This window comes from Carassius auratus, chromosome 22, assembly GCF_003368295.1.
Source record: "Carassius auratus strain Wakin chromosome 22, ASM336829v1, whole genome shotgun sequence".
In the NCBI taxonomy this organism is placed as follows: Eukaryota; Metazoa; Chordata; class Actinopteri; order Cypriniformes; family Cyprinidae; genus Carassius; species Carassius auratus.
Window position 1 is genome coordinate 24,931,057 of NC_039264.1, and position 252,112 is coordinate 25,183,168.

The 252,112-nt window shown below is 36.9% G+C and overlaps 11 protein-coding genes, 2 long non-coding RNA genes and 1 other non-coding gene across 23 annotated transcripts; 7 read left to right on the top strand and 7 right to left on the bottom strand.

Moving 5' to 3' along the window:
- Positions 1–829: 829 nt before the first annotated feature.
- Positions 830–902, bottom strand: trnaa-agc (transfer RNA alanine (anticodon AGC)). Its single transcript has one exon. It is a non-coding gene; the product is annotated as a tRNA-Ala (tRNA).
- Positions 903–2,980: 2,078 nt separating this feature from the next.
- LOC113040130 (sterile alpha motif domain-containing protein 3) lies at positions 2,981–8,648 on the top strand. 2 transcript variants are annotated; one of them, XM_026198405.1, is made up of 11 exons: positions 2,981–3,259; positions 3,352–3,505; positions 4,463–4,643; positions 4,863–4,880; positions 5,205–5,336; positions 5,457–5,544; positions 5,631–5,786; positions 6,970–7,176; positions 7,288–7,456; positions 7,561–7,640; positions 7,816–8,648. In XM_026198405.1, the coding sequence occupies exons 2-11, from the start codon at positions 3,412–3,414 to the stop codon at positions 8,110–8,112; spliced, it is 1,422 nt and encodes a 473-aa protein (XP_026054190.1). In that variant the 5' UTR covers positions 2,981–3,259; positions 3,352–3,411; the 3' UTR covers positions 8,113–8,648. The 2 variants fall into 2 exon arrangements, with proteins under 2 accessions (XP_026054190.1, XP_026054189.1); XM_026198404.1 differs by lacking the exon at positions 4,863–4,880 and having other exon boundaries at positions 2,985–3,259; positions 5,205–5,363.
- Positions 8,649–13,971: 5,323 nt separating this feature from the next.
- LOC113040131 (zinc transporter 7-like) lies at positions 13,972–29,648 on the top strand. The gene is made up of 11 exons (XM_026198406.1): positions 13,972–14,203; positions 14,685–14,786; positions 16,209–16,322; positions 16,488–16,575; positions 16,670–16,799; positions 19,175–19,351; positions 19,528–19,578; positions 23,100–23,235; positions 27,996–28,086; positions 28,722–28,871; positions 28,968–29,648. The coding sequence occupies exons 1-11, from the start codon at positions 14,124–14,126 to the stop codon at positions 29,013–29,015; spliced, it is 1,167 nt and encodes a 388-aa protein (XP_026054191.1). The 5' UTR covers positions 13,972–14,123; the 3' UTR covers positions 29,016–29,648.
- A 1,726-nt stretch (positions 29,649–31,374) lies between these two features.
- Positions 31,375–41,260, bottom strand: dph5 (diphthamide biosynthesis 5). Of its 2 annotated transcripts, none has more exons than XM_026198408.1 (8): positions 41,185–41,260; positions 40,902–41,057; positions 39,758–39,882; positions 38,575–38,683; positions 35,675–35,795; positions 33,900–33,939; positions 32,355–32,458; positions 31,375–32,179 (listed from the first exon to the last, which is right to left on the bottom strand). In XM_026198408.1, the coding sequence occupies exons 2-8, from the start codon at positions 41,034–41,036 to the stop codon at positions 31,947–31,949; spliced, it is 867 nt and encodes a 288-aa protein (XP_026054193.1). In that variant the 5' UTR covers positions 41,037–41,057; positions 41,185–41,260; the 3' UTR covers positions 31,375–31,946. The 2 variants fall into 2 exon arrangements, with proteins under 2 accessions (XP_026054193.1, XP_026054192.1); XM_026198407.1 differs by having other exon boundaries at positions 41,209–41,253.
- A 25,034-nt stretch (positions 41,261–66,294) lies between these two features.
- Positions 66,295–74,165, top strand: LOC113040133 (uncharacterized). The gene is made up of 4 exons (XR_003275157.1): positions 66,295–66,451; positions 67,081–67,158; positions 67,723–67,809; positions 73,848–74,165. It is a non-coding gene; the product is annotated as an uncharacterized LOC113040133 (long non-coding RNA).
- A 7,545-nt stretch (positions 74,166–81,710) lies between these two features.
- Positions 81,711–84,891, top strand: s1pr1 (sphingosine-1-phosphate receptor 1). Its single transcript, XM_026198409.1, has 2 exons — positions 81,711–81,886; positions 82,643–84,891. The coding sequence occupies exon 2, from the start codon at positions 82,842–82,844 to the stop codon at positions 83,928–83,930; it is 1,089 nt and encodes a 362-aa protein (XP_026054194.1). The 5' UTR covers positions 81,711–81,886; positions 82,643–82,841; the 3' UTR covers positions 83,931–84,891.
- A 1,580-nt stretch (positions 84,892–86,471) lies between these two features.
- LOC113040138 (zinc finger and BTB domain-containing protein 37-like) lies at positions 86,472–96,790 on the top strand. 2 transcript variants are annotated; one of them, XM_026198415.1, is made up of 4 exons: positions 86,472–87,156; positions 89,491–90,467; positions 90,917–91,016; positions 91,197–96,790. In XM_026198415.1, exons 2-4 carry the CDS (start codon positions 89,524–89,526, stop codon positions 91,716–91,718), a joined length of 1,566 nt encoding a protein of 521 aa, XP_026054200.1. In that variant the 5' UTR covers positions 86,472–87,156; positions 89,491–89,523; the 3' UTR covers positions 91,719–96,790. The 2 variants fall into 2 exon arrangements, with proteins under 2 accessions (XP_026054200.1, XP_026054199.1); XM_026198414.1 differs by having other exon boundaries at positions 86,475–87,156; positions 89,494–90,467.
- On the bottom strand, positions 96,084–102,142 carry serpinc1 (serpin peptidase inhibitor, clade C (antithrombin), member 1). Of its 2 annotated transcripts, none has more exons than XM_026198417.1 (8): positions 101,987–102,140; positions 101,170–101,534; positions 100,876–101,091; positions 100,659–100,796; positions 97,960–98,178; positions 97,701–97,875; positions 97,336–97,400; positions 96,084–97,222 (listed from the first exon to the last, which is right to left on the bottom strand). In XM_026198417.1, exons 2-8 carry the CDS (start codon positions 101,527–101,529, stop codon positions 97,043–97,045), a joined length of 1,353 nt encoding a protein of 450 aa, XP_026054202.1. In that variant the 5' UTR covers positions 101,530–101,534; positions 101,987–102,140; the 3' UTR covers positions 96,084–97,042. The 2 variants fall into 2 exon arrangements, with proteins under 2 accessions (XP_026054202.1, XP_026054201.1); XM_026198416.1 differs by having other exon boundaries at positions 96,654–97,222; positions 101,170–101,530; positions 101,987–102,142.
- A 229-nt stretch (positions 102,143–102,371) lies between these two features.
- Positions 102,372–133,895, bottom strand: LOC113040137 (roquin-1-like). Of its 2 annotated transcripts, none has more exons than XM_026198411.1 (20): positions 133,694–133,895; positions 129,047–129,480; positions 123,029–123,149; positions 122,235–122,474; positions 121,973–122,148; positions 120,925–121,125; positions 120,453–120,585; positions 120,238–120,356; positions 118,704–118,816; positions 118,344–118,625; positions 117,717–117,919; positions 117,296–117,618; positions 117,048–117,209; positions 115,685–115,831; positions 114,944–115,157; positions 114,771–114,855; positions 114,566–114,668; positions 107,903–108,022; positions 107,557–107,648; positions 102,372–107,422 (listed from the first exon to the last, which is right to left on the bottom strand). In XM_026198411.1, the coding sequence occupies exons 2-20, from the start codon at positions 129,275–129,277 to the stop codon at positions 107,242–107,244; spliced, it is 3,246 nt and encodes a 1,081-aa protein (XP_026054196.1). In that variant the 5' UTR covers positions 129,278–129,480; positions 133,694–133,895; the 3' UTR covers positions 102,372–107,241. The 2 variants fall into 2 exon arrangements, with proteins under 2 accessions (XP_026054196.1, XP_026054197.1); XM_026198412.1 differs by having other exon boundaries at positions 102,372–107,389; positions 133,694–133,889.
- A 335-nt stretch (positions 133,896–134,230) lies between these two features.
- LOC113040136 (SCL-interrupting locus protein homolog) lies at positions 134,231–143,494 on the bottom strand. The gene is made up of 17 exons (XM_026198410.1): positions 143,275–143,494; positions 143,004–143,081; positions 142,787–142,894; positions 142,172–142,287; positions 141,888–142,069; positions 140,501–140,742; positions 140,341–140,424; positions 140,098–140,184; positions 138,538–138,685; positions 138,102–138,202; positions 137,839–137,965; positions 136,736–137,740; positions 136,528–136,663; positions 136,243–136,444; positions 135,945–136,089; positions 135,552–135,841; positions 134,231–135,472 (listed from the first exon to the last, which is right to left on the bottom strand). The coding sequence occupies exons 2-17, from the start codon at positions 143,078–143,080 to the stop codon at positions 134,749–134,751; spliced, it is 3,774 nt and encodes a 1,257-aa protein (XP_026054195.1). The 5' UTR covers position 143,081; positions 143,275–143,494; the 3' UTR covers positions 134,231–134,748.
- LOC113040140 (uncharacterized) lies at positions 143,487–144,349 on the top strand. The gene is made up of 2 exons (XR_003275158.1): positions 143,487–143,577; positions 143,678–144,349. It is a non-coding gene; the product is annotated as an uncharacterized LOC113040140 (long non-coding RNA).
- Positions 144,350–145,694: 1,345 nt separating this feature from the next.
- LOC113040142 (epidermal growth factor receptor substrate 15-like 1) lies at positions 145,695–186,535 on the top strand. 5 transcript variants are annotated; one of them, XM_026198421.1, is made up of 26 exons: positions 145,695–145,742; positions 153,824–153,865; positions 153,992–154,081; positions 154,164–154,211; positions 154,282–154,377; positions 154,458–154,523; positions 154,650–154,775; positions 154,878–154,937; positions 156,351–156,593; positions 156,680–156,837; positions 156,926–157,082; positions 158,436–158,498; positions 158,945–159,030; positions 160,837–160,909; positions 164,048–164,209; positions 164,285–164,482; positions 164,688–164,852; positions 166,528–166,633; positions 166,848–166,898; positions 169,355–169,491; positions 169,575–169,635; positions 170,835–170,917; positions 171,106–171,196; positions 175,696–175,901; positions 180,777–180,793; positions 183,295–186,535. In XM_026198421.1, the coding sequence occupies exons 1-26, from the start codon at positions 145,716–145,718 to the stop codon at positions 183,362–183,364; spliced, it is 2,682 nt and encodes an 893-aa protein (XP_026054206.1). In that variant the 5' UTR covers positions 145,695–145,715; the 3' UTR covers positions 183,365–186,535. The 5 variants fall into 5 exon arrangements, with proteins under 5 accessions (XP_026054206.1, XP_026054205.1, XP_026054204.1 ...); XM_026198420.1 differs by having other exon boundaries at positions 175,696–175,854; XM_026198419.1 differs by lacking the exon at positions 180,777–180,793.
- LOC113040141 (uncharacterized protein K02A2.6-like) lies at positions 147,926–152,597 on the bottom strand. Its single transcript, XM_026198418.1, has 2 exons — positions 152,212–152,597; positions 147,926–151,599 (listed from the first exon to the last, which is right to left on the bottom strand). Exon 2 carries the CDS (start codon positions 151,332–151,334, stop codon positions 148,296–148,298), a length of 3,039 nt encoding a protein of 1,012 aa, XP_026054203.1. The 5' UTR covers positions 151,335–151,599; positions 152,212–152,597; the 3' UTR covers positions 147,926–148,295.
- A 3,625-nt stretch (positions 186,536–190,160) lies between the features above and the next one.
- LOC113040144 (Krueppel-like factor 2) lies at positions 190,161–192,335 on the bottom strand. The gene is made up of 3 exons (XM_026198424.1): positions 191,971–192,335; positions 190,649–191,561; positions 190,161–190,524 (listed from the first exon to the last, which is right to left on the bottom strand). Exons 1-3 carry the CDS (start codon positions 192,040–192,042, stop codon positions 190,349–190,351), a joined length of 1,161 nt encoding a protein of 386 aa, XP_026054209.1. The 5' UTR covers positions 192,043–192,335; the 3' UTR covers positions 190,161–190,348.
- Positions 192,336–252,112: the final 59,777 nt, after the last annotated feature.

Sequence of the window (252,112 nt, forward strand, 5' to 3'; positions counted from 1 at the left end):
TCAAATATAAGAAAGATATTTCGGTCATAAATTTAAAGAACTAAAAATATATGAATGGGTGCATGAATGAATTATTAACTAATAGATAAAATAAAAATGTATGAATAATTTTTACGCAGTTTGCATTAGTAATGTAGTAAAACGCATATATTAAAATGCGAAATTCAGTAAACACCTCATTGATTATGTATATTTTGTACAGGCAAGCTTTAAATGTTTTTACAACGTTTTGTCGCAGTTTAATGATTGAAATATTGCCGAGGTGCTTAATATGGATCGTAAATGGTCAAAACTTGCATTTTGTTTACATACCTTTGTTCTATAGGCTAGATGTTTTGCCCTCCTGTTCTTCGAGTTGGTCACGTGATTGACAGCTATGAATTGCAATAATGTGTAAGATTGCTGAAAAAAATAAATAAAAGAAAATCATGTTGTTGTTTTTTATCCTGCATTCCAATTAATATCAATCAAACTGCATGTGGGTTGTTTTGATTAAACAATAATAACTAAATAAATATAGCCAACTTACAAAATAAACACAATAAAAACATGAAAACACAACATAAAAACATGATTTTTTAAATTGAGTTTTATATGATATTTTTATTATGAGTTTTTCTGTTTTTGCATATAAACTCTACACATTCAACGTTAGTGCATTAGCTATGGATACTTAGTCTAGCATACTAAATGGCTTCCTGCAGAAATTAATTCGCGAAGTCTAGTCATTTTAGTCTCAGTATCTTATAAATAATCACCAGCAGTCACTGCGTGCTAAATTAAAATGTAGTTATAACTTTTAGAGCAGGAAAGAAAGGAAAAAAAGCTTTGGAGAATGCGGGCATCGATCCCGCTACCTCTCGCATGCTAAGCGAGCGCTCTACCATCTGAGCTAATTCCCCTACGTAGTGCACTACAGCTAGTATGCTGTAATCTAACATTAGTACGAAACTCTAGCTACTCGCACTCTTTTCAAGAATTAAACCTGCTTGCCAGTTCATGAACGGGAAAGAGTCTGGTTAAAATTAAGTTAAGCGTATTCGAGTTTAAATATTCACGACAAAGTGAAAAAAACATGGCTATGCGTTCTGTTCTAGACTAACTGAGACTTGTCATGGCACTTGTTTACTGTTGTTGTTCTCTTGTTAATCTGATTGCATCTGTTGTTCTCATTTAAGTCGCTTTGGATAAAAGCTTCTGCTAAATGATTAAATGTAAATGCAAATAAACTACGGAGTAACGCTTCAAACACAATCTACAACATAGGCAACCATAAACAAAGTTTGTTTGTTTAAGGTTATACAAAATAAGTTTATAGTTATAATCAACAACTCAAAAGTATCGATACAGTCCGATTAAGGAGCAAGCCTCTTTGTTGCCACAGTAATGTTATATCAGCAGTCTTAGTGTAAACGAGAGTATATACTCACAAAGAACCCTGAAAAATATAAAATATATGTTTATAATAAATTCAGCCGTTTTTAAATCCTACCTCACCACTGAGCCAAAGTAAGCCCACATGAGCCTATCGCGTTTCCCCAGTGGCTTACTTTTGACCAATCGCGTTTCTCCTGTGGCTTACTTTTGACCAATCGCGTTTCTCCTGTGGCTTACTTTTGACCAATCGCGTTTCTCCTGTGGCTTACTTTTGAGCAATCGCGTTTCTCCTGTGGCTTACTTTTGACCAATCGCGTTTCTCCTGTGGCTTACTTTTGACCAATCGTGTTTCTCCTGTGGCTTACTTTTGACCAATCGCGTTTCTCCTGTGGCTTACTTTTGACCAATCGTGTTTCTCCTGTGGCTTACTTTTGACCAATCGCGTTTCTCCTGTGGCTTACTTTTGACCAATCGCGTTTCTCCTGTGGCTTACTTTTGACCAATCGTGTTTCTCCTGTGGCTTACTTTTGAGCAATCGCGTTTCTCCTGTGGCTTACTTTTGACAAATCCCGGTTTTTATTGTCATCTTTGTAAGGCTAAGGCTATTTAATTCATTACTGAATATCGGTCATTATTATTTCATGTGTATTTTTGGAAAATTAATCGTGGCAGTATAGCTAGGTAGCATGTACAGCACACGTTTTCCTCAGTACCTGTGAACCTGTAACTTTTCACATGATAAATGATCAGATAAAATCATCAACCGTCCACTAAGCTATATTACTGTCAACAATGATGTGTGTATCGTCTCCGAAGTCATGGTTTCTGGGACCTATGACTGGAAATAATGATTAAACAATTAAAACGTATATTTGATAATAACACATAATAACACACACTTTTATTATTATTATTATTTACCAATCATTAACAAATCGTTGTGGAGATAGGGACAGAAAATTTGCACGAGTTTTAAAATGATGTAATAATAATTACTTTTGTTTAAAAATAAAAAAATAAAGTATTAACTTTTTAAAATCCCACATTTATCCATATGGGCCAAAGTATGTGGGATTAGTGCTCTTTTTAATTTGGGTACACTGTCAGAAAAAAAGGTACTGTGGAGGTACAATTTTGTTCCTAGGGGAACAAAAAATATAATGGTACCTTTAAAGGTACACAGTAGGTCCTTATGGGTACAATTATGGTCCCTAAATGAGTTATAAAGGTACAACTTTTGAGATACAGATGTGAAAGGTACATTTTTGTACCTTGGAATTACTTTATATTTATTTATATATTTATTTTAAGTTTAGCCCCAATTAGAGTAGGCCTATGTGTTTTTCTTTTTTGTTTATTACTTTAATGTGCCTCATCTCATGATAACATCAATACACTATATTACATTTATTTAAATGTAAAAAATACATTTTCAAATAGTGTACTTGTCCCCTACCTGTAAAATGAGACAGATATAATAAAAAAAACATAAAGCTAATGAAATTATTAAATTAAATCTTTTGAATAACTGTTAAGGTTTTTTGTTGTTGTTGTAATATTATAGTAGTCAGAAAAGCTTTTTTTATTAAATGTATTTTTATTAATTTAAAACTTTTAAATTTTGACCTTTGAATTATTAAATTTTTAAGACTCTGAATGACATTTTGAATAAGGACAATGCGGAATGGCAAGATTTAATTATACTCAAGTAATTATATTCGAAACGTGCTCATGCAGACGTTACCGTTGATGTCGCTTTAAGAAAATTTCCCTCGCTTGGCTTGAGTTGTTCAGTTTGCGATTGCGATTGATGCGGGCGTGCTCTGACGGAACCTCGCACGGTTTTCAACGCGGAGTCTGTTTTGGAGTTAATATTTCTCAGGTAAATGCAGAATAATGTTATATAATCTTATTTATACACGTGGGACGCCATGTTCGGTTAATTTTGTTGAACTTGATGTTCCCCTGCTCTAGCCCGCTAAAAATGCTTGCGTCAGACTGGCTGGTGTAAGTTAACGTTCGTTGGCCTGCAGGATGGAGCTGACTAGAATGTCTACAGCTAACTTAATAAAGGAGTTAATACAATTTGGTATCGAAGTCACTGAAGAGGAGAGGAAAAAGTTTGAAGGTGAGTAGCGTTATGCTGTTACATTTTTTAAAAGTTTGAAGTGTTTAAGTTAACGTTACTTGAGGATTTTCCTGGTGATATCCGTAATCTTTTTTTTTATCCGCCTCTCATACCTTGTTGCTTAAATAATAATAACTATGGCCACTACGGAATATATTTGCAATATTACCATTTGTACGGTAACGTTAGCTACTTAGTGATTGACGTTTTACATTTTGAGGCAAATTTTACCGCCTTTGCGAGTATGACGACATTTTGTAATGGGCAGCAGGAGAGTTGCCCAACGCACTCCTTATCACACAGACATTTTGTGTAACGTTAGATACTGCAAAGCAAGTGATTAATTAAGTAAAAGGACAGCATTCGAGCGAATATTTATTCGTTACAAACATGAGAGTAACGTTAATTTCAGATGTTTGTAAGCGGGGGAGGTGTCTCTCTCACTTTTAAAATGTAAATTCGTCTCCTGTAGTTTTTTTTTTCGGTAACGTGTGTTCACGGAGAGATTTTATTTTTCTGCAGTCTTTTTATTCATATCCCAAATGAGGGAACGTGAACATCATGGATTAAGCGCTGAACACTCTAATGCAGGGATCTCCAACCCTGCTCCTGGAGAGCTACCGTCCTGCAGACTTCAGTTCCAGCCCTGCTCCAACACACCTGTCTGTAATTATCAAGTAGCCCTGAACACCTTGATTAGCTGCTTCAGGTGTGTTTGATTGGGGTTGGAGCTGAAATCTGCAGGACAGTAGCTCTCCAGGAGCAGGGTTGGAGACTAATGCATTGTGTTTTTACTCATACTTAATATAAAGAATATACATTTTTTTTTTATCCAGCAGTGTATTTGATTTCTTGTCCAATTAACATTAATAGGAAAAGCTTAAAAAACACTGGTTTAGTACATGCTTCAGTTTGATGGGTAATTAAATGATACTTTTCTTCTTTTTTATGTTATAGACAATGATGTGGATGGAGAGACTGTTGACATCGGACTGACTGAGTCAATGATTTCATTCCTCTTTGAGGGATCATTTAAAAAACAAGCAAAATTTCATCGATTTGTTCAGCAGATGAAAGAGACAGTGACATTAACTCTTGAACCTGTGCCTGTAGAAAGCCAGTCAAGAGCTGGAGCAAGGTAATTGTGCTGTTTAATAATATTTCATTTGTTTCAGAGAGCTATTCTTAAAGCAAATCTTAAAAGTAGCTAGGTTATTTCCCATGCATGCTTCTCTACATTTTGCTTTGCTGTACTTTTACTAGTGCTTAGTTTATTAATTTCTTGCATTTGCAACAATGTAGAGCATTAGAGGTGCTCTAAAATTTCTGCCATTTTCTTTGTCAAAAATATCAACAGAAAATACAACTTGAGCAGGTAAGATAACAGAAGCTTTGACATGGAGAGTGTACAGTCTCAGCCCAGTGTGCCCAGCATTTTTGGTGCATCACTATTTATGTTTACTATATAATTATTTATTAGGTTACCACAGTGTATGAATTGACAACTAAGATGATCAAGTAATGGGTATGGCACATATTTTAAATAAAACTTGGTAAAATTCTGAAGTTAGTGTTTTTGTTTGTTAATTTAATTATTTGTCTTTTCAGTACTGAAACCGTTACTTTACCGTATTTGTGCTATTTTATGTATACCTGCAACTCTGCAATGTCTAAATATTGCTTTCTCTTTTGCCAATAGTAATATCAGCCCATCAACAGCTTTCCCTGCATTTTTTGAAGTTCCGAAGTTTCCATTTGATGTTCAGGCCAAATTGGACCGAAAAGAATGCAGACTAACGTCATCAGACCGAAACAAAATTATTAGAACGTTGTATGAAAGCATGGCTCAGTACAAAATGTATTTCTCATTACCTATACCTTTTTTAATTGCTTACATTCCATTTTATACAACATTTAATGCTACACTCGTGTGTTTAAAATATTTTTGTAGGTATCCAACTACAGAAGAGTATGTTCAAGTGGCTAAGGCCCTGACTCTGAGGTATCCCTTTTTAAAAGACAAAGAGGGCAATGGATATGTAAGTAGCTGGTTTACCTTTAATGTTCTACTTTTGGTTCTTGGTTAATGGAGTTTATTTTGTGAAACTACTTTTCTTTTTTATAGCACACTTGGCACATGTCTCTGAAACGCAAGTTTAAATTTGAGCGGACACCTTTGGCTGAAGTTGAAGAAGTGAAAAGACTTAAACAGAAGTTTGGTCATTCAAAAAAGTCTCTGCAACCTGAAGAAAGCAGTTGCAAAGAAATTACAAGGCCTTTGGTGAGAGCATATTTTTATAATATTAATATTTTTACACTTGTTACCAGTGTATTGTTCTCAAATTAAAGGGTTAATGAAAAATGAAAATTATGTCATTAATGACTCACCCTCATGTCGTTCCAAACCCGTAACACCTCTGTTCATCTTCGGAACACAGTTTAAGATATTTTAGATTTAGTCGGAGAGCTCTCAGTCCCTCCATTGAAGCTGTGTGTACGGTCTACTGTCCATGTTCAGAAAGGTAAGAAAAATCATCATCAAAGTAGTCCATGTGACATCAGAGGGTCAGTTAGAATATTCTGAAGCATCGAAAATACATTTTGGTCAAAAATAGCAAAAACGACGACTTTTATTCAGGATTCTCTTCTCTTCCGGGTCTGTTGTGAGTGTGACTGACTGCTGTGACAGTTGACGTATGACGCTGCTGACATGTTTTCTTTGTTATTGGGTGCACCAGAAAACACGTCAACAGCGGCGTGAACGCGCTCACAACGGACCCTGAAGAGAAGACAATGCTGAATAAAGTCGTTATTTTTGGACCAAAATGTATTTTCGATGCTTCAAAAAATTTTTACCGACCCTCTGATGTCACATGGACTACTTTGATGATGCTTTTCTTACCTTTCTGGACATGGACAGTATACCGTACACACAGCTTCAATGGAGGGACTGAGAGCTCTCGGACTAAATCTAAAATATATTAAACTGTGTTCAGAAGATGAATGGAGGTCTTACGGGTTTGGAACGACATGAGGGTGAGTCATTAATGACAATTTTCATTTTTGGGTGAACTAACCCTTTAAGTGACAAGATGCAAAAATTTTCATTATTCTCCTGCCTAAAATGAGAAATAACTAGGAATGCACCAAAATAAAAGTTCTTGGCCAAAACAGAAAAATTCTAGATGCACAGAAATTTCCTGTCAGTGTGTTATTTCGTTGGAGCGATTCACAAGTGGATCACATTTTTATGGAGCAAAATATTGAGCGGAGCATCACACCATTCGGTGACAGCAGCTAGACAGAGAGTGAAACCTGTGTACATGTTCAGCTCATATTTTTGGCCATTTTTCTCTTTTGGCCAAAAAATGAAAATGCCATTTTTGGCCAATAATTTTCAGCACAGAATTTTCGGTGCATCTCTAGAAATAAAATTCTCTGTTTTGTTTTTGTCTATGCACAAGGAGATTAATGCTGTTGGAGAGGATGCTACATCAATAGAGGGACATGTGAAAGTCCTGCAGGACCAATATAGAAGGACACAGCCAGAGACTCACATTGTTGAAGATCGAATGAGGAGGACCTTTGCCTGGAGGCGGCAGGAGATTACTAGTGGTATGACTGTTGAAGATGTCGTCAACAAATATCCATTCTTGAAGAGTCCATCAGGGGTTAGTGTGCAAATTATAATTATGAAATTACAAAATCTAAATAACATGTAACACACTAAAACTGTATAAAATTCTCTGATTTACTTATGCTTGTCTTTCAATTAACTACAGCTTTATCAAGAAATTGGTTTCCTGTATAAATGTGTTCAACTGAGCCGCCATTTTCGAGAACATTTTGGACACATTACATCCAGCGTGCTACGGCTCGCTCAAGGGAAATCCCCTCTAGCAAAGCTGCACAAAGAAGCTAGAGAAGAATCTCTCTGTGAAGACCATCTTGGTAATTGACTCCTAAACTTTATTTAGCACTTTATTAAGCCTATTAAATTCTTGCCTTTGATAGATTTTTACATATTTGTTTGTGTATCACATTTTATGTTCCAGGAATTGATTTTAAAGCAGCACTTCTCATGTTGCCAGCCTTGTTCAGAGAGAAACTTGAACATTTCATTGTGCTTGGAGAGGTGCGTATATAGTTTTAAATTTCTGTGCAATCCTTAAACTGTATTTTGGCAAAATGCAAATGAGTGAATATTAATTATCTTAGTCTTTATGCATGTCAATTTTCTCTCCATCAGTTAAGTCAACTGCTGAGAAAATTTTACTGATACAGAATCTGTTTTGTGCTTTGTCATTTAGAGTGAACCATCCTCACCATATCCTACTGTTCAAGTACAGGAGACCACTGACTGGAAAACTGTGTTTACAAGAAGAGTCACTGCAGTCATCAAAGTTGATGGGATCGAAATCTGCCAGGCAAACGGTGTGGATGAAGGGGCTCTTGCAGCATTTTGTGCTTATTTCGTCTTCAATTTGACATATCCATCCCACCTGAAGAACACCCTGGTGTTTCTTCAGCGGTATGTTTTGAAACTTACTGTGGATGGTGACAAGCCTCTACCTACCCCAGTTACCAGAATAATTAATCTCTTATAGTAACATCAGCAAAAATGCCCCGCCTCTTCAATTGCCCTAAATGTTCTCGAAGAACATTTACAATCATCAAATTAATCCAGCACATTGGTCTCATTCATGCACATGAGGCAAATTTTTCAATAACTTGTGGTCTTAATGACTGTCAGAGATCATTCACGAAGTATGCGTCCTTTAGATGTCATGTTTACCGAAAGCATAAAAATACGGTGTTACAACAGACTACTACTACGACTACTGACCCTCTGCCTCTGCTTGAGGAGGTTGAGAAAGAATGTACTACTGATGTTGCTTTTTCAGCGCCCCCAAACATGAATGAGCTGTTGCAGCAATTTAGAGAGAACCTTTTTGCCTTCACATTGAAATGCAGAGAAAAAAATCACTTGCCTCAGTCAGTACAGCAAGAAATTTTGGATGATGTTAATTTCCTGTTTAGTTTTTTCAAAGAGAACTATGATGAATTTCTTGCATATCATCTAGAAAAAAATGGCTTTGATCTTGCAGCATGTCCAGAACTTCAAGAAGTGCTACAGTCCCCAGACTTTTTTTCGGAGGCCTCAAGACTTGTTAGGTCTCCACATATGTTAAAAGAGTTTTGTAAAGAAAAGTTTGAGATGACTGAACCCATACAGTACACGCTAAGAGACCCAAGTGGTAACAAGACTGGAAGTTACTCTTATGTTCCTATTTGTGAGGTATTAAGGAAATACTGTTCTCATGAGGACATTTGGGACCAAATACAAGCTGAGCTGAATATAGAAAAAGATGAACTTGTTCTGAATGATTATCGAGATGGACTTCATTTCAAAAACCACAAAATATTTGCAGGTAACCCACAAGCACTAAGGTTACATTTTTATGAAGACGAATTCGAAGTATGTAATCCCCTGGGGTCTAAACGCAACAAGCACAAACTGTTCGCAATTTACTATACCGTTGGAAATGTGGGTACCAAGTATTGCTCTCAGTTAAAACATATGCATTTAGCTTTACTTGTTCGCTACTGCCATGTGAAACAATTTGGACTAGATGAAATTTTGAAGCCATTGATAGATGATCTTAAAAAGCTTTCATCAGAAGGAATTAATGTTCTTGTTGATGGTTCAGAAAAAAATGTTTGTGCAGCTGTTGCAGTTATATCTGCTGATAACCTTTCCTCTCACTTAATAGGTGGATTCAGTATGTCTTTTAATGTTGGTAGAATTTGTAGGTACTGCATGGCCACACATGGTGACATTAAGAGATGTTTTAATGAATCTGACTTTGTTTTAAGAACTGCGGATGTCCACAGATACCACTTAAGAGTGTGTGAAGGAAAATCCAGACACTAAAGCCATTTATGGTGTCACGGGAGGCTGTCCTTTTGACAAACTCGACTACTTTAATGTTACAACGTCACTACCTCCGGATGTGATGCATGACTTTCTAGAAGGTGTAGTTCCTTTAGTGTTGCGCCTTGTTTTAAGTAAAGCTCACAGAGAGAAAGTCATAACCATACAAGAGTTCAATGAAGAGCTGAGAAAACTTACTATTGGACAGAATGATAAGAAAAATAAGCCAGCTCCTCTTTCTGAAAAACTTCTACGCAGCTGCAGTATAGTAGGATCTGCCTCACAGAAATGGTGTTTATTTCGCCTGCTGCCCTTCTTGGTAGCACACAGAATTCCTGAGGGCTGTAGCTACTGGCATGTCTACCTACTTTGTCGTGAAATTTCTGACATTGTAATGGCACCAGCTGTAAAAAAAGAATGGCTTCCCACTCTTGATCTTTTAGTTTCTGAGTTTTTGTCATGTACAGTTAAAGAATTTGGTGATGTTCTTACTCCAAAATGTCATTATTTAATCCATTACTCTCGTTTGATGTTATGTTATGGGCCTTTGCGTTCTTTATGGTGTTTAAGATTTGAAGGAAAACATCAATATTTTAAACAGGTTGCCAGCACGTGTAGAAATTTTGTTAACATTTCATCCACTTTAAGTAATCGACATCAACACAGACAATGTTGGGAATTGTCTTCTGTTAATATGTTGGGGGAATATGAGAGAGTTGCTGGATGTTGTGTGAGCACACCATTTCGATCTTTGCCTGTGGCTCTACAGCATTCAGTGAAAGCAAATAAGAAGTACAGCCATGCCAATTTTGAAGGCAAACAACTTCAACGAGTAACAGAAGTAGTGCTTAATGATGTCAAATACTGTGTTAAAGATGTGTTTACTGTGGGTCATCTGCATGCAGAAGCTGTTCCATTGTTTTTTCAGATTAAGTACATTCTTAACATAGACACAGACTGGTTATTGTGTGGCAAGCTTTTAATTCCGGTTTCTTTTTGTCGTCATTTTTATTCATACTGTGTGAAATGTGAGAATGAATGGACTGTCCTCTTGCCAGGTGAAGAGGTTGATTACCAGGCATTAGACACATACCACGTTGATGACAAGTTATTTATTAGCACTAGATACACTTGCTGAAGACAAACTGCTGAAAACCTCAAAATGTGCAGTACTTGATGTAGCCTGTGTAATAAGTCTGTTTTACTTGTTTGATGAGTTTTTCTGAGTTTTTCATTGAATAGCTAGTTTTTTTCTTGACATGCTTGCTGTTGTGAGATGTAATGAAATCTTTTTAAAAGAACATTTCTAAATAAAATTGTCTATTTGTTAGCCAAGGTATTTATTTATTTATGCATGCACACAGACACCAAAATAATCAAAATGGTTAGACAGTATCCTGAGGATGCTTAAGGTGTACTTTTTTGCCTTTGCAAAATTGTTCCTTGGGGTACAAAATTGCCCCTTAAATGGTACAAAGATAGAAGGTACAATTTTGTACCTCTGACTAGAGGTACAAAATTGTACCCTTCAGGGTACCACCCCAGCGACGGCCACTTGTACCTTAAAAGGTACAGTTTTGTACCTTTCTTTCTGAGAGTGTAGACTAAAAGGTGAAGAACACTTGAAAAATGCCTGAGACTTTGAGAGGTTAAAGCACCTGGGGTGACCCTGGGGTAAGAGGAAATTTGAAGTATGTGTGTTGTCAGAAGACTGGTCTGCATTTTTGTCGCACGTTGTGAGTGTAGTCATGGTTAAAAAGCACAGTGTTTGAAACAGGACATGCTCTTTCATGAGTCTGTGAAAAGTAGGCCTACTTTGTGTTTATTGTGCGTACACCGTGTGCATAGTCATGGTTTAAGAGGACAGCATAGGAAACAGAAGGAAATTTCAAACTTCATATTTGACTTTAGGTATATCAGGGATTCCTGTCATCTGTAGTCGCCGACCAAGAAGCTGTTTAACGGTTTCAGGCTGAGGATGGAGCTCGATCTTTGCGACCGCACGCAAGCCAAAAAGACGCAGAAAACGGGAATACGCCGACTAATTTCCCCTACAAATTAATCTCCCGGCTATATTGCTGTGCATTTTGAGGAGTTTTAGCTACATGTGAAACAAGTCACCCTCCACGGGATGGACTCGAACCCGTGGTCTCTCGGCTGAGCCGTGCTGTCACGTGACTACATGTCTGTGCAAAAAAACTATGATATATCATAATATTTTATCAAAAGCGACTTACAAATGAGGACAATGGAAGCAATCAAAAAAACAACAACAACGACAACAAAAAGCAATGATACACAAAGTGCTATAACAAGTCTCAATTACCTTAAACGCAGTACACGTAGCAAGGGCTTTTAAGTAATATAATAAATAAAAAGAAAACAGATAGAATAGAAAAAGAAGAGCAAGTTAGTGTTAGAGGTACTATATATATATATATATATATATATATATATATATATATATATATATATATATATAAAATTGTATAATGAATGAAAAGAAAATAGAAGACAAAAAGATTAGAAAGGTAGTTAGATTTTTTTTTAAAGAATAGAATTAGAATAGAGAGTACTAAAGTTAGAGGGTCAAATAAAGATGGAAGAGATGTGTTTTAAGCCAATTCTTGAAGATGGCTAAGGACTCAGCTGTACGGATTGAGTTGGGGAGGTCATTCCGCCAGAAGGGAACATTTAAAGCTGCAGTAGGTAACTTTTGTAAAAATATATTTTTTACATATTTGTTAAACCTGCCCTGACAGTAGAATATGAGACAGATAATCTGTGAAAAAATCAAGCTCCTCTGGCTCATCCCAGTGGTCCTATTGCCACTTGCAGAAAGTCATCCGCTCCCGGTAAAAAATAACCAATCAGAGCTGCGTAACTTTGTTTGTGTTCAAAATGTAGAAAAATGTATATAATAAGCGAGTACACCATGAATCCATTTTCCAAACCGTGTTTTTAGCTTGTCCTGAATCACTAGGGTGCACCTATAATAAGTGTTTATATTCAGACTATTTTAGATTGCTTCGGGGGTACCGCGGCGGAGTAACCCAGTACCTTTGTGATTCTTCATAGACATAAACAGAGAGAAGTAGTTCCGGCTGCGATGTTCTTCCGCAAGACGCAAGCAGTTCTGTTTATTAACCGCTAGAGCGTCAAATGTTACCTACCGCAGCTTTAAAAGTCCGTAAAAGTGACTTTGAGCTTCTTTGGGATGGCACAATCAAGCAACATTCACTTGCAGATCGCAAGCTTCTAGAGGCCACATGAGTCTGAAGTAATGAATTTAGGTAAAGGGGTGCAGAGCCAGTGATGGTTTCGTTGGCAAACATCAATGCCTTGAATTTTATGCAAGTAGCTATTGGTAGCCAGTGCAAATTGATAAACAGAGGTGTGACATGCATTCTTGTCGGCTCATTAAAAATGAATCTTGCTGCCACGTTCTGGATTAATTGTAAAGGTTTGGTTGAACTGGCTGGAAGACCTGCCAAGAGGGCATTGCAATAGTGCAGTCTGGACAGAACAAGAGCTTGAACAAGGAGTTGTGAAGCATATTCCAAAATAAAGAGCCTGATCTTCTTGATGTTGAATAAAGCAAATCTGCAGGACCGGACAGTTTTAGCAATGTGTTCTGAGAAATTCAGCTAATACTCAATCATAACTCCAAGGTTTTTGGGTGTTTATGAAGGAGTTATGGTTAATGTGCCTAACTTGATGGTGAAATTGTGATGAAACAATGGGTTTGCTGGAATCACAAGCAGTTCTGTCTTGGCAAGGTTGAGTTGAAGGTGATGGTCCTTCATCCAGAAAGAAATGTCTCTTAGATAAACTGAGATGCGAGCAGCTACCGTCGGATCACCAGGATGGAATGAGAGGTAGAGTTGAGTGTCATGAGCATAGCAGTGATATGAAAAGCCATGTTTCTTAAAGACAGAACCTAATGATTCCATGTAGACAGAGAAGAGAAGTGGTCCAAGAACTGAGCCCTGAGGCACCCCAGTAGTTAGATGATGCAACTTGGACACCTCACCTCTCCAAGACACTTTGAAGGACCTATCTGATAGGTAAGACTCAAACCACCGGAGTGCGGTTTCTGAGATCCCCTTGCCACTGCCAGTAGGGTTGATAGGAGGATCTGGTGGTTAAGCGCATCAAAATAAGCGGACAGATCAAGCAAGATAAGTAATGGAGATTTGGTTTCCGCTCTTGCCAGTCTTAGGGCTTCAACAACTAAGAGGAAGAGAGCAATAATTAATTAACATTAATAATCATCATTGTTTAATAATGTTTTATTAAAACGAAGACACACACACACACACACACACACACAATGAAGGACAATATGAAAATGGGCCCATGTATTTTATACAAAAGGGGCTTTATAAATTAAAAAATGCCATAAAACGGTACAAAATCAGTTTTAACTTACTGGAAAAAATTAATGTCTATATCACTGCTGTGGACTGATCCTAACACACACAGTATATCACACTTTAGGAGTCAGCTGTCTACGCTAAGCCCTGCAGATATCAGCGCAGTGACACTCGGATGAATGAATGAATGACTGAATGAAGGAGGTTTCTGTTGGTTTTGTTTAATCCCACGCCCGGTGAGTGGTGACTCTTCTCGCGTCCAGACGCTCGTGAAGCCGCAGCGCTACTGGAGACGCTCGGCGGAAAAATGCTCCCGCTGTCCATCAAAGACGATGAGTACAAACCCGCCAAATTCAGCCTGTTCGTCAAGATATCGGGCTGGTTCAGGTAAAGACCGCCGAGTGCTCAGTATTTCAGTGAGGTTCACTCACAGCTGTCAGCTGTGTGGCTAAGGCAGTTAGCATGCTAACGTTAGTTAGCTCGCGATACATCATTAGAAATCAAAATTGAGTCTATTAAATATAATTTAAACTTTTATTTATTGTTTTGAAAAACACAAACGTGAATTTAACAGTTAAGTTAGAAACAAAGAAGCAGACAGCTTCAGCTAATTGTTTTTCAGCCGGACAGATGTTGTTTGTTAGCGGGACGAAGTGAACATGTGACACATCCTTTTTTATCTGTCATCTTAATGTTACTTCTCAAAATCTGTTAAAACGTATTACGCGACAAAATGCTGCTATCAAGAGATTACATTTTTTGTAAACCACTTTATTTCACTAAACTACATGAGTGTGTTTGCTAGTACAGCCGGGTCAGTGTCTGGTCTGAAACCACTTTCTGCTTTTGTGTTTGTGTCCTTCCCCAGATCAATTCTTGCTGATAAAACTTCTCGCAATCTGTTTTTCTTCCTGTGTTTGAACCTGTCCTTCGCCTTCGTGGAGCTGCTGTTTGGCATATGGACTAACAGGTAACAGTAGGAGTATATGCCACGTAGCTCTAAATGTGGGATGAGCCAGTAGTGTGCTTCTGTTTGGGGCTCTAGTTTCTGTTTGTAATGTCTTGAGTTGGGTTTCTTTCACAAGCTGTTATCCTAGCAGTGAGACTGACGGCTGATCAAAGTTCAGCAAATACAGGATGTGTCTCCAAACCTATGATGTCTGAAAATGCATCTGAAAGAGCAGATCTCACTTGGTTCTGAGAAACAGCTGAAGTATTTAATATCCCTTGTGGTGGAGGAAATCCCCTGGATAAAAGGAAGTGGCGTAAACCATTTGTATGCCACTGTATTTTAATAACTATGTCTTTTCATTTGTGCGTCATGCATACACTTTAACTGAGGGTGTAACATTGTTGGTTTAGGCTTAATTAAAAGATTTAGATCTATGCATCAGATTTAAATAAAACAAATTTTATTATCAGGTTCTCACACTTACAGTAGTTTGCAGTGACGGAATGAGGTTGTGTGTTTTTGGCTGATGTGATTTTAGGTGACATTGTAGTTAGAGGTACAGCATAACTGAGCATTTCAGCATCATTCAAATTACACAATCCCACTATTTTTTATTTATTTGGCTGTTGATGTTTATTATAATAATTTATTTAATGTGCTGTGCAGTGCAGATAGTGGAAGTTTTATTATTATTATTATTATTATTATTATTAAATCAATAATAGCCAGTAGTAATAATATAATGGTAATGTATAATAGTATACATTTAAATTTTTATTTATTTATTTATTTATGTTGCTGTTATTGTTTATAATACTGTATTTAAATCAATGATAATGTTATGCTGTTAATAATACTATGCAAATTGCACAATCCCTCAATTTCTCATGTTATTGTTTATTATAATAAATAAATTTGCTATCTTTTATTTAAGAATATTATGCTAAAAAAAAGACACAGTCCCATGAATAGGAGTGCAGACAGTGAGGCTTTTATTATTATTATTATTATTATTATTATCATCATCAATAATAGTAACAGTAATCATATACAAGTGTGTGTGTGTGTGTGTGTGTATATATATATATATATATATATATATATATTGCATTCTTTGTTGCTTAATTATTAAAACAATGGCAATATTATGCAGTTGACTATTAATTGAATATTATGCAAATTGTACAATCCAACGATAAAGAAAAATGATTCATTTACTAATTAAAATACTTTATTTACAAGTAATCTGTTTAAATCTTACATATAAATGTGTAAGAGTAAAATTGACGTATTACATTCTTGTTTTTTATTATTACATATTATTTTTGTCTAATAAAAGACACTACACAATGGGACTCTGACCTCAGTATGGGGCAGGATGTATTTCTCTGGTTTCGTTATAATTTAACACTTCCCTTTTTGTGCTGGTTTGATTCCTAGTTTAGGTTTGATATCCGATTCCTTTCACATGTTCTTCGACTGCACGGCTCTCCTGGCAGGCCTCGCAGCGTCCGTCATCTCACGCTGGAGGTCCAATGACTCCTTCTCATACGGGTGAGAGAGCAGTACTTTAAAAAGAGCTTTTGTGGGTAGAGTAACGATGACACAAGTTTCCTAAAAAAGATGCATTCACTTCTGCCTGAGTGGTGTTGACAGGAAACTGCGTGTCTTTGGTTTTATCACTGGGTTGTTATGGAAGTCCATTCGATTATTTTGTAGGTATGTCAGGGCAGAAGTACTCGCAGGATTCGTGAATGGCCTCTTCCTCATCTTTACCGCCTTCTTTATCTTCTCAGAAGGAGTGGAGGTGTGTACAAGAATGAGATTACAGTTGATTTACTTGCTAAATGACTTAATGAACTAATGTTTTTGTTGAACATGGCATCTGGTCTTGTCACCAGAGGGCGCTTGAACCCCCTGATGTGAACCATGAGCGTTTGCTCCCGGTGTCTATAGCTGGGCTGCTGGTGAATCTTGTAGGAATATTCGTTTTTCAACATGGAGGACATGGGCATTCACATGGTGATGAAGGTAATTATCTCACGCACCACAACCATACATCACGTTTTTAATAAAAAACACTCCAGTTTCAGTAATATTCTGGTTTATGGTTTTTTTCGTGCTGTTTAAATACCCAGCAGGTAAAAAAAAATAAAAAATGTTTCAGAAAAAACCTAGTGAACTTTTGATCAGTAGTGTATATATAATGTATATAGAAATATAGATATATACATAAAAAAATCAATGTAAAGATATATAAATCATAAAATATAAATGTGTATATAATATAGAACAAGTTTGTACATCAATAAGCTATTGTGTTTTATATAAATGTTTATATGAGTAATTTTTTGTTTCTAACAAAACATTTTATGTTAGGAATCTTATAAATATATTTTTATTAGCATATAAAATAGGGCTGCAAATCGATTAACCGCATCCAAAATAAAAGTTTGTATTTACGTAGTACATGTATGTATACCGTATCTATATAAATACATGCATACACATACATGTGTATATTTAAGATATATTTTTTTAAATATTTTGGATGTGATTAATCAATATGGCAGGCATAATCTAAAACATAAGCATATATACGTAGTTTTTGATATTGCTCAACTGAATGTATATGTGTGTGTGTTAGTGTTGGGTGATATGGTCATTTTTCAAATCGTCGTATCGTAAGATCGACGATATACGATATTATCGTGCATGGGTGGAGCAAGAGAGAGACTCTTTGTTCTCGTCATAGCAGAACTATTTGGTGTTTTAAAGAGAGCCTATGAAATCACCAATAATCGATAAAATAAGGATAAGTTCGCTCTGCCACCTTGTTATTATTTTGAGTTCATTTCTCATGAATGAGAAGAGCGCGTTGCTGTGTACCAGCCATTAAATGTGTGGGACACCAACTCCTCGTTTTCTATCTCTTTTATTTCATGGCTTTAACGAGGTTTCCGAGTCAAAGTGTTACAACTTCTTCAGCGACAGGCTCTAATCCTCTTTTGCGTGTCCGTGAGCTGTGTGTGTGAGAAACTGTGTCTGAATTGAAATAGCTGGGCAGTTTGATATAGGCTGCCTAATAAAAATAATAATAGTTAATATTATTATCATTTAATACATTAATAGGAGAATGAGCCTAATATCGACTTGACTATCGACAGAGAAATCTGCTATCATCGATAAACTATTCTGTTGTCTAACGGCACAACCCTAGTGTGTATGTGTGTGTGTGTATACACAGTATATGTACATAGTGCATGTGACCCAATTGATCATCATTTTCGCGACACAAGGATACATTTTCTACGTGTATTTACACTTTGGCTTGAATGAAAATAGAGCATCTGTGCATTGCGGTTTTTATCCAAAATATCTTAAATTGTGTTCCTGAGACGAACAAAGCTTTTATGGGTTTGAGACGACACGGGGTTAAGTGATTAATGACAACGTTTTCATTTCGGGGTGGAGTATCTCTTTAAACTTGCCACAAAGCACCAGCAAAAGTAATTAGCGTGAAAGTCAGGGGGAAATAGGAAGGAGATATTTAAAATATTTGCTAATAAACTAGTGTTTTCTGAGTCCGTGCCAAAAGGATGAGCTCTCCATCTCCTCGTTAGATGCGCCTTTAGAGATAAGTTTGCATTTGACGGATTATGATTGATTATAATGAAAGAGTTTTTTGTTTTTTATTTGTTTTATCTCATTAAGTAGTAACTTAGGTAGCTTTCTATAGGTATATTTATCATGTCTTTTATTGTCGAATTCCCTCCATTTCTACACAATCTGTCCGACTGTGGACTGTTGAAGTCCAGACTCTTCTGACATGGTTTTGAAACCTTTTCTAGTCTAATGAACAACATCGACTCTTTTTCACAGGTCCACGGAGATCTAATTTGTTTTCGTGAAACGATTCACTTCCTCAAACACGATCAGACTTTCAAAGATCCCTGTTCTTTAAATAAAACAGGGGACACACGGACACATGATAGTCATCTCACTGATTAACAGATGGACTCTAATTTCACTTTCAAATGAACAGCTAATGCTAGAGATTCACATAAATTTGCACCGCACTGAAATGCAACACTGGGTCATTTTTTTCAATAAATAAATGAGAATGAAAATGTTTTTGTCCCATTAGTTTGATTGGGTTCTCTTTGTCTACTTTCAAGACTTGTTTGAAAATCGGATGATGAACTGGGGTCATATTTATGCAGAAATGTAGAAAATTGTAAGGGGTTCACAAACTTTTGAGCAGCACTGTATATATATATTGTATATAATATATACAAATTTTTTGTGAAAATTTCATTAACATTTATATAAAATTGTGTGTGTAATTATTATTATTTTACTGAAATAAGGTGCATAGTATCTTTATGTGTCCTCTTATTGTTAAGGTCATGGCCACAGTCACTCTCTATTTAATGGCAGTGTGGGACATGGACACAGTCATGGAGGCCACGGCCACAGTCACGGGTCCAAACATGGACACGACGATCACGGACATTCACATGAAGGACACGGACATTCACACGGAGGACACGGACATTCACACGATGATCCTCACTGCCATGGTAAGACCCCAAGCTCTCTTAGTGATTTGACTGCAGATTCTGTCATGACTCAGTAACGTTATAATGCATTAGATGTGTTATCTGTTCCTCATGCTTTGTGAAAATTGCAGAAGCTGTTTTGATCGTAATGGTGTCTGGTCTAGTGTGATTCATTTCTAATCTGTCCGTGTCCTCAGATGACCATTCGCTCACACCAGGAACAGGCTCCAGCAAGCAGATATTACAAGGTATGTCTGTTTTCCACGTTTGTTCTCCTCCAGATGGCGCTAGAAGTCTCTTTGTCGCAGTATTTGCCTTTGCTTTTGTACAGGCACCAGATATGAAAATATTTACAATCACGTCTAGACAGCTTTTTCATCTTTTGTCGGTGGACGGTATTATGGATTCTTAATCGATGTGGTCCTATATTCATAACTCCTAAAAAAAATATCAGAAGTATCTTCTTCATTTAACCTCTTGAAACGACTGCTCAGACATGACTGGATGATGGACTTTTATGACACCTCTGACCATCCCGACCTCTGACCTTCGACTCGGGGCACACCGGGTTAACACTGACACTGGAGCAAACACGGTACACTGTCGCTTTAAATCCCTTTGTCCGAGCTTGTGTGGGAAAGAGCAGAGCAGAGAAAGTAGTTTGTCCCCTTCACCCTGGCACACACAGAGAGAGAATGGATCCTTTGGGAGGCCTGCTGAAGGGAGAAAGAACGGGGCACGGAGGGAGGACCATGTAGAGAGGGGAAGGGGAGGAGGTGACAGTGCAAGAGGTTACGCTGCCTCCATCCAAGCCGAGGGACCTCTTCTCCACTCCCCGTGATGAATTGCAAGTGGATTTTACCAGCCTCCTGTCTAGTTTGGCTATGTTTATTAAGCTTACTTTTTACAAAGAAGACTTGGTAGATGTACTCTCTGTTTGACAAAACTGCACTATGCAATATAATGCACTGCACAGAATGCAATGCACTTGACTTTCCTTTTGTGGTGTGATAAATTATCCATAATTTATATAACAATGGTTAAGACATTAAAAACAATTTTATTTAATTACTACATCCATTTATGAAAATAGTGATTTTACAAGAAATATACTGGAATAATATTATAATAAATTAATTTATCATTGATGTTATTTTTGCTCATTACTATTTTAAATATTTATATTATTAATAGTAATATTTTGGAAGAAAAGGCTATTATTTAATTAATATTATTGGAATATTATTAAAATTAGTGATTTAATATTATTTTATAAAAACATTATTTTACAAACAATATAGTGTTTTTTTGTTATTATTAAATGAGAATAATAATAATATTTACACATTGTTATTATGTAAACGAAAAATATTTTAATTAATCATAATTGTTAATGTTAAGTATTTAAAAAAATATTATTTGTGGAAAAGTGGTACAAAAATAAATTCATAATTTAATTATTATTAGTAGTAATATTAATTAAAGGTAGATCTTTGTAATAAAATGTATTTTTAGAATTATAAGTTTAATATTTTATATTATTTTTATTTATTTATTAATCATTATTTTACAAAACAGATACAAAATAGATTATTAGTATAATTATTAGCGGTATTTATGAAAGAAATTAATTTTATGAATTTTTATATCTATCATTTAGGATCATTAATTATTATTACTAATGTTGTTGTTTTACAAAAACAGATTATTAGTAGATTCTTTTTTTGGAAAATAATACAAAAATAGATTAATAATAGACTTGTTGGTAGTAGTATTAATTAAAGGAAGATATTTTTAATAAAATAAAAATGTTTTCATATTTATCATTATAATATTTCAAAATTATGTATTATTATTATTTTACAAAAACAGATTATTAGTAGATTATTGACAAGTGATACAAAAATAGATTAATAATATTATTACTAGCAGTAGTATTAAAGGCAGATATTTTTAATAAAATAAATTATTTTCAAATGTATCATTTTAATATTTCATAATTATGCGATATTTACAAAAACAGTTTATTAGTAATTATTTGTGAAAAGGTGATACAAAATTTGATTAATAAAATAATTATTATTAGTAGTAGTATTAATGAAATGAAGATACATTTAATAAAATATAATTTTTTACATTTTAATATTTTATATTGTAATGTATTATTATTAGTAGTAGTAGTTGTGGTAGTAGTATTATAATTAGAATTAATATTATACAAAAATGTATATTTGAATTACATTCTCTTGCTGATACACTTTAGATAGTTGTTTTGCTTTGATTGTAGGCAGTCTGTACAGCTAGCAGTTCTGTTAGAATAAAGTTCGTATCACTAGAATTTAGAACTGTATTCTAAACACAGCCTCTGTTTCTAAGGACACACAGAGCTCCAGCATTCTTCTTATTTTTCTAGAATTTGTTTTGACCACATTTGGACCGGGTCTTCACTTATTAGGGAGTTTGCTCCATTACTGCGGTTGTGCTTTCTGTAAAGCTGAAAGTCACCGCAAGTATATCATCTCATTCTGAGGGAAGAAAAAGGACTTAGTGGAGCGTCTCATTGCGTGCCGCCACACAACAGTCCACAGCTATTCTCCAGGACAGTTCAGCAAATGTTAACCGACTCACTCATGTTGGTTTCAACACAGTAGCGTATGATGTGCTATGATATATTATATATATGATGTGCTAGGACAGTCCTGCAGGTTGACCATTCATTCGAGGGCGCACTCATATGAACTGTTTGTGGAATGACCTCATCAGTTTGAGGGTTACCACTAGAGATGGTATCCAAGACAGCGGGTACGTTCCGTCCGCAGTAGTCATGTTCAAACATGAGTGCTAGCAAATGTTGCATCCTCATCCCAGACACAATATTAACACTTATTAAGTGAACCCAGGACCGTGAAGCCCTAGTGCCTGATTAACTATCTACATAGACTGTTGAGAAACTGTCAGCTTCAAAAGTGACCAATTTGGAGAAACTCTAGTCATTAACTTACGCAAATTGTTTTTTGTTTTTTTACACTCTACATTAGATTTGATGTTAAGTTGCTTAACTAAAAGCCCACACAAACATTTGGTCAAATTCTTTTGAAATATAAAAAATGTATGTCTTTTTAAGAATTGTTATATTAATATAGAGTGTTTTTTGTGTCTATTAATATCGAGATATATATTCGTTTCATAAAGTTAATATTAAAGCAATATATATTTATAGTTATTTTAAAGTTCATAAATAATGTTTTAATATTAAGTATATAAATAGTGAGATATAGGAAGACATTTTCAATATTATTGAATATATAATTATATTTATATGCACTATTGCAAAATATTTTTGTTTCAGTAGATTTGTTTTTTAAAAAGAAATTCCTATTTTTATCTAGCAAAAATGCATTAAATTGATCAGAGTTTGACAGGTTTTGTATAAAACATAATCAATTGTAACAATGCAAATAAATATTATAGTAAACATTATAAATGTCTGAACAATTCGAAAGAAATGTTGTTATTTAGAACTTACTGTTCCCCAGAGTCCTAAAAAATGCATCAGCGTTTAAAAATAATAATAATTCATATTAAATACAGCTTTGCATCAAGGGAATGAATTACAGTTTTCAAATATATTAAAATTGAAATATATCACTGTATTTAAAATATACTTAAAAGAAAAGAAAAAAATCCAACCCCAAACATTTCTTACAGTGGTGTGTATTTTCATAGTTTTTTAGAACAATGATCTAAACCCTAATTTTCTTCATTTCAGGAGTTTTTCTCCACATTGTTGCGGACACGTTGGGCAGTGTCGGCGTCATTATATCAGCCATCCTAATGCAAAAATACGACCTGATGATCGCCGACCCCATCTGCTCCATGCTCATCGCGCTTCTCATAGGAGTGAGGTGAGTACGCTATTATAAGCGCTGACCTTTCTCGACTCGACTCAAGACAATCCTCCACCCTCAAACCCCACCCAGAAACCCTCAACAGCACCTAACACAGATCATACAAAAGCCACTTCACAGTGCCCCTCACCAAGAGCCCTGCGAAGCCGTTGGCGCTCCAGCCGGGTGAATTACAGGATACACGCTCCGAGGGTGGAGGCCAGAGCACTTTCTCAACATGTGGCGAAGCCAGAAAACCCAGGATTTGACTCTCTCATGTGGCATTTTTCAAACAACTAGTCAAGGGAAAAATGCATAGCATTTCATCACTTTTTAAACCTACCGAAACCATCCATAGTCTTGAAAATGGCATCAGATGCTTTTATGATGATTAATATGCTTCGTTTTGTGTGTTATGTAGGTAAACGTATGCAAAGGCTTTGTAAATGTGAACAGGGCTGCACCATGTTTAAATTGCAGATGGCTTGTGGTTACTGTGCTCCAGTGAAGAGGCACCATTCGTGGCCTCTTTTTGCAAAATGCACGAGTTTGAGTGAAGCCTTTCCCGCATATTCATCTCGTCCCCTCTAACCCCCGACCCCCCCCCCCCCCATCTCCCTCTTGTCCGCATTTGAGGCCTTTTTTTTCCTCCCTCTCTGGAATGTGGTGGCGATCTGTGAATGTTACTTCAACAAAGGCATCTTTTAAGATGGATTTTTCCCTTCTCTTTGTTTCTCAAAAGGGGGGGGGGGGGTTATGTCATCGAGACCTCGCCTTGGACATTTTTCTCCCTCTTCTTCAGTTTTCCATGCAGTGGCTGAATGGCAAATCCTGAAAATCGAGAGTAGGGCTTGTTTTGCTCTGAAAACGGGCAGTGCGTAGCCTAAAAATGTGTTCAGTTTAAATGGAGATCTTAAAAAAGCATTGCAGTTAGTCGGTTTATTTGTTTTTTTTTTAAGTATTTTATTTAGTGTTCAATTCAGTACCATTCAGTACATTGTGGGATAAAATTGTGGGATTTACTATGTCAGAGGTACTTTTAGGGTTCGAAATTTGCATGCTTAGTACAGCATATCGACTATATACTGCATAAATAATAGTATGCTAGTATGCCATTCCAAACACTGCCCAAGAAAAGTGATGTGTTCTCCAGAACTAGGCTTAAATGTGTTTGGGGAAACATGGCTGTTATGAATATAGATTTATTAAACACATGATACGCTAGTGTGAAAGATGGTACTTTGGACCAAAGCATGAGTTCATCTGCAACTCTAGTCTCTCTTACGCATTTGAACTTCATGCCTGTGTACGTCTGGCGCTGCAGAATCATTTATCGTTCGAGTCTTGAGAGAGATAGAGCATAATTGGCCGCGTGGAATGTCTGTGGTTCTTCGTTTGATCGTTAAGATGGACTCTGCTTTGTTTGGACAGCATTTTTTCCCATGTACCCCTCATTGAGAGATGGATATTCTCAGAGGAGCGCCTTGTTTTGATCCAGCCATCTTGCTCTCATTTGGATGTATGACCTTTAGCTAGGATGATGAACTTCTCCTTCATCAGCCTCACCTGAGGCGTGAGACATTTTCACAGGACTCTCGGCAAAAGACCCCCCGCTGCATACCAACAGTTTAGCTAAGGCCGCTCTTGGTGCGGTAGGCTTGCTTTGGGGGATATCTGGGTCCTGCTGCTGGGACCTACAGCAGTCCTCCACCACCAAAGTCTTCCAAAGACCGCTAATCGCTTTGGGTCCCAGCTTAAAGCCTGAGAAATGGGCACGTGAAAAACATTAACCGTAATTAACATTTGTTCTGGCCGTACTAAGCTGGGCCTTTTTGGATGGTTTCATTTGTGCAAATGTGTTTAAATGGTTCTCCAAAGATGTATATACAAGTAATCGATGAAAACTGAGAGATGTATGATTTTGTCTGGAGAGTTTCCGATTTCCATTGGGTTTCGCTCCCTTTTCACTAATTGAAAGGTTATTGTTTGAGCGACTTGAATCGATTTCATTTAAATTTCCTATTAACTGGTTTTGGTTTGGTTCTAGCTCATGTATTTCCAAGCTTTTTGAATTTTTAAGCTCGTCTCCTTTTTAAGTCTTTGTGGCGAAGTCCTCAAAAGTGATTGCACCCCAAAATCAGAAGAGGGGAAAAAAATAAAATAGAAAAAAATATATATATACTTTTTAAGTAATTAAAATCATATTTTTATTGCGCATGTATGCAAATTATTTTGGAGAATGAGCTTTTTTTTTTTTTTAAAACACATTCTTTAGATTTTTGAGGTGAAATGTGACCCAGACAATGTTCCATGATACTTTATTCCAATTTACACAAATTGTCTTCTACATTCTGGACCTTTTGTGACCATCAGCTATGTAGGAAGAAAGTTTTCGTATTATTTATCGTTTGTAGAGCTGTTCAGAAGCCGTTTGAACATTTTCAGACTCTCAAACTATAAAAATGAGCTCTTGAATCCAAGCAAAAGTTTCATGCACTAGGCCTAATAGCTATACAATCCTGTGGTTATGGCCATAGCTTGAGTGCAGTCGGTTTCTAGCAGGAAAGCATCTAAAGTTTTTTTTTTTTTTTTTTTTTTTTTTTTGGTGGAATCCCAGTAACTGCTTTCCCTAGAAATGGAAAAGTTTGTTAGGTCCTATTGCATATAAATCTTAAATTAAATGTACCTGTTCTAATTCCTGTTCAGACGCAGACCTCACTACAGTCCCCTCATTCTTGTGGTGGTTTTGGTGTCATAAATATTTCTGTGCTCCAGGTAGGTACTCCAGGTCGTCTGGGTGTGATGATAAATCATTTCCATGTGGTTTAGAAGTGTGCTTTTACGAGTGACTGCTTTGTGCCTCGTGACTCCCAAGATGTTTTCCTGGTTTACAAAAAAAGTCCATAAGTGATTACTAGCGTCCCTGCAGAAATATTTGATCCTGATTGTCACCATGATCTGGGTGGGGACATCTTGTCTATGTCACTGGCCAGCGTAACCTTGATGCTCGCACGTAATGGTATTTCAGCCAGCTGAGTCACTTGTGTAACTGCATTACAGAGTTTTCGGGGCAGGTTAACATCAAGCGCCAGCGAATGGTAAGTAAGAGTGCCTCCGCTTCACTGAACAGGAAGGTGTGGAACAATAGTATGAAGTCAGAGGTCTGAGGTACCCTCGTCCAGTACTTTCCTGTTTTCATTTTATTGTCCAAAAGAGGGACAAACACACCGGTTACTGAGAGGAATGCACAGTTTTATGATGCCTTGTCACATTATATTGCATGTGTATTTTTTTTAATGACTATATATTGAAATATAATTATTTTTCAGTTGTCACATTGCTGGACCATTTACTAAAACCGTTTACATAAACCAATGAGAGCAAAAAGGTAAAAAATATCGACAACCCCAAATTTCAGACATCCAATTGCATTCAGATAACAACATTTGCAGAATTACCACTTGCTTTTTAAACATTCGTAGCTTTTTCTGCAACTTCAGAATGGATCTATTTAGTTAGTCTGCCAGTAGACTTGATACATTTCACTTTCCAGGTGTACTAAAGCTAATAGATCCAAAAAGGGATGATCCAATCAGGCTTTGGTTTCATGTTCCTATATGGCTTTAGTATAGATTACAAGCTTGTTCAAGCTTGCAAACATTGCTTGGAAAACCACAGTCATCTTGGGGGAGGTATTGAACGGAAATGCTTGCATGCGTTGCACTTTAAACACATCACCTAATGTTTACCACAAAGAGCACAGAGTAGCCAGTTTCACTATAGATTGGTCTGAGGCATAGTGCTTATATTGATATTACTCGCATATGCTCTCAATATAGTGAACTGAAAGTTTGCCAAAACCTCACAGGTCAAGACACATTTATTGTGAAATCGAAGCCTTGTGAGTAACATGACTGCAGTTTTTTTTATTTAATCAAAACAAAAGTTGGGACAAAATATTTTGAACGCACAAATAGTTGCAGTTTTTCAGCAATGTGTGCCAAGGTGTGTTTAGCAAGGCCAAATGTTGCGAAACGTGGCATTTTTACCACAGTTTCATGAACGGCCAAATGAGACAACGATCAGCTTCTCCACTTTGGCGTGTCCCAAACTGAGGCTGGGGTTTCAGGGAGGAGTTCAGGAGAACATGGGGGTGATAGAGTAGATTAGGGACCGGGAAAAAAGTCCAAACCATGGAACCCTCTAATGTTTCCCAGATGGAGCAGTGGTCAGGCCTTGAATGTTTCAAGGAGGACTGATGAATTTGTAAGATGCTGGCTTAGCCAAGACTTAGCTTTGATAGGGCAGAAACGGCTGACTGGTTAGGAGAGAAATAGTCCTTGTCCTTTCTTAACCGGTCAACCGTTTCTACCAAGTGATTCTTCAACAGAATGAATGGGTTTGGATGTCGATCATGGTGTGCTCAGGGTTGCTTGCTGGCTCACATGCACTACAGCTGTTGGGATGACATCAGCACAGCTCTCTGTTACTCCACCCCAACCATAAGATGGGCAAGTTTCTGTTAGACCACCTTGAGCATGCCCTGAAATAATCCCAATGAAAAGAGTTCTTGTTTGTCATGATAATGACAGAATTTCCTCTCCTCAGCTTGTAACATTATTTGTCAAGCTGTTAGGTCCCTAACCGATTCATGTCCAATGACGTCTTCATGTGTGGCGTACCTTTCCTTTTGCCAGAGTTTGTGTAGGACTTGGCACTCCATTGAACTCATGTCTCACAGAACGGCAACTTATTTCTCGCCTCCCTCTTTCCCACAGTGTGGTTCCTCTGCTCAGGGAATCCATTGGGATCTTGATGCAACGGACGCCTTCTTCTCTGGACCATACTCTTCCTGAATGCTACCAGAGGGTGAGTCATTTCCATCTTCTGGATCCAATTTTTGAAAGTTGGCTACTTGGTCAGACAGAGTTAACCTAGGATATCAACTGGAATTGTAGCCAAGGCACTGTGTTTACACCTGGTATTTACTATGCATTTTCATGCTATGCTGTTCTATATAGTACAGATAGTTTGCGTTTATTTCTTTTGTTCAGACAGACAGCCATGTTAATCTATATTCTGTGTGACTCTTAGACATGCCTCTGTCTACGTTTTGTCCATTTTGACCACTTCCAGAGGTAGTCGAAAAACACATTTGACCAGACAGCCACTAAAGAAATCCGCCTCCCCTTAAAAGAAACTCGGACAGAAGTGGTGGAAATTGGACAGAAAGGATTAAAATGCCTCCTCGTCCACTTGTGATGCAATCGACCATAAGGCTTTTTAATACCAGGTGTAAACAGGGCCCAAATTGTCCTAAAATGTAGCTAGGTAACCATTTGGGAACCAGAACCTCAATCTTCATCCCTTTGCAGTGTTGCGGTTCCTGAAACAGTTCTAGATAGCCAGTGAGGGTCCAAGCACCCTATTGAGCATCATTAGAACCTTCTCAACTTCTGCTCAAAACTTGGGCAGCGTTTGCTAACTTCTAATGTTCCCTGCAGGTCCAGCAGCTTCAGGGTGTCTATAACCTCCAAGAACCTCACTTCTGGACCCTTTGCACAGACGTCCACATTGGCACACTCAAACTCCTTGTGGCGCCCGATGCAGATTCTAGATGGATTCTCAGCCAAACGCACAACATTTTCACACAGGTGGGGACCGTCTGAAAACACAGCTGTTAGAACTTCATCTCACTTGAGAGATGTTTCAAAGTTTCCATTACGTCATCTTTTCTGCCCTTTGCCCAGGTTGGCGTCAGACAACTGTATGTCCAGATTGATGTGGCAGCCATGTAGAAGTCCGCCACACTTCTCCTGATCTTTGGGAGTCCCGGGACCAAAGGCCTTCTGTGCTGCTGTGGGGAAGTTCTCCACCTCGAGCCATCTCTTTTTGGGTTTCTGTCACTCCACTTCCATCTTGGATCAAGATGGAGTTGGTGCAGTCCAGCAGTCTGACTCCACTCTTGCAGGAAAACAACTGACCAGCTACAACAATGTGATGTTTTTGAGAGGAAAAAAAAGAACTTTTTTTGTTTTTGAAGTTCCCCATTGCTTTAGATTTTTTTTTTTTATGATCCCAACAAACTGTTTCGTTTCCTCATAATCGCTGCACTTTCCCATCATCAGAATGGGATTTTAATCATCGGTCGTATGAAGGTGGAGTTCAGTGGACATTTGTAACAATAGCAGTATGTGATTCATTGACTTTTTGTACATCACCTGCTTTGTATTTTTGGTTGTAAAGAGGTGCAAAATTTGTTCGCCAATGCCATTATGTAAACATAAATATTTGTCTGCATTTCTTAAGTGCCTTTTTAAATGGACAATCGCTTGGACCATCATGTCTGGTGGGCAAAATGAATGCATTGAAAACTGAATCTTTATGTGCTTGAGTTCTGTTCACTATTAAAACATTTCTTTGCATTTGGCTTTGCTGTTTAAGCATGGTGTGAAATTTGTATTAACAAGTTTCTGAAATCTGTTATATAGACAGAATGACACAGACACAGCTGTTTTCATCCATAAGTCTGATGAATGACTTGAATGGAAATCATAAAACGGCTCCATGATTTCTCCATGAAAGCACAAGAAGGTACAAGCATTAGTAGGGAAGTCCAACATATTTTCAGTAGATTCTCAGAGCCTATTACTGTTTATTTTCTTTCAAGTAATAGGTGGAAACAGTTAATCAAGGCTGATCCTGTCTAGACACAGACCTTTACCCGTTTAAAATTGATCAAGATTTACTCCAGTGGTTTTCTGAATATAAATACGTCTTTTACTTTGTGTTTTAATGCTGGGTAGAAAGAGCGAAAATATTAATGAACCACAATATTGTTTACAGATGGGTAGGATAGAGACACTTTTAACACTGAAATTTCACTTCTCCTTTGTAAGAATAAACCAAAGGATGAATAGTTTTAAGGGTATGATTTGCAGAGGAGAGTATTATCATCATATACAGCACGTGAATACCTGATGCTAAACTTGGTTTGCCAAGCTGTTAGAATTGCACGTTAGATTTTATTTTATTTTCATATTTATAGAAATTTGTTTATAGATGGGTAGGGTAAAGACACTCTTAACACTGGAATTTCACTTCTCCTTTGTAAGAATAAACCACGTTTCTTTGAGAAACATGCAGGATATTTGTGAGAGTTTTATCACAGAACCAGTTTCAACTTGTTACTTCTTCGAATAATGTTAGGTGGAAAATATAAGTGTGTTCTGCAAAAAATGACAGTAGGCCTTTATAATTATTTTAATATGGTCCTTGAGGATGTTAATATGTACAAGTAAAAAAAAAAGACATCATTTTCAACCCTCATTCTGACCATCTAAAACAACCTGTTTTTAAGGGGCGGACCCTTTAAGGCTTGTCAGAAATTGGCGACTGTTATGATTGGCTAACATCATTGCATATGAAACCTTATCAACGCCACCATGCTATTGCATGTGAATGTACTGAAAACATGATCAAAATTAAAATGGTAATTTCCAGACATAGCGATATGAAATAATTTACTTGCGGTTTTTGACTGCAGCTGCAGTCAGCTCTACTACCGCTTTATTTTTCAACAAATGTTTCTCTGTGAACTCTCCATGACACTGTGCCAAGTTTACAAAACAAAATGGAGCCATTTTCTGAGGGTTATTACATAAATGCTTTTTTATTGATGATGAGGACATTTTAAGTTACGAAACTTACAGGATGTATTAAAGGAACACTCCAATATTTTTGAAAATAGCTAATTTTCCAACTCCTCTAGAGTTAAACAGTTGAGTTTTACCATTTCCGAATCCATTCAGCTGATCTCTGGGTCTGGCGGTAGCACTTTTAGCTTAGCTTAGCATAGATCACTGAATGTGATTAGACCGTTAGCATCTCGCTCAAAAATGACCAAAGAGTTTCGATATTTTTCCTATTTAAAAAGTGACTCTTCTGTAGTTACATTGTGTAGTAAGACCGACGGAAAATGTAAAATTGCGATTTTCTAGACTGATATGGCTAGGAGCTATACTCCCATTCTGGCATAATAATCAACGAACTTTGCTGCCGTACCATGAGTGATATTACGCAGATCTGTAAACCCAATCATGTTTAAATGCAACACGTGAACTTAAATTTTTATAAATAAATCAGACAGAGGCAAACTACTTCCTGACAATAGCTTTGTTCACTTCTTTTTGCAATTCATGCTCACAGAAATTAAATGAGAGACTACAGACAAAACCACAGATGTAGATGAAAACAGACAAACCACATGTAGGGTGTTGATGTGGTCAGTGGCGACGAAATGAGTGTCTTTATTGTACGTAAAAATCAATCTTCATCCATTATTACATGCTCAAAGGAATCTTATTTATATTATTAATGAGAAAGTTCCATTAAGAAAGGCTCTTGGTACGGAAACATTATGCCAATTTCGAAGAAAGCTCAATTTCAGAGGCACTAATGTAACCCAGATGAAGTTAGTCCACAATAAGTTTTTCCATTCCCTATATTTTTAAGGTAGAATAAAGTTTAAATTATTAATTTCATCATTTACTTTTCGACAGCAAGAACATGACTGCCACACATCAAAATTATCATCCCACTTGCATGCTCTCCTGACCCTCTGGAAGCTCCAAGTTCTCACGTAGACCGACTTTTCCTTAAAAAAAAAAAAAATCCCAGGAGAACTGGAAAGGGAGCTTTTTTCTTGAGGAGCACAAGCTTCTTGGATATCAAGATACGTATGTGGAACTATCGGTCATCTTCAAGGTCTTCAATCCCTCAGGACCACTGAAGAGTTTCAACATGTCCACCTCCAGAGGGTGAAGGTGTCCACTGATGATCATTGAGTGAAGTGGTCCTCCTAGGTCACTGGATGCCAACTCTTGCAGTGTCCCAGAACGGATGGTCTGGTCCTCGGCTCCAATCCGAGCCAGACCGACGCACACTGTGCCTTCGGTCATTGCTGCATTGAAGGAAAGAACACAGGATAAACCATGAAACCAAAGCTCACAAAGCTTTCAATCAAATCTAATCCAATTTCCCATCAGTGCTTGCCAGAGTTAGCCAGACGTCAAGATGGTTTAACCACAAAGTTTACAAAGGTTTTCATGTAATTTAAAAAGGTTTGCAAGAGTTACCCAGTTCCTCGCCCCGATCCCGTCGGTTCTGTAGTATCTCCAGGAGTTGCTCAGCTGCCTGAGCGACAGTCATGTACCTGGGAGGCTCATAAATCTTTCGACCCCTAGAAAGAGAGGGGATTGGTAAACTTTAAAGTGAGCAGAAGTATCTAGTGTCTCCTACTAATTTTTCTGGATCCTTGACAGTGTCAAAATTAGTTAATGCACTAATGTTTGAGGAAAACATTCCAGGATTTTTTTTCTTTATATAGTGGACTTCAATGGGGACCAACAGGTTGAAGGTCCAAACTGTAGTTTCAATACAGCTTTAAATGGTACTTCAGCCTACGTCACGTGTGACTTTTCCAATGTGACTACATAATGCATGAAGTCGTGGATGCAGAGCTAGTGCAAGACGAGCATCTGTGGTTAAAATGTGTCACTTTTTTGTATTTTATTGAAGAAAATGACAGACCGTTTCGCTACACAAGGACGTTATTCTTCAGATGGGATTGTGTAGAGCCCTATGAAGATGCACTAAAACTGAAATTTGGACCTTAGACCCTGTTGAAGTCCACTATATGGAGAAAAATCCAGCCTAATTAATTTTTTGACTGAAAAATCTTGGATGATATAGGGTTGAGTAAATTGTCAGGAAACTTTAATTCAGGTGTGAACTAATCCTTTAAGTTTCCGGGTTGTCCCAAAACATTGAGCAAGTAGGTGGTTATTAATGCAATTTACATCTGAGCTTTAAAATTATATACTCTAAATGCTTTACTTAAGGTGCATTAAACATTAATGGACCAATGGTCCATCATTGATGAAATCAGTCAACTTAAGGAAGTTGCAGACATGCTTTGAATTTCTTGCTGGGGCCATTTTCCCCTCCATGCAGTGAAGGGCACCAACCTCACTGGACAAGCATCTGACTGTGACCAAAATCATGCAGCATATGGTTATTCCATTTCCGAGTAATGGTACAACAGTGCCAATAAATCTGGGAGACATTAGCACACTTTCCAGCCTTGAACAGGGAGCATGCACCAGGCCTAATGCTCGTCTCCTTATAGCGTACATAGTGGAACAGTAAACCCATTTGGGGTTTATGTGGATTGGATATAAAATTACACAAAGTGCATGACCATGGGGGAGATAATTACAGGACACCACGAAGAGAGCAAGGAGTTAACAACCTTCTTCTACGATGATAAATAATTCAACATCAGTGAAGGTTTTTCAGAAAGAATTTGAGTTCAAGTTTGAAAGCAGACAACGAATAAAACATATTTCTGAAGGTTTCAGATGGGAAAATTATACTGTGGCAGTTCTGGAGGCGGACCAGGGAAGGTCCATGATAACATATCACGCGTCCAAGTCAAACAAGCTGCCGTGGTTTTTACTTTTGTTGTTTTTTTTCCAACTCAACCAGTCTGCCCCCCAACAACTTGCATGAATGTTAACTCAATGTCTGCTGAAAACCACAAAACGACCCTCCTGGAAAGCACCACAGACTAGATATAAATCAGCACAACCCCACAGAAAATCAGAAAGTGCGAGTCTTACCTCATTAAATTCTCCATGGACTGCTCTTTTACTTTGATATCTGTGAAACAAGGGAGTTGTAAGTGTTGTACAATACAATAAGCTTGGGTTTTATAAACTAGGCCTCTCTGGATGTTACGGTCACATCATAAATAGTAGGCGCCCCTCCATCTGGGGCTTTTAACCCCACGCAGTCTGGAGCGTGAGTACATTTTCAGACTGCACCTGAGAGGGCCCCATATTGAGAACAAAGACAAATGTACAAATAACGAGCAGTCATGTTCTCGCACCATGTCTGCACTGAAAGTGTCTACTTTAACCTCAAAATGTTCATAAATAATGGACCAATCAGATGAAAGTTCAAGGCTAAATTCAGCTGCAGTAAAATGGGACTATTTCTTTGTTTCCTACTTTCTTTATAAATGGAGATTTGGTATCAAAACTGATTTGCATGCATTTTAGAATAGCAAAAAAAGTATATAAATCTAACTTTTCTACATAAAAGCGTCACAAATTATTTAAATTAGTAGGCTAGAAACCAGAAAACTGACATAAAATGAATTGTTAAAAAATTTGCACAAACATGCACATTTAAACAAAAAACTGAAATTGGGAAACTGACATAAAATTAACAATTTATTATATTTGACAAAAACAGAAAATTGTCATAAAATTCATAATTAATGATATTTGTAAGGAAAACAAAAGTTTTTGCAAATTTGGAAAATAAAAAATAGAAAAAAAATAATAATAAAAGAAAAAGAAAACTGACAAATCCACAAAAAAAGAAAAGAAGAAAAGAAAATGAATATTTGAATGAATAATTTTATTAATGATATTACTGATGTTTGTAAAACAATATCACTTTAATTTTTAGTTGGACAGGAAAAAGCGGTTGGAGTAGCAGTGTAGTGAATCAAAAACTGAAATGGAACAAGTTCATGTACGGGGCAGACACAGTATTGGACTAGACTTTTTTGGAATAATAAACAAATCTAATTTTATTTTTTCATTTAATTTAGAAACACCAGCAAATAAATTGACCAATATTTGCCAGCTTGATTAATAGCCAATGTCTTGTTAGCAACGTTATGATGAATGGATGCAGTGTATAGTCCTTGTGTTTTGTCTATGTGTGCTTTTGTTGTGTCTGCAGGTTATTGTATTAGAAAAGCGCACTAGTGGCCAAGGGTGGACGGGGAGGTGGCCAGTCCCCGCCTTCCTCTGTTTGCTTTTGAATAATGAGGTTAATAACCCTGATCCCTCTCTTGCTCATTTTTGTCCTCGCTTTTGCTCTCCGACTCCTCAGCTGGGAAGCACCTGGGGACTCCCGCCCCTCCCCCTCTGTCCCACCAGCCAATGAGACATGACCTCAACCAACAGACCACGATTTTTACCAACATTCATTACCAAAAACGCCTTCCAATGGGAAATCCCACTGGTAATTTGGAAAACTGGGGTTTATTAAGAATTGGCTGGAAATCTCCACGGCGCAGAGATATATAAACGTAAATTATTTGTGACCATCTGCCTTGGGGGTACCAGAGCGTTTGCAACGGGCCCAAGTTTAATGTGCGCCCCGAAGGGACATGCCTATTTGACGGGACGTCAAAATACGGGGGTCGTCTCATCTGGCTTTGACACATTCATTGCTACAGTGATTGTTAAAGATGCAACACACATACATGCTTGAGGACGTGAGCCAAGGGACAAACCAGGGAATCTGCCATTGTGCCACATCATATAACTTTCTAATCAGAACATCTCGTTCACAAAGACTCAAAGGAAGTGCTTACCCAGCAGGCACAGCGTGTGCAGGCCCATATCCCTGTTCTTTTTGATCTTATCGTAGAAGCTTTCAGGTCTCCATGTGTTCGTCCAAAACACAATTGACACCGTCTCCCCGAAGTTGTACAGCTAAGGAGGAAAATGCAACCACATTCATACTTTATTTACTCAAACTAGTTCTTATTTTGCATTGATCACTGTGCACATGAGTAGCCAGCTATGTTTAGCCACCGACAAGGTGCTTCCTGTTATTCAGTAAGCATGACATCATTCTGAACACTAGAGAGCCACAGAGCTGACACAACAAAGTGACTTTACAGCAGACAGACTTGTTACCGGTTACTTTAGGTCCTACAGACCCTCTGGAGCACATATTATATATTTGAACATATACACATAGAAGTCATCCCACATCTTCCAAGTCTAGGGGTGTCCAGTTATGCTTCTGAAAGGCCAACGATCTCCAACACACTTGCCTGGAGTTTTTTTAGGCCATGTCCACACTAATACATTTACGTTTGAAAACGCATCGTTTTTCCTTTCATCCACACTGAGACAGTGATTTTAGTCAAGGAAAACTGAGCTTTTTTAAAACGCTCTCCAAAGTGGATACATTTGAAAACGCAGTTTTTCGCGTTGTAGTGTGGACTGTGAAAACGGAGGCTTTTGAAAACGATTTGTCACGTTTAGTCAAGTGACGCATATTATACCAAAAGATATCCGTGTTTATACTGGTATTGTGCATGTTATGTGCTATGCACTTTCACACTATCGCTACAGATGTGTTACTTTGTTCACTCTTCATATCACAGTCCTGCAAAGGTAAAAGCAAATTTACTTGCTATCGCTATTTGCGGCAAAACCTGAGGGTAGTTACGTTTTACATCAGACACACAATCGTAAGTATGTGATACCTGGGTGCGTCAGTGCATGAAGAGTTCTTTTCGTAAATAAAATATATAAAATTTACTGTCAGAAAAATGCATGAAAATGTCTTATGTCCGTTCCATGTGTATCACCTGCAGTGAGCTTTTTGAGGCTTTGCGCATGCGCAGAAACCCAATTTAATGTTTTTTGATGTTTCTGTGTGGATGAGACACTTTTGGGAAATGCTTGAAAAGGCTAGTGTGGATGGAGAGCATTTTAAAACGAAAACGCCGTTTTCAAATGTATCCGGATTGATGCCTCAGTGAGTCTAGAGGAGAGTGGCCCTTGAGGAGCAGGTTTGAACACCCCTGACCTACTTGGTTACTGAGGTCAACTAGAGACCTAGATGAATTCCTTTTTGTTTATCTAATAAATCTATAACAAATTCAGCAGTGGAGACTTAAAGGGATAGTTCACCCAAAAATGAAAATTCTGTCATCACTGTGCCACTCTCTTGAATGCATGTTGACACGGAAGAGAAGAAACTAGAATAAAGTAATTATTTTTGTTTTCTGAGTGCAGAAAAAGTATTCTTGTAGCTATATAAGAACCACTGAAATGACTATTTTGACGATCTTTTCTGGGCCTTGAACGTTTCAGTTCTCTTTGTGAACTGAAACAAGGGAACAAGCATGGATTCAGTTTACCTAAACAAGGGTACCGATTAATAAGTTCAGCAAATGATATCAAATTAAAACATGGCAACAAATCAATCTGTCGTGGAAACAAATACATAGTTTTGTGGACATGCTTTCTATTTTTTCTCGCATGTGATGTGTGAGGCTCTGCAGGTTTTAGCGTGCTGATAGTCAAAGAAAAGAAGATGCTTTGAAAAATAGGTGAAGTACAATTTTGGGTGAAGTACACATTTAAATTCACATCTAAATTAAATTTCTAAATACACAAGCTGATCATATGTTACCAATTGATCCATGCAATTTTTGCATTAAGATATGCCACAATCAAATCAACAACTAATGAATAGAAAGTTTCCATTATATATATATATATATATATATATATATATATATATATATATATATATATATATACACACACACACACACACAATTCTTTTTTTTTTTGTTCATTTTTGATCACCGGTTTCATTATTATGTATGTCACAATGTGGAAGAAAAGATATGTGACTACGTTTCCTTCATTTCAAACTGTAAGATCATCATTCAGAATCCAATACCTAGGGAAGCAGAGCAAAATTAATCCTTCCAATACAATCTTTGGAAACACAACCAGATGACACTTTGGGTGCAGAAAGTCTCAAGTCATGCTTTTTTGTGGAATCAATTGTTGTTGATTGCTTCCAAATAGCGCATATTGATCTACACTCGAACAGTAACTGCAAAGCTTGCGTTAACCTACCAGATCCCTCTGTGGCTGAGAGCAGCAGCTGTGGCAGATGATTTAGGACCTGCTTTTTCTGCCTAAATAATATCTTTTAGAAATGGCACCACTGATCTCAGATCATCTGAAGACTCCTATCGTCATCTGGGGCCTCTTGGTACACAAAGCTGCCCTGACAGGTCAATACAGGGGGCTGTTATTGATGGCCAGTAGGCTTAGTTGATAGACTCCGCTGGGAAGCCTATGGCACAAAGGCCGTAATGCCGTTTGATAATTTTCACGAGAGACTGGGCCTGAATGACGCACGATAGCGAAGTACATTCTCTGGAAAGGACATGTTGAGAATGACACCACAGGGAAGCGTTGCGATGAGTTGCGGTCGCATTACCGATTTTTCAGCAAAATTCAGTGGGCAAATAAGGACTGTTGGTAATTGTTTAGTGTTGTATAAAGCAGATTTCACTTTCAAAGCAAACTACTTTCAGTTTGAACCAGTTGCAAAATCTGCATGGGGATATATTCCGCCCTCACATGAAATTCCAAATTGCGTTGATTCCAATTGAAATAACTGAATTTCGCTTGCAAAAATTCACCAAACAATGTTAAACTTGGGCCTTACCTGCAATCCACAGCAGCCCACTGCGTTCATGATGGAGGCATTGTGAATAACGCGATACTGAATCCCAGCATTCAACGCTCGCAGAACCAGGTCGCTGTGGGTCGTAGCTCTGAAGAGAAGAAATGTAGTAGTTTTTATTTATTTATTTATTTTTTTTTTTACGTACACCTCTCTAAATCATGTGCCAATGGCATAAAAATGGCTACTTATCAACATATTTCTTTCTACTGTGTTGTGCGGTTTACAATGTGGAAGAAATCAGAAATGCGCCAAAAATGCTTATCCTTTCGATCTCGGATATATCATTAAATTATATTAAACCCACACATTCCTAAGTGCAGGAAAATGAGGAGTCAGACCCCCGTCCCCCTCCCGCTATGTGGGTTTCGGTGGTTTGGCTGGAAAAACGCTGGAGCCAAACACTACACAAAGCTCAACCGTGACTAGAAACGGCCGAGACGGGAAAGTGGGGCGTAATTAGCTCATCTCTTCTGGAGAATTTCCAAAGTACCCACACTTCAGACGTCCACATCCCACTTCTCGTAAAAGCGATAACGTTGCACCCCAGGGCTTTGGTGCTCAACCACTCTTGTGGTTCTTCAGGCACAAATGTCCAGAATAATAGGAAGCATTTCCATTATTTATCTTCTGTTAGGCTGTAGAATGTGTTTTCCGATAGTTTTTTCTTTTTTTGTTGTTTCAATACACTTACGGAAGAAAGGGATATTTATTTTGAGGAGTGCACTTAATTGTACTTGAGGGGCATTATCAGAATCAGAATGGAGTTTATTGGCCAAATAAGTTTGAACGTTTCCAGCAATTTCTCATATAATTGCGTCTCTAAAAACTGAATATAACTCTAATAGGCCAGTGATAAAGCTTTCGGGTGAACGTCTGTGCAATGTCTGGATTAAGGTTTCCATTTGAGTCATTGCATTTGTGGGATTGTGGCATATGTGATGGCAAGTTATGGGTTAGTCAAAACAATAGCAACATGAGGTGCATCTTATGACAAATATGCACAGAAACCAGAAAGTTGGCAAATGGTATTGTTGAGTGTTAATCCTCATTGGTGGATCTTTTAGTTTAGGACAACTTTGAACTTGTTGTCATATATGGATTAAATATAACAGTAAAGATAGACAACTGTACTGTAGATTGTGAAGTGGTTAGTTAGTCTTACCCAAAAGGATCACCAACCACTAGAAACGCCACATCACTGACATCTGCGCCCTTCAGGATCTCATCAGCCTGTTGTTCCACCATATCTCTGTCGGCCAGCAGCAACTCGCGCCCATAATACTCCTCCTGAGACAGAACACAACGGCGCCGTAAATCTGAGTGCCAAATATCATTATTTCTGATCAACATGTATTTGAATTTCATATCAGACTGTACCAAGTGTTGCATCAAGTTATAATGCTTGATAATATTATTATTAATGTTATTGCTTGATACTATTTTTGAATAGAATTATATTTGTAAATATTAATACATTTTATTTTATTAATTTAGCTGATGCTTTAAACCCAAGTGGTTTACTGATGATGAATACAACAAGCAATATTATGAATAAAATAAATTTCATTAAAAAAAAAAGAAAAAATTAACTATATTTCTTTGTGGAAAAGCTAAAACAAAGCTTGAAAGAAAATAATTTTGACTGGTTGTGGAAGATTTCTTTTAATTTATATGGTTAAAAAATGAAAAATAAAAAAGGATAATAATAATAATAATATTTTTCAAATCATAGTTACTGTCAAGGTGGTGGAAAAAATCTTATTAATAAGCTAAAAAAAAGTTATGAATATACACAAACACAAATTATGATTACTTGTTACAAAATTATTATTTAAAAAAACTTTTGTCCACCAAATAATCAGTGTGGTGCAGTAAGTTGACCAATTTCTTGACATGTGACAGGAAAACTATTAAACAGGAAATGATATCAACTGTAGAGCTTCATGATTACATGTCAAGGAAAGCAAAGTTCTTAAGAATATATTTGGACCTTTTTATGACAAAACACTGCTAGTTCAGGTCAAATTGAGTAAACTAAAGCATATTTGATGTAAAATATGGAATACATTTAACCTTTTGAAAAATGTCTGACACATTTCTTGGCACTTGTTTTTTAAACTAATAGATAGACAGAGAGAGAGAGAGAGAGAGAGAGAGAGAGAGAGAGAGAGAGAGAGAGAGAGAGAGAGAGAGAGAATATTGCAGAATACGTGAGTTTTTCCCTCCATCTAGTTTTGCCTGTGATGTTAATCGAGCGGTCACCTGTCAGGATTCAGTCATTATAATATGTTTAATCATCAACATACCAAAGCGTCCTTCCCGACGGTCAGTATGGACGTGTATGCCTCCAAATAAACACGACTACACTGCCGGACGATCTCTAAACCTTTAACAGTGATGTCTTTACAGTCGCCCAGACCAAGACCGATGAGATACAACATCTCTACACCACAGACGACAAGCTAAATCACACACAAAAAACATACATGTATATGAACGTTAACTTGCAAAAGAGCTGCCTGACGAGATACTATTATGCGATCGTTTATCAGACACTGAGAAGCTTGCAGAATACATTCAGTTCTTCACCGTTTTCTGTTATTCTGCACTCACATGGTGCCACATGCAGCAACTGACAACCGGCTGCCGTAAAGCGAGGAGAAGTCCACGACAGTGTCGCGTACTGTATCCATAGAAACAGAATAAGCGCTGATGATTGCTGGCTGGACTGAAACCACAAGACTAATCGACAAGACGTTCATTTAAAACCACATTCACTGTGTCTAGGATGTTGATGTAATATATATATATATATATATATATATATATATATATATATATATATATATATATATATATATATATATATATAGTTATTTTGTCACCTATGCACCTTTGCGTGACCTAAAATTACCACACAGCTCACAACCCATTGGTTTAGAATAAAGTCTGGCCATTTAATGAGTGAACTCTCATTACCCTCAAAACCACACATTCAGACATATTGTGCAATTCAGTGTAAAAGTCTGAATAACTGGCAAGTTCAGGACTATTTACTGTGCTGTTTTCTGTTTATTTACTCTGTAAAGCCATCAGTTTCACCCTCAAATTGCAGAAAAAAAACATTATGTTGATAAATGTGCACACAATCTTTTCCCAAATACCACAGAATGCAGCATTTTATGACTTTCTGGGTTGTTGATTCATGATTTGTGCAGTACTTTTAGCATGTTTGGATGTTACGGATTCCAAGGTGTTTTCAAGACCATTTATGGATTTATGACTGTCTGGATTACTTTAAAAAATGTAAATCTTAATGACAAATAATGTCCAAAATAATTTCCTTGTGTTATCTATTGACTGAAGCTGTTGTAAATTCATGGTCTTTATTATGATTCCTAATGCGAGTCGGGATTAATCCATGGTACTTAATAACCACGGTTTAGCGGACCTTGAGCTTGACCTGTTTTATTTGTAGGTTAATAGGCTGTGAATTAGGGTGAGGACCTTTTGTTACACACAGCTGATACCTGTAATGAATGAACACAAAGTGCAGTCAAAGGTCTTTAATCTAAATATAAGGCTTACAAGCCCTAAAGGCTCATGGACCATCTGGTCTCCACCCCCAATGAACTTGTAATGTGAAGTCAAACAAAGACATTTCAGGTTTTTCAGCCTGTAATGTACTGCCTTGATTGACATAATTATTTAAATCTATTTGCTTTATTTAGGAGAGTAAAGTAGAGCGGGCAAGTTGCTCGGAAGTCACTTGGCAGTCATCTTAGTCTATTTCCAAGCACAGCTCCTACAAGAAAAAATTAATTCTCAGAAACTGTTTGTGAAACGCAAAGTATGGGTAATGCAAAGGTTTAGAGATGGAGTGCAAAGGTTTTGCAGGTGAATATAAGATTTTGTGAATAAATGCAACATTTTTCAGGGGAACGTGAACATTTTTCAGTTGAATACAAAGTTTCTTGGGGAATGCAAGCATTTTGCGATTAAACCCAAAGTTTCTTGAAGGAACACCAACATTTTTAAGCAAATGGATGGACATGAATGTATTTTCAAAGTTTTCCAGGTAAACTCAAAGTTTCTCGGTGGAACGTAAAAGAATCTTGGGAAACGAACACTTTGTTGAGTGAATGCAAAGTTTTTGGGGTAGTGTAAATCATCTTTTTTAGATGATTCAAATTTCTCAGTGGAACGCAAACATTTTTCAAGCAAACTCGAATTTTATAGTGGAGTGCGAAGATTTTGCAAGCAAACACAAAGTTTCAAAGTGAAACGCGAAGATATTGCAAGCAAATGTAAAGTTTCTGAGTGGAGTGCCAAATTTTTGCAAGCAAAAGCAAATGTTCTCGGTCGAACGAAAGAACAAATGTGTTTGCAAGAGTTTTGCAGGGGAATGCAAAACGTTTTTGCAAACATTTCCGTAGGGTACGCAAAATCTTTCTGAGAGAAGGCAACATTTTGTAATATATATATTTTTTTTGTTACCATTTTATGAGTAGTGCAAAAACTACAGTAAATCAAAACAGATTTAAATATAAGAGTGGCAAATTACACAAGATATAGTTTAAAATGCAGTAAATATAGTCCAATTTATAGTTTGTAAAATAAAGGCATAGTATATTTTTTAAACATATAGTAGAAGAAAATAAAGTAAAAAAAAATAGAGTACAGCAAATAAAAGCACTCGAGTAAACAGTTTTATTGTCATCGTATGTAGAATTACACTGTCATTCTTATGCATAATGAGCTCTGGTTCTGTTTACTAAAGTTGCAGACAGCGCATCGAAGCGTCGTTGTTTACCTCAAATCAAACTGATGTTTTAAGCACATCCCAGGCCCGAGAGGTGTGTGTGTGTGTGTGTGTGTGGAAACGTATGACTCGTCTCGAGGCCTCTCCAGTGGAGCTTCCTCACCATTTGTAAAGTGCAGAATGGACTCTGTCAGTCCGCATTGTGCCAGGCAGAATGGGCTTAGTGGAGCCTGGCAAAGAGAGGGGTTTTTTGCGCTATGGGCTTTGGATCCGGTGCTGTCCATTCCACTGCCAGCGCTGCTCGCTGCCTCCCAGCTCGTTGCTACGGCAACCGGACCAGGCCAGCATCTGAAAACAATTTGGTTCTTAATGAGAATTTACTTTGCGCAAATGGTGGGAAAATTGGGGGTGGGAGAGGGCGAGGAGAAGAGGGGAAAGAAAGGAAGGGAGGAATGAGGCGCCTGGATCTTGGATGCTTGTCTTGAACTTCTGAGGCATACTGGAGAAATATACAGAGTTTCTTCTTGTTGCTTATTGATTTAAAAATCTTTCTGAATGCATTTGTTATATAAGCCCATATAAAGCCCATTTTTTTTTTACAAAAATTCCCAATCCCGAGAGGTAAACATAAATCTTGTCCACTCATTTCTGAGTGCAACATTATGTAATGCGTCGTCTTGATGTCCTGTGTGTGTATGAGAGGCATTCAGCTCTCCGATAGATGGGGAACGATGCCAGCTTCTGCCGGGATCCCCCCTTTGTACCCGTCTCCCTTTTCCCTTGTTTTGTTTGGGCCCAGTCAGCCAGTCGCAAATTGTCCCAGAAGAAAGGGCCAATCCGGTTGCACTGTGGCGAGAGAGAGGGTCCCTACAGAAAAAAATTAACTGTTTGTCTCTGCCAGCGTTTGGTCGGACCTGGCACCACTAGAGGACCAGAGGAGAGGTTGAGATAGCATGAAGGGGTGGAAATCTGGGGCTTCTTCGAACCAATAAGTTTGACTCCTGAATTAGTCTTGGTGGGAACTAATTGGGTAAAAGGTCACATTTTACCCCCAAATCGAAATAGTTTAGAAATTATGTTGTTATATATTATATATTTGGGTTTTTTTGTCAATTGTTGACATGCAGTAACAGTACAGAGCTTAACAATTAATATAAATCATGTCCAGGTCACATTTTACCCCAAAATGAAAAGAAATAGGAAATTACATGATATGTTTTATATTTTGAAAACAGCCGGTGCTTGACTGTTGCATTTTCTCTGGCAAATAATATATAATATATTAAATAATATATAATTTCCTCATTTTGCATATATTAAAAATTAGTAAAATTATATATTATAAAAAATTTTGAGAGAATTGTCAACATATCGTAAGTGTTTAAAATGAATGAATAATTTCTTCTTGGAAGAATTCGATTTTGAATGTTTAAGTATATACTGAGACCCCTGACTTTTGAGTGTAGACTTTAGAGTCTAACGAAGCACAGTTCAAAACATTGTTGAGATCTATTTTTAAACTAAAGAAGACCGATGTTAACATTTTCAGTTTAATCAGTCGTGTCTGGGAGAAACAACTGAGATCATCGCTTCTTTTAGCTTCTGCTCGAGGTAATTCAGTTCATGATTTCGAATCCATGTTTTGTTTTTATTCTTAGTCACTGTTTTTATTCCAAGAATTGAAACACCAACACTGTCTTATCTTGGGACTTAAAATACCAAGTGAAGTTTGTTTTCTCAGCGATATAAATTATTAGCATACATGGCGCCATAGTTTATGCTCTGTCACTTTGCTTATAACAGAAATGTCCAGTTTATGACTTTCAAACCAATACAAAACCCCCAGGCCTTTCGACATCCATACAAACAAACTCACAAACAATAAATATCTGATAATGCCTAGATCTGGTAAAATAAACCAATAACAGGAAAAACACCCCCTGTTTCCTATTCCTGTGCTCGGGGCATGAATAGCTGTTCCCCAAGTGACCACTGCCTTCTCCCACGATTCTCGGTGTGAAGTCTCTGGCTCCTTGCGTACGTCGTCGCTGTGAGGCAGACTGGTCAGGGGAATACTGAAGAGTGTCTTTTTTGGTGTCTGTTGTGATTTTCTGAATAGCAACTAATAACCAGTGGGACCAAAACGCCAAAACGTCTGCTGATCTTGAATACAAACAGTCTACTGCTGCTGTGGATGTAAGTCATGTGACCAAGTAACACAATCAATGCTACAGTACATTCAAATATTCCTGAGATGTTTCAGTTTATGAGTTTGGAAGTCATAATGTGCATTACATTTTTGTGGTTGGGAAAACATGGCCACATTGCGTAATTCGGCTAACTTTTAATGCTAAATTACGCATTTAAAAAATTTTATTAGATGTATAATGAATGTTTTATCAAATTTTTTTTTTTGCATTCTTGGACTGCAATGGACAATGCTATGAAATGGTGTCACTTCATAAACAGAACTAAATGAGGCAAGTTTCATCACTAAGTCCTTATTAACAAAAAGGCAAAAAAAAAGGCAAACTAAAGATTTATGTTTAAAAAGATGTACAAACTATCAAAGTCATTCACGGTTAAAACAAAGTTTGAGCAAAATGTATTTGATTGTACCATGATTCTTTAAATTTACAGACCTCCAACTTGTAAAGCTTCAAAAGCAGGGCTAAATGATGAAAGCTTTATTCATTAACTATTTTTCATCCACATTTGTACATGAAAAAGACGTACAAACTAAACTGTCCTAACCTTTGATGTAAACTGATTTAACTCTTAAACTTTAAAAGGCTAAATGACGCAAACATTATTAAAAATTTTCATCAACATCAGTACATGAAACTAAATTGCATCGTAATTCAAGATTTAAACAAATTTTGAGTAGAACTAAATCGATTCGACCATGATTCTTTAAATTACAGGCCTAAACCACCTGCCCACCGGCGGCGCCAGGGGGGGTCTTGGGGGGTCTCAAGACCCTGCCAAAAAATGCCTTGACCCCCCATTTGACCCCCCAGCCTCTTCCTGATTAAAAAATATATATATTCGGGATAAAGATCCAAAAATGTTTCTCTTCAAACTACGCAGAACAATAATAAATAATAATTATTTCGACATTTATTCATACACTGAACCGAGAACCGTTTCTGTCGGACGCGTCCGATTCGAGAACCGATGAGCTGATGATAACTGCGCAAGCATGCGTGATTCAGCGCAAAGCAGACTGACACAGAGCGCATATGAACCGAACTGATTCTTTTGGTGATTGATTCTGAACTGATTCTTTGCTAATGTTATAAGCGCGGGTAAACCAAAGGCTTGAATGAAGGGCAATCATCGCCAATGACGGCATTACATCGAGCGCAAAAGAACCGGTGAACCATTTTTTTTTTCAGCTGGTTTATTTGATCGAATTGTCCGAAAGAACCGGTTCACTTGAGCACCTGCTCCTTTGCCCCTTAAGTGCCCTTTTGTCAAAGCAAAATTTCCTCAATTTTTTTTTGTAATAACATAAACTTTTGTGAATGCCTGCCCACGCCCAATCATAATATTAGTACAATTTATTAATAATAATTTAGCCGTAAATAAAATGACCAACATGATGACCGTTCACCTGACTACGACCTCATCCAACCGGGAAAATTCCTCACGCCGCACGTGGATTTTTCAATTGCTCAAAGATATTTTCAACATCGTGGCAGCTGGTAAGTGGTGTTTCATTCTCAGTGAAGTGATTTTGATGTTTATTTACTTATTATTATATTACAAGAACGATGTGATGTGAGAACATGCAGATATGTTGTTTATATTGCTGTGTGTAGCCTGTAGTGTAGAAGTAACACTAGCGTGCTGTTTGAGGGAGAACAGTTTCACAGGCATCGAGGGGTCTGGTCTTTTTTATGTTATTTGAATAAACTTTTATTATATTACAGTACTTATTTATTTTTAACGCGTAAAAATAATTATCACAACACTGGTAAGGCTTATTCAGATTTTCTCATTCTCTGAATTATCATTATAAAAATAAAAACAATTCAGAAATGAATTAAAATATAATTATATTTTAAATGTGATGCAAATATTTTTTCTACAAAAGCAACAGTGTTTACAACAGCAAGACCACTTTAGCCTGTAAACTCAATAATATATATCTGGAAATAAATGTAAAAATATCAATGTCAATAAAAATGCATAATATACCTGACATGAAAGTGCAGTGTGAAGGATATGAATAACAAATGTAGCCTGTCATTTGTTTACATTGCAAAGGTGTTTTTGTTGTTTAGTAGCAGAAATATGCAGTTATTAGCCATGTCCACTGTATTTTTTGTTGGTTTTCATGAGACCCCCCTTGAAAAGACCAGGACCCCCCCATTGCCCCCCCAATCAAAATTGTCTGGAGCCGCCACTTTTTTGTGTGTGTGTGTGTGTGTGTGTGTGTGTTGGCCTGGAAAAGTCTGAAGTGACCTGGAAGAGCCTGTGGAATGTTGTCTACTTCCAGTCAAGGGATGCACTATCCAGAATGAGTCATTTCCTTAGAAGCTGACCTTTGTCCCGTTGAGCATGCCCTACAAATGCCATAGACACCGACACATCCTTCCACCGAAAACCCCACAGTAAGAGTGAGATTTGAAAGTTTCGAACATATGTACTCAAACAACAAAGAGACACTGTCAATGCCATGCCAAGTGCATACTCAGATTATCAGGTCCAGGATGCTGCCTCAGCAACTGTTGGAAAGTCCCATTAAAGTGTTTGAACACTACTTGAAATATTGAGGCATATTTGGGAAACTCCTGAGGAAATAGTGCTCACCTCATTTTGGCGACAATCAATAATTGCTATCTCAAAAAACGGGACTTCTTGGCACCACAAGGCAAAGCAACAGCGGGAATGTGTGTGTGTGTTGTCCTGCATGGAGAGCTCCTCTTAGCATTCCGTGTAGTCTTCATTTCCCATGCAAAGCCCTAGTGTTCAGTCCATGCCTCCTGAATGAGCTCCTTTTGTGCTGTAATTGGAGATGGTTCTGTGCGGCTAACAAAGAATTGCTGGGCCTCTCTCGTCTCTCTCCTCTGCCCCACTCTCTATTTTCCTGCCATCTTTCTTTTATCCTGTCCTCCTCATTACGCCCCGGTCTCTTATCTCTTGTGTAACGTATTGCGTTAAGATAGTTCAAAGCGTCTGTTTTCTATCTTTGTAGGAGGCCATGTGGTAGCGAGTGGCTTTCGTCACAATCTTACCATTTATTGGATTAGCGTTCCGTTTTTGTGGTGCGCCATTGCCCCGTTTGCCTCAGTCAACAGGCTTCTGCAATTTCAGTTGGATGAAGCACAATTCCACAATCCCAGCTGACCAAACATGGGGAAAAGCAGAAGAATCCGGTTTGAGTTATGTTTAAATCCGTATCCGAACTCAACCTAGTGTTTGTTTTGCAGACCTTGCATGGATGAGAATCAGAGGCCCAGACGTTGAGGTTTTCTCTGTTGAAAATGCATCATCTTTTTGGTACTGATTGGAACGCTGAGCATGGAAAATCCACAAAGTACACTCTGAAGAACCTTAAGAATAAATAAATACACTCTTGACAGTCATTATAACCATAATAAACAGAGTTGACGTGATCTGTAGTTGTTGACCCTCAAGACTCATGACTTATGAAGATCAAGCTACTGTTGTTATTTTTCATTTTTAAATACAGATTTTCTAGAAGTCGCTGCTACTGTCAGATGTTATCATCAAACAAGTGACGTGTAGTTTGCATTTACTCCATACTATAGATGTATACATATGCCTCATTAGTTGTCCCTGTATATTAAAGGTCCACATTTTAAACGGTCAAAACCAGTCCTGGAATAATCAATAGCATGCTATACATTTTTGAATTTCCATATCTGCAATAGACTTCAGCAGATGATTTTGCTAATCTAACACAATACAACATGACAAACCTGTTAGCTGAGACAACATTTAAAATTAACATACTTTAAAAACCTGTAATATTGAGTTAATTAATATAAAATAACAAACCAACACATTTTCACCATTAAAAGATTATCCCATTTCTTTGGGAGTTTAAATCTCAGCTCTATTTACAACCAGAAGCTACACTATGTTCTGGTATCTTGGAAATGTCATAGTTTTTTTCTGTGAGTGACGACATGTTGACCACACCAAGATGGCAGATGGTATCGACGCATCTGGAGTGGTCAAGTGTGGCATCTACAGGTACATATTTATGATGTACCCTAGCAAACATGTAAAAACCTTAGTATACTTTGGGCCTTAAAGGGATAGTTCTACAAAAAAATTAACATTCTGTCATTAATTACTCACACTCATATTGTTCCAAACCTGTAAGACCTTCGTTCAGCAGTAGTTCAGCTGTAATGTTATGAAACTATGAGAACACTTTTTGAGTGCAAAGAAAACAAAAATAACTTTATTCAACAATTTCTTTATTGTTCTAACAGCCATGATACTCCAACATTGCTATGACTTGGGTTTGGGAGTTTAAGTATGTACTGTATGTGGCTATTGTCTCACTAGCTAGTTTCGATATGATCTCCTCCATTATGATCTTAAAACATTAACCCATACCGGACAATAGTCTCTCAATCCCTCTTCACAGTGACTCATCACAGTGGGTCATTCCAGAATCGCACAGAGAAAAGAGTCACAGATGATGAGTGTTACACAGTACTGGTCATTATACAAACCCAATCCCAAAAAAGTTGGGACACTGTACAAATTGTGAGTAAAAACGCAATGGAATAATTAACAAAACTTATATTTTATTCACAATAGAATAAAGATAACATATCAAATGTAAAAAGTGAGACATTTTGAAATGTCATGCCAAATATTGGCTCATTTTGGATTTCATGAGAGCTACACATTCCAAAAAAGTTGGGGCAGGTAGCAATAAGTGGCCGGAAAAGTTAAATGTACATTTAAGGAACAGCTGGAGGACCAATTTGCAAACTTATTGAGTCAACTGTCAACATGATTGGGTATAAAAAGAGCCTCTCAGAGTGGCAGTGTCTCTCAGAAGTCAAGATGGGCAGAGGATCACCATTTCCCCCAATGCTGCAGCGAAAAATAGTGCAGCAATTTCAGTTTCTCAGGGAAAAACTGTAAAGAGTTTGAAGTTATCATCATCTACTGTGCATAATATCATCCAAAGATTCAGAGAATCTGAAACAACCTCTGTACGTAAGGGCGAAGGCCGGAAAACCATACTGGATGCTCGTGATCTTCGGGCCCTTAGATGGTGCTGCATAACATACAGGAATGCTACTGTAATGGAAATCACAACATGGGCTCAGGAATACTTCCAGAAAGCATTGTTGGTGAAAACAATCCACCGTGCCATTTGCTTTTCCTGGCTATATCTCTATAGGTGAAAAAAGAAGCCATATCTAAAGATGATCCAGAAGTGCAGGCGTTTTTTTCTGGGGCCGAGGCTCATTTAAAATGGACTGTGGCAAAGTGGAAAACTGTTCTGTGGTCAGACTAATCAAAAGTTATTTTGGTCAGTTCAGAAGCCACATACTGCATCAATTACAACATCATGGCTGAATAGAAGAAGGATCCGGGTACTGAAATGGCCAGCCTACAGTCCAGATCTATTACCTATTGAAAACATTTGGTGTTTTAAAGAGGAAGATGTGACAAAGAAGACCTAAGACAGTTACAACTAAAAGCCTGTATTAGACAAGAATGGGACAACATTCCTAATTCTGAACTTGAGCAACTTGTCTCCTCAGTCCCAGATGTTTGCAGACTGTTATAAAAAGAAGAGGGGATGCCACACAGTGGTAAACATGGCCTTGTCCCAACTATTTTGAGATGTGTTGATGCCATGAAATTAAAAATCAACTTCTTTTTCCCTTAAAATGATATATTTTCTCAGTTTAAACATTTGATATGTCATCTATGTTGTATTCTGAATAAAATATATTGAACTTTGAAACTTCCACATCATTGCATTCTGTTTTTATTCACAATTTGTACAGTGTCCCAACTGTTTTGGAATCGGGTTTGTACACAGCATGTACCTTTCCTTCAAATGGACCACCTGTGGTCCCGCTTGAGTTCACTCATGTTTTTGATCATCCTCCATAAACTGTACCCATGTGGATGTAGATAGTATCACAGCGTCAATCTGTAACGTCTCAGCTGGTTGTAGCACTAAGATAAGAGCAGCGGCTACTGTCAGACGTTATCTATACCATCCCAGGAATGCCACTTCCACTTTCACAACGCATCGTTTAAATGCAGCCGTTCACCAGACGGTGACAATCGTAGGCCGTTGTGTTTAAAAGATTTTTGTTAAATTTCACAGTGTTTTATTCTTGTTTATGCTCAATCTCTGATTTGCGTGTGTTGGTTTGTTTGTGTTGTGCGGTCAGAGAATGAGAAGTCCTAAATGACTGAGTTTCCTGAATTCAAGACTGAATCTGTTCAAGGGAAATTAAACTACATTGTAAATAAACATTGCAGTGTGTCTAACTGACATTGTTAGCTGGCTAAAGCAAAGCAAGGTTTCCTGTAACGTTGAGCTTCACGGTGTGCCTGGAGACATCAACTAGACAACTATATTTGTATCTTTCTTTCCAAGGATGTGAGAAGAGTTGCTAGGTGGTTGCTGAGAATTTCTAGGGGTTGCAATGTAGTTGCTAATGTTTGCTACATCATTATGTTCACGAAGGTGTTCTGGATGGCTGCTTACCTGCATTAAAAGCCCACCTCAAAATCTCTGTAATGTTGTAGTTTCTTCAGTTTGACTTGAGTCCTGCATTCAAATATAAGGGATTTTTTCCCCGCCTGGTTTGTATATGTTTCATAACAGTGATGCATGCCTTATCATGGACAACTAATTAAAGAAAGAAAGGAAGTCTGAAATGTGTTGCTATGCTATCGGTCTAACACAATTTGAACAACATCCTCTTCTTTGAGGTCTGAACAGGAAAGCCAAAAGCCAACGGAACGTTCTCACTCTCATGACCAAAATCTCATATTTAAGGTCCCATGACATGGATTATTTCCTTTTCTTTAAATGCTTTTTAATGTTTCCTTAGGTGTATTTATATTGTTAGTATGATTTTATACATTTAAAATATAGAAATAAAAAGCATTTTTATATCCTGACATTAGGCCTCTGGCTTGAATGCTCTGTTTGAAGGGGCGTGTCTGCTGTGAGAGTAAACCACAGCTGTTGTGATTGGCTGACATCTTTGCATACGAAATGCATATTACATGTGAAACTCCTCTCAAATATATATATATATATTTTTTACTATTACAGCTGTCGAGATTAACGAATCGTGGAAGTGTTGATTATATAATTATTTTTTCGATCTTTTCCCATCACATGAAAGGCTGCAGTGATGAGCACTGAGTAGACAGAGTCTGTTTATCACGTGAATGCAGTGATCTCGTCATTATTGCAACACGTTATCTCTCACAAAATGCTTTCACCACAGCTAACAGCAAACACATGAATACAGTAAGAGTTTTGTTGTCCAGCATAACAGCGTCATTCATTGTAACGGCAGTTTGGGCACCGATTCAATTCAATTTACACCGATTCAAATTTCTAGAAACTTGGGGACCATATACAGGCTAGGGGAACTCATATTAATGTTAAAAAACCTCAGAAAGTGAAATTTTCATGTCATAGGACCTTTAAGATGGGAGTTGTTTTATTCCACGATAATAACAATACATTTTACGATATAATCATTTTTGCTTTTAATAAGGTGATACCTTACCATAGAAATTTCATAAGTATTGTCACCAGTGTCAATGCCACAAAATAAAAATAAAAAATAGTAGCCTAACACTGCATTTTCTTCACTGCATAAATTAAATATATTTCTTCATATTAAAGTTATAAAAGTGATTTAGTCAAGAGCAGTGAGAGATTTTCTCTTTTTTTCTCTTGTGTTGTTTGATTACCCTAAATGAATGACAGCAGGAATATTAGACTGCTGTCACTTTAAGAGCTACCCCGATATATAATATGCTTCTTTCATAGCTAAAAATGCATGCAAATTTTATGTTTTTGTGCCCACTTAGCACAGCAACGTCATGTGAGCCTGTAACCGTGATAGAGATGATTGTCCAAAATCTCTACCTACTGACAAAATTCTATCGGTCTTGTCTACCAGTATATCACCCACCCCTGGTGGTGTTTCTGCGAAATGCATTAATTTATGCACACTTCTATGTGTGAAAGCACAGTGTGACCTTTGACCTCTGTGTCTGGAAAGGCTGCAGCGTTTCTGTAACAGCAGCACACTGTGGTCTGGGATCCTGACCACTAACCCTGCCTTTCCCAAACATAAACACACACACATCACTGATGTGCTGATGTCTGCAGCCCACACCACAGCGGATAAGAGGCAATGGGAATGACGCACACAAACAATTACATACAGGACCTTCTATATCATTTCAGTTTTTATATGATATCCTCAGATTATGATCGAAGTTCAAAGTCATGCTGTAGCGTATTTAAAGTACTTAAAGTTCCCCCAGAAATCATTATTTATTCACTCTCATGTCGTTCCAAACCATAGACACGTACGTCTCTGGATTAAACTCCTCGGTGTTTGTTATGACCACTTTCGGACACATCTCGACTTAACATCTCAAACTGATGACTGATAAAACAGAAAGAGTTTACTATTCCATAAAATCCCATTTCAGTTCTAAAATGTTCTATTGGTTTATGACCGTTGCCTTTTTTAAAGAGGCTACTGGCTGAGAAACCATGAAATTGAGTTGTAATGAACAACTGTTTATTGGATTGTGTGTTTATTGTTTGTATTGTTTTAATCTCTCACCGAATGACTTAAATAGCAATGGATGCACATAGATTTAACCACAACAATGGATTATTCAGTTTGTTGAATCAACAAGGCCTGGACACCAGTTTATGGACAGCTAATCAAATTCAAGTGAGCCCTAGGATTAAGCTTACTTATACTCAAAATAAGTTTGACTTTACAGATGTTGTGTTTTAACTTAAAGGAAACCAGCAGTTGGTTAAATGGCAGTGCAAAATTGCTAGGAGAAGTGATTGAATCACATCTGCTACAGGAAGCATGCACTGAGCTATGCCTTGATCTTTGTTATCTGATGCAAAAAAGCATCTGCCCTCATAGTACCAAAACTACTCTTTAATTATTTGATTTGATATGATTTTGATCAATTTTGGAAACCAAAAGATATTTACATTTTCAGATGGTCCTAGTTTTTTCATCAATTCATTACATTTTTTTTTTTAAATCAATATTATTCATATTGTTGGGATACTATTAGTAATTATCGGTTTTTATTTTTATATTTTCATTTTCATTATAGCTATTTTTAGGGTTTTTTTATTACTATTTTTTTCAAGTAGTGGATTTTTTTTTTTTTTTTGTGGTTTTGATTTTGGTTTCAGTTTTAGTTAACTATAATAAGCCTGCACTGCCATATGTGACTCATAAGAAACAGCATCTTTTGTTTTCCCACCCTCAGCATCTAGTCATTAGCGCTTTCCGTTGTTGTATGAACGAATTGAATTTTAATGACCAATGAGACGCTTTAATTATGGCATGTTTACATATCTGCTTCACTGACCACGCCCCTCTCTTTCTTTACTTTGTTTGTTTGTCTGAGAGATTTCCACCGTTGATATGGTTGATTATACAGGCACATTCACTCGAAATCCAGACACACACGCAAAGTATATTTCTATTCACTTTCTATCTGAACTCACTTGTGTCACTTCCAAGCTTCCACAGCCCTGGTTTGTATATTGAAATGATTTTCTTCTCACTTCAGAATCAGAGGAGACATTAACAGGGGAAATCCGTCTTGGATACAGACGTTCTGATCCTGGGTTTTCCATTACATTCTTCTGAAGAATTCCCTTGTACCTGATGCACTGTTTTCACCTCTTTCTTTGATTAACAGTTTGGATTTCAGCTGAGTGGTTGTTTTCCATTCCGGTTGTTTTGCACAGACCCTTTTTAAAGTGGTATGCAGGAAAAAGAGACAAATAAATGATAAAAATCTCTTCCGCAAACATTAATGACCAGACTTACATCCCTCGATTGTTTCCCTTTTCACTATTTCAGAGTTTGGGGCGGAAACACCTTTTTATTGGCTCTTTCTGATTATAAGCCTGGTCTGTAGAACTATATTTATAAAAAATCGCTGTTGTCTTCATATTTTATACACACACACACACACTGATATTATTCACAATATTATTCACAATATTTGCATAACTGCCCTGTGTCCAGGACAGGTTTCAAAAACATTAAGAGAGAAGTCTGATTTATTGCTTGCTTGCTTGATTTAAAGTTATTACTTTATTTTAATTTTTTTACATATACATTTTATATAAAGATTTATGAGTAGTTAAATAACAAAATAGTTTATTTATTTATTTATTTAACAAGTTATATGACAAAACAATAGTTATTTATTCATTTAATAAAGGTAAAATAATATTTCTATTAGAGATGTTCCGATACACTTTTTCTCTTCCCGATACCGATTCAGATACCTGGGCTCAGGGTATCGGCCGATACCGGGTACTGATCCGATACCTTGGTATGTATCTGTATATACAGCTGTAGATACTACTAGCCCTGTGTAAATTGAGAGAATTATTTTATGGTGTGTTTCAGACTGATCCCTTAATAAAACATGAACAAATACATGGTGAACTACTGTACTCATTACAGTATTTTTATTATCTGACATGAATTTGACATGTCAGTAACTACCGGTACTACAGAGACATACTGCTAACCACTGATCTATAATATAGAATTATTTATTTTCTTAAGCAAAAAAGAACTTCAAATGTAACTGTATAAAAAACTGCAACAAATAAGTCTAGGAACATAAAAAAAATGATATATCAATCAGATAATATCTTTACAACAAAACAAGTAAAAAACAAGCAACCATCTAGCCATAATTATTATTATTAATAGAGACGTATTATTATTACTACATAGATACATAGCTAAATCTACTGTAGGCTACAACAGTAGCTTAATATATTGTCCATTTACTCATGTTAAGCCAAACATTTATTTTAATGGGCTGCCATGAAGATCTTTGAGTGTCTGTGTTTATGATATGACAGTTTTCTCAAATGAAACAGTAAATTCTTATGAAGTGACGGTTTATGCATTTGTGTCCTCATATAGTGACACACGGCAGAGACAAAATAGCGAGCTCCCGCACATCTGCGCCCATCACCCACAGAGATGTGGAATTTGCAGTTCATATATAGTCATATATAGATCAGTGCTGCTAACGCGTTTACATTTCTTCTTCGCTGCTCTAAACGGGTTGCTTGTGGCAACACAGCACAACTTCCTGTGTTTGCAATGCATTCTGAGCAGCGAATAAGAACTGTGCAGCGGTTAGAAAAAGCTAGCAGTCATAACTAGGTCTTGTTTAAGAAAATGGTATCGGATCGGTATATGGGTTCATGTACTCGCCAATGCCGATGCCAGAATTTGTTGTGGTATCGGAGATATTTCCGATACTAGTATCGGAATCGGAACAACTCTAATTTCTATACAGTATAATGGTTTGTTTGTTTGTTTATTTAATATATAAATGTTTAGCAAGTTATATGCTAATACAATAGTTAATAATTTATTTATTTTTATTAAATTATAATTTATTTATTTTTATATTTATTTATTTATTTATGAAAGTATAATTATAGTTATATGCCAATACAATAGTTATTTATATTAAATGTATTATATCTTTTTTTATATTCATATAAAGGTTTAATAATAGCTGTGCATCAATGCAATTGTTTTATTTATTAAATTATATTTATTTGTCTATAATTTGTATGTAAAGTTATATTATATTATATATATATATTATATATGTAGCTATTGGCTACTATGAGTCAGAATGCACATGTGAATCATCTGTTCTTTTGTAGGTTTGCTTCTGTGAGGACAAAAAAGCACCTCTGATGAAGAGGAAGATTCACTTCACCCTAATGCAGCTTTCACCATCATTACTCACAGCCCCTCTCTTTCTTTTTCCACTCTCTCCTTTATGCCCTCTTCAGAAAAAAAGGAAAAGGGCTGAAAACAGAAAGAAAAGTTGCCTCTATTCTGTTTTTCAACAAATGGCTCTCGGGGAGGCCTCCAGGATATGACCATTTAGAGGCATAAGCCATTTTTCGTCTGTCAAGAGCCGTGCAGCTGATGGGAACTATCTAAAGATGACTTCTGAGCCACGGTACACGTCGCATCTCCTCGTGGCTACAAGGCACGTATTGTCCAACGCATCCCACAAACCATGACTTCGATTCTCAGGAAAGACATCAACTTTCTGGCATCGTGATTACTTGAAATGCAATGAACTGCGGGTTCTCGCTCGAACTGCGCGGGCAGCTCATTAGTAAATTACAGGCTCCGGATCTGAGCGAGCGGGGTGGGAGTCTCCTCCCTGTGGGTGTGCTTTTGCTCGCTCCAATTCAGCGAAATCCCATTTCCATTCCCTTAGCACGCTTGGTTGGATCTCTTAATACGCCGCCCACCCTCAGTTTTCCCCTAAAGGTTCCCCATCACTAACAGCCCTCTGGTAACCAAACACACACACACACACACACACACAGGGATACAATATTAGGGATCCTAAACTTAATCCATGCCTTACCGCATCTTCCCTTTTTTTGTGTTTCCTTCATTGTGTTTCCTTCCCCCTCAAGAGTTTCAGCTTTATTAACGGCCCTTAACTCTCCTAGAAGTCACTTTCAGACTGAGTAGATTTCTGTTTAACTTGAAACTGTTGAGAAATCTGCATGGGAAAATGCTATTGAAATTACAGAATTTTTTTGCTTGGGAAAATTCACTGAACAACGTTAAATGTCACCAGAGCTTTAGTTTGCGCAATACAAGTTTGATGCATCTTAAAGGGTCAGTTCTGCCAAAAATGAAAATTAAGCCATAAATTACTCACCCTGATGTCATTCTAGGTGTATATGACTTTCTTCTTTCAGATGATTAAACTAATCCTTTAATCTAAGTCTAAAATGTGAATGTCAGTCTTAAGTCTGAAAGCTTTATTGCAAATTATTCCACCAGTTACAGGCTAGTGATTTTTCCAAATATATATTTAAAGCTTAAAAAGACAACTCTAAAGTTTAGTGTAATTCTCAACCCAATCTCATGAGAAAATGTAAGTAGCTAGTTTGCAAGTTCGCGATTTTTTTATGAATTTGTATATTCTGATTTATAAGAAAACATGCAACTGAAAAAAAAAAACACTAAGCTTGAAGGTCCAAACAGGGCTGTTCACACAGAACGTTTTTGCATACATCTTTGCTGCTTTTCCATTGAAGTTGTATGCTTTATTACGTTGAAAATAAAATAAGGTGGAAAGAACGACTTTAATAACAGTCTCAAAGTAATTTTCAAACCAAATATAGTACAAGACAACATGCATTTTCGGATGCAGGTTAATTCTTTAAAAAACTGGTGCAATTATTTTATGGCAGACGGATGCGATTCAATAATGATGTTGGGACCGATGCAGATGCCGTATATCTGGGCTGGCTGTGTGCCTGCATCCAGTTGGAGTGTGGCTGATTAGATTTTGACATCCTTGATTATGCAGTGATTTAATTTAAATTCATAATCAACTGAAATAACATTGTGACGGGCTGGTCCCCTGAGACTACTGCTAATTAAACAAGAGGGATGGAAAGAAACAAATCGCCCTGCTGAAAAAAACAAAACAATACACAGCACCACAAAATATGTGAAAGTGAAGTGTGGCAACCCGTACTCTGAATTTGTGCTCTGCATTTAACCCATCCTGGTGCGCACACACACAATAGTAAACACACACCCAGAGCAGTTGGGAGTTTGGTGCCTTGCTCAACGGTCTCACCTCAGTCATGGTATTGAAGGAGGAAGAGAGCGCTGGTTAGACATTCCCCCCACGAACAATTCCTGCCGGACCTGAGACTCAAACCCACGACCTTCGCTGGTGGTGGTACTGGTTACAATGAGTCTTGTACTGGTTTTAAAGGGTTAGTTCACCCAGAAATTAAAATTAAGCCATAAATTACTCACCTTGAAGTCATCCTAGGTGTATGTGACTTGTTTCTTTCAGACAATCCAGTCAGAGTAATTGAAAAAATTGTCTTTGATTGTTCCAGCTGTTTGATGCATCTCAGCAGGTGTTGCACTGCATCGGTCCATGAGAAGTTTAATAAAAAGTGCATGCATGAAAGAAAGTGTCTCACAAGGCTACAGGGGGTGAAACAAAGGCCTTCTGTAGAGAATCGATGCGTTTTTGCTAGAAAAATATCCTTAATCAAATTGTAATAATCCCTTTAATCTAGCTTGCGCTCACAGTTGTAAACAAAGCAGTTCAGGGTGTATGACAGTAGGTCAACATTGCGCATGTGCCGATGAGTCTGGTGAAAACCAACGTTTGTTAACAGGAGCGGAGGAAGCAAAGTTTGCTTACTTTAGCAAAGGAAAATCAGTCTCCTCTTGGCTTGAAGCAAAATGATCTGACATTATTCTTTACTTATCCTCATTTTGTACTAATTAGTGACCGTTGTTTTGTTTTGATCGTTCCACTGCATTTCCATGTGCGTCACTTCTGAGCGGCGCATGTGCAAATCTGTCTTCCCCAGAACGGCTTTGTTTACAACTGTGAATATGTATATTTTTCTAACAAAAATGCATCGATTCGCAACAGGAGGCCTTTAATCATCTCCATAGCTGTGTCAGACAGTTTTTGGTTTATGAATAAATTATTAATAATTTTCGCCTTTTATTGGTGGCTTGTTAAAACCATTAAATCCTAATTGAATATGTCCCATAACATATTCAGAATTGTCTTCGTTTTTTTTTTTTTAGCAGGTGGTTTGTGTCTTGCTCTAGAAACAAAACAAATGCAAAAAAAATTTCAGTAAGTTTTTCGTCCACATGCAACATCAGCTTAGTATGAAAATCACAACTATACTAAAGTTTACTGGGGAATGAGTCAGTTGCGTTTCTTTGTTCACAAACATCCTATAATTCTCCACAGGATCCTCCCATGTGCCTCGTACCAAACGACGACTTGTTCTCTTTGTATGTCCGACCTCCCCTGTGCGATGTAAATGCAACATTGATGGCTGTATAGATGATTAATCTTCCTTTCATACACAGCATATGTGTTTTGTGAAGGCTGGCATTTTTGCTTCAAGTTGAAGCGTTGATGATTGGATACACAAGCGCTTTGTGACAAACACGTTCTTTCATATTATAATCAGCTTTCCACTCAAACAAATGTCAAAAATATGTAAATGATCTCTGTATTATCTGTTTAAAGTGGTGTATCATGGCCATTGGTGTCTAATTGATGAAACACATATTTATCAAAACAAACCCCAGTGAATTATTAATGAACTTGATGTTTTGATTAGTTTTTCTACCAACGTCTTCTAACGGCTAAAAATGTCAGTTAAAAGAGCTTTACTCCTGTATAAATGGATTGAAAAGTTGTTAGGCTGTATTTTATTAATTCTTCAACTAAGTATTAGCCGTCAGGCTTTGGTTTCATAAGTATATCATTAATGCGGATATCAGGATAAAAATGGACACTGGGATAAAAAATTGTGTTGCTTATATTAAAACTGTTTGATGGGACACCAGGTGGCAGATGCATATCCCACAATTGAACCATTTCAGTGAAATATATGCACTTGATGAAACACGTTTTATTGGTCACATGGTACATTTCCAAAACAAAACGGAAAACATTTTCAGTGAAGCATAAATTTCAATTTCTGAGTTTGCCAAGGTCATGGGTTCAATTCCCATACTTGACATCTACATACTTCATGTAGTTGAAGCTATAATTACCATCATAAACATATAGTGAAAATGTTCATGGTCAGTTTATGGGAAGGTTGCATATGGCATTTATAGAAGCATGCAGTTACTCCAGTGTAAAGTTTACTTTTGGATATTCCCGGGATGTGAACCCTCGTCCTCCTGGTATTTGGCACTAGCCACATGATTATATGATGGGAAAGGGCCAGGCTTTTGTATTGGGGTTGTGGTGCTGGATTATACCAAAGGAACTGAGTCTAGGAAACTGGATTGGAAAATAAAAGCCGGTCCTTCAAGAAGACGGTTATTACAGCTGTGAGTAATGGTTAAGTCATCTACTTGCATCCTGGAACATGTATCCTATAATGTGCAACACTCAAGAATTCAGTCTCATAGGGTTATAATGGAAGCACTGTTGTGTTTTAGCATTCAGATGGACTTGAAGATGCAGGCTTGTTTTGACCTATGCTTCAGTGTAATATTGGATTAGGGTAAGAGGAGAGTGCTAGCTGTAAAAAGCACATCTGTGACTAAAGGAAAGCTTTAGCGTCTCAGCAGGGAGGCTTAGGTCATTATCTGAGCAGACAATCTGCAAGAGGAAATTAGACAATTGGTTGAGAACTGGGTGTTTTTAAGAGTTAAAATAATACGATTTTGGCTAATTTTGGCTTTCAGTGGTGAAGAGGCTGTTATAGAATTGTTTTTAGAATTTGTGTATGTGTATATATATATATATATATATATATATATATATATATATATATATATATATATATATATATATATATATATATATATATATATATATATACATACATATAGTACAGACCAAAAGTTTGGACACACCTTCTCATTCAAAGAGTTTTCTTTATTTTCATGACTATGAAAATTGTCGAGTCACACTGAAGGCATCAAGGGCTATTTGAGCATGAAGGAGAGTGATGGGGTGCTGCACCAGATGACCTGGCCTCCACAGTCACCGGACCTGAACCCAATCGAGATGGTTTAGGGGTGAGCTGGACCGCAGACAGAAGGCAAAAGGGCCAATAAGTGCTAAGCATCTCTCGGGGAACTCCTTCAAGACTGTTGAAGACCATTTCAGGTGACTACCTCTTGAAGCTCATCAAGAGAAAGCCAAGAGTGTGCAAAGCAGTAATCAAAGCAAAAGCTGGCTACTTTGAAGAACCTACAATATGACATATTTCCAGTTGTTTCACACTTTTTTGTTATGTATATAATTCCACATATAATTCCACATGTTAATTCATAGCCTTGATGTCTTCAGTGTGAATCTACAATTTTCATAGTCATGACAATAAAGAAATCTCTTTGAATGAGAAGGTGTGTCCAAACTTTTGGTCTGTACTATATATATATGTATAAAACCCTGGTTCAAATGGTGGCATTGACGTCTGTCAGCATCCCGTCCAGTTACGTTTCCTCAACTTCCTTCCAGCAGCAAGCGCTGATAAACTCTCAGTGAGTCAGCCTGCAGATGTTGTGTTTATCCTCCTCCAGAAGTTTGGCAGAATATCGATTGGAGCCTTGCATGAGATAGTTGTGACAAATATGTGTAAGAAATGAGTCATTGGAAAGGGAAAGAGTGAGAAGAGATGGTGACAATAACACGGGACCTCTTGAGACTGACTGTGAACCTGTGTATATATTGTGAGTGAGTGTGTGTGTGTGTGTGTGTGTGTGTGTGTGTGTGTGTGTCTGTGTGTGTTGTGGCAGGCTTTGCCATTGTCACCAGGATGACATTTCTGAAAGTTGGAATAGTGTTTCAAGAAAACAGATGGACTAAACAGTGTTTTAATTTGAGGTGTTTGGTAAGCCAAGCATCACTATTACCATTGCCAATAAAATTACTATTAAATGTCAGTACCTCGAATACCACAAAATGGAGAGCCAAGCCATGCTTCTACTTTCCTAAGCCATTGGACATACAATTTTTGCATGTTGTGGCAATTTTCCATTTCAATGCAGGTATAAGACAAACGTCTTTTGAAGATTTATTTTCTTGCGAGAAAAGATCTAGAGTCATAACAGTCATTCAAGTTGGCTGAAGAGTGCAACAAAAGGAAAACACATTGACTCAGCATTTATACTAAGTCAAATCAGGATGCTTCTATTTCATCCAGTTATAATGCATATACAACAAACGTGTCCATTTAGGGCAGGTGTGTCAAACTCCATTCCTGGGGGGCTGGAGCTCTGCAGAGTTTTGTTCCAACCCTGCTCCAACACACATACCACGTATCTTTCAAATAACCCTGAAAAACGTATTAGTTGAACCAGGTGTGTTTAATTAGGGTTGAATATAAACTATGCATGGCTCTGGCCCTCCACACTGTAAAAAATATTGTGTCCGTTTTCCTCAACAAAACTGAGGCAACTATTTGAATCAGCTTTTTAAGTATTTTTAACTCTTTTTTTATTATTCTTGTTTGTTCTATTAGACTTTACACCTTTACAACTTGAACTCTTAAATAATAGCAACTACATTTTTTTTCAATTGACAAACTATAGTTTTAAGTTTATCAAACGTAAACCTCATTGTTTTTAAAGAAATATATACAAATGTATCCTTATTAGCCACATTTTGTATTTTAAAAATGTATTCAATCCGTTTTTAAATATTTCTAAAATGTTCTAGTGTAATGCAACCGTAAACAGGCGTCTCAAAACAAAACATTTATCCACTTTATAATGTAGCAACAATGCAAATTACAGAGTATCATTAACACAAATTCTCTCTGTTAGCTAGTTGCTTATTAGCATGCATATTGCTAGCAAAATGACTCTTTGTTAGTACAAATAGGCCTATATATAGCCTAAATAAGTAAGAATTGTGAAAATATAAATACCGAAAAGCATTTTAGTGTAATAATTCTTAAAACATATTAATATATAAAAAGTATGAAATAATATATAGAGAGAGAATACTAAAAAAACATCTGGACGCTTGTCAACAAAGTTTCTCTCACCTTTTACAAAATTTGAATTCTTCGTCCACACATCTGGCCGTGCAGTGAATGGATGTCTGTAGGTGTTTAGCTTTAGCCCAGCTAACAGGGAACGTTCCCACAACATTCACTAACGTTCTTTAAAAGTTGTGTAAATGTTAGTACAAAACGTTATTAAAATAATGTTTTTGGAACGTTCTTATAACGTTGTTAATGTTCTTGTAAGGTTAATAGAAAACGTTCTTAGAACAACGTTCTCGGAACGTCTTTAGGACGTTATTTGTACTTGATGAATGTTCTTCTAAGGTCGCTAGAAAACGTTCTTAGAACAACGTTCTTGGAACGTCTTTAGGACGTTATCTGTCCGTGATGAATGTTCTTCTAAGGTCGACAGAAAACGTTCTTAGAACAACGTTCTCGGAACGTCTTTAGGACGTTATCTGTCCTTGATGAATGTTCTTCTAAGGTCGACAGAAAACGTTCTTAGAACAACGTTCTCGGAACGTCTTTAGGACGTTATCTGTCCTTGATGAATGTTCTTCTAAGGTTGACAGAAAACGTTCTTAGAACAACGTTCTCGGAACGTCTTTAGGACGTTGTTTGTACTTGATGGATGTTCTTCTAAGGTCGCTAGAAAACGTTCTTAGAACAACGTTCTTGGAACGTCTTTAGGACGTTATCTGTCCTTGATGAATGTTCTTCTAAGGTTGACAGAAAACGTTCTTAGAACAGCGTTCTCGGAACGTCTTTAGGACATTATTTGTACTTGATGAATGTTCTTATGAGGTCGCTAGAAAACGTTCTTAGAACAACGTTCTTGGAACGTCTTCAGGACGTTATCTGTCCTTGATGAATGTTCTTCTAAGGTTGACAGAAAACGTTCTTAGAACAGCGTTCTCGGAACGTCTTTAGGACGTTATCTGTACTTGATGAATGTTCTTCTAAGGTTGACAGAAAACGTTCTTAGAACAACGTTCTCGGAACGTCTTTAGCACGTTATTTGTACTTGATGGATGTTCTTCTAAGGTTGACAGAAAACGTTCTTAGACCAATGTTCCCGGAACGTCTTTAGGACGTTATCTGTCCTTGATGAATGTTCTTCTAAGGTTGACAGAAAACGTTCTTAGAACAACGTTCTTGGAACGTCTTTTGGATGTTATCTGTACTTGATGGATGTTCTTCTAAGGTTGACAGAAAACGTTCTTAGACCAATGTTCCCGGAACGTCTTTAGGATGTTATCTGTCCTTGATGAATGTTCTTATAGGGTCACTAGAAAACGTTCTTAGAACAACGTTCTCTGAATGTCTTTAGGACGTTATCTGTACTTGATGAATGTTCTTATAACGTTGTTAATGTTCTTGTAAGGTTGATAGATAATTTTCTTAGCACAATGATATCTGAACATCTTTAAGACGTTATTTGTACTCAATTTTCCCAATGTTGAGAGAAAACAATTTTAGAACAATATTCTTAGAGCTTTCAATTTTATTAATGTAATTTCTAAATTAATTAATTGCTAAATGTTGTTATGGTGTTATCCTAAAATATTATGATAACAGCATGTCCTTATATTTTCAGGTTATTATGAACGTTATCATAATGTTGAGAGAAACTTCTTTCTTATAGGCTATATAAAACATGAATAGAATACAATGGAATACATTAGGATAGAAAAATAAATGTATTTAAATATGAAACTACAACGTTGAGTATGTGGTGGCTAATCGCCTGAATGTAATTTATAATTATTAATTATATATCTTTTTGAATTTATTGAAGTCACTTCGGGGTATTACGTGAATGGCATACACTGTAAAAGTGAAATTTGCCAATTGAAGTTAATTAATTTAACTCAAAAATGTAAAAGATTATTTCATCTTAATTTGTGATTTTAACTCAAAAGCTATTTAGGTTAAGCAGAACTCAAGCTAAAAAAAATACATATTAATTTATTGAATCTACCATACAATCTATTCTTTTTAAGTATAAATGGCTGACCACAAAATATTTAAAAGAATAATGAACATAATTCGTGTTTTCAAACAGAGTAAAAAAATAATTATTTTACTCGACAAAATAATATCCGTGTGTTTTTCAAAAACCGCGCGCATTTTTCAGTCAGTCACGTCACGTGCACTCCGCTCATCCACACTGGACCGCACTCACTCACTCGCTGATGGGATCACAGCAGGATTAACGTTATTCGCGAGACACGACGCGGTCATGGTAAAAAATACAGGTACGTTAACGTTAAGCATTTCGAGCTTCTTTAATCCCATTTAAAGCACTCTAAAGTCAACTTTATCTGAAAATTAACAAGCTTAATTATCAAAATGTGTGTAACTCTAGCTAAGGTTAGCACAGGAGCAAGGTGATAACGCACCATTAAGTTATATAAAAGTTATCAACGGTGTTAAGTGTTAAATATGCAGTGTTATACACAACAGTTCGTCATTGGTAAATTAAGAAGTATTTTTGTGATTTATCACATTAACACAGCGTAAGACGAGTCCCGCAAAGTGTAACGTTATTTTCAAACTAATGTTACCGTTAGAGAGACGCTGATCTCTAACCGTCACTCCTCGTCACTCAATCTGAAGTGAGGTAAAGCGAACACACATTCACTGCATTAAAACACTTTAACCTTTGTGTTCAGTATTACTGAATATCTGTAGGTTTCATCTAGAATGTCCCATCTGATGCTGATCAAGTTACTAAATCCGCCGAATGTTTAACAAAGGGGCTGAAGACCGTTTGTAATGGCTGTTTAACGTTAGTTAACATTTTACAGTTATTTGCTCCTCACGTTGTCTTATTTAAAATTCATACTAACAAATTGCTGTCATACTTTGAAATCAATGTTTTCAGTGCAAAGGCAGAGAGTGAAGGTGTGGTGGTATTGGCAGCAAGAAGGCTGCAATAATATGGGCCTGAAATGAAGTACCGGTAAGTACTATTCACATTAAACAAATTGATGGGCTTTAGTGTTGTACCAGATGTAATTTGTCACGTTAAAAACAGTTATTTAAATACATCGTACTTTTGTTTTTATTTTTTGATGATTTGCTATTAATGCAGATGTAATGGTGACCAGAAATGACCAGCAGCACAAATGTTAAGTCTTCTGAAGCAATTCTATACTTTTGTTTTATAAATTCTATATTTCTAATCTAATTGAATATTAGATTAATCAAATCATTAATACACAGATGAAAAATAACAAACCAACTAAAGTCCAACAAGAATGACATCATGACATCTAAGAACCAGTCATGTTTGATTCAGATTAGGGCTCGGCGATATATGAAAAAATCTTGATATTGGCAAATTTTTTATGATATTCAATATATATCTTTATATATTTTATATAATATATATAGATAATATAAATTTAATTCCTATAAGTAATTACACATTGCCATGTTTTAACACATGATTATAAAAATAAGCTGTCCATAAATGTTACTTAATTGTGAGTTAAATTTCTCTAATTTTGTGTTTTGTCTTCAGGAACATTATCAGTCATTCAAGCTATGATATCCTGGCAGATCTACTTCCTGAAAAGAAGACTCAGCAGATCTTTTCAAGACACACTAGGTAGGACACAGTTCAGGACAACTTTATATTTACTTGGCAACATTTTTCTGAAATCAGCAGAAATTACTGAATAGTTGATCTAGGGATGTTCATTTTAACCGGTTAACCGTTAACCAACCTTTAGGGATTTTGACACAATTAAATTACAAAGTAATTTTTTAAAAAATATTTTAAAAGGTTTGCTGCATATTTAAAATATGCTACTCGTATAATTTTTATTTTATTTTTAGTTTTTTGAGAGAAAAAAAAACACAAGTCACTTATTATTTCATTCAGAAATAGGCCTAAAGGCTATTTTAGTTCCCCTCACTCCCCAACAAATCATTTCAATTAAATGTATTTATTCAACACAAATGAAAATGTTTCCATATTCACGATGTATTTGAATAAATAATATTTATTATGTACTTAGTTTGCATTCTATTTAGGGATGTACATTTCAAGCAAAAGTAATAATCGATAATCGCTTTGTATTATTCGATTAGTGGTCAATAATCGCCCCCCTCCTGCGCATGCACCCACACACGCATAAACACACACACATAAAAAGAGAAAGAGGGAGAGAGACTATTCAGGCTTTCAGTCTGTATGATAACAAACTGTTGAATATATTAGAGAAAGGTCTATCCTAACCCAAGCCAATTAATGGTTGTATGATTGCTAAAGCATATTAATATAAATCCGAATGATGGCAATTAATAACATAACAGTCCGTCTATTATCAACTGCTCACAAGGTTGTAGGAGCCTATGACATTTCTGTTTTTTTTAAATGAGCATGAACATTCATAGCATTTTTAAATGAAGTTTACAGATTAAGATTAGAACAGATTAATTCAGACATGATTATTAGGCTTAAAACACATTGTGTTAAACAGAATATCATAAAACACGGTATGCGTTAAAACATGTTGTGAACAGCCTGAATGAAGGCACTAATTTGAATGTTAAATGTAATATATGTATTTATAACAATAACCTATTTCATATTTTTATAAAAAGAAAATTAGCATGTCCACAGTTCTAGTTATTGCCAGCACTACCCTCTGATTATGTCTGATTTTGTCTGCCTTTCCCCGCTGGCCTGTAGACTGCGCTTCACGCTCCGGGCCATTGCTCTGTCCATCTCTGTTACCCTGTCAGATTCTGTCCCCTGCCATGAAAAAAGTAGGTAGTACTTATATGGGCAAAACCGAGGGGGAGCTTTTAATTGAAACAAGAGAACTAATATAGAGCCTTACATGGCTGGTCGTTTCGATTCTTTATTAATTTAATTCAGAAATATGATTGGAACATTTTATGTGTGTTAAATTCAAGTTTGTTTGTTTTTTAAATAGCCTACAAAGCGACCAGCTCAAGACCTTGAGTTGAGCAGTTTTGATCAGTTTATCCTTCTCAAAAAAAAAAGAAAAAAGATTAGCGTCATAATATTTTAGTAATTAAGTCAAAACTACGACAATGAAATCATGTTACATTGCATGAAGTAAAATTGAATATTACACCTGTAATTTAAAAAAAGGATGTGGCACCTGTCATGCTTCACGTTAAAAACGAAAAACAGCAATAGGCTTACTGACGATTTTTTAAACTCAAATTGATTTATTTCAAGAGACACTGGTTTGTATTAAATTGTTCTATTTTTTTTTTTCAACATGCACTCAAATATTTATCCGTTAGTATTTTCGTGCTGCAAATATTTGATTCACATGCATGCCGCATGAAAGGAGGCGAATATCTCACTACAGATTAAAGAGCGTAAAAAACATTTATTGTTTGTATTTTATCTTAAAATTGACAGAAGCCTGAGGCTTTGTGTTATAATAAAAAGTAACAAAGCCCAAAGCTTATTGCGATTAAAATAGGGCTGAAACGATTCCTCGAGTAACTCGATTAAAAAAATTATCGAAGCAAATTCCTCTGCCTCGAAGCCTCTTTTAATTTATTTAAAAATCTCACGTCAGGTTGTTTCTCAATTATTTTTTTTTTATGTGACACAACGCATTTACGTCACCCACAAAGCGAAAGGAGACACAAGGAGTCAGCAGTGTTTTGATTTGAGGGCGCGGGCAAACGTAAAGAGAACGTCGTGGCGCGTGTCCATTGCAAGATAGAGCTGGCATACCACAACTAGAGCCCTATGATTTCCGCAACGCAGAAAACGTGGAGGGAATCACGGAATCGAGTCATAAAAACAGATTTTACAGTTTAACTCGGAATGGCACGGAATTTGCCAAATTTTGAATGAAATAATCGAAAATAGGTCATTGCACTTACATCAAATCATAATATGGACTAATATCTGTAAATATTAAGCCGGAACTAAGGCTGAACGATTAATTGCATTTGCAATAATATCGCGATATGAGAAAATGCGATTTTCTAATCGCAACGTGCGCGATTTGAGGTGGGCACGTGACGCGAGCGAAAGAGCGGAGAACTCGGCTGCAACAACTTTTCATCCTGTCAGTTCATCTTTAACCTGTAGCGCAATGGCCTCTGCCTCGACGGAACAGTCAGTAACTGACACAGCTGCGACTTTAATCTCAAAGAGGAACAGCACGTCGGTGGTGTGGAACTATTTTGGCTTCAAAAAAGAAGATGCTGTACACAGTGTTTACAAAGTGCGCATACCTTTGTTTAAATTATTGAAATGCACAGTGGCAAAGCCATAGATGTTTCTGTAACGAGCAGTTCAATAAAAATGTCATTTATTTCAAGTCATACATGTTTTAATTTAATTATAACAAATAGGCCCAGCCTATGGGAAAGAACATTTCACACTAAATGCATCTAATATTGTGTTGGTCATATTTAAATAATTCATTACGTTTTGTTGGGGAAAAAAGAGGATAAAAAAAATCTTTACCAAACAAATCGCATATTAAATCGCAATCGCAATATTGGGGAAAAAAATCGCAATTAGATTATTTTCCCAAATCGTTCAGCCTTAGCCGGAACAGTCTAATTAAATATGAATCCTGCATGTTCTGCATGTCTCTGTTAAGGAATGGAGCAGAAGCGCGTCTTCATTCATTAAACACATGGAAGCACGCATGACGCTAGCGGTGATTTCAGCGTCTGCTGTCTCACTAAATAAGGACGTGAACACATGAAGAACATCTCAAGAACTGCACTGAAAATCACTTCATGAGCATTTGACCATTTGATTTGATTAAAACTAGCGTCACATCACATACACAGAACTGTAAAGGTATGTCAACCCGTCAAAATAAAAGTCCGGTTTATTTAAGTTATTGCGGGTTAGTACTGAAAAGTTAAGTTTGCTTAATTTTCAATAATTAAAAGATTAATTAAATTAATGTTTTATGTGTTTAATGTGCATCTATTTAAAACCCCAATTGAATGGCACTTAAATGCACTTAATTTAACTTTATATATAACTTTATTGTCATTGTTCACAGTACAAGTACAGACAGAGAAACAATGGGTAGTGATTAAATGTTTATTTTTGATGTATGCATTGCATTCTATGCATTTAAAAAATAAAAATATTTTTTTTATATAAAAGGAAACTTAGTTGTTCATTTTAAGAGACCCAGGAGTCTTATTTTCTCTTGCATAATTAATATTGCACTTTAATTAAGCAAAAACGCATTTTAACTGATTACTCGATTAATCGATGGAATTTTTGGTAGAATACTTGATTACTTAAATATTCGATAGCTACAGGCCTAGATTAAAACATATTAGGTTACATATTATTTCCAAGCTTACCATAATTAAAAGCTTGCGAATAGTCACATAACGTGTTATGTGAACATAAAAACATAACATGTTCATTTGTTAAAATCAACATAACGAGTCAAATTTTTAAATGGTTTAAAAACATTTTATGGTTATCAAACCAGTGGAATATTACATTTTAGTCCTTCAACAAATAACAAATCATTTTAATGCAGCTAGCTCGTAATCACGAATTACGTGGGAGACAGGAAGTTTCTCATGGTACCAAAGTGGTACCAGTGTTGTCATGGTACCAAAATTTCAGTATTCGGTACCGATACCAGTGAAAATCCACGGTTATCCATACCAAAGCAAAACACAAAAATATTCTAATTAAAAAAAAATAACTTTTTAGCACTAAAAATAAAACCAATGCCATTCTTTTTACTTATTTACACTTTGGTTAAAAGTTTTTCTACAATTTATATAATTATGAAAAACAGTAAACAATTTCACCCAAATTTAATTTGTCTTTTAATTTATGAAATGTAAACACATTTTATTTCTGGTAAATAAAGGGGATTTTCTAGTAAAATTAAAACGTGGAAGAAATATTGTGATTTATTTCTTTAAAAAATAAAGTTTTATAAATTATTTCAACAGTAGTAGTAGTATCACATACATTTTACTAAATAATAGTAATATTTCTAGCACAATGTCTTTATGTAAAAATTAACTATTAGGCCTAATGAATGCATATTTGTCATTTTAACTGAACTTAAGACTGGTGGTGATGCTTAAGATATTTTTGGTCATTGATGGTTTCTGTAAAAAAAATAGTAATAGATCATAGTAATTATTATTAAAAGATAATACTACTACTAATTCTACTATCATACTAATGTATATACAATGCACTATGAATTGATGAGCTGCTGGGTTCATGAATATTAATCACGTTGTCTGCGTTCGGTCAAACTGATTTGCTGAAATCAAAACAGGGGAGGGTACTAGATCAGCGCCAGCCAATAAAATTGCCATTTGCGCATTAGCTCCGCCCACTACCGGAGAAACCGGTATGTCTTCTGCTTGTTCAAAAATGAATATGAATAATTCTAAATTTACTCCATTACAGGAAAAGACAATAAAGAATAGTTTACATATAGCGTCTCGATTCAGCGTGGTAAGACTCTCACTCTTGCTCTCTTTTGCATGTGTGAGAGACTGAAAAGATCTCTTGATGGAGAGAGAACTCTGAAGCTCAGATGCTGAAATTATGCGCTTCAGTCTATGTAGTAAACAAACCCGCACGTCTCTGCCATTCATTAATACACACAGAGACGCGCAGAACACTGATTCATATTTCAAGCAACATTTGCGTTTTAACATTTACAGATACTGGTCCATATGGAGATTTGATTTGATTCATTTATGCTAACTTTGACAAATTCCATGACTGTCCATATTAAAATGTAAGTTTCATTTTCATGACTGGATTTTGAGATTCCATCTTCGTTTTCTGCTTCGCAGAAATCATAGCGCTGAACCTGGTTTGAACGGGACCTCAAGACTACTGGTACTTAAAGAAACCTGGTACCGTCACTTTTAAATTTTTTAGTACCGACTTGGTACCGAAGTACCGGGTCTTTTGAGAACACTAGTGGACTGCATCATTCTGTTAACTTTGTGGTTCATTATTTTGAGTCGTTTGGGATGCGGTGAGACAGGAGACCCTCTCACAACATATTGCTTTATAATTCTATGGCGTTTGCCCCTCCAAAATTTTCAATTAATCATGCTGCACGTGTCAGTAGTTCCCTGGCGCGGTTGCTCACACTGCAGGTGTACAGCACACTAATTAAACTGAATCATGTTCTGGCCCACTTCTTCCAACCAACCGCGTCCGAGCGCAGCACAGAGCAATCACAGTCACCCGAACTGGGCTTTGGGGGTAAGAGATGCTCGGGCACGGTTCACATCCTTCGAAAATAATCGCACAGCCTAATCGATAATCGGTCATTAAATCAACTAATCGAATATTCAAAAATCGTGACCCATCCCTAAATCTTATATCAAATAAGTTTAGCATAACATTACGCTGGTACGGTAATAACACTTAACAGTACTGATTTTACTGCATATTTAAACTGAGCAGTGTGGCTGCATTGTCCAAGTAGAAAGTTTAACTGTGTCACCCTCATGTTGTTCACACCCATTTAGACAATTATTTGTATTTTTTTATAATCTTTCATCATTTTTGTCTTTCCATTGAAAGTCTAGGCAGTAGACTTATTATTTCATAGGAATTTTGTAATAACACAGTTTGTAACATCAGCTAATCTGTTTACTTTACAGATGGAGCGCGGAGAGACCGGACAGTTTCCACAGAATAATTTCCTATAGCATGCCAATACCAGCGCACAAGCACAAAGCTAAAGACAAATTATAGCAAAAAAATTTGATTTAATATTTGACTACAGGGGACTTACATTTTTTTTTTACAGTCTGTTCAATGTGTTGAAAGGGAAAGTGATTATCTTTAATAATTCAGATACCTGTTGAAATGCACATGTAATTGAATGCTTGCTTGGATCTGGAATGTTGTGTTAATAAATGTTATGCTGAAAGAGAATGTTGCAACAGTGCTAACCTGAAAATAAAATTTTATTAAGCTACACTTTGTAATGTTCAAATTAAAGTTTATACAAGTGGAAAGAACATTGTAGGCACATTATGCTGACCATAAAATAAAGTTCCAACATTTTAACGTTCTTGGAATTTTCCAAATAAATGTTAATAGAATATTTTGTTTAAATGAAAATTAGGTTGCAGGAACGTTATGCTGACCATACTGTAAAATAACGTTCTAATAACGTTAAGCAAACTGGACATTTAAATGTTCATAGAACGTTATATTTTTTATGAAATGTAAGTTTCAAGAACGTTGTAGGGACGTTATGCTGACCATAAAATAACATTCTGGGAACGTTAAGCAAACTGGACATTTCAACGTTTTTGGAACATTCTAATTAAACGTTCATAGAACGTTATATTCTTTTATGAAATGTAACTTTCAAGAACGTTGTAGGAACGTTATGGTGACCATGAAATAACGTTCTGGGAACGTTAAGCAAACTGGACATTTCAAAGTTTTTGGAACATTCTAAATAAACGTTCAAAGAACGTTATATTTTTTATGAAAGTTAAGTTTCAAGAACGTTGTAAGAACGTTATACTAACCATAAAAAACGTTCTGGGAACATTAAGCAAACTGGACATTTCAACGTTTTTGGAACATTCTAAATAAACGTTCATAGAACGTTATATTTTTTATGAAATATAAGTTTCAAGAACGTTGTAGGAACGTTATACTAACCATAAAAAACCGTTCTGGGAACATTAAGCAAACTGGACATTTCAACGTTTTTGGAAAATTCTAAATAAACGTTCATAGAACGTTATATTTTTTATGAAATGTAAGTTTCAAGAACGTTGTAGGAACGTTATACTAACCATAAAAAACGTTCTGGGAACATTAAGCAAACTGGACATTTCAACGTTTTTGGAACATTCTAAATAAACGTTCATAGAACGTTATATTTTTTATGAAATGTAAGTTTCAAGAACGTTGTAGGAACGTTATACTAACCATAAAAAAACGTTCTGGGAACATTAAGCAAACTGGACATTTCAACGTTTTTGGAACATTCTAAATAAACGTTCATAGAACGTTATATTTTTTATGAAATGTAAGTTTCAAGAACGTTGTAGGAACGTTATACTAACCATTAAAAAACGTTCTGGGAACATTAAGCAAACTGGACATTTCAACGTTTTTGGAACATTCTAAATAAACGTTCATAGAACGTTATATTTTTTATGAAATGTAAGTTTCAAGAACGTTGTAGGAACGTTATACTAACCATAAAAAAACGTTCTGGGAACATTAAACAAACTGGACATTTCAACGTTATTTGCAACGTTCAAAATAACGTTTCCACAACCAAAAGGGAACGTTAGGATAACGTTCTCACAACATAAATTTGTTAGCTGGGAGTCTTGCTCAGTGAACCTCAACAGAAACAGACGAGGAGCGTCGTTATTTGGGAAACATTCCTCGGCTGCTCCAGCTGGGCATGTGGAACTAATCACTGTCGAGGAATTTACACAGCAAGTGAAACCGAGCACGTGTGTCACGAAGCTCGCGCGAGCCGCTGGAGCGGTCTTTCTTGAAGATGTTACGAGCGTCTTCCTGTCCGTCTCAGGTTAAACGGACGAAACTCGAGATTAATTTGGTGCCAGTGAAGCCAGCTATCACGCCTAGGTGTCTTCGAGATATTAACCTGTGTTTATTAATTACTAATGACTTGACGCAAGTAGTTTTAGCTAGTCTGAGCGCTGTTAGCGTTACGTTTTTACGATAGCTTAGCCTGCCAGGAAAGAGAGGATGCAGGGTTTTGGGAGAGATCTGGATTGTGAATGAGAGAGTAAACGCTGTTGCTGATCTGTCGTTTGCGAAGCCGTTTAATTTCCCTATCTGGCATTTCAAAACAAATGTATGTGGACTAACTGAAAGAGGAGCTGTTTGTGGCGTGTTGCAGACGGACAGCGTGACCTCGGAAACCGAATATTGCTGCCCTGTCCTCTTTCCTTCTTACTAAGAACAATATTTATTTACCCGTCACTTTTCCCACATTTGTCAGCTAGATCGTGTCACAGCCTGTGTGAACCCCTGGACGGCCTTGTTAAAACAGCAGCACCTCACGTGTGTGTGTGTGTTGGCTAGCTGTAGCCCCTCAATTCATTTGCTGTTTCCTGAGATCATGTTCCCCAGGAATGCTTTATGAGGTCAATTTCATTGAGTGACTACAAGTTACAGCCGTTTTTATTACCCATGCTTGAAGGGGGCACCAGATCTTTACACTTTTTTTTTGTTTTTTGAAGACTTTAGACTGTTCTGGATACAAAGAAATGATCTGGGTTTAATATTCAAGATAAGCTCTGTAGACAGCATCTGTACTAAAGTAGTAAACTAATCATAAGTAATAACTACTATTAATAAAATGATACACTTTTGAATAATAAATTGTTTTCCTTACATATTTATATACACTATAAATTTAAAGACATTAATATAAACATTTTATATAATTATTTCATATTATATATGTATTTATTAATAATAATCTAAAATGGTAAATAATAAATGTATACATTATAATATTATTTAGATGTTTAGTTGTATTAGTATACCACTGATAGTAATAAAAATCATTGTTAAATATTTAAATAATAATTGTATTATTTAAATGTTTTATTATTTATACAATTGATATAATTGTAAACATTTATTCTATAACTTATAATTGTATGTATTTATTTATAATCATTGAAATATTAAAATGCAGAATGCATTCATTAGATTATTAATAAAATCTTTAGATGTTGTTCTTATTATCGTGAACTGATTTTGACATTTATTATATAATTTTATTTTTTTTCTTGTAATTAAGATATTAAAACAAATATATTTATTAACTTATTTACATTTTTAATTGTCGCTGTTTTTATTTAAACAATGTAATTAATAAATTAATAAATTGATTTAATAAATTATCACTGTTATTATTAGTAGTAGTAAGAGTAGTAGAAGTAATAATAATAATGGATTAATAATAATAAATTGATTCATTTAATCTGATACATTTATAAATAAATACTTATTTTATAAACTAAGGTTGAAGAACATTTCTTTCCAAGAATATCATTATGTAATTCTATAAACGTTCAAACAGCACAATTTTGTACTGATAATATAATTTTTATAAGCTATATATAATATAAGCTATTTTAACCTTCCTGAATCTTGTCCCATAGATATCCATTGTTAAGTATGTTAATGTAAACACATTGTTGGTTTGTTTGTTTATTTTTGCATAGGTAGGGTTGAATGGATATTGTTTGTTGACTTGTTTTCATCCCAGAACTCATTTTAAGGAAAGTGTTGCCTCAGAGATTCATGTGAGCCATGTGATGGAAACAGGATTTGTGATATTTTCTGCGTGGGTCAAACATCCTTTGGCTCCACCAATCATCAGTTTGGCACTAATTGTAAAGCTTTGTGATCATGAAATGTGAACTGCAGCTGTAGAGGAAATTCTTGTATACTAAGTGCCGAAGAATTCACAGATTTCGTGTTGACTGACTTATGTGCGAACCGTGCATGATGCTCCAGACACTTTCCATGGAATGTTTCTTTAATTGTCCGTTGTAATGGCTAAAAGTCATCTGCCCATAGTTGGTATGGGAACAAATGGGGTGCGTAGTTGACAGGAAACACATGGCATGTTAGGTGAAAGGCTGGGAAAAGGAAAGAAACAAATGTAATGATATCTCTGTGAAATGTTGTGTAACCGCAATACACACATCACGTGTCGCGTCGGTGCTCAGAAATGTTTTGAAGAGCTTTCTTAGAAGACACAGCTAATTCTTCTACCCCCAATGGGACTATTGGCTTTCCTGGAGCGGTGAAACCGTACCATAGGTGAAGTCAGAGAAACACCATTAAAAATAGTGCTCCATCTTCAACTTTGTCCCCCCCCCCTCCCCTCCCCTCCCACCCCACCGAGTCGCTCCGAAAAATATACAGCTGGCAGGGTTTCTCACAGCAGCGCCTGGTGTGTGACCTTTGACCTCTTGCAACCTTGACCTCTCGATCTGATCTTTAAAGAAGCCGCTGTAACTAGAACAGTCACTCTTGAGGATGTGTCTTAAAGATTATGTGGCTAAACAAAGAACACAAACAGAGCTGGGTAGTAACTGATTACATAATCAGATTAAAAAAATTAAGTACTTTTTTTACATTTTCAAATGCTTGTAATTAGACTACAGTAGACTACATTTACTTTTATGGATTACATGATTACATATTATTCACGCTATAGCAATCCTTTATTCATAATTTATTGATTCTCCTAATTTTCTAAAATAGCCTACCTTCATGTTGTTGATAACAACAAATGGAATATATTTTCTTACACTTTGTATTTTTTTATTGAGATGTAATGGCTTACGTTACTCACTACATTTTTTGTCATAGAATTTGGAATCAGTAACAGATTACAATTTGTAAGATATTTACCCAGCTCTGCACATAGAGATACAATGACAACGACCTAGAACTCCCTAGAAACCACTGAGCTACCACTCATAACACCCTGGCAACCACTAACAATGAACAATCTCTTCAGAGGATATGTTTTTAGAATTCTGTGACTGAATACCGTGGCAACCACCCAAAACACTCCAGCAACTGTATATTGATACTCTATCAACACACTAGTAGCCACCTAACAACACACATCAATTAGATAGAAATGCCCTATAAACTGCCTAGCAATGCCATAAATCACCCAGTAAACTCTAACCACAGAGTAGAAATGGCTTAGCAATCACCCAAAATACCCTAGCAACCACTCAGAACTCTTGCAGATGAATCTCTAAAATCCTGTGACTGAACACCCAAGCAACAACCTGACAACACATGGAAACACCCTAGCGACCACATAACAACACACGGAAAATCCCTAGCAACCACCAACAAATGAACTATCACTTATGAGGATGAATCTTTAAAATCCTGTGACTGGACACCCTAGCAACGACCTGACAACACATGGAAACACCCTAGTGGCCACGTAACAACACATAGAAACACCCTAGCAACCACCAACAAATTAATAATCACTTTTGAGGATGAATCTTTAAAATCCTGTGACTGAACACCCTAGCAACAACACATGGAAACACCCTAGCGACCACGTAACAACACACAGAAACACCCTAGCAACCACCAACAAATGAATAATCATTTTTGAGGATGAATCTTTAAAATCCTGTGACTGAACACCCTAGCAACAAAACATGGAAATACCCTAGCGACCACAAAACAACACACAGAAACACCCTAACAACCACCAACAAATGAACATTCACTCTTTAGGATGAATCTTTAAAATCCTGTTACTGAGCACCCTAGCAACAACCTGACAACACATGGAAACACCCTAGAGACCATGTAACTACACATAGAAACACCCTAGCAACCACCAACAAATGAATAATCACTTTTTAGGATGAATCTTTAAAATCCTGTGACTGAACACCCTAGCAACAACACATGGAAACACCCTAGCGCCAATGTAACAACACACAGAAACACCCTAGCAACCACCAACAAATGAACAATCACTTTTTAGGATGAATCTTTAAAATCCTGTGACTAAACAGCCTAGCAACAAAACATGGAAATACCCTAGCGACCACAAAACAACACACAGAAACACCCTAACAACCACCAACAAATGAACAATCACTCTTGTGGATGAATCTTTAAAATCCTGTGACTAAACAGCCTAGCAACAACCTGACAGCATATGGAAACACCCTAGCGACCACATAACAACACACAGAAACACCCTAACAACCACCAACAAATGAACAATCACTCTTGTGGATGAATCTTTAAAATCCTGTGACTAAACAGCCTAGCAACAACCTGACAGCACATGGAAACACCCTAGCGACCACATAACAACACACAGAAACACCCTAACAACCACCAACAAATGAACAATCACTCTTGTGGATGAATCTTTAAAATCCTGTGACTAAACAGCCTAGCAACAACCTGACAGCACATGGAAACACCCTAGCGACCACTTAACAACACATAGAAACACACTAACAACCATCAACAAATAAACAATCACGATTGAGGACATGTCTTTAAGATAATGACTGAAGACCCTAGCAACAACCTAAGAACACAGGAACACCCTAGCAACCATTCAAAATACCCTGTCAACCACCAAAAATTAACAATCAGTCGCTCATGAAGACATGTCTTTAAACAACCACTCAGAAAATGCTAGAAGAGTCTGCTTTTCCCAAATGATGGTAATCAGGCAGAGTGATCACAATTTCTTATGTTTTACTTTTTAACCTCAGTTTGGCCTGCCACACATCCGAGCGACTGCTTTCAAAGAAGGGATGGACGGAGGGTTTTATGGATGGATGGATGAACAATGACTCAAGTGTGGCTTAATACTTTTTGGGGTCACTTTTCTCAAAACATTCATAAATATATCTCAAGACGAAGATCACTCCTAACTGAACTAATCTACTAATCCAGCTATGAAGATGTTCCTCAGAGGTGCAAATCCCTGACACATCAAAGCACTTCCCTCTCAATAGTCCCTTGCTCTGGGAGGCGCGGGCCGCTGGACTCGCACTAGGGGTTTAGGGGCCACTGAGAGCAGCAGACCTGAACAGATCAGGCAGCACATGTGATTAATGCTGAGCTGAAATTAGGGCAAATGGGGGGTAGATGAGCGGTCATGCTTGGCCAGCCCACCCGGTTCAGCTCATGGTGTTTGGGTTGAGTCTGTTCACAGCTGGGACATTCCCATAGGAAGAGACAAAAGAACATGGGATATGAGGTTAATCTGAATTTATTTGACATAATACAAATCAGATCTACTTCTATAATGAACTATAAATAATGATATGGTTTATATTCAACCTTTATATTAATCATTATTCATCAGTAATAATAATTACACACACACACATATATAAATGTGTGTATGTATATATATATATATATATATATATATATATATATATATATATATATATATATACATATACACACACACACACACACACACACACACAAACAAACATATATATTTATTTATATTTGACCTCTTATAATTATTACAATATTGTTAAATTATTTGTAGTTATATGTATATTAATTGTAGTTATTTATAGTTACAAATATTAATTAATTAAATAATGATGAGATTACTGTTTTTTTATTACTTCGTTATTATATTAGTAATTATTTATTTATGTTTAACATCTATGTTTAAAAATGAATAAGATTATTAAAATATAAATTAAACTAATCTTATATAAAATCATGAAACAATATCCAACTACTTTTTATTTTTTTATTATGTGTAGAGTTTTATGTTTAAAAGTTATTGCTTTGAGCTATTCATTATTATCACAATGTTTGAACTGATGCCAGTCTGTTTCCAGAATCCAGCATATTGCTTTGGAATGTCTTGGAGAGAGCTTTGGATGCTGTGGAATAATAAGAGGCTAATGAGACTGAGGGAAGGGGAGGGCATTAAATCTGGTGGGCTGAACCGCGGAGAGAGGAGCATTGGCTGGCCCGTCTTTCTCCAGTCAGAGAGAAATTACCCTACAGTCCTCCACACGAGACTCCTGCGATGCGATAAATACTGCACCTTTGATATCTCGCCATATAGCATCAATATTGCAGGATTAAACTGTCAAGACGTTTGGTCTGGAATTTAAAGGTAAGAGAAACTCTTCTTGTCCACCTTTAACTTTTTGAATGTCAAGCGACAGCGATCTTAACCATCTGTAAGTCTTACGTTTTACAATAAAAGTTCGTAATATCGCGGATGGCTTTTAAATATTAGAGTAACAGACCAGTTTAATCGTGAAAGCTTTTTCGTTGCGATTGTGGCATCTCTTATGTCATACAAATTTGACAGTGTTGAAATTAGTATTCGCAAAAGGATATCGAGCATTGAAATAACAAATAGCCTATTAAAAAAATTGACAAATATTAATTAGCGTGATTCTTTTTCGCTCTTATTTCCATGTGCAGCTATTTTTACCGGTTAACAAAAAGTATTTTTTTTAGACACTAAAAGTACATAAGTAACAGAATCTGTTACAGTTACCATAATTCGTTTAAGTCAGACGTTTTATTTGTTGATTTTTAATTTTTTTTTTATCTCGGTTGTGGCATCTCTTGGCATGTCTGAGTTTGACATCGAATAAGAAATAGACTTATTTATCGAATGTTTTCTCTTCACACGCGATATATGAAACTTCTTAACCAAACGTTTTCATCTATGTGCTTCTCTTTGGATTAGTAAACTACTCATTCATTTCGAGATTTTAGTTTAGTCAAATTTTGTCACTTTGAAGTTTTCAATGAAGCTGTGTTTGTATGTTTAACATAATGATATAAAATTAATAATATGGTGTTATACCAATATGCCGTTCTAGTGGTCTAATCTACCGTTATTTATTTCTTATAGTGTTTTCATGATGCAGTTGTTGGATTTGTGGACCACATTCATCCTCTCTAAGGATTTTTACCTGACTTGAGAGAACCTTACTTACATGACATCATACTAAGAGGAAACTGGATACCCGGCTTCCCAAGTCCACCAGCACCCCTCTGTGGCCTGTGGTGGCTTGCACGTTGGATTTAAATCTATCAAGCCACTGCGAACCATGGATGACCTAATCGCCAGACACTACAACTTCACTGGGAAATTTCGCAAGGTCGACAAGGACCCGGGACTCAGAGCGGACTCTGTCGTCTTCATCATCGTGTGCTGCTTCATCATCCTGGAAAACGTTCTGGTTCTCCTCACCATTTGGAAGACCAAGAAGTTCCACAAGCCCATGTACTACTTCATCGGGAACTTGGCCCTGTCAGACTTGCTGGCCGGGGTGGTGTACACTGCGAACATCTTGCTGTCGGGAGCCAACACGTATAAGTTGACCCCAATGCAGTGGTTCTTCAGAGAGGGGAGTATGTTTGTGGCTCTGGCCGCTTCGGTGTTCAGTCTCTTGGCCATTGCTATCGAGCGACACCTGACCATGTTGAAGATGAAGCTCCACAACAATGGCAAGACGTGCCGGGTCTTCATGCTCATCAGCACCGTGTGGTTCATCGCTGCCATCTTGGGCGGTTTACCAATTATGGGTTGGAACTGCATTGAGAGCATGAACAACTGCTCTACAGTTTTGCCCCTCTACCACAAGACCTACATCCTCTTCTGCACCACCGTATTCAGCGTCATCCTCATGGCCATCGTCATCTTGTACGCCCGCATCTACGCCCTGGTCCGCACACGGAGCCGCAAGCTGGTCTTCCGCAAGGTCGCCAACGGCCGCTGCAGCAACAAGAGTTCGGAGAAGTCCATGGCCCTCCTGAAGACCGTCATCATCGTGTTGAGCTGCTTCATCGCGTGTTGGGCGCCGCTCTTCATCCTGCTTCTACTCGATGTGGCCTGCCAGATCCGCACTTGCCCGATCCTCTACAAGGCCGAGTGGTTCCTCGCGCTGGCCGTGCTCAACTCCGCCATGAACCCTCTGATCTACACCCTGACCAGCAACGAGATGCGCCGGGCCTTCATCAGGATGCTCAACTGTGGCGTCTGCGACCAAGCGGCGGGCAAGTTCTCCAGGCCCATCATGGGCGCCGAATTCAGCAGGAGCAAGTCGGACAACTCCTCCCACCCCAATAAGGACGAGCCCGAATACTCGCCCAGAGAAACCATAGTGTCTTCTGGGAATATCACCTCTTCTTCTTAAAGGGACTTTTTGTGTACATTTATGTCTCGAGTGTGTGTGTGTGTGCAAGTGAGTGTGTTTGTTTGGCGTCTTCGTTGTTTGTTATCCTTAATGGTAGAGGAAGGCTGGGAGAAACCAGGATTTGTTGGAAGTCTTGGCTTGCACCTACATTAAAAACTTCTGCAATTCCTGACAGATCGCCTGAACTTTTCTACAACTTAGGGAAGCACTTAACCGACCATTATTCAGTTATCATTATTATTTGTATCCCTGTCAAATGGAAGCACTTTTCTGGATATTGCTCCTTGAGAACCAACATAGACATTAACTGTCTAAAATGGATTGATGTGAAACATACTAGCTTGTTTATGATTGCTTCTACTACATTTTTGGAATAAAATTGAAGAAATGCGGTCGAAAGGTACTTGTGTTTCTTTGAGTTAACACTATTTGGTTTTAGGATGTTATTTCGCCCCTGATCCAGAATGTATTTTGTAAATGTATTTTTTTTTCACCTTTCAACAAATAAACTGTTGTTGTAGAAGAGTGTGCCTGTACAGTAGCTGCCAATATTAATTTATATTGAAAAAGTTCCAGTAAATCTGAAACTTGGAGGGATGGAACTAAGTGTTGTGTTCATTAATTGTAAATATATTTTATTATTTTACTTTGATAGTACGCCATGTATCATAGCTCGTGCACATTGATCCATCCTGCAGGGTTAGTTTTGTCTTCGCTGGGTTGCACGGCTCAACTCTAATGAAGTTCATTTGATGGGATGAAAAGATCTGGAGAATTAAAGATTAATGTGAATTGTTTGAAACCGAATCAATGTACCGACTTGTATTTATCCATCTGTTCCTCGTATATACATTCGATTCGTGAGCCTGTTTTATCCCTGTTCATTGTTGCACATTGTAACATCTAGTCCATGTGTTTTCGTTCTGTTAGTTGTTAATAAATATTGTTGAAGAAAAAGCAATCAGAGTTGTGATTTGTTTCCATTTAAAATTTCACTTAAATGTTTTGCTTAGTATTTAGAATTGGTTCCAAAAGCTTTTATACCATTCAGTATGATCTCCAGCTTTTCGAACAAATTCTATAATCTGCAATGTACAATACATTTTTAAAATTAAACCTGAAAATAAATGTTCTTTGAAGCTCAAGATGTAAAACCAATCATTAGTCTTTAGACTAAAGAGAGACCTACAGAAATTCATCTTAAATTTTCATGTTTATTATTTCAGTTACTAATTATTAAACTCAAATTGTTATGGTGCAGATATGATTTGCTATTAAAAATTATTTATACATGATTCATTTGTACATTTAGAAATAAGCTAAATAAGCATTTTCACAAGTGTTCTCAAACCTTGAACTCCAATGTAGCTATAAAATAGAACTGTATAAATAATATGACTATATATGCAACTAAATTATAAATCCTTGAAAAGCACCTAGGACAATAAAATCCAAAAATGCAATGTAAATATAATTCTGATTTCTTTACAGTAGCAAACAATTCTCCTATGTATAAGTAAAGAGCGCCACCTAATGGATAACTATTAATATGGCATCTTCTTCAGCTTTTAATTTTCAAAATGATACTAAACCAATAGCAAAACTAAAAAATAATAATAATAATAATAATATATGTATATATATATATAGTATATGTACATTTTAAAATTAAAAATACAGGTATAAATTTAAATGTATGGAATAATATTACGGTTTTCTGAAACAGTTTCACAGTATTACTTCATTACTACAATTAAAATACTGCTACTGTAAGCAATCTGCTGTTTGTGTTTGTGTGCAATTATCCAGTCCACACTTTCCTTTTTACATCCATATTTATTTAAATCTAAAATATTGATACTGATTTATGAATATGTTATGAATCCTCTACCACTTTGCTTAAAAACACAGAAATAAGGATTGCAGTGCCGCATAACATCCTTTTCCTAAATGATAATTATTATCCTTTGTTAATTATCAAGTATTATTATTATAATAGACTGTAAAAAAAAGTGAGTGCAGCCTATCACTTATGATTTGATTACTGATGAAGTAATTATATTTGAAACTGATAATTACTCAAATTAGTGTAACAAGTTAAATTGGTGGGAACAAAGATGTATTTTTTTAACTCAGTGATGAAAACGTGTTGACAGTGTAGTTATATGACAATATAACTATAACATGCAATAATAATAATAATAATAAAATAATAATACAATGTTTTGAATATACTTAAGGCTTCACTGTGTGGATACAGTGCAAATCACGGATGGTAAGGTCTGAATAATGTATAATTATATCACTTTGTTAGTTAAGACACATTACTATTTTTTTCACGGGTTCATTGGGTTCAGTTTTATTGATGTCATGGAATGGGCCTGCGCTACCCTGCAACAAGACTTTCTTTTACATTTATGTAATAATTTATTAATAAAATGCAACATATTAATGTTTATAACGGCTTACAGTATTTCAGCAAGCAAATATTTGTTTGTTTATATCTTTATATATTCCCTCACACATACAATAGAGGAAGCAACTGTCACCAAAAAATGCAACCAAACTCTTTACCCACTTTCACAGCGATGGTAAAGCAAAGCATTATGGGAGCGTGAGTCCCTCTCGCGGAATTTCTCCATTTTTGGTTGCTATGGCTGAGGTGTGCCAGAACTACATTTCCCAGAGTGCCATTTTCTGTACATTGGCTCATGTTATACATGGGGGAATATGAGAGCGGCGGAGGAACCGAAAGCGACAGCAGAATCCCTGGCGATAAGTATAACGAGAAATAGTGGTCGTAAAATGGGGAAATCCAATGCCAAATAACTCAGAACAGGCTGTCGTAAAAGGAAAATAGTATTTTGGTGTTCTGTTTTTTTATATCTATAAATTTGGCGTGGACTGGGGTAAGGCACCTCCCTGCCCGCTTTGCGCCGGGGTGTGTGCGTGTTTTTCGGTTAGGCTTCATCGCATCACCGCGCTGCAGTGTGTTACTGGAGCCGAACTGAGGTGCCACGCCGCCGGTTACAGCTGCTCTGCGCCGTCCGCCGATACTATGTCAAAAACAGAGAGAGACAAAGTAACACTGCGAATCAATCCTCCTGAGCTATGCAATGAAAAAAATGTCAACTTTGCTCTCTAACAGCTGTGATTTGTAGCCATAAAGAAGTGCAAGTGTGCCGAACAATATAGGGGAGCGATTTTTGTGCCTGTTATTAAAAAGGTGAGGTAAACCATTTGCATCTCACTACAAATGTAACTTTCTTAAAGAAAATTGGGTCATACTTTACATTACATTGTCATTGTTGCAATGCTACTATGTAATTACGCAACTTCATGTTTTTTTAATGTTAATGATAAAAAATATTTAAATTGCTTGTAAGTAGGCTACATACGCTTGTAATTAAACAGGTTGTTGTAATTTCTCTGGTTAACCTATTAATTTAGCTTAGTTCTGTAGCTTTTCAACATGGCACATTGTAATGTAAAGTGTTACTGAAAAAAAAAAACTGTCATTTCTTATAGATAATGTGTGTGATTTTTGCAAATGAATGGGTATGTTCAAATTGCTCAGTCACATCGTGCAAAGTGGACCACTACAGGTGCTGTATGTACGTTTTTGACTTTACTAAAGCATAAAAATATCATATGTTTGCAGATATTTAAGAAACAATGCTACAATCAGTTATTCTCCTTTGAAAATGTGCATTCTGGGCCTGAATGATGGTCTCCCTTTTGGTTTGTGAAACCCACACACTGCCAGTTTACCCAATTGTATTTCAGTACCCCTGATGGCCAGTTGGCGGAAAACAGCTTAATTCATTAAATTTTTAGTCAAGTGCGCTCTTTCTTGTTCATGTCGTCAATCTGGCAACCTGTGCGAGCGTGAAGTCTGAAGAAGAGGCGCCTGGTGAAAAATAACCCTCTTCAGTATTTTGAATTTGGACTGCAATACCTAGTTCAACCACTCGTTGTCAATCCTACATACAGCACCTTTAAGTAATTAAAGCTGCAGTCATAAATTTTGCCTCTTCGTCGCCTGAAAACCTGCAATTGCAGCTGTGTGCTGAATTATCTTCCTTGCGTGGGTTGTGCTCCGGCACGGCTCCAGTGCAGATTAATCTATTGTTTTGAGGGGTATGTGTGGCTGGCTGTCAGTCACCGCACCGGTGTGGGTATTTACTGTACTTTGCAATCACAGATTCTAGCCTACGTCTTGTAATATAGGACCCAAATACGAATTTTCACCATGTATTGTCATCTAAACCCGTAAGTAACAAGTCTGCCACATTTGTTCTGACCAACTGAGGAAAAGGTTATAAACGATTCGCCACGTGCAGGATCTTCACATGCGATACAGCCTAGTAGCCAGGACAACAACTTTATGTTCACAGACGTGACGTAATGACTCAGCAACATGCTCAAATTTACAGCGATATCCTACCCGTACCACTCAAATTAGAAAACATTATATAAGCTAACTGGTGTGAAACAAAGTAAGGTGATAGTTTTGAACACTGGCTGTTTATGTACTTGCTCAAATATTGATTAACCAAAAAAAGTTACAGACTGCAGCTTTAAGTGTTTGCACTGCAGACTGCTAAGGGAACAAGTGTACATCGTCACATGACTTCACAGGAAGTTAAATGGGGGAATTTATCCACAAGCCATTTTGTACCACCTTGAATATGTGCACTTACCTACTATATAGCATGTCTAATGAAAATTGTGGCCAAATATGAAGTTATAATGAAACGGTAGCCAAAAAATGTTGACGGATTGCATCTGCTGACATTGTGAGGTGTACAGACTGGAAACTTTTCTGTCCCATAAGACATATTAAGCTGAAGAGATGTCAGATTCAGAGATGCTGACAAATAAAAATAAAAATTATGAGCCGGGTGGCTCTTCCCACATGTAAGCGCTATAGGTACCAAGAATATTGGTCCCACTAGTCAATTATTTATATAAAAAAATACATACTCTGATAGGATTGGATTTTGGACAGAAAAAGTTTGGCTAAAAGAAAAAGTGATTTTCATCCTGTTTTTGAGCATGTAAAGTGAGATGTGATTAGCGAGATGTCACAGTTGAATTTTAAACATAATTTATTGCTAAAGTATCTATTTGAAGACATAAAAATGTATTTAGTTGTTATATTCAGTGTTCCTGTAGCTCAATTGGTAGAGCATTCCGCTATGAAGCGCAAGCCTGAATGCACTATAAGTCGCTTTGGATAAAAGCGTCTGCTAAATGCATAAATTTAAATTTAATTTAATATAAATTTATATTTGAAAGTATGCCCCCCCCCAAAAACACCTACCTGACTAGTGTTGTTATCTGTGACTGTCAAATTAACAAATTTTCAAATATTGTTGTCTCTGTGTTTAAAGTTGAGAAAGGAGGAAGTATTTGGGTTTTTAAAAATATATTTAACATTGTTTGCTTATAATGCTGAATGTTCTGTTGTTGTTGTTGTTGTTATGGGGTTTTTATTGCTGACATGCTCAGAAAGTCCCACTGTAACAGTCCTAATATTCTCTTGTTTTTTTGTCAGCAGCCTTGAAGAGCAGCGCAATAGGCAGCCCGCATGGAACGAGCAGGAAGCATCCAACTTGATATTCCGGACTTCAGCAACTCCGTCCTGTCGCATCTGAACCAGTTGCGAATACAGGGCCGTCTATGTGACATCGTGGTCAATGTTCAGGGCCACAGTTTTCGTGCCCACAAGGTGGTCCTTGCCGCCAGCTCCCCCTACTTTAGGGACCACATGTCACTGAGCGAGATGAGCACCGTCTCCATATCAGTGATCCGCAACCCAACTGTGTTCGAGCAGCTCCTTTCATTTTGCTACACGGGACGCTTGTGCTTGCAGCTCGCCGATATCATCAGTTACCTGACGGCTGCCAGCTTCCTTCAGATGCAGCACATTATTGACCGTTGCACCCAGATTTTAGAGGGAATACACTTTAAAATCAGTGTGTCAGATGTGGAAGAGGAGCTTGGGAATGGGGCCCACAGGACCGCCAACCCAACCATTGAGTCAGGAAGAGGTGGGACCGTGTTAGGTGGGTCCCGCTCCCTAAGTCCCAGACATACCAGTTCCCGATTGATTGGCAACACTGGAGTGATCAGCATCCGTGATGTGAGGGAAGTCAGAGAGATCAGTCCCCCTGGGGAGTCCATGAGCCCCCAGATAGTGGAGCACAGTGGCATTGGCTCGGAGGAGGTGGGAACTGGGAAAGAGCCCATTCTCCGTATTAACCGAGCCGGGCAGTGGTATGTCGAGACTGGGACTGAGGTGGAGAGAGGTGGAGAGGAGAACGTGCAGATGGTGGATGGGTTTCGGATTAAGACGGAAAGGATGGATGAGTGGATGGGGGCGGAGACCCAGGCATCAGCGGAGGAGGGCAGTGGGGCCGAGGAGGGGCCGACAGTGATGATTGACACCTCAGGACGTAGCACACTGGTGCAGGAAGGAAGAAGAGGTGGGAAAAGCTCCCAGCCGTCCAGTAGCTTCAGTGAAACAGAGAGGTGTGTTAAATCTTTCCGAAGTTCACATTCACTGGTAAAATGAAGGCAAAATCTTACTCTTATTGAACAGAATTCTTCAGTTCATTGTGATAAGTGTTTCGTGGTCTTTACTTGAAATGTAATGCCTTTCTCCATTTCAGAAACAAGTTACTATTTCAACTAATGTCACCAAGTCTTCTAACTTTTCAACCCTTTCTCTTTAACCATTTACATTATCCAGTCAGTACAGGATGATACCATATACACCACGTTCACACAGCAGCATAATATGGTTGTCAGTCCTGTATTTTACCATTCTACTCTGAATTGGATGTAGTTGCAAATGTCATTTCATGTTGATTATAAGGTTTGGGAAATCCAGGTGTGATAATTTGCCATTTTCCAGTATCCCATTTTCTTCTGCTGACAAGTTTCCTGTAAAAGATGCAACCCATACTGTTTTCTTTCAGGTTTAGTCCAACAGGAAGTGTGGTTGTGATGGGTGATCGCAAGAGAGCCAAGAGTGAGTCTCCAGGAAGAGTTGACGATCAGCGACACCCCACCTCACAGGTAGGGCAACATTAAAACTTAATCAGTTCTCGTTCCTATACACATAACAAACCTTGGTTTAACATTTTATGACCTCTGAACACAGTTGAAGTAGTTTAAATTAGTGCTGTGTTCAATAAATCGATACGACCATGCATCGTCACATAATTAAACCATAACCTCTCACCTTTCCATTATTAGGGAGAGGAACAAGCCGTGTTTGACATGGGGGGATACGAGGAGTACCTTCGAGAACAAGTTGGTGACCGGTGGTTCCGCTACAACCCCCGTCTCACCTGCATTTACTGCTGCAAGTCCTTCAACCAGAAGGGCAGCCTAGATCGCCACATGCGCCTGCACATGGGCATTACCCCCTTCGTTTGCCGAATCTGTGGGAAGAAGTACACCCGCAAGGACCAACTCGAGTACCACATCCGTAAACATACAGGTAACAAGCCCTTCCATTGCCACGTCTGTGGGAAGAGCTTCCCGTTCCAGGCAATCCTCAACCAGCACTTCCGCAAGAACCATCCAGGCTGCGCCCCACAGGAGGTGTCCCACAGTGTCTCACCCGAGACCACCACGGTCACCTCCCGTGGAGGCCAAAATGAAGATGAGTCACCCTCCCAGGAGGATGCCGAGGGCAATGGTGGAGGGGGAGGTGCTGGCTCATCCTTCGGAGAAGGGGTCCAACCTTCGGTATCTACCACTGGGCCCGACTGAAAGGCTTTGTAGGAAAACGTTACAAGTTTAGGGAGACACAGGACAGAGGGGTCCAACAGGACCTTCTCTTTAGAGTTCCCTCTGTCCTTTGTCTCCCGCCATCCACACTGATATTGCAAGTTGGAAGGAGTTGAGTGAGCAGGAGTTTCTCTCAGCTGCTGTCAATGAGGAACGGATAAAATAAGGGAGAGTCTTCTGCGTCCTACTCGGACAGAGAACCTCTATTTTTTCCAGTGAGAACAAAGATGCAAGGAACAATTTGTTTGGAATAGTATTCTCTAGGGATTTATAAATGGTATTTCCGCTTTAAACCGCATCTACCTTCACCATACAAACTGAACAGGACATCAATATATGAAGACAAGCCACACTCCAACAACCTCACACACCACTGGATGCAGTGATTTTTGTTTGCTTTTTTTCTTTTTAGTCTTTCCTGTCTTTTATATGTTACATTTTTTTGTATTTTTGTACTACTACAGATCTTTCAGGATAAACTAAAAGAGAAGATCTAGCTATGATTTGGTCAGATTGCATCGAAATTGCCAAACTTCTCTGTGCCAGAAGATGAGTTATAAAATGAGAGGACATCGTTGTCCTTCGCTACTTTGCCTTGAGACAATCTTGATAAATGTGGGGCTAGACTCTGCACTCCCCAGCCATGGCAAGCTTAGGAAAACGGGTTCAGTTTTTTTATTAGGGACCCTCAGGTCTGACCTAACATCAGATTCTTGATTTATTTTTTGTTTTGTGTTAAGTGCTGATCCGGCCTGCCATAGAACCGAAACACATTGCTCACAGTTAGCCTCAACGCAAGTTCTAGGACTTGGGGTTTGTAACGAGAAACATTCACATCATATTATTTTACTTTAATGTTGGTGGAAATACTGTGATATAGCCACACTGCTGAAAAGACAAAGGAAGAGTATAGCAGTGACATATGTATTTTTCACATTTAATTACCATTAAAGGGATAGTTCACCCCAAAATGAAAATTAGATGTTTATCTGCTTACCCCCAGGGCATCCAAGATGTAGGTGACTTTGTTTCTTCAGTAGAATACAAATTCAGATTTTTAGCTTTAATTGATAAAGTCTCTCAGTCGTACAATGCATGGCAAATGGCAACATAATCTATGAGAGTACAAAAAACATGCACAGACAAATCCATATTAAAGTCTACGGCTCGTGACGATACATTGATGTGTAAAGACACAAAACGATTGGTGTCTGAACTGTAAGAATTCTTGTGAACCCGCTTCACAGCAGCAGGCACGTGAGGCATTCTTCTTCTTCTTGCTTTATGGCGGATCGCAGATTTATAAGTGCATTACCACCACCTATCTCTCAAGTGGACCATTGACTAATTGAGATTGTAGATAGATGCCATATTCCAGGCAGCCCGTAACCCATGTTTTTCCAACCTTCTACCCGTGAAAGTGCACTGGAACAGCAGTCAAACCCGTGACTTCCCAACAAGTGTACCACTTGTTTATGCAAGTGGTACACATTGAAATTATTTTAGGGCAATATAACATTGCAATAAAATTAATAATCTAGTTACAGTTCCTTGCACTCAGGAAGTTCGGTGTGACTTGCCTGGAACGCTACAAAATGCTGTTCAGTTTCTTGCACAAACTGATCATTTTGTGTCTTTACACATCAATGTATTGTCGTGAGCCGCAGGGCTTAATATGGATATGTCTGTGCATGTTTTATTTACTCCCATAGATTCTGTTACCATGCATTGTACGACTAAGAGACTGTGATGACTAAAGCTAAAAATCATAATTTGTGTTTTACTGAAAAAACAAAGTCACCTACATATTGGATGCCATGGGGGGTAAGCAGATAAAAATCTAGTTTTAATTTTTGGGAGAACGATCCCTTTAAGGCCTTCTTACATCTCCGAACTCAACAACTCAGCTGCTGAATGTTGGCGATACAGTGATATAAAATACAGGAAATCCTTCAACCTCAAATAAGCTACAATAGACCGCTCAATTACCTCTCTCTCACATCACTACGCAATACCGATCTGTCGCACGCAGATGCGTGGATGCACTCAGCCGAATTTTATGTTCAGTGTTTATTTCTCTTCATACGTTTTAAGTCGCTCATTGAGATTCGCAAGTCTCACCAAATTGTTTTATGGCGATATTTTGTTTGTAAGAATGTGTTTGAGCAGGGGGAAAGGTGTCCCTCAAGAGGACATAACCTTCTTCCTTTTTTGTGTAAGGCAGTGACGAACCAAAACACGGACTTGGTCGTCGATGCTGTTTAGGAAAACAGAAACCGTATGTCTGTGATGACTGGGAAATGCCGAAATGCCACGGAATGACTTTGAGTGTAAGATTTCCCTTCATCTGATGGAAGGCACTTTAACCTTGGGGTCAAGTGCCTTTACACTTGGCTTATGAACAGATGTTTCCAGCTGGTGCTATGACGTGAATTTACTGAAGCTTTCAGTAACCAAAGGAACTGAAATTAATTGTGGAAGATCTTAAACCTTTAAGATTTCGAAGGGCGAAGAGGAAAATAAGAGATTACATCAGGCACTTAAAGAAAGGGTGGGGGTGTTTTTTTTTTTTTTTTGAGAATATTTCTATATCTATATACATGTCACTTATGCATATTTAGACAAATTTATACTTGTAATAACTATTCAGAGACAGTTTCTAGAACGATCAACAAAAACAAAGGCGTTTTAAGCAAAAGTAAAGCTGTTATCATTTTTAAAAGGCTGTGAATCACACTCGGTTGTGACTGTTTTTTTTTTTAGGGTTGAAGCATATAAAAATCAGCTACTGATATTTCCAATAGGGATTTTGTGCACCTCACTTCATATAAACGCAGGTTAGAACTTACTTTCCCCATCTGAACACAGGTCAGCAGGTAAACACTTCTTATAAATATCAGGAATTCACTATTTACTTTTTGTGTTTACCTTTTTTGGTTTGTACCAAGCGGATTTTCTTACTTGGAATTCTGGATCTGGGTAACTTGGGTCGACATATTTCGCAAGCGCAGCAAAAAAAAAGAAAAAAAAAATACTTATGAACATTTCCTCTTAATGTAAATACCCATGCCTCAGAAGCAGTCGCAGTGAAATACAATCCTGAAACTGTATAATGTCACGTTTGTTGTACAGCGCAGAACCCAGGTAATATAAGAGCATGTTGATATTGCTTTTATTTGTCAAAATGCAACCTCATGATGATAGAGAAGGGCAAATGATTTTGTCTGTAAACAACATAATCATAATCTAATATGTTATAATATATCAAGAAAAGATGTTTGTTTTATGGACTTTGCCTTTAAGTTGAAATTTAGATTTGGGGCATGGGTCTGTTTTGTGTATGCCAATCATATAAGGGTGATAGTGACTTAAATTATCTCTATGTGAATGAATTAATTGCAATTTAATAACAAGGGATCTATATCTGTAATCAGTCATTCCAGTTATTGTACTACACATTTTAGCAGTCTAAATTGAATCATATTAATTTGGGTTTTAGGGCTAATGATAACTTTCAGCATGTTTTCCCTTTGTGCATATCTATCGTTGACCTTCAAAACATTGATGGTTGACCAAGCTGCCTGTTCTCTTATTTTAAACAATATTATACTTTAAAATATTATGTTTGGCTTTTGTATTTGTTTCTAAGCTTTAAGTAACATGGCGGAGGATAAATGTGTTGCTACAGTGTATATATTAGGCTGTAATATTTAATGTTTGTATGACAATACATCTACTGCAGTTTAATGGTTTTGACCGAACAAGTCATTTCTAACCAAATTGTGTCTAATCTTAACAGTGTTACGGAATGTGTAGTTTCAAATAGAACGGAACTACTTTTGAAGCAATATTTCACCCCATTTCCAATTCCAAAATTGATTTCAGATAAAGTGGTGCAGAATTATAACACCATAATGAACAAAACAACCTCTAAAAAGTTGGAAAACTGATACCCAATTGATTTTCACAAAAATAATTTGTATTCTGGACTTGTAAAACAGTTACCCATATTGGCAAATGTGATAAAATTTGTTTCAGAGATTACATTTACCTCATGTTTTTTTTTTTGTGATAAGTGATACAGTGCATGTCTCTACTTAGTAGTTTTTTGGGGGGGAAGACCGAATGACAACACTGAGCCATATCTTCAGAGTTTGTTCAGTCTTGTCACTCTGGAGCAAATATTTTGTACCAACGACACATTTCAGAATAGGACACTTCAATGCAAATAACCGACGTATATATTTCAACACTTAGTCTGTCTGAATAAGCAAGCAAACATGATGCTTTGTCAAAAAAAAGGTGTTTTCTTACCTCAAAAGAGTTTGTACAAGGAAACAAGACATTGTTGTTCTACTGACCCTCAGTAGAAATTGTTTATTTGCATGTTGTCTTTGACTTTTATCACGGTCAAACATAAAGACATTTCCAGGCATCTAAATTTGCACCAAGAGAAGCCAAAATATCGACCTTTACGATTTGTCTCGCTATATTGTTTTATCTTTCAAAAAGCAATATAGTCTGTAAAGTTATTTCCGTGTGTCTGATGAGATGTTAATCACTTTAATTTATCATACTTTAGAAATATTTTATTTGACATAACCATGAAATAAAACGAAATATAATAGCTATTTTATTGTTAAAAAAAGTTCCAAATTCCAAAACATAAGAATTATCTTAGAAATCATTTACTCTAATTTTAATAGCAAACCAGTTTATTTATTGAAAAAGTAAATGTTATAAGAAAATTTAGAAATTATATTCGTAGGTGATTAAGTAGAATAACTTCTTTGAAATTAATCAGTTTATATTTACTTAATATTTGAGACTTTTCACATTTAAAAATGGTACAGGAATCAGAAAGATTAAGCATTAATAATGTGAATGCCATTTTCACAATAACCACTTGTTTTTTTCATCACTGGCAGTGTGTCAAGTCCATTCTTCTAAATAGAAACAAAGCACTTTAAGTGTAACTGTGAAGAATTTTTAATTATGTTCTTTAAATGTATAATTATGTAAGCCCAGATTGTGTGATACTGCTAAACCCAAATTTCTAATATGAAAAAAATAAACCTGTTTTATCCTTGTTCTGTGCCTGTACATATTGCTTTTATTTCTTTCATTCGTAAATCCTCTTTGTTTCTCTTGATGTGCTTGCTTGGTGGATTGATAAAAACAACATATTATGACAAATTTAACATTCATTATTAAGCAATAATGAAGAAACAAGGCTGCCTTGTCAAGTTGAAAATGAGGACAATCAATAACTGTCCCCATAGCATGGGATCCAGATCCAATCCATGTTAGCTGCTCCCACAAGGATTTGCGACTCGGCCGGTAAAGATCAAGGCGTTGATGCTGGACTCACGGATCAGCAGAAGGAAGGGCCGATCTGCCATAAAATTCTCCCGGTAGATGTTTAAGGAACGTCCGGTAGCAACAACTGCTGTGGCGGCAGCAGCTTCGCTACCTTCTTCATTCACCTGAAAAATTGGAAAACCAGACCATTGGCCAAGAAATAGTGTGATCGGTCTTGCTACACAATGAGGCTAATCATAAAAACATGAGTTTGCAAACAATATTGAATTAATTTTACCTCAAGGAAGGCCTTATGGTAGGCATCGGAGATGTACAAGTTGGGCCCATCCTCGGCAACCATCCCTAATGCAACACAACATGTGACAATATTGTGTAGATGCATCTAAACTCAAGATTTCGCCCCAACCATGAACACAAATCCATACCGCAAAATTTCATAGCAATCAAGCCAATATGACTTGTGCTCTACATTTCTAGTCTTATGAAGCTTTTAGGTTCTACAGAAGAAAAAGTCCTACAAGTTTGGAACAACATAATGGTGAGTAAATGATGACCGCATGTTTTTTGTAGGTGAACTATCCTTTTGAACATTTTAAAACCAGAACAATAAAAACGATTTCTACAGTCAAAATAATTGCATACCTGGGAGACTGGCTTTTTCTGGACTAAAAAGATCTTCAAGGCCCATTTTCATCAGCTGCTCTTTGAGGCTAAAGTTGTTCTCGATACGGAAACGAGGAACATGCACGGACACTGTGGTCTCTTTCATGGCATGTAACCAACCCTCAAGTTTCGTGAGGGTAATTGTTTCCACTACCTTAATTGGATGCAGTTTTGTTAGGTAAAACTAGAAATAAATCTTTGAGTAGAACTTTTTGTCTATTGTTTATAATCAACTTACTTCTGGCAGGGTTGTACCTTCATAAGGTAATATGAGCACCATTGTGATTTCACCACCGTTGTAGGGCAATTCAAGGATCTGCACCTTGTCGTCATCGATTCTTGCATAGTTAAATTTCCTCTCTTGGTACATCATTGGGACTCGACACGTGTGTCTCTCGCTAACGTGAAAGTCTGAATCCATGACATTTTGTTTATCAAACTTGTGTTTCCATTGACCCTGGAACACAAAACAAGACAGTTACAGAGTTCAAAAGTCAGGAAAGTTCAGTTCTGCTCATGGAGGGCCACTTTCCAGAGTTTAGCTCCAACATACTTTCCCAGAAGTTTCTAGTGATCCTAAACAATTTGGTGAGGTCTTCTACTGTACATGTATAGGATGAATTCATATTTTAAATATTATTTTTGTTTAAAAGGAATCCCCAATAGCAAATTTCCTGAGGTCCATATCAGGCCCAAACCAGACACTTTCAGTTGCCCACATACCTCATGGAATGATTGCACTTTGGCACTCCTGTTTGCCAAATTTGGGGCCACAAGCAAGCCAAAGGAAGGCCCAATGTCAGCCATTAATACACCAAATAAAGTAGAACTTGCCCAATCTGGTCAATATTAAATTTTAATTCTGGCCCAGATTCAACACTTTGCTTTGGTCCACATAATGTGGAGAATGATGGCATTTAGGTGGTCCTGTTTGCCAAATATGGGCCACAAGCAAACTATAAGACAATACAATGACAATAAATAGATTAGAATTGCTGCATGTAAGTCAACCAAATAAACCAAAACTCACAGTTAATGTATCAAAACTCACAAATCAGCACAGTTGATTTCTATTCTATTCAATAAGCCTACTCCTCCCCACATTCTTCATATGGCCCACATACTGCATGGGATAGTGCCATTTTGGAAGTGGTCCACATTTTAGCTAATATACCAAAAAAAACATAAATGTTTCATACTTGGTAAAATCATCCTGACCCAAATTTTGCACAAGAAGCAATTCAAATGTCACAGAGAAATATTAAAAGTAACATTCCAATACTTTAGAAACAGCAACACTTAAGAAGTGTAAATGTAAGACCAGACAAACTTAAAATGAACATACAGAACCTTAAGGTAGACCAAACAAGGACAATTAACTATGCACACCTGAACAGAATAATAGTCAACAAAGGAAAACGGTGCAAAGTCCAAATCAACAGAATCCATCACAGTAAGAGCTATCATTATATTGCACTCACACAGCATGTTTCAAAAAATAAATGGCTGGGTATGTAGCCTTCTTAAGACTCATATTCAGATCAGCTTGCATCAGTTAACTGCGTTGCATCCTACTGAAAGTAACCATATTCTGTTAGGGTATATTACAATTTTAAACTGCCATTTCAATTAGCCAGTGTCAAGTGCTACATGTATATTTGCCAAAAGTGGCCCAAATTATTATTATTTATTATTGTAATTATCTGGACAATATTTGTCCTTTTATATGCGGGTGACTTGAGGCTCACAGCCACATTAGCCAGTGCTCACTGTGCTATATCTTTGCCAAAATTGGCCAACGCGGACTACATTTGGTTTAATTTGTGCTACATTTTTGCCAGAGGTGGCCCACATTTGGTGGGCACTATAATTTTGGCCATATTCACGATTTACCATATGAGCCACTTTAGGGTCAGATTCAGATTACACATTGCCGTGAACACAACATCTTTGTCTACAAAGAATTCTCCTGTCTATGATATAAATGAAAAAGCAATTGTACCAAACCCATGCCATATTATGATTTCAAACCTGAGGTACGCACCTAACCATAATTTTTGTGTACTGTTATACCTCTACTGTCTAGGGTGCTAAAGTGCCTGTTACTAATTTGCTTTACTGTGAGCCCTGTCATAATTTTATTAAATGCTAACATGCTAACAGTTTTGTTGGTATTGTGGTAGGAGGGGGAGTCTGTCATACGTTATGCAACCCAGCTCGTTGTCAACATATTCTGCTGAAGTGTACACACTGATTTTGTGATGATGCAATTATTTGTAAAGAGAGTTTGCATTTTACATAAATTAGCTGTTTTATTTTGATGGTAATTCTCTCACTGTGCTTATTGCTTTTCTGAGGCAGGACTAGCTTCTTAAGAGCTGGAATTGTCAAAGTAACTAGAAGATGACACAAGGAGTTTTTTTCCCCAATGTGTGAAGGTGGTGATAGGGCAAAGGTTCAAGGGTACATTTATACCACAATGACTTGCTAAAAAACAGAAGTTTTGCGATTTTGTAAAATTTTGCACATTCTCTGAAAACAGCTAATAGCACTGTATTATGTATGCCAGGCCAGTAGCTGGGGATGGCGAACACTACGCACTTGCACACATATGCATTTCTATAGACTAAACAAATAATATGTGCGTATGACTTCGGCATTTTCACAAATTTGTGTTTTTGAAGTTTACATTAAGATGATAACAACATTGTTTTGAAAAACCCATTCGTTTTTTTAAGTTTGAATTTTCAGGTCTCACAAATGCAGTTGTTGTATAAATGAAAATTTTTCTGTTTTCTGTGTCGTGTAAACACCCACTAAGATTTGCGGTTTGCTATTGGACCTTGTGTTTAATTGGTGTTGGAGCCAAACTCTGGAAGATGGAGACCCCCAAGAATCAAATTTTAATTACAAGTATCTCTCAGTATCCTCACTTACTTTGAAGTAGATTGCGTTCACCAAAACTAATATGGTGTTGGAGTCTATTGAACCTTCAGGCAGGGTGTCTTTTATTCGGTTCTCAGTCTTGTTGGCTATCCATTCATTTATCGTCATCCTTGAAGCTTCCGGTTTCTCCTGGAGGATTAAAACTTGACTGTTTAGTACAGGGTCAAGGATAAGATCGCCTTCATTTACACACTTATGCCAATGTAACCTTAAAATCAAGAGGCAGCAACTTGGCTCCATAGACCATCTCGCTGATGTGCTGGAAGGACTCATTAAAAAGCGTTGATTTGTCTCCAAACAAACGGTTTGCAGAGATCAATTCTGTTGTCTCGTGCTTTTTGCGATATAGTCGACAATTCAGCTTGCCAAAGAAGAAATGGACCTGGTCTGATGTCTTCTCCTTTATCATGTCGAACTTAAACACCTACATGTGAAGAATAGAGAAGTTGTTGACCTGCTCGAGTGATCAATCTTTATTGAAGTTACAATTACTTGACCTTACTTTCATGAGCTGCTCCAGTGTGGTATTACAAGCCCCTAGCTTCGTCATGGCGAAAGCTGTTGAGATACTAATTGGCGACAGAAAGAGGTTTTCATCATTGGACTTTCCCTCAGCAAGCTGCTTGAAAAATGAGAGGGCGAAGTGGCTGTTGGCTTTGGACAGTTCCCACACTCGAGGGTTGGTGGCAGCTGGGATCTTCTCAGGTTTATCAGTTGGTAGCGTTTCAGAATCAGGGCGGCGGTAGATGCACATTGGCTGCAAAGGAAGATCTTTGGGCTTTGTGAAGCACATTTCTTTGGCTGCCTGGACCGAACAGAGGGCAAGTACCCAAAAAGCCCACGTACATGCCAATAACTTCATCCTGCCTAAGGAAAAGCAGTTTAGTGCAAATTCTGGTGGTCAAACAAGTCATCGAATCATGCAATACAATGTCTATAGCGAATTGGGGAGAATTTTTTTTTTTTTTTTTTTTTATTATTCTTAACCAAGGAGCAAAAATTTTCTTATAGCACTAATTTCCTAAAACGTAATACAATGAAAATAAGATTTCACTTTAAAAGCAACAGTTGTTGAAGTTTGAAGTTTAAATTATTACAGCTGAGCCAATTTCGATTTTTTAAATTTCATTATCATACACCGCTAGTCACAAATGAACATTTTATCTGAATTCTATTTTTCTACCAATAGTGGACATACAAAGATCCACTTTTTGGTGAAAAGTAACATTTTAATCCTACCAATCACCAAAACGCTTCGTACAACTAAACTGCTCTTTCTTAATCATGATGTTCAATGCATTTAAACATTTTTCACGTACCTGACGTTGTTGTTTTTCCTTGTTAAGTTTCCTCACCAGTTTTGGAGCTATGTTGAACTAAAGTACGCAACAAAATGAAGAAAACACTGTTCTCTGGACAGGTCAGTGCCCTTAAGAGCACAGGAGTGACTAGAGAGATGAACGTTTACTCAGAAGAACCTTTGAGCTATTGATCGGTTTTGTTAGATTAACAACAAGCAAAGCAAATTTGACTAATAATGTGAAATCTGTTCAAAACATTGTTAAAAAGAACAATTTCAGTACAAATGCCTGAGGTGAAAACATTTAGTTTGTGATCAGTTGTTTTGCCGTTTGTTCAATGTTCAACACCTAGTGGCTGTTGTGTAAAAGTGCAAGAATTTGTAAGAAAGACAAGATAGGAAAATGGTTTACAATATCATTTAATCATAATCCATGCCAGAATCACTGCTGCACATAAAATACATTTCTTATTAAATATTTTTCAAGTTTTTCAATATCTAATTCGAAAATCCAGTTAGTTATGCCCCCGCCCTCTCAAAGAAGAAAAGCAATTGTATTATACAAAAATGCAATCCAAAATTTCACACAGTGAATTCTTGTACGAAGAAAAAAAAAAAAGTATTACAACTACATCCACATTGGAGAAATATTCTAAACATTCCTTAATGGAGTATAATATACAAACATTTACTTTCTTATTCAGGTTGATTTTAAAATGTACCTTAATTTAAGCAGTCTATCATGAGATTACATGGGAGAAATCATCAAAAACAATTGTATATCCCGATGTTAGGAATCATGGTAAAAAAAGACCACAATGCAACACCCCATCTCACGAAAAATAGTCAATACATGAGTGCAAGCAATGAGTTACAGTGGGAACAAACACAGAAATGAGGTGGACAGCACTCTCTTTGGACACACTTGAACACAAACACACAATCATTCTTTTCAAAACTACATCCTACAGCTAGAGACTAAAACACTAAAACCTGTGCTGGTGCACAACCCTTACGTTTCCAGTAATATAATGATTTCTTGTAAATCTACTGCGTGTCTATGTGCACGGCGCATACTCTCCCCACCATGCCAGGGAACATTATGTACCATTAATCACTTATCCATGTGGGAAAACATACTACAATCTTGGGTGTTTCAGGCACCAAGTGTCAAAATTCAGATTTCAATTCCTATTTTTTTTTTTTACCATTTGACACTAATTAGTACTACATTCGTATTTCAAAACGAACCCTGAACAGAGTCAACAATCACAAAAAAAAAAAAAAAGAGTTCCAGTGAGGAAACTTTTCATTAGACACTGATCATAAATACTCTTTTATTTATTTATTTTTTTAAAGTCAGCATTGGGTAGATGAACCTCATGAAAAAAATGTAAGTCATATTTCACCTAAAAAAAAAAAAAAATACAATTACGCACTTATTTTTAGATTTGTTTGCATTGAAACGGGCCAAATTTGCAAAAAATTCTCATTCTCATTGGTTTAAAATATATTTTTATATAATTATGTCTTACAATACAGTATTACTCCGTTTAATTGTCATGACAATAATATTCACAACGCAAAAACTTCAAGAGGTTGCAAAAACGGGCTTCATTTGATGCGATCTAGACTTATTTTGGGGTGAATTGTGACCATTTTTTGAAAAGTTTCATGAGATTCACCTGGGTAAACATTTTGGTTCCCTTTTTAAATCAATAGTGATTCCCACTGGCTCATGGGCGATCATGTCAATGTTACTTTGCAACAATAGTTTAAAACCGTTGGTTTTCAAATGGCTGACTTCAAATACATTATAAATGGAGCCCTTCTGCAAAAGTTTATACAATCTGCGTTTCGTCCAAGGAAACATCGAAATCAGTCTTGGTTAGGTACAAAGGAACTTTCAGGGATTGTATTAATGGCTTTAATGAGATCAGCAAAGATTGATTTGTTTATATGTATTATCAGACCTCTAATAATGTCAAAATAAATTAAGCCTTGATACTTTTCTCTCTGAATATGGATATCAAATTACGTTAAAATACACACTGTCCTTGTTTTCCTGTTTCAATTCAGAACCCTAACATCCAAAGACCATTACACCATGAAACATGCTTAAATACTCAAGTTCACTTGCATGAAACGTACATAAAATGGCTACAAAAACAAATGACCTGGCAATAAATTCCTTTGTCTCAGAAAGGATAGGCAGTACTCAGTTTGGCGGCCTGAACGCCTGCAGATTCGTAGAGATCATTTAATATAAATGCTGACTTAGAAGACTAAGAAGAGTTGAATATTATAAATCGAGATGGTACGGCTACATCTAAACACCAAACGCGTGAATAACTGCACATCTGCATAAAGGCACAGTCTTCAAGTCCTGAAAATATTTAAGCATAAATTGCAGTCCTGAAGAAAAAAAAAAAAGCGTGCACAACATGACGTTTACACCCAAATACACTTAAATCAACCCTGAGATAAAGACAGAGGTGTTCCTTTAAACTGAAAAAATAAAGATGATGTTACCCAGGTGGACCTAGGACTTCTAGATCCTAAAAATACCAACAAGAGCGTTTTAAAATGCCTTTGCCTTTTTAAACCAAGGGTTCGTAATCCATTTGGTTGCTTCAACTCAACAACAAAAAGCATCTGCTTTGCTCAGTTCCTTTCAAAATGTCTAATTTTGGGTAAATTCGTGCTATCCTTCAAGTCTACACTGTGCTTCACAGTGGTTACCCTAAACGAAGTTGCAAAATCCAATCTTTACGATTGCTTAAAATGTCGAAAGCTCAGACCTAAGCGACAGTAATAATAACAAAAATAAAAAAATAAAAACAACTGAAATCTACTCCAACTTAAGAGAAGTTCCACCAAAATAGGTGATTTTAAGGATGTGGTAGGATGTCTCAAGAGACCATTACATGCTAGCAGAAAAAAAACTATTAAAAAAATAATACAATTAAAATAAAATGACCTCTAACTTAAAGCTAAATTACTGCAGCTGACAATGTTTTGTAAGTGAAGAGATCTCACCACCAAGGAAGCAACTACATGGAAGGAAGCAAGTTTGAGATTAACAGTGCAAGTGTTATATATATATAAAAACTCATACAATTTGCCAAGGTCTGAGCAGAGTCTGCCAACACTTTATCCCCATATTGCGTCTTTGCTGGTTTATTTTGGCTAGTTTGATAATGCTGTCAGTTTTTCTTCCAAAACCTGCAGAGAAAATGTGAAAAATGTCTGCAGATTCTACAAAGATTTCCTTTTACGCCCAACAACACGAAAGAACTTACTGGCGTCGGGGCTCTATCAACCAATATATTTACATTATTTGCTCAACAATGGATCCACTGTAATGAACGGGTGCCAATAAAAACATCACAATAATCAACAAGTAATCCACACCACTCCAATCAATGAATGCGCTTTCTTATAAACATGCAGCTTTTCACATAAATAAAAACTTGAAAGCGTTGCTTTTGGCCAATAATATGCCTCCATAATCTGTAATAATGCTTCATCCAGTGGAAAAAAAACAATCCATCCTCGGTTATCCTCAATATCTGTTTTCAATTATAAATGGTGCTTGATCTGCGCATATTTCTCTTCTGGTTCAAACGACATGACATTTTCACTGACGAAAGCAATATTAAGGACTTGTACTTTAGCCAGAAGCAACAGTTTGAAGTTAAAAATGTCTTAAAGATGGATTTGTTTATTACAAAAATGCATCTTTTCTCTTCACAAGTGATTCATTTATGGACTGTAGTGGTATGGATCATTGTGATGTTTTTATTAGATTTTTGGACTCTCATTCTGACGGCACCCATTCACTGCAGAGGATGCATTGGTGAGCAAGTACTGATTCTGTTCAAATCTTTGGGTGAACTAGTCCTTTAAAAATGTAAGGAGTCCAAGCTTTTCAAGTCCAAACAGTCTCCTGCAAGCCATGTGACGGTAAAGCAAAGTAAAGGAGCTCAGTTAATCCCCCGATCAGTATTAAAATGAAGTACACGCTTGAGCCCAGCCTGTAGGAGAATTCGATCGAACCGGCCCATCAAAACAACCTTCTTTACACCTCAAAGACGAAATGGAGAATGAAGGAGTCTTGAGGCGGCTACAACTGGATCAAAGTCTTTCTTTTTGCTTTGAATATACACCACATTTTTCAGGATGACAAACACCACATATACAAAAAAACAAACAGAAATGTGGCTTGATCTGAACTGAAGATCATAATTTTCACTGACAAAGTGAAGAGTAGTATATACGCACTCTTAGAACAGAATGCATCTTTATGCATTACCACAGCAGCTTTCTTTCCATCCCCAGGATGGAAAAATGTTACTATACCCACTATGAAAAAAAACAGAGTGACCTGGATTGTTATTTCTATTCACGTCCACAAAATACAGAGGCCGAATAATGCATCCCTGAGGACATTACAACAGAAAATGATGATTACAGGCGGTTCAATCGAAATCCCACAGGCAGCGTAGTGTAATATGCTGAAAACAATACAAGGGCCCTATTAAGACTGGAAAAGGCTTATGGGTTTGTTGGCAAGAGAGCAATTGAGGTCAAATCAGTGAGCATTGGGGGTTTACGAGGATTTCTGTAATAGACAATAATGTGCGTCGCAGCAATCACACTGTAAAGGCCTAAATGAAGCCTAATGTCTGAAACATGATACATAGTTTTAACCATCAAAATTGGTTGAATATGCAGAACGCCTGCAGTTACTGTGTAAAGAAAACAAAAGAAATCCATTCACACACTGTAAACTCTGACAGTAGTGGACACGCCACACCAAGCACAACAGAGCATAACTACCCAAAACGTAGCACAATGATAAAAATGCAATTTTGAAACCCAAGATAGTGGATTAATGATAGTCAAACAACATAACTGAGATCTGAGATCATTTTCTATGCTGCCTGACATACACTTAAGACTCTGGATTTTTCAGATTCACCCTGATTTACGCCGCTATGGAAAAAAGGCTAGTCTTGGGAAGGAGGGGAATAAAAAATGTAAAAAAAAAAAAAAAAAACTGCTGTTAATTCAGGGCATGATTGTGCAAGTCTGCTGAGGCACATGCACAGTGAATCCCACCCATATTTGCCTGATGGGTGTTTGAGGGTCAGCGGAGGAAGCGAAGCGCTCAGGATTGAGCGAGTGAATACAGCGTTTTCAGCGTTTAACCTGGCCTAATAGAGAATAAGAGGTGGCTGCGCAAGGGGAATCTGAGGTAGAAAGAGCCGGCTAGGAGTGGTCGACTCCGTTCTTGGGCAAATCAGGGCTGCTGGCCACCTGTTCGGAGGACAAACTGAGAGAGGACGTCTTGCTGGTCAGCGAGGACATGCTGCTGCTGACGAGATCACAGTCCTGGATGGAGCCGTTTGAGCCCTCACTACAATCAGAGAGAGAACCACCATGAGAACTACTGTAATGGACACAAGAAAGCACAAATCTTGACTTAAAAAACAAACATAAATAGCACTTACACAAATGAAAAGTTACTGGTAAAATACCGTCTATTTTTCCTTTGATTTATTATGTATATTCGTTATATTTTACCTAAGAGTGACTGGATGTTCATCTCGCTGCAGAGTGTGTTCGTCTTGTCCATTTTCCAATGAGACCCGCTTGTACTTGCCATTGTGGTTCTCCTGAAGGCAAAATAATTTAAATCACATCACTTTTCTTCACTTCCTGAACTCGCGGGAACAGAGATATAAAGGTTTCTCAAATTACACTCCACAGTACCAGAGTTTAAAAAAACAGTACTCTTACCAATGACCTTGCTTAAAAATGGATTTTCTACTCAAGAAATGGTCGCAGTCGCATGAATTATTCAGCGGTAATAGAATATATTAATTCTGAATAATTAATAGCAGCTCTATAAACCGCATGTGTCACTTACCATGGCCATCTCCTGTTTCTTCATGAAGATATCGCTCTCCACCTGGTGCAGCTCCAGACTCACCTGCCCACTGGACGACAAGTCCCCTCGAGACGGCTGGGACATGACTGAGCTCGGGTTCTGCCAAAAGAGACCGTGAACAGCTGAATCATTAAAATAACAACAAAAGACGACATATATATATATATATATATATATTAGTGCTGTCAAAATTAGCGCGTTAACGCATTCGATTAATTTGAAATATTTAACGCGTTAAAAAAAAATAACGCAATTAACGCGGTTGCAGTTTTTTTTATTTCCAGTTGTGGCCTATGTGTGTTCAACGTGCAAAGAAATATGGTTAAGACCAAGGAAGGACTTTTAGACGGAAAGTTTCAGTATAAAAATCTGGGATTACTCTTCAGTCTGCCACAAGAAACATTACTCTTCATTTAGTCTGCCACAAGAAACAGCAACATTAAAATCATGAACTCAAATGTCATTGAAAAAAAAAAATTACTGTAACAGTGCGTAAATCAGACCTTTCTGTAACGCTAACGTTAATAAGCTTAAACGAAAATAAAGAAATAATTGTGTAGCGGAGTATTTTTTGTACACAGTGCCGCGAACTGTCAATCACTCCTGTGCGCGTGCATCACTGTCCTCCTCGCAGCTGCAGCAACTTGCGCTCTCACTCTTCATCAAGCTTTTAAACAAAAAGGGGACAAAAAGATCATATTGTTTTTGTCATATTGTCTTAGGCTATAGATTAATTAGATAAATGAATATCTAAATTTGTGCCTTGCCGTCTACCGTATTTTTTTAGAACTTAGAAAAAAGATGCTGCAGCCAATGAGCAGCCAGCGGGGGCTGCAGGACGACTCAACCTCCGCAGACAGTTTTTAATGTTTATCAGACAATAAATACTCAAGATTTTGCTTTAGTATAACTCACAACGAGTTTCACACACCTTCTCCGGCCACGTTGAGTTGTTGACACTTAACAGTGGGAAAGCGACACATGCGCTATTCACTTGTATAACTTAAGGGTGAATGGGTAATGTAGTTTCTGCTCTGGGTGGGATGAATTAGGAAGCTTGCATTGTGAAGGGCGCTCTGAAAATCGGCAGTGCAGGTAAAAGATTAAAACCTCTATTAAAACAGATGTCCAAATGAGCGTACCGGTACGCTACAAGCACGTTCTGGGCGCACGGAGAGGTGGCGGTACGCTCAAGAGCTATATTTGGAAGTGGCAGTACTGAGTATGGGTGCATACTGGCCCACTTAAAGCACTGGCAATGACTATACTTTGGAATTTTTTTGCAGTCCACTTAGAATTCAACATGGAAATCATTTTTGTTTTTTATTGGCAGTGATTGTTTTGAAATTCAAATGATACTTACATGTCTGTGTTTTTATTTGTGTAATAAATATGGCTTTCAAGCCAACAGTTAATTTGGAGGATATTGATGGTTTATTGCAGGTATGTTGTTTACATGAGAAAATCTGTGTTACAAGTTAAACAAAAATTCCAATAAACAATCATATTTTGAATTTAAATAGTTTCTTTGTCTTAAGTTTACATTAATTATTTACATTTTACATTTACATATCCAAAAAGTTTCAGTCTTTTAATTGCGATTAATCGCGATTAATTTTAAAAAATTGTGCGATTAATTAGTTAATTTTTTTTAATCGATTGACAGCACTAATATATATATATATATATAAAATATGTCATACAAAATATGACATAAAACAGAGAGAGTATAAATCGGACAACAGTGATACCATCATGTAAAGTTACATGATTAATAATTCATTAAATAACTAATAAATATATATTTTTTAAAGTAAACAACTCACACATTTATATAACCACTTTTAACTAAGAAAATGTGAATGGGACATGAATTTATATTTGATAAAACAATCAAACAAAACAAACTTTCAGGACTTTGCTGCCTAATTTCAGAACACCACCACATTTAGAAATTAAAATTAAAATGTGAAAAATTCTATTCAAAATGTACATTTTCTTTTTATATTTTATTTATGCGTACACACATTAAATTGTTGTGTACAGTCAAACCAAAATGTATTGATAGCTTCAACATTTCACATTATCAACATTTATTCACTATAGTTTAGAAAATGGTAATAAATTATGACAAGAACTCGGAGTTAAACTGCATCAGAACAAATTCATCTTGATAATGTCAGACATCTTGATAGAAAGCTATGTAATGAATTAGTTTGAGTAGCTGTCAGCTGTTAAACTGTCAACCAATTACCAAGCAATGCTTCATTTTGTTCAGTTTGTGGTGTAAAAGTGTAGGATTATCCTTGAACAGTCCATTTCATTAAATGAACCCAACACCGCATTCCACAGTTTGGAACGATTCCTCATCGAACCATTAGTGCATCATAAAACACAGTCATGGTGCCGAGGTGGCTAAAGGAGATGTCACCCCCCTTCCCTTTTTGTGCCTGTCTAATCTCATACCAGCGATTCCAGGACAGAAGGAAAAGATTTCTCTTTGTTCCCCAAACTTAAGACCAAATGGCCAAGAAACCCTTTGGTGACCCCAATGCATAAATCCACAGCCTTATCAAGAAAGGAAGGATGCTAAGGCATTCCTTTGGCCCAGGATCACCAAAAACCTTAAACCAGGGAACACCTCCTTGCTGCAGCTGTAAATTCCAGAGACTTTGTCTCCAAAGCCAATAGACTGAATTTAACCCACTTGTTTAATACAAACAACGGTCTCAAAATTGCTTCCAATAAGCTGAAGTAATTACCTCACATATATCTTAAGTATCATGTATGTTTTATATAACCTGTGGAATTATTTCTGTGTGTTTAACTTTCATTACAGCCTATTCGTAGGGTTTTCTACCTCAGTTATAGGAACTAATCACCAGAAGTTGCCTCATGTGTATTCTCTGTATTATGCATGCTTTATATTACTCAAGTTAATTTTGTGTGTTAAACACTTATCACGGCTAAATCCTTATTTACTTCCACCTCAACTATGGGAAGTATATGTATTTTGGTAACTACTTGATGGGTAAATGATTTCTAGAATTTTGAATCTAGAATATAAAGTAGATGTGTGTAGGATGCACATATTTAAACCATTAAGTTTGCTTATTAAAGCGATTAAACTAAACTCTCAGGAGTTTGGACACACGCGATCACGTGGACATTATGCTAATTACATGCAAGAACCTGAGAACGGGGTGTAGGTCCCGCCCAAGACAATATCTGATTGCCTGTCGCACTAAGAAGGACGGGTCAGATAGACACGCTTATAACCCAATGACAAGCAGCTATGTGTTGCTTTTTACCCTGCTGTTGCAGTGACTTTTGCTCTTGCCTATGTTTTGTGCTGACCTTTCCATCGTCCATCGTGTACTCTTCAAACCACCAAGAGCTCACTCAAAACTCAACTCTTCAGTAAGATCCTTCGTTGAACTTCGTCAAAGAAAACTCAGAGTCGCTCCAGACTCAGAGGAAACTCTGTTGCATAGCAACCCGCAATGCAGGAAGTCTCGCGAACGAAATGCGTCCCGGCAAAGCCAACCAACCACTCACCATCGACTCGAGTGCTGTCCCTCAGAACGCATCATCAACCGACTGCTAGCCAATCAGCGCCAGAGATTCCCTCTCCAGCAACTTCGTTACAGAAGGGAACGCATGCGCCACAGGAGCATCCAAACGCAAGTACACAATATCCCCTAATTCTGGCTGAAACTGGTGAAAATCTTATTAAGAAAACGAACTAAGATTAAAGTGACTCGCTCTCTCCATGAAGACGTGGAAATTTCAGCAAAGGATAAATGGATTTGCAGCACTAAAAATGCGCTTGCGGTATTTGAAAAGTTGAGATGTTTTTAACTCGATGCAGTGCAGATGCGCCTGGAAAAAATGAGCGCGTCGCACCGCGTGCACATTGTGACCACGTCGCGATCACGTCGCTTCCATTATGAGCGGCACGGCACGCCTACATTTGAAATAATGAACATGAGCGCGCAAAATACATGATATGTGAATGGCCCCTTAAACTGTAGATTCTGTTACCTTGTTCATAATCAGTTATCATAATTATATGATATTATTATCATAGACCAGTGTTAATTTCGTTGACTAAATATTTTCGTCATTATTTTCGTCACGAATATATTTTTGCTGACGAAAACGAAACGAAAACTAAAATAGAAGGCACTGATGGAGACTAAAACTATGACTAAATTGATTGACATTATCGTCAACGAATAAAGGACGAGACGAAAATAGACTGTGACGAAAATCAAATCAGCAGACGGGAGAGATGCGAGGAATGAGCAAAAGAACCGGCAAAACAGAACAGACTGCATGAGAGAAGAGAACCAATCAGAGCCTGACTTATTGAGACGTGAAGCGAAGGTTTTCAGTTTTTATGAGCTCCCGGGAAGTCGGCATTCGAAGAGGTGATAGGGACTTTAAGCAACAGCCTCTGGTGGAACGGCAACGCCATTCTGGCGTTGTATTGCGCCTGCGCGAATTTAACTGCTACTTTGTGACGTTCTAATTTAACGGTCTACTACGGGAGAACAGCTGATTTGCCAGAGTCGCTACAACGTGAGAGGTTAGGTAAATAAATGTTATGTTTTTAGACTTATTTACATCATACAATATTAAAAACTCCTCTTCTGACAAAAGATTGTCATTTAACGCCAAAAGCAATCCTTCTCTTGCTTTTTTAAATTATATATTTTTTTTGGATCTCAATAAATGAATTAATGCTGCGTTGCGCTGTTCTGTTTTACCGTTGCTTAGTGACTTTTACGTTCTTGGCTACAGCGGTGTGACGGCAAACTTCCGGTCGCCGTAGCCGTTCCATTCGCAGCTGTTGCTTAAAGTCCCTACTGTCTAAAAGAGCGACAAAATGTCCACAGCTCACTTCACGTTTGACGACGAACAAAACAAAACAAAGTGTAAAGCACGCAGAGCGCTCATTCGTGGCAAGAACACAACCAATTTGAAAAGACATTTACAGACGAGCCACTCGGACATTTTCTCAAATGTAATTTCACAACGATGTTCTTTTGTTTATTGAGCTAAGCAAAATTGGAATAGTGCAGTGCGTAGATGTTGTAGCATTAAATATTACGAACTGAAAAGTACTGTAAAATAGCCCCTTCTTCAAATTAGATGCGAGCACAATACTAATACGTAATATCATGATAAATACATTTGATTAATACTAATGTTTAGTATATTTTATAATGTTCTACTTGTTGACAATATCACAAATATTTCTATATTAGTCATGTGAAACATGAATGTTCACATCCTATCATTATACATACAAATCTAGCAATATTGTAGTATTTAAAACATACAATATTGCTAGACAAATGAATACCTTATAAAATCTTGTTACTTTTTTTATCCACCTAGCTGCCAACTTATTAAATATTTACTTTAAATGTATGCACTTATTGTTCAGCTCAGCTGTAAACTTTAAGGTCCTGGACCTAACTTTATTTTTCTTTTATTGATGGTCAATTGGCAGCTAGTTATTGTTTACATTATCATGACAGTGTTTGCTGCTGCATAAAAGCTTTTGAATCGAAATAAAGACACAGTTGTGTTGAAATAAAGTTGAATTTGTGTTTTATATATTTTGGTTAAGTTTGTTTCCTATACCAGTTGTAAAAAATTGTCTAGTAAATCTGTTATTGATTTTAGTCTTATTTTAGTCGACTAAAATACCAAGCAATTTTAGTCGACTAAAATACCAAGCAATTTTAGTCGACTAAAATAAGACTAAAATTAAAACAAATCAGATGACTAAAACTTGACTAAAACTAAAAAGAATTATAGTCAAAAGACTAAGACTAAAACTAAATTAAAATTTCGTGTCAAAATTAACACTGTCATAGACCACAGGATAATATTTTGTACAGAATTGATAAAATACCCTAATCTCAATTTATCCGTGGACAAATAGTTGATAAACTGTTAAATATTAATTCTGAATAATTTGCATACTAATTTGGTTCTTATACCCTGTAATTCAATCCCCTTTGAGTTATATTTATCTTAATTCCCTTATTAATCTTACAAAAGGTTGCATTAGCAATTAAAGAAAAAAAAACACTTAAGCAAAACATGGTCAGGTCAAAGAGTCTGATTAATTTATGGTCCCAAATTATTATCAGTTTAACTGGAGGTCCACTGTGTGATGAATTTTTGAGTATGTTACAGTTTACTTTATTTTCCTATCCTCACTTACATAAATGAACTATAGTGTCCTTTACCCACAAGTAAAAATAAAATAAAACATTATACTGGTGTCTGAATAAATTTTGGTTTGACTGTATGCTTAGAGATATATATATATATATATATATATATATATATATATATATATATATATACACATGCATACATACACACACACACAATATTCCATTCATAAATAAATATAAAAAAAGAAAATCAAATTAATAAATAAAAAATATATACTGTATACGGTTTAGAAAAGTTACTAATATACGCATGCAATTTTTTCTTCAAGTGAATATTTTATAGCAATTATTAAATAATTTAAGCAATTATTTGATACTTTGGAGTCCTTTAGCTGTGACCAGGCCTTTAAAATAACACATCGGGCAGGACGGACAGTCTCACCTCTAGGCCGCGACTCTGTGTCTGTTGGCTGATTTGGAGGTTGACCTTCTGTAGCTCCATCTTCAGCTGCTCTCGCGCCTGCACAGCAGGGGATGAACTGGTTCTGCGGGATAAGCAGAAAACATTTCACTCATTTACGCCAGCTCTAGAATAAAACTAAACAGAAACCAAGAGCTTCTTGTAAAGGGTGAGTCTGGAGACATACCGCTCCCTGAAGTGCCCCTGAGACGTTTGGTGTGGCTGGTAGGAGTCACCACTCCACCCGCCTTGCTTCGCATAGGTGTAGTCAGCTTAAAGAGAAGACAAAGACCATTCAGAAACACTGAAACAACCATGCTGTCCCATTGGCAATGCTGAGACAAAGCAGGAGGAGTTTACCAGCTGAAGCGCTGTGCTTGGCTGAGTTTGGCATGGGTGGCATGGGACTGTTTGGCGGGTAGCCCGGTTTAGACGTGCGCGAGATGGCTCCGAAACGAGACACGGTGGGCAGGGAGCCAAAGGGAATGATGGGGTCGTCGTCTTTGCCGTCTGCCGCTCTGCGCTGAAGCTCCAAGCCATGTGCTCTCAGATTTTTGCCTTTGTCTATATTTTGCTGTGAGAAATGGTTACAGTTAGCTCAAGAATCCTATTTGAATATGCTAACTATTCAGCATGCTATTATTTAAATGCATATTTAAACAACATTATCCAAGCGTTAACATGAAATAAGCCTGATCCGTTAACAAAACTCACTGGTCATCTGTATGTGTGTGTGTGTGTGTGTGTGTGTGTGTGTGTGTGTGTATGTATATATATATATATATATATATATATATATATATATATATATGGCCTTTGGTTTGTCAACAGTATGATTAGTTCAAACTAGACAGAATAAACACTGATAACCTTTTGTAATGGAACAGCCACTGAAAACAGCACATATCTGAATGTGTGGGAGAAACGGGGACAAAATCCTCTTGCAATGTGAAGCCTTTAAACTTTAAATATCTCAAATGTAAAAAAAAAATTAAGCTCAGGTTCTTCTTCATTGTGTGCCTTTGACCTTTTTTATTTCTTTCTGATAAAAATACAGCTGCTTGAGAATCCCTTATGTACCTCTAAACATGCTAAACTTACTGTGTCCATGGAGTTCATGCCCTCCTTGGACTTTATATCTTTGCTGCCAATGTAGGAACCGAAGGTGTCACATGACCAAGGCGAATACGAGCTGGTGTAGTCCGGTTCCCGGAAGTGTCCAAAACTGTGGGAGTTGTCTTCCATGTACTGTGAGCGACATTGATATGGCTGCTTGATTTGGTGGAAAAAAATCTAATTGCAATGGTTTTTCTGATAAATATGTGATTTAAAATGCAATTTAAAAAAAGTTCAACATTTGCTGTGCTAGCCTGTAGGACTGCACAATTTGTCCCAACATTTTGTGATTATGCATAAATATCAATATACATTACAAGAACAATAATAATTATTATTATTATAAAAAAAAAATATATTAATAATTATTATTATTATTATTATTATTATATAAAAAACAGAAATATTAATAATGCCGTTTAAAAAAAATACAATACAATATTAATATAAAATAAATAACAATAATAATAACAATACAACTAAAATAAATCTTTAATATATATATATATATATATATATATATATATATATATATATATATACACATATATTTCTATTAAAATGGTTTATTCCAGAAAGCTACAATAATATTATTATATTAAGTAAAATTAGAAATATTAATCTATAATGAAATGACAACACAATATCAATATGAAAATTTTAAAGAAATGATTATCATTTCATACTAATAATAATTATTATTATTATCATTATTATTATATTATACAAATACTAAATACTATTATAAACGTTAAGTGTTACATATATTCAACAAAAATAGCAAAATATTTCACTAAATCAAGAGTATGTTATTACGTTTTTAAAACTTACAATGCTGTATAAATCATAATAACAACATTAGCATTATATAAAATTAAAATGAATCTAAAATAGATTTTACTCAAATAGATTTCAGAAAAAGATAATATAAAAAAAAATTGTTTTTTTCTAATTACAATAAAATTTCAATATAAATAATAAAAAAAGTATCTATTATTAAATATGAAAAAATGAAATTACTATAATACTATACTAAAACACAATATACAATTAAAATTACAATACTACTAATATATAGAAATAACAATACATAAATATAATTCTAATACATTTTTAAGATAGATATAATTTTACTAAAATAGATTTCAGATAATAATTTTACAGACCCAGTTATCAAATTATTATAACTTTTTTTTTTTTTTTTTTTTTTTACAAATCTTATTTATGGCAATCTTAATTTCTTTATCTTATAACATGAATCCATTGTTTAATTTAGATTAAACATGCATCCCTTCTACATTTTGTTAATTATTATTATTGTCTATGAAATATTCTTCCTCTGGCTTACATGGCTCTGCCCCCTCGTGTCCTGAGGGTAGCTGGGGTCGTATGTGTGTGAGGCGCTGAATGGTGACGGGGAAGCCAACTTTCTCTCCTCCAGCTGGGCCATGATCTCCTGTCTTCGGCGGTGCAGGTAGTCCAGGGACGGCTGAGGTCGTGTGTAGGCACTCTGTGGACACATTATCAGAGATGATGATTTCTTTAGCTTTTAAATGAGACCAGTACAGTTTAAATATAGCAGGTAATAGAACTTACCCTCGGGTAACTCCTCATGTGACTGGAGTGGTTATAGTTGTCTGGCTCTGACAGGTACGAAGCGTTTTGGGGTGGTAGCGGCGGGGGAACGTCCGGACTCCTCCGCACCACCTCCCGTGGGGGCAATGTCTGAGGATGGGTGTAGGCTGAGTGGCGACGGCCGTCATGGTGTGAAGGGTATCCGTAATGGGAGCTAGCGTTGGCGCACTGGAGCTCTGAAGAATAGGAGCTGGAATAGGAGTCCGGATATGATGACATTCCTGGATCTGGAGTCGGATTGCGAGCGTAACGTGTGTGCACATGGTGGTGAGGATAAGGATTACCTGTAGAAGTGAGGAAAATTATTCATTTTTAAAAGTGCAATGATATAGAAGTGCAAAATGTAACGTGTTAACTCAATAGAACAATAGTGTTTTGGTACCTGCAGGGTACTGGGAGGATTCATATTGGGCAGAGGGTGGCACAGGGACTCTTGGGTCAGAGTAATACCGTTCAGACGGGTGTGGTGAGTACATGTGAGGACCTCTAGGCACCGCAGGCATGTGCTTCTGTCCGACTGCACCTTCACCCGTTACCCTGGAGTGAGAGTTTATGAGCATCCCTGCTTTTGGGATGGATTCCAATCTGTAAATCAAGGGATAAAGTGCACAATCACTCTGCACTCCTGCTTTATTAAAATGAAAACTATTTTGACTTAAATTAACATTTCATGTCCATTTATTCATTTATATGGTAAGTAGTCTGTTGGAGTAAGTATGTAGTAAGCTGGATGACGTAAGTGTCGTTGTTGATAAACTATTAATAAATCAATAATTTTGATTCGTTTATTGAAATTAACCTAAATGTTATTGCTTTAAAACTTATTTCAGTTAGCTGCATGTTTAATCGAAATAAAATCGCAAAGGCGATAAATTACGATTAGGTAGAATGTTTATAACATTGTCAATAATGACATAATATGTTATAAAAATAATTACGAAAAAAAGTTTGACATCCCGCCTGCTTAAATACGATTTATTTCCCACTGCTAATAAACAAATAAACTCACGAGTCTGGAGGGGAGCCAGGTGCACTGAGGCTCCCAGAGTTCCCTGGTTTGTGTGTTGGGTCATATGACGGGTCCGAGCCTCTGGAAACAAGGTGGGCTAGTGTGGAATCAGGTCCTGCTGCTAGGATGACGTTAGTGATGGAGGAGTGTTTGCGTGGGAGTCCCTCCATCAGCAGCCCATCGTCAGTTAACAGACCGGAGCCGAGGTCCATCTCGTTCAGCTGGGTCAGGGACTGGCTGAGCTGTCGCCTCATTCCCAAACGTTTATTCATCTTACGGTACCTGTCGACAGAGAAGAGGTGGTGAGGCTGATGCGAATGCTTAATACGCTTTATTTATCGTAGTTCAAGTCTTGCGTACTTTTCAAGCTCTTCCTGAGAGTGAGCGAAAGTGCAACTTGCTCCGCGAGGACAGCCGCCTTTTTGTTTCATGTCCCGACACATGTAGGTCTTGTATTTGCTGTGCTGAGGCGGCTGTGGGCAGGAAGTGAGATATGCTTAGTCATTTCTGGGCAAGTTATTCGAATTACATGATTTAAAAATAAATGTAAATAAAAAAATAAAGCTAAATAAACCATTTAAAAATTAAACCAAAATTAAAAATGAAAATATAAAAGCTGATTAAAAATAATTAAAATACAACAATTGCCTATAAATAACACTACAATAACAAACATGTGACCCAGGACCACAAAACCAGTCTTAAGTCGCTTGGGTATATTTTTAGCAACAGCCAAAAAGACATTGTATCGGTCAAAATGATAGATTTTTCGAAAAATAAACTGAAATTAAAAATAAATCCAAATTTCCTAATGCAAATATATCAAAACTTAATTTTTGATTAGTAATATGCATTGCTAAGAATTCATTTGGACAAATTCAAAGGTTATTTTCTCTAAAGGTCGACCGTTTTATCGGTTTTGCCGATTAATTGGCAGTGATAGTGATAGACTGCAAAAATCTGTGCCGAAACAGAATCTGGTAACAATATAAAAATATGCTGAGAAACAATAAAACATTTCATAGGGCCCTAATCATGTAATTTTTGTTAAACTTTTATTAAACTTATTTGAAAATGTTTAAGTTTCATAATTTTATTTAATCAGACTTACTTTATGATTATTAAACTTTCATTTAACAATTAAAAATTATTGGAGTAAAATTAAAATAGAAAAAACAGAATCCAGAAAAATTCAATAACAGAATTTGGAAATAAATAAAATGAAATATAAGAAAAAATTAGAGTTTGGTCATTTCAACATTTACTATTACTATTACTGTTATTATTACTATTACTACTTTTTTTGTAAATAAAGCACTATTGTAGGTTTTTTTTGGTATCCATTTTAAAAACTATCAGTTAATTAATCGGCATCGGCGTGTGGCCCAACCTAGCTATCGGTATCAGCAAAATCCAATATCGGTCGACCTCTAATTTTCTCAGTATTTTGATGCTTTTGCACCCTCAGATTTTCAAATTGTTGCATCTTGGCCAAATATTTTCAGATCCTAACCATAACCATATATCAATGGAAAGCTTATTTATTCAGCTTTCTATAAATCTCAGTTTTGAAAAATTGACACTTGAGACTGTTTTTGTGGTCCAGATATATATATATATATATATATATATATATATATATATATATATATATATATATATATATATATAAATAAACAAAGGCAAAGAAATGTGCCATTATTGCAAAAAAAATTATAAAAAAAAAATAATAATTTTAAAATAAATAATAATAATAATAATAATAATAATTATAATAATAAAAGAAGTGCCACGGCTACTAACTAAATAAAAAGTAAAAATAAATAAAAATACATGTAAAACCATTAAATATATAAAAAAATATATATTTTCCATCTGCAGTTTGGTTACCGACCTGCTGCTGATCCCCTCCTTTTTTGCTGTGGTTCTGGATGAAGTCCACCAGGCCGTGAACGACGGTCCGCACCGCTTCCAGCCCTTTGGCTAGCTGCTCCCATGTGGGTGCAGGGGCATCTGTGCAAAAACCAGGCAAAACAAAAAAAATCAGACATTTATGTTTTTATGAATGTACTGCACTGACAAATGTGTGAATGGAGCAGGCTGACGGACCTGGGCTGGGGTCGATGTCGGCCAGGAGCTCCAGATGGGGTCTGAGGCGGTTGAGATTGGCTGGATCGCCGGTTCTCTGAAGGGCAATGGTGAGTTCTTGCACACTCTGAGCAAAGGATGCTGGTGTCTGCAGCTGATACACACAAAGCCACATAAACACATGCTTTACATACCAGCAGACAAAATCAACATGTTTTTATGCACAATGTGATGTTTGCTAAACCCTAAATGCGTTCTCTACACAGGGAGGGGTCTTACTGGAGAATTTAAACACGTAACAATTGGACATTCAATTGACATTTTTTTTGCAAACCTGCCTTAAAAAAAATACAGCCCCACCTAGTGAAATCTTAAAATAATACCCTGAACAGGATGTTTGAAAGAGTTAATGTGTAATTACCTAGGCACTTAGAACCACAATTTATAAACAAAAAGCCATTGTTATTTATCATAATACACGCTTTCATCATACCTTGTCTATGATGGACTGCATGTGGGATTTGTGCGACTGGTCGCCGTACAGCAGAGATGACCACTGGTCCGGGGCGATACGCAGGCCGCCCTCCATCGCGATCTGAACGATCTGAGAGTCATGTTCCCTCCGGAGAGCCTCGTATGTGCGAAACTCCTCCTTCAGCTGCATCAAGGAGGAATCTTCATCACGTTTGGTCACCTGAGATTAAAACAACATGTGATATTTAACATAAATACAAATGAAATGTACACATTTAAAACGCTTTTTTCTTTTATTTTTATTTATTTTTTTACATATATTAGTAATAGTTTATATACATTGAAAAAAATATTTTAAATCTTTTTTTATATTTTTAAATCAGCTGCCATAAAATTTAACGTAATTTTTTTTTGTAATTTAATATAAATACAAATAAAGTAATGAAATGAAATAATTATTACATTTTATATTATATAAATAAAATTTTATATCATTATATATTTTTATTACATAAAATTTTGATGTAATGAGGTTAAAATTAAAATACTACACAATAAAAGTTAATTATATACATATTACATATAAATTTTCTTTTTTATGCTCATCAAAGCTGTATCTTTTTAATCAAATTTTTTTGTTATTGACATTTAAAAATTACAGTTTTATACTTTAATATCCTGTGATTTCTCCAGTCTTCAATGTCATTTGATCCTTCAGAAATCATTCTCATATGCTCATTTATAATCAACGTTGGAAACAGCTCTGCTGCTTAATATTTTTTAGGAGTTGTGATACAGAAATAAATAGTACTTTAAATAGGAAATCAATATTAAAAATGGCAAAATCTCACAATATTACATTTTTTTTCGGTATTTTTATCAAATAAATACAGCACTGATGAGCATAAGAGACTCTCATTAATAATCATTAAAAGTCTTACTGATGCCAAAGTTTTGAACGTCAGTGTATATATATATATATATATATATGTGTGTGTGTGTTGTAATGAATCTACAGAAATGAGAATCATTGATACGGTGAAGGAAAAGAGGAAAAGTAAAAGCACCTTAAAGCAGGAGGCCCTGTAGAGGAGCTGCACCACGTGTCCTATGCTTGTTTTCGAGGCCTGAGGAAAACGTGGTTCGAGTCTCTGGACCACAAACAGGACTAGAACCTTCCGTGAGAGGGCCGAACCATCTTCCAGAGCGAGCAGGACCAGCTTCAGTGCTTCTTCCTGCATAGCTGTTAAGGGTGAAAACCAATTTTTGTTAGTGCCCACAAATGATTTTATCAGCCTGCTATCACGTTATAGTGATATATAATCTTACCAGGGCCGAGAAACTGGCAGCCTCTGGCTCTGACGGCGGCCCACAGGTTGGAGGAGAGCTGCTGGGGGTTCTGGTGCTGGAGGATGAGCTCAGTGACAGTGCGTTCACCCAGAGAGCGGGCGGCCCGCATGGCCCGGATGCGGCCCTCCTCCTCCACCAGCTGGCAGTGAACCAGAGTCACCAGCTTCCTCTGCATAGGTCTGCTGAGAAGGCTCTGAGCGGCGCCATTCAGCCCTGCACCTGCGCAGATCAACACCATCAACACAAACGTTAACTGCTGATTATCACTTAAAAACAACAGAGCATATGTTAAAGACAATAAACAAGATAAAAATATGCTGAGGATGATAGACGTGGTGAATTGTTTGGTATTCAAACAATTGAAAAAAAAAATAATAATAATAATGGAGTAAAAAAATATATATATATGCCACCACAATACAATTATTAGATCCATTTGATAATGGATTAAAGATGATAAACATGGTGGATTGTTAGGTTCAAATGATTAAAAAATAAAAATAGTCCAAATAGCATAAACATGTCAAATTGTTAAGTGTCTAAACAATAATAAATAAATTAAAATCAAATAAATTAACTCAAAACAAATAAGATATACATCATTCAAAATATTGAAAGTTTTTGTTCCTTTTTGCAGCGCAATCACAATCCAATGATGATATGTTCATGCATTTATAGACGTATAAGATAAATTAAAAAAAAAAAAAAAAAAAAGGCATTTGCCAATTTTTGTGAAAGAATGATTAAAAAGGGTGATGTAAAATGGCAGAGACCTCTGATGTTGCTCAGGGGTTTGAGATAGAGGGCCAGGTCCTCCACACATGTGCGGGACTCCTCATAGTGCTTGACGTCCTCTGCAGCTGTCAGTAAAGTGACGGGGGGAGCTTTGGGTACCTGCAGGAGGAAACACATGTGTCTATTACCATACCACAGATAGTTCCCATTTACAGGGCTTTGAGGGCATTCTTCACATAACAGGTCAACACGTGATGGGCCTGTCAGCATTCATCTACGTGTAGAACATGTTCACACCCACAGACTCTCATAACAAAGGGATTTCTCATCAATGGGCCCCGTCATTTGGGCTGGCATGACTGTCAGGTTTCTCATAACTGCAAGTTTTAAGACTGATGCTAGGGCTGCACAATTAATCGTAATTAAATCGCAAAGGCAGTAATTCACGATTTATTGCCTCCATGCTTTCAGATGGAAAACAGGTGGAGATTTACTACTAATCACTAGGGGTGTAACGGTACGTGTATTCGTTTCGGTACAGGGTTTTCGGTAAGGTGCACATGTGTACCGAATGAACGAATGCAATATTTTGTGTGCAGAACACAGGTACATTTTCGTGTTTCCAAATGAACATATTAAGTGGCGGAAGTCTCCGCATTCAGCGCAAATCCGAAAACTGTTCATGCTGCACTTTACACTTTGGAAAAGTTATATATATTTTTTAAATATGAGCAGGTCTACAAGCAGGGAATGGTAATGCTGCACTGTAATTTATTTATTTATTTATATTTTACTATATGATATTGGTTTGAGACTGAGATTATTTTATTTAGTGGAGAACTTTGCAGCAGTATTTTATTTCTTATTCTTTTTTTATTTTAAATATATATATATATATATATATATATATATATATATATATATATATATATATATATATATATATATATATATATTATTAAAAAGTATTTTTTTTAAAAGTGTAAACAAATTGTTAAAAAAAAGTTTATAGTAATAAACAACCTGCAGTTTAAATGTTTCCATTTCTTTCTCTTACTGTACCGAAAATGGACCGAACCGTGACTTTAAAACAAAGGTTTTTTTTACTTTAAAACCGTGATTTTTCCGTACCATTACACCCCTACTAATCACAGAAACAGTTTGCTGACAAAATGTGCATGACAATGTTCCTGCAATTTGCCGGGTCCGTGCAGTGTGAAAGGGGCGTAAGAAATATTTGGCTATTATTTTCCAATGGTTTTTGTTTTCATTTTAATGATATTCACGCACGAATAAAAAGAAGATTAGAGATATAATTCATAAGTCATTTTTACTCCCCCTAATGTCATTCCAAACCCCTCCATTTAGCACAAAGAAAACCAAAAACTATTTTGTTTTCTTTGCACACAAAAAGTATTCTCGTAGCGGTTCATGTAGATGGTGGTTTTTAATACATGTAGCTCATCTTTACCTCATTTGCCTTTTATGAAAACTTGCATGGACTCTGCAAATTTTTCTGCAATTATGCAACCTTGGTATTTTTGTATTTGTTTAATTCCCCTATTTAAAAACGGCGCACTATGACTGCGGTCATCTGAAATAATCCTAACTAGACAAGTATGTAATAGTTACGACAGTCATCATACCCATCATCGCGCGTGCAGAATGAAGAAGTATTTTTACAGACATATATGGGAATGACTGGCAGATGTTCTTGGTTCTCTGTTGGCTGTGTGAGTGAGGAAGCAGGGTGTTTTACAGCCTCCAGTCCTGTCATGCAATCACACGCTTCTGTATACATCATGCCTGAAATCCAACCAGACCAGAATGATCGCAAGCTGATCATCAGAAACCTGATGCCCTGAGCTACCTCTCCACGCTGTACTCGACACGTTCTGCTCGTCTTCTAGATTCAGAAACAAGTGGATCCAGGAAAGACGCCAATACACACGCTCCACCTCAAGTTCAACTGCAGTGTTGTCTTCACAATCGCTGTTGTCTGGACATTTTGGCTGTTTGCCTCACGTTCCGATTGTTATCAAGGTCATTTGAAAAGGAAAAAAAGGGCATTGTTTGGGTGACAAAGAACCACTGTAGTTTTACTTCCTCATCCTCACTTAGATTGAGGCTAGGGTGGAAAAAAAAAGTCAATAAAAATAAACCTGTTTGTTACAGAATTAACCAATGTGCACTGGTCTATGTTTATGTTGGTCACACGAATTCGCAATAGAATGCAGCTTGGTTTGAAAGTTATATCTGTGTGAGCTGTGCTGCATTCATTGTTGCACTACTGACAAAAAAAATATAAAAAAAATTAAAAAATAATAAATATATAATAACCGCAATTGTGACTCCATTTTTAAGACAAAAACAAACTAATTTTAGAATTCACTCCCAGGTAAATTAAGCAGCGCTATCTTAAATGCATCTCGTCCTATTACGAAAAAATATTCAAAATGCATTTTTATTACCATACCTAATTTGACATCCATTTTTGTTGAGGTCAATGAAAACTATTTTACATAGTTCATCCAAAAATGGAAATACTGTCATTTTTTAACACAAAGAAAACCAAAAACTATTTTGTTTTCTTTGCACAAAAAAAGTATTCTTGTAGCTGTTCATAATATGTTCATCACGGTTAAATGATTTATGTATAACAAGGGATTTCCATGCATTATTACAGGGAAATGTCTTGTGACGACAATACTGAGCTGCTGCTATGGAGCAATAGATTTTAATATATTTACTATAATAACTAAAGGGAATACAGGGCACAATGAAATATGTTTTATTTTTTTCCCAAATTCCGTTTTAATTTTTCTGGACTCCTTTTTAATGATTAAATCACAAAGCATGTCTAATTAATTAAAATCATGAAACCTATAAAATTTCAATTTAATAAAGCGTTTAACAAAAACTATGGAATATTTAGTTTTTTTCTCATGTTTTAATTAGTGCTGGGCAACAATCACTTTTTTAACACTATTATATCACATGATTGTCTGTGATTAATCAAGATTAATTGCATGACTGTCTGTGATTAATCGTAATTAATCGCATTTCTATGCACAAAATTACTATATATAATATAATTTTCTATGCACAAAATTATAATATATAATATAATAATACGTTCAAAAGTAGTGTATTGTGCACTTTTTCCATTTAAAAGTACTGCTATATGAACAAAAGTGCAATAACATTTGGTTTCCAAACACTAAACAAATAAGGTGCTTTTTTATAGCTGTATTCCTTAAATATACCAGTTAAAATATTTCTTGTAAATCTCAACTTATAACAATGTAATCAAACTAAATATAAAACCAAAGCTATTTGCCACTGCAAGAGCATTAACGTCTTTATAGAATATAGTGCTGTCAAAATTCGAATTTTGTACTTCATTATTATAAAAATGTGAATTATATTCAAATTTAAAATGCATAATTTCAGTTAGGGTAAAGAAAAGCTTTTGGCTTCTCTCCTGAGGCCAAAGAGGGCGCATCGAGCAAAATATTACTAATGAACGTTTATTCAAAGCTTAAGAAAACACGACTGTGGAAAAAAAAAACACATAATATGAAAAAAAAATTTTTTTAATTATATATATATATAGGGCCGGGACATTAACGCGTTAATTGAGATTAATTAATTACACAAAAAATAACGCGTTAACTAAGATTAATTAATTACAGAAAACAAATTCACACATTTTGAATAACTTATTTTTGCACCGCGGAACTTTCTCACTGGATGAGTTTCGGCGGACCGATTATACTGAAGCACCAACTAGCGTTCGCATATCACTGCAGCACATCGAGCCTCAAGTATCACCTCAATGCAAAACATATAGCAGCTAGCGTGGACTTTACACTTAATGTTGAACTATGTATTATTTTGTTGGTGCAACAGTTTATGTTGAACTCTTTATTGTTTTGGCCAAGGTTATTGAGAGTTGGACTTAGTATGTTATGGCCTCTGAAGCAACAGAGAGAGGTTTTCTAATAGTCAGTGTTTCCAATGTTCTTAATGTAATTGACAGTATTGTGTTTTACTTAAAAAAAAATAAAATAAAAATAACACTTTAGAGAAGGTTCCAGCACCTATAAGCTTCCTGAATTTCTGAAATGTACTATTTCTAAATTGTTTCTAAATATGCTATTGCTACACTTCATGGCAAAAATTGCACTGGTCTGCTAGACTTGCTTGAACAAAAATAAACAATATTTTGTTGCTTAAGCTTATGTATTCAGTCATTATTCAATGGTATACTATAAATCCATGTGAAAAAAAATTACTTCTCACTGTTCTCAGGTCAAATATTTATTTGCTTTAACAGCAATAAACACAACAGCATCATGTACGCATGCATAGTTAAATACAAAAGCCAGTCACACAGAATACATTTTATAAAAACATAAGATGAAGTGGGATGGAGGAACAAAAATCCATCACAAAGTCTCTAGTTAAAAGGTTTTTGTTTTTTATATTTGAACTTACTTTAAATTTTACTTGTGCAAGACTCAAGTCCAATGTTGTCCCTCTAGAAAGCATACGAAATATGCATGTCGTGTGCTAGAGCTGAAGATCGCCGGGTTCGGGCTTAGTTAAAATTTTCGGGCTCATGCCAGGCTCGGGCTTGCGCTCTGGTTTGCGAGGTAAACGAGCGGTCATGTGATGTGTTTCGATTAGCACGAGAAAGATGCGAAAATGGATGCTGAGTAGAAGAAACGGAGGCTTGCCTCTGGCGATTACGTTTTGGTTGCACCAGCAACTAAAGCAAAGTCTGAGGTGTGGAAAAGTTTTGACCTTGTTTACAATGAGAATAATGAGTGAATAATGACGCACCACCAGTGAGCGCAGGAATGCGCTGAAGACATCTACAGTGGATTCAATCATTTTCCTCCACAAAAACATGTAGGCTTAGCCTAATCTCTGTGAGTAAAGGTTTTTCCTGAAAGGTATTTACGCGAATGCATTATTATTAACGCTTGGCATTATTTTTCTATTAAACGTCAGCTGCTAGTGGCGAAGCAAATCTTAATTTCGTTATTGCCAAATAACCATCTTAATTTAAAATTTATCTTAATTTAATTTGTTAAAAAAGACTCGTTTTTATTGGTGCGTTGGTCTATTTATAGGCTAAATAAACCTATGCCTATTTAGAGTGCTGATAAGTTATTACAGAGGACTTAATTTATTCATAACTAACGTAGACTAGACCACTTGGAAGTTGGAATAAAGAAATAAAATGTTAAAACATGTATAAATGACTCATTCGTGACAAAAGGCAAAAGAGATTTGTGCGCACACACATTTGAATAATGTCGGGCTGTAATCGGGTTCTGGCTTTTAAAAAGCTGTCAATCAAAATGTACTTGTCGGGCTCGCGCACCCTCCTGTTCGCGCACCCTCCGTATTATGTAATTTTTGTCATCTGCGTGCAGGTAAATTTTGGAAACCGCACAGACGATGCGTGTACGTGAGGTGAGTGATTAAACAGAAGTGGTACTGCGTGTTGAGCTCATCCGCCTTTTGAAAGCTGTGCGGACACAGCTGTGCGCAAGACAGAATGGAACACGGACTGTGAAGTATACCAGGGCTCACATAAGGCAGCCTCCTTAATGCACACCTTAAATTCGTTTTTGCATTCGAATGTGGATTTTTAATTAAAATTCGGTGACTATACAGAATTTGAAAAAATTTGACAGCCCTAATAGAAAATATGTTATAGTTTGTTATAGAACAAAAAAAGTTGTGCTCAGAGTCCAGAGCTTTGATCATAACATTGATTCACAGAACAAATTCCTTTGAAAAAAAACAAAACAAACAACAACAACTGACGTGATATCATTTTGGACACAAAATTAAGCCAAAATAAAATGTATTTAGAGTTTGTTGTAGGGAACTTACGAGAACTTTTGTTGAACGCGAAATTGTTGGATTGATAGACGTGCTTGATTAGTGACTAATCTTCATATATCTAGCTCCTCCATTGACTACAGACCTTACCATGCTGCGAAATGTTGCAAATGATGTAACACATTGAGACTCACCTGTCCGCTGACGAGCTGCAGCAGCGCTGTGTTGACGGGCAGTTGCTCGATGTCCGTGCTGATGTTGGTCTGGTCGAACGGGCAGGCTTTGCGGTGCAGTTTGTTTAGGCACATTTTGCACACAGTGTGGCCGCATCCCAGGCTGATGGGCTTGCGGTGGCTCTCTTCGAAGGTCTGTGTGCAGATGGGACACAACAGAAACTCGGTCCATTGCGGGGCTTGCACGGGCATTGTAGCGAAGCTCGGTCTGTGATGCACCGGTCCCCAAGATCTTCTCTTATTGCTGCATTTGTGTCTATATGCGTTTTGCGTAAAACAATATGACAGTAAGTCCTAAAGGTTCCACTGGAACCGATAAAGCTCTTCCAAAGATCACGCTTCTTAAATATTTCCTGACATCGTGGGCGTTCAGCACATAGTGTGAAAAACATAACCTGAAAGACAAAAAACAAAACAAAAATGATCACTCACCTCAAATTTTTTTTGCTAAATACCAACATGCCAAATGATCACATTCAGCCTCAGATAAATTAAGTAACACTTATTAATTGTGTCTTAGCCGATTACTTTATGCAAATGACACATTAAAAATGCATTTCTAATACTGAAGCTAAATTGAGCCTCATTTATGAAACCGAACAAACAAAGAGTTTACAAATATTTTTTTTTCTTACTTCACAAATAACTGTTGACACACAACTTCTGTAATTAAAATGTTACATTTTTGATCAAATCCCAAGAAGCTTTGATATTCAAAACTTGAAAACATGTTTACAGAAAAGTTCCTTTTAATACTTAATACTTTAATACTATTATTTTCCTAAAAATAATAATAATAATTTTTTTTTTTTTGTTAATTTTTTTTACTTGGCTACATTTACAGTGTGATATTCTTTAAACAGAATCTTTCTTTTGTTAAAAGAAAAAAGAAAAAAACCCACATGATCACAAACACCAGTGAACAAAAACATATGACTCATTCTCTTTTTCCATTTTCGTCATCTTAGACATTCTTATCACTGACCCGAGAACAGCAGGCTTGTTTTGGTTATCAAAGACACCAACCAAGCAGGATCTTTTAGCTAACATTAAACATTTTGGCTTCAGCCTACCAATGCCTCTCCAGCTCAACAACATGAGCTCTATGAAACATTCAGTCCTGACCGGGAAGTCCAGAACAGCAGTAATAACCTGACTCATCATTTATTACAGCCCAGTCTGCATACCGTACCTTACAGCTGCCTGAAATAGCCATTATATAACCAAAACAACACAAACCCAAATGACTGATCACAACTAAAGTGCCATTCCTTTGACCGCTCCGGCGGGAAACATAACAAGGAAGCATTTCAGGTTACGAGTCCTGAGATCTGACTCATCTGACAAACAAAATCAGCGTGTTTTCAGGAGCAGGAAGGCAGGAATTCTGACCTAAAGGGAACAGAAACATGAGCCATAACAAAGAGTACGGTTTCAATCACATGCACGAGAGTTGCAGACTCATGCTTCAGTGACAAAAGCAAGCCGAAAATAAAATCATAGACATCAGATGTGTCACGAAATTTAACATCTGATTCCTTTCTGAATGAGTCTCAAAATCAGCACTGATAACTATTTTGATTTCCATCCAGTCGGCTCATCAAGAATGCTAGTTTAGTTTTCGCAAGTGTGCGAATTGCACCATAAAAAAAATTGTTAATATAAAATAATTATATATATATATATATATATATATATATATATATATATATATATATATATATATATATATATATATATATATATATATATATATATATGCATTGTCTTACCTAATGAGTGCATGCATATGTAACATTCAAATACATGCTGTTATCTTCAGCAGCCACCCATGCAACTAAGGTACTTCCTCTTGTGGCAGCCATCAAAAGCACCGTTTTACACGGGCACACCCACGTTTTCTTTTTATGTAATAAATAGTTTCATTAGCACCAGGATTTTCTCAGCAGTGTGATGAGTAGTTCGGAGTTATTTCTCAGTGGTGTCTGGATAACTATATATAGAACTCTCTCTTTATAGAAATACTTCAGATTACAAATATTACAAGTATTGGTAACACTTTAGAATAGGTTACACTCGTTAAGGGGGGGGGGGGGGTGAAATGCTCGTTTTCACTCAATATCCTGTTAATCTTGAGTACCTATAGAGTAGTACTGCATCCTTCATTACTCCAAAAAGTCTTTAGTTTTATTATATTCATAAGAGAAAGATAGTCTGTACCGATTTTTCCCGGAAAAACACGACCGACTGGAGGCGTGACGTGTGGGCGGAGCTAAAGAATCACGAGCGCCAGTAGGGTTTGAGTTGAGAGCATGTGGAAGCTGTGACATTATCGTGAGGGAAAAACCATCATCCAAAACAATGATACGCAAGATACGCAAATCCATCGTCAAACTGGGCCTTGTTTGTAAAACAAGCATCTTCGAAATGCAGGGAACAAACACCAACACTCGCACAACTAAAATAACTAAAAATAAACTCCATCCACTGGTCCCTTAATGCTGTTTTTTTTTGGTGATCTGTGCAGGGTTGTCTTGCCCTGGCAACCAAAAACACACTCCTTTTGTGACATTTCGCGACGCTCTCGCTCTGATCAGTGAAGTCTGTTGTGCTCTCAGTGCTCTGCTATACGGGAGCGCGTGCTCTTCCGGCAGACGTGCCCATAGGACCCATATAAGGAAGTTCTGCTCCATCTAACGTCACACAGAGCCATACTCGAAAAAAACTTTCCGAAACTTGTGACAAACCGGAAGGAGTATTTTGGGAACAAAAATACTCCTTCAAATGTACAACTTAATTTTTGAAACTTTGTCCATGTTTAGCATGGGAATCCAACTCTTTAACAGTGTAAAAAACTCAGTATGCATGAAATAGCATTTCACCCCCCCTTTAACTATTAACTACGACATTTCTCTCAATAAATTCTTAATTTGCTGATTATTAATAGTAAGGTATTTGTTAGGTTTAAGTATTAGGGATGTAGAATAAGGCATTAATATATTCTTAATTAGCACTAATACATGGCTAATATTCCAGTAATATAGATACTAATAAGCAGCTAATAGGTGTTACCTATTCTAAAGTGTTACCAAAGTATTTTTTTTTAACTTGTGAAAAAGAATATAAAAAGTATTAATAAAATTTCAAACTTTAAAATATGGATTTTAAAGAATACACTTTAATTACATTTTTAAAAATTAATATTGAAAATAAAAAATAAATATTTTAATATATGAAAAATAATATTTTTTAAATGAATTAAAAAAATGCATGCCCCAGAAAGTATAAAATATCAATGTGTATTCCCTAGTATCTCCATACAACGAATTAATGCAGTGTAATCATGACTTTGAGACTTATTTTAAAGGCAATCGTATGTTGTGCATCATAAATTTACGTGACATTCACTTGTGTGATTCAAAAAGAGGAATATTTTCAGATGCCAGTGCAGTCATGGAAAAAATTACCTCTGTTCAAAGCATGCCGAGACTTATCTCGTCTTTTGCCTATTGGAAACCCCCTGAAGCAAGTTAACAGCTTTTAAGTGCCACTTAATTATCTTGAGTTTAATAACAAAACTCAACGTGATCTAACGATATATAAACCACATCCTATGTATTCTGTGCCAAGAAAAGACAATGAGCACGTGTGCATCTTCACATCCCTGTCGGATTTAGCAGCCAGATGAAACCCATCAGATGAAACCCCAGGAAACTCTTAGTCAAAGATTTCTTGAGAAAATCTGATTTCGGTTTTAAATGTTTGCATAACATCAAACCCTTCAGAACAGGAAAAGACGGAGACAAAGCCCTTTGACTTGAGCTGGATGTAGCTGTAATATAATAAAACACTTGCTTTAAACGATAAATATTAAGATATTTTATACTTACGACAAATGCCACACGATGATGAAGAAACATTACTTGTTTAAAAGCTCAGATTGTCAAACTGTTATGCTAGACAGCTAGCAGGTTAACTAATAACCATTTCTAGATAAAAACCAATAAGAACACGAAAAAGACATTAATAATCTTTACCTACCACCACTGGACGTCTTCTACATAAAAACATTATAACGCCCTATAAAATTTAAGCTAATATAAATGTGCATTTGTGCCGTTTCAACCGATCTGAAATTTGAATATTAAACAGCTAACGTTAGCCGATGTGCTAACAAAACAAAGCTTGTAGCCCTCTGCTAAATTTCTGAAGTTAAAACGCTTGTATCGCGAATCCCTCGGTGTTTGTTGTAATATTTCGCTAACATGAAAACTTTAAAACCACATAAACGTAACACTAACCGATAAATAAATGTATTCTTGCTGAATAATGTGCTCGTGAGCGTTAGCATCTGTGCTACGCCGGTTGCTGCATCCTAGGTAACGCGTACAACGCGTATTTGTAATTGTTTTAGGCGTTTCATTCGACTTAAGCGCAATACTTAATGCAGAAATGCGCATTTAAGCGTTTTCAATCTGCTCTGTGGTGTTTCTAAGCAACAGACTCTACGCATTGTTTTAGCCCTTATAATACAGCGTGTACACAAAAGAAGCCAAACCTAAAAGGACAATGAACCTACATAATATAAGCAGCACAGCATATACTCACAATATCTGGTCCAGCTCAGTCTTCACAGAAGAAGTGCGAATGTCGCCTGCAGTTACTGTAATAAAAGTTTCTTTGGACTGACTGCCTGAGTCTCAAAGCTCAAGCGAGAGAAGTCCAGGATTGCGCAACCGGAGATCATCCGAGACCATCGAGATCATATCCTCCGTGAAGTCAGCAGTCGCAAAACATAACTAGACCGCATGGGTGGTGTCCAAAACACAAAAAAAGCGACGTAGTATGTGTTAAAACGCAGCCCATCAGTCATAAGCCTCTTTATGTTTGGTAAAGGCTGATTAGTAACTCAAGATGTTGTGTCTGAGTCTACGTTCACAACAACAAAACTTTTGAATCAAGTTCTTGTTCATGTTAAACTCATGTCCTTTAATTTAACATGTTCCAATATGGTTGCAGTTTTGTCACTAGGTGCGTTTAAGTCAAACATTTACCTTCTAATTAGCTGACACCGAAGTCTTGAGATGTTAGATATCCTTATGAGAAACAAAATGATGTGGTGGTCAGTGATACAACTCGTGAAATGAGGTTATATAAAAGAATATGGAATTTAATTATGCGACACCTACATGAAGTCATTTAAAAACATACAAAAGTTTGAAAACTCAAGCAGTAGATCTCCCTCTGAAATGGTTTGTGCTAATTTAAAGGTAAAAAAAATCAAGTATTGCCATAGGACAAAATTGCAAAAGAGTTAAAATTAGTAACGTGAAACAATACTGCCTTAAGGGAGTCACTTCATACAAGGCACTTTACTCTGTACATGACACATGAGGAGTCAACAGGTAAACATGTAAAAAACGTTTAAGCTTCCACGTGAAAGGAAATACCATTAAGAGGACAAGATGAGAAGTTCCAGACAATAAAACATACTTAAAAGCTCTCACTTAAAAGAGTCTGTACACTTTTAAAAACAAAATCATGTTATACTATGTAAACAACGAGGGAAGACAAATATTTGAGAATTGGTCTAGAAACAAAAAATTTCTTGGCAAGTTTTTAATGTCAAAGGGATCTGTTTGGGAAAACCCCCATGATGCATTTTAGAAGAGCTTGGGGAGCTGGCGTAACCTACTCAGATCCAGGAAATTTCCCACCGACCCCTCGGGCTCAGTCACTTTCTGCGTCCTCTGGTTTTCAGTTAGCGAGGTCCTACGTTGAGTCAGACCTTTCTTTGCATCATTCTCCTTCTCTGGGTTTGCCCTGCTACACCTAAGCAGCTGCATTTTTGGCCGCAAGTTTTGGATTAACTTCTCTTGAGAGTCAATGGGAGATATGTGGAGATTGGCAACTGGCTTGTTTGATATGTTTTTGAGAACGGCAGTGCTTTGGTCTTGCCGGTGTTGCCTAACGCTCACATTTTTGAGCGTTTCGTTCTGCACTGAACACCCGAGAGCTGAGTCTAGCAGGATGGCATCCTCTTGTTCTTCCTCGCTGCTGTTTTCTCCTTCAATCAGTCCGTATTTTTTCATGTACTTACAGGTAGCTAGAGACATATCGGTGGGGGAAAGTATACTGAGTCCAACGCTGCTCTTTTCTTCAGCAGGTCTTCTCAGGAGAACTGCGCTGGGGTCTGGACGTTGGCTGGGGGATTGACCACCCAACGAGAGTCTTGACAGTTGCGAATCAGTTAAGTACTTAAGTGCAATGGCATTGGCCTCGAGACTAAGGTCTACACTGCCGCTTGGTCCCCAAATGCTAGTCCCCACAGGTTCAGAAAGAGCAAGTCTGTGAATCACTGCTTCCGGGTTAATGCAGGCAAGAGTACTGAAGAGAAAAAAGATGTTAGACAAGACTTTTAATCATAGCTTTTATAAAACGATTAATCATTTGACTATGACTTTACCTGGCACTTTCCACAGTTGCACCTGTCGTCTTTCCCTGCTCAGAGTCCAAGTCTATGTTCACTCCTAACTGTTGGAGCTGTCTTAATGTTGCACTTAAGACACGGTCCTGATCTGTTGGACTGAATCTGTGCTTCGTTTTTTGTTGAGTTTGGGGTATGGAAGATGTCGGTGATTTATTTGATTGATGGCCTACAGGGGACAGACTTTGTCTGTTTGGGACACTCTGTTGGTCTTCCTCTACCTTTTCATCCACATTTACAGAGTCTTGCAGACGACTTTGAACCTGACCCTGCAGAATAAATTGAGTCCAAGTTGGTTTGAACATTCATAATGCATCAATTTCTAATTAAAATTTGACAGTTATAAAAAAAAAAAAAAAAATTGGGCCATACCAGTAAATCTTTGTAAAATCTTGGGTTGTCCACTTCTGTGTTTTCAGGCAGATCGTTACTCTGTGATGGGTAGTTATAATACATGCTAGCACTCTCTCCTAACACTGGACTCTGAAACAAATGGGCGCCGAGACCAGACGACGTGCTGCCAAATACAAATACAATAAATACATCAAGCATTGCCTGGAAAAAAACAAAAGTGTAACACTCTTTGAAATCAGCTATGAAGGTTAACAATCTCTAAAAATGGTTTAGGGTTCATTATAGGCTCATTAGGGGTCAACACAGGGTTCATTACTTGGGTTTTGGAGATGATGGATTTAGAGGGGATCCTGTACTCTGATCTTCAGTGTAACGACATGCATTCTCGGACCCAAGTTTGGAAGTGACTATACTGTCATTTTGAAATCCAGACTTTGGCTTCATCTCAGTTTGCCAATCCAGACTTGGGGCCTCATGTGTGGAGGAGTCGTGAGGGGTGTTCCAAAACAAGCTGGCCCCTAAAAAACAAACAACGAAAACGTCATGCCATTAAAAGGAATTTGAAACTAATTCAAGAAAATGAAATCTTCCGTCAAAGCACCTGTTCCTACAGCAACACTGACACTTGTTGGTTTCGGTGGAGACGTGGGCGTCTGATTGTCTCTTTCCTGCCGAGTATCACGTTCTGCAGATGAAACCGGGGTTGTTTTGCTTTGAAACTCGAGAAGTTTCTGAATCTGTTGAAGAAAGTCTGTTAACAACATGCAATGACAGGTCAACGATTAAATGTTTGGCTTATTAAAACAAACCTGGAGTTGAAGTAGCTTCAGCTGACGCTCTTGATCTATAAGCATCCTGTAGGCATCGGCAGGAAGAAGACCCATGGGTGTCTCCAAACATGCTACCTGGCTAGACTGGACTTGGCAGCACTGGGCTTGACAGGGCGGGACATGCTCAGCAGAACCTATGTTGGGGTTGACTGTGGGAACACATGGACTAGGTGATGGAGAGTAGTGACCTCTAACAGTGGGGTGGCAAATAGGACTTTTAGTCGGAGATACGCGACAACCCAAAGACTGCTGAGATGGCGAGAGGCAGTGATCCCCAGGTGGGACACTCTCAGGGGTGCAATGAAAACCACAAGGATTGTGCGCCGCAGTGGGATATGCTGGTATCCCTTGCCAGGTGTTGTTTTGATAAAAGGGGACTTGGTTGGGCTGGTTGGTGCAGCAGCTGCAAGGGTAGGCCGCTGGGGTGCTATGGAACAGCCTGTGGTGGGACGGATGATGAAAAGGGGTCTGGCTAAGCACTGCTGAACTCTTTCTGGTACTGGTGTGAGCTGATGTTGGGGATCCGGAATAAATAGGCTGGGGTTTGGTTGGGAAACCTTGGGAATAACGCTGCTTTTGCTTATGAAAAGAGTCATTGGGCGAAGCAGCATTCTTTGATGAAGATGATGATGAAGACGATGATGCAGACGAGCCTCCTCTTGATCTTCGCATTGAGGGCAATGATTTCCGATTCACATCGGGTTGTGGTGTCTGTTGTCCCGGATCAGGATGTAGTTTGATTTTCGGCTGAGATGGGATGGGAGCTAGTGGTTTTCGGATTGGAGGAGGTCCGAGGATGCTACCTTGTTCTGGAGGTCTCAACACCGAGAGGCCCTGGTGCGCAGGGCTTATGCTTCTTCGCTGGACATTCGAAAGACTATGAGAGACAGGAGTCGAGTCTTGTGTATTGGCCACACTCCCATCCAAAAAGCTGCCATCTAATACCATAGAGAGTTCTGGTACTGAAGGATGTACTAGTCGCGTCTGAAGAAAAATATTTGAAATGGAAGTTAATGGGTATGAAGTTATCCAACACGAAATGGAGAGGTACATCAGGGGTGAAAGGCCACGAGTTAACAAACCTGCTGACTGACAGGATGAGGGTTTGGGGATGGCCGAGGAGAGAGGTCTTCATCTTCTACACCCGAGTCATGATCACTGATAGACAGTTTCTTTTTTGGAGCAGCTGAAGATGCTGCAAGTGTTGTCCTAATAGGACAAACGGGATATATTGTCTTATATTTCCTCTTGCTTGCATTATTTTGTATTCTGTCAGATACAGTAAACAGCCAAACATAAATGTCAACACACCGAAAAAACGTTTTTAGAGAAATAAAGACTGTACCCTGTCTGGGAGAGAACTTCCTCAAACAGCACAGTTTCCTGATTTTGGTTCTCAGCACTGAGCTCAAATTGTAAAGGCCGTCCTTCTGAAGGCTCTACATTCTATATTGGAAATTAGGAAGTATAATTAAAAACTTGTAATGAAAACAACCCTAAATGCTATTTAGTACAGCAAGTTAGCTAAGCAACAACTCTAAAACCAAATCAGCTCCCATCAAATGTAAAAACACAATTGCTATAGAAATACACTTAAACATCTAAAATCTGATTTAACACACTCACAAATTGCTAAGTGAGGAATTTATAAGATAAAATTAACAATAAAATACATAAAACACATAGTAGAACAGGTTGCATGAGGAGGAGAAAAATGTTTCTTATAGTCCTGGGTGTATTCCAGTTTAATTTGTTGAGGACAAAGCCATAGACAGGCTAACCTTGTAAAGCGTGATTGACTCTGTGCTGGTGAGCAGCTGAAAGCTCATTGGTTGTTGTCCGACACATGGCTTACACTGGTAGAACTCGGGATCCCGGTGAGACCGGGAATACAGAACCACCAGGAAACTGCCTTCCTCCGACATCACTCTGCAAATTTCAAGCAAGGAATTGATTTATTTTAATAGTAATATTATATTTCTGAGATTTCAAAGATTCTAGCAACATGAGGATAATATCAGGGCCCTTATACAGAAAATATCTTAAGGCTAAAGCCCTGTAAGATGCGTTTGTCGCTTTAAATTCTTGAGCTCGTTACAGCAGGATAGATTCTGATTGGCTGTCAATGTTTATATCGTTCATCACCTGGAAGAAATCGTTCTAAAAATGATTCCAACGATACAGTTTCTCTACACCTTTATCGTTATAGTTGTAGTGTGGACTCTGCTATTCTTTAATATTGAGAACGATTTTAAGAACTATATCTTTATCGTTATCTTGCTTGGTGTGAACGGGCCTTAACAGTAGCTCAAAACTGGCCGATTTAGCAGAAAATCTGAAAAAATAAAGGGTGTCAGCCCTAAATTTTGTACTCCTACATCTTTGCTCTAAGAATATTTCACAAACCATTTTAGCACTAAAACTTAGCTTCTAAATCGGTGTAACGTTAGGAGTAGTGAAGAAGAGTTCTCAGTCACTAAGACCGAACCACAAACTATCCTAAAATGGCTATTACTGCATTCTGCCTTGGAACGTAAACATTTTAGAAACATTTGAAAATTAGCTTTTAAAAAGGTATCGCTTTCTGAGGGTATCACTTATTCTAAATCTTCCTTTGATTATATCCTTGTTTTCATTAATCAGTTGGGCAACAAGTAACAGGTACTATCAGTAACTTACTATCAGCCATGATTTATCAAAAGGCTGTTTATATGTATATTCAGTAACTGTTTACAACAATCGTATATGCACATATACTTTATATTAGTGATAATTAGTGACACTTAGTCTGCTTAATCTTTATTTAAATGTGGCAATTAACACTTATTTTAAAATCATTATTTGAATATGAAAACATCATATTTCAATATTTCTATGAATACGTTTCTGACAGAGACCCCTCCATTGTCAGCCAATCACTTAGCTCTTAGCTTAAATCTTTTTCTGCTATTTAGGCGAACTCTTAGTGGTAAGATCAAAGTTTTTTGTTTTTTTTTATACGGGCCCTGGTATACTTTTATTAACACAAATATGATGAAAAATTCAACAATAACATCAAAACTATGCATTTCTAAACAACAGGATGAGCATTTGATTGCATTGTGTAGAGTAACATATATGGTTAATATTTTAATATTCTGTGGTTACCAAATCTGAAACTTCTCATCAGATGTTGAGAAAATTATTAACATTTAATTAAAGCTTACACATTTTTTTTTTATCAAAATAACATACAGAAATACAGACATTTGAATTTCATTATGGCTTTAAATTTGAGCCCTTTTGAAGGTAACTGCCTTACTGGCCCATAAGAGCAAACGGCAGATGGATGGGACACTCACTTGTCTTGGAGGGAGGAGCTGTGCAGGTACCTCAGACACCACGCCCACACAAGGGGATTCTGGATGTGTGTAACACCACTCAACCATCTGCCACAGGAGAACAACTGTTACACACATACTCTGAACATCTTGCAAGACTCCAAGCATGTAATTAATACTAATAGGGCTGAATTATCATACCTGCCAGAAGCATGAATGAAGCAGTAAAAAAAGTCACCATTTCTAAACAATAAAAGCTCTTACATTCCTACTAGCGGGAGAGTGTAAGCCTTGGGATCAGATTCAAGTATGAGGAGAAGTTTCCTGGTCTGATCCATGGTAAGAAACCTGAGACAGAATGTGTCACATTTTAGCTTTCGAGGACAAAACATGTCCATATAAGGAAAGAGAAGTGCTTCCCTACCCTCGTTTCCTGCTGTTTTGGGTCACACCTGCAGGGCTGCTGAGGTTCCTGACCAGTGCAGTTGGGATGAGGGGCACTGCCCGGACACGGACCGCATCCAGCATGCAGGCCAAAGTGACAGCCGCCCAGGAAAGGTCAAAGGTGAGTCTGTCCATGTTCTCGGAGCAGCTGAGGCGAGCTCGCAAGGTGAGGAGTTTAGACAACTCCAGCATCTCTTTACTGCAGCAGCAATGTTGAAGCGTCTGGAAAGCATCAGATATCAACTATAGAATCTCAATGTATATAAAATTTTTAAATGAGATGTCAACAAAAACACTGGAATAAAATAAGAATTATTATACATTTTATTCCCCCCCAAAAAAATCTGTATATATATATATATATATATATATATATATATATATATATATATACACATACACACACACAAACAGACATACATAATAAAAAATAAAAAGTTAAGTATATTTAAATTATAAAAGGAGTTTGTTTAATATTAGTATTCACAACTAATATATATATATTTTCAATTACTTTTAAAATTAATACTTCATGTCTGGGGAGGGTAATATTATTTATTTATTGCATTTATTACTATTATTATGTTTCTGAAAGAAGTCAATTATGCACACCAAAACTGCATTTATTTGATCAAAAACACAATAGTACTGTAATAAAAATTGTTTTTACAATTTATAAAAATTGTTCCCTTTGAATAATTTAAAATTTATTGTAACTTTTTATTCTGTGATGCAAAGCTGGATTTCCAGCATCATTTCACCAGTCTTCAGTGTTCATGATCCTTCAGAAATCACTCGAATATCCTGATTTGCCGATCAAGAAACATTTCTCAACATACTGCAAACAGCTGCGTAATATTTTTATGGAAACCATGAGGTACTTTGTCAGGATTCTCTGAATAGAAAGTTCAAAATATCAACATTTATTTTAAATCAATTTTTGTAACAACTTAAAAGTATTTGGCCGCAATTTTGTTCAATTTGATTTCATGCATCCTTGCTAGTGTTGATTTCTTTCAAAAAAAAAAAAAAAAAAGACCCCAAGCTACCGAAAAGTTTAACAATTGTCAATATAATTAATAAAATGTCTTAGTTTAAAATGATTAGGATATCTTAAATTAATAACACATCCATGGTTAAATTAAGAACTGCTCAAAGCAAATTAAGAAACCAAGAAAACCATGCCAGATGGGAACAGCGCAACACATTAATAATCACCTGTCTCACAATCAGGGCAGCTGTTACCGACAGCTTACAGAGTGACGTTAATCACCATTACGCTTTACTACGCTGCCACAGAAACAGGAGGAAAGAGCCCTAGCCGTTATGTGTTAAACAGGTGCTGTCAGTAATTCTCAATCAAGCACCTTAAAGGAGATGTTCAAATCCTCCCTGGAGTGCACCGTGCTGCCAGGGGCATGCTGGGCTTCAAATACACATGGCACAAGGATGTCTCCGGGGAGCAGGGTACTTGGTGTTTTCCCAGGTAATCCCGTCTGCTCTCTGCCCGGATCAAAACGATCCAGGGTTATCACCACACCTTCCTCGTCTAGGAAAAGAAAATATTAGTTAGTAAAATGCAGATGCAACATGTTTAATATATGAAACAATCATTACAGGATGTCCAAATACAGGCCTTGTCAATACTAACCGCTGTCTACTGCCAGTGTCCCGAGCAGGAAACAGAAAAACCGAGGCTTGTTGGTCTGTCTAGCGTGCCGGTGAGCTAAACGTAATGCTTTTTCTACAAGTAACAGTCTCGGATTCCTGAAATAGACCAAATACATCAAACGTTATTGGGGACATTTGTCAGATCAGTTGTCTTTATTAACTTAAATTATTTTTTTGAGTAACCAAGGTCAAATGTATTAACAAATAATAATAATAGAAATGCTGCCTCCTCAACTAAATGAAATGTCCAAGTTTAAGTACTAAAATGACTCCAAAAACTAAAATATATATATATATATAAAACTCATGTTTAGGTTACTAAAAATACAACTAAAAAATAAATAGGCTCAAATTCAAGCTAAATAGAAAAATAAACATTAAAAATAAACATGATATACATAATTACTAAAACAAACACGAAAACTGAAAATATCAAAATGATTAATGAATACTATAACAGTAAATTAATAATACTATAATCAGGTGGGTTGTCAGACTTTAAAAGTTTTTTTTTTTCTTTCTCAGTTGATTGTGACATTCAATTTCATGAAAAATATGAAAAACCTATAGGGGCCTAAAGGACAAAAAGATGTACCTGTAATAGGAGAAATGCAGACTGACCACATCACCTCTGGGAGCTGGATCCCACAGAGAGACTTGAGATTTTGGGGATGTCAGTGGAGTAAGGACATTGTCCGATGACCTTAAAAAACGTGCGCAAATATTACTTTCACTAAAAAGCACAAGAGCGTTTTAAAACAGATGTACAGTAACGTTACAGTTTTTAAATCATGTAACGTTACAGTAGTTACCTGAGGTTTTCTGCTCGAACACTGTTCTGCAAGATGTGAACTGGGATCTCTTTAAAATCCACTTGAACACGATTCATCCTGCGGAAATCAGATCGGTTTAATAACATTTAAATGCGTTTTCAAAACATCTCAGACACGCAGATGTGATGTTTTGAAAAGTTTGGTGACTTAGCTTACATGCTAACATGGCAAATACAACTAAAACACTTAAAAACCTTTTACATAGAGTTCAGAGCTTCTTATAACTGATGTGGGATCTATAATATCGTACCTTTCGGCTGTTTGGATGCTTCACTCACTCATGCCTTCGTCGTGTTTTTAATCCAAACACAGCAGGTCCAGCTGGGTGTGAGCGAGAAAACGGATCACAAACGTGATAAATGCCCGGCATTAACCGCGCCAAGCCGTGAGTTAATAACTGAACTCGTTCAGCCTGACAGAAAACGGAGAAATACCAGTTGTTGTCAATAAACAATGAAATTCAAGACTAACGCGGTTCTTCTTCTTCTCGTGTGTTTAATGGCGGTTGGCAAACCAGCGTAAGCTGCACTTCCGCCACCTACTGGGATGAAGTGTGAGGCCTCGATGAACATCTATAAACTGTTTCTGTTCATTCTGAAATATGTTCTTAAACGAAATGTCATTGATTTCCATATCTCTTGGTTTTTCAACAGGCTGTTTTCTATTCTATTAACGTTATATGCCTCACATGTTCAACAGTTTCTGTTATTCCTCAGTGATTGCAGCAATCTGACTCTCTTTATCCTTTTATTTGCAATGAATGATTAAAGTTAGAGTGTCCTATCTTGGTTATAGCAGTATCTTCTCTTCTGTTTCCATATAGCTTGGCTTTCTTTCAATCCACAAATGCAACCACCAGTGTTGTCAGATTGGAAATGTCAGAGTATCGTACTATAAGCTCAAAATGTATGTATTTGGAAGAAAATGACACGCATATTTATCTACTAGACCGACAACGTTTTGACAGGACCTTCAAATAACCACAACAAATAACTAGGCCAGGGCCCTATGAAATCTGTTGTATTATTTCCCAAATTCCGTTTTATTGTACCTCTTTTACAAATTCTGAGTTTTAGCATGTCTGATCATTTGAATGCATAAAAATTACTTTTACTGTATTTGTGAGATTGAAAAGCAGGACATCTTGTGTCTGCTGTGCTTTACTGCGCTTGCTGTATTTTTCCACATTACTCAATGGTCATAACACAAATATAGCCTACCACTGCCATGTTAGGATATTTTAGCTCTTGATACATTTTCTTATTGCTCAATATTTCCCTTCTGCTTGACTCTATACGCATAACATAACAATAAAACTGAACTGCACCACTTGTGTTTCATTCACCAGGTAATCCGATTTAACCACTTCGGATCATTGCAATTAGTTAATCATTATTATTATTCATATTATTCATATGTAATTTTTCTGGTTATGGAATGAAGGCACAAAATATTAATTTAATTTATATTTTTAATAATGAACATTACATTTTTTTTATTGTTTGCAAACTAAGGGGATTTACAATAAATTAAAAAAAAAAACATGGAAGAAATAATGTGAGATTTTTCTTTATAAATAAAGTTTTAATAATTTTAGTAGTTAAAACTAGTAGTTTTTAGTGTTATTACATTACACTGAACAATAGTAATTATATTATAATGTCGAAAAACTCAACGAGGGTTTATCCACAAAATTATCCATATTTTGTTTAATTAAAAACAATATTTCAATCTTTAAATCCACTAAATTAAAAAGGAGGAGTGACGTGAAACTCTCTAAATTACCTGCAATATTATTGATTAGTTAATTATAATTAAGGTATAATTTGCTTTTATACATTATTTGTTGTTTGTAAGTTATTATTATTACTACTATTACATACGCCTTATGAATAGTCATGGAATAAATTGTATATATTAAATAGTGCACAACACAACACAAGACTTGACTTGACATATTAAAATAAATAAATCATAATTATGTACACTATTATATTCCATTATCAATCTTATTTCAGTATAGTAGTAGTATTTAATTATATATTAACTGTTATATTTTTAAATTTAGTTGCAACTATTATGTTATGTGATAATATAAATATAAATATATATTTATATTTATATTTAACGTTAATGTTTTTTATTTCAAATTTAATTTTAGTACGTCAGCTTAAACTTACTTTATTTTAGTTAGTTACCAAGAAAACATTTCCTTTCTTTACCCCCCCCCCATAACTTTATGATATGAATTGCTTTTATATATTATATAAAAATTGTATATACTATATTATTCTATGTAATATTTGTTATATGTACGATTATGATTATGATGATGCTCAAGTCACCGTTATTTATATAGCAAATAGAGTCAAAAGCAGCTTATACGAAATATCGAAATAGTGTGTAATAGCAAAGTCCTTCATAAATTGTCTCTGGTAATGTTATTATTATTATTATTATAACAACAATTATGATTACTAGTAGTAGCAGTATTAGTAGGCTATTAATAATTTTATTATTTAATAATAATATTATTGTAATGCTTAATTATTATTATTATTAACAACAACAAAAACAACAATAAGAAAATATGTATATATTATTATTATTATTATTGTCGTGTCTGTGTGAACGGATGACCCCCCCCCCCCCCATTCCTTCACCCGCCGTTTCCGCAGCAACAGGGAAAAGATGGCAGCCCTCGCGACCCTCACTCAGGTAATAGCAGGCGAAAAGCACACATTTTTAAGGGGATAGAGAGGGAAAACACCGGCATGTCGAAATTAATTTAAGAATTACACATGAATCGATCCCGTTACTTGCGCGACTGTGTCGTTTTCTCGACATTAAAAGCGAAAATGTCCCGGGCCTCGTTAACCGGGCTCAGATTGCTAATCGATTAGCTCGCTTTATATCGCATGTCTGTCTTAAAACACGAGACAAAACAATGTAGGTTTCAATGAAATTCACAATGAACATTCACTAGCAAGAACATATAAAGACAAGGACCATTTATATGAATGATAAATAGAGTAAACGGAGTTGGACTAATGTAACTAGCTAGCCGCAATGTATCAGATCATCACAAGCACTAAATACTAACAGTCTGGGCGCTTCACATATAAACTCATAATTTCCGATTTTTTTTCATAGTACAGTAATAAAAGTAGCAATAAACAGCGTTGTAGTATAGATATGAGCTCTCTCGCTGTATGTGATGATAACGGCTGCTGAACCGCTATCTGTAATCTCACTCTATGAACTCCTATTGGATTCAATTGTATGTTGACTATAGGGATATGTAGTACACATTAGAATAACGATAATAATAAAACACTTATTAAGTAAATGTTTATATTATATTGCTTTTCAGATTTATTTATAACTATTTACTTTTATTTATATTGCATTTTTAAGTGATATTGTAGTATCTTTATAATAATTTAGTACTATATTTTCAGTTGTTTTAATTCTAGTTATTTAAAAAATTAGCTTTGTCGTATTAGTTCCATATAGAGTTGTGTGCACAACACATTAGAATATCTATAAAAATAATTGCATTGTTGGTATCATTTTAGCATTATTTATATATTACTATAATAGTCACTCATATTTTAATTAGCTTTCACGCTTGTTTTCAGTTTTCTTTTGACCTGTATTTAATTTTTTTTATTGTTTATATATTGATCTTAAATGTATTTTTATTTCAATTTAGTGCTAGTGATTTTAGTATTCCAAAAAAATAAAAATAAAATAAAACAGTATATAATCTGTTTAATAATTCTGTTTTTTTTTTTTTTAAATCTAGGTTTAAAACATTTTGATTTAAATGTGGGTTTATTCATTTTTAGTTATTTAAGTCATTTTTAAATATAAAAATTAGGGATGCACCGAAATGAAATTCTTGGCCGAAGCCGAAGCCGAATAATAATGAAATGCTTGGCCGAAGGCCGAAGGCCGAATACCGAACGCGGTGTTTTGCATTTTTTCCATTTATTTTGCCAATCTGTCACCTTTTTCAGTCCTTCTGAGTTTGCAGGTATGGACATGAGATGCAGCACTAAACAGTATCTCACTGTTGGTGCGTGTGCATGGAGCAGACAAGTACCTGCAGAATAGTTGAAAATTTTATTGCAGTTTTCTGACAGTTGCTCATTTCAAAATGAACAATGTCTTCAAGATAATGAAATGGTTGAAACCCAGTGTAGGCCTACTATTTTACTACACTGAAAATAGTTCAGAATTTTCACAAAATACATATAAAATATAGGTAGTAACACTTTACAATGTTTGTTAACATTATTGCATTAACTAACAATGAGCAATACATTTGTTATGGTATTTATTAATCTTCGTTAATGTAAGATAATAAAAAATATTTAGTTCATGTTAGTATAAGTGCATTAACAATTTTAACAAATAGGCCTACCACTTTTGATACTTTTTAATTCAGAAATTACAAATGTGATACTTAATTTTAATACTGTATTAGTAAATGTTAACATTAAGATTAATAAATGCTTTTAATAAGGGTTTTTCATTGTTAGTTAATGTTAAAAATAGAAACTACTTATAAAGTGTTACCATAATCCAAAATATAAATTAAAATCTTAAATTAATTTCCCATACAAGGAGCCTACCTGCGTGCCATCTGCGCCAGGTCAGGAAAGCGGCCTTGATTTGTCTTCCAAAATTCGAGAGGGTTATTGCTCCTGGGGATGGGGACTTCTCAGAGATACCCATCTACAGTGTTGAGAAAGTTCACTTTCTACATGAACTAGTTCAAAGTTCAATTCACAAATTTTAAAATGAACTAGTTCAGTTCATAGTTCAAACTACAACATTTTGAACTAAGTTCACTAAGTTCCTGTGATATCGTCCATATAAATCACCACCACATGTATTGAGTTGAAGTTAATACTTTACTTTCTGTTTGCAGCAGTTACAGCAACATACATCAAACACTGCTTCCACCTGGCACCTCTTCTTCCACCCCCTTCGTGCCACGATAGAACCCAACAACTTAGATATACAGATGACACCTAGTGGTTACTCCAGGATACTACATCCCCTCCTCCTTAAGCTATCAATTGTTATTATTATTTTTTTTTTCAATACTATTACCACCAATATCACCAACTAAATACTAATAACATTATTTACAAATATAACACTGTATAACAATCACAATCTTTTTTTTTTTTTTTTTTTTTTACAAACACGTTAACAACTACCAGTTAGATTGCATTGATTGTCTTTTACTGACTTGACTTATGTAACATAGTCTTTCAAGTAAGCTGGAGATCGTCTCTCTCTTGCAGACCTTCTCAGATTCGTAGGTTGGTTAATTTCTTTTTCTACAACAGCCAATTCTAGTGATTGTTCTTTCTCAAGGGCAGACATCTCCTGATCTGCAGGTGTTTTGACAACATCCGCACAAGGCAATGCAGAAGTGTCACCATCCTGTTCACTCTCTGCGGGTAGTATAATCTCCAGCATCTCATCTGTACTACGATTTCTTATTTGATCCACATGTCTTTTCACTGTTTGTCCATGCCCCAGAGCAGTCTTATATGAAAGAGGTCCTGTACAACCTTCCACCACTGCAGGAATCCATTTAGGTCCACCAGCATAGTTCCTCACGTACACTGAATCTCCAACTTCAAAACTTCGAAGTTTGCAACTGTTATCATGGCCTTCTTTTTGTTTCTGCTGTTTTTTCAAAACTTTGAACTTCACATCAGGAATAAGTAAGTCAAATGCGGATCTCAACTTCCGTGACATTAACATTTGAGCAGGTGATAACCCAGTTGTTGCATGGGGAGTGATTCTATAATTAAATAAGAATCTTGCTACTCTTGTCTCCACAGTGTCACCTTTCATCTTTTTCATCCCCTCCTTGAAAGTTTGAACAGCACGTTCCGCTAGGCCGTTTGAAGAAGGATGATACGGAGCTGAAGTTACATGTTGAATACCATTTCTCTCCATGAAAGTTTCAAACTCATTACTGGTAAAACATGTTCCATTGTCTGATACTAACATTTTAGGTAATCCATGTGTACTGAAACACATTCTCAATTTTTCAATTGTAATTTGGGAAGTGGCCTGCATCACAGGATAAACTTCCATCCACTTAGAATGAGAATCTACCAGAATTAGGAACATTCTTCCTAAAAAGGGCCCTGCGTAGTCTACATGAAGTCTTTCCCAGGGTGAGCCTGGCCACTCCCACGGGTGCAAAGGAGCTTGAGCAGGTGCCTTTCTGAAACTTTGACACACCTCACATTTCTGAACCACTCTCTCTACATCCTGGTCCATTCCAGGCCACCACATGTATGATCGGGCCAATCCTTTCATTCTGGACATGCCGGAATGAGTCTGATGTAACTGTTTCAACACAGCCCCTCTACCCTGCGATGGTATGACGATTCTCGCTCCCCAAATCACACATCCATCTTTTACACTGAGAGCATCTCTCCTGTGATGGTACGGTAACACATGTGGCTCTACTTTCTCAGGCCAACCCTTTAAGAGGTACTCATGTACCATTGCGAGTGTTATGTCGTGTGATGTCCACTTCCGAACCTGTGCTGCACTCACAGGCGAACCGTCCATTAAATCCATCATCAGCACTTGATCATTAGTGTCATCAGGTTCTCCCTCACCTGGCACTGGAAGTCTACTCAGCGCATCAGCATTTTGGTGGTACTTTCCTGGCTTGTAAACAATGTTATACTGATATGCTTGTAACATCACAGCCCACCTTTGCACTCTGGGTGAACCCATTTGAGGAACTGCTTTTGTTTCATTAAACAAATGGATCAAAGGCTTATGATCAGTGCAAATTGTAAATGCACGACCATACAAATACTTGTGGAATCTATGGATGCCAAAAATCACAGCCAAGCCTTCTTTGTCCAGTTGTGAATAACGTTTCTCCGCTGGCGTTAATGTCCGAGACATGAACCCAAGAGGTTTCTCCACCCTTTCTCCTTTTATACGCTGCGAGAGCACTGCACCAACCCCATAGGGTGAAGCATCACAAGCCAAAGTTAGTTCTGAATCTGATGAATAATGAGCTAGCACCTCTGCTGATTTTAGTAGAGCTTTAGATTTTATAAAAGCTTCTTGCTGTTGCTTTTTCCACATCCACTGAACATCTTTTCTCAGCAGCAGATGTAGGGGGGCCAGCAGCGTTGCCAGATTTGGCAGGAACTTGTTATAATAGTTAAGCAGTCCCAGGTATGCTTTAAGCTCTGTGACATTCCTTGGTTCTGGTGCTTCTTCAATGGCTTTCACTTTACTTCCCAAAGGATGTAGACCCTGTGCATCTACTCTGTGGCCTAAATATTCCACCTCATCTGCCAGGAACACACATTTTACTCTTTTCAGTCGCAAACCAGCTTCTTCCAGTCTCGACAGCACTTCATCCAGTGTCTTCAAGTGACTTTCTTGGTTTACGCCCGTCACCAATATATCATCCAGATAAACAACTAATCCAGGAATACCTTGCAACAATCCCTCCATTGTTCTCTGAAAGATAGCAGGAGCTGAAGCCACTCCAAAGGGTAAACGATTATATGTGAATAACCCTTTCTGTGTATTCACTGTCAAGTATTTCTTGGAGCTTTCATCCATGATAATTTGTTGGTATGCATGACTCATGTCCAATTTTGTGAACTGCTTTCCTCCATCCAATAGAGCAAAAAGATCTTCCACCCTAGGTATTGGATACTGTTCCAATGTTGACACTCTATTGACTGTGAGTTTGTAGTCACCGCATAATCTTATACTGCCATCTGATTTCAAGATAGGAACAACAGGAGCTGCCCACTCTGAATATTTAACAGGTGATATGATCTTGTCCCGTAGCAGTCGATTAATCTCTTCCTCCACCTTTGTTTGCAGGGCATAAGGCACAGATCTAGGTCTAAAGAACCGTGGTGTGGCATCAGTCGGCACGTGAAGAATAGCAGCAGTACCCCTTAATGTCCCAAGCTCCTCTTTGAATACTTCCTCATGCTTGGATAGCACCTGTTGTAATGTCATCACCTCTGACTGTATCAGCTTTATCTCACTCCATGGCAGTTGAATTTCTTCAAGCCAGGCTCTGCCTAGTAAGCATGGTCCTGTTCCTTTCACTATGACAAGTGGCATTTTCTTTTCCTGCTGCTGGTATTTTACTTGTACATCAGCCACACCCACTATCTCTACTTGCTCTCCTGTATAAGTTCTCAACTTGATTTTTGTACGTCTCAGTTTGGGAGCTTCTGAATGTTTCCAGATATCCTTGTACATTCCCTCATTCATAAGACTGACACTACACCCTGTATCAATCTCAAAGTTTACCAGTCTGCCATTAACATGCAACTCCGCATTGATGGGTTTCACTTTCTTCAATGCATCAGTTTTTACACATGCCAAAGTGAATGTTTCTTCAGATTCATCACTCTCATTATTTTCACTTACATTGAATGCCCGATACGGACGCACACCTTTTCCCCCTTTTTCCGTTGTCGCGTGTCCACTCTGTTGGCTTTTGTTGCGACAGGCTCTGGCGATATGTCCAATTTTCCTGCACACATAACATTTATCCTTCTTAAATCTACATTCGTTAGCTTTGTGGTTTTTTCCGCAGCATCTGTGACACTCTCTACTTTCTTTTTGTTCACCAGATTCCCCTCTTTTCCAGTGATCCGGTTTCCTTTCTTTAAACATGATGCTGTTACATGCCTGTACCCCGGATTTATTTTGTAAATCGAGCACATTTTTGCTTGCGGCTTCAGTAGCTACTGCAATTTTAAAAGCAGTCTCAAATGTCAGATTTGCTTCTGAAAGCAACCGTCTCTGAATCCGATCATCATCTATGCCACAAACAAGACGATCCCTCAGCATTTGATCTAAAGTTGCTCCGTAATTATAATCTTCGCAAACAACGCAACTCACTCTAACTCTAAACAACGCAACTCAGCTACATACTCTGTCACAGTCTCTGTCGGCTTCTTCGTTCTTGAATCAAATTTAAATCTCTGTACAATCTCACTTGGCTTAGGATTGAAATGATTTTTTAACATCGTTATCAGTTGCTGATAAGTCTTTTCACTTGGTTTCGTTGGGCTCAGAAGATTTCGCATCACACTGTACGTTTGTGGTCCCACAACACTTATGAGAATAGCTCTTTGCTTACCCTCATCTTCGATTCCATTAGCCACGAAAAATTGCTCCACTATTTCCGAATACTCTTCCCATGTTTGAACTTTTGCATCAAATGCTGCTAGTGAGCCAATAGTTCCTGTAGCCATAGTTAATCAAACTTCTTCTCCCCCTCAACACAGTTATCCGCACTCTGCTCCTTTTCACAATTTCAATCTGTTGTCAACACAAGCTTTCCGCTTCATCCTCGTCGCCAAAATGTGATATCGTCCATATAAATCACCACCACATGTATTGAGTTGAAGTTAATACTTTACTTTCTGTTTGCAGCAGTTACAGCAACATACATCAAACACTGCTTCCACCTGGCACCTCTTCTTCCACCCCCTTCGTGCCACGATAGAACCCAACAACTTAGATATACAGATGACACCTAGTGGTTACTCCAGGATACTACAGTTCCAAAAATGAACTAGTTCATAGTTCTTTTTTTCCATATGTTGCTGCAAGCTATTATTTTTCACAATTATTGCCACAGCCCATATAGAATCACAGACAGCAATTATTTTATCAGTTTTAACAATGAAGCTATGCTCAGATTTCATCTTCATATAATATCCAATTTTGAATCCTTATCCAACCAGGGTTTACATTAGGATTGAGGGGAGAGCATTCCCCCATTGTTGCTTTAATGCTTTGTCTCCCATTCTCACTGACATTGTCATAAACATCTTAAAAAAATATTTTAAATGATCATACACCTTCTTGCTACATGCTGCTGTCGCCTTTTTTTTTTTTTTTTTTTTTTGATGACGCGTCGCGCATGCGGCGGACGACTGTGCGCCACTGGTGGCTGGTGTTGCCAGATTGGGTGTTTTTTCGCTACATATTAAGACCCGTTTACGGTGTGTTTTAGCCGGGCTTTTGCCAGGAAGGCTCTATAGAAATCTGGCACCCTATTGAACGAAGTTAACCTGAGAGAGCGTGCCGTTCACAGACACCAGAATGAACGAGTTGACAGTAACGGTCGCAGGCAGTAATACAGCACGTTCAGTTCACGTTCGCCCAAAATATGAACGAGTTCATGAACTATCGTTCAATGAACGCGTTCAGGCACAACACTGCCCATCTAACTGTTGAGCAGTCGAGCTTGTCCTCTGTCTTGCAAATGGGTTATTCTCTTGGAGGATCTCATCGAACATGTCAGACAACGAGACTGTGCGCGGCTCATCTGTAGTACGAGCCCGTTACTCTCTGAGCTGTTTTCATCTCCTGCGCTGTGCATCACCTGACAGTCTCCATCACCTAGCGGCTTTCCCAAATCCAGAACATTTGATTTGATTGCGTCATTAAAAACGTCATTGTTCGGCAAAATTTATTCGGCCTTTTTACTTATTCGGCCGAACACCGAAAGTGCTTTTTTTGGCTATTTTCGGCCGAATAATTTCGGTTGCCGAACATTCGGTGCATCCCTAATAAAAATGAACAAATACTAGAAATCTTGCCTTGGAAAAAAACTACCAGAATAAAAAAAAACATATTTAGTTAATGTTTTTCTATCTGATATTTATATTTCATGTCATTTCAGCCTTATTTCAATTAACATTAATTAGTAATATTTCTCTTTCTTGTCCTCCCTCTGTTAGCTGTCAAGCGGGAACCCGGTATATGAGAACTTTTACAGACAAGTAAGGCCTTCATTCTGTTAACAAAACCACATGTAACGTGTCTAGACCGAATCTGTTTTTCGAACATATCAGTCTTTTTTGGAACAAAAAGCCATGTTTCCCTCACTCTCTGCGTGTTTTTTGAAGGTGGACCCGGGAAACACGGGGAGGGTTGGACCTACAGAGGCTGCCTTGTTTTTGAAGAAATCAGGCCTGCCTGACATCACTTTAGGAAAGGTTAGTGTTGGCTAAAACCGGTTGCGAAACGATGCTCAGAAATTCGTAATTCGGTAATGATGACCTGCTTGTCTCTCTTCAGATCTGGGATTTAGCTGATCCGGATGGCAAAGGCTTCTTGGATAAACAGGTAAAGCTATCAGAGTTTATAGGAGCATCAAATTGGACGCTGACTTGAATCCCTCGTGGTTCGTTTTCAGGGATTCTACGTCGCTCTGCGTCTCGTGGCCTGTGCGCAGAGTGGACACGACATCAGCGTTTCCGGTCTAAAGCTCCCCGTTCCCCCTCCAAAATTCGTAAGTGTCAGACAGTGCTGAGAGCTGATATCATAGTTTCCAGGCAGCTTGAGCTCACAGCTTCCTCGTCTCTGTTCTAGAAGGACCACAGTAGCCCATCACTGAGCTCTGTTACATCAACCAATGAGAGCCACTGGGCGGTGCGGGTAAGATATTTCCATGGTTTATCCCATGAGCTTCTCAGTGTAACGGCGCATGACAAAATATCGAACGAATATTTATGCTTATCTTCTGTTTTATTCTTTATCCTTATGTTTATTTTTCTTTTTTAGCCCGAAGAGAAGAGCAAATTCGATGGCATTTTTGAAAGTCTTGCCCCGGTGAATGGATTACTGTCCGGTGAGAAGGTCAGACCAGTACTCATAAACTCCAAACTTCCTGTGGATGTGCTTGGAAAGGTAAAATGTCAATAGATGAAGAGATTTAAAATAAAGATGATATTTCTATTTCTAACAGTTATACTAATAGTAGAGCATTATTAAATGACTCCGTCTGAACAGGTGTGGGATTTGAGTGACATAGACAAAGACGGACACTTGGACAAAGATGAGTTCGCAGTGGTGAGTCATTATTTTTTGTAATATATAATAAAATCACACTCATAAAATCTTGCTATATACTATGATTTTAGATTATTGCGTGCAGTTTGCAAATTGTTTTTGTGTTTGTGAAATGCCTGCTAAAAGATGGCAAAATATGCAGTATAATTGTGGCATTCTATATCCCACAATACAATGCGATCCTCTTCACCTTCAAATTTCATTATGATGGATGAACCAGAAGAAATACACACACACACACACACACAACAGGCAGCAACCAAACAAGGAAGTGACTAAATCTTCAATTCATCGACTGGCCGCTTGAGGCTGGCTCCAAACGGGAGTCAATCCTATAGACTCTCCATGTTAAAATGCCCAACTTTACAGCAGAATTATTTTTTAACTCATCCGTTTAAATTATATTAAGCCATAAAAGTTTGCATAATTAAGGGCGTGGGCACTTGAGTGACAGGTGGATTGCTGTTGCTGTCACCGCCATCGTGCTAGGTGGGCGTGGTTTCAGCAACCAGCTCCCACCTTTTTGCCCCATTTTCGATTATACCTGACGTGATTGATGCTTATAATTATAATATATAATTATAATAATTATATATATATATAATCAAATATGTATATATTGCAATAAATAAATATATATATATATATATATATATATATATATATATATATATATATATATATATAAATATATTGTAAATATAAATATTATAATATAAATTAATTTAATAAAATAACATTAATAAATATAAAATTATATATATATATATATATATATATATATATATATATATATATATATATATATATATACACAATGTTATAAAAATATATTGTAAATATAAATATAATATAAAGTAATTTAATAAAATAAAATTGTGTATATATATATATATATATATATATATATATATATATATATATATTATATATATATATATATATATATATAAAACATAAGAAATATATTATACATATAGTATTATAATATGATATAAATAAGTTTTATTAAATAAAATACATATAATACATATAATATACATATATATATATATATATATATATATATATATATATATATATATATATATATATATATATATATATATATATATATATATATTATTGGTGCATCTTCATATATATATATATATATATATATATATATATATATATACATATATATACATATTTATACACACATACACACGCATATAGTATATATAAACAATATAAAAAAATAAACACAGTATATCTAAATATATATATATACACACGTTTATATAAACAATGTTATAAAATATAATACATTTGTAAATATAAATATAATAGAAGCATAAATATATGTAATAAAATAAATATTAAATATAAATGTTACAGCTTTAAAACATCTTAATTTCTTCTTTTGTCCAGGCTATGCATCTGGTGTACCGTGCTCTGGAGAAGGAGCCTGTGCCCTCAGTCCTGCCCTCCTCTCTCATTCCTCCATCCAAAAGAAAGAAGTCCTCAGGGTCCTTGTCCAGCATGGTGCCAGTGTTACCAGGCAGCCCGCCGCCACCTAAAGACAGCCTGCGCTCCACCCCCTCTCACGGCAGCATGAATTCCCTGAACAGCGCCGGGAGTTTGTCCCCAAAACACACCATTAAATCCTCACAGGTACACTTTTATTGGTGCATCCTCATGTTCATGTTGTACAGAAGATTTGAAGAGGATCTGATGTTTTTAACTCTTTAAATCTTCAGCATTCAGTAAACTGGGTTGTACCAGTCACAGACAGAGGGCGCTATGATGAGATCTTCCTCAAAACAGACACTGATCTTGATGGCTTCGTCAGCGGCCAAGAAGTGAAAGAAATCTTCATTCAGTCCGGCCTTTCTCAGAACCTCTTGGCACACATATGGTACCTGCTTTCATTCATCACTTTTGTTTTTCTACACTCTTCCTGTTGTGACTGGCACACTCATCACTTCCTCTGCTGTCTTTGTCAGGGCTCTGGCGGACACCAGGCAAATGGGCAGACTCACACGCGAGCAGTTCTCCTTAGCCATGCATCTCATTCAGCTGAAAGTCAGCAAAGGCATGGATCCTCCGCAAGCTCTGACTCCAGACATGATCCCACCGTCTGAACGCGGCACACCGGGACCTGTAAGTTCATCCTGGGGTTCTGCGGCTGACAGAAAGGGTGAAAAGGTGTAGGATTGAACCCCAGAGGAAGTCCAGTCCCAGAGAAGATCCATGTAATAAGTGTGCTGTGATAAAAATATATAAGCAGGATTTGCAAAATGATTTTAAAGAAATGTCAGTAATATTAATTAAATATAAATATGTGATTTTAAACACTTAAACTTGAACGATAATTTGAAACTTTGTCTTGGGTTAGGTTAAAATCTAAAAAAAGACTATAAAACACAATAATATAAAATACAAATTATATATATATATATATATATATTAATATATATATATTAATATATAATAGATGCAATATTTCTTAGTTTAATGTGATGTAATAGAATTACTAAAACTAAAATTACAATGAATATAAACTATAAATACATATAAAAAAAATGTCAAAAACATAAAAAAAAAGCAGTAATATAATGAAATATAAATTATAGATTATATATTAGATAAAAATAAAAAAACTTCAATGATAACTTGAATTTTTGCCTTGGGTTAGGTTCAAATACAAAAAAAAATACTAATACTAAACTAAATAAAATACTATCATACATACAAAAATAAAAAACAAACAAAATCATAAAACCCAACCTAAACCTACAGGAAATAAAAATTTACTAAAAGTTGTGAAAATTATATTATAACTGTACTCAATACTATACTAACACTGTCCTGGTCATTTTTACCCCCAGATCAATACATTATGTTGTTGAATTTTTATTTATTTTATATTATATCATTTTGGATTACATTTAAATTGAAAATTGGTTTAATTCCGATAATGAAATCTCACGAGTTTAATACAAAAATGAAAAAAGTTATCTTGTACAGATACTATTTAAAAATAATTTTTAAATGAAAACAAAACAAAAAAGACATTAAAATGAGCATAATGTAAATAAATATATGAATATTAATATGTTAATAAATGCTTTACTATTTTAATAATATTTATTTATTTCAGTCCGAAATACTCACGTTAATGATAAAAATAGGTTTCGCATTCCTTTTGCAAAATGCTATTGCATATTTTTTTTTAATTTTGGAGAGAAAATATGTTTTTGACAGTTTTTTTTTTTTTTTTTTTTTTTTAGATTTAACCCCCTGCATTATCTTCAGTACCATAAATGAATACACAGAAACCTGAGCTGATACAGTATCACTTAATAAAGAATTCATAAATTGCTACTTACTTTATTATTATTAAACTATTATACTTCCTATACAGATCTAGGCTTGCTTTAGTAGCGTTGCATAATGCATTGTGTAGCAGTATAATTGTCCCTCATTTGAAGTGTTTTTCTCTCTCTCTCTCAGAGTCTGTCAGGATATATGACACCGGTGGGCTCTGACATGGCTGCACTGAGCGAGATGCGCCGGGTAAACAATCCCTTTCTATTTCTCCAAACCCTAGACCTCCAGCAGATGAATCTGTCATCATTCACAGAGCCGCTAACATCTTATCACAAGCACCACACACTTACCAAACAATCTTCTGTTCCTTTCCATCCACATTTCAATGCTGCTGATGTTTAATGCCGTTACCACTGGCTAAAATCAGGCAATATTGTTCAAGTTCTGGGTAGGTAATGTTCGGAAACGCCTGAACAAATGCTTTCGATGGTCTGTTAGCCGAGACGTTGAGTTGAAAAGCATTTGTGCGAGATCCTGCGCTGTGTCTTGACTTCCCCATGTTTTGAACGTCAGCGGCGGGAGACGAGCCGCTCTCTGCTTGCTGTCCTCTACCCTTCTGTTTGTGTGGTGCTGTGCGTCTGTGTGCTTCACATGCAGCAGGACTGACTTCATGTGCTGCACCTCTCATACAGGACAGCTCCAGCTCCGTGGGTTCGGGCGAGTTCAGCGGGATTAAAGAACTGGACGATATAAGCCAAGAGATCGCTCACCTGCAGAGGTAATGCAGGACACTGCCAAAACATTCAATCTTATTGTCCTGTTATTTAATACATTTAATAATCATACACATATACATGTTTGTTTTTGTGAAAAGTGGGGACATCCCATAGGCGTAATGGTTTTATACTGTACACACTGTATATTCTATGGCCCTACAACTAACCCAAACCCTCACAGGAAACTTTGTGCATTTTTACTTTCTCAAAAAAAACCTAAATCTGTATGATTTATAAGCGTTTTGAAAAATGGGGACGTGGGTTATGTCCTCATAAGTCACCCTCTCCTTGTAATACCTGTGACTTACCCATGTCATTATACAGAGTTGTGTCCTGATATGTCACAAAAACAAGAGCACACACACACACACGCATATATATATATATATATATATATATATATATATATATATATATATATATATATAAATATTATTCAAGTTTTTTGAAAGAATTAACTATATATATATATATATATATATATATATATATATATATATATATATATATATATATATATATATATATATATATATATATATACAAACAATAACTTTAAACTTGAATGGTGATCTGAAATTTTGCCTTGAGTTAAAATACTGAAAATTACTTTTACTAAACTAAATAAAAGACAATGAAAATACAAATATGTTTCTTTAAAATTATAAATAAATTCAGTTTATTTTATAATGCTAAATAAAGTTAATAAAACACAGAAATAGCATAACCCCCCCCCCCCCACCACCAAATCTAATTATGAAAATCATAAAACCTAAACCGAAAATCTGAAAATAACTTCAGGACGTTAATAAAGGCTATAAATGGTACTTAAATACTAAACTGACACTGTCCTGGTCATATTTGACTCCAAAAAAAAAAAGATCAAACGTTTAACTAAAATTAAAGTAAAAAAAAAAATATATATATATATATATACACAATTTATTAATACAATGCAAGTTTTAATTTTTTAAATAATAACACTTATCACAAAATATATATGTATATTAATTATAACCATATATTAAATGTGTTATTAATATGATACATATATGATACAAGTCCTAAAATATATTTCAAATATTTTGATTTTTAAGTGTTTTTGAACTTATGAAAATGAGCGTGCAAAATAAGTGTTTGTCCATGTGTGGAAATGTTGCTGTGTAGATCACTTCTGGTTCTCTTAATTCTGAAACCTACTCAAAAAGATGTTTCCTCTAAGGAAATATTTTGTATGTTTTAATCAAACTGTTTTAAAGTGTGGACATTTTTTAAATGTTGAAAAATAATGCAATCTCTGCTTTTTATTTTAAGGAGGTAGAGATTTTATTTATTTATTTCTTTGATTTTTGGGGATTTTGTCACCTCCCGTTTTTGTTTTCCATTTTTCTGTCTGGCTCACCCCACCGAGTCTAGCATATGTGTCCTTCTCCGAACAGTTGCCTTATAGATGACCCTGACTTAACACGCACCCTTCAGAGAAAGAGGAAAGGTACCCGAGAGCTCTTTCCCTCTCCCTAGCAGATCCTCCTCTCCTCTCATCTCATCTCCATCCTCCGTTCACTGTAACGTGTGTGTGTGTGTTTTCTTTACGAGATCTCTTGTTTCACTTGCTTATTCATGCTGCCTCAGCACTCTTGCTTTCACACACTGGGATACACTCAGGTAACACCTTCTCTTGGCTGTCACGGCTTCTGTTTTGCGTGTGTGACAGACTTTGTGTGTGGAGGAGACAGGTATGAGGGCTATTTTCTAGTTTCCAACAGTTGATCAAGGTTTTTGTGTCTCTTGTTTCATCATTTCAACAGAGAGAAATACACTTTGGAACAAGACATCAGAGAGACCGAGGAAGCCATCAGACACAAAACCACAGAGGTTCAGGTAAACCTGGCCGTCCAATTACTAGTTGTTGTTATTATTTTTATTAATATTATTCATGATAACAATAATAATAATAATAATAATAAGATTTGTGTAACTAAAAATATACTTCATATTATTGATGTATTTAAATGCAATTGTCTTATAATTTATTAATATTGTTAACATTTGTTAATAATTGTAACGTTTTGTTTTTGTAATTATATTAATTATACACAATTTTGGTAAAATGTTTGCTTGAATGTATTAACATTTAAAGGTAAATAGATTTTAATATATTGCATGTTATATGATTTAGAATTAACAATAGAATTATAAAATCAACTGATTATTATTATTATTTGAATAAGTATTATTTAAAATATTTAAAAATAATTTTGTAAATATATTTAATATATTATATTTGTTAAGGTTATTTTAAATATAAAATACATTTAGTGTTTTAGTATAAAACAAAAAATATGAACATAATATACTTGTAGTTTATTTTTATTATATTCTAAGATAAATATATTAATATACTTAAGTATTATTAACATTTAGGAGTAAATGTATTTTAATAAATTATATTGACATTTAATTATTATTTGAATTATAAATATAAATTATTCAATCAATCAATCAATCACCTTTATTTATATAGTGCTTTAAACAAAATACATTGCGCCAAAGCACTGAACAACATTCATTTGGAAAACAGTGTCTCAATAATGCAAAATGATAGTTAAAGGCAGTTCATCATTGAATTCATTGATGTCATCTCTGTTCAGTTGAAATAGTGTCTGTTTTAATTTGCAATCAAGTCAACGATATCGCTGTAGATGAAGTGACCCCAACTAAGCAAGCCAGAGGCGACAGCGGCAAGGAACCGAAACTCCATCGGTGACAGAATGGAGAAAAAAACCTTGGGAGAAACCAGGCTCAGTTGGGGGGCCAGTTCTCCTCTGACCAGACGAAACCAGTAGTTCAATTCCAGGCTGCAGCAAAGTCAGATTGTGCAGAAGAATCATCTGTTTCCTGTGGTCTTGTCCCGGTGGTCATCTGAGACAAGGTCTTTACAGGGGATCTGTATCTGGGGCTCTAGTTGTCCTGGTCTCCGCTGTCTTTCAGGGCAGTAGAGGTCCTTTCTAGGTGCTGATCCACCATCTGGTCTGGATACGTACTGGATCCGGGTGACTGCAGTGACCCTCTGATCTGGACACAGACTGGATCTGGTGGCCACGGTGACCTCGGAACAAGAGAGAAACAGACAAATATTAGCGTAGATGCCATTCTTCTAATGATGTAGAAAGTACGGAGTTATGTGAAGTGTTCCGGTTCCAGTTTACCTAATTAATGCAGCCTAAAAATCCTTTAACGGATTTGGATATTAAAAGCATATTAGTATGTTATGTGTATGCCAGGTTAAAGAGATGGGTCTTTAATCTAGATTTAAACTGCAAGAGTGTGTCTGCCTCCCGAACAATGTTAGGTAGGTTATTCCAGAGTTTAGGCGCCAAATAGGAAAAGGATCTGCCGCCCGCAGTTGATTTTGATATTCTAGGTATTATCAAATTGCCTGAGTTTTGAGAACGTAGCGGACGTAGAGGAGTATAATGTAAAAGGAGCTCATTCAAATACTGAGGTGCTAAACCATTCAGGGCTTTATAAGTAATAAGCAATATTTTAAAATCTATACGATGTTTGATAGGGAGCCAGTGCAGTGTGGACAGGACCGGGCTAATATGGTCATACTTCCTGGTTCTAGTAAGAACTCTTGCTGCTGCATTTTGGACTAGCTGTAGTTTGTTTACCAAGCGTGCAGAACAACCACCCAATAAAGCATTACAGTAGTCTAACCTTGAAGTCATAAATGCATGGATTAACATTTCTGCATTTGACATTGAGAGCATAGGCCGTAATTTAGATATATTTTTGAGATGGAAAAATGCAGTTTTACAAATGCTAGAAACGTGGCTTTCTAAGGAAAGATTGCGATCAAGTAGCACACCTAGGTTCCTAACTGATGACGAAGAATTGACAGAGCAACCATCAAGTCTTAGACAGTGTTCTAGGTTATTACAAGTAGAGTTTTTAGGCCCTATGATTAACACCTCTGTTTTTTCTGAATTTAGCAGTAAGAAATTACTCGTCATCCAATTTTTTATATCGACTATGCATTCCATTAGTTTTTCAAATTGGTGTGTTTCACCGGGCTGCGAGGAAATATAGAGCTGCGTATCATCAGCATAACAGTGAAAGCTAACACCATGTTTCCTGATGATATCTCCCAAGGGTAACATATAAAGCGTGAAGAGTAGCGGCCCTAGAACTGAGCCTTGAGGTACTCCATACTGCACACTGCCCAATAGAGTTCAGAATGTCTATAAATGCTGATCCCAATACATCTTTTTCATTATCGACATGGATATTAAAATCACCAACTATTAAGACTTTATCTGCAGCCAGAACTAACTCGGATGTAAAATCACCAAACTCTTTAATAAAGTCTGTATGGTGCCCTGGTGGCCTGTATACAGTAGCCAGTACAAACACAACAGGGGATTTATCATTAACATTGGTTTCTCTGGATAATGTTATATGAAGCACCATTACTTCAAACGAGTTATACTTGAAGCCTGCCCTCTGAGAAATCCTGAAAACGTTATTATAAATTGAAGCAACTCCTCCCCCTTTGCCTTTTAGACGCGGCTCGTGTTTATAACAATAATCTTGGGGGGTGGACTCATTTAAAATAATGTAATCATCAGGTTTTAGCCAGGTTTCTGTCAAGCAGAGCACATCTATATTATGATCAGTTATCATATTATTTACAAAAATTATTCTTAGTGTTATTAATATTCAAAAGCAAATACATGTATAAATAATTTCATATAAATATAATTGAACTAGTATTTTTACTATTGTTATATAAAAGTATACATTATAACATTTATTTAAATAGATATTTTATATATATATATATATATAAAACTTGTAATATTGTTCTGTAAAAATATATTTTAATTTGTATTTATAAGTATTCTTAATTATAAACTTATGTGAACATTATTACTAACATATTCATTGATTTAAAAGTATCTGTTTTTAAGTTATATGTAGGCTTCATTTATGAACTGAATGTGGTTTGATTGACAGGAGTTGCAGAACGATCTGGACCGAGAGACGTCCACCCTCCAGGAGCTTGAGGCGCAGAAGCAGGATGCTCAGGACCGGCTGGAGGAAATGGACCAGCAGAAGGCCAAGCTGGAAGACATGCTTAATGACGTACGGCAGAAGTGCCAGGAAGAGTCGCAAATGGTGAGTGAAGACAAGACAAGACAAGACACGAGATGACAAGATCCTCCGTGACACATCTGATCTGTCTCTGTTCAGATCACGTCCCTGCAGTCCCAGATCCACTCGCAGGAGTCTGACCTGCAGAGCCAAGAGGAAGAGCTGGGCCGGGCCAAGGCTGACCTGAACCATCTGCAGCAGGAGGAAGCTCAGCTGGAGCAGAGTCTACAAGCTGGCAGGATTCAGCTAGAAACCATCATCAAGTCCCTCAAAGCCACACAGGATGAGATCAACCAGGTTGTGCCTTCTTTTCCAGCCACTAGGGGGTGACAACACCTAAACATGTCCTTAGTTCAAATGCGTACATGCAAATATGGTTGCTTGTGACATTAGAAGGCAGACACCAGAAACAAGATTGTCTAATAATGCCAGAAAAAAAAGAAAGAAAATGTGGTAAGCGTTGGAGCATGTAACTGATGGATCTGATATGTGTATGTTGCAGGCTCGGAGCAAACTCTCCCAGATCCAGGACAGCCAACACGAGATCAGTAAGAGCATCGAGCAGTACAGCAGCACCCTGAACGGGACCCACGGGGGCAGCATGACCAACCTGGCCGACATGAGCGAAGGCTTTCCAGAGAAGGAGAACGCTGCGTTCGGGGCTGTGGTGAGACATTTTGTGTTGTATTTTAAAGAATCTATTGATGAAAGAGAAAGTTTTAATGAAAGTTTTAAGAAACACACAGGAGTCTGATCTAAATGCTCATTTTAGAAGAACATTTCAGATGGCACTTAGAAGCTTTTGCATCTGAAATCTTTATATCTATATTATCTGTGTCTATCGATCTATCTATCTATATCTATATATATATATATATAAATGACTTGAAATGTCAATCAAAATCAGATTTGCACAAGGAAATATTTACTGTATCTAAAATTATATGTAAAAAAGGATTATATTTATATATAAATACATTAATGTGTTTACATTACATAATACATTTTTTAATTAATGAAGTAAATATTTACTGTACATGAATAAAATTGTATATATATATATATATATATATAAAAACCCACTTAATCACATAAAAAAATGTGTGTATATATATATATATATATATATATATATATATATATATATATATATATATATATATATATATATATATATATATATATATATACATATATACATATATATATATATATATATATATATATATATATATATATATACATTTTTTTATGGGAATTCAAATTTTTTATGTAATTGCAAAATAAATTTGATTGAAAATATCCACAAAAGATTATTTAAGTTAATTTTGTGTTTAATGAGAAAGTATTAAGTAGACATTATAAATTGCAGCTTTAGAAATAAATATTTTATTTGATTCAGCGTAAAATTTTACACATGTGCATAAACAATGGAAGATATAAGAAGATGATTTAAGAAACATCTGTGTTTTTTGTTCATACAGTGAAAGTCATTGGTAACCAAAACAGCTACAACTTTTTTGCATTCCTTTTTATTAATGCAATACGGCAAAAATACACACAGTTATATATTTAATTATTGCTATTTACTTATTGTTATTTATCGGCATTGGAGCTCGAGACTCGAGACTCACTTTAAACAGGAACAGGCCGGGCTGAATACATGTCTTCATGATTATTTTAAGTTTCATAGCTGCACAGTTATTTGCAACTATGAGTATTTCGGATCAATCATGAAGCTCTCTCGTGTGATTGCTATTGAATTTCTGTTGACATTCTCTGGTTTCCAAGGGAGAACGTTGCTTGCTTTTCTTTCTGAATTATGCCTTGCATGCAAAAGTACAATTTGGAAACCCAGCACTTTTAACAGAGCTTCTTATGTTATTTGCAAGAGCTGAGGCGCTGGCTTAAATTGCAAACTGTAGGCACAAAATGACTGAAATTTATACTTCAGGGCTCTTATTTCAAATATTTTTTTTCTCTGAAGAGTTCTTGCTTTCCATCTTTTCTTGTTTGAGCTAGACATTTTCAGCTGGACCCTGAACCTAGTGTTGGCCCGTTTATTAAACATCTGGGTTGAGAGCTAACAGGTTATGTATGCTGTTATCATAATCAAATCTAAAACGAGTTCTACAATGTCTTTAAGAAAGAAAATACTCTTTCTACGCATCTGAATATAAAACAGCAAATTTGCTTTGGGCAGGAATGAACGTTTTACACTGGTCCATGTTTAGCCCCTCTTACCTAAAACCTTCTATATAAGCGAATCAATTAAAGAGGCCTTAGATCAGTGTGAAAGCAAACATCTACAGTCAACAATTGTTTGTTTAAACCCATTACAGGAAGACCCTTTCAGGGTGAAAACCACTGTGTTCAACAGCGCCCCGCAGGAGATGCACACAGACCCCTTCCAGTCTGAAGACCCATTTAAAACCGACCCATTCAAAAGTAGGTCATATACTTTTTTTTTTGTATCTTTCCATTTTGTTCTGCCCAAATTAAATACCCCCCCTTTCTTAGAGCTGAATTTGGATGCTATACAAAGCATAAAAACATTGTGTTTCATTTCAAATTCCTGTTTACTGGTATTAGTGTGGCACATTTTTGAAGCCTTTGTAACGGCTACTAAACACATCTCTCTCTTTCCTTTTCTATGAAACAGGCGATCCGTTCCAGAATGACCCGTTCTCAAAGCAGACCTCCACAGTTGCAGGTATCCAGTCCGTCGAAATACATGAAGCGCCTCTCCAGGGTTAAGCTTTGAACTTAGAAAATATCAAATCAATTCATCTGTTACTTATTAAATTTAGTTTATACTTAATAGGGGTGACCCCAAAATAGTCGAAGATTCAGTGCTTCGATAGGAGGAGCCTGATTCGACTACCAGTCTCACAGTTGAAATATTCGTGGGTGTTATGATCATGCCATTTTAGCTATATGGGGGTGCTCAAATGTCTGATTTCACAAAGAACTACTGGTTTTCACCCAATAAGTTAAAATACAGCCTATTAAAATAATGCTGTAAATAAGAGTCTGAAAAGAAAGAAGCTTCAAATAAATGCGTGAATAAATCCAACCACCCCATAGATTTAAGTTTCACTTTCAATAATCTGACCGATAGAGGAGCATCTTGGTGACAGGGACTTAAAACTTTATCAAGAATCTAACTGACACAGGCTGAGACTGGATTTTAAAAAAAATCCGGTAGGGTACAAGTGATTTCAGAACATTTCAGCCGGTTTATATATAATGTTTATACATTATTTATCTCGTTTAAGATGGTTGAATTGTGCTGCAGTAAAGTGCTTCATTAGGCTCGTTTCTATTACAGATATGTAAAGCCCCTTATACTTGAGAGCAGCTTCGTATAAAGTGTTTCTTGGAGGTTATAATACATTAAAGTATGATCATATGACTTTTTACATATGCCATGTGACCTGTAATTGCGAAAAAAAAAAACAGTTTTGTGAAATATTCCTTTTTCGGGCAAAAACCACCTCACTTGAGCGTACTTTTTTATATTTAAATATATATATATATATATGGGATAATTGAGTCAATTTTCAATTTTAATTTGGGCTATTTAAAGGGTAGTGGAAACGCACCTATTGCAGTACTACGGTGATTATCTCTTCAGCGCACAGCGCGAGCAAGCAGGACGAACAACAATGCATAATATTAAGAACTATAACTGGGACTGTCATATACAAAGCAATAATAATGAGAACAGTAATATAATAAAACGCTGAATTTTTTGAGTTTAGTTGGGGAGTTTCTGCACGTTGTTGCGTGAAGAGCGCGTCCACAAAAGGAGTTCATTCAGAGCAGCGTAGACACGTTCATGCATTCGGGGCATTTTATGCAGGTAGCCTTTAAGTCGTAATATTAACATTATATTGTATAAATAACTAAAAGTATTCTATATGAGATAAATGAGGAGTTAAATCCTATTTACAAAAAACTGCTGCTTCATTCTACTGGCCATCTTCAGCGCACATCTCCAAACAGAAATGCAGAACATTAATAACTACTGTCATATACATAACGTTATAATGAGAGCACTGTTGTAAAAAATGTTGGGTTTCGGTGACGTTTAATGTTAACTATCTTTTAATCAAAACATAAACATTATTTACCCTGTTTGTATCTGGGAGGCCTCTGTTACACTCTGTTACTCTGTTAACGTAATGATGATTGTCGAATGTCTGACTTGACTCTGGTAATGTATTTTGCCCCCGCTCCCAAAACATATGATTCAACTATCAGATGAATATCAGCAAGATTAGAAAATACTGATTCAACTATGAAAATCCTTAGCCGGGGACACCCCTAATATTTATATTATAATATTTATGTGACCCTGGACCACTAAACTCTTGTAAGTCGCTGGTGTATAATTGTAGCAGTAGCCAAAAAACCATTGTATGGGTCAAAATGATAAATTTTTCTTTTAAGGCCAAAAATCATTAGAATAGTAAGTTAAATCATGTTCCATGAAGATATTTAGTACATTTCCTACCGTAAATATATCAAAACTTAATTTTTGATTAGTGATATGCATTGCTAAGAACTTAATTTGGACAATTTTAAAGGCGATTTTCTCAGTATTTAGAAATTTTTGCACCCTCAGATTCCAGATTTTCAAATAGTTTTATCTCGGCCAAATTTTGTCATATCCTAACAAACCATACATCAATGGAAAGCTTATTTATTCAGCTTTCATATTATGTATAAATCTCAATTTAGAAAAAAAAATGACACTTAAGACATATACATCACACACACACACACATATACATACATACATACATACACACACACACACACACACACACACACACACACACACACACACACACAACTAAGATGAAATATTGCCACACACACACATATATATATATATATATATACGTGTGTGTGTGTGTGTGTGTGTGTGTGTGTATGTGTGTGTGTGGCAATATTTAATCTTAGTTTGCCCAAAGCTTCATGGTGGTTTAAACATCATGTTTAGTTACTTTGGCACAGTTCCCTCTTGGTAATAAATAAGGTTTTCAGTTCCCCAACTCTCATAAAATTGGGCTAAAGATAGCTTCATGATATCATGTAAATAATGGTATTTAAATTCAAGAATTTTTCTTGACAGTTACATTAATCTGTAAAATCTTTTAGATCCTTTCGGAGTCGACCCTTTCAAAGAGGCCGACCCGTTTAAGACCTCTTCTGAAGATTTCTTCAAGAAACCCTCTAAGCCAGACCCCTTCAGCAACGCTGATCCTTTTAGCAAAAGTGCCACACTTCCCTCAAAGGTACCTAGAAAACTAACAAAATCTCATTAGTTCCCTTATTCTCTGCCTTGTTTCTCACCTATATCTTTTCTTTTGTCTTGCAGAATCATAATTTTTCAAGTAATGACCCCTTCAGCTCCACCAGCCCCAAACCAAAAGGCCAAGGTATGCCGTTTGCATGCGTCTCTCACTTATTTAGCTGAATCATATCATCTCTGCCACTCCCTTGCTTTGAAGCTGCTATGCAAAGATCGGCTTCTTCATCTCTGCATGCAACAGAACTTGAAACTCTTGAAACTGATCTGGTATCAGCTGAAAATGCCTCGTTTCCCTCACAAACGCCTTGAAGGACATGCTTAGGGTGCATTACACAACTCAAGCAAGATCATACTTTCACACCTTGTGCCCAGTGGCGACGCTTTTGTCTTTTTTTTCCAAAGGCCACTCAGAGAGCAGTTCAAGAGAACACGTGTGAAGAAGCTGTCAAAAGAGTTCCCATGCAATACGTCCGCTCACAGGCCACTTTGGCAGCCTGAACGATGTGAAATTCCTCTGCTGTTTCAGTAAACAGTTAGTGCAGCATTCTGAGGCGATGCCAGGAAATGCTCAACACATTTTATTTTTTTTTAAACCTGTGGGTTGAAGGCAAAAATACATCAACACAAAGACAACAAAGCAAATCGATTCTTTACATTTTTAGTTTTGACTTTTTGAAATGGAAAATTTAAAATACTGTTTGATTGCTTCAGCAGGATTTTATCTTATTAATATTGTAAATGTTTAATCTATTTATTAAAAGTGGTCAACGGAGTACTTTAGTGATTGTAGACCATAATATTATTTTAAATAAATAAAGATAATTCGATTTATTGGTTATTTATTCATTATTTTGTTTAGTAAAGTAAAAAATAAGTCAATAAAAGTAGTCACATTAGTATTTGGCCATAATATTATTTTAAATACAAGCTTTTTATTTACTTATTATTTTCATTGAACTAAAGTTATTTATTTGGCAATTTTTTGGTAGCTTATTAAAAAAAATCTATTGATACTTAATTTATTAATGTAATTTAACTGAAATCAAAAGTCAGTAAAAGTGGTTAAATAAAAACCTCAATGTTCCTTGATCTATATATTATTTAAAATAAATAATTTATTTAAAGTACCATTGTGATCAAGTATAATTTAACTTAAATTTTTTAACCACTTATATTGACAGAGAAAAATGAGAGCAGAATATGAAATGTACATTTTAATACAAAAATTACCCTCACAATATAATCTCTAAACATTTCAAAATGTCTAACATAATTCTTTCCATTTCTTGACTTGTAATACTCGTAAATTTTCTCTGCTAATTCCAGATTTCTTTGGCACTTTGGACCCCTTCGGAAGCAGTTCGTTCGGCAGCAACAGCGGATTTGCAGACTTCAGCCAAATGTCAAAGGTAGTGAACACTTCTACACATTTTACTTTTGTATCTTAAGCAGAGTGGAACTTCACTTTCTCACGGTTTTGCAACATGACATTTGTAAGATGTGGTTTTGATTGATGTCCCACTCAAAATTTGCGTGGTTTGCACCTTGTGTCTGATAATGGCCCACATCTTCTCCTTTCCGCTGCGATTTAATTTAGGGCTTTGTAGAGGACCCCTTCAGCCGAAAACAAGATATGCCAGCCCTCCCGCCCAAGAAAAGCATACCTCTACGACCCAAACCACCCAGCGGTAAGCATTTAACCTTCATCTCAAGGCCCAAAAACAAACATTGACCCTTTTGATTTCATATACAGCCATATAAGGTGTTTAAGCTAGTATTTCAAAGTAAACTATTATTAAAACTACACAGCTAACTGTTGGAATAAACAAAACGTAGTCAAAACACGCCATCTAAACGGCCAACATTTAAAGAGCTGGAGAATTTTGTTTGGGTGGATCTTTCTCTACGTTTTTGACACTTACATTTAAGAAGACAAATCTTCAAAGTGTAGCATCACTACATCTCTTTTATCTAGTTGTCAGCAGTGAAAGCAAAACATCTTTGAACAAGTTGTTGACCGCAGCTCGCACGTTCATGTTGTAGTCTTTTATTAAGCTCAAGAAAACTGAATTCTGACTATCCATGATATCTAAGACTTCCTCCATCAGTTGTCAACAGGAAATTGAGGTACAACCTTGATACGTTTGCTTAAGCTTTACAATTTTTTTTTTTTTTAATGCGCAATGGCACAGCATTATATCTCCTTCCAACTCCAAAATAGTGAATAGAAGATGATTTTGTCACTTGGAGAAAACGAAACCTGCGCTGTTTCCTCTCTGCAGTTAGAGGAAAAGGTGAATCTGTGCAGTTCACTCTTTTTTTTTTCAGAAAGATGTTTTTCATCCAAGAAAACAAGGGAGTGCTTTCCTGGTGTAACCGAGGTTTAAAATTTGGTGTGGAGGTTAGAAAAGTAGGTTTGTTCGGTGCACGCATGGTGGTATAGCTAACTTGCTTCAATGATCTGCGGTTAGCCTGCACTGCCAGCATCGTGTGCTGATCTACACACCCCTCCCCACTTCCTGTATGTGTGTGTGTGTTTACACACTCTAGTGGGTAGTGTGGCCTGACTGCCATAACTTTTTACTTTATTTCATGTTTTACTCTTGTTCTCCTCTCAAAAACACATTTCGAACTTTTTAAGTGGCGTTAAACTGTGTATCCCATAGTATGTAAATTTATTATTTTTTTGCAGTTACATGTGTAAAGGCAATAACAAGTTAACAGATTAAATAAAAATTAAAAATAACAATAATTATTAATATTAAAATATAAAAAATATGCAGTATTTGGCTAATTAATGTATACGTTTTGTCTGGGGAGACTAGAATTTTAAAACCCAAATTAAAATGAATTTGTTGTAAAATAAAAAAGTCATTCATTTTTGTTAACGTATTGTATCATTAAAAAGCATGGCTTGTTTTTGACATCTTTCCCTTCAGCAGGGTGGAGTCTTTTGTGGTTTAGTATTCCGTTTACTGACAGAAAGAAACTGATTGCTGGTCTGGTATAAATAACAGCCCTATTAAACATGCGGTTAACACCTTTAGAGGAACCAGCAACCAGTATAAAGTTCTCACGAGTAAGTGAATGCCATTCTCTGCAAATGGTGCAAGAGAGGGGAAAAAATAAGTGTGCATAAGCATTTTTCATCCGAAAGTCCTCACTGGTTTGTGAATACTTTTCTTGCACAAATTTCTATACTAAGCAAATTGCTTGTGCAATGATTCTTCTTTCCTATAAAACAATAACAATGTGTGAGCCATATTTAGTGCTCTTGTTGGGTGTGTGTAGAAAGAGTCGGAAAGTTCAGTGTTGTTTTGAATTGAGGCCGATTTACCGCATCATACAAGCTTGAACCTCTGTGGGTTTTTTGGTTGAGCTTCGGAAGGATATGTGCAAATTATGATTGTTTGATTATTAATTCAGTTTTCTGATATAAATTATTTAATTATTACAAAGAATTAGATTACTGTTCTAAAGTTTAGGGTTGGTAACATTTTAATTTTTTTTAAAGAAGTCACTTAGCAAGTCTGGATTTTTTAAAAGTACAGCAAAAATAATGCAATTATGAAATATTATAACAATAAAAAAAAAAAATCTGTTTTAATGTATTTTAAAATGTGATTTATCCATGTGTGTTGCAAAGCTAAATTCTCTGCAATCGTTACTACAGTTTTCAGTATCACATGATCCTTCAGAAATCATTTTAGTATGCTGATTTGCTGTTCAATAAATTTTGAAAAAGCTAGTGTTTTTTTATTTAAAAAAAAGATGATGATTAAATAGATAAGTAAAGGAAAATTAAAATAGTATATAAAGTGCTAGATTTAGAGGGTCAAATAAAGATGGAACAGATGTTTTTAGTCGTTTTTGAAGATGGCTAAGGACTCGGATTGAGTTGGGCAGGTCATTCCACCAGGAGGGAACAGATAATGAAAAAGTCTTTGAAAGTGATTTTATGCCTCTTTGAGGTGGCACAATAATGCGTCATTCACTTGCAGAACACAAGCTTCTAGAGGGCACATAACTCTGAAGTAATGAATTTAGGTAAAGGGGTGCAGACTCAGTGGTGATTTTGTAGGCAAACATTAATGCCTTGAATTTTATGCAAGCAGCTATTGGAAGCCAGTGCAAATTGATGAACAGAGGTGTTCATCAGAGGTGCGTTCTTTCCTGCTCATTGAAGATTAATCTTGCAGAGGCATTTTGGATTAACTGTAGAGGTTTGATAGATGTGGCTGGAAAACCTGCCAAGAGCACATTGCAATAGTCCAGCCTGGACAGAACAAGAGCTTGAACAAGGAGTTGTGAAGCATGTTCTGAAAGAAAGAGTCTGATCTTCTTGATGTTGTATAAAGCAAATGTGTTCTGAGAAAGTCAGCTGATCATCAATCACAACTCCAAGGTTTCTAGCTGTTTTTGAAGAAGTTATGATTGATAAGCCTAACTGGTTGGTAAAATTGTGATGAAATGATGTGTTTGTTGAAACCACAAGCAGTTCTGTCTAAACCAGGTTGAGTTGAATGTTATGGTCCATTATCCTACAAGAAATGTCTGTTAGATAAGCTGAGATGTGAGTTATCGTCGGATCACCAGGATGGAATGAGAGGTAGAGCTGAGTGTCATGAGCATAGCAGTGATATGAAAAGCCATTTTTCTGAATGACAGAACCTAATGATGCCATGTAGACAGAGAAGAGAAGTGGTCTAAGAACTGAGCCCTGAGGCACCCCAGTAGTTATGTTGCGACTTGCCTTGAAAGACCTATCAGAGAGGTAAGACTCAAACCACTGAAGTGCGGTTTTTGAGATGCCATTTTTTAATAGGTTTGAGAGGAGAAAATGGTGGTTCACAGTATCAAAAGCAGCGTAGCTCTTGCCAGTCTCAGGGCTTGAACAACTGAGAGCAAGGCAGTCTCTGTCAAATGTCCACTTTTGAAGCCAGATTGGTTGCTGTCCAGGAGGTTGTTCTGTGTGAGAAAGGCATAGATTTGTTAGAACACAGCTTGTTCAAGTGTTTTTGCAATGAAAGGTTGAAGGGAAACTGATCTTTAGTTCTCTTAAAGAGTTGGGTTAAGAGCATGTTTCTAAAGAAGAAAAACACCAGTGTGAAGGGATTTGTTAATGTTGTGCATGAGTCCAGGTACAGCTGCAGGAGAAATGGCTGGAAGGAGATGAGATGGAATAGGATCAAGCGGACAAGTAGAATGATGATTGGAAAGGATGAGTTTAGAGACTTCTGCCCCAGAGAGTGGAGAGAAGGATGAAAACGAGTGTATGTTTGCTGTAAGATGTGTTTGACAGTTTGTGGTGTGGCAGATTGTGCACTGAGGTTTGACATTTTGTTAATGAAGAATGTAGCAAAGTCGTCAGTTGTTAGAGTTGATGAAGGAGGTGGGGGAGGAAGACAAAGGATGGAGAAAAAAGATTTAAAGAGCATGTGAGAGTTAGGCGAACTGTTAATTTTGTTGTGATAGTATGTCCTTTTAGCAGTGGAGACATCAGCAGAGAATGAAGAGAGGAGTGGTCGATTTTGTGATTTGCTCCATACTGTCTGCAGCTCTGAGCTTAGAACGATGCTCACAGAGAGCATCAGATATCCAAGGGGCAGAGGAGTTAATACAAGCTGGCATGAAAGACAAGGTGCAGACAGTGTCTAAACAAAACATAAGAGTGGAGCAGAAAGTATCAGTAGCTCTGTTAACATCCAGCAATAATAACTGTTCAGGAGAGGGTGAGAGTTTAGAGTAGGTTACGCCAAAAAGTGACATGTGGAGGGGAACAAGTTCAAAAGACCAAGATTTATTTGAAATATTTTGTAACATTATTAATGTCTTTACTGCCAATTTTGATTAAATGCGTTCCAGATTAATGTTTTTAAAAAATATAAGTGGTATATATTGTAATATTAATTGGGATTTTTTTTAAATGTTACTATGTCTGAAAATCATCACACATTTATACATTATATGATTATATTTTTAGTTTTGGTTCTTTAAGTTCAAACCTCATAAATACGTTTTTTAGTGAGCTCACTTTTTTATTATTATTATTAAGTAAGTAAAGCAGTTAGAATTAATTAGTTATTATAAAGTTATACAGGGCCAATGTATTGTCATTTAGCTTAACCATAATGAAACAAAAATGCTGGCTTAGACACTCAAAATGAAAACTGCTGTTTTTCAACAGGTAAAAGTACTCCAGTAAACGTGCCTGGATCCGCCGATTCGACCAAGACGAGCGATCCTTTCCAGCCCTTCAGTGCCGACCCCGCTGATCCGTTTCAGAGTAAAAAGGGGGTGGGAGACCCGTTTAGTGGCAAAGACCCATTTGCTCCATCTGCCTCAAGTAAAGCCTCTAAAGACTCTTCATTGGGTTTTGCAGACTTCAGCTCTGTAAGTTGAGCTAAGTGATACTCTTCTCTTGTCCGGTCCACTTGTTTCTTTCCAAAATCGAAATAAAAACCAACCAACAAACCAAAAAAAAGTGCTTTCTAGCGATCATCAGTGAGGTTTCCTAGAGCAGACCGCACCATTGGCTTCTGTATCGCTCAGTCTGTCGCCTTGTGCCGGCTACTCATTTATTTTCCTCCATGTCTGCAGTCCATCTATCTGTGATTAACTCACCAACGCACAGTATTCTGGATAATAAGCCCTAATCAAGCAGCCAGACATCATCTCTATCTCTTTCAGTGACTCAAATACAGTTGTTTGTGGTGCACATGGCTATGATGTCATCTGTCGTTTTGCTCAGCATTTGCATGGGCTTGTGGGAAGAGGAGCGGTTGCACATGGTAATACCAAGCGCTCTCGGCTAAGCTAATGTGGCTTCTTGCTGTTCTTCTGGGACTTTTTTTGTTAGCTTTTATGCAAATGTCTTGTTTTTCAAAGAAACACTATTCAGGCTGCAATTGTCATTCAAAAGCAGACAAAGTAAGGTCCTGGTTTGAATGTACTTCAAATCAAGACAAGTTACTGGATAGTTTATGCTAATTTTAATTTGGTGGTAAAGATGTAGTATTTTGAAAAACCTGTGCATAACAAGGTTAGAGATCATAAAGCAAATTATCAGATGTTAATTACTTGTAAATGTGTTCAGCGTTACAATATGCAAAATAATCAGTATTTTTGCTTATCTAATGCAAACACAAGTTTTCTCGCAACCCAGAAATTCGTTATCGTAAAATGTTTGTGTTAATGCTTAAATGTATGTTATGTCAGTATTTTGCTTAATCGTTTGCAAAGTAGACAATCTGACTCCTAAAAGAAATAGTTTTCGTCAGCATCACAAAAAATTGTTCACTCAAACAAAATCAGTGTGCCCTATGTCAGTAATTTTCACAATGTGGACAAGAGTGTGGGCCTTGATTGGTCTGTGACAAGAAATGTCAATTTTTTTAACACAAAAGTTTGTTAGCTTGAACAAGACATCAGTGTTTTGTGTTATTGATTTGTCTGATGTCAGTATTGTCCCTTTGTCTGGAAAATGAACCATCTGCTTGGCTCCTAAGAGAAACATAAGGGCCTTTTGCACCGTTTTAGTTCCAGAACGAAATGTACATTGCTAAAGTACTGGGAAGATTTTGCTCGAACTATTTCCCAGTACCATTTAAAGGGTTGCATTCACACTGACGGTGTGTACTAGGACTTGACGTAAGCCGGTCGACAGCATCATGTCATTTGTGCGCGACGTTCAACAACGTTAACAAAGAAGAACAACGCTAATAACAGGAGGATGGAGGACGCTGTGATTGGAGCTGTGTTTTTGTTGTGTCTCGTGGGTTTCACAATAATGGACATGGAATTTCGACGTTTACTTAAAGCGATTGAAGGAACGGAAAGGATGATTAAGAATCTTCAACGACAACTGGCAGTGCTACATTTGCTGCAGTGCCTGCAATTCAGCATCCGTCCATCTGTCGCTGTTCACCCTACTTGCAGAAAAAGTTGACACAATGTTTACAGTATGTTTACACTGTGTTTTAAATCAAGGCAGGTGAGGGTGTTTTCGAATGCTTCTGGCCAATCAGTGTCTACTTACATCACGGTTAGTACCAGTTGTGCTGGTTAGACCTTGATTTGGTTCTCGAAAAAGGCAGCCCGGTACTAAAAACGCCCAAAAGTGTGTAGTTCCACAGTTAGTTCTGGTACTATGAAAAATTTCCTGCGGTGCGAAAGACCCTATACATTTGCTTGCATATCGTTTTTTTTTTTTTTTTTCAACATCCGTGTTTGTAGTATAATCAAATCTAGCTAGGTTTTTTTTTTAAAACAAATGTCTGTGTTTGTTTAACCAAAATGTCTAATATGTATATTTTCACCTTATTGTCCATAAAGCTGGACCGTTAATAGCTTCCAAAATGAAATGTAAATTTTCTTGCATCTCAAATTTTTTTTTTACTTAAAAATATCAGTGTTTCTAGTATAATTAAAATTCATAATATCAGTATTTTCATCTCAACTGTTGTTCATTTGAACAAAAGTTTAACCAATGTGTCTCTTTTCAGTAATTTAGCCACATTGTCTGCAAAGATGTACGTTGTATTTTGAAAGTTTGTTCGCTTACTTTTTTTTTTTTGTATAATCAAATTTGATAATATCAACATTTGCACCTTATAATTCTGCTGCATGAATCATTTGATTGCAATGACAAGAAACACAAGTTTCATAAACATCCCAATGTTCGTTCACTCAAAAACGTCAGTTTTATAGAATAACCCTTGTTAAACGAACCTAAAAGTACTTTTGTTCGTTCTTTCTTTCATCAACAACTCGTCCTTGTTTTGGACTCTTTCTAAACTAGCTCTGGTTCTTTCCATTCTCTTATCAGCCATCAGGTCAAGAAGTTTGGGAAGCACCATGTAGTAGGGCTGGGCGATATGGGAAAAAAGTTAATTCTCTCTGTATTTTTTGGCTTATGTGCGATATACGGTATATATCTCAGTATTTTTGTTTTTGTGTTTGGATTTTTAAAAATCAGTTTTTTATACACACATATATATATATATATATATATATATATATATATATATATATATATATATATATATATATATATACCGGCTTTACTGACGAGATGCGCATTAACAATCGGCCGATCGTGATCGGAGCACCCCTAATATATATATATATATATGTATGTTTATGTATATATATTAGGGCCGGGACTTTAACGCGTTAATTGAGATTAATTAATTAGACAAAAAAAAAACGCGTTAATTAAGATTAATTAATTACACCAATTTTCTGCATTTTTAATAACTTATTTTTGCACCGCGGAACGTTTCTCACTGGATGAGTTTCGGCAGACCGATTATACTGGAGCACCAACTAGCATCCTAGTTCATGACTTCAGACAACAACAAACCACAGTGAACATGAACGAAGAAGCAGACGAGACCGCTTTGGTTGGCCCTTGGAGGGGAAATTTTGTTATAAAAAACAAACGGATGGAAGCGTCAAAAAGAGCATGGTTGTGTGCAAGCTATGCAACAAGGAATTCGCATATCACCACAGCACATCGAGCCTCAAGTATCACCTCAACGCAAAACATATAGCATAATTAATTAGATAATTTTTTTTAATCGAGTCCCGGCCCTAATATATACATATATATATATATATATATATATATATATATATATATATATATATGTATATGTTTCACTTAGTGCCCAATGTTGTCCAAAAAAACAATATTTATTAAAGGCTATGAAAGTGAATGTAACCATGTAAGCCTTTTATACTATGTGCAAAAAAGGGTTAAAATCATTGAAAACATTGAAACCTAAAAGCAAAAATTTGGCTTTTAAAGCGGAAGTTAAATTCACTAAACTAAAAATGAAAATAAATGAGAACAAAAGAGTTGTTAGGTTATTTTGATTACCCCGAAACTATAAACTATATTGTGTCTTACCAGTTTTTAAAGCCCTTAATATAAAGCTTGTTACATGTTTAGAATAAACTGGACTATGCACTTTCTCTGCGGCAGATCAGTCTGTGTCCTCCACTACATTTTCAGATGCGCTTGTGTCCAACAACTGTATAACGATATAAAAGGTATTGCCTCATATCGTATCGCTTATTTAAAAAATACCAATATATCGTACAAACTCGATATACCGCCCAGCCCAACCATGTGGCCACTCTTCCACAAGGTAGAGGAACAAGTATAATCATCATCATGATCTTATCTCAAACAATGTTTTTTTTCAACTCATTTAAACCTTGATCCTCATGTTTGAAATCGCTCTTAAGTTTTAGTAAACTTGTTTACTAAAGGAGAAGAACTCAAGTCAAAGTCAAACTGAAGTCAGTATTCAGAAAAATGGTTGCGAGGTCCTGTTTCGAAGTCGATTGGGGTGATCGTTTGACGTGGGAAGTGTCAGTATCACTACTCAGCTCTCAGGCTGTTCTTTTTCTCTGCATGGGATCACTCTGCACTCTATATTGTAAATCTGCTTGATCCTAGAGCCACAATGTTTGACATAGCATCTTCTTCATCTGTCCTGCCTCCAGTTCTTAGTATTGCTATGCGTGACTTAGGTGCAATAGACCTGCTAAACCATCTCTGATTTGTTATGTGACCAAAAACTCAATGGAAGAATTTTAATTGCATCGTTTAGAATGAAATATATTAAAACGGTATTATAACTTTGTATCTTCAAAAAATAGTGATTATGATGGATTATTATTACAAAGATAACGGCTGCAAAAAATTACACATTTTAACAGATTCATCTGGAATATTATTTGTTTTCGATAATGTAAGTTTTACAATTTTTGTTACTTTTTTGTATTAAACTGTTTATTTAAAAGATACTATAATTAAGTTGTAGCTGTAGTTGATGCACGTGATATTAAAGAAATGAAAAATAAAAACATTTAAGTTCAGATTTTTCTGAGGCATTCAGGGTGGTTCAGCAGTACTCTCATTCACCTGTAGTCAACTTAGTGTGCATGTTGTGTCGCATATATTACACTTATATATCACTGTACACGATTAGAAGCTCTCAATTGAAAATGCTTTGTAATGTCTTTTCCTTCTGTCATATCTTGCTGCACGAGATCAATGCATGTTCATTTTCCTGTCCATGACATCATTCGCTATTACGACCGATTAAAAAGGTCCATCATGTGTCATCAATGGTAGTTGTCTATTGTTGTCCAATCAGCATTTGTTGTGCGTGTGTGCAAGTTTGGTGGATGGTTGGGTGGTAGATTGGTGTAAATCTCTTTTGTTTTTTATTGTAATCCATTCCTCTCTTGCAGGAACTGAGCGAATTAAGGTAAGATCTGTCTGAAAATGTTGTGAATCTTTCTTTTCTTTTGCCATTTTGCAATCACAAGTGAAGGTCACTGAATAATTTGACAGAAAATGTTCATGGCACGTACATGATCAATCTAAACACCTTTAACCTTTGTGCTGTGCTGAAAAACCTTTAATTTGGTGTTCCCATTTAAAAATGGCCGGTGTTTTAAAAACGTCTTGTAAATTTTTCATTATGCTGTATAATCACCAAATCTTGGATTCAATGTTTTTGTCATCTTGTGTCTTTCAATTAGCACATTTTTTAGAGCAGATTTATTGTAGGATTCATTTAACTGAGATTGAGTGAAAACGCTTTATAGATGAATTTGGCAGTTTTCACTCAAAAACGAAGGTGTAAAAGCTCGTATATAACCCTTAGGCATGCCTCATTTGGGAATCACACTCATGTCTTAGCAAACAATAGTGACTGCACACCTGAAATGTAATTTTCCTTTTCTTCAGTTAAATCAGTCTAATATATTTTTGTTCAATAATATTTTTTATTTTATCTTTTGTATTTTGAGATAATTTTTTGGTACTAATTAATATTTATGCAATAATTATGATCAATTTTACCCATTGAAAATAGGACACACTTTTTTTTTTTTTTTTTTTTCAATAATTTTTCAATTATTGCAGTGTTTCAGATTAAAACAAAGACTAGGGGCCCTTTAATAACCCCGGCACAATGTCAAGTCAAGTCACCTTTATTTATAGAGCGCTTTAAACAAAATACATTGCGTCAAAGCAACACAACAACATTCATTTGGAAAACAGTGTGTCAATAATGCAAAATGATAGTTAAAGGCAGTTCATCATTGAATTCAGTGATGTCATCTCTGTACAGTTTAAATAGTGTCTGTGCATTTATTTATTGATGCGACGCAAGGCGCAGCGCAAGTGTGTTTGCTAGTTTCTCATTTTCCTGTCCAGTTCCACGTCATTTAATTAGCAAATGCATTTGTGCTCATTTTTGCGCCCATGGTCTAAAAAAGGGGTGTGTTCAAGCATATTGCTGGCCCATTGCTATTTTAAGGAGCTGAAAATGGACTGCGCCATAGACCAACTCAAACCTGGTCTAAAGTCTGGCGCAATGTTTTTTCTTTATTTAAAGAGCGTACACGCTGCTTATTAAACACATGGAAATCCAATCCAATATTTGAAGGCAGAATAGCACCTCCTGGTAAAAGCAAAAAATGAGAAAAACCTGTAATTTCACAGTGTAACAACTAGGTTCCTGTATATGACACTATAGTGAGGCATGTGAATTCCCTAGATTCCCTAGATACATAATTGTAAACTTTTATTAGGTTGTGGATTTAAATGTGTTTATAAAGGCATTATCAAAGATTACTTTTTGCCAAGGTTTATGTTTTTTGTTGTTTTAAATGTTGATTTGAAGTGTAGGTTTTTGCATTATTATTATTACGTTCAAACATTAACACAGAAAGCATTTTGTTATGCAAAAAAAAAATTATATTAAAATGTAACAAAAATGATCTGGAATGCTTTATCAGAGCTTAATACTTCTAGGTCTGATCTGATTTTTACCTCTTATTTCAGTCTTCTGACTCATTTTGACTATATGGTTATAGCCATTCCAATTAATTTGAGAATATATATGTTTAATTAAATTGTCTTCTGCATAGTGGGGATTTGTAGATTGTGTAAACAATTACATTTTGTATTTTTCCCCCCATTTCCCATTAATTTCCTATGGTCTGTAATTTTTTACGACCAAGTTTCGTACCGTTCTGGTGAAGTTATGATTTGTAAAAATTCAAAATGTAAAATTCTCCGGTCAGATGTGACTGAAGACTGTACAAGGGATAAACATTCAGTCACGTCCAAAACATAATTACAAAACCTGTGCTAATTGAAAGAAAAGTTGGTAACGATTGCATCCAATATTTGGTAATTATTTAGCATGAGACATTTCTATACAATTTTTTTTGTAGCCCAGTAATTTTTGCACAAAAAAAATCACCAAAAAGTAAAAAAAAGTAAAAAAAAAATTTTTAATTATGAGTTTTGGGGAAAAGGGTCAAAATAACCAGAACACAACACAAGGGTTCATCTGATTTCATTTAATGTTCAATCTCTCGTTAGTTGATGTTGAGAAAATTTATTTAGGTGTTGTTTCCAGCACTGAACAGTTTTACAAAAATCTAAAGTTTCAAATGATTTTCATTATTTGGACAAACAGACACTCACTGTATTGGTTATTTCAACATGCCGCTAGTGGCACAGAAATGACATACTTAATGTTTTTTGATGCCTTTTTTTGGTAAAATGTGGCAAAGATTTATTAATTGTGTCTGTCTATCATTTTATTACATTTAAATATGATTTTTAAAGCAAAGTGTTGTAGCGATCAGTTCAGTCCACAGCTTGACCACAGTGATTCACACCATTGTGCAATCCCCAATTTGGGACAAATGGCTCTTAACGTGGCGTGTTCCTGTTTTTCCGGCCCAGTTTGGGAATGAAGCCCAGCAGATGGAGTGGGCGAAGCGGGAAAGCGAGAGAGCAGAACGAGAGCGGCTGAAGAGACTCCGCCAGCAGGAGCAGGAAGACCTGGAGCTGGCCATCGCTCTCAGCAAGGCCGAGATGTCCAACGCCTGACCGCCTTCCCCTCAGATCCACCCTTTTGTACACTACAGCGACGATTGTGTGCGTGCGCGATGGACCAATATCAAATACATGCAAGAGCGTTAAGCCTCTGTCCTTTTGTGTTCCTGTGCAGGAGGGCAGCCTATGGTTTGTGAATCAGCTAATTCACTTCACATGCACTGCATTAACCTCTCAGATGGACTATATAGTTAACTTAAAGTGTATTTGTGTGTGTAAATGTGCAACAGATCAACAGAGCCATGGACATTTGAAGACCGTTATCGGTCTCTGCAGATCATTATTTCCACGGGTTGGGAAAAAGGGGACTGAGAAACTGCTAAGAAAGTTGCGTTTAGATCCCAGCTAGGGTCAAACTAGAAACTTGAATTACCGACACTACACTCCCTCCCTTGAGCCCTTGTCCAAGACACTTAATTCCAGGTTTCTTCCTGAATTCAATTGCTGTAAGCGTACTGTAAGTCAATTTGGATAAAGAGCATCTACTAAATAATAACTTTTACTTGCTCCAGCTGTAGTCAGTATGGTACACACTGGAATTACAGCAGCGCCTGTAGACTAAACGTCTGTAGGGAGCTCTTGACGTGACGTAAAGATGAACGAATGGCAGTCTGGCTCTGGAAGTATTGTTTTAAAGAGCTGTTTGATTCAGATGTGAACTTTTTTTGTTTTATTTCACAGTACTGTTCAGAGAAGACGGTTAAGCAAAGCTTCAACAACTGCACTGATTTATTTGATTCTTGAATCTTTCCCATGTTAAAAGGTTTAGCTGGTTGACCCCACTGCAGGACTCAACAGTAAGGATGGTTTTCCTGGCCCCATTTTATTTGCTAGAAATATTTTCCTTAAACATTTTCTCTCATATTGATCATTTATTTATTTTATTTTTAATATTATTATTTTTTTATCTAACATTCATTCTGTCTATTGTTTGTTGTTATTTTTTCTACTGTTATCATGTATCTATCATTCGTTCAATCGTTTGTTTGTTCTGTTGTTATAGCTATCGCTTGTTATTTTTGTTCATTGTTGTTTGTTTTTTATTGTTTTATCGTTCATTTCTATCTTTCATTCATTTGTTCATTCGTTCATTCTATCTGTCGATCGTTCTGTCAGTCGTTCACAGTGGATTGATGTACAAGATCAACCAATCTTGAGATTTTCAGTGACAGAGAAAATATTATTGGTTATCTTTTGAGCCAGCCTTATTGTTGAGTTCTGCACTATGGTATACAATTTGTTTGCTTAAAAACAAGCGCCTACATGAGGGAATTGATAAATATGTAAAAAATGTTACCATTTCAATTTTTCGTCTTTAATTTGTTACTAATTTTGTATCTGTATAATCTGTCGGCCTGAAAGTGCAATCTTGCAGTTGTGCTATTTAGTAATTTCTTTTAGTAAATGCTTTTGTTTGATTCCGTAAATGGGCTCGGATGGAATTTCTTTCGCATTTTCAGTTATTTTCAAGGCAAATATCCGCAGAACAGATTTAATTTGTTAAATAACTGAGTCAGGACTACTAAACACCTGTTGGTCACTGAAAGCACAATCAGTTTAGCCTAAAAAAAAAACTTTGTGAATTCAGGCGCAGTAGATGCTTTTTAAAAACAGGCGATTGCTGTTAACGTTTATTGTTTTCTTAGCCCTGATTTTTAGTCCGTATTAAATTCGACTTGAACATTTTAGTGATGGTACTTCCTGGCACATTTCAAACCTGTTTTTGTATGATTTAATTATCTTACTACGTTAAGTACATTCTGCAGTTTTTTTTTTTAAACAGTAGATTGTTTTTCTGTTACCGTTAACAATTTTTGTCCATGATCTGTATTCACTCATCCGACCTCAGATCATTAGAATAGCTGCTGTGGTCAGTCATTACAGGTCAAATTTACCTACCAACGTTGTGGACACAAATGTTGTGTATGTTAAGACGAACAACTGTGGCACATCCAAGTACACTGCTAAATTTCAAATACGTCATCTTTGTCACTTTTTTTTTTTTTTTGATTGTTCCTCTTTTTTTCTTTGCTTCCAATCAGCTTGTATCGTTTTGACCTCAAATAGCTGCTCGACACTTTTTGGTCTTGTTAGTGTCACACTAAACAGTGTTACTTATTTAAAATGTGTAAAATGTATTAGATGGAGCCTAGCTCACACTGAAACTCATGCTGTGGTTCTTGAACCACATGAATTTATGTGATTGCAGTACTACACTAATCTTCATTCAGTTGAGCGTTTTAATAAAACTGATCGTCTTTAGGACTGGAATCAAAAGCTGTTGTGTCCCAGACACAGATAATACCAATTCCTGGCCTATGAAGTGTTTTATCCTGTAACGTAGGTTGGGAATGGCTTATTTCATCTGTAGGGGGGCTTTGGTCTTGGCATTTCTGCCAAAAAATAAACTGAACAAACTTTGCAAACGTTTTGGTAGCGATCTTCTTATGCTGTAATCATCCTCTATACCTCCACTGTGCAATAGTTTGTGTATTATATTTGTTGTAATACCTGGAAATTAATTTAATGTTTTCATATCCTGTTTAATTATCCATATTTTGTCTTTTTTATTAATGAAAGTGTTGTTTTTGTTGTTACTGTCATAATTTTGGGAATACATCCCATAAAACTCAAGCTGAAAGCATTCCTTTTTGGGCTGCCTTTAACCCTCACCTGTGTAGATAAGACAGATATTAATCCGATAGAGAAATACATAAGATTATACATAAACCATGTATATTATGTGTTATATTTGTGCTATGAAACTGAGTAACTGTACATGTGTAACTCTAAACATTTTAAGGATTTCAGACTGAGTGATTTGGCGATGCTTTGATTCCTTTGGAAATGTTTGTGCTCCGTATGTTGTCCCCTTGATTTCACAGAATAAACAGAAGATAACATTTCAGACACACACGTCACTCTTCTATCCGATTCACACGTGTTTGTCAAGAAAAGGAAATCTTTTAATGTCTAAAACAGTAACACCAAAATGCATTTGGATGCTTAAATGAGTGAATGTCACTGAATTAGATCAAACCAAATGACTTATTTTTGGCAAAAAATAAAAATAGAAAATAGTACCAACATGCTTTCCTAAAAGTTTCATCTGTGTTTATTTTTTATTTTTTGGTTTTAGTGTGTTTGATTTGGTGAATTAGAAATTGTGAGCTAGGGCAGCTAATTATTTTGGAAGCATCTGTTTCGAAAGTAATTTTGCATACTTGGCTTAATATAGCTTTAGTGAAACATGTCTATAGTTTAATCTGATGTGTACTTGAGGGAAACTGACTTAACATATCAACTAATGTCAGTATCATTCAGACAAATGAAGTGTGGCTTAAATGCACCAAATCTTGTTGGGATTACTGTATTTCAGAGTAAAGTTGTGTTTTGTTTTCTCAGTAGGCCAAAGGTGCAAAAGTAGGCCATGTTCTTGTATGATGCTGCATATTAAATTGCTTTATTGTAGCTACTAAAATTGGAAATCCAATATGAGCGCAAAAGGATTGAGTCATACTTGTATATAACTTCTAGTTTCTTGAGGGCTTCCTTGAAGCTCAATGGAACTTTGTAAAAACTGTATCGTTAAACACGAGTCGAACCTGCGCACGGAATGTTAACTGTAACAGGAAATTCCGAGATTGGGATTTACTTAGTTTGTGTGCTAGTGAACTTTGGGAATCAAAACTGTGGAAATGGGCCAAAGAGCTTTCCAGATTGGACATCTGATGTTTATTCCACATGCTTTAATACAAATTTTCCTCCTTTCCTAATGTTTTTTTTTTGGTGAACGCTTGACGGTACTAATAACCAGTGTACCAAAAACATCTTCAACCTTGGCGAATTTTCTTACATATGCAGGGGTTTCTTGGGAATTGGGGCTACGTGTCAAGTGAGACGATCCAGGTGTGCCAATCATGCTCTATTGTGTTTTACCAGAGCAAGGTGAGTATGTTAAATGCGACACACATGTAGATGTTGAAGGTCTGGATGGGGTCATAAGCATCACGCTGGTAACAAGATCCTCTGTGTGTGCTCACTTGGTTGATTGGATTCGAGGGGACCCTTTCACGGACTTGAGCGTATTGACAGCTGGCTAGGAAAAGTTGGCCCGCCCCTGCGGCGAGAATTGCTAGGAACAGGTATTGATTTAAATCAGCGTGTTGACTAATCGGATTTCGATTTGCTCATGAAGATCTCCAGACGTGAGCGACCTGAGCTGGATTTTGTGTATTTAATCAGCTGGGCCTGGGCCGGGAAACAAGGGCTCTCCACCGAGTAATGCTGCCCTGGGGATGTTGCGGTACACTGACGGACACTCTTCTACACTCCACCAGGAACGTCCGTAGAGGTATGCTGGGAAATGTAAGCCAGATGGCCACGTTCCATTATGTTGTCACACAAATGTGGTTTTCCATCAGCCGTTGGGATTCTCATCTTTCACTCTTTGTTTTGTTGGTGCAGAGGTGATTTGGAGGAACTGACATGTGATGTTATTGCCTCCCAATGCAGGGATTTGCCTGGATTTTGATGGTTTTTCCCAAGTTGGCGCAAATGATAATAAACATCATGGCCTGAAATGTGCTCCATGGGAAGTATCAGTTTGAAAAGGTTTGCACATGGATGGGAAAGCCAAAGTATGCAGCAAGTATTCCCGTTCAAGTCCAGCAGGTGGCAAACTCTTCCCATGACATTCCCAAACTTTCCAAAGAGAATAAACATGAAACTTTTGCCCACTATGAAGGGCTTGATTTAGTTTTGACTGAAGCAGCTACATGGATGGACTAAAAGATCCTGGGGGAGTTATGTCCCATAATAATTTCACATTGTTCATAAGTGCATAAAACAATAAAAAAAATATATATATATATATATAATGGTTGGTCCCAGAATTGGAAGTACCTTATTTGGTATCTCTTGTTAGTTGGTAAACTGACACTTATTTTGAAGAGAATTCAGGGCTTTTTCCATCTAAGATAATTTATATATAGTATTTTAAAGCGTTTTCCTGCCAGCATGAGGAATCCCCTCAAGGCAATAACAATATCATAGCACGCTTCCAAGAACGTAAAAGAGTCCTGATTTTATCTTTCCCCGTGAAATCTGAGGAGCCCTCTGGCTTGAAGCCAGACAACATAATCCTAAATGCATCATTGGTGTCATTATCAGCTTCTCGTGCAGGTTAAACCATTTCCTAGGTGAACAGTGTCAAGTCTCTGGCATCTCAAGGGATGTAACTTCTGCAGTGGACACATGAGGTTCATCAGAGTAGTAGGGAGTTGTTGTAAATTGAAATGGCACATATTTGCCTGCCTGATTTATCAACTATACAGCAACTCCGAAAAGTGATCTGAGACCAACCTGAAAGTGATATGAAAATGTTTTTCTTACTTCACAAAGTAAGCCATCCATTGACACGGTTTCAATTCCTCATTTCCTCAAAATAGACAATGAGGTGAATACCTTTCAAACAGGTGATCGGTATAATATTTCCATCCCGCTGCACAGGGCCCAGAAAAACACAAGAGAAAGGTCTAAGAGTATTATCATACCATACCACGATGAGCTTTGTTTTCTGGACTTGTCTCACACCATTAGTCACATTATTGGATGGGATTGCTGCTTCGTGTCCTGAATACGCCAACTGGATGCACCTTGTTAGGAGAAGGATGTGTAAAAACGTACAAGTGTTTGTGTTTTCCTGTGTTTTTAATAGCGTTTCATGCACATGCAAAACTAGCATCTGGTGCCAAATAGCCGTGAGCTCTTGACTTTACAGCACCCGTAAAGTTTGAATTCTCACCCCAACTGTAAAAAAGAAATTTGAAGCACAACCTCCACCCCTCTAGATATCCCACATCTTCCGTTGTTTTTCCAAAGCCACTCTCTCTTTAACTGTGGTATAGCCCTCTGCCCAGACAGGGCTATATTCAGTCTCAACAATTATGTAAATGTAATGTTTGTATTTATAGGTCTAGCCACAGTTTTCTGGCATGTTAATATTGCAGCTGGGAAAGATCGCAATCTTCCTCTAGGCCCAAAGGATCTACCCCTGGGCGATACCACTAAGATCTGTTCAGAAAGAGTGATTGGCATGCGGACACAGGGAACAAAGCGACAAACACAAATGTTTATATTTCAATTAAGTTTAATATGTACATTAAGTACACTATTTACAGTGCATAAATTATGTACAAAACATGTTTGGTCCAGAACAACTCACATAGCCCTTATCATGTCATCCGAACATGGGACAGTCTGCAATTCACCTTAAAAGCATACAAAATTGTATGAATACGTTAGAAAAAAGGAGCAAAACGAAACCATAAGACCCTGATTTTTTTTAAAAATGCGTATGTCGATAAATGCACAAATTACTTCAAACATTCAGTTAACGGCCTTTTGTTAACTTTTAAGGCAGTTTTGAAAGAGAAAAACATTGTCTTATAAAACGTAATTTTTTTAATTTCTTGAAACAATAGCATACATTTTTATTTAAATGCCAAGTGTATTTATGGCACTCGTGAGATGTATACATGTATTAAAAGGCACAGTCGCGATGTCCGTAGCACATCATGTTAACTTAAACACATTTTACTGTCTGATTCCAGTTCCGTCTTGAGGTTTAGGTCCAGCCTAGCATGAGTTGAACTTTGTGGCATTTGTAAAGCTCTTTTTTGGAAAATATATTTTGTTTCTTTAAAAAAAAAAAAAAAAAATCTGAAAAGAGATGAGGTGTAGAACCAGCTACAATGCAAGAGTCAAGTCAGTTCATGTTTCCTCTTTATCATGCTGACAATGTCCTACTTTAAATAGGGGGGGTACAGACAAAATGCTTGCTTTGAACATCCGAGATGTTCACGGTTCAGTGCGTTTAGTCCAAATATTCAGTCTGTTCCTACATATGGCGTTTCATGTGGAGGGCGAGATGGTCGGACCGGGAGAAGGCGCGCTCGCACAGGTGGCACTGGAAGGGTCGGTGTCCGGTGTGCTTGCGGAAGTGACGGGTCAGTTCATCAGAACGGGCAAACTTCCATCCGCAACCTTCCCAACTGCAATGGTAAGGCTTCTCGCCTAAACAAAGACAAGAAAAAAAACACAAAGCATGTGAATGTTTATCCATTTCCAGCCATCTGTTATAATGTCAGCATATTATGAGGAAGCAGATGTTGCTGCAGTGGCACGGACGTTTATTTACCTGTGTGCGTTCGGTGGTGCGCCTTCAAGTGAGAACTTTTGGTGTAGGTCTTGCCGCATCCGGAAAAAGTGCACGTGTGAGTCGCCGTCCGTTTCCTCGGCCAGGTGCGTCGTCCCCTCTTTGGTTTGGCGTCCATCTCCAGAGGAGATGAGGGTGGTGTCAGAAGTACTCTTTGGTTGGCGCTGGGCATCCCGAGTCTGTCGTCGCACATGCTGAAGTGACGAGCGTTTTGGTACGGCAGCTGCATCTGCGGAGGTGCAGAATGGGGAAACCCCGTGTTGCCCTGGTAACTTTGTGTGAACGTCATGGGGTGGCAGATCTGTGACTGACAGTCTGTGTTGATGAGCTCCGCGGGGCTCTGCGGCGGGGTCATGCTGCCTGCTCCCTGCGGCGAGTTGGCCAGTCTCGGCTGCTCATATGACCTCATGCATGCACCGTTGCCCTCCTGTTTGACTTTGGGAACCATTCCTCTCACGGGTCCATAACTGTCCATGCAGGGCTCCACTTTGATACACTCCGAAATGTCCTGACTGGGAAAGTTAGACCTGACTAGGAATCTTCCCTGGATGTTATTGGGCAGTTGAGACGGTTGGCAGTAGGTGTCTACGTCAGACTGCAGAAGCTCTGCCATGAGGCTGGTGGTGTACGGTGGAGGTGACGGGTTGATGTCGTGCACTGGGTATGCGGTGGGGGCCACCGTCGGATTGTACATGTTTCTGGACTCTTGCATCCTGTAGTCGCCTCCCATTCCAAGCCCGAGATGATCCGAACCTGCAGTGTTGGCCAGAATAAACTCCAGATCCAGATATTTATCGAGATCTTCATCATCTGTTGCTCCTCTGAGGTTGTCCATGCTTGATATGTCAGCTGTGCAGCTGAGATGCATGGACCTGTCCAGTTCCTCCTTCCACCTCTGCAATGAAACCGACTGATTAATCTCACTTGTATTGTTTCATACATTTTTGAAGTTCATAAAAATATATTTATATATTTTAGTGCCCCTAGTAAAACTGTTAAACAACTCAAATATGCTTTTAACTAACGCTTGTAATCACTAACACTTGTGTAAATCCAAATTCAACATGCTAAATGATAACAATAATTATATAATGACGATAAAGCAGTTGTTACTATGATTACGTCTTCGAATGCGATTTATTTACATTTAGCGCACTGACAAACTTGAAATATAACTTTGCTAAATAGTTTACAAACTCTGTTGAAATGTGTAGCCTATATAATACATACTTCTAACAGTAAAGAACTGCGTAATCACAAGTAAAAATAAAAATTATAAAATTATAAAAAAACGAAATACTCACGTTTTCCCAGCATTTTTCCCTCTGTGCCGAAAATGTGGAAATAGACGGTAAAATGGTTCCACTCGAAGCCATTTCCAGTTGTCCCCGTGAAATAAAATCTTTAAAGACCAGGGACCGGTTGCAATATCCCTCCAAGAAACTTGTTGTAGTGTACTACAACTCGGTTTCTGCTTTCACACTCTTGTGTTTCACACTCATGCAGCAAGTATGAGTGCTGGAAGACCTTAAGATCGTATAAATATCACGGCAGTAGAAGCTGGACCAATTGTACGAAGCGGAGGAAATACGCACTATCCGTCCCTAATTTTAGCCCCGGTATAAAGCTGCTGCTCTCCGGCGTGTGCGCCTTTCGTCTTGGATGGTGAGAGCGCACGGGCTCTTCTTTAAATCACCGGAGTCACTCCACGCCCCCTCGGTAAAAAGCGAGTTAAACGAGTACAACATGATGCGAGAGATCCCTCCTCTCTCCCTCCTACCTTTTGAGGAGAAGAATGGGAGAAAAACACACATCATTAACACGTTGTTTAAAGATGAAAACTGTCGAAACCAATTGCGCGCGCCACTAGGAGCCCTCGAGACGCGTATAACAAAGGGGATTATTGCATTGGGCATGATTGCTTATTAACAATGTAAAGTGTGCTGGGTCAAGAGCAGATAACATAGATTGTGTTTGATAGATTTTAATTGAATCCACTGAATTCCATGTATTCCCCAAATACGTAAATCGAGTACAGCAAGCCTTTTGTTTTCCCAGCTGCGTACATGTTTACATCTGGTAATGATTTATATAAAAAGAACGAGTAGCCTATTAATAACAGAACGTTTACATATTACACATACCACATTTATGGAGATCCGACACAAACATCTTTCACAGAGGCCAACTAGAATTAAACAGACGTGGTCACGTGACAATTATTTGACACTTTTAACAGCTCTTGGTGAAATACGGCAACTTTTTAGACCAAATGTAGGTTTAAAAAGCAAAAGTGATGCAGCGTGTGCACTGTATATTACACTGTACTCTGACGTAACCAAGATGTTCTGTTGCACCTGCAGCCAAAGCCACAACTTTATCAGATTTGCATGCCATTGGACCGAAACATTAACAATAACACAACTCTTGGTGCTATTTAACACCCTCACAGGCTCCAAATGTATCTGTAGTATCAGGCTCTTAACAAAACACATGCCATTAAGCTCTTCAAACCCCTTTCATTTGCAAATAGGGCTGAGGAGGCTGGGATTTCCCCCCTCCTATAGCAGGTATCAGGGCAATTACTGTACTAGTCTATAAACAGCTATTTCTAGCTTGCAGCAAATTGCAAGGCCCACTCACCCACAACGCAGGGCAAAAGAAAACATAAAATGGCAGTTTGTGTTAAATTACATCCCTTTTCTATTTTTGAAAGTCAAAAATAACACGCAGATGGTGAGAACGTAACTGCACGAGAGCTCAGACGAGGTGTCAGCCGGGTACGGCGTGAACCGTTTCAAACCAGAAATGAGGTGTGTTGTGACTGGATTCACTTTTTGATCCATTCCTTTGCACCTTTCTAGGAACCAAATTACATGATTCAATATACAACCTCGATTTAGAAGTACAATATGTTATTTGGGCACGGAGATGGTTGACAAAGAATGTCATGAAAGGGTGTGTTAATTGTACTGTACAACTAGTTCTCCCCTTAGGGCTCCGTGGATTACACATTAATATGTTGATTTCTAATTGTGCTCTGGATATGCTTTTAAGAGGTTTCCAACACACCCTCACATTCCACTTTTACAGGTATACAAGCCAATATTCTGTGCTGTTCTGCTACTTAAATACCCTCTTAAAAATAATAACAATGGCTCCAATATTGGTTGGGTGGTTGGGGGATGGGGTTATTTGTATTTTTTGGTTTTTACCAAAAACCTTTCAGTGAATGGTTCTTAAATTAACCATTTATTCTAAGTGTGAAGAACATTATAATCTGAAGAACCTTTGTCTACTATAAATAGCCATTTGCGCTTTGGAATGGGTGTCAAATGTTCTAAATGGAAGCATTTATGCCAATAAAGAACCTTGATTTTTAAAGAATGAATAGATGCTTATAGTTCTTTGAATGTTCAGACATAAAAGTGCAGAGAAATATCTCTTGATTTCCTCTTCCTGTCTGTGTAATGTATTGTGTTCCACCTATCTGTGTTGGTATCTCTGCTGCTTAACAGTTTATCATCTTTTCATTCGGTTGGCGATGGATAATAAAAGCTGTGCCCTGAAGTTACTTCATGGTACAACAAGTTCTTGGCCTTTTAAGAGTTGAACAAGTCAATTCACTTTCCTTTTGTCGTTTTGGAAAAGGTATTATGCTTTGCGTGTGAACTGAGCTCAAGTAACCCGTTGGGCATCGAGCATTTATTCGGAAAAAAAACGTATTTTTTTTCTTGCTTTGGTTATCCAGTGTAATGCATATTTTGCTGCTTGAGTCAAACCCTGGGAAACACCTGCTCTTTCTTCACAGCAGGACGGTGTTGCGGCTGCCCTGGGCCCTGCTTTCGAGAGAGAAGGAAACTGTGAGTCCTGGCAGAAAGTGCGCGAGTGAGAGTTTGAGACGGAATGGGATTCTGAGCAGGCCTTTATATACGCGACTATTTTTAACCCCGCTCCCTCTCGCCTATCACAGGGCTTCCTCTCTCGGACGTTCAGGAAGCAAGCCTGGCTCAGCTTCCTGCCTGCTCGCCCGGCCGTTCACAGCCAATCAGGGAAGGATAGCTCTGTGATGACCAGGCACTGACTCAAAAGGAAAAAGAGTTAAAATCATGGCACAACTTTGCGTGATTAGATGTCAGTGGAGCAAGTGATTGTCTGAAAGGGAGTTTGACATGAAGCTCATGTTTTTAGAGCCTTAGATTAATAATGAACTCAAACTGAAAACATTTGTGTTTAATGCTATCTCTAACAGTGTTTATTTCTCCTGAAACACTGTTTCCCAATGTTTTTGTCTCATGTGCTAGCTAAAGCCCAATATATATACACACATAAACATCAAATGTCATTGACATGTATTTAAAAAAGTCAAAAAGTCCATTCTATATATGTAGTAAAATGTACATACATATATATATATAGCTATTTAGTATGTAACATTCCATCTGACTCTGTTCTGTTACATAATGCCCACTTTTCACCACCCAGTCACTTTCTTATGGTTAAAGTAGTCAAGTCCCGCCATGCTTGTTTTCTCATTTTCAATTGGAAACGCATCACGTAATGGAAATAAAGTGGGTTGCAAACCAATACACATTGTCTTTAAGTACCACCCTGATGTACAATGCAACTAAAACACTGTCAAAACCACTTCAGAAATGCATGTCTGTATATTCTCAGGTCAACATCAACAAGGAGTTTCATAAACATCTCGCCGTAGCCCCCATCTCCTCAAAGACGGAGGAGGAGTTGACAGCGCAAGATAGATCGTATATTCTTTGGGGGAGTTTTTCCAATTCTGCTTCTTTCCATCAGTTCATGTGGATTTAATTGGTTTGGTAATTCTTCTGGGAGGTGGCCAATTTATAGCCTGTTAACATTGGATATCATGCAGGTCATGCGTTATGAACACAATTTGCTACGTTGGCTGTGAAATATGTTTGCTGAGAGGATATTTACAGCAATTAATCAAGAAAACCTCTTTTTTCTTTCTTATAATGTCCAGACGGCGTCCTAAACGTTACATTTTGGCTGCGGAAATTAAACGGCAGACGTATCAGTGGCTTCTGGATAGCATGTTCCTCATTTTTGTTATTTTACTGCCTCGAAATGTTTACAGGGTTTGGTATGGTGTTGATTCTGTGGCCCTTGGAGAAAACGGACTACGTCCAATCTCATACTTGAGACCGGTGACAGCTGTAGCTTGACCGAAACTTACATTGAAATCATGTGTAATTCCAGTCAATCTCAAAAACGACTTTTCTTTTCCTCCCGGTCGATACCATGAGAACTTTACAGAATTGTGATGAATCCAAAGACAGTGGATTGGGAAATTATAAGCTTGGGCTGAAATGTTTTGCAGTTGAACCTGGCAGCGTTCGTGAAGTTTCAACATCTCCCTGTTTTACTGTTATAAGTCTTAAAGCCACAGGAATTGCCATGGTGGGCTGCCAAAATCCAGTTCCTTTTTATGCAGGACTTGGAATTATGGACAAAGAGAGCGAGGGAGTTACAATGGAGAGTTGAGTCTCTAAAACCAGGCTAGTTTTTCTACGCCAGCCTGACCACAAACGTGTCCGCGCTTCCTTAAATCTTGCCAGCTGCGTAAATACACCAGCATGCCTTTACACACAGGTCCCTTTCTATTCCAGCTTTCAACTCCTTTCTTCTACGTTGTGACTATAATGTCATATATACACCAAAAATGGATGGACTTAACCACAAATTCACCAAACGTTCTTGAACTACATGAACTTCAAGGTTGCTAGTACTTCAGAAGATCAAAAAAATCGCCAATATTTTCACCATAAAGGTACATTGCTATATGAATTGAAAATGCGGGCACTGGGTACCCAAACACCAGGCTGTTTTTGTTCTGGTTGCACCTTGCGAACCGTTTATTACGCTCCATTAAGATGTTGTGTACAATGTGTGCCATCACGCATGTTTGTTGTCCTGCCTGGTTTCTATGTACTGTACGGTTCTATGTAAGGCACATTATTATTGAGGAATGCAGTGTGGTATGTTTTTCCCTCCTGTCAGAATGTAGTGACACACATTCGCCTCACGTGAATTATAGCTCTCAGGCAACTTAAACTCTTTGTGCACTTGGGAACAGCGAGTTCTGTGGTTTTTCTCCCAGGCCATTCCTGATATGTTTCCAGGATTATTGTTGAGGCATGCTATGTTTGAAAGACGACATGCCAGGCTGATTCAATGCTTAATGGGCATGTACTAATGTGCATCCCTCATTTAAAATGTAGACAAATGTAAAAAAAAAATATGATTCAAGGACCTTCTGTAGTTCCTTGCTTCTTTAAAACAGTACTTTTACACTACTGTAGCAATGTTTTCCTTACTTGATATGCACATTCCGGACTCTACTAAAATCTAATGATATTAATCAGGTCTCCATACAAAATATGCAGTCTCGATGTTCTCCAGGAGCGATTATTTAGAAGTCCATCTATGCACTGGTGCTCTGCTATTGAACAAGCCTATCTGAAGGACCCATAATGTAACACCAAGAATGTTTCAGTCTCCAAAAAATTAAGTAGGCAACTCGAGAACCCTATAGTGAAAAATGATTCTTAATAAGAAAAAGATTCTTTACAGAAGGTGCTTGCACATAATTTGTTTTTTTAACAAATTAAAGGTAAGTGAACTTTAGTAATATATGAAAACAAGTCTTAAAATCTTATTCGGAGTAGCTTCTTGAGGAAATCTAACTAGCTTGAATGATTTTTAGATACTTTTTTGAAATATAAGACTTACTTTTATGCAGTGTGTGGGGATGGTGCATTGTAAGCATGAAGCGACACAAGGTTTTGCGAAAGTGAAAGTCAATACTGCGAGCAAAAGTTGTTGCAACGCACTTTAAGATCCATTGACCAATTCTTGCTTTCAGAAAGCTGGGTCCAGTAGTGGGCCCACTTGCAGTTCTCAAGTAGGATATTCTAATTATTTTTATTTTTGACTATTTATTTACTTATGTTTTAACACAAAGAAAGTATTTAAGTATTTTTATTTTTGACTATTTATTTACTTGTGTTTTAACACAAAGAAAGACTGAATATATATATATATATATATATATATATATATATATATATATATATATATATATATATATATATTAGTTTTTTTAACAGTGTGAGAATAGTGCATTTCAAGGAACTATAACACCGAGATACTTTATGAAAGTGACCCAACTGACAGATTCCGGCTTTGAGAGAGGGGTGTCCAATTGACCCTTTGTCAGGAGTTTGATTGACAGGCGATCTGACCAATCATAGCGCCAAATCTACCATTTTGTCTGAAAAACAAACTTTTGGATTTAGACTTAGACCCTCATTTATGTTTGACTAGAAACATTTTTTTTGAAACATTTCCAAAGTTGAAACAAGATACCTTCTGATGTTCATTCATTTTTATTCCATGCTAAAAAAATAGGTGACCAAATGTGCAATTTTCCTAGGACACATCCTAGACAAAGTTCTGTGAGAGCTCTAGAGAGCAGACGGCTTCTTATAACATATAGGAATTCTGGCCAGGACGTGTCCTGGGAAAATGGCACGTTTGGTCACCCTACTATGTAAAGTGGAAGAGATTATCAGTTCACATGCTGCTTGAACTGACACATTGAAGAGCCACAAAATTGTCTATTGATTGTTTGCATTTATTAAAAAATGACAATTTTTTTGTCTTGCCTATCAGCAATTGTCAGTTTCTTCTTTGCTCCGCAATGTTTTAAAAAAGAGGTGTAACATCCCTCATCTCAACAGGTAGCAGTTAACATATATCGCATTTTCAGGTCTTCTGACTCATGCATTTGGAAATCAGTTGGAAATGCCACAAAGTGAAGTGCACATATGACAGTTTGATTCGTTCGATATGCAGACAAGGTGTAGCAAACGGATCGATCTCCTGTAAAGCTGTGTTTTTCATTTTTAGTGTGAGCCAGGTATACCATTTGTGGTTTTGCACAATGCTTGATCAGATAGACTAGGCCTCCCTGTACTATTGGTTCACACTTCAGCCTGGTGCGCTCGCTGAGTGTGTGCGAGCGAGGGTTTGTTAGCATGTACATCTACAGGATGTGTGGTCTGTTAAACCGCATCTCAGTTTCAGTGTAGGCTAGCTCTCATAGCAACCATGCACCCCACACCCAAAGCTGCACACTCTCAGCGAGAGTTGTCACCTCTGTAAGACAATGGAAACATGATCAGGCTTTTTGACTTCTTGTTGTGTCAGGGAACTCATCTGGTTAGCTGTAGGGTTTCTCCTCGAGGGGTTTGTTGCAAAACACGTCACTTCTAAGATCTCCAGAATCCAAGATTGTACTTTAAATATGAGGAAAATAAAAGTATGATAAATAACATGGAGGAGAAATACAATAAACACTTCCTCTGTGGTTTGCACGAAGGCCCGGTGTGCGTTGGTATTCTTTGAATTACTTCTTTCTCACTTAATCTGATGAGCAGGGTGGTTTGCTGCAAAGTTGCATAATGTGTAAAGATGTTGGCTGTAATATTTATGATAAAAAATATTCAGTATTTAGAATTTGGATTTGCTTGGTTTTTATTATTTATTGATTTTTTTTAGCAATTTTGTTTTATTATATTTTATTTGTGATAAAATTATAATTTTTTAAAAATGTATTTTCATCTGTTATTTTATTTATTTATTCTGTTTTTCTTTCTCATGTTATGTAGTTAACTTTTTATTTATTTTATTTGATATATATTTTTTTAATTGTGTAAATTAAAATGTTTTATTTTATTTTTGGTCTTTTCTATTTTGTTAGTTTATTTATGTTTTTGTAAATCATGTAAACAAGGGAACAATTTGCAACAAACTATTGTTTAGTTGGCTACAAACTCTTGTGTAGTCTTTTTAAACTCGGAATAGTTAAAGACCAGGGTCACGGCACCATTTCTGAGTGACTGTTAAGTGAAAAACATCTACAAGCACTCATTTTTTACAGTGTCGGTGTCTCACAACTGCATGCAGCCATTTGTTCAGCAATACCACTAATGACCTACAAGTTACAGGGGTTGATGTGAAGGCTAAAGTGGCGGAGGGTCCAGCTGGGTGTTCCACGTGCAACCACCAGGCAGCCATGTGTCTTTAAACCAAATGGCTGTTTTATTAGAGCAGTAATTACACCTCAGCTAGATGGGGGGTCGGTCGGTGCTGCAACAACAGAGGGACCTCAAGGCACTTGCAGCCACTTATTACTGCTCAGATCAACGTCTCGATATAATGGCCTCAAACCGCTAGCATGGCTTCTCTCATGGGGGTTTGGACTTTGAATACGCAGGTCCCACTTATCTGGGGTTTGACTGTGCCTTCCTGCTCTGAGCCGGTTGTCCCCTGATCTGTGATTATGCTGTAATTAAGCGTCTGCATGATGGGACATCAAACAGAACATGAAGTGTATTTTTTGGTGCTCTCTGGAGAAGATCAGAAGCGAGGCAATGCCCTCCATCCCGTAGAGAAAATTGGGCGAAAAGTCACAAAGGCGTTTAAGTAACTGAATCTGTGACTAAATGACTCACAATATCACACAATAGGATAATTCTTAAACTGAAATTGCTCATTGCACTAATGAAACGTTCACATATGTGGCCCTTTTTTACTCCCTCGGAAACGTGACAACTTTCAGAAGCATTAATCACTTCCTTTTAACTGTTATGTAGAAAATGCAAGCTTGATATTATTTATGTCTGCTAAATACACTCATATAAATGAAGCATCTTCAGTGGCATTTATCATTCCATGAAGAGCCTTTAACATTCATGGAAACTCTACATTCCATAAAAGGTTCTTTACAGTGGAAGAAGGTTATTTGGATTATTCTTCAAACTAAGAAAAAATGGTTCATTTTAGAACCTATCACTGAAATGTTCTTTGTGGAAGCCAAAATTGATTTTTTTTGGAAATTCTTTACAGAAGATGTCTACTAGCGCCCTCTACCTTATAACAATGAAAACACAGATTCTAGGAGCACAAGTATAGTTCAAATATATTTAGAATTTTTTTTTTGTGTATAAGTCAGACATACTTAAGTGTCATTTTAAGAATATTTCTGAGAAGTAAATAAAGCCCATTTCTGAGAAGTACATAGAAAGTAAACTAAAACCATACTTTACTATTTTTAGTTTAAAAGAAGTATACTAATAGCACACTTGAAGAAACATATTTTTCGTAAGGGGAAGCTTTCCAGTGCAGTTTTTTAAAGTGACATAAAGGTTCTTCATTATTATTGAACTGTTCTTCACACTAACAAATATGTTTCTTTTAAGAATTGTTCACTCAAAGGTTCTTTGAAGATCCAAAATTGATTATTTTATGGCATCACTGCGAAAACCCCCTTTTTGAGTCTTTATTAGACCTTGTGCTTAAAATCTGCATTTTTAACTGTCAGCAGGTGGTTCTGCTTACGCTGAAGTTGGTGTAACACGTTCAAAATGTTTGGAACTGTTTTTGTGGGATCATATGCTTTTCTCTTACATCAGGGGCAGAGCTAATGTCTTTCATTCGCTTCATAATTATGTCACCATCTAAGTGCCTGCACAACGTAATCATGAGTTGTCCCTGTGAGCATGGAGTGTTTTTAGCTTTACTAACTTGTTGCTTGGAGACAGTAGATGTTTAAAGACTTATGTTGGTTGTGTTGCGTCAAGAAAATACGTGCTTTTAACCTTGTGTCAGTGCAGTGAGATTACATTGGAGTAAGTTTCAGCTGGACTAATTTATGCGTGTATTCATAAGTTGAACTCGAGCCAAAATGAATTCCTCCATGGTCACTGTGGTCGCCTTATCTCAGAGAAAACATTTGCAGAAACCCAGTGCTTGTACAACTGGATCATCGTGATTGGGACACAATGAGGTCCAATGTTAAGATATTAAGCTAGTTTTTTCCAAAAATATATTTTAAAGAATAAAACACAAAATCATCTTCAAGCAGAGTGCACTTCATTTTTCTTCTTTTAATTGGGATTTAAATTGGACATCAATAAAATATTTGACAAGTAGGTATTTAAATTAATACTAAAACGTTGAGTGTTTCCTGTTTTTATTCAGTCTTTTTCTGTTTATATTTATTCTGGCACACGATTTAGCAAAATCTGACGACTCTGCTGTCGCGTCTCAGATTTCAACCAATGATAAGACTTTGTTTTCCTTCAAAAAGTAAGTGAAAGCAGGTGGGTATATCTGTTTTCCTTTTGAATTGTAACCACTTCCCTTTCACTTTGCGTTTGCAGATATCTGAAGTCCGTTCTTCTTCTTTTTACACCCTTTTAACCAGCCAGATTGTAACCAAGAGCGGTGCTAACGTATGCATGGAAACACCCATTCCTGTCAATATGGCCTCTGACAGGTCTAGTACACATTTGAAAAATAAAAACACACTCATCCTCATGTACTTTAGTTGTTACTGGCTGCACAATTAATCAAAATTAAATGTGAAAAGGCAAAAGGCGCCTACATGCTTTGTTTCAGTGGACTCTTTCTTTTCTATTTTTGCTTTTATTTCACTTGGTTGTCTTAATGCTTTATTTTTGTTTCCTATTTTTATTTTAATCGTATTTTTATTTATTAATGTGTTTATTTTGTTGTATTTTTGCATTTTATTTTCTTGTGTTTATCTTATTATTAGTGCTGTCAAACGATTAATCCCGATTAAAAATAAAAGTTTTTGTTCACATAATACTTATAATATTTATAATCTAAATTATATGAATATACATTTAGACATGTAAATACATGTAAATATTTTCAAAATATATACTGTATGTGTGTGTATTTATACATACATAATAAATATACACAGAGCTCACATATACTGTATCTTGCAAACAGAAACTTTTATTTTGTATGCGATTAATATTAATATTATTAATAATAGTCGCTTTGGATAAAAGCGACTACTAAATGAATAAATGTAAATGTTATTGTTTCATTTATTTATTTATTAATTTATTTACTTACAATAACACATAATTCAAGCTTACTGGGATCCAAAAAAGGTCTAGGTACAGTGTGAATGCATGGGAAAGTAGTTTCACTCAGTTCACTTCTGGGTCACTTATAACGGTCCAAGTTTTGTTCTTTTAAACTGGACTCAAGTGTACCATCCATAAAGAAAAACTACTTCTATTGGCAAAGGGGAAACATGACTTAGCTTGAAGACAAAGGCATTTTTTATATTGCTTGAACATGAAAGCTGTTGTTTCAGTGTGATTTTATGCCTTTTGTTTCTTCTGCTTTGATATCTAATCAGCAAGATGTTGAATGTTTATCAGTTTTCATCTGCTTACATTATTGGATGAAATGAAACACCATCTCTATTGTTTTCTTTAGAGGGTTTGTTTTGGTGGCTTGTGTCTGCGTGGACGGACATTACTTGGGAAGGAAGCGGGCCTGACAGATGTTGGTGTCTCTCTGGAAGCGTGGTGACGCTCCGAATCTCCTCTGTGGTGAGCTCTCAATCCACAGACATGCAGAAAAACAAGCATTTCTCAAGGCGGTTCTGCCTAAAACCCAATTCGCCAACAGCTCAACCTCCATTTTCCCTTTTGCTTCACCACATGTCACACATTTCTAGTACGTCCCTCTGCATTGCCTCAACATAGCAATCCTCAGCAGTCATTTTCCTCAGAATTGATAAACATCGTAAACTGCCAAGGATTTGTACGCATTGTGCACACACATTCAGGGCTGGTCTGAGACCTATGTTGAGTTGCACCAAAACAGGCCTCAATGAGTCAATGCGAGACCTGCAGAAATGAAACAAGGCTTTATTGCAAAGTGCTGATTAGTGGTTTCATTCAGTCAGCAGCACCTGCTGTTTTCTGTGATGTTCCTGTAAAGTAGAAGTTCATGCAGTGTAGACCCTCAATTATGTTGTGTTCTCTGACCGCGAAGACCTGAGCTGAAACATTTCAAACTGTGACAATAAAGTGACCTTATTTGTAGGAGGTGATTTCCGAGGAGTTTAAAGCCACAGTTTATCTGATAATGTGTAATGAGTAGGTTGATTTCCCAGAAGAGTGTAAACCCTGTGGCTCTCTGGTGCATTCAACATTTCTCAGTGTTTACAACGTTTGTTTCAGCATCCCAACCAAAGAGGTCTAAAATATCTTGCAAAAAAAATAAAATAAAAAAAACCTCTGTATGTCTCTTATATTGCAAGTGCTTTATTTAATTATATTTTTACTTTTTAGCCATTTTTGCATTGACAGCATTTCATCAGATTGGAAATGAGTGCATTAAAAGATTAAAAATAATTGTCAATTACATAAACGTCCCCAAAGCTTTTCTGTTGTTCACCAAATTGCAACAAATATATTACGATCAACTGGTAAAATTATAATTACAAAATATTTTATATTTATAATATAAAGTGCTGTAGTAATGGCATCTACCGGCTAACCAGCCAATCAGTTTTTGACTGGACAGCATAAGTTAGTTCCTTGGCAGATGCTTTAATTAAACCTCGATACCAATATAGCAACAATCAGTAACAGAAATAGCATAATTTCAACCGGACTAATTCTAAGAAAGTGAATATCGCTAATGTTTGACTTAAATTAGATGCATGTAAATGGACTTCCAACCAGGGGATATCTTTTGGGAAAGGTCTTTAGAAACGTTCATTATGTTTGCAATTGCATTTGGCAGTAACAACTACTTATTCAACTAAGCCGAATCTATGGGAATATCCTCTTCATCAACAGTTCAGTTTGCATTTTTGTAACCCAGCAGTACACATGCGTGTTTAGCAACTATATTACCTTTGCACAAGCACAAGCATGGATTATGGGTAACAGCTGGAGGTTTTGCAATAGGAGTCTATCACGAGCTGGTACTAACTTTGACTGATTTGGCAGTCCTGGTAGAATCGTTTGTCTTGAGACATCCATATGCGAAGATAGCAAGCTTTTTAACCTCTGCCAAAATGTGACGATAGTGATTAGCAAGTTCTGATTTGGTTGGGGCAGCGTTGCCAACTTTAGCCATATGCTGTATATCTGTACCTCCATGTCACGTTATATTAAATATTCACGCATTGGAACTACATGTCTGATAGCAGAAGAATGCGTCTGAGCGGGAGTGTTCGCAAACCCCTGCCAGGAGTTTGATAAAGCGGCATGTAGTGCACTGAAAGCTGAATCTTTCTCGAATGTTTTCTTATAACAGAGCGCATTGCGAGTTCCCAAGAATGCCGAAAGGAGCCGAACATTAGCCCGCACACAGCATTCTCCTAAGGGGAAGATGAAGAGGTGGGGGAGGAGGGGGATTGCTCCATCCAGTGCTGTCAAAGAGCTGCCAACTCCTGTTGGCCACACATCTGCTGTGCATTAAGGCCTGGACTCTTCGGTGATGAAACCCAGCCTTGGCTCGCAGAGGGAAAGCCTGTGATTGGCGCACTGGCGCTCTGTCGACTCTGGGGCTCAGAGCCCAACTCAGCCCTACAGCTGGGTGGGTTTCCCCCTCTGTTCCCATGGTTTCCTTGAAAACACGAATATCAGGCGCCTTGCAAAAGCATCTGGGCCCCCTCTCCTCATGCCTCGGTGTTACATCATGAGATTCCAGCACTTTATCTTCCTCTGGTTGGTGTCCATCTCCCATTTCGTCCTCGGGCAGACACACTCTGTTTTGATAGTTTGGTTTCCGTTATGCTACTATGAATAACCTTACCGATTGGGATTTGGAAATTTTAAGGACATTTATGCTAAGTCTACAGTAGTCTGGATAAATTTGAAAGCATCTCAGTGTTTTGGCCTGTCCAGCACTGTCCAGTGAAAACTGATGCTGTGTCCAAAAGACTAGTACATCTGAATTCATAGTGTGTGAAAAACAGTAAACCAAAAGACCAGATGTAGGACCTACTAGTCACTATGTGATTTCAGAAGCAGCGTGAGCTTTTGAAGATGCTCTTCCAAGTGGATAAATGTGAAATATTTTGAGTCAGCTTTTGTGACATAAGTGTTTTCAGACGTTTCAGTGGCAAGCAACTTTTTGAAAATGCTTAAAGACGCTAGTGCATGTTTTCAAATAATCTAATGTGAATGTAACCTTAGCATGCAGAGCAGTCAAAAACACCTTGATTGCTGTGGTTTGACTCGATGCACAATGAGTAGAAAGTGTGTGTGCCACGAGCAGTAGGTTCATGCAGCTGCACATACCATTTTGGTAACCCACACCTGCCGCTGCTTACAAAGAATCAGGTCAGTGATGGCTGCATGCACCGTTTTGTGGTTTTAGCAGAAGTGCTAACTCAGGCCTAAGTGTTTGTGGCATCCCCTTGTAAAACAAAAGAAAAAGTGAGCATCTATGCACAATGCGGTCTTCAAGCAGCCAAACACTGGTACACTTTACCCTGCATTTGGGCGTGGAACTTAACCAGTTAAGAATCTCGGGGTAATTTGTGACTCTGAAACATCTAGAGTGCAGCAGTTTGGTATTAAACCTCTTGTAGATGTTGATTTAGGACTGCTCAAGTGGAAAATAGCACTTCGTCCTTTCGTTCAACTTTGATGACAAATATTCTTCGCATGAAAAACTTTCCCTTCCAAGAAACTCTGAGGGTTCCTGCTTGATGGAAAACTGCAGAATGTGAACTATGATGATGGTTTCATACTTTATTTCAGGCCTCGTGCACTAACACTTTCCAATACTGTGAACCCCCAACCCAACTACCCCAATAACCCAGCAGGAAATGATTTTCATTACATTCCTCACATTTAAATCATAGTTACTTAATGTGACCCTGACCTTATCATTGCGGAGCTCATTATGTTTTTAGGACCGTCAGTTTAGCATGTTATTTTAGTGCATTTTTACTTTGTTAACTTGTTTTTTTATTTATCTTTTTACAATTTTGTGAAAAATATTTCTATATTTTATATTATATTTCTATATTTCTATATTATTTTCTAATATTTCTAAAAAGAAATAGGCTTGGAAGTTCCACTTTCTTGTTTTCTCTGTGTGTGTGTGTTGCTATTTATTTATTTGTTTACTTATTGGTTTCCAAGTGAAATAAACTAACTTAAGACTAGATAGATAGATAGATTGATAGATAGATAGATCACACATTAATAAATAATGCAAATTATAAATAATTTAATATTTGAATGGAAACAATGTAATATACTTTGTCTTCTGAAATATGGTGATGCAACCACAGATGTGTCACACCTCTAAAATACAGGTGTGAAATCCCTCATAAAACCATCAAGTTGATCTCTTTAACAAAAAAGACCTTGTGAAAAGCAACAAAACAGGTGGAACATACCACACAGTGTTGAGCAGGTGGACAGCTATGACACAAGAGAGAAAGAATTGGGCACTGCTGTAAACAGATTTCAAGAGAGGAATTGCCTCATCAAATCCATAAACTTCAGGAATGCAAACTGATCAAATCACAAGAACTACTTTGATGACAGTTAGTGAACTAAAGAGACTAGTTCCCATGAGCCTCATGTCTGCACGTCCCACATCAGTATTATCTGCATTTATTTTTCCAAACACCCCTTTTGATGTGTCGCTGCAATGGAAAAGCTGACGCATAGCCACAATCTGAGGTTTCATTCTGGATACTTTGCATGCTCAGAAAGGCCTGTGAACAATAATCTGATTTAATAAATCATTTAATTTAACTTAACAGAGTGTGAAGAAGCTGTTTTGACGTGATGCAACCGTTTTGTCATCTCTATAGCCCTGACAGTGGTTAAAAAGCTATTTTAGGGATTTGAAGTATTTATTTTTTAAAGTGTTTGCGCTAAGGATATAAATAATGACTCAAATTATGTGCCGTGATGTATTATTGAGCCATGCTATTATGTTTTCTAAGTAAACAAACTTAAAATTTTTGTCTGACACATGATAAAATTGCCTAAAGTTCCACAAACTTGCATTGAAGAGTTGCATTTGAAGGTAAGCAATGTAATAACGCTGCTCCGATCACCTTAATGGCTGCATAGCAAACACCCAGTACAGCTTTCCAAACTTTTGCACAGGTAAAAACAGATATTTTCTTTGGAAAATCGATATTTAAGCTTTAGCACGGTTGTTTCGGTTTGCACCATTGATTGGCGACTTGCCCCCTCTCGCATTCTGTGAAAGAGCTGAAAGGGGCACATCAAAGAAACTTTTAATCATTTCGATTTGGCTGGATATTTAAGATCAGATCTCGATCATGAATGTTTTACTTCCATGTGTCACAAAGCTAGCCACCCTACTTGACAGGCTGAGCTAGCTTCAAGCTTAGCCAGGCTAGTAAAAATTCCTGGGTGCAGGTGTGCGGCAATAAAGTAAAAGGGCAAAGACTGTTTTCCACCACTGCTTTTCCACTACGGCAAACCCAGCTGTCACTCTCACCAGTAACCATGACTCACACGACGTTCGCAGACAACACTGTAACTTTTCAGCGTTGAGTTGCAGAAACAGGTGTCGTAGTAGCCGATGATAAATGCCGTATGTAATTCAAATCGCTAACCACAATGATTGCAACATACTGTGACAAAATAATAGTAGCTCGTGGCAAGATATCCAGGCTGTTTGCCCACCAAACACCTGATAGCCATTTCTGAAGAAAAACATTTTTCCAAACAGGGTTTCATAGACTTCGGGGTTTATAGAGAAGCCTAAAGTGTACTAAACAAATCAAATTGAACTAAAACAGTTGGTGTGTGGATTTAGCCTGAATAGAAATTAGCAAATACTACCATGGAGCGCTGGTAGCCATGTTTTGATTACGGAAACGTTGATCGTTGTTGTTGTAGGCATGCCGTTTGGAGCAACAGGCGCCAAGTAATTGTAACGTGCTTTGTCTCTGTGCCATGCTCAGTAAAAGCTGCTTTTGTGCTTCTGATTTCTCACAATCAATATTTGTATAAGTCTTTTTAGCACTCTGATAAGACCACCGCTGGAATTCCCAACACTGATAAAGTGTTACAGGCACAAACGTGACTCTTAGCAGCTCGCTAATGAACAGATTTCAAAGTTCATTGCTGGTGTTTTAATTATAATCACTCTCTTGTTGAAAACCCTCGTGTATACACATTTCACTGTGACGCCTTTTTGTAAACGCTCTTTAATGGATACCACAACGTCTTCCTCGTGCTCTGTTTCCGAACAAAAACATTTGTGGTGCCATTTGATGAAAATACATGCTAATTTGGTCAACAAAGTGAGCGGAAGTAGGCTACAAGAGTAGTGTTAGCAAAAACTATTCATCTTATCAAGGACTAAACAGTGCATACTAGCACCTCAAGGATAAATATTGCACCTAGACCACTGATTAGTACATTAGGATATGTATTAGTACCTTAAGGTAGGAATATGCATCTTTAGAGGCAGGTACAACAATGCAGTGTTTTCCAGACATGTACAATTTCTGTACATTTTACAAATGGTATAACAGTAGTACAGTACATAATTTGCTTGAGATCTCGAGAGAAGACAGTCAGCAAAAATGTGAAAATCTTTACCTGACTAGGGTAGTACCCTCAAAAGTACCCTTGTGTAGCTTATTAACTCTTAACGGGTGCATATGAGTACCCATTATGTACGTTTAAGGTACTAATATACCCCTTTGTTTTACAAGGGGATGCCACTGGGGAGTACTGCCCCAGTGACATGATAGTGTTTTTCATACAGATACAAATATTGTATATTTCTTCAGCTCAAGAGAAGGCTGTCGGCAAAAAAGGTGTAAAATCTTTACTTGACTGGGGAAGTACACCCTTTTGTACCATATCTGCTGCTAAAGGGTGCATTTTAGTACCTTAAGGATATGTATTAGTAACTAGAGTGCACATTGGTACCTCAAGGACACATATTAGTACCTATTATGTACCCTTAAGTCACTAATATACACCTTTTAGGGATAGATAAGGTACAGTCTTGCATTTTTGAGGCAGCTACCCCAGTGACACTATGACGTTTCCAGTAAAGGGTACAACTTTTGTATATTTTTGGATGGTGTACTAGTAGTACATCTCTTGCATGAGATCTTGAGAGAGGACTGTGACCAAAAATGTGTACAAACTTTGCCTGACTGGGGCTGTACGCTCAAAATACCCTTGCATTGCTATTCTACCCCTAAAGGGGATAATGTAATATCTTTTAGGATAGTTATTAGTACCTAGAGTACATATTGGATAGTGCCTACTATGCATATTAGTAGCATATTAATATATATTATGTGTCCTTAAGGTACTAATATACACTATTTAGAAGTATATAGAGTACAGTCTTGCGGCTTTGAGGCTGCTGCCTCAGTGACACTATGGTGTTTCCCATAAAGGTACACATTTTTTCACAAGTAGTAATCCTCTACATTTTTTTTGCTTTTTTTTTGATGAGAAAAGCCCATATTTAGCAAGCAAGTCATGAGCAATGAAAGGTCTTGGGCAACAGTAACGATATGACTGATTTGTGGCCTGTAAGCTTTCAAAAAAATCCCTTTGCATTACTCAGTTCCCAGTTCACTAGGAAACCTCTACTACCAACTACCTCATCCATGCTCTGGCGCTCGGCCTTTTCCCGAGTCCGCTTATATAGCCTCTCCCAAAATAGCTGCGCTCTCATTGGTTGAAAAAGCAGTTCTCACTGAATCACTTTGGGCCAATTAGAGAGTAGCACTTCCTGTTCTGCGAAAGATGTTTCCTGTTGATAGCCAGCCGCTGAGGGAAAAGATATTGCGAAGCTGGCCATGTTTTGCTGACCTTTGTGAGGTCTGTAGAAACACTGTTGGTGATAGCGGTGTGCCGTGTGCAGGAACACATGGCCCCGTCAGCTGCGTGAGAGCCAATGTTTTGGTCCGAGTGTAAACACGTGCTGATGAGGTGCCTTGACTGTAAGCACATGTGTCTACGCTGGCTTCCCGGTGGCTTGCTATGACACTAATGATACATCAAGGGCTTTTCTGTTTGAGCTAGTAATGCATTAGCAAAGAATTAAAAGGACTAAACAGTGTGTGGTTGTATACAGTGGAGCGTTTGGTCAAATTATTTGTCTTTAACAGCGTTGAGTCTTGATTCCCAAACTTGCTCAAATTTTCCAAAGAGTCTCCTTGTTGAGGATTGACTACACAAGGCTGTAACCGTAAAATCTGATGCTTTTACTCATGTTGTTTATGTAAAGTTGATTTCTTAACATTGTCAATTTATTACCAAGAAACTAAGAAGTATTTAGAAGCCTAGGCTTGTTGATCAAAAACGAATGGGATCTTCAAAAATGGATCGATTTCGAAATGAGTTTTCCAGTCCGACAGCACCAGACCCCTGGCGTCCCCCTGGGTCACGGTTTGCACTCAGCTGTTTTGTTTAAAGTTTAAATATGAAAGATATTTCAGTGTGAGCCAGAGCCAAGCTCAAGACGTGCAGGATTCAGGAAACAGCGTTGTATCCTGAGATCTCTCAGGCAAAGGCCTGTGTTCTCCGTTGTGTAAACAGTGCATTTCCTTGTTCCTAAAAAAGACAAATGAATGGCTAAAGCTAACAATGCAACTTTCGCAGCACGTTTAAAGGGGAACTGCTACTTACAAACTGTACATGGAGGTATTACGCAAATTAGTGCATTTATAGGCCTGGAACAAGCCTGATTGAACTGATTACTGAACCTATCTTTTTTATTTTTTACTTTTTACTTATTTAAATCTAAACATAGGTTGGCATGTCCAGTTCCTTTCCATATAATATTTTTTAATTACTTCTGAGCTGCATTTAGTTTTTAGTGTAAAGCATGTCAGTTTCAGCATCTGTTGACTGTTAAAATATGATTTTCGGTATCTTAGCACTATACACCACATCGTACCCTGACTGGTCCTGCAGAGTTTTATTGATAGTAATAACATGTGTTCATGCCATGACATTGTTTAGTTTTTGATTCTTATTGACTGACAAACAATGCAATGTGTTGATTAATCTCCAATTTTGCATTATAGTTCCTTATTATTTTCTGTGGTGAATATTGTGCTCATGAAACCAAACAAAAACTGAGACGTTATAGCAACAACCACTTGTTTACTCTTGCTATGTTGGGGAAAAAATGCTGTTGTTATTGTTATGAAATATTAGTAAGGAATAATTTATTTGTGGGGCTATTTAATTCACTAACCTCACATTCTTTTCATTTTTACTCATGACTTTCTTTAAATTATGTTTCCAAAACCTCACACTGACACACATATGCACGTAGCTGCACACTAAACTTTCACTTATATTCTAAGCATGCATGCAATGTGCTTGTGGCTTTAACTTACATTAATGTGAGAACATGAATGCTTTAATAACGTTGTCTTGTATTTTGGATTGCACAATTACAAACTACGTTGGGAACTATTTTTCTTACGTTAAGAAGTGTTTTTGTTGCAATAATGACTTAATTAATTTTGTTGCAATATTGATTTGTTGCAGAAATTGATAATATCTATCAATTTCCATCCATCCATTCCAGACTGAATTGTGATCTGTCTATTAGATTGCACTGTCATGAATGTACAAGGTCAGTGCAAATGTTTCGTTTTTGCTTTTATTTATGGCATTAAGTATTAAGACAATTCTTTCCATGTTGCTTTCTGGTTGGTTTACCTCCAAATGAGGGGAACATGACTGAAACGGTCTCCTTTTTATTTTCACGCCACAGGTTGACGTGGGTTTGTGGGATGATGACCTTTCTTTGTGTGCCAAGAACTGTTAGGATATAAAGCCAAACTAGTGTTAGTCAATAAAGAAGGCAAAGTAATCACAAAAAATGTTACGGGAAGCACAATGGGCCTTCCTTTTTTTTTTTTTTTTTTTTTTTATCATGTTCACAGGAATTACTCACAGAGGCCTTTTCTTTTTTCTCAAACAATGGCTGATTACTACCATGGCCTTGGCTTGACGTTCTCACATTGTGTCGATGTTTGAGTGTGTATTGAACTCTGGCGGTGAGGTAATATCCTCAGCACAGCAGCACGTTTGATGTTCGTCGCACTGAAACCGAGAATGAACCTTGACATCATGGACAACTTTGGCTTGCGGTACAGGGCTTCTTGGTTTTCTAGAGAGGTTTTGTGCTGTAATATCAGATTCTTGGCAGTAACGGTGGCATCCCTGTGCAAATTAACCTTTGATGGTGCTAACAAATGACTGTACACAAACCCACAGCACTATTAAAAGTGACAGATGGCAAGTGCAGTATCAAGTAGGCCTTTGAGAGGGAAGGATTGCTGTATTGTAAACATACCTGTACTGTTGACCCACACTACATAAAGGCACTTTGGACGAGTACATTTGTCATAAAAGAGTCCTTTGTGTCAAAAACAAAAGCTTTTACACCTTTCTTGCACCTTTACCTACAGCTGCACAGTTATTTTGTAAGATTAATGACTTAAGAAATAAAGGGTTGTGTTTACTCTAGTTGTGTCCTGCTAAATGGCAGAGATAAAGAAAATGCACACTACCAGTCAAAAGTTTGGGGTTGGTAAGAGTTTTGACAGTCCTATGTATCTACAGTACAGACCAAAAGTTTGGACACACCTTCTCATTCAAAGAGTTTTCTTTATTGTCATGACTATGAAAATTGTAGAGTCACACTGAAGTAATCAAAACTATGAATTAACACATGTGGAATTATATGTGGAATTATATACATAACAAAAAAGTGTGAAACAACTGAAAATATGTCATATTGTAGGTTCTTCAAAGTAGCCACCTTTTGCTTTGATTACTGCTTTGCACACTCTTGGTATTCTCTTGATGAGCTTCAAGAGGTAGTCACCTGAAATGGTCTTCAACAGTCTTGAAGGAGTTCCCAGAGAGACGCTTAGCACTTGTTGGCCCTTTTGCCTTCTGTCTGCGGTCCAGCTTACCCCTAAACCATCTCGACTGGGTTCAGGTCCGGTGACTGTGGAGGCCAGGTCATCTGGCGCAGCACCCCATCACTCTCCTTCTTGGTCAAATAGCCCTTGATGCCTTCAGTGTGACTCTACAATTTTGCGTCCAAACTTTTGGTCTGTACTGTATGTAACCAGTATGTAGCCTAGTGCCACTTAAACGCCTGAGCGATGGATTGGAATATTTGTCCTGGTTCTCTGAAATGGACGTTAGAAGCATGCTCTTTTTATATATATATATATATATATATATATATATTTGCATTGGTTCAGGCACCAGTACCGTTATAAAAGTATCAATTTGGCACCTGTATCGTAAAAAACCCAGATCCATACCCAACTGTAAAGTCAACTAACTTTCTATTTAGATATTTGTACCGAAAAACAGTAGGAATACAGTATTAAAAAGTATTAAAATAGCAGTCTACTAATATTTTAATGAGCGCTGTAGTTGATATGAAGTTGCAAAATTATTAGAATGTCTAGTGGAAGTGGTAATAAAGTGTAACCCATAAGGAACCTAAAGACACACTGTCCTACTGTATATATTAGAACAGGTTTGGCGTGGTTTCAGACATTCCAGGTTATCACAGAGTACAGGATCAGAAAGTGTCTGTGCTTTGGCACTCTTGCAGTGCAGTTGTGTTTCTTAAAATGTTGATGTTTTTATAGAATCGGCATTCCAACAGAATCCAAACTCACGCCCCAAACTCAATGCCACTGGTTGGTCTGCTTCCTCAAACGTTTGTACATTTATACTTTAAAAATGGCTTAAATGTTTTATTGCATAAAAAAAATCTCTAAAACCAGTAATTAATACCAGAATGCAAGATAAACTAAGACCTGAAAACTGTCTTAGCTCATGCTCGGAACTTTATGGCCAGTACATTTAGCTTGTGCTTGTCACCATGTTACTATCTTGTGTCTTTCAACCTTAAATAACCGGAATACATACTGTTCTGTACATTACACCAGGTTTGGCATGGTTCCAGGAATAGCAGGCAATCACAGGGTACAGGATCAGCACGTGTTCGTGCTTTGGCTCATCTGTTGCTAAAATCAGCTTGCAGGACGATTGTTGTGTGGACATTTGTTCTCGAAATCTGAATGCTTTCGGAGTATTGTAAATCCAGCAGATTGTCCTGCCCCAAATTCATTAATTACTCCACTTCTGCTAATGTGTGTCGGCTATGCTAAACAACAAACCAAACCAGACCAGACTGCAAGATCAACCAGACCAGAAAACTATATTCTAGCAGGTTGCAAGCTTTTTTTTGGACCTTTCTTCTTTAAATAATGTACATTGCATGTTGTCTCTCATGCATCTTTCAACTTCAACAACCTAAAGACATACAGTCCTGTATATTGGAACAGGGTTTTGCATGGAATTGCAGGTAATCACAGTGGACAGGATCAGAATATATACATCCTTTGAGCTACAGCACGTCAGTGGACCAAATTCATGAATTATTCCACTTCCACTTCCACTTCCACATTGTGTGTGCTATGCTAAAAATTCAGACTGTCTTCTGTCTTTCAACCTTAAATAACCTAAAGACATACTGTTCTGTACATTACAACAGGTTTGGTGGATGTGGTTCCAGGCATTTCAGGTACTTGCATGAGTACAGGATCAGAATGTATCTGTACTATGGCTCAGCTGTGTTACTGTGAGCTAAGACCATCTTGTACTTTTTGAAACAGATTTTTCCCCTGCAGGACAATTATTTTGTGGCATAAATATAAACAATATATCACAAATATTCTCCAAGACGCTTAATAGCACTGTCAGTCCAACAGTCAAAAACAAACCAGGCCAGACTGCAGAGTCAACTAAGACCAGAAATCCATCTCAAGCCCTGTTCAGACTACACGATTTTAGCCCCGATTTTGACACGATTGGCTTGTTTTGGGGATTAGTAAATGACAATGGGCGTTGGGATGCATGATTCAATCGTTTCATCGCGTGTAGTGTGTCATAGTGCACAATAACCAATGCCATGTTTGCAATGTTTCATAACGTCAACACAGAAAGCCTAGCATATTTAACTTTTTCCCCATTGTTCACGACAAGTCAATGACACAGGCCAAAAGTAACAGTGAAGTGCCTTCATACATGCTTTCAAACATGCCGGAATAAAATCGAGACAACAGTATTGGTCCTGCTAGGTGTACTTTTACAATGGAGGAAATGTTCGTTGAGCTATGAAGTACTCTTGTATTGATGATGTAATCTTAAAAACATCGAAAGTGAAAAAGGTCAGTTAAAAACTATTTTGATTCAGTTATCTTTGATAGTCCTCTTCATGCAATCCAGATTTGTTTACACTGTCAGGTTTTCTTTCATTTTGGGCTTTTCTAATGACAAGAGAGCAAAACTCACTGTTTGCTAGCCATTGTTTGTTACCACCTGACTAGTCCCGTGCTATCGATGACAGTACGCACGTCGTTAAAGACAGCGAGCGAAGAATGTTTAAGTAGAAACGTGTAGTCTGACACGTTTGTTTCTTGTTCAAGACACGACAAGATTTTAGGAATCAGAATTGTTTAATCTGGCACAGTTACTGTCAAACCGACAAAAACAAACAAAAGAGTAGTCTGAACTGGGCTTTAGGCAATTTTAAGCTACTTTTTGGACCTTTATTTTCACGAATGCTGACATTTTGCACATGCACATGCCTATGCACATTAAATTGTGTCTTTAGTTCTTAAATACCAAACCAGACCAGGTTGCAAGATCAGCGAAGACCAAAAAATTCATCCCTTTTTTCTTAGTTCAGTTAGTTAGCTCTTTTGGGATGTGTATTTTGCAAAACACTGAAATTTCGCTGCATTGTCAACCTGTGCACATTGTCTGTGTTGTCTTTAGACCTCAGATAACCTCACCTAAATAAGACACATTATATTGTACGATGTGTAGATTTGGTAAATGCGGTTTCAGGTATTCTAGGTCATGACAACCTACAGGATCAGAGTGTATCCGTGCTTTGAACTGTTTGTTCTAATAATGTATAATTGGCTGATTTGTGTTACGCGCCCCGGGCGCTGGCTGCTTCTGCTATGTGTGAAGATACTTTGATGAGAGTCCCTGAACATGAAATGTTATGTTCTACGACTGCAGTATGACTTCATTATTATTAAAAAAACACATCTGTCAATAAAACGATCAAAACTCAATCAGTGCCGCCAAAGCCATATCAAGTTTTTAATATCTAACTTGTTTCTTGGCGACCGTGTTTGTTTGGGGTTTGATCTAAAGCACAATCAATAAGGGAAAAAAAAGAGCAATGAACTGCGAGCTTTGAGCTTGGAAATGTATTTCACCATCCCTGCCACATTCCTTCAGATCGTTTGATGAGAAGCATTCACTGGGAGAAAAAAACGCTCTTACTTGCGAGTGTTTGCTGAATGAGTCATTTGCGGTGTGGGTACATATTTGTAAAAGGCCTCATAATGAGAGTGCGAGTGACAGGCTGAACAGGAAGTCCAGCAGGAACCTTTGCACGTTGGGAGCTCTGACACAAACCGCTGACCTTTATATGTTGACATGAAGCTAGGTGGGAAGTAAACAGTTTTTGTTCATTTTTAAATGTAAAAATTGTGGTGAAACGTTATAGGTCATGATGTGAAATACGTTAGACATATTTAAGATGTTGTACTATTTCTAGGTCAGATTGCGAAATTAGATCACTGATTTGAATGCTATTTTTTTTCAACATTTTTAATTAATTTATCTTAATGTTTAACCTCTCAGGAAAAATACAACATGATGTATCTGGATTTTTAATCTTAGAATTTATTTGTTTATTTATTTATTTTAGCATTTTTCATAGGTTTATATTAGATGTAGATTAGATGCCTTTGTTTTGTTGTTCCACTTTAGCAATTAAAAAATATCCAAGTGTGTAAATGGGAATTAAAAAATAACTCTTACTTCATTTGCGACAGCATTGTAGTATGGCTAGATTTGTAAATCAATAAGTTGCTTAAGTTGATGTTTTTCCAATTTTATTTAAATTAATTTCATTTATGTATTTAAATATGTGAATTATATTAATATTCCTTTAATTAATTGAAGGAAAAAAAACAAACTTTTTACCATTTTCCATTGTGGTACACAATTGCCTTATGGCAGTTTCTACCAAAATTATACAAATAAATGTATTAATTATTAAATATATTTATTCATGACTAAATCTACATTTTCATTGGAGCTATTTTGTGTAAAAAAAAAATATATAATAAATAAAAACAAAATAAAAATAGGGATACTATTACATTATATTCCAGAACATTTTCACTACCATATTTTCAATTTGATTAAAAAAGGGAAAAAAAGATAAACAATTTTATTAGATGCAAATATATAAATATGAATGTAAAATAATGATAATAATAATATCAATAATGGCAGAAGAGCTAAATAGAAGTGTTTCCACTTGTTCTCAGATATGCACCTCCCAGTACAAGCTAGCATGTAAAGACAAAGTTGTATTCACTCATGTCTTCAAGTGAAGAACAACATTCCTTGCTGTCAAATGTCCTTCAAACGTCCAATTCACCTCGAGGCTAGGAGCCTGGTGGGCCACATGCGCTTACCTTCTCATCAACAACAAAAGGCGACCGTTTCGAGCTTAACCAAGCATGCTAGTTTAATGAAGTATGCGAAGGATACACTTTTGTCTGGCTACAGCCGTCATCAACTGTAAACGCTGTTTTCGCCCTAAATTACAGTGGTAGGCCTGTGCCAAGTCAACAATTTTCGAGACGGTCGCCACGCAGAGCCTTTGAGGTATAGTTATAGGCCATAAAACAAAAGACCCAGCGAGGTTTATTGTGTTGGAGCCGAAATGCTTATTCCTTTTGCGCATTAACATGAAACTAGGGTGTGTTCGGACTGAATGTGTTCCTCAAGTGAAACCTGCATCTTAGTTTATCTGATCCCCCATCCCCCGCCGCTGTTTTCGTAGGTGGTTATATTTATAAGCACCGGGGAAAGCCTTCTAAAAGCACTAATGGAATGAACATGTTTACGTTGTCATAATACATCAGTAAATGGGCCATTCATGTGCGCTTTGCCCACATGTCTAGTGTGAGTTACCTGTTTTGTCTCAGATAAAGTGATAGTAGATCAACTGAATGGATGACGTAGGAGGTCTTATCACCTCGATGCACGTCAAGGGCACAAAGTCAATGAATATTTATGGACGAAGCCTCTGCAACTTGTCTTTTGAGTGTCTCCGGAGCAGTTAATCTTTGTTCAAACCCCACAGACTGAGTTTCAACCATCTACTTATAAAAACTAACTTTGCCCCGGCAGTTTATTAGCACTTTTGGGTGCTGTGGAAAATCTGTGATGTACCTGTAAATTTGATAGCCCACAGGATGAAAAGAATTTATTGGAAATTAGCCTAAAGTTAAAGTTAGTTTTACCATAAAAGACTACTCTTAAGTGTTTTATGGTTTTACGCTGTAAAATATGGCTCTCGGTTCTTCCAGGAGTCCGTTGTGCGCTTGTATTTGCTGTGTAAATAACTGAATGCTCTGTGAAACATTTTTAGATCCTCGAATGAGGGATTGAGCTGGAACTAGACTACGGCCGTGGATATATACGACACGCCGATGCAGTTGCAATTGCATCTAACAAGGTTTGCATGGTGCGTAAATCCAAAAGGAATGGCTGTACTGCTTCAGATTGAAACCTGATCGATTACAAGGTCCTCGCGCCAACGCTTTCAGACGCTTCAGACCACCAGGACTTTACTAGATTCCCCCTTCAGACACACATGACAAGTCTTCAAGTTCTGGTAAACCCCTTTGCTTTAATCATCCTACTACGCTTAACCGCACTTAAGGATTTAACGTTCTGTAGAAAATCTCAAGAGCAGCTTTGGATGTTGCATTTGGTGTTTTGATCTCAAGTATTGCTTCGCGAGAGGAAACCCAACTCACAAAGACGATTGATTTTCTTCTGTCTGCTTGTTCTCATTGAGTTTCGATAACAGAAGCTTTTTTCGCACTCCGTCCATCGTGCAGCCGAGGTAGAGTAAACATGAAAATGTGTTAGAGGCCGTGTGAGTAAACAAGATTATTCTAATGTCAAAAAAGGTCCAACACCCTGTTTGATAGTGAGCTCTGTTTGTTTACCCTCCTTTGTTTGCGTTTTAAGAAAGATATCGCATTGAGCAAATACAGCTCAGCTAATTACAGTTTCACGACCACTTGATGAAAACTGTCAAAAAGAGTTCACTGAGTTGAATTACTTTTAGTATTCAGCTAAATATTTGTGCAAGCTGCATGTTACTTGTTACTTCATGTCATTCTAAACCTGTATGACTTTCTTTCTTTTGTGGAACAGTAAAGAAGATATTTTGAAGAATGTTCTGGCTGCTCTTTTCCATGCAATTATACGAAGGATGAAGACTGGGAGAAGTCTTTGCACACAGTCCGAAATTTTCATCCGAAATGTATAAATATGACCTCACATTGTGTCAATCATGTTTACACACTGCCTCAGAAACTTTCGTCCGTCATAAAAAAATTCGGGTCAGGTTCGATTTTCTGCATTTCGCATCCGTAGCATGCATTTTGATAGGAAAGGATGGTAAATATGAAAAAAACTGAAAAACACTTGTGAAAATTTCCGGACTCAGTTCTGTGGCCATAAAAGCTTTGCATGAGAGACAGACTTAAATTGAAGTTGTTTTCATTAAAAATGTTAACATTCTCTTTACACTGCCATGTTATTTTCTATGTATTTTTGACTTGTTTTCCAGGGCAGTTATCTAAACATTCTTTAACTACTCTTGGTTTTGTGAAAAATAAATAATTCAGAGTGTTTAAGCTTGCAAACTATACAAGACTACACAAGATTATTTTTTCTGTGCCGTTTGGCAGATATATTTTCTTGATTTAAGCTTAAAATTATATATATATATATATATATATATATATATATATATATATATATATATATATATATATAAAGATATAAAGTATCTTATGCCATTTTGGGTTTCAAGATAATTTATTTGGATATAATTTTAGATTTTATATTTTTACTGGAAAACTAGACAAAAATACTAAGGAAGAAAATTCTTTATTTACTTGTTTATTTTGCAGTTTAGTGTTCTATACTAGGTGTGTTCATGAGAGAAGTAATGATTTATGAATGAATAGTTCATTTAAGTTGAATCATTTGATCCATGTCTCAAATGATTCATCAATCTAATTTGGTTCTCAAGTTCAATTGACTGAATCAGTGATGCACAGTGGAAAATAATGACTCACAAATTAATTGTTCTTTTGAGTCTTTAGTCTTTTGAATCTTTTCAATGTGTGTGTGTTAGACTCGGTTCACAAACCATTCTAAACGATTGACTTCTAATCTAATTGCAGCAGTGGGAAAGATTATCAGTGACAAATGACTTAAATTAGATCTGTTCATCACACAAAGCTATTGTATGACTTCAAACGATTTGGAATAATGCGTGAGTAATATGGATCACTTTTGTGGTGATTTTGTATCTTTTTGATGCTTGAAATCTTCATGTAGTTTTTTTTTATTCTTATTTAATTCTGTTAAACAAGTACAATTCTTTACAATTATTTCCTTTGTCTTTCACAAAATAAAACAAGTCCTACAGGTTTAGTATTACATGAGTGTGAGTAAAAGACAGAATTTTCCTTTTTGGGTGAACTATCCTTTTTAAAACCAACTAAAATGGCAATCAACGAGAGTCAAAAGAAGCGCAAAGCGAGATGTAGGTATTTGTTGAGTTAATGTTTGTCATTCTGTTGTTTTCAGGCCTTCCTTTTCACATTCTTGAACCTCTAATTTGTGAAGGTTAAGTTCAAAAGATCACCTAGAGCATAATTACATCTGTTATGTCTAACTGGAAGGTGTTTTGTTCTCAAAATTGAGCGCTGAGCAAACATTTCCATTCAATTGATCTGTTGCGGTGAATTCTCTGTCAGTTCGTCTTGTTGCTTTCAGACGCAACTTTGGTGGGCTCTTGAAGCACACGCATGCATGCAAACACTCACACACCATCCTCTGTTTCTCTTTCAAGTCAGGTGTAGACACATAATTATGTGCTTCATTCAGGCCTTTAATACAGGCCCAATTTTCTGAGTTGAAATGAACGTTCAGAAGCTGTTAGTGCTTTTACCGTTTGCATTGGTGAAGGGTTAAAAAGCAACTTGACCTGAGGTAAAACAGACTGTGAAATGATGGTCATCTCACAAGAACAAAGACCAGGTAGACAATATGCCATGATTGGATGATCTCTGACAGTCTATTTGAACAGCTTGCAATCTTTCATCAAATTCACAGTTTGGTCAAATTAATGCGCTAATGCATTAATGCTCTAAAATCATCACAAAATGGTGCAAATCTGTCATTCAGCAGAAAAAAAAAGTAACTACGACTATTCATCTCATGATTTTGCATTATAAAGTCATATTTATGTATTTTTTAGAATGGCAAGTTTATATCGTTTAAATTAGATTTTATAACTCGCAGTTGTGCGTTTATATCTCCAATTCTGTGAAAAAAGTCAGAATTGCAAGGTACAAACCAACATTCGTAAGAAAAAAGATCAATTGTGAGTTTTTATCTCGCAATTCTGACTTTATATCTCACAATTACGAGTTAATATGCAATTCGCCAAAAAAGAAAAAGACAATTGCGAGATAAAATGATGCAATTGCCTTTTTAATTATCCACCCGGTGTCAGAAATTGGCTTTTATAATACAATAGCTTAACAACATAAAAATATTAATTCTATTGTTTATCTTAACTTTTGCCTTGAGGGAACCATTTAAAATAAATGGAAATGAAAAAATACATATATCATTCATTACCTATCTTGATTTTCTTTCTCTCTCTCTCTCTATTTTTCTCTCAGCGGTTTCTTGACAGTGCAAGACATATGACTAATAAGTATTTGTTGGGAGTTTTTCTGCTCATGTAGCAGTAAAAGAAAACTGCATGATTATGAATGTGACAGAAACACTGCTGGAAGGTATTGAGTTTCATGGGAATGAGGACAGCCAAGCCGGCTGACCCAGTACACAATATCAGTGCAACATATTGGCTTAATCATTTGGTTTAACCATTTTTCCACAACCATGCATAAACTCAAATGGCATTTTGACCTAATTATTGTTTCTTTGAATGCATAATCATAAATCATTTGAGTTCGACATGACTATATACACATGCTACCACCTTCAGAAACTTAGTAGTAGAAGTAAAACAAGCTAATGCACAACAGCTTGTTTTGATGCTAATAACCAAATAACTTATATTTTCAGCACGTTGAACGCCAGCCCAGATGCAGAGATCCTGTAAAAATCATATTGACTGAAAAAGTTGACCCTGAGGGGAAGTTTAGTTGCATGGGAACACAGTGATGCCACGTACAGCGTGTCCCTGGTTTTGTCTTGAATGAACATCAAAGAAAGCACACTGCAGCTGTTAAGAATAAAGAACAAACTCACAAGGCACACTAAGGTTAAAGCAATTAGCAATTACAGTTGGGGAAGTGGGCTCTAAAACACATGCAGAGGCATCGAGGACGTCTCAGCGATTGCCAAAATTCAGACACCTGCCTTTGAGCACTTGTGCAAGGGTGTACATGTAGTAAAATAGCTTATGACTATTATCAGATGTAATCATACATAAAAGAGCAGTAGGGTTGCGATATCAGTAAAGCATGGCAGAGAGTGTAAAAGCAAAAAGTTGGACTCTTTTCATGTGGCCAGCAGTGGTTGTTTTAGCTTGTAAGTGCCTTGCTAACTGTGGGAACAAGTTGAGATGAAACCGATGTTAGCTAGCGCGTGAGAACCTCTTTTCCTCCAGTCCCCACAATCCGCGCCAACTACATTTGCATATACATGAGCAACTTCCTTTGGCATAGCATCCGCATCTCTTGATCGATCACAAGGCCACCCCGTTTGCTCCCATAAGGCAATGTGGTTACGATTAGCAAGATCAGCGACAGCACCTAGCGGTCGGTTTCTACCTTGGAGCGCCTCCTGACGCCCACCTGCACTCACAAGACGATGTTTTGCTGATGGGGAAGAAAAATTCCCCAAGCTTCTCCATTTCTGCTCCTGTAGATCTTGGCCCGTCGGTGGCGCAGGATTTGAATGCTAATGCTAAGGCCTGGGGAGAACAGAGAGGGAGATGGGTTATTGTTGCATGTTCAGGTTAAGACAATAAACTGAAGAAAGACGAGAGAGCAGGCAGTGCATTCCTGCTGCTGTAAGCTCCGGCAGTTTCCCACAGGCTCCCACTGAAAACCTGCGGAGGGGAAAATATTTAGCTTGGAGGTTCTCACAGCAGTGAGAGCGGGCCAAGCTAAACCGCACGTATGATGACTACGGTTGGGAAGGTGGAGGCAGAGACGCCGGCAGACGGTTGCTACGGTACGCGAGAGGGTCTGGAGTCTGACCCCAAATTCCGGCCGCACTGTCAGCATGTAGACTGGAGTAACTTAATAAGGTACGGTGGATCTCTAGTAAGTCGGTTTTGCACACAAAAATGCTATGAAAGTTGACCAGAATTGAGCTGTTACAGGGAAATGGAGGTCAGGAGGGTTAATCGCAGGAGTTTGGGTATTCCCACACAATTTTGCTGTACACTTTGACAGCTGTTTATACAGGTTTTAGCTACTGTGCAATCTCAGAGGCTTTTAAGGGCACAACATCATTTCAGCGAAGGTGCAGCAAATTTAACCCTAAAAGGTTTATAATAGTGCCCTAAGGGTACATTTTATTACTTCAAAAGTATCAATTTGCACCTTTTAGGGGTACAGCAGCTTGGGACAGTACCCTTAATTTACTACATAAGGTACATGTTAGTACCTTACGGGTATATATACAACTCACATGTACTAATATGCACCTTTTAGGGGCCCAAAAGCATGTCACTGGGGCAGTACAGAAATATCTTTGTACCTTATTTACCCCTAAAAGGTTTATAGTAGTACCCTAAGGGTACATTTTAGTACTCCAAGGTACCAAATATGCACCTTTTGAGGCCTAACAGTTTGTCACTGGGGAAGTACCCTAACTTATTTACCTTTGTGGTTAAAAAGAACCCTTATTTAGCACAAAATGTTTATAGAAGAACCCTAAGTGTACATTTTTCTACTCTAAGGTGCTAATATGCACCTTATAGGGGTACAACATTTTAGGGACATAATTCTACCTTATATACTCCGAAAAGTTGCATATAAGTATACTAGGAATCTATTAATTACCCTTACTATTACTAAATACGTACATTTTAGGGGCCCAACAACGTGTCACTGGGGCAGTTCCCTCTGAAGGACATCTTTGTACCCTATTTACTTCAAAAGGTTTATATTGGAGTGGTACATCTTACTTCTCTAAGGTAGTGATTGGAACCTTTTAGGAGTAGACAATGTACCAAGTGACGAACTGTTTTACTCCTAAAGGCAAAGTTTAGCACATTTTTCTGAGAATGTACGAGGGCCGAAAATAGCTTGCTGAGTCGGTTATTAATTCTTTCATGGAGTCAACTAGTTCAAACCAGGTACACTGTTTTTGAAGAAAACCATTTACTAGTAGATGTAGTAAACGTTGTCATCAGTCTCCTTCAAATTTGTAAAAATGGTGAGCTGTAAAACATTGCAAAACCTGACAAAGTTGTGGGGTCACCAGAGTCTACGATCCATGACAACCTCGGCAGATAAACCATGTTTATGTGGATCCAGGGTTCTTCAAAGAGTCCTAATGGAGATTAGCAAGCAAGAGTTTGACCTGGTTAATTACCCCTGCAACTACTGCAGGTATAAATGCAATCCCCCTTTTCTTTTTGTCCACCCCCGATTCATTGATAACATCTCCCTCTGCCAGGCACCTTTAGACTACTTCAGAGCTTCAACATTGTGCTGCTTCTCTAAAGAAGGCATTCAGACAGGCTGGAGACAGCACTCACTAAAAATGCCTCCGCAGAGCTGAAGCCTTTTTTATTAAGCTAATTAGACCTGGTGGAATAAGGAGGCTGGTGGAAAGTGCACCCAGCTGCTAATAAAATCAGCACCCTGACATCTTTAAACAGAGCTGTGCTATGTGTTTATCCCGTTTCTTTAATTAATACACCAAAGGAAGTGATGCAAAAAAGAATTTCGCATTTGAAAATAAGTCAAACGTAGACTGATTTTCTCTGGAAGTGCTTTATTTGGAACATTTATTTGGCCATTTTGGAATATATATATATATATATATATATATATATATATATATATATATATATATATATATATATATATATATATATATATATATATATATATATATAAACCCAGAGTGTAGTTTTGGTTTGAACATTAGGGGGTTTGAAGTGTGAACTGTTTTAGTAGAGTCCCAGGCCATGCACACTCATAAGGTTTATTTACTTGTATGTTTGCTTATATAGGCCTATTTATATAGGCTCTCTCCATAGCATTTTAAAGTGGCTGTTTCTCGAAATAATTCAAATAGATCACATATTTTACCATCAGCTTTGCGATAGGAATAGCTAGCGCATATGTCATCACACTTCGCTTGTGAACTGCGCTAAATTCATATTGTGCTGAGAACTGCTCTATTGTAAGTTAAAGTTAGCAGCCTGATTCTATGGTTTCCATTAACCATGGTATAACTATAGGTGGGTTGTACTTGCTAGTTTTGGTTATTGGGGAGGCTATACCACCCTCTGCACCCCCCCCCCCCCCACCCCCAGATCCTGATCCAAATTATCATCAGAACTGGACTGTGAGCAGTTAAAATTAATAATTCTTTTTGTTCTTCCCAGACTAGTTTTTCACTGACCGTTTTCTAGTTTCCCTGTTCCATTCGTAAGATTCACTCTTCCAAGAAGAAGAACTACAGAAATGCACGGTCTGTATTCTTTATCATCCTTCTTATTTTCCCCTGTCAGTGTCGGGGAAAAACATTTGGGAATGTTTGAGACCGTTCATTTAAGAGTGTAACTGAGGATTCTTCTTAAATCTGTCAGCATCTAATTTCAGCCATAAGACCCCATTAAAACCCTGTGCAAAAACATTTAGCACATATGGCGTGAGCACCTGCTGATTATTAATGTGTCCAGTTGTATATCAGAGGATGCGTGCATGAGGAATTCATTCCCCGTGGACCTCAGGAGCGGACAGGTGCTTCACAGCTGCTACAATGGAATTCCAGCGGCTCAGAACCGATTTCGATCACAGACACTTCTTTAAGTTCTGACCTACTCCGCTTAGAATTTACACCCCATGATTCCCATGTAGCTCTACAGGAATCCCATTGTTTTCTGCCGTAAGAGATTTGAATAGACCTTTCTTCAAGACCAAGCTCTTGGCCGTTTTCCAAATCCATTGTTGTGTGTTTTATATTTAATGTTTCTTCGTGTCTATTACAATTTGGAGCAGAAGCTATGTTGCTGGAAAAACTTCGAAATAAATGAAATATTCCATTAATTTCTATAAACCTCCATTGATAGGACCTGAAGCGTGACTGGTGTGTAGACCAAATCCATTACGACAGCTTTCCTGCTGTTGACGCTTGTTTGCTGGCAGTCAACACTGAAGTGTTTTGGCAGTCTGATGGTCTCAGGTTGCACTTCTTTTCTGTGTGAGGTCTACAGATGGTTTTGAAACGCTGCCCGAATCCTCCCCAGATGAAAAGCGGCGATATTATTGCGGAGCAACACGATTCATCCCATTCCTTGCGTCTGGAGATGTTGCATCAGTGTCTCTAGGGGATTGTCTAGCTTTACAACCCTCATTGCAAAAGATTTATTAAGAAGGATTTAGTCAACCTCAAGTGACTGAGTCGAATTTTCCTATACTGTTTGTGGAAAACAATTGTCTTCACGTATCTGAGTCATCCAAGTGATATACACAAGATTGTATTGTTGTTTCACTACAAGAGTTGTTTTGCAAGTAATGCCTTGAATTTAAGCAAGTAGTTGTGGTTGAAAAATCTAATGTGTGAGTCATGTGAGGATATATATATTTAAACCAGATTTTGTTTTATTGAGTGCAGCTATTAGTCCGAGTGCCCTAGGACTTTGAGCTCATCTATTATATAAGTCTGTTTTGCAAGGGTACATTAACAAGAGTAAAAATGATCTGGTTTTGATGTAACGGTTGGATTTTGTGCAAATGCATAAGGCCAAAAATACATGCATTTAAGTAAATTTAATATTAATGTGTTGTATATCTGTATTTGATGTATAAATGTTGGCTGCAAATTAATTTTTAAAGTCATGTTTGCATGTATTTATTTATTTATTTATTTGTAAAGTTATGTACAGTATAACAGCAACGTGTTTGTGGTTTAATTGTATGCTTCGATTAAGCTTAATTTGGATGTGCCGTATTTGATCTTTATATTTGACCTCATATGTGTCTTTACAGGTATTTTGGGGTTTTCTTTTGAGTCCATTTATGTTGAATGATGTAAATAAATGATAAAAGAACCATAGCTTGTATCTTTGTTTGTAGCACAGGTGGTTTAAAGTTAAAAAGACTACGTTAATGTTAATGGTATTCTATTTGATGATTTGTTAATGTGTAATTATGTCATGACTTTACTTTGAGGGGCCTGTAATTACTAACTCATTATTAACTACCCCTAAACTAACATCAACTAATAGCTTGTTAATGCATTATTTTGGCATGACTTTACTTGAGGGGGCCCAATCATAATTAATTAAAGAGATCATATGATGTTGCTTAAAATAAAATTATTTTATGTATTTGGTGTAATTCAATGCGTTTATGTGGTTTAAGGTAAAAAACAAACAAACAAAAAACTATTTTCCACATACTGTACATTATTGTTGTTCCTCTATGCCCCGCCTTTCAGAAATGTGTAAATTTTCACAAAGCTCATCGTTCTGAAAAGCGAGGTGTGCTCTGATTGGCCAGATATCCAGTGTGTTGTGATTGGACGAATACCTCAAGCATGTGACAGAAATGTTACGCCCCTTACATACTGTGATGACGTGTCCCGGTGTGATGAGACAAAACCAATAAAATTCATTACAAACTAGCCATTTGTTGTATCCAGTGGGGACATCATTTCTGATTATAATGACTTATATTGTCTTTTTACTCAATGCGTTGCATATCGCACTGTGTAAACATAAAACCATGCCTGGACAAACAAAAAACAACAAGTGCTACTCTACATTGCTCAAAACTTGCATTTAAATAATCAGTGGCAAATACTTTAAATGAAAATGTACTTACAGACTGTGTGTCAGAAGCGCCAGACTGTTGTTGCAAAGTTCGAATTTCATCGTTTTATAGAAACAACCTTTGTGCACAGCCTTCCCAGGTTCAGGAAACAGTCCTCGTCCTCCTTTTAAAATGTGCTGCACACATCTGAATATTTGGGTTGAACTGTTCTGGAACAGTGTTGTAAATAAAACTTAACCACTGATTTCTAGTTGTGTCCTCATTCGGAAGACCAAACAAAGTAGTTTCGCTTTCACAACAAAATAACAATACTACAGTGAGAATCAAATTCTTTCTTTGTGTGAACATTTGGGTGGCGTTATGCAAATCTTCCCACATTGGCCTGCGTCTGGATGAAGAGTGAACTGTACTGACACCCAACAAACATTAAGACCCTACCTGCATGTTTCTAGTTTGGCTATTTCTTTTGGAAAAGTTTTGAGTTTCAATTTATTTATTTAGCTGCATATAAGTCACAGTGAGGTGAATTTAAAGGGAAAGAGAATAACACAAAACAGACAAGATCAGTTATTAGTGTATTTAGTATTTTCTACGCTTGATGATGAGGATCAAATAATCCTTTGCTAACCAGTAATGATTATGACAATGCTGAAGATGTCAAAAGCTCAAATTATGATATTAAATTATTTAAACTAATTTAAATGTCTGATTATTTCTTATTCCTTCTTAAAGAGGCTGTTTGGTTTAGTTTACCCATAAATGTTAAAGGTCCCCTTCTTCGTGATCCCATGTTTCAAACTTTAGTTAGTGTGTAATGTTGTTGTTAGAGGATAAATAATATCTGTAAAATGCTAAAGCTCAAAGTTCAATGCCAAGCGAGATATTTGATTTAACAGAATTCGCCTACAAAAAAACGACCTGTTTGGACTACATCCCTCTAGTTCCTGCAGTAATGACGTCACTGAAACAGTTTTTTGACTAACCTCCGCCCACATGAATACTCAAAAAGGGGGCGTGGTCTTGTTGCACTCCGACGGAGAAGGAAGAGCTGTGTTTGTGTTTGTCGCCATGTCGTCAAAATGCTGTTATTTTCATCTCAGAGTTCAATCATCTTTGTCTGGGCTTCCCAGGGACGCTGTACTTGGAGATTAATGGTTACAATTTATGTTTAACTCGGTTCCCGAAAATTATAATCCACATGTAAAACTATGTGCAGCACATTTTGCTGAGGACAGCTTCCTCAATCTCAATCAGTTTAATGCCGGATTTGCACAAAGATTATTCTTGATAGATAGAACAGTTCCCTCTTTGTCTGGAGAAGGCCTTGTTTATGGACCACAACCGGTAAGTCTATTTTATCATTTAAGTTGGTGCGTTTAACAGTTTCTGTAACTAATTACACAAAGGGCAACGCTGTTTAGTTTTGTTAACTAGATGTTAGGGCTGTGAAAAAAAACGAATGCGATTTTCATGCGCATCTCGTCAGTAAAAATGCTCCTGTGATTATAAATACATCTCCAGCACATGCTCCTGCCCACCCGCTTCTCAAAACTACTCCAATCGCGCTCTCCAATCGCGTTACCAGGAGGTCAGCTTGCTCTTAGCTGGTGTCAAATCACAACACAGGAACCGCTGGTACAATCACAACTCGTTACGTATTTCTGAAGGAGGGACTTCATAGAACAAGGAAGTCATCAACCCGTTTTGTGACAGTGAAAACAGCGGTATACAGATAGGTGAATTGTGTGGAAAAAACTGTTTTTTTACACACAAAACATGAACACATGTTATATTGCACACTGTAAACACAATCAAAGCTTCAAAAAAGCGCGAAAAACGGGACCTTTAATTAATGCATTAACTATCAACTGTAAGGCTGCTGTTGTTCATGACTGAAACTATATGACTGCAGTTGTAGTTCATAATTAGTTAACACCTTTAATATTCATTATTATATGATGAATTTAGTATTCATTTCAGCATTATTACTATTATTCATTTACCCTTAATGTAAAGTGTTAACATAAATAATTAATAATTATTTAGCATTTTTTTATTTAATAATTATTATTTCATTACAAAAACAAATTGTATTATTAATTGTATTAATTAAATGATGACACACTTTAAGCTGATGACATTTGTTTATATTTCACATTGTATAGCATTTAAACAATGTTTTTAACATTAGGAGTAATTCACATCAACAAATTCCTTATTTGGATAAATTGCATCGTCAACTTTAAGTTCATTACAGTTTTCATGTACCTTCTCACAGCTGTAGGATGGCGTGTCTAGTCGTGAGTCATCTCTTGACGTGATTCTGATTTCCTGGTTATCATGGTCTACAGGAACTTCAGTCTCTGCTCAGTCCATAGTAAGTGGATGTCACATCCCATGGTAAGTAGGGAATGGCACGTCACCACAGGATGTGTGTAATCAGCTGATAGGGCAACTATCAGAAGATCTGGGCATGAAGGGTAGATGGCACCCTCTGTCCCTGGCACCCTCTAACCCAAACAAAAGTAACCAGAAATGAACACGCAATAGGGAGGTGAAAGCTTTACAGTAGCTCATGCAGCAGTTCAAGGTGAGCCAATGAGTGATTTTTCCTACTTTCATAAAGAAATTCTAGGTTAAGCTCATTCAACAGCACTAGTGGCACAGTTGGCAAAAAATAATTTCAATTTGTCTCTCCTTTTCTAGAGAAAGGGCGAATCTGAACACATACAATGTTAGTGAATGGGAGTGATTTTAAATGTTTAAATACTCACTCTTTCAATAGTATATCCACAAGATGTAAACAAAATGATAAGTATAACAATAATGATAATTAGGGAGAATCAATAAATTATGGATAACGTATTGGTATTGTTTAAATAATATGTCATCATGTAATTTATTAAAGGAGTCATATGAAGTTGCTAAAATAAAACATTATTTTGTGTATTTGGTGAAATGAAATGTGTTTATGCAGTTTAAGGTTAAAAAAACACATTATTTTCCACATAATGTTCATTATTGTTGTTCCTCTATGCCCTGCTTTTCTGAAACGTGTAAATTTTCACAAAGCTCATCGTTCTGAAAAGCGAGGTGTGATCTGATTGGATAGATATCCAGTGGGATGTGATTGGCCGAATACCTCAAGCATGTGACGGATATGTTACGACCCTTAACATACTGTGATGACGTGTCCCAGCGCAACGAGACAAGCCATTTGTTGTATCCAGTGGGGTCATTATTACTGATTATAATGACTTATACTGTGTTTTATATGTTGCATCGCATCACGCCGCGTAAACATTAAACCATTAAACCATGTCTGCATTTGTGGTCGGAGAAATGACTAAATACAAGCACTACTCTACACTCCTCAAAACTCGCGTTTGAATCATCAGTGGCTAATTCTTTAAATATGAAAACGTACTTACAGACTGTGAGTCAGAATGTTTTGTTGTTACCAAAATTTTGTAAACAAAATTGATTATTGGAGTACATTTTATAAGAAAATACTCTTTCATTCTTTCCACTTCAAATTTAACACGTTTCTTGCCGTTTCCGTGTAATTATTTGTGAAATTTACTAGCAACTTCTGCGTGAAACTTGTTTCAGTGTAAATCCTATACTGATTTTCTTTCAGTCAACATGCTATCAATTACCCTCAGGAAACATATAGCACACGTTTCCCCTTCAGCTCCTTTCTTATAATCTCAGTGCTTTTGTCGGATGGGAAAACAGGCTTGTTTCATGGTTGCCACGGAGAGAGGGGTCCCAAACAGAGGAGATGTGATTCGATACACGTTTATTTTCTCCAGCTCGCATCTCCCTCCTCAACAGGGGCGCGCTTTCAAGCGGACGTCTTGAGAAGGACAGGCGTGTCTGTGACTCTCTTCCAGGGTATTTTCCAGCCGCCATGTTGACTTGGCCCGACGACAGTGGAGTTGACAGCAAATGAATTTAAAGCTTGTTACGGGCCAGCAATAATCACTGGCATGTTCGGATTTCTGTCTCCTGAACCACAGAGAAAACACTCCGGCTGATCAAGAAAGAAAATAGGGAGAGGATTCCCGCCTGACGGACGTCAGCAATGGCGTAACCTTGGCGTGCATCTTTGTGCGTGCAGAGTGTCGTCAAAATGACTGAGGCTCCTTTGGAGATGCTCCAGGCCTGACGCAGAGCTCTGAACCGGGGGCATAAAAGCTGGTGGAGAACGCAGGCATGTGTTTCAATCACGACCACACCAGAGAGTGGTCAGAGTCTACCTGCAGGTTGCCCTTGTGGTCTTAAGGCCGCTGCAGGACTGCAGGCAGATTACCCCCCTGTCAGTGAGGAAACGCCAATATAGACCACTGGGGGTTACCAAAGGCAGCCAAATGCTGTAATGAAGCCCATATGTGGACGCCACAAGCATCTTGATCAAATTGGCAGCTATCCCCATATTCTTTCTTGCTGGCTCTGTCTTCCCCTTTTTGTCAGCCTGCTGAGAGCAATTATCTTTCCCCCACCTCTCCAATGCAGCAATGAGACCTTTCAGAAGAGACATCACTGCCTGTTTCACCTCCCTCAGGTCTTCAAGTCCCTTCATGGCACAAAAAGACAAGCACCAATGATGAATAAGCGTACACCAAGTGGACCGATAGCTATAACGATACCAATTAAAGGGATAGTTCTTTTTAGGATAGTTTTTTTTATTAATTGCTCACCCTCATGTCGTTCCAAACCTTCAAGTCCTTTGTTCATCTTCGGGAACACAAATTAATATATAATTGATTAAATCCAAGCATACCAGCATCATGGTACTCTCATGAATGCATATCAAAGTCTGACACGGAAGTGAAGAATTTTTTTAATTTAGTTGTTATTTTTGTCTTTACGCGCTAAAATTATTATTGTAGCTTTGTCAATTTACGGTTGATCCACTGATGTCACATGGACTATTTTAACGATGAACTTAATAAATTTCGAGGCCTTGAACGTGGTAGTTGCGTCGTTGCCCATGCAAGATCAGAAAGCTCTTGGATTTAATAAAAAATATCTTATCGTATTTTCCGGACTATAAGTCACACTTTTTTCATAGTAACCCTTTATTTCAAATATATTATGAAGTTTTGAAGAGTCGCACACTCTTTCTCTCTGTATATTATCAATATTTTTATATATTATAAAATGTACATATTTGCACATATTTTTTTAGTGAAAAAAAAAAAGATATAATATGGGTAAAATAGTGCAATTCTCCCAACAACCTGACAGATACAATGGGAACTGCAACTGGAACTACAACTGTTAGTCATTATATCTGTCCGTGACCTTCAATAGCTTCAAATCCCAATCCAACCTCAACTCGTTCACCTCCAATCTGAAGTCGTGAGGAATGAAATCTGTAAACAGAACCTGTGCACCTAAAAGTGTCCAAAAGTCAACAATGAATATCATTGTGAATGCTTCTCCAACTCATGCGACCAACTTTGCAGAGTAAGTCGGCACAGCTCGTTCATTTTGTAATTGACGTTAACTACCCTCGTCTCTTACCAGGCTCTCTTCCAGGAATACAATCATAAGTCCTGCTGGAGGAATCGCTCCTTTTCTTCCTCTGGAATGTATCGTTCCTGAATATGGGTCCTGGGGGAGTAATGGAAAAATATGGGTATATTTCAATAAACAATTGCAGCAGATGCTGAGTGCTGGGCCAGCTATATTCCAGCCCCTTGTTTCATGGATGACGTGAGACATTAATAAAAGACAGAAACACTTGATGAGCCACCATTCAGAATTGTTTTCAGGTGGTCTGTTTGGGCACTTAACCTTTATTGCACTGTTCTATCCGTTGCTCAGCAATTGCTATCGCTATACAAGACAGCGAAATCCCCTAACTATATCCGCGGTAATAAAACTTTCTGACAAAAGTGACGTGATGTGCATGATATTGTTTTAGAGGCTGTCGTAAAAGTCCCGTCATTTCACTGTAAGAGATTATTTCAACCGGACTCCTAATTCCAAACCTTCTTTTCCATCTCTAACAAGAGATGTGCATTTTCGGAGAGTGTTGCATGCCAAAACTTTGGATATGTTTCCTAATACCCCTTTTAAAATAATCCCTGTTGGCTGCCCTTTGCTTCAGTTGGATTACAGTAAATGAGCTTCAGGCTGCTATCAGGTAATAACAAGCTTTAACCTCTAATAAGCACCTCATGGAGAGCCTTAGCTCACTGTTCATGCTGTTCTTGCGGGTCGGTTATTAATGATTTCATATCATAACAGCTATTATTATATTTCAGAGAGATCATAACACCATGATCTGCTAAAAGAGCCATTTTCAAATGATTAGATTAAAAAAAAAAATTCATCTAGTTCACCTAAAATTGATATTTGCTGAAAATGTGCTCACCCTCAGGCCATCCATGAGTTTGTTTCTTCATCAGAATAGATTAAGATAAGATCATAACATCAAATGATCACCATTGGATTCTCTGCAGTGAATGGGTGCCGTCAGAATGAGAGTCCAAAAACCTGATAAAAACATCACAATAATCCACAACACAACTTCAGTTCATTTAATGTCTTGTGAAGTGAAAAGGGGCATGTTTGTAATAATAAAATTAATCATTAAGATGTTTTAACTATAAACCATCACTTCGGACCAAAACATCAGTCCATAATCCATTATAATGATTCCTCTAGTGAAGAAAATCCATCCACTGCTGTCCTCACACATCAAAACCCACCACCATATTGGTTTTGAACTTGTTTTCACTTATAAACAGTGCTTGATCAGTGCATATTTCTCTCCTGATTCAGTCAACTTTTTAAAAGGATTTATAACTAGAAGACTAGTATTTTAGCTGAAAGTATGTTGTGTGTTTGTGTTGTATTTGTTTTGCATTTCAGATGTGTGTTTCAGAAGCCACAAGATGCTAAAAAGGTGTGGCGGTGGTTCAGGATGTGGGCTTAACGCTCGAAGATTGTAGATTCAAACTCCGCTACAGATGACTCATAAACAAGAGAAATACAGAGATTTAACATTTTTTAACTATATGTACTTTGCTGTTCCCAAACCTAGTGAGCTGCCAATATACAAACTCCATACGAATGGCGATTACGTGGTAGATGCATGTCGCTAAGCTAATGCAGTATTAGCTAGATTAGCATTATAAACTAAACTAAAATAGTTTATTGTATAGACTAGCTATGTTGTTCTTAGTATTTTTCAGTACTGATTGAAATAAGTTATTGATAGTCCATCCTTGTTTTGTTCTTTATCAGGACTTCTTAGTTAGCGTCCGTAGGCATCTCACTACAGTTTACTTTTGTTTGACTAGCTGTCTATTATTCAACTGTCCCTAACTGCTACCAGATTGTTTACATTTAAGCAATTAAGTCTTGAATTGTATTGACACATGTGTCCCGGCACATATATATCATGATGCATGCATATAAAAAAAACTATCAAAACACATTTGTTATGTTATATATTTATTCCAAAAGACCCAGAAATGTTCTTATTGAATCCAAGTCTCCAAGTTGATCTAATTTCCATGGCAACATCACAAAGTATTTCAAACAAGGTTCGACCGGATGGACATATGCACTCTATTTTAAAGTTTACCACAAAGTAAACAGTCAGTAATCTTCATTGTACAGACTGGTAGGCATCGCCCATTTGTTGCTAATGTGTCTCAATGCAGGTAAGCATGCAGCCAGAATGTTTGGAGTGACAGCTGCATGTTTCCTCAAGCAGCTGTATGATCTTTAGCATGTTATCATGTTGAATACATATCCTCTTCGTGCATTTTAGCAAACAGATGTGAGAAAGGTCCTGCTTGGAGGAGTGTACTGCATTTACAGCTCGCCGAGTGCCAAAATCTGCATTCGGCATAAGGTTCTCGTGAGTCTTTGCATGCAAGCGCTTACATAGCTGTAGCTTATTCTGCTTTAGTCCTTTTTAAAGTCCGGCATGAAAGTAACTCAAATGTACTTTGTTCTGACACACTGATTTGATTTTCATTGCCTGCAAGTATTTGTGCATGCGAGCCATGCTAAAAAAATACAATTTGACTGAGTTGTTTTAGAAAGAAGATGGAAACAATGTCACATCTAAGTTAATGTATAATTTTAAAACTAAAGCAGGGGAAAATCTGGGTAAATTCATTGTAACGCACACAACCTGAAGTGGATTATTGCTGTTTAAAATGGCGACAACAGCCAGGAAATTTTATTTGAATTTCTGAGTGCATCCACCTTATTTTTATGGCAATAGCTGTATTTTATAACTTTGTCTTGTCACGTTTACATTGTTAGTATTTGCAGTTGAGCGAACTGATAGTAGATCTGTCTTTAAAAGATGGTTAGAGAAATGGGATAGATAGATAGATAGATAGATAGATAGATAGATAGATAGATAGATAGATAGATAGATAGATAGATAGATAGATAGATAGATAGATAGATAGATAGATAGATAAAAAAGGTGGGTGGATTACATATCTAAATATAGTGGGGAAAATATTTATTTGATCCCCTGCTGATTTTGTAAGTATACCCACAAAGATTTGAAGGGTCTGGAATTTTTATATATAATATAAACCAAAAAATCCAGAACAAACTCATTATATAAAGGTTAGATATTGATTTGCATTTCAGTGAATGAAATAAGTATTTGATCCCAAAGCAAAATATGACTTAGTACTCGGTGCAGAAACCCTTGTTGGTAAGCACTGAGGTAAAACTTGTTCTGTAGTTGGTCCTCAGGTTTACAAACATCTCAGGATCCACTCCTCTTTACAGATCCTCTCTAAATTCTTAAGGTTTCTTGGCTGTCGTTTGGCAACTCAAAGTTTGAGCTCCCTCTACAGATTTTCTATAGGACTGAGGTCTGGAGACTGGCTAGACCCCTCCATGATCTTCATCTGCTTCTTCTTGAGACACTCCTTCATTGCCTTGCTGGTATGTTTTGGGTCATTGTTATGTTGGAAGACCCATCCATGACCCATCCTTCTGGCTGAGGGAAGGAGGTTCTCATCCAAGATTTTACAGTACATGGCCCGTCCATTTGCCCCTCAGTGTGGTGAAATCGTCCTGTACCCTTAGCACCCACAAAGTATAATGTGTCCACCTCCGTGCTTGACTGTAGAGATGGTGTTCTTGGGGTCATAGTTTGCATTTCTCTCCCTCCAAACACGGCGAGTCGAGTTAATGCCAAAGAGCTCAATTTTGGTCTCATCTGACCACAGCACTTTCTCCCAAGCCTCCTCTCAATCATTTAGATGTACTTAGCGAAGTTTAAATGGGTCTGTACATGTGACTTCTTGAGCAGGGGAACCTTGCGGGCGCAGCAGGATTTCAGTCCATTGTGGAGTAGTGTGTTACCAATGGTTTGCTTGGTGACTCTGGTCCCAACTGCCTTAAAGGGGTCATATGATGCAATTTTTCCTCATATAATGTTACAAGGGCTTGGTGCATGAAGAAGTTCTGTGAAGTTGCAAAGACTAAAGTTTCAAATCCAAAGAGATATTCTTTATCAAAGTTAAAACACTGCCACGCCCCCTAAAACGGCTCATTCAAACATGCCCCACATGTCTACGTCACAATGTGGAAATATTAGCGTAAAGCCGTCCAAATGTTCAGGCAAAACAAAGAAGGCGTGGTTTCAGTAATCGTACACAGTTAGTGTTGAAGCAGTCATGTCAGGGAGATGATGTCTATCTAGGCGAAAGCAAAAGTACTTTATTTGTCCTTCTGAAAGTAGATACATTTAGGAATCTTTGAGATTACTTACAACAGAACAGCAACACATTTTATGGACGACTGTTTCGTGATCCTAGGAGAGAAGGTCATTCTGACTTTCCTATGACAATCTGGCGCTTCTGAATCAGCTACTGTAAGTCTGTTTTGTTATTAGTTTAAGTATTTGTTATTGAATGTTCATATGCAGAGTTTTGTGCATTGTGTGTGTTTATCTGTGTGTGAAAGAGAGAGAGATGGTCACACAGTGGAGTCAGCTGTCTTGAATGTTTGTGACGTTTGTACTGAAACACATAGGAGCTTTATCGCTGTGTCCGTCACGCCACTCTGTTCCTCTTTTGGTCTTGAACTGATGGCAAAACTAAGGACATTTATTAACTGTCTTTACATTTATTTTGAAAGATGAATCTCACGATTATGGAAAGGGACATTACATTTACGACAAGTGCTTGCGGTGTTCGGCCAATCACAATGCACTGGGTCAGTTGGCCAATCAGAGCAGACTGCACTCATCAGAAGGCGGGCCTTTGTAGAAAACGATGCATTTGAGAGAGGCGGGGCATATAGTACCTACAATAATGTATTTGAAAAATAATGTGTTTTTTGAACATTAAAGCACGTCAATATATTCTGTTACACCAAATACACCAAATAATGGTCTTTAAAAAAAGCATCATATGACCCCTTTAAGATCATTAACAATCTCCTCCCATGTAGTCCGGGGCTGATCCCTCACCTTTCTCATGATCATCCTCACCCTATGAGGCGAGATCTTGCACGGAGATCCAGTCCAAATCCAATTGATGGTTGTTTTGTACCAACAGTTGTCTCCTTCTCACCAAGCTTCCAGCTGATGTTCTTGTAGCCCATTCCAGCCTTGTGCAGATCTACAATCTTGTCTCTGACATCCTTTGACAGCTCTTTGGTCTCGCCCACTGTGGTGGGAGAAAATGGCATGGAAGATACAGACTGTGTGGACAGGTGTCTTATACAGTAACTTCTTAAAGTGGCAGGACTTATATAATATATTATGTTCCACATGGGCACAAAACCAATCTGTGGGAGCCAGAATTGTTCCTGGCTTGTAGGGGATCAAATACTTATGCAAAACCATCTCTAACCTTTATATAATGTGTATTTATTTCTGGATTTTTTGGTTGGTATTCTGTATAGATAGATAGATTGACATGGATACATTGATGCATGGATAAACAAATAAGGTGATAGTAGATCTGTCTATGATGGACTGATAGAGAAATAGATAGATGGATAGATATGCTGGTAGATAGATGGGTAGCAAATGTGTAGATATATATGGATGATGTATAGAGACATGGGAAGATAGACAGACAAATGGATAGATAAATGGGTAGACAGACGAAAAGCTACAGATTTGCTATATAATGTGTATAATTGTGTCATCTGTCAGGGTGTGAAGATGTGATGTTGACAGATGTTATTGGTATTTAGACGCATGAGTTGTGCTCATTATGGAAGATTTGTTGCTCTGCAGGCGATGTATTTCACTTATCACATTATTAACACTCAATTAAACCGCTGTCAAGAGCTGCACCCGATCGTTCAAAGTCGTACAAACGAGCAAAAAAACTTTTTGTGTCGCGCCAAACCACCACAGAGATGAAAGGCGAATGTTTATTTCTGAATTCATCCATCAAAGCACTCGCTGAAAGCTATCTGTCACACTCACGTCACTGATTTTCTCACGGTAACCGAGCAAAGCGCTTTTGCTGCAGCTTTTATTCCGCTGAGTCACAGACAGAGGGACTTGCAGCTACTAACACAACAAACCTGTTGCTCTGCTGACCCCTACATAAATCTCTCCTACTGCCAGCAACAGGGGGCCGCCAAGGTGTATTCAGGTGCGTCTAGGCCTTACTGAGGATAATAGATGTGGGACGAATGATTAGGACTCCCACTATCTCCTGCGGAGTGCCTGTCTCAGGTGTGTGTTTGGGGATAAACAAACACTCTCTTTGTTTCCCAGCAAATGTTTATCAGGTCAAATCAAAGTCTGGACTTACATAACAATACTACTATTCTGAAACAAATCTGCAATTATTTATTATTATTTTTATTATTATTATTATTATTCATGATTTTATCAGTTAAAGTTTGTTGAAAAGTCTGAATTACATTATTATAATTTTATTTTTATTTTAGTTATTTTTTATTTTATTCTTTTAGCATAATGTAGAAACATCTTTCTCTAAAGCATCCACTGAATCTGCTAGTTTATTTATTCATTCAAGTTATTCATTTTTTTTCTGTTTTATATACATTTATTGGCACTAACTTTTTTGTGTGTAATCTATTATAGCCCATTTCTCCAGTCCTTTATTTTGTTTATTAATTTACATTTTCGGTTGACATTTATTTATTTATTTCATTATTTTTACACGCCTTTCTCTAAAGCAATTCTTTAATTTTTTTCTTCAGAACATTCTCTTTTGTTATAGATTTGTTTTCTTTTTATTAACAATTATTTTACATTAATCCAGAAGTCTCTTTCTCAAACACAATCACTGAATCTCTTATTCAAGTCTAACTTGTGATTAAAAGTCTCAATTACATTTTTTAGTTTATAAATATTTTATTATTAGAAGCCTCTTTCTCTAAAGCAATCACTGAATGTAATATTAAGATATCTAATAAATAAAAAAAATATCCTATTTTTAATGATACATTATTTTAAATATTTTTCTAAGAAGTTTATTTCTCCAAAGAAACCACTATTTTATTTATTCATTTTTTCTTTTTTTTTATTATATTAACATTTTTTTTTTTTAGTCTAACTGAGAAGCCTCTTTCTCGCTGAATCTAATATTAAGATTTTTGTTAAAAAAGGATATTTATTATCAATTATGAAATTTACAGACTTTTTTAAATTACACATTAATTGTATTTTTTATTATAAGAAGTGTCTTTCTCTAAAGAAACAACTGAATTTTATGTTTTAATTATTCTTAATTTGTTATTATATATATATATATATATATATATATATATATATATATATATACACATACACACACACTGCTTTTAATTATTGTTATTATTTTTTTTTATGTAACCCAGAAGCTTCTTTCTAAATTAATTGCTTTGTCTCTGTGATGATCGAAAATAAACCAAAACTCATTTGATTGAAACGTTTGGACCACCATCGTTTCAGATTTACCTCCAGAGTCATCCACTGGCCTGTAAATCTCACTGAACCCCTTCATAAGTTCCCGATGTATTAAGCAGTTACTGCTAACCTTTGCAAAATGGATCGTTTCAATGTTTCAGCTTGATTTACTCCTTTGAGATGCAATGTTTTGCAATCGCGAAAGGTTAAAGACTTCGCAAATCATGTACAAGGTAACTGCTCATCGGAGACTGGCTCGTCTTAAAAAAATACTCATGTGACAAAGACGGTTGGCAAGGCAAGCTGAGTTATAACAGCATTTATCCTCTGCAAATGTTGCACAAGGCTCATGTAAAATCATTTTAGTAATGAAAAGCCTGCGGTTTCTTGGCACCAGGTACTTTTCGATCTCCGTATAAGATCGAAAGACTTCATCTAACATTTGTAAAACCATCTCATGAAGAATCACATGCAGTTAAAGAGCCATCCTTTTCATCTCCACTCCTGACCTGCTTTAAACTCGTCCTTTTCAAGAATGACTTTTCAGAGCCACAACTCAGGCCAGCTTTTCATTTCTTCCTTCAGCTCGCGACTGTGAGGTCAGCTAGCCTTTTCATTTTAGCCTAGCGCAGCATGGCCTAAATGCACCGGCAGCAGCATTCGTATGTGATTTTCCCTCAAATTGCAGACTCCGTCAACGCTTCAATGGCGAGTTACTAACCTGAAATGACATGCTTGTCCCAAATAGTGCAATTAGATGATTGGTGGGTTTGCGTGTGTTGTTTAATGTGTGGCCTATGAGTGTGACAGGACGGAGGGGGATGATGGGGGGGGGGGGGGAGTTGCAGTCGGCTGATGTTGACATGTGGCGCACCAGTGAAGAGCGCGACTATCTGTCATGGCCTGTCGGAGATAAAACACTCGTGTTGAAGCTCTGATTCACTCCCACGTGTCTTGCTCTGCAGCGACCTTAAGCCGGCTGGGATGAGTCGCTCTGGGAGGAATGCAGGTATGGCACCTTCGTCTAGACACAAGGTTCTGCTGATCCCATGTCTGCTGCTTTCCCAGATCTCCTGCAAGACTTTCATTCTCAAGTCAAGCTCCATCTTCCGACGGCTCACAGACAGGTGTCTTACAGCCAAGCTAAGATTAGGGCCCACTAGCAAGCCTCAGGAAATATACAAGAAGGTTGCGAAATGTCTTTAAATTTACATAAAAATACAAATAAAAATTAAAGTTCTTTTTTATTTTATATTAATTTTTTTTTAAACTTACATAAACTAAAATGCCAACATGTTTCGTATTCCTTACATTGGAACTTTACGAGGGACCTCAATATAAAAAAAACTAAAATAATAATTACATTAAAAAGTTAACGAAATTAAAAGTTAAACTTTTAACAAAGTTATACAACTCTAACATGTGCAGCATTTTTCTTAATTTGAAACTTTACAAGAGTGGTCCAATGGCTTTAAAGTTAAAACTGTTATTAATTAATTACCTCCAGCAGCTACAGCAAGAGAACAGTAATGGCAGACCGCTGCTACTCATTCAGGGCTGTGTATATGCTAATAGGGCAGAGAGCGTCACAAATGGGCGGGACTTTCACCAACTATGTTGTCACAGTAGTGAGAAACCTGGAACTGCTCGTGTGGAGAGACTGTTTATGATTTATTAGGATTATAAAACAATGAGTGGTGAATTTTTACCATTATAGGCTGGTTGTTTTCACACACTGTGGCCACACAACTGTGTTCAGACACATTCTAAGAGTAATTTTTGCATTCTATGGTACTTTTAATAATAAAAAAAATAATAATTTCCATCATTTCTGCAGACATATGAGTGACCATGCATAGTGGGACCTTGGAAAAATTGCACTTGGTGTTACAAAATTTGACCTGCATAAATAAATGGTTCACCGTGGTACAGTGTTGGATTGCGTGTGTGAACCACAGAACATGCACAAATTGTTTGCTTGGAAAGTCTGTGATGTTTAAGGTCATGCACACATGCACTGAAATGCAGCTTAAAAATCTGTGCTCATCTTCAAGATCAGCTGTTCTGGTGCTCTTTGGTGCTTTCGTGAGACATTCTCAGTCTTGACGTAGGCCTACGCTTTCATTCCCACTGCATATTTTCACTTTCAATCGGAAACGCATGTGGATCATTACACTTCACTGAAAGATTGCTGATGTGTGCTACACAATCTTGAATCGAGGCATTTGTGTAAAAATTCTTTGCGGATCACTTGTTGATTTGCTAACACGCCTGGAGCATTTCCAGACCAGGTGTTTGACGTACCGAGAAATTCTGTAGACTAATAGCGTGACAAATGTCAACAGAATGATAAAACAATCCAAATGCTATGAACATGTGTAAGTGTATTCTTTGGTCGGTGGCCCATGTAATTAATATAGACTTCCACTGGAAGAACCAGAACGAGAACAAACAAACGTAACAGTTTCTCGTGGGAATCTTCAACACGGCGGCCGCACGTCTGTTCTCTCACTCAGCCTATTGTGTAAAACAAGTTGATAATTGCACTAATATGGTTATAGGTTTGTGCTGAGGGAATAATATTAGTTTTTGGCTCAATAAAAATCAGTTTGTTATTTGAGTGATGTAAGGTGAGGTGGTCTCAGTCAGATTTTGTCCCGCTCGTCGTACAGCGTTCCTTTGAAGAGTGCAGTTTTCTGAGGGAAAATCAAACACGAGGAGAATTTTCCTCACCGCTCGGTGTTATTTTTCGATGTTGTTAGCGAGAGCTCATGTGTAGATCAAACTCAAGCTAGTTCTCGGCTTCAGATCGTAGCAGAGTTTGGAAAAACAAACAAAACGTATTGGAGCCCCCTCATACCTACTGTTTTATTCCTGGTAGCAGGTCAAATGCCCACCGAGAGCCGCTGGACGTCGAGGGCTTTGTGTTGTTGCTGTAACTGAGGAACTAACGGGTCTCCGACATACAGGTGCAAGATGTGTCCATCTTTAATATACATTTATTTTCGGCAGCCTTGCAGCACGTTGGGCTGGTTTCTACTTGACAGGCAAAAAAGAAAAACCCAGAACACAGCTATTACAGGACAGACGGAAAACATGCTAACTGGATTACTCAATGTCAACATGATTTTATCTTTTTTGATGTCTGAGATTGATTATGGCGTATAAAAAGAAGACGACATTCCAAGCTGACTCGCAGACATCTGGTAAACAATACATGCAGTGCTAATCCGAGACAAAGCTCCACGGGGAACATCGATTTGCAATATTTAAAAGTTCGCCTTCTCTGATTTTGCAAACCCAGCTGTGTGTATGAACTTCATAATTAACCATGTTGCCAACCACAAAAACATGAGTTTTCATGACGATGGGCCGCCTTCTCTATGATACTCACTGGACTTCTTAATTAGCCCATGTTTTGATTTTACATTATGATTATTGACCATTGATTATTTTATAGGCTATGTTTTACATGTGTTATGTAATCCATTTTATATATTGCACAGTGCACACACACATATATAGGCTATATGTATATTATATATTAAATCTATAAACAAAATTAATTTACATGAATATATGCATACATAAAAAATGTAGTATAAAGTTTGTATATTTGTTTTTTTACAGGACATAAATTGTGTGTATATATATATGTATATTAGTTTTTTAAAGTTTAATTTGGATGTTTAAAATGTATTTAAATAAATATTTGTAGGGCAATGTATTAAAATTCAATTACATTTTATAAGTTTATAATTATCTAATCTTTTTTATTTGTACACACAAAGAAATAATCTACATTTTGAGAGAGATTGATAGATTGCTAAATCTTTGTTTTACAGCCCTGCTACACAAAAAGCTGAAAACATTAATGCCCCACTATAAAGGTTTGTTAGAAATGCTGTAAAGACTTTTTTGTGCTTTGCATTTTTCAGAGTCATCATTTCCAGACAACCATCTCTGCAGTGAACTGTGAAAGTGTTGTCGGATGAATTCAGGTCGATATTGTTTTGTACACCTTACGGCTTTGACAGCTGCTCGCTTAGAGGGAGGGAAAGACCCGCTTTCATCCTTGGATGTTCACCTGACCCTTTTCGTAATGAAATAAAGTCCCGTAATGTTTACAGTATTGGTTTTGCTTCAGAGAATCCTAGAAATTTGTCTTCTTAGCAGGAGGTTGTACTTTTGACCTCGTATAAGGTAATATGCCTTGATTAGTTTCACATGTGCTCCTTTTTTCTCCCCTTCTTTTGGGGAACAAAATAATTGAAGAATTTTAGAGGTTTTTTAATTCGGAGGCTTTTAAAAACAGTCTGTATTTTCTAACAGGTGTTTTTTTTTTATGCCAATAACTCTGCTGCTATTTATAATAACATAACTATCTGGTTTATTTTGTCATTTCTTAGTTATACAGGACCAGAGGTTTTCCTAAAGGCTGTGCAAGCAAAACATATGGACCACAAGGGCAAATTTAACAGTGAACACTGGTTTGGCTTTTAAACCCATGGTGTCTGTTAAATAGCCGAGGAGTCCCATTTCTCCCTTTCTCGGGATATTTTGAAACAGACATTCCCTTAATGTTATCAGGCTGTTTGACTTTCTTTAACACAGCAGGTTTGGATTAAATCAAGCCTTAGTTCTAATCTGTTTTGGTCGAGATGCGGCCCACATCACAGTTTATCACATCCAATCTGAAACTCGTATTCAAATGGGGGATTTAAAACTAAATTTGGGCCTGTGGGAAGATGCTCTTGTTCTCAGCTGTCCCAGTTTAGTGGGAAAACAGTGTAAAAATGCAAGCCGTTAATCCTTGCCAAGGGCTGATTTGTAGCTGGAATTCACCTGTTCTCAAACTAGCAGCTCTTTAGGGGACAGTTAACCCCAAAAAAAGACTAGAGAAGTAGTAAGTAGAAAAAAGTAGAGGCTTGGAACACCGTCGGTAAATAAATGAAGAAATATAGTCATAATGTGAGAAATAAAGTTGCAATTTGGAAATAAAACATTGCATATAAAGTAGCAATTTCGAGAAACTAAGTTTATGTTATCCGTAATGTCAAAGTGTATAAGTAAAACAGTTACAGGTTAAGTGGTTACAATAAAATATTTAATTACATATATAAAATTACACACACCTTTATATCTTTTTTATCCCCTCCCTTTTGGAGACATTGTATTGAAATAAGCAGCTAGAACAACTTCACAATATTTCCTTTTGTTTTCCACAGAGAAAAGAAAGTCATTTGGGGTTTGGAACGACATGAAGGTGCGTAATTGATGACCATTTTCATTTTGGAATAAGCTGACCCTTTAATAGCACATGTTTGATCTTAGCTACAATAAGGCAACTGGACTGGTTGTCCAAGCCGGACAGTGTTTCCACTCAATAGCAACGGGTATGGATCACTGAAAAGCTGCGCCCTCAGTGAACCGCATACACGGTCTTTTGATTGTTCCCAGCCTCTTAGAACTTGTTTGGTGAGAGAATGAGTTGAGATTAGAACAGGAATTGGCAAACACAGCAACCACAATTACCTACCTCAGGTAAGAACTGTCTGTACGCAGATTCCACAATGGCCCGCGGCATCCGTGGCACGACCTTGCATGATCAAAAACGAATGCAACCTGATGTCCCTGTCTTCTTTGAGCTGAATACATGAATGAACATGTCGGGCATTATGCGAAAACAAATCCTGATTTTCTGTAGTGTGCATATTTGGGAGTTTCCATGCCAAATGTCCAATGCAAATTTGCTATTGGATGCTAGGATTTTAAATTAATTGTATTTATTTTAAATGCATTTGTGTAGTAGAGTGGTTTAACAAACAAACTTCATTCCGGATCATCCTGCCCTAATTTAACCCTTGCCATATGTCTGACCACAGCATTTTTGAGAGGTTATGTTTACACATCATTTGTTGAATGGCAATCACATTTATTGTCGCACATCAGATGGGAAACAGCGTCTTCCCCTTAAAATACCATAAAGATTAATCATTAGTAGTTAGGTGGAATCTGCTATCACTATGACATCTTAAATATTATCTCTAAATCTTCTAGTTGGCGTACAGCTTAAATGTAAGGCATGTTCCCTCCTTAGTGCAAGATATTGATTAAACACTTAGTTTCTTTATTTGAACAGTGAGTCACTTGCAGCCAAGATAAATGTTTAAAGCAACTATGTCAATATGCACTGCAGCATTTGACTTGAACATGAGATAACAGTGTTTTGGAAGATGAATCGATTAGCAATCCCTAATGGCATTTTGTAGAATCGTATCATAAGTGGTGCTTACTAATGCACTAATAGTGTTTTTGAAACCTAGAATGTTGAACTTTGTTGGGTAACTCGGAATTATGATTTTTGTCAAGATGCTCTTGTAAATATCAAAAACATCCTTCACATAACAATGTGATAAAACACCCAGAATTTCTTAGCAGCCATTTTGCAATCATCCAGAAAACACACCATAGAAAATCTTTAAAAAAAAAACCTGAACACACTTAGCATAGCCACATGCTACAATGTTCTAGAAACCACTCTAGCAAATATCAAGAATGTCTTAGCATAGTAATGTGCTAAAACACTAAGAATTTATTAGCAACCACTTAGCATTAGCTTAGAAAACCAAAGTAGAATCTAGCAAACCACTGAACAAACTTAGCATAGCTACAAATCACGCAGAATGTTCTAGAAACCACCTAGCAATCATTAAAACACATGCTAGCATAACTGTAGCAAATATCAAGAACCGTTGCACAGTATTGTGCTAAAAACATTCAAAACTTCTTATTAGCCACCTAGTAGCACTCTACCAAATATTAAGAACATGTCAGCAAAAATAAAAATAAAAAAATTCTTAGCAAACTCCTAGCATTAGCTCAAAACACCCTAGCAAAACTTTGGCAAACAACTGAATACCACTTATGAAAACTAACCAGGGTTTTCTTAGCAAACACCTGGGGGCTGTTTCCTAAAAGACGTTAAGAAAAGCGGGGGTTGAAGTCTTAAACCTGACCTGAAATAACTTAACAAAGCAATCAGTACTAAAGCAGTTTCATAAATTACAATTTAAGTTCATGCAATCTCACTAATTCGATCCAGGTTCAGTGAGTCGGGATAATTTGATGTGCACGCTTATTCTTAAGCAGCCCTTAAAGGGATACTCCATCCCAGAATGAAAATTTTGTCATTAATCACTTACCCCACCATGTCGTTCCAAACCCTTAAAGCTTAGTTCATCTTCGGAACACAATTTAAAATATTTTGAATGAAAACTTGAGACTGGCCCTTTGACTGACAAATAAAATACACCGTCAAGGACAGTGTATGAAAAGCATCATCAGAATAGTCCATCTGCCTTCAGTGATACAATCGTAGTGATATGAAGCGACAAGAATACTTTTTGTACATTGAGAAAACACAATTTTGAGCTGTATGCAGATGGCGTACGCTCTTCTATATCAGCTGCGCCACAACGGTAAGTTTTTTTGTGTATTTACGCTTTGGTTTGAAAGCAAACAACACATCAGAGCAGCGCAGCGTGTACGCTATCTGCGTAGAGCGCAGATTTGCCAAAATGGCGCTACGCTGATTTGGAGAGACACAGAGGAGAGGAATTGCTGAATAAAGTCGTTATTTTTGTGTTCTTCTTGTTCAAAAAGTATTCTCTTCACTTCATAATGGTTTTTATCCAGAATAACTTAAACTGTGTTCTGAAGACGATCAAAGCTTTTACGGTTTTGGAAAGATGTGGGGGTAAGAGATTAATTACAAAATTTTCATTTTTGGGTGGAGTAACCCTTTAATGATGATCATTGATCAAATCAGCAAACAGTGAATATTTGTGCTGTTTAATGCATTTGGGACGTTGTGTTTTCCTCAATGTCACAGGTATATACTTCATCTCTAAATGTCAGAAAGTCATGCAGATATAAGTAAGCTAGCTAATACAGCCCTAACTAATAACTCAAATGAGTTGACAATGTGTATTCCTCTAATCATATAAAATATAGTCTTAGTTTTATATTATTCATTTACATTTTTAATGTAGTGATTTGAACTTTAATTTTGTATTTTTAATGCTTTTTAAATGTAAAGTACAGCTGTAGAAACTGCTAGAAACTTTTGATCAACTATGCGCATGTAGCAGCATGTTTAAAAAAATTTCAAATATCTTAAAGCAAAGTCATTAAATCTTGGGCGCAATACATTAAATACAGTCCAGGTAGGTTTCCCAGCATAGGTTGCCACATTGACTGAGCTTGAGATATGGTAATTTTGCAGTGAAAATAAATCAGACTAACTGAAATAAGCCTGGCTTATTTGGTAAACTTGTTTTATGAAACAGCCCCCTGAACACACTAGCAAAGCCATATCCTAAAAACACTCAGAACGTTCCAGACACCACCTAGCAATCAGAATCACAGAATAAGAGCACATTAGCAACAGTCCCGCAAATATCAAGAATGCTCTTAGCACAGCAATGCGTTAAAACTTCTTAGGAACCACCTAGCAAACACGCTGGCAACTCTCTAGCAAAGAAATGTATCACAAACACAGTATTAGCATGTGTTAAAAACCCCTTAGCACTGATCTAGAAATTACTCACAGAACAGCAACACTCTACAAACATTATTAGCATAGCAACATGCTAAAAACTCAGAAACAGAAGATTGTGGTAGATTATTTCTTCTGAAAATAAAAAATTATTTGTAAAAATGTAATAATATTCGTTATTATCATTATTCACTACATTCATTAATTATTCAATATATATTTAATTTTTATATATATTTGTAAACAGTGTATAACATTTTATTTGTAAAAAAACTATGCATAATACTTTCTGTACTTATGGTTATATTCCATATTGTGTGTTTTTGATATTTATAGGAATGCAAAGATGGTGCGTTTCAATTAGCATGTCATTTCAGTCTTTTGACAGAAGCTAAACATATGTACGCTTTCCATCTGATGTGCTATACCATTGGTTTATGGTATATATAGGCTATTTTGGGCTATCTTTATGTGGCATATGTTATATTTATCTTTTCTTTCATTGGAAAAAAACCCTCTCCCTCCTCATTCGCTCAGCTCAGGCCCTTTCTTGTGTCGAGCGTACCCTCTTATTTAAAGGGAATAATCTGTAAATTGCATGCTGGTTTAGACTTAATCATAACAACTCAAAGTAAATAGGTCACAATGAGTGCTTCTTTCTTTCTTTACCTCCCCCCCCTTACCTCCTCCTTTGAGCTAAATGGAAAGCACATGTGTCTCCAGGGTTTATTTTTACTCCCCTTTAAAGCAGTTAGTGGGCCTAGAAACCACTTCATGGCTTTAAAGGAGAGTGGTCGCTACGCAGAGGGGACGAAATTACGGGACGGAGCGCACATGTCACCCTGGCGGTTTTCCTGCATTCCACCGAGGGAAGTATTAAAGAAGGCAGATGGGGACGTGGAGCTGCAAATGCTTGAGGGATGTTGACAGTGGTTAGCATTAGCATTAGCGACAGCCCTCAGGTGTGCACCTGGCTTTTTATTTGAGCTAATCTCTGATAACTGCAGTTACAAAGAACACACTAGAAACCTTTATGGCTACTTAGGAATAGACTATAAAGATTGTCCAATTAAAATATTTGCTGATTAGCTTCGCTAAACATTCCTAGCATGCAATGACATTTAGCTATTTGTGCTAAATAATGTATGCTGCCATACCTTTCAGGTCTCAAAATCATGCCATATATCCGTTAACAAAACAGCAGTTGCTTGAGGGCTTTGTACATGTTATGATTATGCAACGTCAGAGTGATATACCGCATAATAATGCTGAGCTTCAGCACGTGAGACACATTTCCAAAACTTCAAAGCTCAATTGTATGTACCTTGAAAGGTTCTCATCTAAAGGACCCACTGTTTACCAGCAATTAAAAGCAGGCTGTAGGCTGTACAAGCTGTACAAGCTGTAATTGCTTTAGCTTTGATCAGAATCTCATAAAATGCAGATGATATTATTTTAGTTTGGTGGTAATAATCCTCAATATTTAAGATGGTAATAGACTTATTATAAAATGTCTTGTGTTTGCTAGGCTATTCTGGGTAATTGTTAGGTTGATGAGTGTTTTGTACTTGGACTCCAATGGCTTTCATAAATGCCACCTTTCAAACTGATGTCATAGGTTCCCATGTTTGAGACCAGCAAGGTTCTGGGGCCAGTTCAGAACCAGAATCTGGCACAGTCCAGTTCCCAATTGACCCTTAGCGAAAGTCTTTATTGACAGGCGATCGGACCAATCATAACATGAATACACCATTTGTCTGACATATCAGACAGCAGAGTAGATTAGCATCGGTTAATCTTGAAAAAATACTGTCGTCTTTCCACAGTTGAAATAAAGTACATTCTGGTGTTTATGTTGCGCTTTAAGTAAATATGAAAAGA

Coding starts and splice junctions, on each gene's coding strand:
- LOC113040138 (XM_026198415.1), top strand. CDS start 89,524: ATGGAACGAGCAGGAAGCATCCAACTTGATATTCCGGACTTCAGCAAC. Junction 90,468..90,916: donor AGCTTCAGTGAAACAGAGAG/GTGTGTTAAATC, acceptor GTTTTCTTTCAG/GTTTAGTCCAACAGGAAGTG. Junction 91,017..91,196: donor AGCGACACCCCACCTCACAG/GTAGGGCAACAT, acceptor TTCCATTATTAG/GGAGAGGAACAAGCCGTGTT.
- LOC113040136 (XM_026198410.1), bottom strand. CDS start 143,080: ATGAATCGTGTTCAAGTGGATTTTAAAGAGATCCCAGTTCACATCTTG. Junction 142,288..142,786: donor CTGCATTTCTCCTATTACAG/GTACATCTTTTT, acceptor GGTCTATTTCAG/GAATCCGAGACTGTTACTTG. Junction 136,445..136,527: donor CAGTGTTGCTGTAGGAACAG/GTGCTTTGACGG, acceptor TTTGTTTTTTAG/GGGCCAGCTTGTTTTGGAAC.
- LOC113040131 (XM_026198406.1), top strand. CDS start 14,124: ATGCTCCCGCTGTCCATCAAAGACGATGAGTACAAACCCGCCAAATTC. Junction 14,787..16,208: donor TTTGGCATATGGACTAACAG/GTAACAGTAGGA, acceptor TTTGATTCCTAG/TTTAGGTTTGATATCCGATT. Junction 19,352..19,527: donor CGATGATCCTCACTGCCATG/GTAAGACCCCAA, acceptor CCGTGTCCTCAG/ATGACCATTCGCTCACACCA.
- LOC113040130 (XM_026198404.1), top strand. CDS start 3,412: ATGGAGCTGACTAGAATGTCTACAGCTAACTTAATAAAGGAGTTAATA. Junction 4,644..5,204: donor CAGTCAAGAGCTGGAGCAAG/GTAATTGTGCTG, acceptor TTTTGCCAATAG/TAATATCAGCCCATCAACAG. Junction 7,177..7,287: donor TCTTGAAGAGTCCATCAGGG/GTTAGTGTGCAA, acceptor AATTAACTACAG/CTTTATCAAGAAATTGGTTT.
- serpinc1 (XM_026198417.1), bottom strand. CDS start 101,529: ATGAAGTTATTGGCATGTACGTGGGCTTTTTGGGTACTTGCCCTCTGT. Junction 101,092..101,169: donor CACTGGAGCAGCTCATGAAA/GTAAGGTCAAGT, acceptor CTTCACATGTAG/GTGTTTAAGTTCGACATGAT. Junction 97,876..97,959: donor AAGGTACAACCCTGCCAGAA/GTAAGTTGATTA, acceptor CATCCAATTAAG/GTAGTGGAAACAATTACCCT.
- dph5 (XM_026198407.1), bottom strand. Junction 38,684..39,757: donor GTGGTTGGTGATCCTTTTGG/GTAAGACTAACT, acceptor TCTTCTCTTCAG/AGCTACGACCCACAGCGACC. Junction 32,180..32,354: donor GGATCGGGGCGAGGAACTGG/GTAACTCTTGCA, acceptor CCTTCAATGCAG/CAATGACCGAAGGCACAGTG.
- LOC113040142 (XM_026198419.1), top strand. CDS start 145,716: ATGGCAGCCCTCGCGACCCTCACTCAG. Junction 164,483..164,687: donor CACAGGATGAGATCAACCAG/GTTGTGCCTTCT, acceptor TGTATGTTGCAG/GCTCGGAGCAAACTCTCCCA. Junction 175,902..183,294: donor GTTTTGCAGACTTCAGCTCT/GTAAGTTGAGCT, acceptor TTTCCGGCCCAG/TTTGGGAATGAAGCCCAGCA.
- s1pr1 (XM_026198409.1), top strand. CDS start 82,842: ATGGATGACCTAATCGCCAGACACTACAACTTCACTGGGAAATTTCGC.
- LOC113040137 (XM_026198411.1), bottom strand. CDS start 129,277: ATGCCCGTGCAAGCCCCGCAATGGACCGAGTTTCTGTTGTGTCCCATC. Junction 120,357..120,452: donor CGACATCGACCCCAGCCCAG/GTCCGTCAGCCT, acceptor GTTTTTGCACAG/ATGCCCCTGCACCCACATGG. Junction 118,817..120,237: donor AAGGAGGGGATCAGCAGCAG/GTCGGTAACCAA, acceptor TCCTGCCCACAG/CCGCCTCAGCACAGCAAATA.
- LOC113040144 (XM_026198424.1), bottom strand. CDS start 192,042: ATGGCTTCGAGTGGAACCATTTTACCGTCTATTTCCACATTTTCGGCA. Junction 191,562..191,970: donor GGGAAAAATGCTGGGAAAAC/GTGAGTATTTCG, acceptor GTTTCATTGCAG/AGGTGGAAGGAGGAACTGGA. Junction 190,525..190,648: donor GCACCACCGAACGCACACAG/GTAAATAAACGT, acceptor GTCTTTGTTTAG/GCGAGAAGCCTTACCATTGC.
- LOC113040141 (XM_026198418.1), bottom strand. CDS start 151,334: ATGAATGAGGGAATGTACAAGGATATCTGGAAACATTCAGAAGCTCCC.